We start from the raw sequence: 258,369 nt of genomic DNA, 5'->3' as shown, positions 1-258,369 counted from the left end.
CACTGACTGGATCTCTGAATATTCCCACACAGTCCCAGTTTCAGGAAGTGTCCCACTGACTGGATCTCTGAATATTCCCACACAGTCCCAGTTTCAGGAAGTGTCCCACTGACTGGATCTCTGAATATTCCCACACAGTCCCAGTTTCAGGAAGTGTCCCACTGACTGGATCTCTGAATATTCCCACACAGTCCCAGTTTCAGGAAGTGTCCCACTGACTGGATCTCTGAATATTCCCACACAGTCCCAGTTTCAGGAAGTGTCCCACTGACTGGATCTCTGAATATTCCCACACAGTCCCAGTTTCAGGAAGTGTCCCACTTACTGGATCTCTGAATATTCCCACACAGTCCCAGTTTCAGGAAGTGCCCCACTGACTGGATCTCTGAATATTCCCACACAGTCCCAGTTTCAGGAAGTGTCCCACTGACTGGATCTCTGAATATTCCCACACAGTCCCAGTTTCAGGAAGTGTCCCACTGACTGGATCTCTGAATATTCCCACACAGTCCCAGTTTCAGGAAGTGTCCCACTGACTGGATCTCTGAATATTCCCACACAGTCCCAGTTTCAGGAAGTGTCCCACTGACTGGATCTCTGAATATTCCACACAGTCCCAGTTTCAGGAAGTGTCCCACTGACTGGATCTCTGAATATTCCACACAGTCCCAGTTTCAGGAAGTGTCCCACTGACTGGATCTCTGAATATTCCCACACAGTCCCAGTTTCAGGAAGTGTCCCACTGACTGGATCTGTGGCTGGGAGAAAGTTTGGAAAAATATCCATTTTACCGATTTGATCATGTCAATGACACAAAGAGGATCTCACGTTGCAGTTCTCCGACCCCCTGATGAGAAAACAATTCCTGCTCTCTACCTGAGTCAAAGCACACACACACACACACACACACACACACACCACAGCTTTCCTACTGTCCCCCCCCCCACTTCCTAACTGCATTCCACCATTCCCAGTGCTTTCCCACCTTATTCCCACCTTATTCACTTTATTCCCAGTGTTTCCCCCCACACCCCCGGTTTTCCTGCATCCACACCGGTGTATCTTGACCATTTCCCTGCCACAACCATGCCGCTTCCTTACTGCCCCCCCCCCACCTTCCCACCACCTCCTCGCCACTTCTTAAAGGAGTCATCACCCTGAAATTGCACTTTTTCGAGTTAAAACCTGCGTAACTGGAAACGTCCCTGGAAGCCTTTCTGTTGAAGACGGCCGGGTTTTTACGTCTGGACTCTTTGTTCGCAGCAAAACTGTCCACAACGCTGAAGTCTCGCAAACGCATTTTTTAAATTTTCTCCCTGGGATGTCTTAACCAGCCCCTTTTCCACCTTAGATACACCTGCTGGACCTGCCTCAGTTGCTATTAGCAACAAGCTGTGTGAAGACGTGCGAGCAGCGATGCCATGTCCACTGCTCGGTTGTTTGTTACCAAAGCCAACAACAGCTAATGTTTTTAGCCTGGAGACTACTGGCCTCGACGCCGGACTTCCAGCAGTCAATCAGCGAGCACCTCATTGACATTATTTTAACCCATGTCTAGGTTGATAGAAATCTCGCGTGAATTCTCACGAGAAAAGTTTTATTATGAATAAAGTGTCAGAAAAAGCACTTTTAATTTTTTTTTTTTGTTTACTAAGTTTTTAAACAGTTATTTAAAAACCATTAGAGGACAGTAGGCACATGAAAAGACCCGGTAATGACACCTTTAAGTTTAATACATAAGAAGATGAAGGAAATGTGAAACACCAGTGAGAGAGACAGTCTATCTCACGCTTTGCATCAGGCTTCAGCACGTTGACGTGACGGAGGCGGCGCTCGAGCCACCATGGTTAGGGTTTTAACCAATCCTTTACAAAGACACAGAACCACAGCTAACAAATCAAGTTAGATGAGGTCGAAGCCGAAAAGAAGGACTTCATCCCAAAGGGAAGTCTGAGACTGTAGGCTTTTTCACCGCTTGTGTTTCACCTGACTCGTTCGCCAACATGTCACTTCTGTATACGGCCAACGAAAGCCAAATGTCTGTTTTCCTGGGATCTGATGACCCTGCAGGTACATCGAGGCGCTCCCCACCTGATTTTTCCTCTTGTCCTGAGCAGAAATCAGAAAAAAACAGCAGCATGTTATGCAGCGTTGCATTTTGTTTTAGGGAATGAAAATAAGGAAACTAACGCTTCCTTTCATCTGGTTGTTTTATTCCGTAACTTCACCATGTTGAAGATCCATCATCCTTGTAAACACCGTCTCGATCCTCAGGAGCCATAAAGAGGAAGGTGGAGCTGGATTGGGGCACTGAAGATACCGAGTATCTCCAGAAGGTGGAGTTGCACTCCGAAGGCGCCCTGAACGAGGTCCGTCCTGACATCATCGTGTACAATGCAGGGACAGACATCTTGGATGGAGACCCCCTGGGAGGACTCTCCATATCACCACAGGTACTGAAACATCTTTTCATGCTGGTTTTCCACCACATTCATCCTGATGTAATGTTTGGTTTGGTGGATGATTTCACAGAGGTCTTCATCTTTGTTCTGAAGTCATAGTTAGATACCAATACCGATACATTAGGGATGTCCACCGCCGCTTTGTAACCTCTTGTTCTGACATCACACATCCTAAAGAAATAAAGAGCAGCACGTGAGACACGGTCAAACTGTTCCTGATAATTTAGTAGCTGCTTTATTGTTGACTTTAAAGCCTTTTTATAAAGCATTAGTAGGTCTACACCAACTATAGCACGACGATGCAATCCTCATGTGAACAGACAGAACAGACAGCTCGGTGAAGATGCATTGTGGGTCATTTTGACTGCACTTCATTCTCTCTAGATATTCAGAGCAACTCAGCAGGTACAGAATGTCTTTGTCGTCGTAGCAACGCCAGCAAGCAGGCAGTTGTGTGTCGGCCTGTCGCAATAATCGCACAATAAGAAAAAATGCACGCAATAAGTTTGCTGGACGCAATAATTTTTATGTCTTTCTTTTCTCTCTCGAGTGCAACATTTGTTTTAAGACAATATTAACTAAACACAGCAATACAACAAGCTTCCATCTGCACTTAAAACTCAACCATCAACTGCAGCTGGGAAACAAAAAACCTCAATAGACAGGCTAGCTCCATCTTCCCGACAGTTCACGATCACTGAGGTGTTTAACCGACAGATTCAGGACAACCAGGACAGTGCAACATGGTGTGCACTCAGACAGCTTGGTTGGTAAAGCCATTCTGCCCTTAAAAATGGCTAAAAACGCAACATTTTGAAAAATGTTGCAAACATTTCACAGCCAGTATGAATTGCCTGGATGAACAGACGTTACAAACGGCAATTCCACAACTTTACAATGACATGAAATATAACATACTGAAGGTGTTATTCAGTTTTACCATTCCACCTCTGGTCAAGTCCAAACATGTCCCCCCAGCTTGACCATAGACTATGTAACTGTGTTAGTGTTTAGAGACCATATGTTCCAGATCACCACGTTGCCAAAACCCCAGGAGAAATCCTGAAGTGTTTTAGCAGACTGATGAGTCTAGTCTGCACATCGAGCTAAATGTTCTTTAGAAATTAAAGTATGTTGATATTTGAAAGGGAGTACTTGCATTATTATGGCTTTATTGTTATTTTGGTTCAAAATGGTCTCAAAATGACAATAATTGCTTCATGCAATATTATCATTTATCGCAATAATTTCCGAGACATTTAATTGCATGGCAAAATTTGTTACCGTGACAGGCCTAGTTGTGTGTGTAAGATTTTATGAAGTCAGTGGATAAACCTTCAGCTTTTCTCTCCTCGACCTGCCAGGGCATCATAAAAAGAGACGAGATCGTGTTCAAGGCTGCGAAGCGACGGGGTATCCCCATTCTCATGGTGACGTCGGGGGGGTACCAGAAGAAAACGGCCCGCATCATCGCTGATTCCATCCTGAACTTACAGCGGCAGGGACTGATCGGGGCGGAGCCAGCAGAGGGGGAGGGGTCGTCGCCGCTGGTTACTCACATGATGGGTGGCTCTGGATCGGCTGGATCAACGCAAACCATCGTCTGAGCAGCAGAAACATCCCAGCACTGACGCCTTACGGCTCGCTGTGTCCTTCCACGTCCAGGATGCAGCGAGGCAACAGAAATGTCTGAGAGAAAATAATATTTGAGTTCTTTACCCCCTTGAATCAGAAACGTTTCATGTCCTTCAGAGGCTTTTCCGAGCCGATCCGTCATGTCAGGAAGTGGAGTTTGCATCACGTGATTCGTTAAAGCTGACAGAGGATGGGAAAGTTCCTTCGTCTCAGTTTGGGATTCAGGTGGAAATTAAACTTGTGGCACGTTTACTGTGAGAGAGACTAATATGGTTTTAACCCACTGACTGCCTCAGTAACATTTATTTAATCAGTTGTTGATGTTTGTGTTGAAGTGAATGTTGTACAGTTTATGTGTTTAAAGAGGTGGTTTGGTTGGGTACCAGAGGGAGTACGCTCCATGTTTGCACTGATTAACTCAGCACTTTGACTGTTTAATAATGACACTAAAACCATCTGAAGTTAAACATATTTGCTGCATTTTGTTGCCAAGACGATCAGAATAAAGGAGAAAAACACGTTTCTAGTGAGAATGTCTGCAGAGTGTCGGCTAATGGTGTTTACAAGATGATTAATGAAGCAGACGGAGCAGCATCAGATCGTCCAAAGGCTGATTTAACACTCTTTTATGCCATGGTCTGGGTGAATACTCGATTCTGATTGGTTGCAGGATGTCCGTTAAAAAGTGATATAGGACACCAGTTAAAAAAAAGTTTTGTCAAATCGCCAAATAATTCTAAATCATTGCATCGGCTCAAACATCAGTTGGTAACCGTAGCAACATAAATGTTAGTGACAAAGAGACAGAACAGAAAGCAGAACAAATATCTGGAAGGACTATGTCAAACAGCGGCCCATGGTTGCTAATGAATGTATCTGATTTGCCAGTTTTTAAGTTATTTTATTTTTTTAAGGTTAATTTAGACCATCGGTTGAACAATAAAAAGGAAAAAGGAGAATTGGCTCCAGCGGCTATGCCAGTTTCACAGCAATCTTCAAGAATTAAAAAGGTCTGTGCTGTTCACATTTGGATTTTTCCACAGCCAAATTTTTTTAAAACTGTTATAAAAAACTAGCCATCAGACGTCCTCCATAATTTCCTCTCCTATTGTGAAGAAAAATGCATTTTCAGAAAATCACCATATTTACACTGGAATCCGTTAAAAGGAGGGGGGCGGCACTTCCGTTCAACACTCTGATCTTTCAGGCTCGGTCACCTGACGGTGCGCCGTGCGCACACACACTGACTCACATTCATACACACTGAGCTCCCTGGACCACACAGTCACACACATCCCGCAATGCTTTCGTTTTTCACCATCATCGATGATTTGTTGCAAAAGTTTCTGTGGCCAAACAAGGTGCAGGTGCAGGTAACGGCAGTTACCTTGGCAACGCCACAACAAGAGACAATAAATAGTCCACTGCGCTGCTTCTTGTTAAAAACATTATTTTAACAGTAAAACAACATTAGTTATTGATCTTATATTATTTCCTTTGAGTGACCATGGTATAAGCGGTATATGGCCAAATGCTGGAGATTTGTGTACTTCAGTGGTTATTTTATGCTGTTATTCACCTTCATGGGAAAATAAATCTATTTATTTGGACCAAATGAAGCTAAAGGCACTTTTTCTGACACCTAATTACGGTAAAAAATGACATCCTATCAGTGTTTAAGCCAAGCTGATGGAAGTAAAGGAGCTGCTGGGATGTGATGGTGTTCAGGTGACCCAGAACAGAGAACCCCAATACTGGTCCTTAGGACCGGTGTCCTGCAGGTTTTCCAAATCAGTGTGTATTTAGCAACATGTGCAGAGCTTGTCTGAGTCAGGTGTGTTCCAGCAGGAACATGTGGAAAACCTGCAGGACACTGGTCCTCGAGGACCAGTATTGGGGATCCCTGACCCAGAAAACAGATGCTACTGCAAGCAGCTGCTGCTGACACCCTGCAGACGTTTTCTTTAACCCATGTGATCGTCATGTATACTGTATAAAACATGGGCGGAGCTACTGTGACATCACCCACAGGTTCCTGAAGAGCTGAAGTGAAGTTCATTGGGTGGTTCCCACAGTCGCCATCTTGGCAGCCGGTCCCAGAAAATACATATATGGGCAAAGAGGTGGAGCTGAGAGGGGGGGTGAGCGTTGGGGTGTAATTCCAGACTGCTAGTAGCCAAGAGCTAACAGAGCTAGCCAGCTAACGGAAGTAGGCGGGCTAAAGCTAAGTCACGCTGTTAACAGGCTAAAAACAGAAGTTGTGCTAGACTTTGCCTTCCTGACGCTGGATATCTGGTACCTGTCAGTCATAACGCACCAAGTTATGAAGGATTAAAGAACATCTAAATAGATACTTTTTTTTTTTTTTTTAAATCCTCGCACCTTCCAACACACAAGTTGTCATGAAGGTAAACCTAACCTATTTAACCGAAACAGTTTTTGTTTTTAACCAGGCTGTAAATGTTTATTTCTGCTGTAAACATGTTTATTTCTGCTTTGAAGTTGGTCTTTTTAACATGGGAGTCTATGAGGAGTTACTCTTTGGAGCCCCTAGTGGATGAAGGGGGAACTGCAGCTTGTGGCTCTTCCACAAAAGCTTCACTTTTAACTGCGGAAAGTTGCTGCTTGGATGCAGCTGAAGGATGTAATCTGGTTTTAGCTGTGGCGTAGAACATACCGTAGTGCAGACTGGTTAATAACATCCTGATCTCAGGTTTGAGCTCTTCTTTCTGTGCTGCTTGTTTGTCAGAAACAACTTCTCTGTTCTGTGGGTGGTCTTCCATCGCTTCAACTACTTCTATGCATTGCCGATTACATTAAAAATAATCATAACAACCAAGAGCAGACTCTTTTTTTTCTTTTACATTCATTAAAACAGCTGAACATCTCTTCGAGCAGAGCATCGATTCCATACCGTCTTCATACGAAAAGGTGTTACCGATGTCTATTGTTCATCTGTGTAGAGACATCTAAAATGTCCTGTTGACAAGGCTGAATCCATGCTAGCTTGGCCCACATGTGAAGCGAGAATGAGCATGTATCTGTGACGTTAAACCGTTGCATTTGCAACAAACCAGTGTTCTGTTACGTGCATTCACATGGAAGCCCACTCGCACCACCTGCAAACCAAAAACACCGACAAAATGTCTTTTTTGTCCATCTAACAAACAGTTAAAATGAATCATATCAGTTTTGAAAGAATCATGTAGACTTTAGCATGGAGGTCTGTTATCATCTGCTGCTGGTTTCTTTGCATCCTGGTGTGACTGCTTGTTTAATTTATCAGTTTTCAGGTCTAAGTGATGATTAGAAACCAGTTCTACCAGTAAGCTATCGGTTAGTTTGTTTACAGGCCAGAAAAGATGTTTCTTTAGACACCTGCCAGTCAGCCGTGCTGCTTAGAGGCCTGGAAAGTTCAGATCTCCTGCCATGCTGTTCAAACGCCCCTCTGACAGCAGCACTAGAACAGCTGTACCAGTTATACGCCAGCGTCAGCCATAAAGAGAAGACTTCTGGATATAAACATGGCACAGAGAGGCAGCAACGTGATCGGCTTTGGTGAAGCCAAGCCGAACAAAGAGATGGTTGACTTAATGAGCTCATTTACCGCTCAGTGAATTGATGAGTGCATATTTAACACCGTGCTGGTTACAGGTTATTACTGTAAGCAGGAGGTCTGAGATGTAATCAGTCAGCAGCTGGAAGTGTGAAGGTCACAACTTTGATTTCTAAGCTTATTCCCTGAAATGTGTCAGACAGTGTTTCCATCAGACTGTTTGGACAAAGAGAACTGTCAGGAAGTCTCATTAAGCCCAATTCCCGGCTGTCTGATGGATCCTTGGACGCCGTCTTCTCACCTCAGGCGAGCTGCTGAAGGGGCATCAGGACTGAAGTCAAGGCTCCTCATCCTCCGGCCCTGAACTGGATGAGCTGGACAAACGGCGATGGAAAATAATCCCCTTCTCACTCAGAAATGTCCGGATTAATTAAAGGTTGAGAGATTTTCTGAAATTCAATATTTCTGTCTAAATTTGTTTCTAAAGTTTTTTTTTTTCTGTTGAATCAGGAAGAAATAAGAAGTTAAATCCTCCTGTTTAGGAAATGTCTTACAGTTTAACTAAAACATCAACGTTTATCTGAGTTTTTATTAAGATATTAAAGTCAATGTCTTTCTTGTTTTTACATCTAGAAGACTGGACCTTCTAGAGGCTGGTTTTCGGCCATGGGCTTCATGTTGGCCAGGTTTCAGCCTGCTTTGACCTGACGGGGACTAAATGGACTGAAGGTCCTCATGCGTCTGATGCTGGTGGACATTCAGGACATCAACGCAGACGTGTTCAGCCTTGTTCACGATGCGATTCAGCCTTGTTCACGATGCGATTCAGCCTTGTTTACGATGCGATTCAGCCTTGATCACGATGCGATTCAGCCTTGTTCACGATGCGATTCAGCCTTGTTCACGATGCGATTCAGCCTTGTTCACGATGCGATTCAGCCTTGTTCACGATGCGATTCAGCCTTGTTCACGATGCGATTCAGCCTTGTTCACGATGCGATTCAGCCTTGTTCACGATGCGATTCAGCCTTGTTCACGATGCGATTCAGCCTTGTTCACGATGCGATTCAGCCTTGATCACGATGCGATTCAGCCTTGTTCACGATGCGATTCAGCCTTGTTCACGATGCGATTCAGCCTTGTTCACGATGCGATTCAGCCTTGTTCACGATGCGATTCAGCCTTGATCACGATGCGATTCAGCCTTGAACACGATGCGATTCAGCCTTGTTCACGATGCGATTCAGCCTTGATCACGATGCGATTCAGCCTTGTTCACGATGCGATTCAGCCTTGTTCACGATGCGATTCAGCCTTGTTCACGATGCGATTCAGCCTTGTTCACGATGCGATTCAGCCTTGTTCACGATGCGATTCAGCCTTGTTTATGATGCGATTCAGCCTTGTTCACGATGCGATTCAGCCTTGTTCACGATGCAATTCAGCCTTGATCACGATGCGATTCAGCCTTGTTCACGATGCAATTCAGCCTTGTTCACGATGCAATTCAGCCTTGATCACGATGCAATTCAGCCTTGATCACGATGCGATTCAGCCTTGTTCACGATGCAATTCAGCCTTGTTCACGATGCGATTCAGACCTGTTAACGATGCGATTCAGCCTTGTTTGCGATGCGATTCAGCCCTGTTCACAGTGCGATTCAGCCCTGTTCACAGTGCGATCCAGCCATGTTTACGATGCGATTCAGCCTTGTTTATGATGCGATTCAGCCCTGTTCACAGTGCGATCCAGCCATGTTTACGATGCGATCCAGCCCTGTTTACGATGCGATTCAGCCTTGTTTACGATGCGATTCAGCCTTGTTTACGATGCATCCAGTCCGGTTTACGATGCAATTCCTGCCCTGTCTACGATGCAATTCAGCCCTGTTCACGATGCGATGCATTCCTGTTTACGATGCGATTCAGCCCTGTTTACGATGCTATTCAGCCTTGTTTACGATGCGATCCAGTCCGGTTTACCATGCAATTCCTGCCCTGTCTACGATGCAATACAGCTCTATTTACAATGCAATTCAGCCCTGTTCACGATGCGATTCAGCAATGTTTACGATGCGATTCAGCAATCTTTATTATGCAATTCAGCAATGTTTACGATGCGATTCAGCAATGTTTACGTTGTGATTCAGCCCTGTTTACGTTGTGATTCAGCCCTGTTTATGATGCGATTCAGCCTGTTTACGATGCAATTCAGCCCTGTTTACGTTGTGATTCAGCCCTGTTTATGATGCGATTCAGCCTGTTTACGATGCGATTCAGCCCTATTTACGATGCGATTCAGCAATGTTTTCAATGCGAACCAGTCCTATTTACGATGCGATTCAGCCCTGTTTACAATGCGATTCAGCCTGTTTACGATGCGATCCAGCATTACAGTTCAAGCTTTCTTTAGCATTACGGTTTAGCATTATAGTTTAAGTGTTTCCGCATGAAAACATGCACACTGTTGTTTTGTAAGAACAGCTACTTTTCTAGGTTACTATGCGATTCAGCCCTGTTCACGATACGATTGTTCACAACGCAATTCAGCCTAGTTTATTATACAATTCAGTGTTTTTCACAATTAGATGCACTGCTGCTTACAATGCAATTTAGCACAGTTCTTGATTCAGCGCTGTTTACAATTCAATACAGTCCTGTTCATAATACAGTTAAGCGCTGCTCACGATATGATAGTTTTCAGCCCTGTTTACGATGCAATTTAGCCCTGTTGTCTATAATGAGATGCAGGTGCAGACATGCAGAGCAACAGTTCCCACAAAACCTGTAAGATTACATGCAGTTCATGGGGTGAATAAAATAAAAAAAAATTTTTTTTTAATGAAATAGAAAGAGGAGCATGATGAGATGAGTTTCAGCATCCATCCAGGTCCCGATGGAAATATTATAAGATGATTTCAGATAAGACACATATTTATGTATTTTAATCACCTTGTTCTGTTTTTGTTCTTTGTCTCCTCATCAACATTCACCTGTCTGATCATTAGTGAAAAGGGTTGTTAATTCATTTCCTCTGATATAGTTTTTAAGGCCACAGGAGATCAATCATTCAGAATTTATCAAAGGGAACGATTAGATTAAATGTTTAGAGCATGAAAATGTGACTCGCTAAAACACAAAACTGTTTCTAAAAAAATGTAGAAACTATAAATTAAATTAAAATAATAGTTCTTTATTCTTGGTATGAATTATATTTAAAGAATCCAGTTCAGCTGTTTCTGATTGAAAAAGCTGTGATCAGTTCATTTCAAACAGGAAGTTAAAACAAAGTTAATCAGACGGATCAATAAAAAGTATTGATTAAATTTATCTGTTTAAATGCTGAATGAGAATAAAACCTGAACAAAATGGACATTTTTACTCTTATTGAGTTCATGATCAGATTTGATCCAAACACCAGAGTCCAGACCTGGTCTTGAAGGCAGGAACCAAACAGACTGGAGGAGGACCAGGTCTCAGTTGGGTCCAGTAAGAGTCTACACCTCACCCCAACTGCAGGAACCAAACAGACTGGAGGGGGACCAGGTCTCATTTGGGTCCAGTAAGAGTCTAGACCTCATCCCAACTGCAGGAACCAGACAGACTGGAGGGGGACCAGGTCTCATTTGGGTCCAGTAAGAGTCTACACCTCATCCCAACTGCAGGAACCAGACAGACTGGAGGGGGACCAGGTCTCAGTTGGGTCCAGTAAGAGTCTACACCTCATCCCAACTGCAGGAACCAAACAGACTGGAGGGGGACCAGGTCTCATTTGGGTCCAGTAAGAGTCTAGACCTCATCCCAACTGCAGGAACCAGACAGACTGGAGGGGGACCAGGTCTCAGTTGGGTCCAGTAAGAGTCTACACCTCATCCCAACTGCAGGAACCAAACAGACTGGAGGGGGACCAGGTCTCAGTTGGGTCCAGTAAGAGTCTACACCTCATCCCAACTGCAGGAACCAGACAGACTGGAGGGGGACCAGGTCTCAGTTGGGTCCAGTAAGAGTCTACACCTCATCCCAACTGCAGGAACCAAACAGACTGGAGGGGGACCAGGTCTCATTTGGGTCCAGTAAGAGTCTAGACCTCATCCCAACTGCAGGAACCAGACAGACTGGAGGGGGACCAGGTCTCAGTTGGGTCCAGTAAGAGTCTACACCTCATCCCAACTGCAGGAACCAGACAGACTGGAGGGGGACCAGGTCTCAGTTGGGTCCAGTAAGAGTCTACACCTCATCCCAACTGCAGGAACCAGACAGACTGGAGGGGGACCAGGTCTCAGTTGGGTCCAGTAAGAGTCTACACCTCATCCCAACTGCAGGAACCAGACAGACTGGAGGTGGACCAGGTCTCAGTTGGGTCCAGTAAGAGTCTAGACCTCATCCAAACTGCAGGAACCAGACAGACTGGAGGGGGACCAGGTCTCAGTTGGGTCCAGTAAGAGTCTAGACCTCATCCCAACTGCAGGAACCAGACAGACTGGAGGGGGACCAGGTCTCAGTTGGGTCCAGTAAGAGTCTACACCTCATCCCAACTGCAGGAACCAAACAGACTGGAGGGGGACCAGGTCTCAGTTGGGTCCAGTAAGAGTCTACACCTCATCCCAACTGCAGGAACCAGACAGACTGGAGGGGGACCAGGTCTCAGTTGGGTCCAGTAAGAGTCTACACCTCATCCCAACTGCAGGAACCAAACAGACTGGAGGGGGACCAGGTCTCAGTTGGGTCCAGTAAGAGTCTACACCTCATCCCAACTGCAGGAACCAGACAGACTGGAGGGGGACCAGGTCTCAGTTGGGTCCAGTAAGAGTCTACACCTCATCCCAACTGCAGGAACCAGACAGACTGGAGGGGGACCAGGTCTCAGTTGGGTCCAGTAAGAGTCTACACCTCATCCCAACTGCAGGAACCAGACAGACTGGAGGGGGACCAGGTCTCAGTTGGGTCCAGTAAGAGTCTAGACCTCATCCCAACTGCAGGAACCAAACAGACTGGAGGGGGACCAGGTCTCAGTTGGGTCCAGTAAGAGTCTAGACCTCATCCCAACTGCAGGAACCAAACAGACTGGAGGGGGACCAGGTCTCAGTTGGGTCCAGTAAGAGTCTAGACCTCATCCCAACTGCAGGAACCAAACAGACTGGAGGGGGACCAGGTTTCCTTGCGGTCTAGTGAGAGTCCAGGCTTCGTTCTTACTGCAGGAAGCCGACAGGCTGGATAATCATTGACCTCACTGTTGCTAAACGTGGTTTTACAGCCTTTACAGCATGTTGTACTTACTATACTACTATACTTCAAATACTACAAGTTAATGTTAAGCATCAACAGTGTTTTTATATGACGTATAAACTCATTATGTGTAAAACTTATTAAAGGAAATACAATGTCTTTTTCATAAAACTGATAAGCTGTTTTAAGCATGAACTCTACTGATTGGTAAAAATCTGTTTGGTGAGTGAAGTTCACATCTGGAGCTCATTTTCCATCTGATGGCAGTAAAAGTGAGAAGTTGTACCAAACACATCCTCACGTCTCTGTTATTATTGGCTCCAACTCTGAGTAATCTGCATGTTTTACATTTGCAAGAGACAGAAGAATGTTGCTGGACTGCCTATAATTCAACTCATTTCCAGATTTATGCCGTCCAACCCGTTCACATTCCTGAGATTTTATTTTCATTTGAGAGCTACGGAGCGGTGCTTGAGGTGGGGTGAGGAGGTGGGGTGAGGAGACGGAGGCTGGAGGGGCTTCAGGACCACTCAGAGCTCCAGATAGAGATCCCATCCTTCTCCAGCATCCACAGAGACTGGCCCAGAGCCTGACAGCAGGCTGGGCAGCCACCAGCCGAGCTGCTCAGACTGTCAGGACAGCTCCGTAGACGCTGCAGGTAAATCTGCATCACAAGCTGCATCTGAAACACAAATCTGCTCACATGTGGACCACACATGGAAAACATATAAACCACATGTGAACGCTCATGTTCACATGTAAAACACACACTGTGTGGATCACACATGAACATGTTCAAAAGCCATATATCTGCACATATGGTTCACATGTGCATGGATATGTGCATGTTGAACATGCATGGTTCACATGTGGTTCATATGTGCATGTACATGTGGTTCACATGTACCTGACATGTATGTGTAAATGTGGAACACAAGCAGCTTACGTGTGACTAATGAGCACAAACATGGAACACGTGGTTCACATGTAGCTGACATGTGAGTGTAAAAATGGAACATACATGGTTCACATGTGCATGCATGCATGTGGAACATGTGATTCACATGTGGCTGACGTGTGCATGTACCTATAGAACACATGGTTCACATGTGCTTGAAATCCGCAATTATGTGTGTGGAACAAACATACATGTGCATGCATGTAGACCACAAGTAATTGACATGTGGCTGACATGTTTATACATGTGGAACACGTGGTTCTCATGTGCCTGACATGCACATGTATGTGTGTGGAAGAAACGTACATGTGCATGCATGTGTAGCTGACATGTGGAACACATGTGGTTCATACCTGGTTCACATGTGCATGTGCATACATGTGGAACACACATGATTGACGTGTGGCTGACATGTACATGTGGAACACGCGTGATTCTTTCCATGAGGGAAGATCATTCTGAGATTTGTCGACGAATATTTTTGCTTTTCTTCGTTTTTCCAGAATCTGTTTTAACAAACCGCCTTTGGCCCGGGAGCCTTCTGGAACGTCTCCGGCTCGTCGGACTGACTCGGTAGGAGAAGGAACGAATGATTTAACAAACCGTCCGTGTGGGATGAATAAACATGTATTCCTGACATGTTGATAGGACGGCGGCTCCTCGTCTTCTTGGTGGGATCATGTGACCTGGTGGGGTGGAGGAGGAATCTGGCCGGCTTCCATCCGAAGGTCATCAGGTGGATGAAAATGAGGGTTTCAGCAGGACTTGTTAGTCGTCTGCAGAGCCGGAGCGCAGCTTTCCCACAGGAACGCTTCTTTAACGGGTCATGAAATCCCTCTCTGGGTCCCATCAACACACCGCTGCTGGTCGTTCTGCACCTGGATGGACACATGAAACCACAACGTTGGCAGTAAAGGAAGAAAACACATGAAACCACAACGTTGGCAGTAAAGGAAGAAAATCTGCATCGTTCTCAGCTCTGTGTGGTACGGCAGCGTGGAGGGAAAATAATTCACCTGATGGCGTTGCAACGGGACAGCTAACTGTTAAACCATAAAACATGTCAGCTGATGCAGACACATCTGGAACGCTGCAGTTTTTTTTTTACTCTGGTGTGTTTCCAGTAGAACTAAAATAAAATCACTTCCCTATGAATCCCATGTAGAATGATGGTGGAGGTCGTCTGAACAGGTGATGTGTTCCTGACTCAGCTGCCACCTGTCCTGATGGTGAAACCATCAAAGCAGCTCCAACCGTCCTGCTGATCTTTACAAAAATCCATGATATCGACTGAGATTTGGAGACAGTCGGGACTTTTACAGAGGTTATCAAAGTCACTGCTGATGCCTGAATACTTTAAAAGGAGGGGATCAAATGGAAACGTGTTCCTTTGTTCTGGAAATCAATGCTTGGTTATGCAACACATCCTCTGCAGCCGTGGAACGGATCTGCTCTGGTGCAGCAACTTCTGCTGCAGATGCCACGTGTGTCCTGATGGTTTCTGGAAGGACGAATGCACCTCGAAGAAGAGCAGCCAGTCTGCAGGAAGATCCCGACGAGCTGCTGAGACAGATGGCATGTTCAGAATATGTCTGAAAGAAGAATTATTTTATCATTTTATCATATTCTGAAAGAAGAATGCTGCACAAGCTGATGAAGATGATGGAGGATTCTTCACACCCTCTCCACAACACAGTGATGAAACAACAAAGTGTGTTCAGTGAGAGGCTTCTTCAGGTCCGATGCAAGACTGAAAGATACAGAAGATCATTCCTGCCAGCAGCCATCAGCCTCCAGAACAACACCTCCTCAAATTAATTATTATTATATACTACAATATTGAATTTCCCTTTGGGGATTAATAAAGTATTTTTCATTTAATTTAATTTCATATTCAGAGAAACCCTGCAGACTTCCACAGCTTCAGCTTCCAGGGGCCCCAGCACTTCTTCACTCTCTGGGCTGTTCCCACTCTCTGGTAGGAAAACCAAGAGTGTTGATGAGTGTAATCATGGTTGTTCCAAAAGAAAAACAAAGAAATACTTTTTTACATACATAATTTCTGAGTTTTTACTGGGATTTTCACACACAACCATCTCCAGTGCTTCCAGAGAAGGTCAGAAGAAGAGAAAAGATCCAGCGTCTGGACCAGAACCAGCAGAAGACCACAGCGGGTTCCCTCCTGTCAGTAAGAACAGGAAACTGAGGCTACAATTCACACAGACTCACCAGAACTGGACAATAGAAGATGGAGAAACGTTGCTGGTCTGATGAGTCTCCAGTTCAGCTCCACATTCACATGGTAGAATCAGAATCTGCTGGAAACATGACAACATGGATCTATTCCTCATCTTGTCCCACTTTGTACCAACATGACATGGTTAAACCAGTCCTGCTGCTGACCATGTCCATCCCTTTCTGAGCACAGTGTAGCATCTTCTGATGGAAACTTCCAGCAGGATGATGCACCATGTCACAAAGCTCACATCATCTCCACCATGACGATGAGTTCACTGTCCTCCAACGGCCTCCACAGTCACCTGATCTACATCCAGCAGAGCAGCTTTGGGTGATTCTCATCATGATGTGCAGCAGCTGTGAGATGCTTCATTTCAACATGGAGAAAAATCTCTGAGGAACGTTTCCAAAACTGTGTTGAATTTCTCGCATCAGGAATTAGAAATAAGAACGATGATGAAGAGAGCAGCTAAAGAGGTTTTCTCCACCCCTCCTTCCTACCAGGCTTCTTACTGTCTGTAAAGCTGGGTACACCGTGATAATCAGGCTCTTGTTGTTCGGATTCTCCCTCTTCCAGCTCAAAGTCTGCAAATGCCTGATAAGATCATCCAGTAAAACCATCCTGTGGTCTGAGGTTGGGGCAGAAGGAGACCTGATGTTTGGCATCGATAGTGAGGAATTAACAGTTTTTCCTCATAATCCTGTTCTGTCTGATCATTTTTAATTTACTTTACTTGACGACACGGTGGCAGGGAAGACATTCCGTTGTAGTAAATGTTTGTCAGATTGTGTTCTTAACAAATTTAACAAATGAAAGAAATAGATTTCCGTTTAACGTAAATGAGTCTTCCTCACACACCAGGGTAAGTCATGGAGTTCCTCAGGGTTCTGTACTTGTACTTTTCACATTATATTTTATATATTTTATATATTTATATATTTTCACATGCTTCCCTTAGGTAATATCATCAGGCAGGATGGTAGAAACTTTCATTGCTATGCAGATGACACTCAGATTTACCTCCATGAAGCCGGATTAAACCAATCGGATTACAACGATGTCTTACAGACATCAGGTCATGGATGAGTCAGGACAACATCGTCCCGCTATGTAATTCATCTGGAAGCATTAATCTGGTCTCCGGTACCTCTGTGGGAAACCTTGGAGTTCTTCATGACCAGGATTTGTCCTACAGCTCGTATTTAACACAGGTTTCTAGAAGCTTCTTCCAGCTACGTAATACTGCAAAAATTTTATTGTAAAATTGAATTTCCCTTTGGGGATTAATAAAGTATTTTTCATTTTTTCATTTCATTTTATTGCAAACACGAGGGACATGCTGTCTCAGAAAGATGCAGAAAAACTAGTCCATGTCTTTGTTACTTCCAGACTGGATTACTGCCGTTCCTTATTGATGTCCCACACCAAATCTTCCTGAAAGTCTCCATCTGATCCAAAATACTGCAGCCAGGGTTCTGATGAGAACCAGCGGGAGAGATCATATTTCACCAGTTTTAGCCTCTCTCCATCAGCTCCCTGATAAATCTTCTCCTCACATATAATGCTCTCCAGGAGGCATCTGCTGAGGACATCAAGGTTTTAACTGGATTTAGCTGCTTGGTAACAGTTTATTTAGGGATGGATGGAGATAAGCTGCATCAGTCTGACCCTGAAATGTAGGTTTTTATTCTAATATTCACCTCATTTAAATACTTATAATAATGTTAACATGCCCTGCGATGGACTGGCGAGCTGTCCAGGGTGTACCCTGCCGTTTGCCCAAAGACGGCTGGGATAGGCTCCAGCTTCCCCACGACCCTTCATTGGACTAAGCGGTTAGGATGATGAATGAATGAATGAATGTATGAATGAATGTTAACGTGTCCACTACAGAGGACAAGCAGGTGCTTCACAGATCCAGAAAATAAGAGGAAGAACTTCCTTCCAGTAGTCGCTTTGGTTAAACTAACAAAGCTGCAGGACCAGACAGATGATGCTACATCTGCTCACAGATCAGAGCTTTTCATCCCGACCAGGTGACGCTGGACCTGGATGGAGTTTATAGGAATAAACGGGATTATTTTGTTATCAGATTTCACTTTAAATTCTCTCCTGGAGAAAGAATAAAAGCAAAACTGCAGAGTAAACTCCCATCCTGGTGGATCAGTCTGCAGAGCACCGATGGTGACCTGCAACAGGCTGCTTGCTGATTGGTTAACCGGCTGGAGACTTTTCATGTGGAGTTTGCATGTTCTCCCTGTACATGCATCAAATCCTGCCACCTTCCAAAACGTTGCATGTAAAATGGTGACGATGAGCACGAGAGACCCCAGATGGGATGAAGCAGGAAGTTATCTAACAAGAACCCGAGACAGTTTGCTCTGTTGGATGGACGGGACTGACTGTAGCAGTCCGTCTCCAGCAGAGGTCGACATGTTGACCCAGCTAGAGAAATGTTTGAGAGGCTCTTGGCTGCAGCCTGGGGGCTGCAGGTGGGGCTGGATATTGGACGGGTTTGGTGTCCAACTCCGCCCCCTCAACATTTTGATTGGATTAACCCTAACTATAACCCTAATCCTAACCCCATGCCCATTTGACACCCAACAACACCCACTGGACGTCCAACCCCGCCCAATATCCAGCCGGGGGTTATCCAAATGTTTGGCTCAGATTTGGTCCAAATGTGCATTTTTCTCCGGCCTGGATTTGGCCTTGACTAGATGTGAGTGTAGCTACCAAACCTCGATGATATCCCCGCACACCAGTTCCCAGGGCCATAACTGAGCCTTATGTCCCAGAAGTGGCCCAGATTCGGCCCAGTCTGCTATCTGTGTAAAAGCAGCCTGTAATCAATACCTGCTGATCGATGCAGCTCATGCACATGTCAAGGTTTCTTTCAGGAAATTAAAAAGACTGTTTAACAGATGAAAAAGCTGAAATAAAGTTAAATAAAAGCACAGACACATGGACGCATGTTGTAGAACTGTGCAGTCAGAGGTATAAATATAAAAAATGGTTTAATTTGCATTTTTATAAAATCTGTCTGTAAGTCAGATGGACAGAAAAAACACAGTTTGACTAAGAATGACTCACTTTCCACCGCGCATCATTATCTCTGAGAACATCATGAACAACCCTGAGCCACATGCTAGCCGTGAGGAAGAAATCTGGTTTCTGGAGAATGTGCGTAAACATCATGTGTTCAGAGAATGATCAGCTTCATCGATGGTACAACAACGTTCCCACTGAAGCTCAGAATCATCAAGCTTCTCCTTCCTGTCTGGAGTTTCTGCTCCTGAACGGCACATAAAACTCTGCAAACCATCCGAACTATTAATAAAAAGTTATCACGACATGATGCTCCACTCCATCTCTAAAACCAAACTCAGAAAGGTTCGCTCGATCGATCCCCTTCCCGGAGGGGGCCTCCCAGCAGGTCTGGAACCCAGAGGAGATCCACATCCCATACTCTCCAGGCTTCAGCATGTCGATGCAAGACGGAACCAGTAAGGGAGAAAACAATCACCATGGCAACAACATGCAGGTTGGAAAAGCTGCATCTGAACAAGACTTCTGGACCAACGTCCTCCAGACAGACCAGGACATGTTTGGGACTTAAACGCATCGTAGCAGCTGTCAGCAGAGATCTGAACACCTGCAGGGACTGAGTGGACCTCCAGGTCTCACAGAGTCCAGACCTGGTCCTGACTGCAGGAACCAGACCGGCTGGAGGGGGACCAGGTCTCACAGAGTCCAGACCTGGTCCTGACTGCAGGAACCAGACCGGCTGGAGGAGGACCAGGTCTCACAGAGTCCAGACCTGGTCCTGACTGCAGGAACCAGACCGGCTGGAGGAGGACCAGGTCTCACAGAGTCCAGACCTGGTCCTGACTGCAGGAACCAGACCGGCTGGAGGAGGACCAGGTCTCACAGAGTCCAGACCTGGCCCTGACTGCAGGAACCAGACCGGCTGGAGGGGGACCAGGTCTCACAGAGTCCAGACCTGGCCCTGACTGCAGGAACCAGACCGGCTGGAGGGGGACCAGGTCTCACAGAGTCCAGACCTGGTCCTGACTGCAGGAACCAGACCGGCTGGAGGAGGACCAGGTCTCACAGAGTCCAGACCTGGTCCTGACTGCAGGAACCAGACCGGCTGGAGGAGGACCAGGTCTCACAGAGTCCAGACCTGGTCCTGACTGCAGGAACCAGACCGGCTGGAGGAGGACCAGGTCTCACAGAGTCCAGACCTGGTCCTGACTGCAGGAACCAGACCGGCTGGAGGGGGACCAGGTCTCACAGAGTCCAGACCTGGTCCTGACTGCAGGAACCAGACCGGCTGGAGGGGGACCAGGTCTCACAGAGTCCAGACCTGGTCCTGACTGCAGGAACCAGACCGGCTGGAGGGGGACCAGGTCTCACAGAGTCCAGACCTGGTCCTGACTGCAGGAACCAGACCGGCTGGAGGGGGACCAGGTCTCACAGAGTCCAGACCTGGTCCTGACTGCAGGAACCAGACCGGCTGGAGGGGGACCAGGTCTCACAGAGTCCAGACCTGGTCCTGACTGCAGGAACCAGACCGGCTGGAGGAGGACCAGGTCTCACAGAGTCCAGACCTGGCCCTGACTGCAGGAACCAGACCGGCTGGAGGAGGACCAGGTCTCACAGAGTCCAGACCTGGCCCTGACTGCAGGAACCAGACCGGCTGGAGGAGGACCAGGTCTCACAGAGTCCAGACCTGGTCCTGACTGCAGGAACCAGACCGGCTGGAGGAGGACCAGGTCTCACAGAGTCCAGACCTGGTCCTGACTGCAGGAACCAGACCGGCTGGAGGAGGACCAGGTCTCACAGAGTCCAGACCTGGTCCTGACTGCAGGAACCAGACCGGCTGGAGGAGGACCAGGTCTCACAGAGTCCAGACCTGGTCCTGACTGCAGGAACCAGACCGGCTGGAGGAGGACCAGGTCTCACAGAGTCCAGACCTGGTCCTGACTGCAGGAACCAGACCGGCTGGAGGAGGACCAGGTCTCACAGAGTCCAGACCTGGTCCTGACTGCAGGAACCAGACCGGCTGGAGGAGGACCAGGTCTCACAGAGTCCAGACCTGGTCCTGACTGCAGGAACCAGACCGGCTGGAGGAGGACCAGGTCTCACAGAGTCCAGACCTGGCCCTGACTGCAGGAACCAGACCGGCTGGAGGAGGACCAGGTCTCACAGAGTCCAGACCTGGTCCTGACTGCAGGAACCAGACCGGCTGGAGGAGGACCAGGTCTCACAGAGTCCAGACCTGGTCCTGACTGCAGGAACCAGACCGGCTGGAGGAGGACCAGGTCTCACAGAGTCCAGACCTGGTCCTGACTGCAGGAACCAGACCGGCTGGAGGAGGACCAGGTCTCGGCTGGTGGATCAGGACATGAAAAGTTCTTTCCAGTGAAATAATTGACTTTACGTTTCATATTTTTGTTCCTTTGACGTCGTGTGACGTCTCTTCACGACCCGGTTCGGCTGATTTTTTTCATCCCTTCCCAACATTTAAATCTTTCACTGAAAACTAGAACTTTATTTTCTACATGACTGTATTTTATGAGCATTAAATGTCTGAAAACACGACTAGTTTCTGTCCTGTTTGGTGTGTTTCCAGCTCGATGCCCTCCTGCTGAGACAACACACGTCAACACCTCCAGCAGATCTTCTCAGTTTTATTGGCTCTGATCCGACGGCCTCCGCTTCACATTGCGTCATCTAATCGTCTTATCAGCTTGTTCACATGTCCTGCTGTAAACACCCCATCCAACATGCTCTGAATTAGCATTTCAAGCTAACACTCCTGTCATACCGTGGAATTAGCATTAGCTAACATGCTACCATGCTGTGACTGATCTGTTTGAACAGCTTTGCAAATTTCACACATCACTACCTAGAACTGCAACGTGGGCCAGCTGGAGGACCTGACGGGTCCTGCTGGGGGTCCCTGTTAGTCATGAAACTGCATCGTGTCGTCCCGCACCAGGACTTCAGGTAAATATATCATCTGGGTCTCGCTACAACCTCGCCTACATCTTCAGCTGCTGGATCGTGGCCCGCAGACGGAGGCTACAACATGACCTGCTGTCCGTTAGAGGAGAAATCCTTTTTATCATCCCAAACAGCCGGATGGGGAACAGACGTCCAGCGTGACCACCGACAGATGCTCATTTATAGTAAAAACCAAACACAGAGCTGCATTTTTACCTCGAAAACTCTGTTTCTCAAACAGGACTTCACGTCTCCTCAGAGACCGTCCAGGTAGGACTTCAAATAACAGAAATAGTGTTAATATAAATCTGTATGAATAAGATTTCAGTTGAATAAGATCATGTGAGCACATCGGGAAGGAAACAAATGCTTGTTTTGCCTCCATGTTTTCATGGGAAAGTTCTGCAGAGGATGACGTGTCATGACTAAAACTTATAAGCTTTAATTTCTACTTGCTGCTTTCAGACATGAAGGAAATAAAAAGGTGTGAACATCAGATTCAGTTTGGAATAAAACTGTTTAGCTTCCATCATTGGCGAAAGCAGACGAGTCGGTCAGGATGCAGGGCGGAATCCTCTCAGGAACATCTGGGAAAAGTGTTACCTCGTCGGACATCTGCAGGGTAAAACCTTCAGATGGAACGGCTGCATCTGAAGACACGGGGAGCCAATCTGGAGCAGCATGTGATGGCGAAGCCTCCTCAGCGTGGAGCAACATCCCCTGGAAGCCGAAGCTCCCTGCAGAGCGCCTGCTGCTCGTCCATGAAGCTTTCATTAAATCAGAAGCTGATTAACTGACTGGGTGCAAACAGCTGCATTCATCACAACAACCTCCGCAGATCAACAAAGATCTGGTTTTACGTATGAATAAAGCTTTAAACCAGACAGGACAAAAAAATCATGTTTTTTATTCGGGTTTATTGCTGTGATCATTGGAAAAAATAGCAGTAAAAAAAACAAAATAATGTTTCTTTTTGGGATGTTTTCATAGCTTTTAATTGTTTAAACTACAAAAACCTCCCTAAAAAAATTTTAAATGTTTTAAATGTTCTTTTTGGGATGATTTTTATTGTTTAAATAAGTGAATTTTATCATTTTATTCTTTAATAAAATGTTTTAAAAGAAGAAACAAGTTCTTATCGGAAGATGAATGAAATAGAAATGATGTGAAATAATAACTCTGACTTTCAGCCGTGTCCTGAGACAGACGGGGACATCCGGTCAGAGCGGACCATGTTCCACACCATGTTCCTCCAGCTGGAGCTGTTGGTGCTGATCCTGAACCTGCTGGTGGACACCAGCGGTGATGGATAACTTCAAGCTGAAGGAGGAGTCCTTCCAGGGCTTCTTGTCTTGGGGGACTGTGGAGGCAGCTGATTGGCATCGGCGGGCTAAACGGAACGCGGCTTCAGTGGTTGCTGAGGGAAAAACTCAGGCGTGGTAGGAGTTTGGAGAGACCAGAAAACGACTTCCAGATGGAGATGTTGGTCACGTATCTGGAAGCTAAGGGAGGGAGAAGCAGTGCTCCATCTACACTGTGTACAGTGGAAATGAGTTGCTGTTCAGCTCAACTCAGGATGTCGTGGGTCAGTGAAAGGAATACTTTAAAGGAGATCCAGTATGGCGGGTCTGGAGAGAAGGAAGGCTGGAGCAGGTGATCTACAGGAGGATCGATGTGGTGACTACAGTGATGTGGACTCTCGGTCTGTCCTGGTGAAGAAGGAGCGGGGCTGAAAGGAGAAGATCTGGATTTACCGTCCATCTATGTTCCTGCCTTCATCTTTCATCACCAGCTGTAGAAACTCAAAGAACCAGATCCTGGTCCACAGGGTGCCCGGACTCTCCATTAGAGATAGAAGCTCCATCATCCAGGAGGAGATCAGAGTAGAACTGCTGCTCCTCCATGTCCAGAGGAGCCTGATGTGGTGGATCTGACATCTGGTCAGGATGCCTCCTGGATCCCTCTCTGGTGAAGTTTTCCAGATATGTCCCTTTGAGTGGAGACCCTGGGGAAGATCCAGGACAAGCTGGATAGACTATGTCTCTCAGCTGGTCTGGGAACACCTCAGGATGGATGGATGGATGGATGGATGGATGGATGGATGGAAGAAAGGATGGATGGATGGATGGATGGACGGATGGATGGATGGATGGATGGAAGAAAGGATGGATGGATGGATGGATGGACGGATGGATGGATGAATGGATGGATGGAAGAAAGGATGGATGGATGGATGGATGGATGGATGGACGGATGGATGGATGGATGGATGGAAGAAAGGATGGATGGATGGATGGATGGATGGATGGATACATGGATGGATGGATGGAAGAAAGGATGGATGGATGGATGGAAGAAAGGATGGATGGATGGATGGATGGATGGATGGATGGATGGATGGATGTATGTATGTATGTTTGGATGGATGGATGGATGGATACATGGATGGATGTTTGGATGCATGGATGGATGGATGGATGGATGGATGGATGGATGGATGAAGAAAGGATGTATGTATGTATGTATGGATGGATGGATGGATGGATGGATGGATGGATGGATGGAAGAAAGGATGGATGGATGCATGGATGGATACATGGATGGATGGATGGATACATGGATGGATGGATGGATGGATGGATGGAAGAAAGGATGGATGGATGCATGGATGGATGGAAGAAAGGATGGATGGATGGATGGATGGATGGATGGATGGAAGAAAGGATGGATGGAAGAAAGGATGGATGGATGGATGGAAGGATGGATGGAAGAAAGGATGGATGGATGGATGGATGGATGGAAGAAAGGATGGATGGATGCATGGATGGATGGATGGATGGATGTTTGGATGGATGCATGGATGGATGGATGGATGGATGGATGGATGGATGGATGGAAGAAAGGATGGATGGATGCATGGATGGATACATGGATGGATGGATGGATGGATGGATACATGGATGCATGGATGGATGGATGGATGGATGGATGGATGGATGGATCAGCCACATGTTGGATGTAAACACACTGATGAGTTGCTCACAGATAGAAATGTGAACAAAAATACATCCAAATTTATTGAATTTCCCTTTGGGATTATTATAGTATTTTTCATTCATTTCATTTCATGCAACATTATAAATAGAAAATCTGGAGAGTTGTTGTTTAAAATGACTTTTTTAATCATAATTTTTGCCTAATTTGTTTTTTTCTATGACAATTTACCAGAAATCCCAGATTTACTTAAATAAATGAGGATATAAATCCTGATCTGTATGTAAAATAACATAAAGCTATATTTTCTTGCTGTTTGTCTTTAGTTAACTTCATGGTTTAATCCCAGTCGCTGCAGCAGGAAAGCAAGAAGAAAAGTCTGAAGCTTCCTGTTTGCTGCCACTGGCAGCAGTCGGATGTCATGTCCATCAGCGCCTCGCTGGTTGTTCGCTCTGTTTGGTTCAAACACACCAGGCTGCCAAGCAGGACGTCTCTACTAATGCCAGCTGACACTCTGGAAAACACAGAGCATGCATTATCACATTCATTTGTCCAATTTAGAAGGTTTCATTCATCTTAAAATGCTCCAATTAGGTCTCTGCTTTAATTCTTCTAAGTGGAAAATTTCATCCATTTTGTGCAAAACAACATCCTGAAGGTTGAAAGCTACTCGATGCATCAGGCCACATCTCTGGTTCACGAGCTGAAGCGAACAAGCAGAAACCAGCATGGACAGGATCTGTGTAGGATCCACCTTACTTTGACCCTCACAAGGCAGTCCAACAAGCAAACATGCTGAGTTTACTTTAAACATTAAAACGCCACGTCATTTTATGGTATTTGTTTTGTCTAAATTATTCTGTAAAAGCCAAATCTTTAATGTTTCCATGGAGACGTGATGTTTGCACACTGGAATATTTACCTATTTTTTATTCCATTCCAGTCTTTGTCTTTTGGTTATTTTATCATAAACTTCTGCATTTAGTTTAACTCTTCCAGTCGTCAGAGCAGTTGGAAAACTTGGTCCAGTTCTTGTGTGTGTGAAAAATAAAAAATAGTCAGACTGCAGACACATCTGGGCTGAATCCGGACGATTTCTGGCACTTCTGGCTCCATTACGGTGGTGGCAAGTATGTTGTAGGCCACGTGTGGCATGTCAGGATCAGAATCCTGTGGTATCTAAACTAATTTTCTCTGCTAACACTTCATGTGGGGTTTTATAGAAGACAGTTATTCCTCATTGTTCCCAGATGAACCATATAAAACTATGTTTTGAAAATGTTTCAACATTTTGTTGCAAATATTTTCAAGTGGACTAAAAGAATGTATCCCAGACTTGGCTCTGAAGCAGAGTATGAGCCACTATTAGCCATGATTCCTACAGGAAGGTCAGACCCCCCCCCCCCCCCCCACACATATCTGACGGATTCCCCCTGAGATCACACCGGGATTCCAGAAATCTCACCCATTCGCCGGCAAATCCCCCGTCGAGTTTTATAGCCTGGCTGAGTTTAAACTCAGCTTTATTCCCAACACCATGGTAACCCCTCTCTGATCTTGTTGTTCCACCCCCCTCTCCCCCATCATCTGAACCACTTCAGAGAAAGCTGTAGTTAACGCCACAACTCAGTCTGTAAAATAAACTGGTCCAACTGGTGCAGGAGACTCTGTTCACCCTAAAACTCCAGGACATCTTTGATTGGTCGTATTTAATCTGAAACATTCTGAAGAGTCTGAAGCTTTTAATCCCAGTCCATGCAGACGCGATGTTTCCATGCAGACGTGATGTTTCTATGCAGACGTGATGTTTCCATGCAGACGTGATGTTTCCATGCAGACGTGATGTTTCCATGCAGACGCGATGTTTCCATTGAGACGTAATGTTTCAATGCTAACGTGATGTTTCCATGCAGACATGATGTTTCCATGGAGACATGATGTTTCCATGCAGACGTGATGTTTCCATTGAGACGTAATGTTTCAATGCTAACGTGATGTTTCCATGCAGACATGATGTTTCCATGGAGACATGATGTTTCCATGCAGACGCGATGTTTCCATTGAGACGTAATGTTTCAATGCTAACGTGATGTTTCCATGCAGACATGATGTTTCTATGGAGACATGATGTTTCCATGCAGACGTGATGTTTCCATTGAGACGTAATGTTTCAATGCTAACGTGATGTTTCCATGCAGACATGATGTTTCCATGGAGAAGTGATGTTTCCATGGAGAAGTGACGTTTCCATGCAGACATGATGTTTCCATGGAGACATGTTTCCATCCAGACGTGATGTTTCCATCCAGACATGATGTTTCCATGCAGACGGGATGCTTCCATGGAGACGTGATGTTTCAGCCTCAACTGTCAGATTCTGAGGCTAAAATGATGTAAAATGAATGTATGAATAGATAAAACAGCATAAAGAGCAACCAGAAGTTTGTAGAAATAACACACAGATCAGTCTTTTCTCATCTGCACATCATCCTCTCACGTCTGAAACACACACACACACACACACACACACACACACACACACACACACACACACACACACACACACACACACACACACTCTTTCCATGTTTACACACTTCTTCCTGCTACTATCTACCTGCTATCCTCACTGCAGCACCTCCACCTCAGCTGCATCCCAAACGTCTTCTTGGCTTTATTCCAGCCACAGAGGATCATTATTTTCCTGCTTTTCTCATCACTTGTTGATCTTTGGCTGCTCCTGATTGGACGTTACCGTCAGTTTAAGCTCTCTGATTGGTGGAAAGTCTGACAGGAAGTGTCTTCATCATCATGTCCAGGTGAAAATAGAGGTCTCTTAGCAACATGGTAGTGATGATGATGAAGATGTGATAAATAATGGTGGATTTACCATCTAGAGTCTCTGAATAAACACTACATCTGGATTGTAGACCTCCTGGACGGATAGAAACGCTGGAAAACCTCCGTAGATCAGCTGGAGGGTCACATGACCATCACAGAGTTACATACTGCTATTCCTGAGACAGTGATGATGAGAAGTGAAAGACCTGAAAATAAAACAAGGTCTCTCCTCTGTTTCAGGTTCAAACTCCATGAATCTACTGGTTTTTGTCTGGTCTCTTCCTCCAGCTGGTGTTATGTGTGATCTCTTGCAGCTCCTCTTTAGGACCTTTTAGAAGGTGCTGATGTCCAACATGGTGTCCATCCAAACTTCCTGCATGCCACATCTCACTGGAACGCTCACAGTTTCTGCTCCTTCTGAGCCTAAAAAGTCTCAAGCTGCCATATTTTCTGATGCAGAGGTCATAAAAGGTTTTAAGTCGCTCAGTCTTCTGTTTGCTGTTTCAGGGTTTTATCTTCTTCTCTGGAGGCCAACAACACCACTGTGAAGCAGTTTGGAGGAGACGGAGAGGAACAGGAGCAGGAAACGTGACTTCACGCCACATATATGAGCTGAAATGTGGTGAAATAATAAACCAGCTCAGCTCTCCTTCACGGTCTTTCACATGTTGTAAACTGATGTTAGTAGACATAAACAAACGCCATCTTTGTTTGGTCCAACTCCACATAAATGCTCCAAAACATTCAGATCCTAATCGATCGTTTGATGAAGTTATTTCATTGACAGGTAGAAAGCACTTAACCCTTTGTTGGGGTCAGCTGTTCCTCCTCCTGTCAGCTGTTCCTCCTCCTGTCAGCTGTTCCTCCTCCTATCAGCTGTTCCTCCTCCTGTCAGCTGTTCCTCCTCCTCCTGTTCCTCCTCCTGTCAGCTGTTCCTCCTCCTCCTGTTCCTCCTCCTGTCAGCTGTTCCTCCTCCTCCTGTTCCTCCTCCTGTCAGCTGTTCCTCCTCCTATCAGCTGTTCCTCCTCCTGTCAGCTGTTCCTCCTCCTGTCAGCTGTTCCTCCTCCTCCTGTTCCTCCTCCTATCAGCTGTTCCTCCTCCTGTCAGCTGTTCCTCCTCCTCCTGTTCCTCCTCCTGTCAGCTGTTCCTCCTCCTATCAGCTGTTCCTCCTCCTGTCAGCTGTTCCTCCTCCTGTCAGCTGTTCCTCCTCCTCCTGTTCCTCCTCCTGTCAGCTGTTCCTCCTCCTATCAGCTGTTCCTCCTCCTGTCAGCTGTTCCTCCTCCTGTCAGCTGTTCCTCCTCCTCCTGTTCCTCCTCCTGTCAGCTGTTCCTCCTCCTCCTGTTCCTCCTCCTGTCAGCTGTTCCTCCTCCTATCAGCTGTTCCTCCTCCTGTCAGCTGTTCCTCCTCCTGTCAGCTGTTCCTCCTCCTGTCAGCTGTTCCTCCTCCTCCTGTTCCTCCTCCTGTCAGCTGTTCCTCCTCCTGTCAGCTGTTCCTCCTCCTATCAGCTGTTCCTCCTCCTGTCAGCTGTTCCTCCTCCTCCTGTTCCTCCTCCTGTCAGCTGTTCCTCCTCCTCCTGTTCCTCCTCCTGTCAGCTGTTCCTCCTCCTATCAGCTGTTCCTCCTCCTGTCAGCTGTTCCTCCTCCTATCAGCTGTTCCTCCTCCTGTCAGCTGTTCCTCCTCCTGTCAGCTGTTCCTCCTCCTCCTGTTCCTCCTCCTGTCAGCTGTTCCTCCTCCTGTCAGCTGTTCCTCCTCCTCCTGTTCCTCCTCCTGTCAGCTGTTCCTCCTCCTGTCAGCTGTTCCTCCTCCTCCTGTTCCTCCTCCTGTCAGCTGTTCCTCCTCCTCCTGTTCCTCCTCCTGTCAGCTGTTCCTCCTCCTGTCAGCTGTTCCTCCTCCTCCTGTTCCTCCTCCTGTCAGCTGTTCCTCCTCCTCCTGTTCCTCCTCCTATCAGCTGTTCCTCCTCCTGTCAGCTGTTCCTCCTCCTCCTGTTCCTCCTCCTGTCAGCTGTTCCTCCTCCTCCTGTTCCTCCTCCTGTCAGCGGTTCCTCCTCCTATCAGCTGTTCCTCCTCCTGTCAGCTGTTCCTCCTCCTATCAGCTGTTCCTCCTCCTCCTGTTCCTCCTCCTGTCAGCTGTTCCTCCTCCTATCAGCTGTTCCTCCTCCTGTCAGCTGTTCCTCCTCCTGTCAGCTGTTCCTCCTCCTGTCAGCTGTTCCTCCTCCTGTCAGCTGTTCCTCCTCCTCCTGTTCCTCCTCCTGTCAGCTGTTCCTCCTCCTGTCAGCTGTTCCTCCTCCTCCTGTTCCTCCTCCTGTCAGCTGTTCCTCCTCCTCCTGTTCCTCCTCCTGTCAGCTGTTCCTCCTCCTCCTGTTCCTCCTCCTGTCAGCTGTTCCTCCTCCTGTCAGCTGTTCCTCCTCCTCCTGTTCCTCCTCCTCCTCCTGTTCCTCCTCCTGTCAGCTGTTCCTCCTCCTGTCAGCTGTTCCTCCTCCTCCTGTTCCTCCTCCTGTCAGCTGTTCCTCCTCCTATCAGCTGTTCCTCCTCCTGTCAGCTGTTCCTCCTCCTCCTGTTCCTCTTCCTGTCAGCTGTTCCCCCTCCTATCAGCTGTTCCTCCTCCTCCTGTTCCTCCTCCTGTCAGCTGTTCCTCCTCCTGTCAGCTGTTCCTCCTCCTATCAGCTGTTCCTCCTCCTGTCAGCTGTTCCTCCTCCTATCAGCTGTTCCTCCTCCTATCAGCTGCACCTCCTGGCGCTTTGCTCACATTGGTTCACATGTAAAATCTGGACCCGGCTCCTGACGACTGGGCGTCGACCTTCCAGTGGGATCTGACTGGAACACGGTGTTTAGTCAGTGGGAGGAGCCCAGTACCAGGCAGCCAATCAGCTGCACCGATAAAGAGCACTATGTGTTTCCGTTCGCTCCTCCCGTGGGTCGGTCCGGGCCTCCTTCAGAGTTACGTCTCAGGAAACGAATCCCACCCAGTAGACAGAGAGAACATAGAAAACATCTGGAATCTAAAGTCACTGGAAATGTGACTGGATTTCTCACCATTTGCTCCCAGTTTGGTTTGAACCTTTTTGTTCCCGTGAAGCACTTTGAGTTGTCTGGTATATGAAGACTGTAAACACCAAGAAACCTTCTCTGCTTACATGAAACATAGAACATATGTAGTCAGTGAGATGAATGATTAATTAGACCCGAGCACCGAAGGCGCTGAGAAGACCTGTGGAAATGTAAACGTTTGAGCAAAAAGGCCTCTTAGCGTCATGGTGAAAAGTCGACAGGAAGGCGGCCAGTTTAGGCCAATTTTTAGGTCATTTTGGCCATTTTATGTGCCACAAAAACTCATCCAAGTGCTTTTATCCAAGTGACATCAAAATTGCTCAGGACACTTGAGAGGCATGTGTGATTAAAAGTTGTGTTAATCGTTTATATAACTCAGAGCATGTAGGAGGGGCGGGGCCTAAAGTTTGATGCTTCGCCATCACAACAAGTTGATTTATAGCTGTGCTCATATGTCTTCATCCACTTTCATTAAAGAAAAGGCTGAATTTACAACAGTCACTCAAATAACTGGAGACTTAAAAAGGAACAATAAATAAAAATTTGCAGAAATAGAATTTAGTAATATAAGACATTGTTTTTTTTCATTTAATTGAGTCTGAAAAAAAAAAAACAAAAACAAAAAACAAATGTGTCCTGAACAAATTAGAGCACTTTTCTGTTGAACAGTGGGACAAAATACCTGTCAACAGGTGCAGAAGTCTGACTGAGAGGAACAGAAAACACCTGACTGGAGCAGAAACATTAAAGGATTGTTCAACTAAATATTACTGATGGAATATTTAATAAATGATCTTATTTGTTTGCTTTTTAAAAAAATATTTCTATTGAACCAGAAATAGAAAATAGTGTGATGATTTTCATAACATTTTTATTTATTATTACTTTAGTCAATTTCAGCTTATTTTACAGGAAGCTGTTTTTTCCTTCTTTAATAAAAGGGTGTGAATAAATATGAGCCCAACTGTAAACAAACCCGGTCGACACCAAACTCCCAAACTCCCGTCTCCATATGACATCACCACCATGGCCCCGCCCCCTGGTGACAGGCAGTCTCTTGTTGTAAAGCCCAAATGACGTGATGGGGAGTTTGGCTGCAGGTGAGAGAAACATGAGAGGAGGTCGCCAGGGGAGGCGGAGCCAATAAGCCGAGTGGCGCCGTAGGTACGAGGGCCTTCACAGCTGCTTGCAGCTTTCTGGTTTGTCTTAAATCTGGTGGCCCAGTTCCAGTCGGCCTCTCCCAGTTACTGAAGTTTCTTCCTTCCATGAGCTACATGACTGGAGGCTGACCAGTCATGGTTACCAGTTCACAGACCATCCTCCCAGTAGACGGGGAAGGCCAGAGATGTGGAATTTTCCCACTATGTCACATGATGTCACGATGCAGGGAGTTACTGGTGTGTTCATGTCTGTTACAGTGATGATTAAACCTCCGTGTGTGTGTGTGTGTGTGTGGAGAGGGGATCTTCTCACACCCCTGGGCTGTGTCTCAGCTCTATGGGGGCTCCTGTTGGGGGCTTCAACAGGCTGGGTCTTCCTCTGGTTGGAGTCCTACTTTGCTGAGTTCTGGGTGGATTTATTATTGTATCAAATCAAATCAAAGATACTTTATTTATCCCCGAGGGGAAATACAAGTTTTTTTTTTTATTTGTTTTTTTTGGGATGAGAATCAGCACCTCCAAATCTGAGACCATGGTCCTCAGCCGGAATAGGGTGGATTGCCCTCTCCGGGTCGGGAGTCAGGTCCTGCCTCAAGTGGAGGAGTTTAAATATCTCGGGGTCTTGTTCACGAGTGAGGGAAGGATGGAGCGTGAGATCGACAGACGGTTCGGTGAGGCGTCTGCAGTAATGTGGACTCTGCGCCGGTCTGTTGCGGTGAAGAAGGAGCTGAGCCAAAAGGCGAAGCTCTCCATTTACCAGTCGATCTACGTTCCTACCCTCACCTATGGTCATGAGCTGTGGGTCGTGACCGAAAGAACCAGATCTCGTATACAGGCGGCTGAAAGGAGTTTCCTCCGCAGGGTGGCCGGGCTCTCCCTTAGAGATAGGGTGAGGAGCTCGGTCATCCGGGAGGAGATCAGAGTAGAGCCGCTGCTCCTCCGCATCGAGAGGAACCAGTTGAGGTGGCTCGGGCATCTGGTCAGGATGCCTCCTGGACGCCTCCCTGGTGAGGTGTTCCAGGCACGTCCCTCTGGGAGGAGACCCCGGGGAAGACCCAGGACACGCTGGAGGGATTATATCTCTCGGCTGGCCTGGGAACGCCTCGGGATCCCCCCCGCAGAGTTGGCAAATGTGGCTGGGGAGAGGGAAGTCTGGGCTTCCCTGCTTAGGCTGCTGCCCCCACGACCCGACCCCGGATAAGCGGCAGAAGATGATGATGATGATGATTAAGTTTTTTTTTCATCCACAGTGGATTTGTGATCTGGGATTAGTCTTCCAGGTCCTGGGGGTCTACTGGTCTCCCTCTGATCTTCACAGGGACCCGGTCTTATTTACAGGGTCACTGATCCTGATTGCAGGATAATGATGACTGTTCATATAAACCTTACAAATAAATACAACCTACAAATGTGTTTCATTTATAAAATCAGTTTTCATTTATTCATTTATAAACATTCATTTACCAGTATGTAAACAAATGATCCAATTTCCACCTGAGTTGAGATTTTCCTTCCATGCAACTGTTTTTTTTTCTCCCTGTAAAACATTCCCAGAAGTTCACGTTGGGACTCTTTTGTCTCAGATTAATGACTGGACTTTGTCTAACGACGGCTAATCCTGCATCGTCTTCATCTTATCTCTTTGCTGAGATCTCTGTCCAGTAAACATCCAGTGAACTCTCTTTCTTGTCTTTTCTTCCTCCAGTGTTCGCTCTGGTTTTTTAACTGAACCAACTATGATGCACATCTAAATTAGCCGGTGTTGATAGCCAGTTGCTAGCTTGCGAATGGACAGAAATTTTCATAATGCTACTTTAAATAAAACTAAATAAGATTTTTCTAAACGAAATCTGAATCTTAAACCAGCAGGGGAAATTTGTTCATGCTTTCAGTGGGAAACAATCAGCTCTCTAACAGCAAAATAGGTTTCCATGACGATAAGAATAACAACTGGGTAATCAGATCATTCTAATAGTCGTATCTGATTCAGTAATCACTAAAACACAGTTTTACATTTTTACTCTCATTAGATTTTCTTCAGTGATGTAAGAGTCAAACTTCTTGTTGTTCTCCAATCATCCAGCCTTGTTTAGGTAAACACGTCGAGGGCTGCAGCTTCGCTAACAGTTAGCTGTTCTAATGAAAACAGGCTACATGCTGCTGTCCTGCGATCTACTTTATTACTGACATGGATCTATGCGTTCAGTATAAATCTGAAGTTAAAGGGCCTGAAGGCATCGGAGAATTAGAGAGAAATCCGGCTGTGTTGACCTGATTTCTCATTACGAGTTAAATGCTGTTAACTGATTAAATAAATCATATTATGATGTTTATGTGGTTATTTGTATAAATACAAGTCAACTTGTCAAAAAAAAAGTAAAGAAACAGTAGTGTTTCATTAATCAGCCATGTGGTCTGGTTAACCTGCACCGCATTATTTTAACCCCATAAAGCCAAATGTATTTGATACGGTTTCAGAGGTGTTGTGCTTGAAGAAGCTTTATTTAAAACCTTCTTGTAGACAATATGACACTGGTCTCCAGGAAGCAGAAGACTGCACTGCAACCATTTTGACCTTTTACATGGTAATAAATGGTGAGAATGCCAGAAAACAATAGTAATTTTCTTTTCAGATTCTTTTAAAGGACCAAATAAAAACTTCAGAATAAAAAAATGGACTTTTCTGCACAGTTTTTCTTCGGTTGGGCTTTAAAGGAATAAGGGCCTTATCGTTTAAAAGCCTATTTTATCTTGACTTGCAGATGTTCCTTTTCATGTAAGTTAGTTGTTGCTTAATGGCTCATTTTCATGTTACCCTTTAAGTTGGTTCAAATTAATTATTATAAGTAATTAATATTATTTTATTTGGTTCATTATGGTTATTATTATTATTATTATTTATTTATTTACATTAATTCTAATTATTATAAGTTATAATCTCGCCGGGGGTGAGTGTATCAGAAGTCTAAAACTGATGCATTTACATCTGCCAGTCAAAAGATTTCATTTTAAACTATTTTAAATGTCATGATACCAAGGTGTAAATAAAAAACATGCAATTTGTTTTCCTCTAAGTGGTTTAACTTATCAGATGTAACTGGGAGCTGTGGGGCTGCTGATACTGGGTCTGGGGTCTGTCTCCTCTTCATCTGTGTCTGAAATATCTTCCTTTCTCTTCATTATCATATCTTTCCCTACAGTCAGACTTGACTAACAACATATTTCTACACATTTTATGCTATAGCTACTTTAAAACCAGCCTTCTCTCTAAATGAGACCATGCAGCGCTACGTTAGTCAGGTCTACATGACGTAGATGCTGAGATACTCTGAGCATCTTTGTAGTGAAGATTAAAGTTCACTGTAAAAATCTCAATGAACTCAGTTAATATTTAGTCTTTAAATACAGTCATTGAAAACTAAATATGACATAGTTTCCACACATTAGTCTGAAAATAATCTAGTGCTACCATAAAACTGGATTAGCTTCATAACTTCATCTTATCTTCAGGTTGAAAGCCTTAATTAAGATTAGTACCCTCTAAAACAGGATTGGTTGGAAAAAAAAAACAACCAATCTAGTTGGTTAAACAAATATTGGTTAGATTGACCAATATATTGTTCAGAAACTGACCAACTTATTGGTTTTGGAACAGTCAATTTAAATGGTTATCTAAAATAACCAATGAAAATGGTAACTGACAGCAGTTCATTAGCCTGACTATAAGGCTATGGCCTAAGTGTAACATGTAGTAGAAAAAGTTCTTATGTACAATATACAAATCTTCATAATATTTTTGTCTTTGGCTCTGGAAGAATCTTTGTCCCAAGTAACTTTGGAGTCCAACTATAGTTGTACGTGGACAAAATCTCTTCTCGCAATGTATGACTTATAGAGATATTTTTTAAAAAGGTGAATAACTAGGAATAAATCTGTAGTGATACTGGTGATACTGGTGATACTGGTGATCCGTGTAAGTCTGAGAAAACGTTTCTCCTCTTCAGACTGACCAACCACCGGAGCAGTGTTGAGAAACTCCTTAGTATGAAAGGTAGCTCTTGGCTGTCCAAAAAGTGACGAGAAGTCACTTATATGTCACAATTTGAATGATTGGCCTGGTAAATAAACGGCGCTGCAACAGAAAGTAAAAATGTTGTGGGAGAGTAAAACGTGAAGAAAATGTTGAGAACATATAATAAAGTCTAGTTTACTTTGCAATTTAAAGTCTACGACACGCAGCAGTGATTTTAACTTTTTGAATGCTGTTGTCCACATTTTTCATTAATAAACATTCATATCTGACAATAAGCCAGGGTGGGATCCGACAGCGTCAGCATTACGCATTTCATTTCCAGTCTGGTCAGAGGTGAACATTTCACTGGAAGAATTTCCTTCAGTATTTGATTGATCCCCCCCCCTCACCCAACTACATGCTGGCCCCCTCAGGTATAAAAGTTCGCTCCGCCCCTGCAGACTGTAACGTGTTGGTCTAACTTTGCTGCACGTGCCAGAGCATTTATTAATAATGTTTCATAGTGGAGTAAACTTTCTCCTCCATCCTTCCTAACTCCGCGTTGGCTCGTGCCAGCAGCCCCTCATTACACACCCTGATGGGATCTCCACACCGCCAGGGAAAACTTTCCGGACCTCCTCCCCCTCCATCTCCCCCCCCCCCCCCCCCGCTCCCAGCAGCGCGTCGGGCGGTGAGGAGGTTCAGTCTCCCTGCGCGCGGAGGACCGACGGCTCTCCACATCCAGACTCACCGGTGCGCACGCGACGAGGTAACGTTTCCAAAGCGACTACATGTCGTCTGTTTGTGAGATCCTGCAGCGTAGACCTGCTTTTCCTTCTCCTGGATGTTAGTCAGTGTGAGCAGTCAGGTAGCAGCTCCAGCAGCAGCATCTCATGTTTCTGACTCTGGAAAACTGGAGTTTCTGACCGTCATGAGAAGCTGGAGGAGTTTTTCTGCTGCAGATCTGCCTTCCAGCAGCAGGAACTGGTTCCAGATCAGCTGGGCTGGTTGGGAAGGAAAGGAGGACACCCCTCCCACACTTCTCCCTCTCTGCTGCTGGAAACACCAGCTTGAATAGTTCCAGTCTTTCATTCTTGCATGTTATGGTTTGAACTTCTGGGAAATATGAAAACTTTTGTTAGAGTGGCTTTTGCTTGTTTTGACCACGAAGAGGAAGAGGAAGACAACATTTCTGTGAAGAATGACTGCTAACTTTGACCATCAACGCTTGGATTCAGCCATTTTTTAATCATCAACATTGGAGCAAAGTGGAAAGATTTTGCTGTTTTTTGCAGAATAATTTTAAGGCAGTTTAATATTTTTACAGATGTACCTGGATTTAGTTTAAGTAAGTGTCCTCTGACTGCGGATGGTGACGGTTGAGCTGAAATAAGTTGTTTACAGATGCAGTAGATCGGGGGTGTCAGAATCCAGTCCTCGAGGGCCGGAATCCGGCAGGTTTTTGTTGTTTCCCTCCACCAACACAGCTGATTCAAATCAATGGATCCAGCAGCTTCTTGTCAACCTGTTTGAGTGTCGGTCAGGTGTGTGTTGGAGCACAGAGACAACAAAAACCTGCAGGATACCGGCCCTCCAGGACTGCAGTTTGACACCCCTGCAGTAGATCCAACCAGCCAATCACATGGCAGGCGTGGTGACGACGTGCTGAAGGTCAAACTGAGCATCAGGATGAGGAAGAGGAGATTTAAGGTTGCTGGTCTGAGGATTTACTGGGATTTTCACACACAAGCATCTCCAGTGTTTCCAGAGAAGGTCTGAAGAAGAGCAGCAGTAGTCTGGACCAGAACCAGCAGGAGACCACACCGGGTTCCTCCTGTCAGCTAACTAGCTGTATTTACGTGGCCCGGGAACAAAGGGAGGTCAGGTGACCAATTCATTTCCAGTAAAGATGGCATGCTATGGCACTAACAACAGCGAAACAGAGTTATATCGTGAATTAGAAAATAAAATGAGGGAGAAGGGCCTCGACAAGCCACGACAACCCTTCTGGAGCAAGTAGAAAAGCCTGGAATAACGCTGCGCGCTACACACTGCTCAGTGGAAACACCTGCAGATTGTCACAACTTTACCATTTGTGTTTTGCTTTTGTGGAAAACTGTGAAGTAAAGGCAGCTAGTGGGAGGAAAAGTAGGCGTTTGGACTTTTGGGGCTCTGTAGCCAACCTGATTTCCTACTTTTTAATATATAGTTTGTGTGTGAAACACTAAAACTCTGGTCATGAGATACTTTTGTTGTTGAAATTGTTGGGTTCAGATTTAGAGAGAATGTTAAAGCGGGGAGGATTTAGGGAGCAGGAGCAGCCAAAGATCAAGAAGTGATGAGAAAAGCAGGAAAATAATGATCCTCTATGGCTGGAATAAAGCCAAGAAGACGGTTGAGATGCAGCTGAGGTGGAGGTGCTGCAGTGAGGATAGCAGGTAGATAGTAGCAGGAAGAAGTGTGGAAACATGGAAACAGTGTGTTGTGTGTGTGAAACTTCTTCTGGTTGGTGTTTTTGCGGCTACATGTTTTCATACATTCATTTTCCATCATTTAAACCAGATAATCTGACGGCTGAGGCTGAAAACATCACGGAGAACCAACAGGGATTTGGAGTTTTAAGGGTTAAACTATTTTCAGTCTGTTCAGCAGTCCGACTTCAGAGCTAACACGGATCGCTAGCTCAACATTTGTGTGGATAATCACCCTGGTGGTTCCACGACGAAGCAGGACCGATTCCGGCATGTATCTGGATCTTCAGGACGGTCAGGACGAAGTTTAGACCGTAGAGTTTTAAGCTGGAAGAACTGGAACGCTGTAAAAGTTGGACTGTAACGAGTTCAGCTGCAGAGCCAGATGGTGGTCTGCTTTCATTTAGAGAGCTAATCAATCTGTGTGTCTTTCTGTCTCTGCTGTTCCCCACAGAGTCCAGCTGCCTCTCATCAGCAGAGCGCTCTGGGATCCTTGAATAACCAGCGCCTCCATACTGGACCTGCCCGCTCTGACGGTCGGTGTCATGGCTCGACCAGAAGCATCGCTGCTGCTTCTCTTCTACCTGAGCGTCTCCTCGGGCCAGCGGGACTGCACGGGGGTGGACTGTCCACAGCTAGACAACTGCATGGAGGAGGTTTTGGACAACGGAGCCTGCTGTGCTTCATGCGTACAGAAAGGATGCACATGTGAGGGTTACCAGTACTACGACTGCGTCAATGCTGGGTTCCAGAACGGCAAAGTGCCCGAGGGAGACTCTTACTTTGTGGATTATGGTAGCACTGAGTGCTCCTGTCCTTTGGGGGGAGGTCGGATCAGCTGCCAGTTCATCAGCTGTCCCGATTTACCAGCAAACTGCATCGACGTCCTGGAGCCTACAGACGGGTGCGCGCAGTGCCAGCGCGTAGGATGTCTTCACGAGGGACAGAAGTACGAGGCTGGACACTCCTTTCACGCGGACCCTTGCTGGCTCTGCCACTGTCCCGACGAAGGGGGGGATGTCATGTGCTCCCGGGTTGCGTGTGATTCCCAGGAAGCCTATGAAGCAACAGAGGATAAGATACCTGGCAGGCGTGATAGTTACCCCCACGGGTTTGATCCGAACCAGTTCTCCACGGCGTCTCGTGATCCTCTGAACGGACGTCTTCCACTCTTCAAATCACCTCCTTCAGATAAGGAGTCAGAAGACTATGATTATACTCCTGTAGACTTTTCAGACTTGTTTCCTCCATTTCTGGTGCCTCCTACGGTGAGCTCCACCTCCTCCAAGAAGGTTCCACCTGCATCCCAAGACTCCAGCAGACCCGACGGAGGTCCTGCCTTTCCCAGTGTAGACGTGCCAGTCAAGATGGAGCTGAGAGAGCAATACGGGGTTCATGACCATCCAAAACAAAGAGAGGAAGCAACACAAAGTCCTTTGAGTGTAGGTCCTACCAGTCCACATGCCTCTTGGCAGATCTCGCAGGGAGTTTCTTTTGGTGATTCGAGTCCACATCCAGACTCTTTTAACGTGCAGAGGAGTCCTGGAAGTGTCATGTTTCCATTAAACGTAAGTGGAAAATACCTGGATGTGGAATCAGAGAGTGGAATCCATCATCAGAGGGATGGTGGGACAAAGACCTCTGATGGTGTGACACTGGGAGCTTCAACCGATCACATAAACCTAACCCATCGGATGAGAGGACCAGAGGCATTGTCCAATCAGGAAAGAGGATCTGGAAGGGTAGAATTCCCACTTTACATGCTGAGAAATGCCGAGAGTCCGCTTCCTTCTCAGTCCAGGAGAAACTATCCGGAAGAATTACATGAACTGGACAACAGGGAAATGTTGGAGGAAGAGGAGGGGGTAGACCAGGAGGAAGACATAACAACCTTTCAGAGTGTCACTGAGGCCAATGGAAACAATGTTCCCATTGGGATCAACCCAACCCCACAGAGCAGCAACCCAACCAGCAGCTCTGAAACGATCCCGCCTGATCTCAGCACGGCATCACCGAGCAGCCTGGCCAACTGGGAGGCTCCTGAAAATTATGTTATCCCCAACACCACCACCGAGTTGCCATTATGGGTCAAACTGGACCAGAGTCTGTCTTCAGGAAGGCTGCCTCATGGTGGAGGCAGAGAGGAGGTGGAGAAAGACCAGGAGGGCAGCCATCGACAAGTTTCACCCTTCACACCAGAGAGAGGTGAGTCAGTATGGTCCGACAGCCCAAACCTTCATCTATAGAGCAGAAACGCTACAGACATTTACCAGAGCTAGCTAAAGATATCTCTCTTGGTGCACAGATGCTTTACAAGGCAGAAACATGAGGTCAAGGATTAAAGCATCGGCCTGTTGATATCTGGTTATAGACCCGTTGCTATGGTGGTCTCCAGGGCAAGGCCAGCATCCAGGAAATAGTCTTTGTTTTAATTATATGCTTTTAAGATGTCATCTTTAATTCGTTAAACAGTGTTTTTTATTCTGATACTAAATTATCAAAGTTATAACCAGGTGATGTGAACAATTCCTCAGATAACAGGAAGTTCTGGTGGTATCTGGTGCTCCGTCGTCAGTTTGTGTCAGTCAGGTGTTAACATGGACCAGTAACTCTAGATAAGCAGTTCAACGACAACATGGAGAAAGGAACAACATAGTTACCATAGTAACCACAGCTTCACATGTCCTTCCTCTTCCTCATCATCTACAGCTAAAATTCCCTCAGTCTGGTTAATCATTACCCAGGTCACAGTTAGATGTGTAGTAGCAGTACTTTTGGAACGTGGGTTTTATCTGTTGCTCATCTTTCCTGATGATAGTTGGATGAAATTAACCAGGAGCAGTTTGATTAAACATTCATCTTTTTACAAAATACCTGTTCAGAAAATGTCTGTTGAGACACTGCCTGCACAGGAGCGTCCTGTAGAATAACTTCATGTAGAATAACTTCCTGTAGAATAACTTCATGTAGAATAACTTCATCTAGAAAAACTTCATGTCGAATAACTTCATGTAGAAAAACTTCATGTAGAATAACTTCATGTAGAATAACATCCAGTAGAATAACTTCATGTAGAATAACTTCATCTAGAAAAACTTCATGTCGAATAACTTCATGTAGAAAAACTTCATGTAGAATAACTTCATGTAGAATAACATCCAGTAGAATAACTTCATGTAGAATAACTTCATGTTGAAAGACTTAATGTAGAATAACTTCATGTAGAATAACTTCCAGTAGAATAACTTCCAGTAGAATAACTTCATGTAGAAAAACTTCATGTAGAATAACTTCATGTAGAATAACATCCAGTAGAATAACTTCATGTAGAATAACTTCATCTAGAAAAACTTCATGTCGAATAACTTCATGTAGAAAAACTTCATGTAGAATAACTTCATGTAGAATAACTTCATGTAGAATAACTTCATGTTGAAAGACTTAATGTAGAATAACTTCATGTAGAATAACTTCATGTAGAATAACTTCCAGTAGAATAACTTCCAGTAGAATAACTTCATGTAGGAAAACTTACAGTGGAATTGCTTCCTGTAGAATAGCTTCCTGTAGAAAAACCTCATGTAGAAAAACTTCATGTAGAATAACTTCATGTAGAATAACTTCATGTAGAAAAACTTCATGTAGAATAACTTCATGTTGGGGAACTTCCAGTAGAATAACTTCATGTAGAATAACGTCATGTTGGGGAACTTCCAGTAGAATAACTTCCAGTAGAATAACTTCCAGTAGAATAACTTCCAGTAGAATAACTTCATGTAGGAAAACTTACAGTGGAATTGCTTCCTGTAGAATAGCTTCCTGTAGAAAAACTTCATGTAGAAAAACTTCATGTAGAATAACTTCATGTAGAAAAACTTCATGTAGAATAACTTCATGTAGAAAAACTTCATGTAGAATAACTTCATGTTGGGGAACTTCCAGTAGAATAACTTCCAGTAGAATAACTTCCAGTAGAATAACTTCATGTAGGAAAACTTACAGTGGAATTGCTTCCTGTAGAATAGCTTCCTGTAGAAAAACCTCATGTAGAAAAACTTCATGTAGAAAAACTTCATGTAGAATAACTTCATGTAGAAAAACTTCATGTGGAATAACTTCATGTTGGGGAACTTCCAGTAGAATAACTTCATGTAGAATAACTTCATGTAGAATAACTTCCTGTAGAATAACTTCATGTAGAATAACTTCCAGTAGAATAACTTAATGTTGGGGAACTTCCAGTGGAATAACTTCATGTAAAATAACTTTTAGCAGAATAACTTAATGTAGAATAGCTTCATGTAGAAAAATGTCATGTAGAATAACTTCCAGTAGAATAACTTCATGTAGAATAACTTCATGTAGAAAAACTTACAGTAAAATAACTTCCAGTAAAATAACTTCCAGTAGAATAACTTCCAGTAGAATAACTTCATGTAGAATAACTTCATGTAGAATAACTTCATATAGAAAAACTTCATGTAGAAAAACTTTATGTAGAATAACTTTATGTAGGGGAACTTTCAGTAGAATAACTTCCAGTAGAATAACTTCATGTAGAAAAACTTCAAGTAGAAAAACTTACAGTACAATAACTTCATGTAGAATAACTTCATGTAGGAAAACTTACAGTGGAATTGCTTCCTGTAGAATAGCTTCCTGTAGAAAAACCTCATGTAGAAAAACTTAATGTAGAAAAACTTCATGTAGAATAACTTCCTGTAGAATAACTTCATGTAGAATAACTTCCAGTAGAATAACTTAATGTTGGGGAACTTCCAGTGGAATAACTTCATGTAAAATAACTTTTAGCAGAATAACTTAATGTAGAATAGCTTCATGTAGAAAAATGTCATGTAGAATAACTTCCAGTAGAATAACTTCATGTAGAATAACTTCATGTAGAAAAACTTCCAGTAAAATAACTTCCAGTAAAATAACTTCCAGTAGAATAACTTCCAGTAGAATAACTTCATGTAGAATAACTTCATATAGAAAAACTTCATGTAGAAAAACTTTATGTAGAATAACTTTATGTAGGGGAACTTTCAGTAGAATAACTTCCAGTAGAATAACTTCATGTAGAAAAACTTCATGTAGAAAAACGTACAGTGGAAATGCTTCCTGTAGAATAGCTTCCTGTAGAATAGCTTCCTGTAGAATAACTTCATGTAGAATAACTTCATGTAGAAAAACTTCATGTAGAATAACTTCATGTTGGGGAACTTCCAGTATAATAAATTCATGTAGAATAACTTTTAGCAGAATAACTTAATGTAGAATAACTTCATGTAGAATAACTTCATGTAGAATAACTTAATGTAGAAAAACTATGTAGAAAAACTATGTAGAAAAACTTCATGTAGAAAAACTTCATGTAGAAAAACTTCATGTAGAATAACTTCATGTAGAATAACTTCATGTATAAAAACTTCACGTAGAATAACTTCATGTAGAAAAATGTCATGTAGAATAACTTCCAGTAGAATAACTTCATGTAGAAAAACTTCCAGTAAAATAACTTCCAGTAGAATAACTTCCAGTAGAATAACTTCATGTAGAATAACTTAATGTAGAAAAACTCCATGTAGAATAACTTCATATAGAAAAACTTCATGTAGAAAAACGTACAGTAGAAATGCTTCCTGTAGAATAGCTTCCTGTAGAATAACTTCATGTAGAATAACTTCATATAGAATAACTTCATGTGGAATAACTTCATGTAGAAAAACTTCATGTAGAATAACTTCATGTAGAATAACTTCATGTAGAAAAACTTACAGTAGAAAAACTTACAGTACAATAACTTCATGTAGAATAACTTCATGTAGAAAAACGTACAGTGGAAATGCTTCCTGTAGAATAGCTTCCTGTAGAATAACTTCATGTAGAATAACTTCATGTTGGGGAACTTCCAGTAGAATAAATTCATGTAGAATAACTTTTAGCAGAATAACTTAATGTAGAATAACTTCATGTAGAATAACTTCATGTAGAAAAACTATGTAGAAAAACTTCATGTAGAAAAACCTCATGTAGAATAACTTCATGTAGAATAACTTCATGTAGAAAAACTTCATGTAGAATAACTTCATGTAGAATAACTTCATGTAGAATAACCTCATGTTGGGGAAGTTCATGTAGAATAACTTCATGTAGAATAACTTCATGTTGAAAAACTTAATGTAGAATAACTTCATGTAGAATAACGTCCAGTAGAATAACTTCATGTAGAATAACTTCATGTAGAATAACTTCATGTAGAATAACTTCATGTAGAAAAACTTCCAGTAGAATAACCTCCAGTAGAATAACTTCATGTAGAATAACTTCATGTAGAATAACTTCATGTAGAATAACTTCATGTAGAAAAACTCCATGTAGAATAACTTCATGTAGAAAAACTTCATGTAGAATAACTTTATGTAGAATAACTTCATGTAGAATAACTTAATGTAGAAAAACTATGTAGAAAAACTATGTAGAAAAACTTCATGTAGAAAAACTTCATGTAGAAAAACTTCATGTAGAATAACTTCATGTAGAATAACTTCATGTATAAAAACTTCCAGTAAAATAACTTCCAGTAGAATAACTTCCAGTAGAATAACTTCATGTAGAATAACTTAATGTAGAAAAACTCCATGTAGAATAACTTCATATAGAAAAACTTCATGTAGAAAAACGTACAGTAGAAATGCTTCCTGTAGAATAGCTTCCTGTAGAATAACTTCATGTAGAATAACTTCATATAGAAAAACTTCATGTAGAATAACTTCATGTGGAATAACTTCATGTAGAAAAACTTCCAGTAGAATAACTTCATGTAGAATAACTTCATGTAGAAAAACTTACAGTAGAAAAACTTACAGTACAATAACTTCATGTAGAATAACTTCATGTAGAAAAACGTACAGTGGAAATGCTTCCTGTAGAATAGCTTCCTGTAGAATAACTTCATGTAGAATAACTTCATGTTGGGGAACTTCCAGTAGAATAAATTCATGTAGAATAACTTTTAGCAGAATAACTTAATGTAGAATAACTTCATGTAGAATAACTTCATGTAGAATAACTTCATGTAGAAAAACTATGTAGAAAAACTTCATGTAGAAAAACCTCATGTAGAATAACTTCATGTAGAATAACTTCATGTAGAAAAACTTCATGTAGAATAACTTCATGTAGAATAACTTCATGTAGAATAACCTCATGTTGGGGAAGTTCATGTAGAATAACTTCATGTAGAATAACTTCATGTTGAAAAACTTAATGTAGAATAACTTCATGTAGAATAACGTCCAGTAGAATAACTTCATGTAGAATAACTTCATGTAGAATAACTTCATGTAGAAAAACTTCCAGTAGAATAACCTCCAGTAGAATAACTTCATGTAGAATAACTTCATGTAGAATAACTTCATGTAGAATAACTTCATGTAGAAAAACTCCATGTAGAATAACTTCATGTAGAAAAACTTCATGTAGAATAACTTTATGTAGAATAACTTTATGTAGAATAACTTTATGTTGGGGAACTTTCAGTAGAATAACTTCCAGTGGAATAACTTCATGTAGAATAACTTCAAGTAGAAAAACTTCATGTAGAAAAACTTCATGTAGAAAAACTTCATGTAGAATAACTTCATGTAGAATAACCTCATGTTGGGGAAGTTCATGTAGAATAACTTCATGTAGAATAACTTCATGTTGAAAAACTTAATGTAGAATAACTTCATGTAGAATAACGTCCAGTAGAATAACTTCCAGTAGAATAGCTTCCTGTAGAATAGCTTCCTGTAGAATAACTTCATGTAGAATAACTTCATGTAGAAAAACTTCATGTAGAATAACTTCATGTTGGGGAACTTCCAGTATAATAAATTCATGTAGAATAACTTTTAGCAGAATAACTTAATGTAGAATAACTTCATGTAGAATAACTTCATGTAGAATAACTTAATGTAGAAAAACTATGTAGAAAAACTATGTAGAAAAACTTCATGTAGAAAAACTTCATGTAGAAAAACTTCATGTAGAAAAACTTCATGTAGAATAACTTCATGTAGAATAACTTCATGTATAAAAACTTCACGTAGAATAACTTCATGTAGAAAAATGTCATGTAGAATAACTTCCAGTAGAATAACTTCATGTAGAAAAACTTCCAGTAAAATAACTTCCAGTAGAATAACTTCCAGTAGAATAACTTCATGTAGAATAACTTAATGTAGAAAAACTCCATGTAGAATAACTTCATATAGAAAAACTTCATGTAGAAAAACGTACAGTAGAAATGCTTCCTGTAGAATAGCTTCCTGTAGAATAACTTCATGTAGAATAACTTCATATAGAAAAACTTCATGTAGAATAACTTCATGTGGAATAACTTCATGTAGAAAAACTTCCAGTAGAATAACTTCATGTAGAATAACTTCATGTAGAAAAACTTACAGTAGAAAAACTTACAGTACAATAACTTCATGTAGAATAACTTCATGTAGAAAAACGTACAGTGGAAATGCTTCCTGTAGAATAGCTTCCTGTAGAATAACTTCATGTAGAATAACTTCATGTTGGGGAACTTCCAGTAGAATAAATTCATGTAGAATAACTTTTAGCAGAATAACTTAATGTAGAATAACTTCATGTAGAATAACTTCATGTAGAAAAACTATGTAGAAAAACTTCATGTAGAAAAACCTCATGTAGAATAACTTCATGTAGAATAACTTCATGTAGAAAAACTTCATGTAGAATAACTTCATGTAGAATAACTTCATGTAGAATAACCTCATGTTGGGGAAGTTCATGTAGAATAACTTCATGTAGAATAACTTCATGTTGAAAAACTTAATGTAGAATAACTTCATGTAGAATAACGTCCAGTAGAATAACTTCATGTAGAATAACTTCATGTAGAATAACTTCATGTAGAATAACTTCATGTAGAATAACTTCATGTAGAAAAACTTCCAGTAGAATAACTTCATGTAGAATAACTTCATGTTGGGGAACTTCCAGTATAATAAATTCATGTAGAATAACTTTTAGCAGAATAACTTAATGTAGAATAACTTCATGTAGAATAACTTCATGTAGAATAACTTAATGTAGAAAAACTATGTAGAAAAACTATGTAGAAAAACTTCATGTAGAAAAACTTCATGTAGAAAAACTTCATGTAGAAAAACTTCATGTAGAATAACTTCATGTAGAATAACTTCATGTATAAAAACTTCACGTAGAATAACTTCATGTAGAAAAATGTCATGTAGAATAACTTCCAGTAGAATAACTTCATGTAGAAAAACTTCCAGTAAAATAACTTCCAGTAGAATAACTTCCAGTAGAATAACTTCATGTAGAATAACTTAATGTAGAAAAACTCCATGTAGAATAACTTCATATAGAAAAACTTCATGTAGAAAAACGTACAGTAGAAATGCTTCCTGTAGAATAGCTTCCTGTAGAATAACTTCATGTAGAATAACTTCATATAGAAAAACTTCATGTAGAATAACTTCATGTGGAATAACTTCATGTAGAAAAACTTCCAGTAGAATAACTTCATGTAGAATAACTTCATGTAGAAAAACTTACAGTAGAAAAACTTACAGTACAATAACTTCATGTAGAATAACTTCATGTAGAAAAACGTACAGTGGAAATGCTTCCTGTAGAATAGCTTCCTGTAGAATAACTTCATGTAGAATAACTTCATGTTGGGGAACTTCCAGTAGAATAAATTCATGTAGAATAACTTTTAGCAGAATAACTTAATGTAGAATAACTTCATGTAGAATAACTTCATGTAGAAAAACTATGTAGAAAAACTTCATGTAGAATAACTTCATGTAGAATAACCTCATGTTGGGGAAGTTCATGTAGAATAACTTCATGTAGAATAACTTCATGTTGAAAAACTTAATGTAGAATAACTTCATGTAGAATAACGTCCAGTAGAATAACTTCATGTAGAATAACTTCATGTAGAATAACTTCATGTAGAATAACTTCATGTAGAAAAACTTCCAGTAGAATAACCTCCAGTAGAATAACTTCATGTAGAATAACTTCATGTAGAATAACTTCATGTAGAATAACTTCATGTAGAAAAACTCCATGTAGAATAACTTCATGTAGAAAAACTTCATGTAGAATAACTTTATGTAGAATAACTTCATGTAGAATAACTTAATGTAGAAAAACTATGTAGAAAAACTATGTAGAAAAACTTCATGTAGAAAAACTTCATGTAGAAAAACTTCATGTAGAAAAACTTCATGTAGAATAACTTCATGTAGAATAACTTCCAGTATAAAAACTTCCAGTAAAATAACTTCCAGTAGAATAACTTCCAGTAGAATAACTTCATGTAGAATAACTTAATGTAGAAAAACTCCATGTAGAATAACTTCATATAGAAAAACTTCATGTAGAAAAACGTACAGTAGAAATGCTTCCTGTAGAATAGCTTCCTGTAGAATAACTTCATGTAGAATAACTTCATATAGAAAAACTTCATGTAGAATAACTTCATGTGGAATAACTTCATGTAGAAAAACTTCCAGTAGAATAACTTCATGTAGAATAACTTCATGTAGAAAAACTTACAGTAGAAAAACTTACAGTACAATAACTTCATGTAGAATAACTTCATGTAGAAAAACGTACAGTGGAAATGCTTCCTGTAGAATAGCTTCCTGTAGAATAACTTCATGTAGAATAACTTCATGTTGGGGAACTTCCAGTAGAATAAATTCATGTAGAATAACTTTTAGCAGAATAACTTAATGTAGAATAACTTCATGTAGAATAACTTCATGTAGAATAACTTCATGTAGAAAAACTATGTAGAAAAACTTCATGTAGAAAAACCTCATGTAGAATAACTTCATGTAGAATAACTTCATGTAGAAAAACTTCATGTAGAATAACTTCATGTAGAATAACTTCATGTAGAATAACCTCATGTTGGGGAAGTTCATGTAGAATAACTTCATGTAGAATAACCATGTTGAAAAACTTAATGTAGAATAACTTCATGTAGAATAACGTCCAGTAGAATAACTTCATGTAGAATAACTTCATGTAGAATAACTTCATGTAGAATAACTTCATGTAGAAAAACTTCCAGTAGAATAACCTCCAGTAGAATAACTTCATGTAGAATAACTTCATGTAGAATAACTTCATGTAGAATAACTTCATGTAGAAAAACTCCATGTAGAAAAACTTCATGTAGAATAACTTTATGTAGAATAACTTTATGTAGAATAACTTTATGTTGGGGAACTTTCAGTAGAATAACTTCCAGTGGAATAACTTCATGTAGAATAACTTCAAGTAGAAAAACTTCATGTAGAAAAACTTCATGTAGAAAAACTTCATGTAGAATAACTTCATGTAGAATAACCTCATGTTGGGGAAGTTCATGTAGAATAACTTCATGTAGAATAACTTCATGTTGAAAAACTTAATGTAGAATAACTTCATGTAGAATAACGTCCAGTAGAATAACTTCCAGTAGAATAACTTCCAGTAGAATAACTTCCAGTAGAATAACTTCCAGTAGAATAACTTCATGTAGAATAACTTCCAGTAGAATAACTTTATGTAGAATAACTTCATGTGGAATAACTTCATGTAGAAAAACTTCCAGTAGAATAACTTCCAGTGGAAATGCTTCCTGTAGAATAACTTCATGTAGAATAACTTCATGTAGAATAACTTCATGTAGAAAAACTTCATGTAGAATAACTTCATGTAGAATAACTTCATGTAGAATAACCTCATGTTGGGGAAGTTCATGTAGAATAACTTCATGTAGAATAACTTCATGTTGAAAAACTTAATGTAGAATAACCTCCAGTAGAATAACTTCATGTAGAATAACTTCATGTAGAAAAACTTCCAGTAGAATAACCTCCAGTAGAATAACTTCATGTAGAATAACTTCATGTAGAATAACTTCATGTAGAAAAACTCCATGTAGAATAACTTCATGTAGAAAAACTTCATGTAGAATAACTTTATGTAGAATAACTTTATGTAGAATAACTTTATGTTGGGGAACTTTCAGTAGAATAACTTCCAGTGGAATAACTTCATGTAGAATAACTTCAAGTAGAAAAACTTCATGTAGAAAAACTTCATGTAGAAAAACTTCATGTAGAATAACTTCATGTAGAATAACCTCATGTTGGGGAAGTTCATGTAGAATAACTTCATGTTGAAAAACTTAATGTAGAATAACTTCATGTAGAATAACGTCCAGTAGAATAACTTCCAGTAGAATAACTTCCAGTAGAATAACTTCCAGTAGAATAACTTCCAGTAGAATAACTTCATGTAGAATAACTTCCAGTAGAATAACTTTATGTAGAATAACTTCATGTGGAATAACTTCATGTAGAAAAACTTCCAGTAGAATAACTTCCAGTGGAAATGCTTCCTGTAGAATAACTTCATGTAGAATAACTTCATGTAGAATAACTTCATGTAGAAAAACTCCATGTAGAAAAACTCCATGTAGAATAACTTCATATAGAAAAACTTCATGTAGAAAAACTTTATGTAGAATAACTTTATGTAGAATAACTTCATGTTGGGGAACTTTCAGTAGAATAACTTCCAGTAGAATAACTTCCAGTAGAATAACTTCCAGTAGAATAACTTCATGTAGAATAACTTCATGTAGAATAACTTCATGTAGAATAACTTCATGTAGAAAAACTTACAGTAGAAAAACTTACAGTACAATAACTTCATGTAGAATAACTTCATGTAGAAAAACGTACAGTGGAAATGCTTCCTGTAGAATAGCTTCCTGTAGAATAACTTCATGTAGAAAAACTTCATGTAGAATAACTTCATGTTGGGGAACTTCCAGTAGAATAAATTCATGTAGAATAACTTTTAGCAGAATAACTTAATGTAGAATAACTTCATGTAGAATAACTTCATGTAGAATAACTTCATGTAGAAAAACTATGTAGAAAAACTTCATGTAGAATAAGTTCATGTAGAATAACTTCCAGTAGAATAACTTCCAGTAGAATAACTTCCAGTAGAATAACTTCATGTAGAAAAACTTCCAGTAGAATAACTTCATGTAGAATAACTTCATGTAGAAAAACTTCATGTAGAAAAACTTCATGTAGAAAAACTTTATGTAGAATAACTTTATGTAGAATAACTTCATGTTGGGGAACTTTCAGTAGAATAACTTCCAGTAGAATAACTTCCAGTAGAATAACTTCCAGTACAATAACTTCATGTAGAATAACTTCATGTAGAAAAACTTCATGTAGAATAACTTCATGTTGGGGATCTTCCAGTATAATAAATTCATGTAGAATAACTTTTAGCAGAATAACTTAATGTAGAATAACTTAATGTAGAAAAACTATGTAGAAAAACTTCATGTAGAAAAACTTCATGTAGAATAACTTCATGTAGAAAAACTTCATGTAGAATAACTTCATGTAGAAAAATGTCATGTAGAATAACTTCCAGTAGAATAACTTCATGTAGAATAACTTCATGTAGAAAAACTTACAGTAGAAAAACTTACAGTACAATAACTTCATGTAGAATAACTTCATGTAGAAAAACGTACAGTGGAAATGCTTCCTGTAGAATAGCTTCCTGTAGAATAACTTCATGTAGAATAACTTCATGTTGGGGAACTTCCAGTAGAATAAATTCATGTAGAATAACTTTTAGCAGAATAACTTAATGTAGAATAACTTCATGTAGAATAACTTAATGTAGAAAAACTATGTAGAAAAACTTCATGTAGAAAAACCTCATGTAGAATAACTTCATGTAGAATAACTTCATGTAGAAAAACTTCATGTAGAATAACTTCATGTAGAATAACTTCATGTAGAATAACCTCATGTTGGGGAAGTTCATGTAGAATAACTTCATGTAGAATAACTTCATGTTGAAAAACTTCATGTAGAATAACTTCATGTAGAATAACGTCCAGTAGAATAACTTCATGTAGAATAACTTCATGTAGAATAACTTCATGTAGAATAACTTCATGTAGAAAAACTTCCAGTAGAATAACCTCCAGTAGAATAACTTCATGTAGAATAACTTCATGTAGAAAAACTCCATGTAGAATAACTTCATGTAGAAAAACTTCATGTAGAATAACTTTATGTAGAATAACTTTATGTAGAATAACTTCATGTTGGGGAACTTTCAGTAGAATAACTTCCAGTGGAATAACTTCCAGTAGAATAACTTCATGTAGAAAAACTTCATGTAGAAAAACTTCATGTAGAATAACTTCATGTAGAATAACTTCATGTAGAATAACCTCATGTTGGGGAAGTTCATGTAGAATAACTTCATGTAGAATAACTTCATGTTGAAAAACTTAATGTAGAATAACTTCATGTAGAATGACGTCCAGTAGAATAACTTCCAGTAGAATAACTTCATGTGGAATAACTTCATGTAGAATAACGTCCAGTAGAATAACTTCCAGTAGAATAACTTCATGTAGAATGACTTCATGTAGAATAACTTCATGTAGAAAAACTTACAGTACAATAACTTCATGTAGAATAACTTCATGTAGAAAAACTTACAGTGGAAATGCTTCCTGTAGAATAGCTTCCTGTAGAATAACTTCATATAGAAAAACTTCATGTAGAAAAACTTTATGTAGAATAACTTTATGTAGAATAACTTTATGTTGGGGAACTTTCAGTAGAATAACTTCCAGTGGAATAACTTCATGTAGAATAACTTCAAGTAGAAAAACTTCATGTAAAAAAACTTCATGTAGAAAAACTTCATGTAGAATAACTTCATGTAGAATAACTTCATGTAGAATAACCTCATGTTGGGGAAGTTCATGTAGAATAACTTCATGTAGAATAACTTCATGTTGAAAAACTTAATGTAGAATAACTTCATGTAGAATAACGTCCAGTAGAATAACTTCCAGTAGAATAACTTCCAGTAGAATAACTTCCAGTAGAATAACTTCATGTAGAATAACTTCCAGTAGAATAACTTTATGTAGAATAACTTCATGTGGAATAACTTCATGTAGAAAAACTTCCAGTAGAATAACTTCCAGTGGAAATGCTTCCTGTAGAATAACTTCATGTAGAATAACTTCATGTAGAATAACTTCATGTAGAAAAACTCCATGTAGAAAAACTCCATGTAGAATAACTTCATGTAGAAAAACTTCATGTAGAAAAACTTTATGTAGAATAACTTTATGTAGAATAACTTCATGTTGGGGAACTTTCAGTAGAAAAACTTACAGTAGAAGAACTTACAGTACAATAACTTCATGTAGAATAACTTCATGTAGAAAAACGTACAGTGGAAATGCTTCCTGTAGAATAGCTTCATGTAGAATAACTTCATGTTGGGGAACTTCCAGTAGAATAAATTCATGTAGAATAACTTTTAGCAGAATAACTTAATGTAGAATAACTTAATGTAGAATAACTTCATGTAGAATAACTTCATGTAGAAAAACTATGTAGAAAAACTTCATGTAGAATAAGTTCATGTAGAAAAATGTCATGTAGAATAACTTCCAGTAGAATAACTTCATGTAGAATAACTTCATGTAGAATAACTTCATGTAGAATAACTTCATGTAGAAAAACTTCATGTAGAAAAACTTAATGTAGAATAACTTCATGTAGAATAACTTAATGTAGAAAAACTATGTAGAAAAACTTCATGTAGAACAACTTCATGTAGAACAACTTCATGTAGAATAACTTCATGTAGAATAACTTCATGTATAAAAACTTCATGTAGAATAACTTCATGTAGAAAAATGTCATGTAGAATAACTTCCAGTAGAATAACTTCATGTAGAATAACTTCATGTAGAATAACTTCATGTAGAAAAACTTCATGTAGAAAAACTTTATGTAGAATAACTTCATGTAGAATAACTTCATGTTTAAAAACTTAATGTAGAATAACTTCCAGTAGAATAACTTCCAGTAGAATAACTTCCAGTAGAATAACTTCATGTAGAAAAACTTACAGTAGAAAAACTTACAGTACAATAACTTCATGTAGAATAACTTCATGTAGAAAAACTTACAGTGGAAATGCTTCCTGTAGAATAGCTTCCTGTAGAATAACTTCATGTAGAATAACTTCATGTTGGGGAACTTCCAGTAGAATAAATTCATGTAGAATAACTTAATGTAGAATAACTTCATGTAGAATAACTTCATGTAGAATAACTTAATGTAGAAAAACTATGTAGAAAAACTTCATGTAGAAAAACCTCATGTAGAATAACTTCATGTAGAATAACTTCATGTATAAAAACTTCATGTAGAATAACTTCATGTAGAAAAATGTCATGTAGAATAACTTCCAGTAGAATAACTTCATGTAGAATAACTTCATGTAGAATACCTTCATGTAGAATAACTTCCAGTAGAATAACTTCCAGTAGAATAACTTCATGTAGAATAACTTCATGTAGAAAAACTCCATGTAGAATAACTTCATATAGAAAAACTTCATGTAGAAAAACTTCATGTAGAATAACTTTATGTAGAATAACTTTATGTAGAATAACTTCATGTTGGGGAACTTTCAGTAGAATATCTTCCAGTAGAATAACTTCATGTAGAATAACTTCATGTAGAATAACTTCATGTAGAATAACCTCATGTTGGGGAAGTTAATGTAGAATAACTTCATGTAGAATAACTTCATGTTGAAAAACTTAATGTAGAATAACTTCATGTAGAATAACGTCCAGTAGAATAACTTCCAGTAGAATAACTTCATGTGGAATAACTTCATGTAGAAAAACGTCCAGTAGAATAACTTCCAGTAGAATAACTTCCAGTAGAATAACTTCATGTAGAATAACTTCATGTAGAAAAACTTACAGTGGAAATGCTTCCTGTAGAATAGCTTCCTGTAGAATAACTTCATGTTGGGGAACTTCCAGTAGAATAACTTCCAGTAGAATAACTTCATGTAGAATAACTTCATGTAGAATAACTTCCAGTAGAATAACTTCCAGTAGAATAACTTCATGTAGAATAACTTCATGTAGAAAAACTCCATGTAGAATAACTTCATATAGAAAAACTTCATGTAGAAAAACTTCATGTAGAATAACTTTATGTAGAATAACTTTATGTAGAATAACTTCATGTTGGGGAACTTTCAGTAGAATAACTTCATGTGGAATAACTTCATGTAGAAAAACGTCCAGTAGAATAACTTCCAGTAGAATAACTTCCAGTAGAATAACTTCCAGTAGAATAACTTCATGTAGAATAACTTCATGTAGAAAAACTTACAGTACAATAACTTCATGTAGAATAACTTCATGTAGAAAAACTTACAGTGGAAATGCTTCCTGTAGAATAGCTTCCTGTAGAAAAACTTCATGTAGAATAACTTCATGTAGAATAACTTCATGTATAAAAACTTCATGTAGAATAACTTCATGTAGAAAAATGTCATGTAGAATAACTTCATGTAGAATAACTTCATGTAGAATAACTTCATGTAGAAAAACTTCATGTAGAAAAACTTTATGTAGAATAACTTCATGTAGAATAACTTCATGTTTAAAAACTTAATGTAGAATAACTTCCAGTAGAATAACTTCCAGTAGAATAACGTCCAGTAGAATAACTTCATGTAGAAAAACTTACAGTAGAAAAACTTACAGTACAATAACTTCATGTAGAATAACTTCATGTAGAAAAACTTACAGTGGAAATGCTTCCTGTAGAATAGCTTCCTGTAGAATAACTTCATGTAGAAAAACTTCATGTAGAATAACTTCATGTTGGGGAACTTCCAGTAGAATAAATTCATGTAGAATAACTTAATGTAGAATAACTTAATGTAGAATAACTTCATGTAGAATAACTTCATGTAGAATAACTTCATGTAGAAAAACTTCATGTTGAAAAACTTCATGTAGAAAAACTTCATGTAGAATAACTTCATGTAGAATAACTTCATGTAGAATAACCTCATGTTGGGGAAGTTCATGTAGAATAACTTCATGTTGAAAAACTTAATGTAGAATAACTTCATGTAGAATAACGTCCAGTAGAATAACTTCCAGTAGAATAACTTCCAGTAGAATAACTTCCAGTAGAATAACTTCATGTAGAATAACTTCCAGTAGAATAACTTTATGTAGAATAACTTCATGTGGAATAACTTCATGTAGAAAAACTTCCAGTAGAATAACTTCCAGTGGAAATGCTTCCTGTAGAATAACTTCATGTAGAATAACTTCATGTAGAATAACTTCATGTAGAAAAACTCCATGTAGAAAAACTCCATGTAGAATAACTTCATGTAGAAAAACGTCATGTAGAAAAACTTTATGTAGAATAACTTTATGTAGAATAACTTCATGTTGGGGAACTTTCAGTAGAATAACTTCCAGTAGAATAACTTCCAGTAGAATAACTTCATGTAGAATAACTTCATGTAGAATAACTTCATGTAGAAAAACTTACAGTAGAAAAACTTACAGTACAATAACTTCATGTAGAATAACTTCATGTAGAAAAACGTACAGTGGAAATGCTTCCTGTAGAATAGCTTCCTGTAGAATAACTTCATGTAGAAAAACTTCATGTAGAATAACTTCATGTTGGGGAACTTCCAGTAGAATAAATTCATGTAGAATAACTTTTAGCAGAATAACTTAATGTAGAATAACTTCATGTAGAATAACTTCATGTAGAATAACTTCATGTAGAAAAACTATGTAGAAAAACTTCATGTAGAATAACTTCATGTAGAATAACTTCCAGTAAAATAACTTCCAGTAGAATAACTTCCAGTAGAATAACTTCATGTAGAATAACTTCATGTAGAATAACTTCATGTAGAAAAACTTCATGTAGAAAAACTTTATGTAGAATAACTTCATGTAGAATAACTTCATGTTTAAAAACTTAATGTAGAATAACTTCCAGTAGAATAACTTCCAGTAGAATAACTTCCAGTAGAATAACTTCATGTAGAAAAACTTCATGTAGAAAAACTTACAGTAGAAAAACTTACAGTACAATAACTTCATGTAGAAAAACTTACAGTGGAAATGCTTCCTGTAGAATAGCTTCCTGTAGAATAACTTCATGTAGAAAAACTTCATGTAGAATAACTTCATGTTGGGGAACTTCCAGTAGAATAAATTCATGTAGAATAACTTAATGTAGAATAACTTAATGTAGAATAACTTCATGTAGAATAACTTCATGTAGAATAACTTCATGTAGAAAAACTTCATGTAGAAAAACTTCATGTAGAATAACTTCATGTAGAATAACTTCATGTAGAATAACCTCATGTTGGGGAAGTTCATGTAGAATAACTTCATGTAGAATAACTTCATGTTGAAAAACTTAATGTAGAATAACTTCATGTAGAATAACGTCCAGTAGAATAACTTCCAGTAGAATAACTTCATGTGGAATAACTTCATGTAGAAAAACGTCCAGTAGAATAACTTCCAGTAGAATAACTTCCAGTAGAATAACTTCATGTAGAATAACTTCATGTAGAAAAACTTACAGTGGAAATGCTTCCTGTAGAATAGCTTCCTGTAGAATAACTTCATGTTGGGGAACTTCCAGTAGAATAACTTCCAGTAGAATAACTTCATGTAGAATAACTTCATGTAGAATAACTTCCAGTAGAATAACTTCCAGTAGAATAACTTCATGTAGAATAACTTCATGTAGAAAAACTCCATGTAGAATAACTTCATATAGAAAAACTTCATGTAGAAAAACTTCATGTAGAATAACTTTATGTAGAATAACTTTATGTAGAATAACTTCATGTTGGGGAACTTTCAGTAGAATAACTTCATGTGGAATAACTTCATGTAGAAAAACGTCCAGTAGAATAACTTCCAGTAGAATAACTTCCAGTAGAATAACTTCCAGTAGAATAACTTCATGTAGAATAACTTCATGTAGAAAAACTTACAGTACAATAACTTCATGTAGAATAACTTCATGTAGAAAAACTTACAGTGGAAATGCTTCCTGTAGAATAGCTTCCTGTAGAAAAACTTCATGTAGAATAACTTCATGTAGAATAACTTCATGTATAAAAACTTCATGTAGAATAACTTCATGTAGAAAAATGTCATGTAGAATAACTTCATGTAGAATAACTTCATGTAGAATAACTTCATGTAGAAAAACTTCATGTAGAAAAACTTTATGTAGAATAACTTCATGTAGAATAACTTCATGTTTAAAAACTTAATGTAGAATAACTTCCAGTAGAATAACTTCCAGTAGAATAACGTCCAGTAGAATAACTTCATGTAGAAAAACTTACAGTAGAAAAACTTACAGTACAATAACTTCATGTAGAATAACTTCATGTAGAAAAACTTACAGTGGAAATGCTTCCTGTAGAATAGCTTCCTGTAGAATAACTTCATGTAGAAAAACTTCATGTAGAATAACTTCATGTTGGGGAACTTCCAGTAGAATAAATTCATGTAGAATAACTTAATGTAGAATAACTTAATGTAGAATAACTTCATGTAGAATAACTTCATGTAGAATAACTTCATGTAGAAAAACTTCATGTTGAAAAACTTCATGTAGAAAAACTTCATGTAGAATAACTTCATGTAGAATAACTTCATGTAGAATAACCTCATGTTGGGGAAGTTCATGTAGAATAACTTCATGTTGAAAAACTTAATGTAGAATAACTTCATGTAGAATAACGTCCAGTAGAATAACTTCCAGTAGAATAACTTCCAGTAGAATAACTTCCAGTAGAATAACTTCATGTAGAATAACTTCCAGTAGAATAACTTTATGTAGAATAACTTCATGTGGAATAACTTCATGTAGAAAAACTTCCAGTAGAATAACTTCCAGTGGAAATGCTTCCTGTAGAATAACTTCATGTAGAATAACTTCATGTAGAATAACTTCATGTAGAAAAACTCCATGTAGAAAAACTCCATGTAGAATAACTTCATGTAGAAAAACGTCATGTAGAAAAACTTTATGTAGAATAACTTTATGTAGAATAACTTCATGTTGGGGAACTTTCAGTAGAATAACTTCCAGTAGAATAACTTCCAGTAGAATAACTTCATGTAGAATAACTTCATGTAGAATAACTTCATGTAGAAAAACTTACAGTAGAAAAACTTACAGTACAATAACTTCATGTAGAATAACTTCATGTAGAAAAACGTACAGTGGAAATGCTTCCTGTAGAATAGCTTCCTGTAGAATAACTTCATGTAGAAAAACTTCATGTAGAATAACTTCATGTTGGGGAACTTCCAGTAGAATAAATTCATGTAGAATAACTTTTAGCAGAATAACTTAATGTAGAATAACTTCATGTAGAATAACTTCATGTAGAATAACTTCATGTAGAAAAACTATGTAGAAAAACTTCATGTAGAATAACTTCATGTAGAATAACTTCCAGTAAAATAACTTCCAGTAGAATAACTTCCAGTAGAATAACTTCATGTAGAATAACTTCATGTAGAATAACTTCATGTAGAAAAACTTCATGTAGAAAAACTTTATGTAGAATAACTTCATGTAGAATAACTTCATGTTTAAAAACTTAATGTAGAATAACTTCCAGTAGAATAACTTCCAGTAGAATAACTTCCAGTAGAATAACTTCATGTAGAAAAACTTCATGTAGAAAAACTTACAGTAGAAAAACTTACAGTACAATAACTTCATGTAGAAAAACTTACAGTGGAAATGCTTCCTGTAGAATAGCTTCCTGTAGAATAACTTCATGTAGAAAAACTTCATGTAGAATAACTTCATGTTGGGGAACTTCCAGTAGAATAAATTCATGTAGAATAACTTAATGTAGAATAACTTAATGTAGAATAACTTCATGTAGAATAACTTCATGTAGAATAACTTCATGTAGAAAAACTTCATGTAGAAAAACTTCATGTAGAATAACTTCATGTAGAATAACTTCATGTAGAATAACCTCATGTTGGGGAAGTTCATGTAGAATAACTTCATGTAGAATAACTTCATGTTGAAAAACTTAATGTAGAATAACTTCATGTAGAATAACGTCCAGTAGAATAACTTCCAGTAGAATAACTTCCAGTAGAATAACTTCCAGTAGAATAACTTTATGTAGAATAACTTCATGTGGAATAACTTCATGTAGAAAAACTTCCAGTAGAATAACTTCCAGTGGAAATGCTTCCTGTAGAATAACTTCATGTAGAATAACTTCATGTAGAATAACTTCATGTAGAAAAACTCCATGTAGAAAAACTCCATGTAGAATAACTTCATGTAGAAAAACTTTATGTAGAATAACTTTATGTAGAATAACTTCATGTTGGGGAACTTTCAGTAGAATAACTTCCAGTAGAATAACTTCCAGTAGAATAACTTCATGTAGAATAACTTCATGTAGAATAACTTCATGTAGAATAACTTCATGTAGAAAAACTTACAGTAGAAAAACTTACAGTACAATAACTTCATGTAGAATAACTTCATGTAGAAAAACGTACAGTGGAAATGCTTCCTGTAGAATAGCTTCCTGTAGAATAACTTCATGTAGAAAAACTTCATGTAGAATAACTTCATGTTGGGGAACTTCCAGTAGAATAAATTCATGTAGAATAACTTTTAGCAGAATAACTTAATGTAGAATAACTTCATGTAGAATAACTTCATGTAGAATAACTTCCAGTAAAATAACTTCCAGTAGAATAACTTCCAGTAGAATAACTTCATGTAGAATAACTTCATGTAGAAAAACTTCCAGTAGAATAACTTCATGTAGAATAACTTCATGTAGAAAAACTTCATGTAGAATAACTTCATGTAGAAAAACTTCATGTAGAAAAACTTTATGTAGAATAACTTTATGTAGAATAACTTCATGTTGGGGAACTTTCAGTAGAATAACTTCCAGTAGAATAACTTCCAGTAGAATAACTTCATGTAGAATAACTTCATATAGAAAAACTTACAGTAGAAAAACTTACAGTACAATAACTTCATGTAGAATAACTTCATGTAGAAAAACTTAATGTAGAATAACTTCATGTTGGGGATCTTCCAGTATAATAAATTCATGTAGAATAACTTTTAGCAGAATAACTTAATGTAGAATAACTTAATGTAGAATAACTTAATGTAGAAAAACTATGTAGAAAAACTTCATGTAGAAAAACTTCATGTAGAATAACTTCATGTAGAATAACTTCATGTAGAATAACTTCATGTAGAATAACTTCATGTAGAAAAATGTCATGTAGAATAACTTCCAGTAGAATAACTTCATGTAGAATAACTTCATGTAGAATAACTTCATGTAGAAAAACTTTATGTAGAATAACTTCATGTAGAATAACTTCATGTTTAAAAACTTAATGTAGAAAAACTTCATGTATAAAAACTTCATGTAGAATAACTTCATGTAGAAAAATGTCATGTAGAATAACTTCATGTAGAATAACTTCATGTAGAATAACTTCATGTAGAATAACTTCATGTAGAAAAACTTCATGTAGAAAAACTTTATGTAGAATAACTTCATGTAGAATAACTTCATGTTTAAAAACTTAATGTAGAATAACTTCCAGTAGAATAACTTCCAGTAGAATAACTTCATGTAGAAAAACTTACAGTAGAAAAACTTACAGTACAATAACTTCATGTAGAATAACTTCATGTAGAAAAACTTACAGTGGAAATGCTTCCTGTAGAATAGCTTCCTGTAGAATAACTTCATGTAGAAAAACTTCATGTAGAATAACTTCATGTTGGGGAACTTCCAGTAGAATAACTTAATGTAGAATAACTTAATGTAGAATAACTTCATGTAGAATAACTTAATGTAGAATAACTTAATGTAGAAAAACTTCATGTAGAAAAACCTCATGTAGAATAACTTCATGTAGAATAACTTCATGTATAAAAACTTCATGTAGAATAACTTCATGTAGAAAAATGTCATGTAGAATAACTTCCAGTAGAATAACTTCATGTAGAATACCTTCATGTAGAATAACTTCCAGTAGAATAACTTCCAGTAGAATAACTTCATGTAGAATAACTTCATGTAGAAAAACTCCATGTAGAATAACTTCATATAGAAAAACTTCATGTAGAATAACTTTATGTAGAATAACTTTATGTAGAATAACTTCATGTTGGGGAACTTTCAGTAGAATAACTTCCAGTAGAATAACTTCATGTAGAATAACTTCATGTAGAATAACTTCATGTAGAATAACCTCATGTTGGGGAAGTTCATGTAGAATAACTTCATGTAGAATAACTTCATGTTGAAAAACTTAATGTAGAATAACTTCATGTAGAATAACGTCCAGTAGAATAACTTCCAGTAGAATAACTTCATGTGGAATAACTTCATGTAGAAAAACGTCCAGTAGAATAACTTCCAGTAGAATAACTTCCAGTAGAATAACTTCCAGTAGAATAACTTCATGTAGAATAACTTCATGTAGAATAACTTCATGTAGAAAAACTTACAGTGGAAATGCTTCCTGTAGAATAGCTTCCTGTAGAAAAACTTCATGTAGAATAACTTCATGTAGAATAACTTCATGTAGAATAACTTCATGTAGAATAACTTCATGTAGAAAAACTTACAGTACAATAACTTCATGTAGAATAACTTCATGTAGAAAAACTTACAGTGGAAATGCTTCCTGTAGAATAGCTTCCTGTAGAAAAACTTCATGTAGAATAACTTCATGTAGAATAACTTCATGTATAAAAACTTCATGTAGAATAACTTCATGTAGAAAAATGTCATGTAGAATAACTTCCAGTAGAATAACTTCATGTAGAATAACTTCATGTAGAATAACTTCATGTAGAAAAACTTCATGTAGAAAAACTTTATGTAGAATAACTTCATGTAGAATAACTTCATGTTTAAAAACTTAATGTAGAATAACTTCCAGTAGAATAACTTCCAGTAGAATAACTTCCAGTAGAATAACTTCATGTAGAAAAACTTACAGTAGAAAAACTTACAGTAGAATAACTTCATGTAGAAAAACTTACAGTGGAAATGCTTCCTGTAGAATAGCTTCCTGTAGAATAACTTCATGTAGAAAAACTTCATGTAGAATAACTTCATGTTGGGGAACTTCCAGTAGAATAAATTCATGTAGAATAACTTAATGTAGAATAACTTAATGTAGAATAACTTCATGTAGAATAACTTCATGTAGAATAACTTAATGTAGAAAAACTATGTAGAAAAACTTCATGTAGAAAAACCTCATGTAGAATAACTTCATGTAGAATAACTTCATGTATAAAAACTTCATGTAGAATAACTTCATGTAGAAAAATGTCATGTAGAATAACTTCCAGTAGAATAACTTCATGTAGAATAACTTCATGTAGAATACCTTCATGTAGAATAACTTCCAGTAGAATAACTTCATGTAGAAAAACTTCATGTAGAATAACTTCATGTAGAAAAACTCCATGTAGAATAACTTCATATAGAAAAACTTCATGTAGAAAAACTTCATGTAGAATAACTTTATGTAGAATAACTTTATGTAGAATAACTTCATGTTGGGGAACTTCCAGTAGAATAACTTCATGTAGAATAACTTCATGTAGAATAACTTCATGTAGAAAAACTTACAGTGGAAATGCTTCCTGTAGAATAGCTTCCTGTAGAAAAACTTCATGTAGAATAACTTCATGTAGAATAACTTCATGTAGAATAACTTCATGTAGAATAACTTCATGTAGAAAAACTTACAGTACAATAACTTCATGTAGAATAACTTCATGTAGAAAAACTTACAGTGGAAATGCTTCCTGTAGAATAGCTTCATGTAGAAAAATGTCATGTAGAATAACTTCCAGTAGAATAACTTCATGTAGAATAACTTCATGTAGAATAACTTCATGTAGAAAAACTTCATGTAGAAAAACTTTATGTAGAATAACTTCATGTAGAATAACTTCATGTTTAAAAACTTAATGTAGAATAACTTCCAGTAGAATAACTTCCAGTAGAATAACTTCATGTAGAAAAACTTACAGTAGAAAAACTTACAGTAGAATAACTTCATGTAGAAAAACTTACAGTGGAAATGCTTCCTGTAGAATAGCTTCCTGTAGAATAACTTCATGTAGAAAAACTTCATGTAGAATAACTTCATGTTGGGGAACTTCCAGTAGAATAAATTCATGTAGAATAACTTAATGTAGAATAACTTAATGTAGAATAACTTCATGTAGAATAACTTCATGTAGAATAACTTAATGTAGAAAAACTATGTAGAAAAACTTCATGTAGAAAAACCTCATGTAGAATAACTTCATGTAGAATAACTTCATGTATAAAAACTTCATGTAGAATAACTTCATGTAGAAAAATGTCATGTAGAATAACTTCCAGTAGAATAACTTCATGTAGAATAACTTCATGTAGAATACCTTCATGTAGAATAACTTCCAGTAGAATAACTTCATGTAGAAAAACTTCATGTAGAATAACTTCATGTAGAAAAACTCCATGTAGAATAACTTCATATAGAAAAACTTCATGTAGAAAAACTTCATGTAGAATAACTTTATGTAGAATAACTTTATGTAGAATAACTTCATGTTGGGGAACTTTCAGTAGAATAACTTCCAGTAGAATAACTTCATGTAGAATAACTTCATGTAGAATAACTTCATGTAGAATAACTTCATGTAGAATAACCTCATGTTGGGGAAGTTCATGTAGAATAACTTCATGTAGAATAACTTCATGTTGAAAAACTTAATGTAGAATAACTTCATGTAGAATAACGTCCAGTAGAATAACTTCCAGTAGAATAACTTCATGTGGAATAACTTCATGTAGAAAAACGTCCAGTAGAATAACTTCCAGTAGAATAACTTCCAGTAGAATAACTTCCAGTAGAATAACTTCATGTAGAATAACTTCATGTAGAATAACTTCATGTAGAATAACTTCATGTAGAATAACTTCATGTTGGGGAACTTCCAGTAGAATAAATTCATGTAGAATAACTTAATGTAGAATAACTTAATGTAGAATAACTTCATGTAGAATAACTTCATGTAGAATAACTTCATGTAGAATAACTTAATGTAGAAAAACTTCATGTAGAAAAACCTCATGTAGAATAACTTCATGTAGAATAACTTCATGTATAAAAACTTCATGTAGAATAACTTCATGTAGAAAAATGTCATGTAGAATAACTTCCAGTAGAATAACTTCATGTAGAATACCTTCATGTAGAATAACTTCCAGTAGAATAACTTCCAGTAGAATAACTTCATGTAGAATAACTTCATGTAGAAAAACTCCATGTAGAATAACTTCATATAGAAAAACTTCATGTAGAAAAACTTCATGTAGAATAACTTTATGTAGAATAACTTTATGTAGAATAACTTCATGTTGGGGAACTTTCAGTAGAATAACTTCCAGTAGAATAACTTCATGTAGAATAACTTCATGTAGAATAACTTCATGTAGAATAACCTCATGTTGGGGAAGTTCATGTAGAATAACTTCATGTAGAATAACTTCATGTTGAAAAACTTAATGTAGAATAACTTCATGTAGAATAACGTCCAGTAGAATAACTTCCAGTAGAATAACTTCATGTGGAATAACTTCATGTAGAAAAACGTCCAGTAGAATAACTTCCAGTAGAATAACTTCCAGTAGAATAACTTCCAGTAGAATAACTTCATGTAGAATAACTTCATGTAGAAAAACTTACAGTGGAAATGCTTCCTGTAGAATAGCTTCCTGTAGAAAAACTTCATGTAGAATAACTTCATGTAGAATAACTTCATGTAGAATAACTTCATGTAGAATAACTTCATGTAGAAAAACTTACAGTACAATAACTTCATGTAGAATAACTTCATGTAGAAAAACTTACAGTGGAAATGCTTCCTGTAGAATAGCTTCCTGTAGAAAAACTTCATGTAGAATAACTTCATGTAGAATAACTTCATGTATAAAAACTTCATGTAGAATAACTTCATGTAGAAAAATGTCATGTAGAATAACTTCCAGTAGAATAACTTCATGTAGAATAACTTCATGTAGAATAACTTCATGTAGAAAAACTTCATGTAGAAAAACTTTATGTAGAATAACTTCATGTAGAATAACTTCATGTTTAAAAACTTAATGTAGAATAACTTCCAGTAGAATAACTTCCAGTAGAATAACTTCCAGTAGAATAACTTCATGTAGAAAAACTTACAGTAGAAAAACTTACAGTAGAATAACTTCATGTAGAAAAACTTACAGTGGAAATGCTTCCTGTAGAATAGCTTCCTGTAGAATAACTTCATGTAGAAAAACTTCATGTAGAATAACTTCATGTTGGGGAACTTCCAGTAGAATAAATTCATGTAGAATAACTTAATGTAGAATAACTTAATGTAGAATAACTTCATGTAGAATAACTTCATGTAGAATAACTTAATGTAGAAAAACTATGTAGAAAAACTTCATGTAGAAAAACCTCATGTAGAATAACTTCATGTAGAATAACTTCATGTATAAAAACTTCATGTAGAATAACTTCATGTAGAAAAATGTCATGTAGAATAACTTCCAGTAGAATAACTTCATGTAGAATAACTTCATGTAGAATACCTTCATGTAGAATAACTTCCAGTAGAATAACTTCATGTAGAAAAACTTCATGTAGAATAACTTCATGTAGAAAAACTCCATGTAGAATAACTTCATATAGAAAAACTTCATGTAGAAAAACTTCATGTAGAATAACTTTATGTAGAATAACTTTATGTAGAATAACTTCATGTTGGGGAACTTTCAGTAGAATAACTTCCAGTAGAATAACTTCATGTAGAATAACTTCATGTAGAATAACTTCATGTAGAATAACCTCATGTTGGGGAAGTTCATGTAGAATAACTTCATGTAGAATAACTTCATGTTGAAAAACTTAATGTAGAATAACTTCATGTAGAATAACGTCCAGTAGAATAACTTCCAGTAGAATAACTTCATGTGGAATAACTTCATGTAGAAAAACGTCCAGTAGAATAACTTCCAGTAGAATAACTTCCAGTAGAATAACTTCCAGTAGAATAACTTCATGTAGAATAACTTCATGTAGAATAACTTCATGTAGAATAACTTCATGTAGAAAAACTTACAGTACAATAACTTCATGTAGAATAACTTCATGTAGAAAAACTTACAGTGGAAATGCTTCCTGTAGAATAGCTTCCTGTAGAAAAACTTCATGTAGAATAACTTCATGTAGAATAACTTCATGTATAAAAACTTCATGTAGAATAACTTCATGTAGAAAAATGTCATGTAGAATAACTTCATGTAGAAAAACTTCATGTAGAAAAACTTTATGTAGAATAACTTCATGTTTAAAAACTTAATGTAGAATAACTTCCAGTAGAATAACTTCCAGTAGAATAACTTCCAGTAGAATAACTTCATGTAGAAAAACTTACAGTAGAAAAACTTACAGTACAATAACTTCATGTAGAATAACTTCATGTAGAAAAACTTACAGTGGAAATGCTTCCTGTAGAATAGCTTCCTGTAGAATAACTTCATGTAGAAAAACTTCATGTAGAATAACTTCATGTTGGGGAACTTCCAGTAGAATAAATTCATGTAGAATAACTTAATGTAGAATAACTTAATGTAGAATAACTTCATGTAGAATAACTTCATGTTGGGGAACTTCCAGTAGAATAAATTCATGTAGAATAACTTAATGTAGAATAACTTAATGTAGAATAACTTCATGTAGAATAACTTCATGTAGAATAACCTCATGTAGAATAACTTCATGTAGAATAACTTCATGTAGAATAACTTCATGTAGAATACCTTCATGTAGAATAACTTCCAGTAGAATAACTTCCAGTAGAATAACTTCATGTAGAAAAACTCCATGTAGAATAACTTCATATAGAAAAACTTCATGTAGAAAAACTTTATGTAGAATAACTTTATGTAGAATAACTTCATGTTGGGGAACTTTCAGTAGAATAACTTCCAGTAGAATAACTTCATGTAGAATAACTTCATGTAGAATAACTTCATGTAGAATAACCTCATGTTGGGGAAGTTCATGTAGAATAACTTCATGTAGAATAACTTCATGTTGAAAAACTTAATGTAGAATAACTTCATGTAGAATAACGTCCAGTAGAATAACTTCCAGTAGAATAACTTCATGTGGAATAACTTCATGTAGAAAAACGTCCAGTAGAATAACTTCCAGTAGAATAACTTCCAGTAGAATAACTTCCAGTAGAATAACTTCATGTAGAATAACTTCATGTAGAATAACTTCATGTAGAAAAACTTACAGTACAATAACTTCATGTAGAATAACTTCATGTGGAAAAACTTACAGTGGAAATGCTTCCTGTAGAATAGCTTCCTGTAGAATAACTTCATATAGAAAAACTTCATGTAGAAAAACTTTATGTAGAATAACTTTATGTAGAATAACTTCATGTTGGGGAACTTTCAGTAGAATAACTTCCAGTGGAATAACTTCATGTAGAATAACTTCATGTAGAAAAACTTCATGTAGAAAAACTTCATGTAGAATAACTTCATGTAGAATAACTTCATGTAGAATAACCTCATGTTGGGGAAGTTCATGTAGAATAACTTCATGTTGAAAAACTTAATGTAGAATAACTTCATGTAGAATAACTTCATGTAGAAAAACTTTATGTAGAATAACTTCATGTAGAATAACTTCATGTAGAATAACTTCATGTAGAATAACCTCATGTTGGGGAAGTTCATGTAGAATAACTTCATGTTGAAAAACTTAATGTAGAATAACTTCATGTAGAATAACGTCCAGTAGAATAACTTCATGTAGAATAACTTCCAGTAGAATAACTTTATGTAGAATAACTTCATGTGGAATAACTTCCAGTAGAATAACTTCCAGTAGAATAACTTCATGTAGAATAACTTCCAGTAGAATAACTTTATGTAGAATAACTTCATGTGGAATAACTTCCAGTAGAATAACTTCCAGTAGAATAACTTCATGTAGAATAACTTCATGTAGAAAAACTTACATTAGAAAAACTTACAGTACAATAACTTCATGTAGAATAACTTCATGTAGAAAAACTTACAGTGGAAATGCTTCCTGTAGAATAGCTTCCTGTAGAATAACTTCATATAGAAAAACTTCATGTAGAAAAACTTTATGTAGAATAACTTTATGTAGAATAACTTCATGTTGGGGAACTTTCAGTAGAATAACTTCCAGTGGAATAACTTCATGTAGAATAACTTCAAGTAGAATAACTTCATGTAGAAAAACTTCATGTAGAAAAACTTCATGTAGAAAAACTTCATGTAGAAAAACTTCATGTAGAATAACTTCATGTAGAATAACTTCATGTAGAATAACCTCATGTTGGGGAAGTTCATGTAGAATAACTTCATGTTGAAAAACTTAATGTAGAATAACTTCATGTAGAATAACGTCCAGTAGAATAACTTCCAGTAGAATAACTTCCAGTAGAATAACTTCATGTAGAATAACTTCCAGTAGAATAACTTCCAGTAGAATAACTTCATGTGGAATAACTTCCAGTAGAATAACTTCCAGTAGAATAACTTCATGTAGAATAACTTCCAGTAGAATAACTTTATGTAGAATAACTTCATGTGGAATAACTTCCAGTGGAAATGCTTCCTGTAGAATAGCTTCCTGTAGAAAAACTTCATGTAGAATAACTTCATGTAGAATAACTTCATGTATAAAAACTTCATGTAGAATAACTTCATGTAGAAAAATGTCATGTAGAATAACTTCATGTAGAAAAACTTCATGTAGAAAAACTTTATGTAGAATAACTTCATGTAGAATAACTTCATGTTTAAAAACTTAATGTAGAATAACTTCCAGTAGAATAACTTCCAGTAGAATAACTTCCAGTAGAATAACTTCATGTAGAAAAACTTACAGTAGAAAAACTTACAGTACAATAACTTCATGTAGAATAACTTCATGTAGAAAAACTTACAGTGGAAATGCTTCCTGTAGAATAGCTTCCTGTAGAATAACTTCATGTAGAAAAACTTCATGTAGAATAACTTCATGTTGGGGAACTTCCAGTAGAATAAATTCATGTAGAATAACTTAATGTAGAATAACTTAATGTAGAATAACTTCATGTAGAATAACTTCATGTTGGGGAACTTCCAGTAGAATAAATTCATGTAGAATAACTTAATGTAGAATAACTTAATGTAGAATAACTTCATGTAGAATAACTTCATGTAGAATAACCTCATGTAGAATAACTTCATGTAGAATAACTTCATGTAGAATAACTTCATGTAGAATACCTTCATGTAGAATAACTTCCAGTAGAATAACTTCCAGTAGAATAACTTCATGTAGAAAAACTCCATGTAGAATAACTTCATATAGAAAAACTTCATGTAGAAAAACTTTATGTAGAATAACTTTATGTAGAATAACTTCATGTTGGGGAACTTTCAGTAGAATAACTTCCAGTAGAATAACTTCATGTAGAATAACTTCATGTAGAATAACTTCATGTAGAATAACCTCATGTTGGGGAAGTTCATGTAGAATAACTTCATGTAGAATAACTTCATGTTGAAAAACTTAATGTAGAATAACTTCATGTAGAATAACGTCCAGTAGAATAACTTCCAGTAGAATAACTTCATGTGGAATAACTTCATGTAGAAAAACGTCCAGTAGAATAACTTCCAGTAGAATAACTTCCAGTAGAATAACTTCCAGTAGAATAACTTCATGTAGAATAACTTCATGTAGAATAACTTCATGTAGAAAAACTTACAGTACAATAACTTCATGTAGAATAACTTCATGTGGAAAAACTTACAGTGGAAATGCTTCCTGTAGAATAGCTTCCTGTAGAATAACTTCCTGTAGAATAACTTCATGTAGAAAAACTTTATGTAGAATAACTTTATGTAGAATAACTTTATGTAGAATAACTTCATGTTGGGGAACTTTCAGTAGAATAACTTCCAGTGGAATAACTTCATGTAGAATAACTTCATGTAGAAAAACTTCATGTAGAAAAACTTCATGTAGAATAACTTCATGTAGAATAACTTCATGTAGAATAACCTCATGTTGGGGAAGTTCATGTAGAATAACTTCATGTTGAAAAACTTAATGTAGAATAACTTCATGTAGAATAACTTCATGTAGAAAAACTTTATGTAGAATAACTTCATGTAGAATAACTTCATGTAGAATAACTTCATGTAGAATAACCTCATGTTGGGGAAGTTCATGTAGAATAACTTCATGTTGAAAAACTTAATGTAGAATAACTTCATGTAGAATAACGTCCAGTAGAATAACTTCATGTAGAATAACTTCCAGTAGAATAACTTTATGTAGAATAACTTCATGTGGAATAACTTCCAGTAGAATAACTTCCAGTAGAATAACTTCATGTAGAATAACTTCCAGTAGAATAACTTTATGTAGAATAACTTCATGTGGAATAACTTCCAGTAGAATAACTTCCAGTAGAATAACTTCATGTAGAATAACTTCATGTAGAAAAACTTACATTAGAAAAACTTACAGTACAATAACTTCATGTAGAATAACTTCATGTAGAAAAACTTACAGTGGAAATGCTTCCTGTAGAATAGCTTCCTGTAGAATAACTTCATATAGAAAAACTTCATGTAGAAAAACTTTATGTAGAATAACTTTATGTAGAATAACTTCATGTTGGGGAACTTTCAGTAGAATAACTTCCAGTGGAATAACTTCATGTAGAATAACTTCATGTAGAATAACTTCATGTAGAAAAACTTCATGTAGAAAAACTTCATGTAGAAAAACTTCATGTAGAAAAACTTCATGTAGAATAACTTCATGTAGAATAACTTCATGTAGAATAACCTCATGTTGGGGAAGTTCATGTAGAATAACTTCATGTTGAAAAACTTAATGTAGAATAACTTCATGTAGAATAACGTCCAGTAGAATAACTTCCAGTAGAATAACTTCCAGTAGAATAACTTCATGTAGAATAACTTCCAGTAGAATAACTTTATGTAGAATAACTTTATGTAGAATAACTTCCAGTAGAATAACTTCCAGTAGAATAACTTCATGTAGAATAACTTCCAGTAGAATAACTTTATGTAGAATAACTTCATGTGGAATAACTTCCAGTAGAATAACTTCCAGTAGAATAACTTCATGTAGAATAACTTCATGTAGAAAAACTTACAGTAGAAAAACTTACAGTACAATAACTTCATGTAGAATAACTTCATGTAGAAAAACTTACAGTGGAAATGCTTCCTGTAGAATAGCTTCCTGTAGAATAACTTCATGTAGAAAAACTTACAGTGGAAATGCTTCCTGTAGAATAGCTTCCTGTAGAATAACTTCATGTTGGGGAACTTCCAGTAGAATAAATTCATGTAGAATAACTTTTAGCAGAATAACTTAATGTAGAATAACTTCATGTAGAATAACTTCATGTAGAATAACTTAATGTAGAAAAACTATGTAGAAAAACTTCATGTAGAAAAACTTCATGTAGAATAACTTCATGTTGGGGAACTTCCAGTAGAATAAATTCATGTAGAATAACTTTTAGCAGAATAACTTAATGTAGAATAACTTCATGTAGAATAACTTCATGTAGAATAACTTAATGTAGAAAAACTATGTAGAAAAACTTCATGTAGAAAAACTTCATGTAGAAAAACTTCATGTAGAATAACTTCATGTAGAATAACTTCATGTATAAAAACTTCATGTAGAATAACTTCATGTAGAAAAATGTCATGTAGATAAATGTCAGTAGAATAACTTTATGTAGAATAACTTCCAGTAGAATAACTTCATGTCGAAAAACTTAATGTAGGAAAACCTCCAGTAGAATAACTTCCAGTAGAATAACTTCATGTAGAAAAACTTCATGTAGGAAAACTTACAGTACAATAACTTCATGTAGAATAACTTCATGTAGAAAAACTTACAGTGGAAATGCTTCCTGTAGAATAACTTCATGTTGGGGAACTTCCAGTAGAATAAATTCATGTAGAATAACTTTTAGCAGAATAACTTAATGTAGAATAACTTCATGCAGAATAACTTCATGTAGAATAACTTAATGTAGAAAAACTATGTAGAAAAACTTCATGTAGAAAAACTTCATGTAGAAAAACTTCATGTAGAAAAACTTCATGTAGAATAACTTCATGTATAAAAACTTCATGTAGAATAACTTCATGTAGAAAAATGTCATGTAGATAAATGTCAGTAGAATAACTTTATGTAGAATAACTTCCAGTAGAATAACTTCATGTCGAAAAACTTAATGTAGGAAAACTTCCAGTAGAATAACTTCCAGTAGAATAACTTCATGTAGAAAAACTTCATGTAGGAAAACTTCCAGTAGAATAACTTCCAGTAGAATAACTTCATGTAGAAAAACTTTATGTAGAATAACTTTATGTAGAATAACTTCATGTTGGGGAACTTCCAGTAGAATAACTTCATGTCGGGGAACTTTCAGTAGAACAACTTCATGTTGGGGAACTTTCAGTAGAATAACTTCCAGTAGAATAACTTCCAGTAGAAAAACTTCCCATAGGGAATCTTTCTGTAGCTGATCTCGGCTCGTCTTTTATTCATTATGAAGTGTGATTATTGGTTGAGATTATTGGGCTCACTTTGTTGCATTCCCGTTGAATCTATCTACCTGACACCAGTTGGATCACCGTCTGCATACATGTTTGGGATTTTTAGGACTACTAGAAGAAAACCATGTTTTTTGTACTAGTATTCTGCTTTAAAGACATTTACCAGCCATGTGTCTCCTGTCTTACCTGACCTGTTAGATCTCTCCAGCTAGCAAAGGACGATCTGACGATGACTCTCGTTTTGTTTTTCTTTTCTTGCATTTCTTTGCTTAATCAGCAATGTTGCGTGTTCAAAACCGCCTTGAAGCAAAACGTCACGTCGTGTCCTGCTTCAGAAAGTTGTATCGTACAGTTTTTCGTTCACCAGTGACAGCTTTCGAAATGCGATTACTGAATTTTGGTGCGCAATCAAAACGGGTCAGAAACGCATATTTTACAAGTCGATAAAATTACGAAGTTAGTCTTTAATGCGGGCCAAATATTGAATTACTGGGTTACTGGGCTGATTACTGGGTTACTGGGCCGGTTACTGGGTGACTGGGCTAGTTACTGGGTTACTGGGCTGGTTACTGGGTTACTGGGCTGGTTACTGGGCCGGTTACTGGGTTACTGGGTTATTGGGCTGGTTACTGGGTTACTGGGTGACTGGGCTGGTTACTTGGTTACTGGGCTGGTTACTGGGTTACTGCGCTGGTTACTGGGTGCTGCAGCAGAGACCAGCTTGGTTAACATTTCAGGAACGTTTATGTTTTCTCAGATGTGTAACTATGACAGACATCTAGTGATCAAGTTAAATATTAACCAGTTACTAGCAAATAAAGTTCAGCTGAGCTTTAACTATGCAGCCACAGTTTCTACCGGCAGGTCGTTATGTAGAAATTACAGCAGCTATTAAATATTTCAGCTTTAAATCATGTCTGGAATGTCTCGTATTTTATGCATCAGATCTGCGGTCAGTTTGTTTCCTTTCTTTCTGGACTAAATTTTAATGCTGAGACTTGAGATGGAACCACTTCGTTGATCTGCCAGATAACTTTTTCTTTTTTTTTTCTTATCTAATTTGAACGACACATACCTTAGTAGCACCTCATAAATCACAATTCCAGCGAGAGAAATATTTTTGTAATTCAGGCTAACATTATGGCTCCACTTTGACTCCTTCATTAATCATTCAGATCAATATCTCCAGTCCTTTGCTGTATTTGCAGATGATTGCTTCTTTCTCTACTGCTGACTGAATACAGACAGGCTATATGTGATCGGAGACAGTTGCAGGTCAGCAGCTATCAGGACAGGAATATAAATAGCGAGCTCAGAGATAGTCTCGACTGGGAGTATTCTCCCAGCAGTCTCATACCAGTTGCCACCATTCCTCACCCAGTTCTCCTGCAGGAGATGGATGGGCAGACTGGAGAGCCTGGGTTGGATCATAAATTCTTTGTAGCTTCCAGCTTGTAAGACCTTTTTACATTTCAGAAGATTTCATCTGAAAGATTCCTAAACTAGTTTTTAATCATCTGGATGCTTGTGATGACCGTTAACCAGTAAAACTCCAAACATGGTAACTATTTATTAGGGGTGGGAAAATCAAATCGAAAAATCGAAAATCGGGATTTTTTGTTTCACAATTTTAAAATGGAATTTTTTGCTAAAAAATAGATTTTTTTTCAATTAAATAAAATTAATCCATTATAAAAATTTTTGTCATTTTTATTGGTTTTATTGATCTTTAACTTGTCTTCTTGGGCGTTATAACAACAGAATGATGGTCTAGCTACTGGGTTATTTTTTTTCCCCAATTGAAATCGAGAAAAATTACGAGCAAAAAAGTTTTATACATTTCTTTTGTTTTTAATCTAAGACAATCAGCAATATTGAAGAACTGTGAGAATCACAATTTAGATCAAATCGGCACCCATAAAATCAGAATTGAATCTAATCTGGACCAAAGGATATTGTCACAGCCCTACTATTTATGAATGACCCTAAAAGATTATGAAGCTAAAATGATATAAAATGTATGAATAAATAAAGCAGCATAAAAACCAAGCAGAAGAAGAAAACAGAGGTTTGTAGAAATAACACATAGATCAGCAGCGACCAAGTCTTCTCTTATCTGCACATCATTCTCTCACGTCTGAAACACACACACAACACACACTGTTTCCATGTTTCCACACGTCTTCCTGCTACTATCTACCTGCTATCCTCACTGCAGCACCTCCACCTCAGCTGCATCCTCTCCGCTTTATTCCAGCCTTTGCTTTTCTTCTTTTCTGCTCGCTTGTTGACCTTTGGCTGCTCCTGATTGGACATCGCTGTCAGCTTCTCAGCGCGTCTCACATGGGATTGTTGCTCAAGCTGTTGCTGACTTACCTCTACTGGGTCCAAAAGGTGTGTGCTGAGCGAGGCAGCAGCAGATCCAGGTGTTGGTGCCCTGAAGGGCTTACATATGACTGTAGACAGATACGAGCGTTTAGCAGCGACCCCAACAGATCGGCACCTAAAACCCAATGCCAGAATCAGCATGTGTCTTTCATTTAAGCTCTGACACATAAAATGACTTCATCCGTGAAAAGTTATTTACTGACGCTATCATTAAAAATGCCAAACCTTCATCTGTTGGCTCTGTGAAAAAAATGGGGACAGGATGGAAAATACTGAAAAACACACACAAAACACAGTTGTTCCAACATTCACAGTGATTTTCCTGTTTTAACGTACGGCATTTATAACAGCTGGGTGATACAGAAGTAAAATGGCCAAATTATGGTTTTTATGTTGACCAACATCTATATTGGGTTTATCTGTATGGGGTACATCATGGACAAGTCGCCAGTCCATCACAGGACCAACACAGAGAGACAAAAATCCATTTACGCTTACACTCCTGGACAATTTAGTTATCAATCAACCCAACATGCATGTCTGTGCACGGTGCGAGGAGGACAAAGTACCCAGACTCTCTCTGGGACCTATTGGACCTCTAATCAAGGCTCAAACCAGCAACCTTCTTGCTGTGAGGCCACAGTGCCAACCACCAGCGCATATAGCTGAGGCAGTTTTCATACATCGCCTCCAACGCTAACAGCGGTAACAGACGAAGAAGAGTTTGGTGCTGGGACAAGTTTTCATGTGTCAACAAACAGGTGATCGATTTCCATCACCGTAGCAACAACATGCAGGCGGACTGGTCCTCCAAAAGCCACAGTCCTGCAAGTGTTGGGAGTTTCCCTGCTGCAGGTCTGCTAACTACCCTTTGGTTTGAGTCAGCTGGGTTGCAGCAGGGAAACTACTAACACGTGCACGACTGCAGCTCTTGAGGACTGGAGCTGGCCAGCCCTGAATTAAACTAAAATTTAATGAAAGTATCTTGATGAGTTAACATATACATGACAGATTTCATGCTTAGACACGTGGAGACAAATGTTTTTATCCTGGATTTAAATATTTCTATATTTGCTGAAAGATTCGCCTCCACAGGGAACTAAATGCTGCTTCAAGTTTAGTTATGAGCCGTTATTAAGTGTCTATGGACAATTATTAATACTGAATATAATTATTCACGTACAACATTAACGACAATGCCAGTGAAATATTCCAGAATAATTAACTTAATGTCAGTCAGGAGGGTCTTTCTCAGTACATGTCAGTCTTGGACAGGTATGACATGGACAGAGAAGGCGGTAAAGGTTATGAATCTGAGCCTTGACCTTTGCAGCCAACGGTTATTACAATACACAACTACTTCTCCATTAAAAACACACGACAGAACTTCTGCCATTTTCATATTATGCCATTGATCATAGTATCCGGAATGATTCATCTACCTGGATCAGTCTTTGATAGATTTTACAACCTGTTGGAAGCTTGTCCTGTATTTTTGTCCGAAGTGCTCCGACTATTTTTGTCGGAGTTACTAAACATCCACATTAATCTATCCATTTTTCAGCAACATGGTCCAAACAAACACACGAGAAAACCACACTACACACAGCTGAGGTTTAGTACTGGCTTGGCTTGCCTTTAGTCCTGATCCACCACTGCAGGAAGACAAAATAACCCTGCAAACAGGTTTGACTGGTATCCTCCAAGCCAGAAAAAGTTTTAAAATATGTTGCAGACCTGAAATGCAAAAATGCAAGTTGATATTTTTACCATCATAACCTGAACCATCCCAACTTGCTCTGCTTTGGTGATGCAGCTTCCTGCTTAATGTCACAATGAATTTAGTCTCCCCATGCGCTGTTTAAGTAGAACATGTGGATGATAACAACAGGCTGGAACTGGATGATAACAGGCTCATCCCTCGTCTATTTGGAGGCTGACCTCAAACGGTTAATCTTTTGATAAGATAATGTAATTTCACACCATGTGCCATGTTAAATTTATTCGACGTGGACGAGCCTCCAATCATGACTGGATCTATGAGTTTTCTCAGGGATCAGGCGTTGCTGCTTCCTCTGTAGCACAAGCGGGAGAATCCGCTGTGGAAAGTTATCAGTCAGAATGAGAGGCAGCTCTTCTCCTGATAAAATGTGTTTTCTCTGGATGGAAACGCTCCGGACTGCAGACCAGTGGCAGCGTGGAAGAGATAGAGCAGAGGCCAGATAACGCCTCTCTTCAGGCTGCTGACAAAGATGTTTATCAGCACGTCGCCCCAGAAGAGCAGCATTTCACACATGGTATTCCTTTACCAGCTGCAGAGAAACCGTCTCACACGAAGAAAACCTCCTCACCGATGCAAACATTTAACATTTCTGTTTTCCAAAAATCAATCTGGAAAATGATCAGTTAACCAATTAACCTATCAAACATGAAACAAAGCTGCTGTTGCAGTTTTTGAAGATTGTTTCAGAGACATGAGGGGGGGTTAATTTTATCTAGATCTGGAACATCTCAGCCATCCCTGAGCTTAACAATGCTCGCTGTTTTGGGCAGATGATTAAAACGACAAATCAATACACAAAGTTTCTGACTCTGTGGGAGAACAGACCAACTTTAAAGCTGGGGTGGGTCATGTTGGTCAGACACATGTTACTCTCATGGTTCTTCGTCCTGATAGTAGTCTATACATTCTGTAATCATCAACAATAAGAAATATAGTTAGACCCCTCAGTTTACTGTAAATCTGTAAAAACTCTGACCAATCCAAACGTTCAGACCCAAATGAAGTTATTCATTTCTTATATTTCTTAAGCTTCTTCATGGCTGAGAAAATGCAGGAAGGATTTCCCGACCCGGCTCGGTTTATTTGCCTCCTCCTGCTAAACAGCCGAGAAAGAGAAAATCTTTGGTGGAAAAAGCTTCAAACTAGAAAAGCGCAAATCACCGCCTTTAAAATGTTCCTGGATTCAAACGGTGATCCGGATCACCACCAAAAGTAAATCCGTTCTTTCTTTTTACATTTCCAACAAGTCCTGAAAGTTTAATTAAAATCCGTCCAAAACTTTTTGAGTTATATTGAACACAAACAGATAAATGCTGGTAAAAACATAACCTCCTGGTGGAGGTAAGAAAAAAGCCTTGGATCATGCAAGGAGCAGAACCAGAGGGGGAGGAGCCAAGACAGGGGGAGGAGCCAAGACAGGGCACCACTTTCACATCCTGCTTGCGCCCCAACATTACCTACCCCAGCTGTAAAAGACAGCTGGGGTAGGTAATGTCGGAGCATCAGACTGAACTCATATTTCTGTAAGGGCTCCATTGTGTTTAAAAACGTGCTTTCTATTGACATGCAGATCACATGTGACTATAACATCTACCGACATCTAACATCTGTCTAAGGACGGGCCATGGCCCAAAACGTCACTTTTTTGTGTTTATAAAGCTATTGGGAGCTTCCTCTAGTGTGCAGAGCTACATTTTTCTTTTTGTTTCCTCGTTCATCCCAAAAGTTTTCACACAAGGGTGAAAAACATGTTCTCTGTGTCTCCTTGCTTTGTTTCCATGTCTCCTTCTTGTGACAATAACTGCAGCCATGTGTACAATTACACACACAGACTGTTTACACCTCCTGTTGAAATGTTTGAAACATAGACGCAGATTCTATCAGCAACGCTCTCAGGTTTAATAGATCACATTGCGGCTGCTAAATTATAATATTTACATTTTCTCCTCCCAACAAAATAGCGTGTGAAGGTCACATATTGCATATTCATTGCAGCAGACATACTAAGTGGAAACATGCTATTCTGCACCTTTAACAGACACAGCCCTCAGTGCGCGCTGTTAGTTAATCACTGTAGATTTATTTGCATGTGCAATAACCTTTAACATTCTGAAATTTTGTCTTTTCCCTTTAAATAGCACGTTAATCTCAGCAACTGTAGGATTTTCTTCTCAAATTACTATTTTTCTCTGTTTGTCTCTGATAATCTGGACATTTACAACTGAAATAACACTTTTTTTTTTTTTTACATCTTTTGAAAAATAAATTGTGAATCTTTTAGGAAAGATCCAAAAAAATTCTGCAAAAAAAAAAAAAAAGTTTAAATCCCACAGAAAAAAATCGTGATTTTCTTCTGTGAGCAGCTATCCAGATTCAAGGTCCAACCTTGATGGACCCGCTGAGAGAAAAATGCAATCTAAACATCATTTGCACAGTGACTGGTCCTGGAACATGCCTCACATCGTCCTGACGGCTTCTGGCTGCCTGAACACCAACTTCCCACTCTTCCCCACGAACAGATTCTGTTTGCAGACCTGCATCAAGGTGATCTGCTCAGGTTCTGTAACTGAGACCAAAGTTTCCTTCTGTTCACGCGGAACCACCCTGCCTCCTCTCAGACATCCAGCAGCAGACACCGACTCCTTCACCGAATCTAATGTGGATCTGAAATGCTGGTCCGTATCCAAGCAACCGGCGGAGTATGTAGCCGTGTTTTTACATCCAGGCTGCTGAGAGAGAAGATTTAGCATAAAACCAGCACCAACTGGGTGATGTGATGAGTGAATTACTGGAGTGCTTTACCACATGTCCCTGCAGTCTGTTTCCATCCAGGCTGCCATTTTCTGGAATTGAAACACTCCTAGCTGTTCCATGCTAAAGCATTTTATTCCTGCATGAAGGAATTCATGCAGGCTGAATGTAAAATATATCGTGTGTTTACATGGGAGTTTTAGTTCCTCTTTAATTCCAAATAAAAGTTCATTTTAAACTTTAAACTGATAAAAAAAAAAACGACCATTTAAACACCTAATTCCTAATGCTAATTTATATTCAGAATTAAACTTAATTCCGATGTGACTGGTTTATTCGCATTTTAATTCCAAACTATTTAATTCCTCTGTCATGTAAACCTTCATTCCGCTCTAAGTTAATCCGGTCGTTCTGAGCATGCTGGTTACCTCGTCCTGTCCTGATGACGCGTTGTTTTACCTCCCGTGTTCGGTGGTCTATCTTTCTTCTCCTTCTCAGTTGCTGCAGAAAGTGAAGTAGTATGCTGGTGTTGAGCTGCTACTTCACATTTATTATAAAAATAGCGGTGAAACTGGTTCTTATTATGTAGTTTTTACAAGTTACGACTTAAAAGACGAGAAGCAGGGAGCCAACTTTGTTTATTTCCGGTACACGTCACGTGCACCCTCTGTCCAATCAGAACCCTTCCCAACCCGCCGCTCTAAAGAGGAATTAGGTGAAGGTGTTTAGGTGTTTCATGTAAACGTTCATTCGGAATTATTATTTTCATCTAAACTCGTAGGAGAATACGTCAGTCCCGAATTATTAATTCTGAATTAAAAAACACCGTACTCATAGACTGCTCCATCTCACATGATAACAATCAATACATACGTTTATCCAGAGATGAGATGAGCAAAGTCAACTTTAAGTTCACCTGCATCGTTGATGGATCCGGTGCTCATACGGCTTCAGTTTTCAGCTTTACATCATTCATTCATTCATTTATTCCTTCATTCCTTATCCTTACAGCTTATGCAAACGACGGGTCATGGGGAAGCTGGAGCCTATCCCAGCAGTCTTTGGGTGAAAGGCAGGGTACACCCTGGACACCTCGCCAGTCCATCACAGGGCCACACACAGAGACAAACAACCACTCACGCTCACCTTTAGATCAGTAGTTCACAACTTTATTCAGCTTTGTACCCCTGTAGAATCATTTCCCAGTAAAGTACCCCCTAAACGCCTCAACCAGGTTGCCAATTTAAACTTTAAACTGGGGGTTACATGCAGCGTGATCTGGTCTGAAATGGGTCAGACCAGTAAAATAACAGCATAATAACATTCATATAAAACCTTCAAACGATGTCTTTTATTTGGTAAAAAGTAAAGAGTTATAATTTAAAAAAAAAAAAAAAATCAACCCTGCAGTTACATAACCATGATGTTTTGAACCATCATTTTTTAAATAAAACATTAAATTACTGGAGAAAAATGAGTTTTTACACAATACATCTTTTATTTTTTATTACATATTTTATATCTTTGTTCAAATATATATATTTAGGAATAAATGTAGAAAATATGTTATAAATAAGGATTAAACAATGAGGACCGGAGTATAGCTCTCCACTGAGCGTCTTGGTGTTCCTACGCTGTGCATTATAACCGTGTAATGCACGGATCCGAGTTTGATCCGTGGTCCCACACCGTAAACATTTTATACCAAATTTGTTTTTCTTTTTTACAACACTTGCTAAATATGCTAAAGTATAGAAACTATTTCATGTTGGCCTTGATGCACTTTTTATTCCAAACAAACCGCTGTGAAGCTGCAGCGCGTTTCTCTCGTTCACCTGTTAAAATCAGCTGATCTGAGTCAGTTGCTATGGTGACGCCCTGTAAAGGAGAGGCGCTCACCGCTCCTTCTCTTCCGATTCATCAAGTGTTTTATTTCGGCCAAAAATATTTAAATTCACCTTAAAATCCATGAGTTGATTAACTGATTGCAGTGGTAGCGGAGGGATTTTACAGTGATTTAACTCGCTGAATGATGCTAGACATGTTCAATTGTATGCTTTTATTTTTATTTCACATTTTTATCTACATGAACCTTTTTCAGCTTATATTGTTTACGTTATGTACATATATAATATAGTTTTATATGTCCTCCTCAATGCTTTCCACACCTCGCAGGTTTGTAGACGGGAGGAGGATTGATGGTCCAGGTGTGTGTGTGTGTGTGTGTGTGTGTGTGTGTGTGTGTGTGTGTGTGTCCATCTGAAACCAAGTGTAAAAGTGCCAGATGGAGCTGATGGTGGTCCATGTGTTGTCCAAACTTCCTTTCAATTAAAAAGTCTTAGAAAGGATTTTCATACACAGATAAAATAATTTTAGGGACAAATGTTTTTTTCGTTTTTTCAGTCTGGTTTTAAGTCTCTTCAGAGCACAGAGTTGGCTCTGCTGAGGGTTTTTAATTATCTTTTACTCGCTACTGATTCTGGTGACCATGTGATCCTGGTTTTAATGGATCTCTCATCAGCCTTCGACACAGTAAATCACAACATCCTGATGACACGTCGAGGGCATTGGGTTGGCATTTGTGGTACTGCCCTGGAGTGGTTCAGGTCCTACCTGTCTGAGAGGACTTTGTTAAACTGGGCCATTTTCAGTCATCCTCTGCTCCTCTGTCATGTGGGGTCCCACAGGGCTTCATACTGGGGCTGCTGGTTTTTTTCATTGTACCTCCTTCCCCTTGGGTCGGTCATTAGGAAGCACATTGTGTTTTTCCATCTCTATGCTGATGACAGTCAGGTTTATGTTCCCCTCAATCGTATGGACTCTTATTTTCTACAAAAACCTTTAGAGTGTCTTCATGAGGTCAAATCCTGGAGGGCCTTGAATTTCCATCATTTTAATGAGCAGAAGACAGAAGTTTTGGTTTTCTAGTGCTAATGGATCCTCTCCTGCTGATTTGGGCCCTCTTGCACAATATTGTAGACCTGTTGTCACAAATCTGGGTGTAAAACTGGAAGTAATTTTAATCTAGACAGGCAGATCAGTGCAGTGGTTAAATCTAGCTTTTTCCAGCTGAGACAACTGGCAAACACTAAACATATCCTTTCTAGGCAGGACTTTGAAACAGTAATTCACGCTTTTATAACAACACGGCTTGATTACTGCAACGCTCTTTACTTTGGCGTCACACAAAAATATTTGTCCCTTCTGCAGATGGTACAACATGCGGCAGCACGTCTGTTAATGGGAACATGTAAGACAGAACACATTTATCCTGTTTTCGCCACGCTGCACTGGCTGCCTGATCATTTTAAGATTCATTTAAAAATCCTTTTATTTGTTTTTAAGTCTTTAAATGACCTTTCCGGCCTTACCTGTGTGAGCTGCTACACCTGTACTCCCTCTCCTGGGCCCTCCGGTCAGCAGATCAGCTGTTCCTGGAGGTCCCGACAAAACGGAGGAAGCTCAGAGGGAACCAGCTCTGTGGAGCTCTGCAGGTCAGACAGGCTTCATCATGGTCCAGTTTTAAATCCCTTCTCAAGACCCACCTATTTTCACTGGCATTTTACCCAGAATGAGTTGGCTTTTAAGTTTTTTTTAAAATAGTTTTTACTGGTTTTATATTTTTATGATTTTATATGTTATTGTTTTCTGTTTTATTGTTTTATGTTTTAATATGTTAAATATATCATGTTTAGCACTTTGTTTAGCAGTAGCTGTCAGGAAAGTGCTTTATAAATAAAGCTGGCTTGGCTTGGCTTGGCTTGGCTTGGCATTCCATAAAACGATCCTTAAACTTGCTGCATGCTCCACGAGGACCTGGTTGAGCGCTCAGCGGTATACATTTTCCTACTTTCTCACCAATCAGCTGTTTAGTAAAACTGTCGTTCAGCTTTTCATCAGCAAACGCAAAGAAGAAACAGCAACATCTGTCAGCATAAAGCTTTTCCGCATTAACCGCGCCCACCTCGGTGTTCGACCAATCACACGACACATCTTAGAGCCTCACCAGAGGAAAGTTCTGCTCGGTTGATGCAACAAGCTGCAGGATGTCCTCGACCGTGTCCACATGGACAAATGTGACATCGCTCTCTTGGCCTCAAGGAAAAGCTGTAAGACCTCCTGGATCTGTCTGCCATCGTCCTGCTGTACATCCACCAGGATATCTTCTTCTATCACAGATTTACGTTTCAACCTCAGCAAAAGCAAACTTTTCCTTTAAAACCACCGCAGCTGCCGGTGAGTTACGGCTTCACACTTTATTCAGGAAAAAATATGTTAATATGAGAAAGAAAAAGATTTTCTGGCAGCGTCGACGACAGAAAAGTTTTTATATAAATGACACATTTCCTCCAGAACCTCGTCCCACCTCCAAGAGAACCTCATCACACCTCCTGTTACCCAGCAGAACCTCGCCCCGCCTCCTCTGCTCTGAGTTAGCACCCATCGCCCCACCTCCTCCGCTCCCAGTTAGCACCCATCGCCCCGCCTCCTCCGCTCCCAGTTAGCTCCCATCGCCCCGCCTCCTCTGCTCCCAGTTAGCTCCCATCGCCCCGCCTCCTCTGCTTCCAGTTAGCACCCATCGCCCCGCCTCCTCCGCTCCCAGTTAGCACCCATCGCCCCGCCTCCTCCGCTCCCAGTTAGCACCCATCGCCCCGCCTCCTCCGCTCCCAGTTAGCACCCATCGCCCCGCCTCCTCCGCTCCCAGTTAGCTCCCATCGCCCCGCCTCCTCTGCTCCCAGTTAGCTCCCATCGCCCCGCCTCCTCTGCTTCCAGTTAGCACCCATCGCCCCGCCTCCTCCGCTCCCAGTTAGCACCCATCGCCCCGCCTCCTCCGCTCCCAGTTAGCTCCCATCACCCCGCCGGCTCCGCTCCCAGTTAGCACCCATCGCCCCGCCTCCTCCGCTCCCAGTTAGCGCCCATCACCCCGCCGCCTCTGCTCCCAGTTAGCACCCATCGCCCCGCTGCCTCTGCTCCCAGTTAGCACCCATCGCCCCGCTGCCTCTGCTCCCAGTTAGCACCCATCGCCCCGCTGCCTCTGCTCCCAGTTAGCACCCATCGCCCCGCCTCCTCCGCTCCCAGTTAGCACCCATCGCCCCGCCTCCTCTGCTCCCAGTTAGCACCCATCGCCCCGCCGCCTCTGCTCCCAGTTAGCACCCATCGCCCCGCCTCCTCTGCTCCCAGTTAGCACCCATCGCCCCGCCGCCTCTGCTCCCAGTTAGCACCCATCGCCCCGCCTCCTCTGCTCCCAGTTAGCACCCATCGCCCCGCCTCCTCTGCTCCCAGTTAGCACCCATCGCCCCGCCTCCTCTGCTCCCAGTTAGCACCCATCGCCCCGCCTCCTCTGCTCCCAGTTAGCACCCATCGACCCGCCTCCTCTGCTCCCAGTTAGCACCCATCGCCCCGCTGCCTCTGCTCCCAGTTAGCACCCATCGCCCCGCCTCCTCTGCTCCCAGTTAGCACCCATCGCCCCGCCTCCTCTGCTCCCAGTTAGCACCCATCGCCCGCTGATGGCACATTTTAGATACTTACAAAGGATTTTTCTTTGCGTTCCAGAAACAAATGGAGCTGTTCAGGAACTTGTTTGCCGTTTGTCCTTGCTTCGGTGTGCAATTAAACCGTTGCTGGTTTTATCTTTCTCCACCACCAGCGCTGATTACAAGCACTGGAATTATAATTATTTACTCTGACTTCCTCAGAATGGCAAATTAATTAGTGTTGGAGGCAGCGGAGGAGGAGAGGTGGCAGACAGCTGCTTATTCAGAGGCAAATTAAACAGTTTTATGCGACTGAAAGGTTTTTTCCTCCATTCATCAGCGTGAAAACAATCTTGTTTTTGTTGTTACATGTGCTGTGTCACAGACTGTATTGAAAAGCAAAACAAAACCTTGTGTGCAGACAGAATAATACGTTTTTTCCTGACAAGTGTTCTGGTTTCTGGTAATTGTTCAGGTTTGTTTGTTGTGATTTTCTCTTTTTATCTGGAAATCCTAGCTGGGATTTAAAGTTTCAGTCTCCTGTATGAACTTTTTCATGTTTACAGAGTGAGTATTCCCTGTTCTCTGCTAAATAATAAGGTTATTAGTGTTTAATTACCTCCTGTTCATGGTCTGCAGATGATTCCTTAAAAGAGGCAGTCATTAAGAGATGCAGAACTTTACTCCTTCTGTGTTGCTCCAGTGTAAAACAACCCTTCTTCTATTTAACATATTTTCCTGCTTTCATAAATTTCATGAACAAACATCTGATGATGAGCTGCTGATCTACTCTTCTGACTTCATGTGATGGATGGTGGACCGTCAGATTCTGTACACATATCTACACGTTTCCATGTTTCCATGTTTCCATGTTTCCATGCATCATGTGTGTGGACAGAATAAATCATGTGACATACTCATATTTATCTTGCGTTCCAGAAACAGTAGAAGAAGAAACAGTGATTTCTGATTTTCTCACTGAAAGGTGTCCCACATCCACAACGTTGGATACGACGCAGGAGACGCACTCCTCACGCATAATTTGGTCTGTTTTCAAGGAGCTTTGCCTTCCGTCACTTGACGCAGAAAACGGAGCAATACCGCCGGAAACCACGGGGGGCAGTGTAGAGTTGTATAACCAATCAGCAAAATAAACAAACCAGAGAAGAAGAGGAGGAACAGGAAGAAGACAACACAGAAACTGCTGTATAAATATCACCTGAAAATGATGACGATGGACCTTTACAGGAAAAAAAAACACGGATTTTATCTGTAAACACATGTTAAAAACATATAAACCCATGTGATTGACATGTGATTGACATGTCCACATGTAAGGGCACACCCAGAAACCACAGGAGACCCCGTGAACCGGGACACCGGCCCACCTCAGGAATGACGCTTTAACGTTTCGCGGCTGAAACTCCTGCTGCCGTTTCAGAAATAATTTCATTGCCTCTCTGAGTTTCCTGCAACATTCTTCTGTTTTTATTGTCACAGTTTTATTATTGGCCTTTTCTAGGCTGCTGTGAACTGTCATCACACAGACTCCAGATGGTGGACTCCTCCTCACAGACTGACCTTCACCAGACCCGGCTGTTGAGGTCACGCAGTCAGGAGGAAACCTGTAGATGAAAACAGTGAGGCATAAATCACCTGACTCTCTGCTGACAGTACCGACTCGACCCGGGCAGGGTGGGAGAACATCACAGCAGAGTAAAACAACACAGTTCCTCTTATTTACAACTTCCATGTAGGACCGATGACCAGTTTCCAGATTCACGAGCCTCAAGTGTCCCATCCAATCCCCTGACTTAGTATAATGTTCGCATAATACCTGAGAGTCCTTTCAATGCCCAGGACCCAGATGGGACGTAACCCAACCCCGTCTTGCTGTGTTCTGGGAACAACATTTCTAGTAAAGCCAGTGATCTGGTGGAATCTCAGCATCCTGTTTGACCCCAGTCATCCTCACAATCCTGTTTTACTGGGAGTTGAGCAGACCAACTCCAGAAACCATTTCAGCTGGTACAAGGCCTCCAAAATGTGCTTGACATGTCTGTCCAGATATCTGGATGTCATTCATTCACCATCCTGCTTGGTCCAATGAAGGGACACGGGGAAGCTGAAACCTATCCCAGCAATCTTTGGGCGAAAGGCAGGGTACACCCTGGGCAGCTCACCAGTCCATCGCAGGGCCACACAGAAACAAACAACCACTCATGCTCACTCCGATGGGCAATGTAGAGTAACCAATTAACCTAACATGCATGTCGTTGGACGGTTGGAAGAAGCCGGAGAACCCACAGAGAACCCATACATACACAGGGAGAACATGCAAACTCCACAGAAAGGCCTCTGTCCAAACCTCGCCCCAGCCAAGGATCGAACCAGCAACCTACTTGCTGTGAGACCACAGTGCTGACCACTATGCATTTTATCAAATGAATAAAAATGGTAATACGCATAAAAACTTAATTTCATACTATTCTAGGAATATCTGTTCCTACTTTTAAGGTGGAAGTCTTCAGCCTCTGCAATGCCACACATGTAGAAGCTGAACCCAGTTAATCCCAGTCAACAATCTAATGTTACTTTCCCAGTACGAGCCATCGGTAAGCCATAAAGGTGCCACTGCCGTAGTGCATGATGCAACGGACAGCGAGCACATGCTCGTACCGAACAGGCAGAAAGACAGCAAAAGGAAAAGTGCTGCCTTTCTTTGCAGTGCTTCTGCCATCTTTTCCCCTCTCGGCTCTGAGACGAGTGAAACTCCTGCCCAGCTGTCTCAAACAGAAAAGCACTCAGATTATTTTATGGATGTGGAGGATATAGATTCTCATTTCCTCTTTGCTTATTTTCATACAACTCTCCGTGATGGGTTTCTTTTATCTTAAGTGAATCTGTGAAAGCTTCCAAGTATCAGGACACTGCATCCTTTTTGTTCACAGCTGATTGCTTGGACGGCCTCATCATCATGAGGAAAATGCTTTTAAGTGCATGATAACGCTGAGATGGGCCATCACTGTTATCATCTATGAATACATAGAGATGAATGGGCTGAGTGCTTTTCAGTGGCATCACATGATTTTTGTCTGAAGTTACATTAAAGGCACTGTTATGCTTCTATAGTGAAGACAGACATGGAGCCTCCTGTCTGTCTTTGCCTCCTTTATCTGCAGGATTTGGTCAGTTTTCAAAGAGCTTGGTGAAATGTAGCTGGATGTATCAAACAGAGCAGTTCCACCAGAAACCCAGTGGGGGCAGTGTTCAGCAGTACAGCTGATGAGTGAGCAGTGAAAGAAGAAGAAGAAGGCAGGATGTTCTGGCAGAACCAAGCGGCAACCTCTGGCGGTGAAAAGTGAAGCCTATGCAGAAGTGCATAAAACTGCAGTTCCCCCTTCATCCACTAGGGGCTGCAAAACAGAACAAATCCCCATAGACTCCCATGTTAAAAAGACCAACTTCACAGCAGAAGTAAACATCTTTACAGCTGAAATAAACATGTTTACAGCAGAAATAAACACGTTTACAGCAGAAAGAAACATGTTTACAGCAGAAAGAAACACGTTTACAGCAGAAAGAAACATGTTTACAGCAGAAAGAAACATGTTTACAGCCTGGTACAAAAATCCATTTTTGGTTTAATAGGTCATGTTTACGGGCTGCACGGTGGCGCAGTGGTTAGCACCTTCTTCACAGCAAGAAGGTTGCTGGTTCAATCCTTGGCTGGTTTGGTCAGTGGCCTTTCTGTGTGGAGTTTGCATGTTCTCCCCGTGTATGTGTGGGTTCTCTCCGGGTACTCCGGCTTCCTCCCACCATCCAAAAGACATGCATGATAGGTTAATTGGTCACTCTAAATTGCCCCTAGGAGTGAGTGTGAGCGTGAGTGTGGTTGTTTGTCTCTCTGTGTGGCCCTGCGATGAACTGGCGAGCTGTCCAGGGACTGTCGCCCAAAGCCAGCTGGGATAGGCTCCAGCTTCCCCGCGACCCTGAATTGGAATAAGCGGTTCGGAAAATGAATCAATGAATGAATAGTTTACCTTCATGACAAATGTGGGGGGAGTGAATCTTTTTCTAACTCCTCTGTTTAGAAGTAATTTAATCTTGAAATTTGGCTAAATTTGGGTCTTGTCCTTTTGATTGACAGGTACCTAGTATTCCCCTTCAAGAAGGCAGAATGTTGAACAATCGTGGTTTTTAGCCGCTTAACAGCGTGACTTAGCTTTAGCCCGCTTATCTTAAGTTAGCTGGTTAGCTCCTGTTAGCTCAAGGTTAGCTCAGATAGCTCTTAGCTACAGGCAGGTTGCTAGATGTCGATCATCCACCGTCACCCTCCCAGCGCCCCTCTCAGCTCCACCTCTTTGCCTTTTGTTGTATTTTCCGTGAGGGACGACACGTGACACTGCAAAGATGGCGATGGTAGGAACCGCCCAATGAGCTTCAATTCAGCTTTTCAGAAAGTGGCGTCACGGAGGCTACGTCCATCTTTTATATATGGTCTATGGTCGGACCCCTTCTGTTTCCTGAGCTGTCTGTTTACACGTGTCTTTTCTGGAAAAGAAAATCATTATGATCTCTTCCATCATCTCCGTGTTTGTCTGAAACTGACGTCTGAACCAGGAGGTGAACTCTGAACTTTAAAGTTTCCCCTTGCTGGATGTGTTAGCTAACAAAAATGCTAACAAAGAGATTCAGCATTGCCTCCATAGGAGAGCAGTGATGTTTGAAAGGGACGGAACTATTTGTTGACATAAAGAGAGCATGAATTAGCCTTCAGGGATGCCTTTCATTACATCATAAATAGTTTTTGTGAGGATGACCTTCATGTGTGACTGTTTTAACCTATTCATGAGATGTATGAGTCATGTATAATCTGGGACTAAAGAATAGTTGTGAGAGTACTACGGATCTTTCAGAATCAACATGTGTCTAATTGTGTCTGAGGAAATTCACCTGGAACCACTGTTGTTTTGGCAGTCATCTTAGTTATTTTTTTAGTTTTAGTCACATTTTATTAATTTCTATTCGTGATATTTTAACTAGTTTTGTTTTAAGAAATGAAAAAGATATAATTAGTATCTCGTAAGATAATTAGATGGAATCCACAAGATGAATTGAACAATTTCTACAAATTAAATTAGGTCATAAGTTGAATTCAAGGTTGAACTCTGCATGTTCCACACATAACATTACCACACTAACACAAGCTACTGTTGACTTTAGCACAACAACGCTAGCATCAGGGAAACAGAATAGTTGCAGGACTGCAGCCCTCGAGGACCGGAGTTGCCCACCGCTGTCTTACAAAGAACAGACATGGACACGCTGAAGTAAGAGGATATCTGGGACTTACATGGAAGTTGAGCTGGCATGCTGGGTTTTCTGGATAAAGAGGTAAACCAGTTGAACACCAGTAGATTTACTGGCAGGAAAATGAAGGCAGCTGCTATGAAGAGGACAGAATCAGAGTGAGGACAGTCCTTTCAAGCCCTCCATTCATTATTTTCTCATCTGCTTTCCAGATGGCAACCTTTTGGGAAGGGAAGAGAAGCTGAAGACAAATGATTTCTCTGTGATCATCTCAATTCTACGTTCTCATTCAGGAAATTCCTTTAGAATAACAACCGTAAAATGTGTGACTGATGGCAGACTGCTGGTAACCATCAAACCTTTCATTTTCCAAGCAGCAGGAACACACTGATTCTGCCTTTTCTACGGAAACAAATACTATAAACTACAGGAAAATATTCAGACAGAATCTTTTTGTTTTGTTGTCAAATCGTTTTTTTTTTTTTTTTTTTTTTTTGTCTTGTCCAGCATTTAGGCAGCAGAATGATGGTCTGGATGTTCTGCTGAGCAAATTTTCTCTGCCAAGGGAAGCTTTATAGATATAATGATCCCCTTGACTTTCTGAATTTTTATTTTATTTCTATATTTATTTTGTATTGTTGTTTGAATTGTAGAGTTTGTACTGCTGGACCAGAGAGGACAGACGGAAGACAGAAAGAGAAAGGAGAAAAAACACCTCATAAGAAAAGTGAAAGAGATAAAGGGAGAGAAAAAAAAACTAAAAAATAACCCAAAAACAAAAAGAAAAAAAACAACCTACAGATGTATACACACATACATACTCACATAAACACACATAAATACACACACATACATATACACATATACACACATTTGTATACACATATGTATACACACATATATACATAAATATATATACATATACACATATATACATATACACACACACACCTCTATGCGCACACACACACACATACATACGTACAAACTGGGGGGGGGGGGACAAGAAAGAGGAGGGGCGGCAGAAGGAGAGACAGACCAAGGGCACCCCCCCCCCCCCCGACACCCCCAGGAGACGCCCCCACCCAGAGACACGTTGCATTCCCTCCTCCTTTACACACCAATACATTCACACCCCCTCACCATCAGCCTGGTATACACACACATCTACACACAGACACACCTACAGACCCACACATACATCTATACACATACACACCCATTCTAACAGATACACGGCCAAAAGTTTAGTCCACCAACCCTACATCCCACTCACCCCCCTGCCCACCACAAAACACCCCTTCTCATTCTACCTACCCTAGAACAAACAACCACAACTCCCCACTTCTCTCACTGAAGTCCTCCCCCCTTCATAATCATGACCCTTCACCCCCCTATACACCTACATACACATGCACCCCCCCACTCCCCCCTACACACGGGCCACTACCCCCCATACACATACAGCTCAATACTCCTCTAAATACACACCCCTATCTCCCATGCATTTAACACCAGATTATCCACACACAAGCCCTTACCCCCTCCCACACACACACACACACACCACCCACTCCCTCATCCACGCCCCAAAACCTCCACCCCCACACCTACATGCCCTAACACACTCCCCCTTACACACAACCCTACCCCCCACAAACTCATGCTCCACTACACTCCCCATAAACCCCCCACATATAAACCACCACACACCTCCTACACCCCACACAATCATGTACTATCACAGTCCCCTAAACCTCCACCCCAACACCCCTCACACACTCCCGCATACACACACCCCTCACCCCCTATACCTTCATGTACCACTACAATCCTCTATACACACCCCGCATATACACCACCCTCATACGTACCCCCCCTACACCCCACACACTCATGTACTTTCACACTCCCCTAAACCCCCACCCCCACACCCCCACACATACATGCCTCAACACACTCCCACATACACACACCCCTACCCCCCATACATTCATGTACCACTACACTCCTCCATACACACCCCATATATACACAGGCACCCCCCATCCTCAACTATCTTGGGCTCGGGTCCCTCTGCCGGGCACCAGGGCACGGACCCGCCCCCACTGCAGCGGCAGGTCCAGGTCAGCCCAACCCCCCCACGGCAGGGCCGACCCCCCCATCCCCAAGAAGCAGGGGACAGCCCCGGGCACCGGAGCCCAGGACCCGCACGCAGCCCACCCAGCAGCGGCACGGCCACCCGTCACGGAGCCAATACCCGCCGATCCAGCCCCCGCCAGCGACCTCGCCCCACCGCCGCAAGGCAACTCCAACCATTGATCAACCCACACTCTCAAAAATAGAGGTACAAGATAAGGACATTTCTGTACCTATAGGTACATTTTAAAGAAATGTTCTCTCAAAAGTACAATTCTGGTCTTTAAGAGACCAGAAGCACCTTCAGAGTACGAAAAAGGGTTCAAAGTGACATAAAGTACAAATTTGTACCATTTCGACCATAAGGGTACCTGCAGCATTGAAAAATGTAATGTTAATGGCTGTAATGTTACAAACTAGAGCAGAGTTGAGTGATGACAGTAGTACTACTTAACAGTCATGTACTACACCAGACAATGAAGGTCAGATGCTGCAAACTAAGTGTATATCTGGTCAGTATTTTGAGTTTTTGAAGATTATTTCTCGGTTAAAGATAATATTGCTAAGTTGCATGGACCAGGCCTAATGCTGTGGAAAACATAAAAAACATAACTTGATAAGATGAGGTTGAACTTGATAAGGTACAAAAATAGACCAGAACTGAAGGGTACAGAAATGTTTCTCAAAAGAGTACACCCCCAGCGACAAGCATTTGTACCTTTTTAGGTACAAGCTGGTACCTCTATTTTTGAGTGTGCAAGGCCTCCCACCAGGTCTGGAAACCTAGCACCCCCAGTAATGAAGCAGCCAAGATCCCCGTCCAGGGGTCCACCCCAGACCCATAGCCACCTGAGCCACCCAGCCAGTCCCCAGCACCGAGCGGGATGAGGTCACACTCTCCCCCCTACACTAAGTGATGGAGTTGATCACAGGAGACCAGAAAGAGTGAAATTCAACTGACTGATCCTTTGAGGAGGCAGACATCATTTCCATGCTGATGTAATCTAATAACAGATTTCTAAACTGCTGGATATACAGATTCTGTTTGCTTTTCCAGTTCACAAGGATAGTTTTCTTTGCAATGCACAGGCTACTGAGGATTGGTTTTGCTAAATTAAACCCTATGTTATTTTCACCTAAGTGACTCAATAGGCACAGTTTGGGGTTTGCAGGGATATTACATTTAAACCAGTCTGACAGATCTTTACATACCTGGAGCCAGAATCTCTGGACAGGTGGACAAGACCATAAGGCATGGTAGTAGCTGTCAATTGTGTTGTCAGTACAGTGTGGACAGATATGTGAGTGTAACAGACCCATCTTGAACATCCTGTGTCCCGTATAATGAGTTCTGTGTAGAATTTTGAATTGTATTAATTGCATGTTTGAATTCTTAGTCATTTTGAATGTGTTTGAGCAGATTTGTGACCATTCATTTTGATTGAAGTTGCTGGATAAGTCTGCTTCCCATTTAGAAGTTGGGAGAGAGATGGAATCTTCTAACTTCAATAGTAATCAGTATATTTTGGATAGTAGCTTCGGGGCCTTAAGATTTAAGAATTCTGCAACCCTGATAGGTAACTGTAAGTTTAGTTGATCAGTGGTGTATTTCTTACTTATAATAGATTTAAGTTGGTGGTATTCTAAGAATTTGTTGTCAAATCTTTCTGAGAGGATGTAAATGTGATTTAAAGAAGACAAATCTGAAGTCGCTACAAAACTGAAGAAACTGAACTCTGGAACCACACATGACTTTCCACAGCAGAAACACACAACCCCATCTTCATCTCTATCAATTCATCTAATCATAAATCCATCCATGCATCCATCCATCTTATCATCCATTTATCCATCCATCCATTTTATCATCCATCCATCCATCTATCCATCTAATCATTAATCCATCCATCTATCTATCCATCTATCTATCCATCTATCTATCTATCTATCTATCTATCTATCTATCTATCTATCTATCTATCTATCTATCTATCTATCTATCTATCTATCTATCTATCTATCTATCTATCTATCTATCTATCTATCTATCTATCTATCTATCTATCTATCTATCTATCTATCTATCTATCTATCTATCTATCTAACTGGTCTTCAGGTGGTCTCTGTAGGTAAACATCAGCTGGAACCACTCTCATAACCGATCTTCATCTTTTATATAAACCATGACTCAGACTGAGTGCAGCTGTAAATTCTGCTGGAAGGTTTCCCATTGGAATTGATCAGCTTTTAATCACATACGATGATGAGAAGCAGGCCAAGGCCTCAACTGTTTGGGACAACTTTACAGGAGTTACTCAAATGAGTGTAGACAATGACTGAATGGTATTAAATTACCCAAGGCCGGTTTATCCTCGCGTGGCATCTGTTTATTATATGTGAGCATAGGGTAAAAATATGTCACAGTTTTGTTTCCAAATCTGCAGGTGGTAGTAGGGCCGGCATCGACTGGTTCCCCACAAGGTGGCATTTTTCTGATGGTTCACTCCAGTTCCAGCAAGTATTTCCTGTTTTGGAACAATGGAAGCCCATGGCATGCATTCAGCTATAAGACCCAAACATCTGGAAACACATCATCACACTCTGACCAATCACAAGAACTGCTTCCACATAGCTACGTTTGTGTACCTGGGATGTGTATCGGTCTGATGAGGTATGCGTCAAGCTCGTACAGACGTATGCTGAGCCTACGACGGTTATGGGGTAATAGACCTGAGGTCACGCGAGTATCTTCCCTTATCAGAGATTACACAGAGCCGACAGCATGGTTCCACCCATCGATATTAATGTTCTTCTGATAGTCTTTTCTCTCCGCTAGGAAGAGCCTAAGACCTTCTTTAGTTTTGACCATCTTCATCTATTCTCCACCAGAACACTTAAATTTACACATTTTACATGCCTCGTGATTGCACAGGTAAACTCGTGTCATTATGGAGGTGACGTTTTAGAACGAAGGCTTTAAAAACAGGCACAGGACTTAAAGGGTTCCTGATCTGAATCACTGTATTCCTTCTGTAGCAGAGGGTGTGATATCGCTTATAAATATCATGTAGGCTGATGGATGGAAATCAGTGCACACAACCACAGTTCAAAGTTACAGTAAAGAAGCCTGTTTCCAGTCTGCAGTGTTATATTTACAGTTTGACTGATGTCTTGTAATGTTTCAGAGGGGAGCATCAGGTCTCCTCATCGTGGTTTATTTGTCTGGGAAGCACACTGGTGAATTACTCTGTGGAAAACAGTAACACTAGGATCCTCATACTGTTGAGCCACTCTGGCCGGCTCCCAGGTGCCTCATCAATCCATTCATGCAACCTGCACAAATAAACACATGGAGAAAGAAAGATAAAGTGCACCATGTTTAGTCTGTAAAAGTTCATGAGAACAGAAGGAACAATAAAAACATGGAGTGTGATTTTCCAGCTTCCTCAGTGGGTTACGCTGCTTAACGCTTACTGCCTGCAGACCAACATTTCCCCAAAGCCTTGAAACAGTGGTGCACTTTGCACAAGGATTTGATGTCATCAACAATCAAATTTAGTTCAACTTCTGTCTTTGCATCTTTTGCCTTCAACATGTTTAATTCATACCTCAGTTACTGATCTCAGGTTGTAAAAATCACGTCCTACACATTAAAGGTACCAGATTGTCCAGTCTGGCTTCCACAGGGAACCATCATGGGCCCTTTGCTCTTCCTCATGTATATCTTCTACCTCCCACATGTACTTAATCATTGTCTGTTACTGTATATGCTGACGATGCTGTCATCTCTGTGTGTGGTTCAAATGCTGACATTTATAATAAAAAGCTTAATGAGATGTTCAGTATTTACATGTTTGGCTACAAGATAATTATTTAATAATCAATGTTTAAAAAATGAATTAATGTACTTGTGTTATGAGGCGTGCTCCAGTGCTCCAGGAAGCAGGATCAACATGCCCTCTGTTACCAGAATTAACTCATCCTGACTTTATGTCAGTTTACATGGGAGATTTACTTCCTCTTTAATCCGAATAAAAGTTAATTCCGCTTTAAACTGATGAAAAACGACCATGTAAACACTTAATTCCTAATGCTAATTTCTATTCGGAATTAAACTTAATTCCGATGTAAGTGTCTGGTTTATTCGCATTTTAATTCCGAACTATTTAATTCCTCTGTCATGTAAAGCTTCATTCCGCTCTAAGTTAATTCCGGTCGTTCTGAGCATGCTCGTTACCTTGTCCTGTCCCGATGACGTGCGTTGTTTTGCCTCCCGTGTTCGGTGGTCTATCTTTCTTCTCCTCAGTTGCTGCAGAAAGTGAAGTAGTATGCTGGTGTTGAGCTGCTACTTCACATTAATAGTAAATATAGCTGCGAGACTGGTTCTTATTATGTAGTTTTTACAAGTTACGACTGAAAAGACGAGAAGCAGGGAGCCAACTTTGTTTATTTCCGGTATACGTCATACGTCACGTGCACCCTCTGTCCAATCAGAACCCTTCCCAACTCTAAAGAGGAATTAGGTGAGGACGTGTTTTATGTTAAACCTTCATTCAGAATTATTATTTTCATGTAAACTTGTTGGAGAATACGTTAATACGTTAATTATTCTGTAATAATGCTGGGAATTATGTTGAGATGAGGCTGGAAATTATGTTTGGAATTATTTGGAATGACACTGGGAATGGTGATTGAATGGTGAAGGAATTATTCTGTAATGATGCTGAGAATAATGTTGGGAATGATGCTGTGATTGATGTTGGAATGATGCTGTGATTGATGTTAGGAATGATGCTAGTAATTATGTTGGGAATGATGCTGAGAATAATGTTGGGAATGATGTTTGGAATGGTGGGATTATGCTGGGAATTATGTTGAGATGAGGCTGGAAATTATGTTGGAATGATTTGGAATGACACTGGGAATGGTGATGGAATGGTGAAGGAATTATTCTGTAATGATGCTGAGAATAATGTTGGGAATGATGTTGGAATGATGTTGGGAATGATGCAGGGAATGATGTTGAGAATAATGTTGGGAATTATGTTGGTGTGATGTTTGGGATTATGTTGGAATGACATTGGGAATGGTGATGGAATAGTGATTGAATTAGTCTGTAATGATGATGGGAATGATGTGGGAATAATGCTGGGAATGGCAATGGAATTATTCTATTATCACACTGGGAATTTGGAACCATGATGGGTCATAACTACAACTTTTGGATCTTGAGATGAAGTGAAGACCTTTGGACGGTAAATCTCTCAGGAATTCAACACTTTTCATTTCATTCATGTGGTTGATCAATAACTCACTCGACACAAAAGCTTTTTAACCCTTTTTATGAGACATCAATGAATCTCTAATGTCTAACAGCGTAACAAAAAGATCTCTGTTCAGACTTTGAGCTAAAACCACGTCAACGCCGACTTCCTGCTGACACTACGTACACGTCATCACTTCCTTTAAGAAAGCTGAACTAGAAACCATCATGTAGGAAATAAAAAGAGTTTTTTTTCATCAAATTCTTCTAATTTCTGAGGAATTTATGAAGTTTCTTCTAAAGCTCATAAACTTCCAGTAATCCAGGTTAGTCAGCTTTGTGTAAAACCAACCAGTCATATTTTACAGTTCATTCTGAAATAAAACTCTATTTGAAATATTACACAGTCTCACAAACGTAGATTAGACTCAGTCAGTCAGAAACGTCTGGTGTCTTGTTTACATCATGTGTAAACAAAGACAAATAAGTCAGACGCTGCAGATGAAGGACAAGCTGTTAGTCCAGTTCACTATGTCCAAGCTTATGAGTTTGTTGGGATTTTTGGGAGATTAGATAAACTATACTTTTTTGAAAACTGTAAAGACTAACCAATCAGAAAATGCATGATGCCAATTTTTTAGATGCCATTATGGTATCCATCTTGGATTTTCAAAAACAGCGACAAATAGCAACTTTTAATTGGTAAATTTGCCATTTAGTCCAAGGAAACTGGCTGTTTTGAATGGCCTACACCACTTTGTAATGTTCTTATTCACTGCAGACATGTAATTAAAACAGATTTACCATGGTGGGAAATGGTCATTGAATGCTTCTTTTGTGTGTCAGAGCTCTGTTTCTGTTTCGTCACCCAGATAAGAGCTTTCATCCTGACAATACAAACATTTTTGTGTCCCTAGGTGTGTTTCCTTTTTTAATTTTGATGATCTAGCAGAATCTGACATGAAGTAAACATATGGACAAGCTGTTCCTACACCACTGCAATGTAGTACTCCAGCGTGATTTATATTTTTTTACATCAGTATTTGCAGGTAAGATAAGAGGGACATCAAAAATAATAATATTGTAGGTATAGTGGGCCTATTGGTGGTTTCATGTTAATGCTGTTTTCACTTCATTATTATAGACCTGAATCAGAGTAACATGAGCAAGAAGCCTTATATTTATCAATAAAATAAAAGACATGCAGGATGTGACTGAGTTGTGCACAAGAAGAAAAGCATCCAATCAGCAAGTGATTTAATCTATTTAATGCTGCATTCACACTCATCAGTAGAACAGTGCCCCAGATGTTTGGGAGGAAATGAGACCCTTTTAACTTTAAAGCATCTTCTCTGAACTTTCTGAAGACAGTGTTTATAAATTATGCACAGGGCGCTGAAGACTTGGCTTTAAATGATTATTTTCTGAGCTTTAAAGGGTCGGAGATGACGCTGAGTGCAGCCAAGGGAAAATATAAAGAAAAGCTCTCAAAGCAAAGCTCAAAGTAAAGTCATTTTTCTGCTACAGCATGCAGGGCGGGATTAGCATAGTTGCACTGTGAGACCATTACTGTGGATATTACATTAAAGAAACCGCGTGAATGAACTGATGTAGCTGCTTTTAATTCCAAGTTTCTGTTTTCACACAGAAAAGCATCATCAGCTGTACTGTGTTAAATGCTTTCACATCTAAACTTATTAAAGTCGTTCTAAGTCCTGTATTTCCTTCCTCGTTCTCCATTCTTGTTAACATAAATAAGGTTGATGGCCTGAAAGTTGAAACAATTTCACAGCATCATCAATATGACAACATGGAAATGATTTACTATGTGGAAGCAAACAAAAGGTTTACTGGACTGAGAAACAGAAGCTCAATGAGTAGCTCTTCCTCAAAGGGCATGGACTGAAGCTCGAAGTGTTTGCTGGGAAGTTGATGCTAGTATGTCGTGAGACGGCTTTGGGGCGGATAGGGAGGTTTGATGGGCTCCTGGTTCCCTGCAGCAAAAACCAGCAGCAGCTTTTATACCAGGGATTCTCGGCAGACTGAGGTCCATCACAGCAGCAGGTTTCCTGTTAGAGAGACATTCGGCTCTCAGTGGGACAGGGTGGACATGATGATCCCTCCTTATTCCAAACATTTTCCTGTTTTTAGACCATTCATGATAAGTTCACCATCCAACTGCTCTCTTCAACAAAATGACACAGTCTCCACAGTCACCAGTTCTACATTCAGCAGAGCAGCTTTGGAATGAGGTGGAGATTCTCATGGTGTTGAGGTGGAACGGAAGATTCTCATCATGATGAGGTGGAACGGGAGATTCTCATGGTGATGTAGTGGAACGGGAGATTCTCATCAAGATGAGGTGGAATGGGAGATTCTCATGGTGATGTAGTGGAACGGGAGATTCTCATCATGATGAGGTGGAACGGGAGATTCTCATGGTGATGTAGTGGAACGGGAGATTCTCATCAAGATGAGGTGGAACGGGAGATTCTCATGGTGATGTAGTGGAACGGGAGATTCTCATCATGATGAGGTGGAACGGGAGATTCTCATCATGATGAAGTGGAACGGGAGATTCTCATGGTGATGAGGTGGAACGGGAGATTCTCATCATGATGAGGTGGAACGGGAGATTCTCATGGTGATGAGGTGGAACGGGAGATTCTCATCATGATGAGGTGGAACGGGAGATTCTCATCATGATGAGGTGGAACGGGAGATTCTCATGGTGATGAGGTGGAACGGGAGATTCTCATCATGATGAGGTGGAACGGGAGATTATCATGGTGATGAGGTGGAACGGGAGATTCTCATCATGATGAGGTGGAACGGGAGATTCTCATCATGATGAGGTGGAACGGGAGATTCTCATCATGATGAGGTGGAACGGGAGATTCTCATGGTGATGAGGTGGAACGGGAGATTCTCATGGTGATGAGGTGGAACGGGAGATTCTCATCATGATGAGGTGGAACGGGAGATTCTCATCATGATGTGGTGGAACGGGAGATTCTCATGGTGATGTAGTGGAATGGGAGATTCTCATTGTGATGAGGTGGAACGGGAGATTCTCATCATGATGAGGTGGAACGGGAGATTCTCATGGTGATGTAGTGGAACGGGAGATTCTCATCAAGATGAGGTGGAATGGGAGATTCTCATGGTGATGTAGTGGAACGGGAGATTCTCATCATGATGAGGTGGAACGGGAGATTCTCATGGTGATGTAGTGGAACGGGAGATTCTCATCAAGATGAGGTGGAACGGGAGATTCTCATGGTGATGTAGTGGAACGGGAGATTCTCATCATGATGAGGTGGAACGGGAGATTCTCATCATGATGAAGTGGAACGGGAGATTCTCATGGTGATGAGGTGGAACGGGAGATTCTCATCATGATGAGGTGGAACGGGAGATTCTCATGGTGATGAGGTGGAACGGGAGATTCTCATCATGATGAGGTGGAACGGGAGATTATCATGGTGATGAGGTGGAACGGGAGATTCTCATCATGATGAGGTGGAACGGGAGATTCTCATCATGATGAGGTGGAACGGGAGATTCTCATCATGATGAGGTGGAACGGGAGATTCTCATGGTGATGAGGTGGAACGGGAGATTCTCATGGTGATGAGGTGGAACGGGAGATTCTCATCATGATGAGGTGGAACGGGAGATTCTCATCATGATGTGGTGGAACGGGAGATTCTCATCATGATGAGGTGGAACGGGAGATTCTCATGGTGATGAGGTGGAACGGGAGATTCTCATCATGATGAAGTGGAACGGGAGATTCTCATGGTGATGAGGTGGAACGGGAGATTCTCATCATGATGAGGTGGAACGGGAGATTCTCATCATGATGTGGTGGAACGGGAGATTCTCATCATGATGAGGTGGAACGGGAGATTCTCATGGTGATGAGGTGGAACGGGAGATTCTCATCATGATGAAGTGGAACGGGAGATTCTCATGGTGATGTAGTGGAATGGGAGATTCTCATTGTGATGAGGTGGAACGGGAGATTCTCATCATGATGAGGTGGAACGGGAGATTCTCATCATGATGAGGTGGAACGGGAGATTCTCATCATGATGTGGTGGAACGGGAGATTCTCATCATGATGTGGTGGAACGGGAGATTCTCATCATGATGAGGTGGAACGGGAGATTCTCATCATGATGAGGTGGAACAGCAGATTCTCATCATGATGAAGTGGAACGGGAGATTCTCATCATGAGGTGGAACGGGATATTCTCATGGTGATGAGGTGGAACGGGAGATTCTCATCATGATGAGGTGGAATGGGAGATTCTCATCATGATGTGGTGGAACAGGAGATTCTCATCATGATGAGGTGGAACGGGAGATTCTCATCATGATGTGGTGAAACGGGAGATTCTCATCATGGTGAGGTGGAACGGGAGATTCTCATCATGATGAAGTGGAACGGGAGATTCTCATGGTGATGTAGTGGAACGGGAGATTCTCATGGTGATGAGGTGGAACGGGAGATTCTCATCATGATGAGGTGGAACGGGAGATTCTCATCATGATGAGGTGGAACGGGAGATTCTCATCATGATGAGGTGGAACGGGAGATTCTCATCATGATGAGGTGGAACGGGAGATTCTCATCATGATGTGGTGGAACGGGAGATTCTCATCATGATGTGGTGGAACGGGAGATTCTCATCATGATGAGGTGGAACGGGAGATTCTCATCATGATGAGGTGGAACGGGAGATTCTCATCATGATGAGGTGGAACGGGAGATTCTCATCATGATGAGGTGGAACGGGAGATTCTCATCATGATGAGGTGGAACGGGAGATTCTCATCATGATGTGGTGGAACGGGAGATTCTCATCATGATGAGGTGGAACGGGAGATTCTCATCATGATGAGGTGGAACGGGAGATTCTCATCATGATGAAGTGGAACGGGAGATTCTCATCATGATGAGGTGGAACAGGAGATTCTCATGGTGATGAGGTGGAACGGGAGATTGTCATCATGATGTGGTGGAACGGGAGATTCTCATCATGATGAAGTGGAACGGGAGATTCTCATGGTGATGTAGTGGAACGGGAGATTCTCATGGTGATGAGGTGGAACGGGAGATTCTCATGGTGATGTAGTGGAATGGGAGATTCTCATGGTGATGAGGTGGAACGGGAGATTCTCATGGTGATGAGGTGGAACGGGAGATTCTCATCATGATGAGGTGGAACGGGAGATTCTCATCATGATGTGGTGGAACGGGAGATTCTCATCATGATGAAGTGTAACGGGAGATTCTCATCATGATGAAGTGTAACGGGAGATTCTCATCATGATGAGGTGGAACAGGAGATTCTCATCATGATGTGGTGGAACAGGAGATTCTCATCATGATGTGGTGGAACAGGAGATTCTCATCATGATGAGGTGGAACGGGAGATTCTCATCATGATGTGGTGGAACGGGAGATTCTCATCATGATGAGGTGGAACGGGAGATTCTCATCATGATGAAGTGGAACGGGAGATTCTCATGGTGATGAGGTGGAACGGGAGATTCTCATGGTGATGAGGTGGAACGGGAGATTCTCATGGTGATGAGGTGGAACGGGAGATTCTCATCATGATGAGGTGGAACAGGAGATTCTCATCATGATGAGGTGGAACGGGAGATTCTCATCATGATGTGGTGGAACGGGAGATTCTCATCATGATGAGGTGGAACGGGAGATTCTCATCATGATGAAGTGGAACGGGAGATTCTCATGGTGATGAGGTGGAACGGGAGATTCTCATGGTGATGAGGTGGAACGGGAGATTCTCATCATGAGGTTGAACGGGATATTCTCATGGTGACGAGGTGGAACGGGAGATTCTCATCATGATGAGGTGGAATGGGAGATTCTCATCATGATGTGGTGGAACAGGAGATTCTCATCATGATGAGGTGGAACGGGAGATTCTCATCATGATGTGGTGAAACGGGAGATTCTCATCATGATGAGGTGGAACGGGAGATTCTCATCATGATGAAGTGGAACGGGAGATTCTCATGGTGATGTAGTGGAACGGGAGATTCTCATGGTGATGAGGTGGAACGGGAGATTCTCATCATGATGAGGTGGAACGGGAGATTCTCATCATGATGAGGTAGAACGGGAGATTCTCATCATAATGAGGTGGAACGGGAGATTCTCATCATGATGAGGTGGAACGGGAGATTCTCATCATGATGAGGTGGAACGGGAGATTCTCATCATGATGTGGTGGAACGGGAGATTCTCATCATGATGTGGTGGAACGGGAGATTCTCATCATGATGAGGTGGAACGGGAGATTCTCATCATGATGAGGTGGAACGGGAGATTCTCATCATGATGAGGTGGAACGGGAGATTCTCATCATGATGAGGTGGAACGGGAGATTCTCATCATGATGTGGTGGAACGGGAGATTCTCATCATGATGAGGTGGAACGGGAGATTCTCATCATGATGAGGTGGAACGGGAGATTCTCATCATGATGAAGTGGAACGGGAGATTCTCATCATGATGAGGTGGAACAGGAGATTCTCATGGTGATGAGGTGGAACGGGAGATTGTCATCATGATGTGGTGGAACGGGAGATTCTCATGGTGATGTAGTGGAACGGGAGATTCTCATGGTGATGTGGTGGAACGGGAGATTGTCATCATGATGTGGTGGAACGGGAGATTCTCATCATGATGAAGTGGAACGGGAGATTCTCATGGTGATGTAGTGGAACGGGAGATTCTCATGGTGATGAGGTGGAACGGGAGATTCTCATGGTGATGTAGTGGAATGGGAGATACTCATGGTGATGAGGTGGAACGGGAGATTCTCATCATGATGAGGTGGAACGGGAGATTCTCATCATGATGAGGTAGAACGGGAGATTCTCATCATGATGAGGTGGAACGGGAGATTCTCATCATGATGAGGTGGAACGGGAGATTCTCATCATGATGAGGTGGAACGGGAGATTCTCATCATGATGAGGTGGAACGGGAGATTCTCATCATGATGTGGTGGAACGGGAGATTCTCATCATGATGAGGTGGAACGGGAGATTCTCATCATGATGAGGTGGAACGGGAGATTCTCATCATGATGAAGTGGAACGGGAGATTCTCATCATGATGAGGTGGAACGGGAGATTCTCATCATGATGAGGTGGAACGGGAGATTCTCATCATGATGAGGTGGAACGGGAGATTCTCATGGTGATGAGGTGGAACGGGAGATTCTCATGGTGATGAGGTGGAACGGGAGATTCTCATCATGATGAAGTGGATCGGGAGATTCTCATGGTGATGAGGTGTAACGGGAGATTCTCATCATGATGAGGTGGAACGGGAGATTCTCATCATGATGAGGTGGAACGGGAGATTCTCATCGTGATGAGGTGGAACGGGAGATTCTCATGGTGATGAGGTGGAACGGGAGATTCTCATCATGATGAGGTGGAACGGGAGATTCTCATGGTGATGAGGTGGAACGGGAGATTCTCATCATGATGAGGTGGAACGTGAGATTCTCATCATGATGAGGTGGAACGGGAGATTCTCATCATGATGTGGTGGAGCGGGAGATTCTCATCATGATGAGGTGGAACGGGAGATTCTCATCATGATGAGGTAGAACGGGAGATTCTCATCATGATGTGGTGGAACGGGAGATTCTCATCATGATGTGGTGGAACGGGAGATTCTCATCATGATGAGGTGGAACGGGAGATTCTCATCATGAGATCCATGAAGGTGGACCTGATGAAGAGGACGGGGAGCAGATTTATTCAGTTCTGGTTACCTAATGGGCTCCTGGACTCGTTTTATTAATTATAAGTGATGTTGATGGTTTTCTTCGGAATAAATTCTGCAGGAATTATTTCTCTAAACTTCCTCAGTGTCTAAACATCTAAATGATGATGATAATGCAGATACGCCTCCAGCTCCAACCTCCAGGACTTCACAAGCAGCTCTCCGAGTCAGGAGATGAAAAACTACCTCTGCTCATCGCAGATAAAACCTCCGTTCCTGTCTCTAAGCTTTGTGTCTGAAACATCCTTTTCCAGTCAGAGACACTTTCTCAAACATGGATTCTTGGTTTAATTTGATGAGGGAGCCTGGACAGGTTCCTGAGGGAACCTCTGTACAGTCAGACTTCACTCCTCACTGAGGCACTAAGTTATCAGCCCTCACTGGAGGGTTTGCATTTTCAATTTGTACGAGATCAGTGTTGAAAATAAACTCACCAGACCGTCTCACATGTGTTGAAGTTTCTTCAGGAAGATGATGAATTCAGATTTAACCCCAACACAACAAGCAGGCCAGTGAAAGGCAGCAGTAAACACACCCATCCAAGGTTAAAAGGACATGAGGGCAGAACATTTCCTTCCAGAAGAAACTGGCTGGTTTTGCTCAGACCTGGGTAGAAAAGAGACCACTGTTTCCTGCAGTTCTCTGCTTTGGAGAAATGTTGCCTCTGTCTGCTCAGCAGATTTACTGCTGTAAATCCATCCGCAGTGTGTGTTGACGTGTGCATACCTGCATGTCTTTGGCTGCAGATCCAGGTGTGTCAGCTAGAGACCTGCTGCAGGACTGCTGTGCTGCCGGCCAGAAATGGGCCAGTGAAAACCTCCACTGCAAGCACATGCCCGAGCTGAGAGACAAACGCTCCGTCTGCAGGTGAGTCGCGTATTCAGCTGGAGTCAAAACTTCATGTGTGATGGTCTGATATCTGATATTTATCAACTCATTTGATAATTGATCCTGATATTTTGCCCGACACACCTGATGGCAAATGTAATGTAGTTTTGTCTGTTGTGGAATTAAAATTCATTCTGCAGACTGTTTGTCATGTTGACCAATGTTTAAAATCAGCTGAATGATGACGTGATATTGACTTCTCTTGCAAAATAAGTTAAATATTTCAGCATGCATCATGTAAAACATGTCAGTCTGAATGATGACAGATGTTAAGCATGGTTAGCATCCCTTAACGGCATTGGTGAAAGTTACTAATGACCTTCTTATGGCCTCAGACAAAGGACTTGTGTCCGTACTTATCCTGCTTGATCTTAGTGCTGCATTTGATACAGTCGATCATAACATTCTGTTACAGAGACTAGAACAGGGGGTTGGAATTACAGGTACAGCGTTAAGCTGGTTTAAATCATATTTATCTGATAGACTTCAGTTCGTTCATGTAAATGACAAGTCCTCCTCCCAAACTACAGTAAGGCATGGAGTTCCTCAAGGTTCTGTACTTGGACCAATACTCTTCACGCTATATATGCTCCCTTTAGGCAAAATTATTAGACAACATGGAATAAACTTTCATTGTTATGCAGATGATACTCAGATATACTTATCCTTTAAACCAGATGAAACAAATCAGCCCAATAGGCTACAAAATTGTCTCATAGACATAAAGACTTGGATGTCTAGAAATTTTCTCCTCTTAAACTCAGATAAGACTGAAGTAATTCTCGTTGGATCTGAAAAACTCAGAGCTAAATTTTCCGGTTTTGTAATGAACCTGGATGGCATTACTTTAGCTTCCAGTGCTACAGTGAGAAACCTTGGAGTAATATTTGACCCTGACCTGTCCTTTGGTCCACATATTAAGCAGGTTACTAAAACAGCCTTCTTTCATTTACGTAATATAGCCAAAATTAGGGACATTCTGTCTCAGAGTGATGCAGAAAAACTGGTTCACGCTTTTGTTACTTCGAGACTAGATTACTGTAACTCTCTATTACTGGGCTGTCCTAAATATGCCCTGAAAAGCCTTCAGCTGATCCAGAATTCTGCAGCCAGAGTCCTGACCAGAACCAGCATGAGAGATCATATTTCTCCAGTTTTAGCCTCTCTTCATTGGCTGCCTGTTGAATCTAGAATAGAATTTAAAATCCTTCTCCTTACATATAAAGCCCTCCATAACCAGGCACCACTATATATCAAAGACCTCATTGTTCCTTATATACCAAGCAGAGTACTTCGTTCACAGACTGCAGGCTTACTTGTGGTTCCTAGAGTCTCAAAGAGCCGAGCAGGAGGCAGAGCCTTTGGTTATCAGGCCCCTCTCTTATGGAATAAGCTCCCAGTTAGTGTTAGGGAAGCAGACACCCTCCCCACCTTTAAGACTAGGCTGAAGACTTATCTTTTTGATAAGTCCTATAGCTAGGGATGGTTAGCATCCCTTAGTTATGCTGCTATAGGTTTAGACTGCTGAGGGACATTTCCTGATACACTGAGCTTCTTTCTTTTTCTCTTTATCTCTCTCTTTTACCCCCCCCCCCCCCCCCCCCCCCCCCCCCCCCCAATAACAGTGTTGCATCATTAACATGTATGTCTCCTGTCTCAGCAGGTCTCCCTGGCTGGGAGTAGCAGTTCCTGTTGTCTGTTGTCTTTCTGTCCTCTTCCCCCCACACAGCAGAGGCAGATGGCTGCCTGTCCTGAGCCAGGTTCTGCCGGAGGTTTCCTTCCTGTTAAAAGGGAGTTTTTTCCTTCCCACTGTCGCCAGTGTGCTTGCTCAGGATGGGAGATTGAGTTGGACTCAACTCAATCTGTTGGTTTCCTTATATAGGCTGTTATGAATTGGCTTTCATTATGTTTTCCCCTCTGTCTGTAAAGCGTCTTGAGATGGCATTGCCGTGATTTGACGCTATATAAATAAAGTTGAATTGAATTGAATATTTTCTAGGTAAACAAGTCAGATATTTGCATCCCATCCTTCTTAGAACAGATGTGGATGATGTTCTCTGACTGTTATCAGTTATTTATATCAGTGGAACGATCGATGTGTCATATTGAAAGTAATATCGCTAATTAAAGTGTATTTTACCAACATGTCAAACACACATGGTTGAAATATTCACCTTCTTTTCTGAATGGGTGAAACCTAAAACACTGTTTACACTTTCTCATGATTTCTGTGTGATTTACAGAGAAAGTAGGGAAAAAAATTCAGCTGCTGACTCGTAAAATCCAGATAGTTAACTGAAGATGGCTACTCCGACGAAAAAACAAAACCCAAATAAAATAAACAGAAAACAGTTTTTAATGCAGGGTAGGCACAGATGGCTCTATGGGTGGACACCGCCCCCCCAACGCCCACCCATGCCGCCGGGGATGACCTTTCTGAAAGCGAAAGCAGTCGGCGTGCAGTACAGTAGCTGCGATCACTTCAGCTAGTGTAGTGTAGTGTAGCAAAGTTAGCTTGAGTCAGAGGTCAAGTTTACTCCACGATGCAGGACAAAACCTGAGAGCTGATTGGTTGACATCTCGAAGCTAACCAATTGTGTTTTAGCTTACGGTTAGGAACGCCCACCTCATTAGCATAAACAGAGGGAATAACATGCAGAGTGGGGAAAATATATGTGTGCATTTAGAAAAGGGGAAATGTGGAGAGGTAAAAATAAATATTTGAATAAATAAAGGTGGAAATAAAAATTAATAGTTGTGTAAATTAATAATGAACAGAAGAAAAATAAATAAATGTGAAAATAAAAAAAACCAAGTGCTTGTTGGTGAAAAACAGACAAATAAATGGATAAACTAATCAAAAATGTAAACATTTATATTTATATATCAAAGTATTTATTTTCTCACATTATCATTTATTTATTTACTTATTTCTTTACTTATTTATTTATTCTTTGTTATGACAGGTTTGTCCCTCCATATGCTAAACCCTCTCAGAAGTTTGACTAAACTGTTTAAATCCCGGTTTTCCCGCTTTGTGCTGACATGTTTGTGTTTCAGGGTGGCGTGGAAGCAGTGCTGCCTGAGCGCCGTGAAGGAGAACCGCTGTGAATCAGGCGTGGTTTCGGCCCGAGCCGGACACGCGTGTGAAGCTGATGAGGTTCACCCGTGCACAGATGACTCCCACCAGGTACAAGCCATGAAAAACTGATGAGAGAAACAAAAGGAGGGACATGAGATCAGACGTGATGACAAACACGTTTTCAGATCAAGTTCTTTATAAATAAATCATGAAGCAGTGAAAGTTCCCCCTCAGAGGAACGTAAGATTGGTTACGTTCTGGTTGCAGATGAAAGTGGAGAAGATGAGGTTTTTTTTTCTGCCTGTAGCGCTGGAACATCCCCGTTCTGATCCGGGGCAGATTTCTGATCCAGCAGCGAGGTTTGTTTATGTTTACTGGCAAACAGGTTGACATGAGCTGTGAGTGCTTCCACATGGAAACGGCTCAGACGACGTCCCCCGCTCCTGTAAGAGGAAACTTTCTGGTCTGGCCCCCCAGCCATATGTCCCTGCGTAGAGCCAAGTCATCGTGCCAAGTCCTTCACTTCGCGCGTTTCAGAAGAAAAAGGTTTTCTTTGTAAGACATGTGGTTCAACTTACAGCAGGAGGAAGCGGCCAAGTCTGCCCTCATGTCTGAAAGTGGGAGCCGTGCAGGGAGGTGGTGTCAGAGACGCGAGGAGCGCCTCGTCAGGGAGCGTCTCTAACACCACCCTCCCCGGCTGTGTGGACCTGCAGGTGTGCTGCAGCTGCTGCGCCCTCGGCTTATGGATGCGAAGCGAAGGACAGGACTGCCAGGCCTCCCAGCACCTGAACTACCCATGCAGCCACATCTTCCTGACCTGCTGCGAGGAGGAGGACGATCCAGATCAGCTTCCACTGAGGAGGAAGGAGAAACCCCGACCCACTGCTCCGCCTAGAAGAGGTATCTGCTGCACCTGGGGCTCCTCACCTCCCTGCATGTTATTAACCCTGTTGGTTCAGTTTGAGGCTCCATTCACACTGCAGCCAAAACTTACTCAATCTGACTTTTCTGCTCACATGTCAGCCATCTTTTATCTTATTATTTCAGTCTGAACAGCACAGATCCGAGCCAGGCTACTCTCATATGCTAATAGATCAGATCCACATCAGTATAAACATCAGAAGTCTGAGACAGGTTCCGTTCTCTGCGTCCACAAACATACAGAGGATGAAGATCAGCTGTCTTCCTTCTTTCCATCATCAGTTGGTCATTATTGTGTCACCTCCGACTGAATGAAATTAGTACACAAACACAGGTCGCATTCATGTTTACAAGTAGACGCATCTTCCTCCGTGCATGCGTGCCTCCTCAGGGCTGTGTACAGTTGTCACTGATCTACGTGATGAATGAATGAAAGTGAATAACCAAGCCAAAGAAAAAAATTACTGCAGGAAATCGGATGAGCATTCAGATCTGCAGTTGGATCGTAGTGTTAAGTCTTTACTGATAAAACCTTTTCAAATACAAGGTTAATTTATGTATCATGTATGTGAACCTGTGCAAACAATAAGAGCAACATGCTCTTCTGCACATGGAATAAAATGTGACTCGTCGGATTATTAGAATTATAAACATAAAAGTCATCATTGGAATTTTACTGCAGCAAAACAAAAAGAAAAAACAAAGCCGCTTATCCGGGGTCCGGTCGCGGGGGCAGCAGCCTAAGCAGGGAAACCCAGACTTCCCTCTCCCCAGCCACATTTGCCAACTCTGCAGGGGGATCCCAAGGCGTTCCCAGGCCAGCCGAGAGATATAATCCCTCCAGCGTGTCCTGGGTCTTCTCTGGGGTCTCCTCCCAGAGGGACGTGCCTGGAACACCTCACCAGGGCGAGGTGAGCTTCTGACTCAGCTCCTTCTTCACCACGACAGACCGGCGCAGAGTCCGCATTACTGCAGACGCCGCACCGATCCATCTGTCGATCTCACGCTCCAGCCTTCCCTCACTCGTGAACAAGACCCCGAGATATATAAACTCCTCCACTTGAGGCAGGACCTGACTCCCAGAGAGGGCAATCCACTCTATTCCTGCTATTTCAATTTTTAAATAAATTTATTTTTATTTTTATTTAATAAACACCTTAAAATTTATTCCAGACACACCAGATTTTTTTTTATTGCATATGGAGTTTGGTGCAGTCTTGAATGCTTGGTTTCTAGAAGGTGCTTGATGTAAATAGGTAGCTAATTTGTAGCTAACAGTTAGCTAATTTGTAGCTAACAGTTAGCTAAGTGGTAGCTAAGTGGTAGCTAACAGTTAGCTAAGTGGTAGCTAACAGTTAGCTAAGTGGTAGCTAACAGTTAGCTAAGTGGTAGCTAACAGTTAGCTAAGTGGTAGCTAAGTGGTAGCTAACAGTTAGCTAAGCGGTAGCAAAGTGGTAGCTAACAGGTAACTTAGTAGTAGCAAACAGGTAGCTAAGTAGTAGCTAACAAGTAGCTAAGTGGTAGCTAACAGTTAGCTAAGCGGTAGCTAAGTGGTAGCGAACAGATAGCTAAGTGGTAGCTAACAGTTAGCTAAGCGGTAGCTAAGAGGTAACTAGGTGGTAGCTAACAAGTAAATAAGTAGGAGCAAACAGGTAGCTAAGCGGTAACTAACAGGTAGTTAAGCAGTAAGCACCAAACTTAATGAATCTACATTTTTCCAATAGGGGGTTTTAAATATTTCTCCATAACTGTTGCTACAGACTAGCAGCTGGTTGAGTAGTTTGTTTCAGTTATGGGCATTGGCAAATCTACCTCCTAAGAAGGTAGTTCTGTGACCATGAAAAGTTTGTCGGTGAAGACAGAACCCTGCATCATACATGCATCTGTGTTGAAGTGTGCCATTTGCTCTGGTTTTAAATTTTATCCAAATTTTTTTTAAGAAAGTGGTAAAATTAAGTTTTTACGGTAGTCCAGGTAGTAAACTTACAACAAGGATGGTCTGCGGTCCTACGGTCATGACTGTGTATTAGATTTTTGGAAGCTAAAATCACCATCCCCAGATGAAGTTTGCGTGTTTGTCATTGAATAACTTGGTTCATTCATTTATTCATTTTCCTAACTGCTTAATCTAATTCAGGGTTGCGGGAAAGCTGGAGCCTATCCCAGTAGTCTTTTGGGCGAACGGCAGGGTACACCCTGGATAGCTCTCCAGTCCATCGCAGGGCCACACCGAATAACTTGGTGTGATATAAAATGTTGGATGAATTAACAGGCAAAGTGTTCAGACACGAAGCTATGAGCCAGAAACGGAGGTTTTATCTGGGATGAGCGGAGGTAGTTTTCATCTCTTAACTCAGAGCTGCTTTTAAAATCCTGGATGGAGCTGGAATTTGATCTGGATCATCACTGAAGAAGATTCTAAAAATAATTCCTTTTTCAGTTTCCTGGATGATTTATTCAGTGGAAAACCATCAGCATCAGTTATCTGTCATGAAACGAGTCCGGGAGCCAATCAAGTGTCCAGAACTGAATAAATCTACTTCCCATCCTCTTCATCAAGACCACCTTCTGATAACAAGTCGGACATCCTTCTTACTTATTAGTGTCTTTGATTGAACATAGTGGAAACATTCCTCAGAGATATTCTATATATCACATGAAGCGTCACACAGTTGCTGAGAATCTCCCGTTCCACCACATCCCAAAGCTGCTCTGCTGGATGTAGATCAGGTGACTGTGGAGGCCATTGGAGGACAGTGAACTCATCGTCATGGTGGAGATGATGTGAGCTTTGTGACAGGGTGCATCATCCTGCTGGAAGTTTCCATCAGAAGATGCTACACTGTGCTCAGAAAGGGATGGACATGGTCAGCAGCAGGACTGGTTTAACCATGTCATGTTGGTACAAAATGGGACAGGAAAAGGAATAGATCCATGTTGTCATGATGTTTCCAGCAGATTCTGATCCTACCATGTGAATGTGGAGCTGAACTGGAGACTCATCAGACCAGCAACGTTTCTCCATCTTCTATTGTCCAGTTCTGGTGAGTCTGTGTGAATTGTAGCCTCAGTTTCCTGTTCTTACTGACAGGAGGGAACCCGCTGTGGTCTTCTGCTGGTTCTGGTCCAGACAGCTGCTGCTCTTCTTCAGACCTTCTCTGGAAACACTGGAGATGGTTGTGTGTGAAAATCCCAGTAAACACTCAGACCAGCAACCTTAAATCTCCTTTCTTCTTCATCCTGATGCTCAGTTTGAAGAGCGCCTCATCGGTGAGCGTCTCTAACACCACCTTCCCTGGCTGTGTGCTGCAGCTGCTCGGCTTGTGGATCCAAAGCGAAGCGACCGGACTGCCAGGTCTCCCAACAGCTGAACTACCTGTGTAGCCAAGTCGTCTTCACCATGTCAAGATGTCTACTTTCTGTCATGTGATTGGCTGGTTGGATGCCGGTGTAAAGAGGAAGTTGAAGAGGTGGAGGTGTTTGAGTAAAAAACAACAGAAGGTTTTCAAACAGAACTGAAACTTTGGTAAAATGATTGAGATTATTTTCCTTCTGTTTCCTCCTGAAAGCTTTCGGTCCCACAGAAGCTGGACAGATCTCTGCAGAGATGAGGAACAGACTGAGCTGGAGGCATCAATATTTGGCCCACACTGAGGCTCATATTGCAGGTGGAGAATGGGCTGATGTTCCTAAAGACAGATGCTCTGTCCTGATTGGCCTGGAGTCACATTACCATTTAGAGTAATGTGAAATGATGTATGTGAGCGAAGACGAAGCAGAAACAGATGGCTGCTCAGGCTGTTGTCGCTCCACTGTTGCCAGCAAACGTTTCCTGGTCTCTGAGCCATCACACCCCTCACACTGATGACGTCTGCATCAGTGGCTTTTCACACAGCTTGGATTCAACCAAAAACATCCAATTGACCAGTTTTTTCTCATTTGAAAAAACGACATTCAAAATTTATTCATTCAAAATTTGAATGAATAAAAATAGTTTAATTTTCCTCAGAAGGAAGTTATAATGTTGGGACATGAGCTGAAATATCTGATATTTATTTTTAAATGAGAAAAAAAAAAGAGAGAGAGAAAATAAAAATTTATTTAATTTTATTAACCTAATTATCAGAAAACACAAACTTCGATGTAACATTTCAGAACTTAGATGGTTAGAGATTCCTGCAGAAGGGATGTTGTGGAAATGACGGATCTGAGTCACAACTGCATCGGTGGTCCTTCCCAAGAGAGTGGTTCGCCTCGCTGGGGGGACTACACTGGTGGTCCCTGACAAGGACCCCGGCTTGGACCACAGTGTAACAAGTAGTCTGTCCCATTAGAGGCAGCTGCATCCATCCATCATTCAACTCTTCATCCATCCATCCATCCATCCATCATTCAACTCTTCATCCATCCATCCATCCATCCATCATTCAACTCTTCATCCATCCATCCATCCATCCATCATTCAACTCTTCATCCATCCATCCATCCATCCATCATTCAACTCTTCATCCATCCATCCATCCATCCATCATTCAACTCTTCATCCATCCATCCATCCATCCATCATTCAACTCTTCATCCATCCATCCATCCATCCATCATTCAACTCTTCATCCATCCATCCATCCATCCATCATTCAACTCTTCATCCATCCATCCATCCATCCATCATTCAACTCTTCATCCATCCATCCATCCATCTATCATTCAACTCTTCATCCATCCATCCATCCATCATTCAACTCTTCATCCATCCATCCATCCATCATTCAACTCTTCATCCATCCATCCATCCATCATTCAACTCTTCATCCATCCATCCATCCATCATTCAACTCTTCATCCATCCATCCATCCATCCATCCATCCATCATTCAACTCTTCATCCATCCATCCATCCATCCATCCATCATTCAACTCTTCATCCATCCATCCATCATTCAACTCTTCATCCATCCATCCATCATTCAACTCTTCATCCATCCATCCATCCATCCATCATTCAACTCTTCATCCATCCATCCATCCATCCATCCATCATTCAACTCTTCATCCATCCATCCATCCATCCATCATTCAACTCTTCATCCATCCATCCATCCATCCATCATTCAACTCTTCATCCATCCATCCATCCATCATTCAACTCTTCATCCATCCATCCATCCATCATTCAACTCTTCATCCATCCATCCATCCATCCATCATTCAACTCTTCATCCATCCATCCATCCATCATTCAACTCTTCATCCATCCATCCATCCATCCATTATTCAACTCTTCATCCATCCATCCATCCATCCATTATTCAACTCTTCATCCATCCATCCATCCATCCATCATTCAACTCTTCATCCATCCATCCATCCATCCATCATTCAACTCTTCATCCATCCATCCATCCATCCATCCATCCATCCATCCTTCAACTCTTCATCCATCCATCCATCCATCCATCATTCACCTCTTCATCCATCCATCCATCCATCCATCATCCATCCATTTTCTTAACCACTTATTCCGTTTGAGAAGCTGGAGCCTATCTCAGCAATCATCAAGTAAGAGGCAGGTAGACCTGGACAGGTGACCAGTCCATCGCAGGACAGCGCAAAGAGACAAACAACCACTCACACCCAGTCAATATTGACTAACTAATTAACATAACATGCATGTTTTTGTATGGTGGGAGGAAGTCAGAGTACCCGGAGAGAAGCCACACATACCAGGGTGAACATGCAAACTCCACAGGGACAGGCCACCATCTAGTTATTGTAATGTTTGTCTGGTGGTCGGACTAAATATGCAAACAGAACATTCAGTTCATCATAGAGAAGCATAAGATTAACCACAAAACAACTCATTTATTTAATATTTTCATACATTTGTTCAGTTTGACCTGAATTCTTCCAGAGCAGACTCAGAGCCTGTCAGAAGGGTGTTATTAGTCAGGCTAGAGGTGAGGTCAGCCTTCCTGCTGCTTCAGCCTGTTATTTCATTCACAACATCAGAGAAATTCTGCTAAATCCTCTTTAACAGGCTGCACTGCAACCACAGACTGCAGCTCATTTCCTCCGACTTTAAACAGGAAATTTCACTGATGTCATTCTGAAGTGGGAGTTAATTAGGCTGCTGAAAGCTGGCACAGGTTTAGCAGCTGCACAAACTCCAAGTCTCTTACACACAAGCGTGTTTTATGGAAGAATATTCAGATGAGATGCCCTCGAATTATTTCCATGGGAATATTTTCACTCTTATGACTTACAGCCTTTTAATAATGATTAAAAAAAGACCTAATTACGCTGCGCCACTGAATTAAAACCAGGTAAGTGCCTGGACAAAGTGTATTTTGTCCAGCTAAAGCAGAATGCAGAAGGTTTCTTACCTGACGTTTAACTTCTGTTTATCTGAGAAAAAGAAGTTTGCTTTGCTAAATAAAGAGAAGATATCTGTTCTCTTGGTGGACAGTGCTGATTACAAACACACATTAAAAACTTCAGGCTCGGTCTGGCCCCCCAGATTCAGGCTCACGGGAAGCTGAAGTACATCCCGGCAATTAAACAACATTCAGTACATCTAAACTCAGTAAATTTATGTTCATTTATAAAACACAAATTTACATCATTTCAAGACCCACAAAACAGAGACATTCAATGCAATTAATTAAATTTAGGGAGATTTAATCCAAATCAGCTCAATTTATTTTAGCTGCAGGTGAGGGTGTGTAACGTGAGCGTGCACGGCCTGCAGGTGAGGGTGGAGCGTGCAATGTGAGCGTGCACGGCCTGCAGGTGAGGGTGGAGCGTGCAACGTGAGCGTGCACGGCCTGCAGGTGAGGGTGGAGCGTGCAACGTGAGCGTGCACGGCCTGCAGGTGAGGGTGGAGCCTGGAAGGTGGTTTTCTGACATGAGTGTGTTGCTTCTGGGATATTTCAGGTCTCTCTCATTATTTTAAGTCTCAGACAGAGAGCTGCAGAGGGAGGGGCTCTCCATCCGAGCTCCAGGCGAAGCTGTCAACGCCGTGGAGGAGCAGCAGGATGTGGACGAGTGCGAGCTTGACCGTGGCAAGCTGTGCCAGCACACATGCAGCAACATCTGGGGTTCGTACCGCTGTGGCTGCCACCGCGGCTACATCCTGCAGGACGATGGACACTCCTGTGCACCAGGTACCAGCTCATCTCAGATTAAACAACGTTTTTCATGACATGATACATGCTAATCTTTGCCTTCACCATCAGTCTCATGCTTCTGAGCTGATCTCAGAAGAGCCTTTAACACCCGACAGAAATGTTGGAGATTCTCTTTTCATTCATCTGGACGGTGCAGCTTCATGAGCGTCAACAGAGACCAATAAACAGCGTTTCTAACAATCCCGATGGCCACTGCCAGAGAGCGAGGGGGCTGCCGCTGTGTCATGTGACACAGATGCAGCTCCGGTCCCGGCTCAAACCAAGTTGCTGATGTTGCTGAACACATTTCAACTCTGCTGCTAATCAGCAGGAACTGGATCCATCTGCTGCTGGTCCCAGTAGAGGCTGCTAATTCCAGTCAGACCCTGAGAAGAGGTGGAGTTTAGGTCTGCGCCCAGCGGTGAAGTATTGCCTGGTCGCGCCGCAGGCTGATGAAGGACGCCGTTATCAGAAGAAGGAACGGCGGCCTCAGTCTTCCATTGGTCGGTGAACACAGCATGCACAGCGGAAAAGGTCCTGTTGTCATCTCCAACTCGTTCTTTCACCTTCCTCCATTCCCAGTAGGTGACTGGAACATTCAGTGACGCTTGTTTCCTAGACAAAGCCGCTGCTCTACTCGCTCACTGCCTCTCGTCTTCCTTCATCAAACAGAGAATCCTTCATGTGGGAACTAATAACTCAGTTCTTCAGCAGTCAGAACAGAGTCAACATCTTTAAGTTTTCCGACACTACAACAAGGATATTTTTACCTCTGGGCCTTGCTCACCGTGAGTCTCAGTGCTGCTCGCCTCAGCAGGTTAACCAGTCTAAACACCTGGTCTCAGTCAGCGTGTTGAGTCCACTGCATGGACTTTACTGACGATTGTCCTTTTTGGATTGGTTTTAGCAGCGATGGTATCCATCCCAACAAAACTGGCAGCTAAATGTTGCAGAATGTTGTGTAGACCTGCGTATAAGTTTCCATCCTGCACTCAGACACCTCCTCCTGTCACCGACCAGATGATTGGAAACTCACCACACAACCAATGTCATTCCTGCTGTCATGTCTGCCGGACATCCGTCAACATCAGAGGCTGCGTTGCAACCATTTCCCCTGTTGTCCAGTATCAGTAATTCCTGACTCGTCTCTGGTTCAGGTCCTCTGAGACTGCTGTCAGGAAACCCGATCTCGACCCTGATGACATGGTCCATTTCCATCCCATCTCTAATCTGCCTCTAATCAGCATGTTGTCTTCTCCCAGCTCCAAACCCATGTCCTCTCCTGCAACCTTTCAGTTTCTGTCTGGATCCTATACAGAATATACAAACTGCCCTCCGTATGACATCTGGACATCTGTCCTTCTTCTTTCCCTCTTTCTGCTGCAGCATTCGACACAATTAACCCTTCCATCTTTCCCTTCCACCTGGAGTCCTCTCCAGCTTTAGCCTGGATCCTGGAGGCATGGATGCTTTAAATCAGGGGTGTCCAGCTCCAGTCTTTAAGGGCCACACTCCTGCAGGTTTGAATGTATCCCTGCTCCAACACACCTGACTTATATTTATCATTCATAGTGCAGAATTTATCAGTCTTTGGATCCATTTAATGGAAGCCACGTGTGTGGAACAGGAATACGTGGAAAACCTGCAGGACTTTGGACATTTCTGGTTTCAATCTTTCATCATCCATCCATCCATCTTTTGCAACTTATCTGGGGTTGGGTCGCAGCCTAAGCAGGGATACCCAGACTTCCCTCTCCCCAGCCACATTTGCCAACTCTGCGGGGGGGATCCCGAGGCGTTCCCAGGTCAGCCAAGAGATATAATCCCTCCAGCGTGTCCTGGGTCTTCCCCGGGGTCTCCTACCAGAGGGACGTGCCTGGAACACCTCACCAGGGAGGCCCAGGAGGCATCCTGACCAGATGCCCGAGCCACCTCAACTGGTTCCTCTTGATGCGGAGGAGCAGCGGCTCTACTCTGATCTCCTCCCGGATGACCGAGCTCCTCACCCTATCTCTAAGGGAGAGCCCGGCCACCCTGCGGAGGAAACTCATTTCAGCCGCCTGTATACGAGGTCTGGTTCTTTCGGTCACGACCCACAGCTCATGACCATAGGTGAGGGTAGGAACGTAGATCGACTGGTAAATGGAGAGCTTCGCCTTCTGGCTCAGCTCCTTCTTCACCACGACAGACCGGCGCAGAGTCCGCATTACTGCAGACGCCGCACCGATCCATCTGTCCAGCTTTTTCTCTGGAACTCACTCTGCGAACACACCTGCAATCGCTACCTGACAAAAACTCGCCAAACATTTATTTTCAGAGACATGTTTAACCCCTGAACCAGTGGGGCCCACCCTGGGGCGCAGCCAACATGATGACACAGTCTTGTGTAAATATGTGGGTTTCATGTCCCAGAAGAGGTTTCAGCACCTTTGGATAATAAAACAAATACAGTTAATATATTTTATTATTTTATCAGAAACATTTTTATGATTAAATATTATAATTATTATTATTATTATTATTATTATTATTATTATTATTATTCATTGCGCCTGTCCGTGATGCGCATATGTACAGAAATATGAAAAATCTAACAGATTATACAAGATTTTATATGAAAAAATACATAAAAACGGCCCGATGGCTAAAGGGTTAATCATTTTAATCATCTTAAATAATTCTATGTACGGAGGTGTCCTGAGAATTACTAACATTGTGATGTTACTTGGGTTTTACTGTTGTTTAAAACTGTTTTATTGTGTTTTACCTGTTGTCCTGATAGTATTTTCTTTTAAACCAAAGATGTTTATTAATATCTTTGGTATGAATACTTTTAACTTGATTTTAATTTTGTTCAGCACTTTGTCAACAGAGGTTGTGTTAAATGTGCTACATAATATTTGAATAGAATTGAATTGAATGTTTGTCAGGCATATTTCCTGTTTGCCTGCTTTGAAGCGTCTTTAAGTGTCCTGAAAAAGCTCTATAAATAAAACATATTATTTCTGATTAAACTAGAAGCCTTCAGACAACACAGACTTCCACTAAGACATCCTAATTCATCGTTGCCAGTAATTGTTCATCTTATTTTTTATTTAAAAACTGGAAAAATTGTCTCCATCTCCTCTTAGGAAAGAATTCCTGCATCCAGATGGTGATCTGGATCCGTCCCAAAATGGAATCAGTTGGGTTTTTTTTCTTCTTTTTTTGGGTCAATCTCTGTGATTTCCTGAAATCTGGATCCAAATGCATCCAGAACTTTCTGACTTACGATGACATGATCCCAGATGGAAAGTCCTGATGATGAGGATTCTGCAGATGTTGCTGTTTACTGTGATTACTGAGAATAATGGTGAAAGTAAATGTTGTAACGGTCCCTTTTCTGAGCCAGGAAGCAGGTTCAGCATGTTTTCTTCTGTTTTTATCAGCTATTTATTTGTCTTACAGGAACTTTTCAGTCTAAAGAAAAAGCTAAACGCTAAAAGAATTTTCTCTCAGTCTGCGCAGTGACGTTTTATTCATATCTCATCTAGAGTTGTTTTATTTTATGGTCCTCTTTTGTGAGGAAACCTCCCTGACAGGAAATGAGACGTCTACAGAGCTGACTTTACCTCCACCAGCAGAGGCAGGAACGTTACCATCGTCATCACCGCCTCAGTGGAAGATAATTAGCTGATCTGTAAAAAGTTTAATGACAAACATCCATCACTGCTCACATTAATGCTGCTTCACCTCAGTAACTTCCTGTTTGATCGTCAGATAGCCTTCATCATCCTTTCTGTCCGTCATTATCGTGCAGTAAGCCCAGAGGAGGACAACCGGGTCAGAGCCGTCAACGGTCCTGCTGTGGGTCCAGTACAAACCAGTACCACCACCACCACAGCCAGTGGAACCACCAGCAGCCCTGTCCACCTGGATCCCTGCACAGGTAATGCAGACAGCACCAACACGGAGACAAACCAGCAGAAGCAGAGGATGGAGTGACTCCTCTCTGAGCCGGCCTACAGGGATTCCTTCATGTAATAAACATGACAGAAAACACATCCAGCTGTTCTGCGCCACTCGCTGATTTTCATGTTGCATATCTGGAAGTCAGCTTTTTGTAGTTGGGTGGATTTATGTCGCCAGTGTCCTCATGTGATCCCAGCTTAACAAGATGGTTGTCTGGATGTTGGCCCAACTGGTGCAGCTGGTGCTGGATGGTAACCATTTGTCTGAAACTGGAATCAGACTGTCAGCCATTTATCTTTTGTGCTGCTTATTCCAATGAAAGCATGACTGCGTAGCAGCCTCTCGCCCAGTGATTGGTGGGATAGGCTCCAGCCTCCTGCGACCCTCAATCGGACCAAGCAGTTCGAAAAATGAATGAATGAATAAATTACCATGGCAATCTTTTTTATGGGATCAGCGTAAAGTAAATGTAAATGTTCACGTCAGAAATAAAACTCCGTACAGCAATTTGATAAGTTTAGTTTTTTTAAACCGAGGTTGATTTTTAAAATTTTTGCATCCGACAGAATGGACCAATCAGAAAAGGCGTGTGGACTGATAGATCACCGGTTGTGAGCTGTGCAGGCGTCACTTTCGCTGCTATTTCATTCACACTTTGCATCATCATGGAACATCTTTATCATTTCTTCTCTGCTTCTTAAAGCAAGCAGCTAACTGCTGAAGCAGATCCTCAGACTGTCCTACGGGTTAGTCCTAAAGTCTGTCCTGAAGCGGCCGTGGTCCAGCTTCAGATCCTGGATTAAATGATGAAACTCCCCAAGTTCTCTTCTCTTTTCTAGAACAGGATGAACCTAAGGCCTCTTTTTGTCTTTTATTTTGCAGCATCAGCACACTGTTGTTGTGTGAGTGGTGGGGGCCGGGGCCCCTGTAGAGCCCTATGTATAGCAACGCCCCTGTTTCTAAATGTGATGTGAGCGGTGGGGGCCGGGGCACCTGTAGAGCCCTAAGTCTAGCAACACCCCTGTTATCTGACGCGTGTAGTGGGGGCCGGGGCCCCTGTAGAGCCCTAAGTCTAGCAACACCCCTGTTATCTGACGTGTGTAGTGGGGGCCGGGGCCCCTGTAGAGCCCTAAGTCTAGCAACGCTCCTGTTATCTGACGTGTGTAGTGGGGGCCGGGGCCCCTGTAGAGCCCTAAGTCTAGCAACGCCCCTGCTGGTGAAAGACTGGGCGAAACTTCTTGTCTTTCTGCGACAGAATTATCGACCTGTTAAATGGAAAGAATAGATTTTTTGGAGATAATCAGGTTTCTGTCAGTAAACACAGAGGAAGCAAAGCAGGACCCAAGTCGATGATGATGATGATGATGCTGATGAGAGTTTCTGCTGTGTTCTCGCAGTGTGAGGTGTGGAGGTGATACGATGCTCATCTCTTCCAGGAAACGGCGCCTGCAGTCAGCAGTGTCGTCCAGCGGCGGGCCGAGCTCATTGTTCCTGTTTCCCAGGGTTCTTGCTGCTGGCAGATGGACGTACTTGTGAAGGTAGGCGCCACCTCCTCCCCTCACATTCCCATAAGCTTTTCATTAAAATCATGTCTTTCCATAATAAGCAGTCATGGATCAGGTTAGCATGAATGCAACAAGCTGCTACAGACTGACGCGATGGCAGATCCACACACTTGTTAAATCCAGTGACAAGCAGGAACAAGCTGGCGTTGTGATCCTAAACAATGGCCTGACCGACCGGCTTCCTGCTGCCTGGTGGTGCAGATGCAGCCCTGCTTTCCCAGAACACGACTCGAACACAACCAATTATTCTGTGGCAGCATCAGCTGCAATAATAAACCTCAGCGTTCACCCGACTCCCTCCCAACACTCTGTGGCATCTTTTAAAACGCTCTTTTAGTGACTAAAAATAATAAAAATCATGTAAAGATATTGTTTTCACATCATAAGCACACATGGTCAGCTCAACTTCTAAATACTACAGATTAAAAACTAAGTGGAGTAATCTGGATTTGTTTGTAAATTTCTCTTAAAATGTGATCAGAGCTTCATTAAACTTAAATATTGTTGCTCTGGTCTTGTCAGTCAAAGTCAACTTTATTTCTACAGCACATGTAAAAACATGTAAACTTAGAAAACAACCAGTTAAATCAACGCCGTAAACTGAAGAATAACAAGTTCAAACAACGAGATCCTGAAACACTGAACTTTACGTCAACCTGAAGCTGAAAACAGGACTGGGGTGGTTCCACCTTGTGTCCTAGCTGCAGTGTCCTCGCAGAGGAACCAATAATCACCATGAAGGAGGAGGAGCAGCAGATGGAGAGAAATAAACACCACCCTGACAGAAACCACACTAAAGATAAACTTGTGAATAAATGAGAATTCTCCACCTCTGGTGTGTTGCATCACTTCTAGACGTAAAGCAGCAGCGTTTGGCTCCAACGTGAGAGGATGATTGACAACACAATCATTCAGATTGGATGATTGATCAGGTGAACGCAGGTGAAGCGCTGACGTCATTTAGTAGCATGTTATGTAGCGTCTCCACTATCTGCAGACATCTGCAGCTGTACAACAGGTTTCCTCCTGGGCATGGAGGCTCCTCCACCTGCCTCCATCTGCCCCCACCTGCCTCCACCTGCCTCCACCTGCCTCCACCTGCCTCCATCTGCCTCCACCTGCCTCCATCTGCCTCCACCTGCCTCCATATGCCTCCATCTGCCTCCACCTGCCTCCACCTGCCTCCACCTGCCTCCATCTGCCTCCACCTGCCTCCATATGCCTCCATCTGCCTCCACCTGCCTCCACCTGCCTCCATCTGCCTCCACCTGCCTCCATATGCCTCCATCTGCCTCCACCTGCTTCCATCTGCCCCCACCTGCCTCCACCTGCCTCCACCTGCCTCCACCTGCCTCCACCTGCCTCCATCTGCTTCCACCTGCCTCCATCTGCCTCCACCTGCTTCCACCTGCCTCCACCTGCCTCCACCTGCCTCCACCTGCCTCCACCTGCCTCCATCTGCTTCCACCTGCCTCCATCTGCCTCCACCTGCTTCCACCTGCCTCCATCTGCCTCCACCTGCCTCCACCTGCCTCCATCTGCTTCCACCTGCCTCCATCTGCCTCCATCTGCTTCCACCTGCCTCCATATGCCTCCATCTGCCTCCACCTGCTTCCATCTGCCCCCACCTGCCTCCACCTGCCTCCACCTGCCTCCACCTGCCTCCACCTGCTTCCACCTGCCTCCACCTGCCTCCATCTGCCTCCACCTGCTTCCATCTGCCCCCACCTGCCTCCACCTGCCTCCACCTGCCTCCATCTGCCTCCACCTGCCTCCATATGCCTCCATCTGCCTCCACCTGCTTCCATCTGCCCCCACCTGCCTCCACCTGCCTCCACCTGCCTCCATCTGCTTCCACCTGCCTCCACCTGCCTCCATCTGCCTCCATCTGCCTCCACCTGCCTCCACCTGCCTCCATCTGCCCCCACCTGCCTCCACCTGCCTCCACCTGCCTCCACCTGCCTCCATCTGCCTCCATCTGCCCCCACCTGCCTCCACCTGCCTCCACCTGCCTCCATCTGCCTCCACCTGCCTCCACCTGCCTCCATCTGCCCCCACCTGCCTCCACCTGCCTCCATCTGCTTCCACCTGCCTCCACCTGCCTCCACCTGCCTCCATCTGCCTCCATCTGCTTCCACCTGCCTCCACCTGCCTCCACCTGCCTCCATCTGCCTCCACCTGCCTCCACCTGCCTCCATCTGCCTCCACCTGCCTCCACCTGCCTCCACCTGCCTCCATCTGCTTCCACCTGCCTCCACCTGCCTCCACCTGCCTCCATCTGCTTCCACCTGCCTCCACCTGCCTCCACCTGCCTCCATCTGCCTCCACCTGCCTCCACCTGCCTCCATCTGCCTCCACCTGCCTCCACCTGCCTCCACCTGCTTCCACCTGCCTCCACCTGCCTCCACCTGCCTCCATCTGCTTCCACCTGCCTCCACCTGCCTCCACCTGCCTCCACCTGCCTCCATCTGCCTCCACCTGCCTCCACCTGCCTCCATCTGCCTCCACCTGCCTCCACCTGCCTCCACCTGCCTCCATCTGCCTCCACCTGCCTCCATCTGCCTCCACCTGCCTCCACCTGCCTCCACCTGCCTCCATCTGCCTCCATCTGCCTCCACCTGCTTCCATCTGCCTCCACCTGCCTCCACCTGCCTCCATCTGCCTCCATCTGCCTCCACCTGCTTCCATCTGCCTCCATCTGCCTCCATCTGCCTCCATATGCTTCCATCTGCCTCCATCTGCTTCCACCTGCCTCCACCTGCCTCCATCTGCCTCCATCTGCCTCCACCTGCCCCCACCTGCCTCCATCTGCCTCCACCTGCCTCCACCTGCCCCCACCTGCTTCCATCTGCTTCCACCTGCCTCCATCTGCCTCCACCTGCCTCCACCTGCCTCCATCTGCCTCCATCTGCCTCCACCTGCCTCCATCTGCCTCCACCTGCCTCCATCTGCCTCCACCTGCCTCCATCTGCCTCCATCTGCCTCCACCTGCCTCCATCTGCTTCCACCTGCCTCCATCTGCCTCCACCTGCCTCCACCTGCCTCCATCTGCTTCCACCTGCCTCCACCTGCCTCCACCTGCCTCCATCTGCTTCCACCTGCCTCCACCTGCCTCCATCTGCCTCCACCTGCCTCCATCTGCCTCCATCTGCCTCCATCTGCCTCCATCTGCCTCCATCTGCTTCCACCTGCCTCCATCTGCTTCCACCTGCCTCCACCTGCCTCCATCTGCCTCCACCTGCCTCCATCTGCCTCCATCTGCCTCCATCTGCTTCCACCTGCCTCCATCTGCCTCCACCTGCCTCCACCTGCCTCCATCTGCTTCCACCTGCCTCCACATGCCTCCACCTGCCTCCATCTGCCTCCACCTGCCTCCACCTGCCTCCATCTGCCTCCATCTGCCTCCACCTGCCTCCACCTGCCTGCCGGTATCCTGCAGGTGTTGGTTGTTTCCCTGCTTCAACACAGCTGATTCAAAACAGATGGATCCAGCAACTTCTTGTCAACTTATTTATCACTTCCAGTCAGGTGTGTTGGAGCAGAGAGACAACTAAAACCGGCAGGATACCGGCCCTGGAGGACTGGAGTCTGTCACCTCTGCCTTAAATAAAGCTGTTTCCCCCCCAACCTGCTGCCTGCAAATCATAACACCCAGTTCACCCAGTTCATATTTTACACCCAGTTCACATTTTACTGGGTTAGAGTCACAGATGGAGCCCTCCCTTCTCTAACCAAGAGCTCTACAACCGTAAATGTGATGATTCAGTTTCTAAACTAAAGGGTGAAAGCTTGCCTGCAGCTCAGCGTCCAGCCCAGCCTGCAACACACGGCGGACTCTGCGGGCCGGATGGGGGTCTTCTCAGACCGCCTGCTGGGAACGAGCGCTGCTCTGGAGCTGGAGCAGCGCTGACATGTGGCTCCAGCCTGGGATGTGTGCTGGAAGGGGGTTTATCTGGTGGGATCACACCTCAAACGGACAACATAAGAGTCGGTGGTTTGGTGAACAGAGGGAACACTTTCTCTCTAAGTGTTCCCACATGTGAAGCTGTGGGTGGGCAGCGAGAGAGGACTGAAGCAAATCAAACAGCAGGACTTGCTGGTGTGGACGTATCACACACACACACACACACACACACACACACACCCACACACACGCCGTGGGAGCAGTTAAAGCAGGAACACCTGCAGCGCCGTGTGCTCCGGTCAGTCCCACAGCAGGCCTCTGGGATGTTTGATTTGTTGCTTTGCAGTGTAAATAAAGTTGCTGCTTTCTGTCTGTGTTGCTTCACATGAAAGAGGATCATGTGTTCCTGATGCACGCGTCTTCCTCCATGACTCAGCAAACCGCTGTGAGGAGGCGGGATTGGACATGCTCACTCTGCGATCTCTGGTCACATTTCTGACATATTCTTCTGGAGAGACGCGGCGGTGCTCTGCCAACTCATGTGGAATAAATCAGCGCTGATCTACCGCAAACACTTCAGCATTCTGGATCCGCCCTCTCAGCTGGATCCCGGTCCGACAACAGGCCGGCTCTGCAGCTTATCTTCACCTGGTAAACATGTTTCATCCCATCAGGCTCACTCGCTCGGAGAACTCTTCATCACGTTGCAGGTACTTCCACAGGAAGCTGGGACTCTGAGAGAAATGAAATCTAAAGGTTGTTTTTCCCTCCCAGAGGAAGATAAACGTGTCTGATGATGAAACTGAGACGTTTTATCATCTGAAGAAAAATATGAGCGGATTATGAATCTGATGCAGAAACACGTCGGTGAAAAGTCGGAACAGGAGCCAGAAAATGCTGGAAAAAACCACTGGAGGAGCTCTTGACCATTAGGTTAACTGGTCAGGAACGTAACTGGGAATAAAAGGAGCATTTCAGAGAGGCAGAGTCTCTCAGATGGAAAGATGGACAGAGCTTCCACCAGTCTGAGACAAACTGCAATAAATAAACTGGAAAGAGTTTAGATCCCACCATCTTCAGGGGAATCAGAGAATCAGAAGGAGTCTCTGTATGCATGTGATCTTCGGCATTAAAAGCAGTCATGAATCTCTACTGGAAACCAGTGCATGGACTCAGGAAGATTCCTGAAACCACACAGTTCATCCTGAAACCCACACATGCAGGTTAAAGCTCCATCATATGTGAAGAGGATCCAGAAACACGCCGTCTTCTCGGGACCAAATTTCATTTAAAATGTTCTGAGTGGAAACCTGAAGGAAGATGTGGAATTGTTTGTGGACAACATGGACGGCGTGTCCTGTGTCCAGTTTGGTCTTCATGCAGACACCCAACTGGTCCGGTTTGGTCTTCATGCAGACACCCAACTGGTCCGGTTTGGTCTTCATGCAGACACCCAACTGGTCCGGTTTGGTCTTCATGCAGACACCCAACTGGTCCAGTTTGGTCTTCATGCAGACACCCAACTGGTCCGGTTTGGTCTTCATGCAGACACCCAACTGGTCCGGTTTGGTCTTCATGCAGACACCCAACTGGTCCAGTTTGGTCTTCATGCAGACACTCAACTGGTCCGGTTTGGTCTTCATGCAGACACCCAACTGGTCCGGTTTGGTCTTCATGCAGACACCCAACTGGTCCGGTTTGGTCTTCATGCAGACACTCAACTGGTCCAGTTTGGTCTTCATGCAGACACTCAACTGGTCCAGTTTGGTCTTCATGCAGACACTCAACTGGTCCAGTTTGGTCTTCACGCAGACACTCAACTGGTCCGGTTTGGTCTTCACGCAGACACTCAACTGGTCCGGTTTGGTCTTCATGCAGACACCCAACTGGTCCAGTTTGGTCTTCATGCAGACACTCAACTGGTCCGGTTTGGTCTTCATGCAGACACCCAACTGGTCCAGTTTGGTCTTCACGCAGACACCCAACTGGTCCAGTTTGGTCTTCAAGCAGACACCCAACTGGTCCGGTTTGGTCTTCACGCAGACACCCAACTGGTCCGGTTTGGTCTTCATGCAGACACCCAACTGGTCCGGTTTGGTCTTCAAGCAGACACCCAACTGGTCCGGTTTGGTCTTCACGCAGACACCCAACTGGTCCGGTTTGGTCTTCACGCAGACACCCAACTGGTCCGGTTTGGTCTTCACGCAGACACCCAACTGGTCCGGTTTGGTCTTCACGCAGACACTCAACTGGTCCGGTTTGGTCTTCATGCAGACACCCAACTGGTCCGGTTTGGTCTTCACGCAGACACTCAACTGGTCCGGTTTGGTCTTCATGCAGACACCCAACTGGTCCAGTTTGGTCTTCACGCAGACACCCAACTGGTCCAGTTTGGTCTTCACGCAGACACCCAACTGGTCCGGTTTGGTCTTCATGCAGACACTCAACTGGTCCAGTTTGGTCTTCATGCAGACACCCAACTGGTCCAGTTTGGTCTTCATGCAGACACCCAACTGGTCCAGTTTGGTCTTCACGCAGACACCCAACTGGTCCAGTTTGGTCTTCACGCAGACACTCAACTGGTCCGGTTTGGTCCACTTCCTGCTTCGCCTGGACCAACAGAACTTTCCTTCACCCTGTGGTTCAGACCAGAGAGGCAGAGAAGGTCCAAAACCTCCTGCATCCTGATGGACATTTATGTGGAAATGATCTAAACTTCAGGCGTGTTTATGAACATGGAGGAATATTTTTATATGAAAGTTTCTTTTAGAACTCAGCATTTAATGTGGAGCAGTGTTGGCTCTTTTCCTGCAGGGTTAAAGGCAGTGGTGTAGTCCAGGGTCTACGCGGGTATACAGATTTCTTTTTCAGTCAGCATTGGGTATACCCACTTCTAACCCCTCCTAGCGATGCTGCTTTTACAAAGACAACCGTCCTGACATGTGTACTTATGTCAACCAGCAGCTTAGCTAAGATTAGCTATGCTACACTGGTGCGTTTAGATAGCAGCTGCGTTACCTTCAGTCTGAACATAGACATAATAAAGATATATGTATATATGTCTGTGAGCCTGTCTCTCACTGGTCTATGTACCAGTACTGGTTTCATCAATTCATAACTGAAACTGAAGAGCAGAAATGATGTGACAAAGAGCAGAAATACTTACGAATCTTTGGGGTAAACTGAACAGAGTGGTCTTACATGTCACTGTTTATGAAACAGTGTTGTTCTGGGCTACTTTTCATCTGTTTTTTTTTTAAATTTGTTTTTAAAGAATGGTGGGAAATTGAGAAGATGACACAGAAACCGCCAAATAAAAAGAACAAAAAAAAAGAAAAAACAAGTTGAAAAAAAAACAAAACAAAGAACCAAGCAAAAGCAAACAAAAGGTGAGGGACCACTACAGCACTGGTTAGCGGTAACTTTAACACATCCGACTCTTACGGCTCATTAGCAGACGTGAAGCAGTGGAATTAATCTGAATCAGCTGAGTTACACTGGAGGGAAGGGAAAAGGGCCAAGGGTCCCTGCTGACCAGGACTGAGAAACACTGACATTGTTGGTAGCATTTCATGGATTGGTGGAGAATAGAGCTGATTTCAGGGTTAAACGGTGAAAATGGCTGAATTACATCTGATTATTATTATTATTATTATTATTATTATTATTATTATTATTGTGTGTTGGAGCAGGTGGTGGTTTAATGGGACTTAATGGAACTTTTCTCTTCTAAAACATGACAGTTAAACCAAAAGGTCAAATTCCTGTAATTCTCTGGATGTTTTGCAGTTTCGTAGAGGCACCATGAGGCAGCAGTGGGCCTCGTGGGAACCTACAGTCAGAACCACCAGACATCTCGGTCTTTTCCTGTCTGAATGACGCAGTGGAATGTCAGCCCCCATGCTGGTGAAAGGCAACGCCGCTTTCTGCCCCACTGACCATAAACACTGGAAATAGTTCTGTCCCTCTGTGGACCTGATGGAGACCAGAGCCCAGGGGACTGGGCGGGATCCCTGCTCGCTGCGATTTGACCCTGGACACTACGCAGATAACAGATGTGTCTCAGAACAAAGAGGACGAGCTTGTCACCACTTCGGTGCTTGTGCAGCTTAGACTTCAGCGAGTAGATGTGTGTGTTTCCCTGCTGCTGGTTTGATGCTTGTAGAGGGAAAAACTCTGGAAGAGTGTTAGTACTGGAAAACCTCTGGTTTTCCTCTTCCTGCTGCCTCTGGGCAGCTGATGTGATCTGGTTTCGTGCTACAAAATGATCCCTGTCCAGGACTTTCAGGGCACTCAGCTAATCTGGTCAGATACAGACGATCCACAGCGTCTATGCACCAACCCACCAGCTTCCCTGCTGGAGGTGCTGTGGGACTTTTAAACACAGGCAGTAAAGGTTTGCAACTGCGCGGTTTCACACTGAACATATCACTTTACGTTTGTAAAGCTTGATGTTGTAAAGCAGATTTGGGATTTGCAAAGCAGATTTCATGGGCTGCCATCAGCACACAATCTGTGGGTCAGGAAGTCGGATGAAAACTAATCTCCATTAAATCCACTTAAAATCAAGTTGCTGAAGAGAAAGAGGCGCTTACAGTTTGCAGCTTTCTAGTCTGATAAACCAGCATGCCCAGTGTTTCCATCTGCAGAGATATAAATCTTAACTTCCAGTCTGGTAACATGAGATTAGATTAGCCACCAGCTAGCAGTGTTAGCCATAGCTTCAGTATGGACCTGAGAATTATCCTGGATCCATCCATCCATCCATCCTTCCATCCATCCATCCTTTATTCACCTCTTCATCTATCCATCCATCCACCTATCCATCCATCCATTTATAATTTATCCTTCCATCCATCTATTTATCATTTATCCTTCCATCCATCCATCCATCCATCTATTTATAATTTATCCTTCCATCCATCCATCCATTCTTCCATACATCCATCTATTTATCATTTATCCTTCCATCCATCCATCCATCTATTTATAATTTATCCTTCCATCCATCCATCCATTCTTCCATACATCCATCTATTTATCATTTATCCTTCCATCCATTCTTCCATCCATCCATCCATCCATCATCCATCCATCTATTTATCATTTATCCTTCCATCCATCCATTCTTCCATCCATCCATCCATCCATCCATCTATTTATAATTTATCCTTCCATCCATCCATCCATTCTTCCATACATCCATCCATCCTTCCATCCATCCATTCAATTCAATTCAGCTTTATTTGTATAGCACCACTTCGCAACAATGTTGTCACAGGACACTTTACATACACGAATCAACACACACATCATTTCGAGCCAATTCATACATATCCTATAATAGAAACCAACTGATTGCATCGAGTCAGGACTTGGATCCAATCCTCCATCCTGAGCTGCACGAGGCGACAGTGGGAAGGAAAAAAACTCCCCTTTAACAGGAAGAAAACCTCCGGCAGAACCCGGCTCAGGGAGGGCAGCCATCTGCCTTGACTGGTTGGGGTGGAGACGACAGGAAAGACAGATCAACATGTACAACTGCACTTATTCAGGAAGACCTGCGGAAAAAAGGAGAAATAAGTTAGAGACGGCAATTGACATATATTTATACATTAATATATTAGAGAAATGGAGCGAGGTACTTCTCAGTGCATCAGGTAACATCCCCATTGCTACATAAGTAATGATTGGCTAGACTACCCATAACTATAAGAGCAATGAGCAGAACCTGGACAGTTGGGTCCCGTACATGCAGACTCCAACTCAGGAGATGCTCATATCCTCACTATAAGAATCATGGAAAAGGAAGGTTTTCAGCTCCATCTTAAAGGTGTGGAGGGAGTCTGCCTCCGAACCCACAACTATAAGAGGAACTAAGGAACTATAAGATCTTTTATGTACAATGGAGCTTGGTCATGAAGAGCTTTATATGTGAGGAGAAGAATTTTAAACTTTATCCTGGATTTAACAGGGAGCCAGTGTAGAGAGGCTAAAACTGGTGAAATACGATTTCTCCTGCTAGTCCTCATCAGAACCCTCGCTGCAGCATTTTGGATCAGATGGAGGCTTTTCAGGGCATATTTGGGACAACCCATAAATAAGGAACTGCAGTAATCCAGTCTGGAAGTAATAAAGGCATGGACTAATTTTTCTGCATCTTTCTGAGACAAGATGCCCCTAATTTTTGCAATATTACGCAGGTGGAAGAAGGCAGTTTGAGAAACCTGTTAAATGTGAGCTAAAAGACAAATCCTGGTCAATAATAACTCCAAAATTTCTCACAGTGGTACTGGAGGCCAGATTAATTACATAAGTGGATAATTATGTTCTAAGTTTTTCAGGCCCGAAGATAACAACCTCTCTTGTCTGAGTTTAAAAGGAGAAAATTCAGTCGTCCAGGTCTTGGTGTCTGTATGACATCTTTGTAATCTAAGAAACTGATTGGTTTCATCTGGCTTCATGGAGAGGTGGATCCATCAATCCATCCATCCATCCATCCATCCATCCATGCTGGCTGTTGATGGAGGTGTTTATGTAGATCACCAAATGCAATAATCAGCTTTATGTTGATACTTTTCATTCAGTGTTGCTCATTTTTTTGCACAGAGCTCAACAGTCAATCAGGTCGCATTCACACTGCTGGGTCCAGTTTAAAACAAGCCTGGTCTACTTTCATGGATAGAACAATATTTTTAGACCAGTCTGAATTCTCATTCACCCTCTGGTTCGGACCAAAGACATGAACTCCAGTCATAATGAAAACCAGGTGTGTCCTGGTTTGGACCAGAGATGTGAACTCTGGTTATGCGTCCTCCACAACTACATGTCCCCATTACAGAGGGCACAACAGAGGGATGTGGTGAAGGCGGCCAGATGTGTTTCTGTGGAGAAAGAGAAACTGAACTCCTGGTGGAGTGAAAACTGCTGCGTCATGACTGCATGTTCGCCTTTATTCGCCATCTGCAGCAGCGCCATGACTGCCAGAACCTTCTCTGCTGAAGCAGGATGTTTCACTGAGTTATAATAATTTGACTATAAGAATAATTTGTATGTTTGACTGCATGTTGCTGAGAACATCTGCTTGTTGCTTCGGCTGTAAAAAGTAGTTCCACAGTAAAACTTTACAAGTCGCAGGTTTGCATTTCGTGCAGCCGAGTGGATTGTCTGTGAACATGGAGCCTAAATTAAAAACACGAGTTAGACTTGTGGCTGCTTTGAGTCTGGATAACAAGAAGATGGATGTGTGGACGGACGCCGTGTGAACAGTGTGAGACTTTACATCCCAGCACAAAAAGCAGCAGCTATCTGTGTAAACCTGGGCAGATGGAAGTGCTGAATCATCAGTTTCTGGACAAAAGATCTGAAATTGAAAAAAAACATGAAAGTTTGGAGCCTAAAGTCACAATCGATGACATGAAAGACAATGAAATGCTCCAGAGGACATTTGGCTGCAACAATCAATAACTTTTCTTGCCAAAACTTCAGAGAGAAGTTTCTGAGTCAGTGGTTTGTAGGAAAATGTGAACTTCCTCCGTTAGCTTGTGTCATTTTTACTGATGTCACAGATCTGCTTCGTCACTGTGAACCATCACTGAGACCGCCAGACAGCGGGATTACAGGTCCAGACCTGCCCATCAAACTGCTGCATGCAGTGATCTGGTACCCATGATCCAACACGTCCCCATCGCCTGACACACATTATGTTTGTCTCTACCAGATGTAGACGAGTGTGTGACCAACACCCATCGCTGTCGGCCCGGCGAGCGCTGCGTGAACACCGTGGGCTCGTTTGTATGCCAGCGGCAGGTGGCTTGTCCTGCAGGATACCGGCTGAACGGCGGCGTTTGCCAGGGTGAGTTCATCGCTCTTCATCTCTTCCATTAGGACCATTTTCCCAACATTCCTCCAGAAGCCTTGACGGTACCTCTGGCGATGTGTTTGGGGCGAAGCCCCCCCCATCGCCGTCTGAGCTGGTTCTGTGGACCAGTACTGCCACTGGTGAAGAAGTTATTCCTTAAGGAGACTAGTTTATGTGTTCAGGCCTTAACTCAGCTGAGTTATCACATCGTAAAGCCTGGCGGGGGAGGGGTTGGCGGACTCCAAAGTGCAAGTTAGGAACAAATTTCAGAAGATTGTGAATAGATGTTGGTCAGTGAGGTTTGGTTGGTTTGCAGTTTTTTAATTAAACGTTAAAGTGAAGACTAACGGTGTGCCATCTTAGGAACCTCGCAATTCCTGCGAGTTGATTATTTAAGGATTTTCATGCATCTTTCTTCCATATTGAGGGTTTTTCTCACACCTTGGCTACATTTATACAACTTTATACTCCATTTTGTGTCCATTCATTCAAGTAACCAAACAAATTTATCTCCACTGTCTTTTATTTAAGTGCAACTATAAATAAATCCATCACATATTAAACATATTTTCAAGTTGTCTTTAAATGTTTCTATGAAATCTTCAGGAAAATGTGTTAGCAATAGTAAACAACAACATCGTGTAACCTGGACTGGAACGGAGCTGCTGTCACATGTTACGATCTGATTTAGTTTTGTCTTTAAACAGCTTCTGAATGCAGCAGGTCTTCTCTGTTCTGATCTCCATAAAACCTAAATGTTTCCCAACACTAGCCTGTAAATCTGATGAGTAAATCTTACCCTGATTAACGGTAGCTGCAACGCTAGCTGCTAGCTACTAGCTACTAGCTTCCATCTTCCTGCTATCTCTGTTGTTTTCTGTTGTTTTCTGATTTCTGCCCGGACAACGGTCCGTCTCCCTGAATTAGAGGTTGGTGATTACGGTTCTCAAGGCCGCGGTCCTGCAAGTGTTCAGACTTTCTGTGCTGCGACACAACCGCCACACATCAGACTTGATTAGCAGACTTGTGCATTGCTTGTAATCCACCTCTGCTAATCGGTGGTGTTCCTGCTTGTTTTACACCCTGGGCTTTGCCCATGACAAAACATTTCCAAATCGCCCTGAACATCACTGCATTAAAATAAATGTCTAATTCTTTCTCAGAAGCAGCAACAGCGATGTGTGTGTGTGTGTGTGTGTGTGTGTGTGTGTGTGTGTGTGTGTGTGTGTGTGTGTGTGTGTAAAGTGAGCCTCGTCCCCATAACTTCACATGGAAATGAAACATTTTCCTTTGCTCCCGCACGATGGTGCGCTCTTACAAAGTTATATATAAATATACATTTCCCCTCTTGTGCACGGCACGCCCATCCGCAGATTGCGCCCTGGGCGCTCGCCCACATTGCCTAAAGCACAAATCCCCTCCGCTGCTAATTGCCCACTGTGGAGTCAGTGTTGCTGCAGGGAAATCTGCAGCACTGGAGTTGCACATCCCTGAGCTAAAGTGTCCAGGCGTCACACGTGGCATTTATCTTCCTGACACTCTGTACAGCTTCAAATCATCTTTCTGAACATTTCCAACTTGTCACTGAGTCACCGTGTTAAACAACGCGATGCATCGAATAAGCAGACAGATGCTCGTCGAAGCAACACAGATTATTTTGACTGTACTTTCTTTCTGATATTCTTTCTGGTGGTATCAATAAGAACTGTGGAGTTTTATCTCCAGGCCTGGTGTTTGCTCAGACGCTGTCATCCAGAGACACAGCAAAGCGCTTCGACTGGTGCCATCAGCACTTGGCACCAGGAAGACGAATCAGCGCAGCTTGTTAATGAGGGTAAAATTTAATCGATCATCTAAAAGAGGAAAGGCTAATTAGCTCCATGAAAGCAAGGAGAGGATCTTTGCTGTGGGGTTGGAAACATGTTCTGATGATGATGTTTGGTGGAGAAACAAACACGTAATTCAGTCCTGTTGCTCAGAGGGACCAGTATAGCATGACGTCATGAGAAACGGGTCTCCTGGCTCCAAAGATCCCCTGAATTTAAACCATTCATCACAGATGAGAGCCAATAACTGTCATTCAGGAAGTTTCTGCAGAGCTGGGGGATGAAGTGATGCTTTCTTTGCTTTTCCTCCAGTGAAATGCTGGAACGGTGAGCTTCCTGTGCTGGCGCCACAGTGCCACCTGCTGGTGGGTTCACCGATGTCCAGCTGGTTTTACACCCTGCTGTCCTTCCTCCGCAGACATGGACGAGTGTGCAGAGGGAAGAGACGACTGCGGGGAGGGATTCGTGTGTGAGAACACAGCTGGATCTTTCCTCTGTAAGCCCAGAAACAAGTGCATGAGTGGCTTCATGCAGGACTCTCATGGCAACTGCATTGGTAGGAGTCTCATCATGTGATCATTACATAGAGCGTTAGTAAGTACTTTTTAACTTTGTATAAATATGATCCACTACTTCGGGAGTCCTGTGCTCTACTGGATCATGCCTACGGACAGAAAAGTCCCAGACCGGTCTTAATTTAAGTTTTACTGACCAGTTGTTACCATTTTTCTTAAATATGAACATAATATGTGCATGTCCAGTGTTGGAGCTGGAAAGATTTATGGTGTCACCTCGGACCTTCAAAATGTTCCTTTCCAACAGGGAGCAAAGTAAATGTTGCTCTGATCACATTTAAACTCATGAACCTCAATCTCTTCATCATGAGGTCTTTTTTCTGCCTCCTGCCTGAAAAGCATCCCATAATATAAAGTTTCTCTATGACAACAAGGGCTGTGTGTATTACACTGGTGTCCACAAAAAGCTAATGTGACGTTACGACACATGTCAAAATCAACATGAAGGCAGCATGTAAATGTTGTAAACCACAATGCTGTCGACGGAAACCGGAAGACTGCAGCCGAAGAAGTCATGTCACACATTAAGGGCATTAAATGAGGATTCAGGTCCCAGCTTAAGAGCCCAAATACATAAATAAAACAACAACAAAAGAGAAAATGGATAAAGATATACAAGAACTTGCCTGTTGTCCTAGGAATGAAGTTAAACTGGTCCCAGTAGCCTGTCTCTTTAACTTCAGAAAAGTCTAATTTTCAACATGTAAATATGACTAAATAAATGTGCAGCTGATTGTTTTCTGTCACAACGTAATGTGGTGAAGAAACCAGCTGTTGTGTTGACGTGACTGTGAGAGAGCAGACACCAGTCAGACACCAGTCCTCCCAACACGTCATACTGGTCATACAGCTGTGCTCCTCTGTCCGCCTGCAGATGTAAATGAGTGCAGGAGCCTGAAGCAGCCGTGCAGCTCCGGTTCCACCTGCGTCAACACCGTTGGTTCCTTCACATGCCAGCAGAAGATGGTGACGTGCAGTCATGGCTACCATGTCGGCCCCGATGGGGCCAAGTGTGTTGGTGAGTCTCATACTTTAAACACGCAGCAGCAACACGGGAAGACATGATAGAGCAGGAGTAGGCAACTCCGGTCCTCGAGTGCCACAGTCCTGCAAATGTTAGGAGTTTCTTTGCTGCAACACGCCTGGAACACATCAGACATAATCAGCAGAGCTTGACAGCAAACTCTGCACAAGTCTGCTGATTAGCCATTGATTTGAATCAGGTGTGTTGCAGCAGGGAAACTCCTAACAGATGCAGGACTGTGGCACTCGAGGACCGGAGTTGCCTACTCCTGGTGTAGAGACTCATATCTGGATGCTGAATGGCCTTTAGTTGTTCTTTAGTCTATGGATCAACACAGGATCTTCATCTTTATTCACTTCAGGAAGTTTTTTTACCAATTGATAAAATTTTGGTAATATTTCAGACTCCTGCTGTTTTACACCTTATGATCATGTTTTGTTTTAGAATTTGAATTGAAACAGATGCAACTTTGTGACTTTTTTCAAATCCATTCATCAAGAAAACTTTATATTGAACACATTAACGTGAAAATTAAGTATAAAAATTGACTAAGCAACAATAAGAACTCTCCTAAAAGGAGTTAATGGATATTTCCAGGACAAAAACAGAATCAGGAACTCTGAATGTAACCAGAATCCCTGCTGAATGTTATAAAGCTGATAACAAAGACATCGATTCAGCTTCACGCCCTCAGAACAAACTCACAGAACCAGGAAGGAAAACCTCCACTAGGACCAGAACCATGGTAGAAAATCTCCATCAGGCCCAGAACCAAGGAGGAAAACCTCTATCAGGACCAGGATTGGTGGGGCGTGTTGGTTGGGTAGCAAGCTAGCTAATTAGCTTTGTTTTTCAGTAAACCCGACCTTCAGGTTTCAGAGAGAAAGCTGCTGCTTTCTGTCTGAGCAGAAGGTTGATGTGTTAGCTTACAAATGCAGATGCTAGCAGGGTTTAGCATAACGCTACATTTCTGTGGAGGAGATTGTCATTGAAAATGGAGATGTCCAATCTGTTTCCTCCGTGGTTTTACCTGCCATTAACTAGTTTTAGTCTGTTTTTCCAACAGCTGAGCCAGATAGATGAGATAAAATCAGTTTGTTTGGGTTTTCTGTAAGGCTGTGATCAATACTGGACTCAAACACTCAAACATTGCAGACCATGTTGGTGGTGAGGGGTCCACTTAGCACATCATGTTTGGCCTGAACGTGTCCTTCACCAACGGCATTGACTAAATGTGAGCGAGTTGCCATTACTCTGTCACATGACCACCACATCTGGCACACAGGAGTGCCAAGATTCCTGGATTAGGACCACTTCAAACCCACTAAATACCTTCTGTAATCCACATCCAGGCCAACAGCTGGCCACATCTGGCCCACCAGAGACTCACCAGGGCCGTAACGGAGCCAGAAGTGGGCCAGATTTGGCCCAGACATGCTGCTGTCTGGATCACTGATGGGGAAAAGTGTGCACATGGGTTGTAGATGCATGACACAAAGAACAAATGTGTCAAACATGCAAACAGCCCCTAAGTGTCCAGTTTGATCCTTCACCCCACCCACATTTAAAACATGGTTAAATCAGGTGCTTATTGGTTGGCGTGCGCCCAGTCAGCTGACCCAGTCTGATCAGTTTTCTGTCTCTGATTGTCCAGACATAGATGAGTGTCAGATGGGAGCACATCGCTGTGGAGGGGGCCAGATCTGTCACAACCTTCCTGGCAGCTACCGCTGTGACTGCCAGACTGGTTACCAGTACGATGCCCTCCGTAAAACCTGCACTGGTACGTATCGCTGGGTCGGTTCTGCTTACCAGAGATTCAGACATTCCTTTCCATGTGGCATCATAGTTTACCAGAGAAAACAGAAAGTTCATGCTGCATCAGCCTCTCACACGTATCCAGACACACCCAGGTTATAGAACTGGTCCGACTCCAGTTTACCTTCCCACAGGGTACTCCTGTCCCCTCTAGTGGTCAGACAAGAACGAAACAGTCAAAGAACTGAAACCGTTTCAGATCATCAGGTAATCAGGATGAAGTTTAAATGTCGGTTCTGGACGGCTGCCATTGCTGCAAACGAGACGGGAGCAGCTTCCGTCTCAGGTCTGACGTAAATATTTAGGTCTGAAATCTGCCGAGCTCATCGTAACCTTCAGTCACTGATTTAGACGTCTTTAAATGCAGAACATCTCAGAGAGACGTCTATTAATCTTCCAGATGTGGAACTGCAATGATCAACATGATGAAGCTGGAGAACAATTTTTACCCTCTGTTACGCCCAGTCCAGAGGTTCCTGAATGAAAATACCATCCTTCAGTTATGTAAGACACGGGAAGGTTCCAACGAAAAGTTGCTTTTATTTTTACTACAAAAAAAAAAAAACAGATCTAACAGAAGACGTCTGATCTGGGAAACAAATCAGAGTTAATAATGGGGGAAAACAATCTCAAAGTGAGCAAACGGCAAATTAACAAACAAAACAGGTCCTCTGCTCTGGGTTTGAGCTTACCGATGCTAAATAAATGTGAAAACAAAAAAACAGGTTCTTACCTCCTTGTCTAATAAAAACAAGAGAAAACTCAAACCAAATAGAGCTTCTCACAGCTTTTAACAAACGTCCCCAAAACAGTTCACAAACTTCACAGACACTCTTTCGCTCTGCCAGCCTGACGCGACGGGACGGAAAGGATGGTACGCCCGCCTCGTCCCTCTGAACCCTCCAACCAGACGCGCTGTTCGCCGTCCTTTTAAAAAGTAGCGAGCCAATCCCATCCCGACCCGTCTCCTCAGGTGGTCCAGTGCTGGTGTCAGGCGGCACACACCTGAAAAAACACAAATAACACCACAAGAAAACATACACACGATACGACCGCAGTTGTGACACTCTCCTTAACGTACTCCCTCCTGGTGACCCGCACTGCCAGAAGTTTCCACTCACACATAAACTATTAGGAAATCATCACTGATTGAAAGACTTCTCCTGATTTTATTCATAAATCTCCTAAACAACTTTTGTTCTGCTCAAAAATACCAAAAATTAAATAATTTTCATCATTTTAACCCTTTTCATCCCAGTGGGATTCGGGATGAAACCTTTTCCCGAATTACTGATTAATCCACTGTAAAAACCACAGAAACTGAATTATTTTCCATAAAATAGATATGAGATGGACGAGTTTCTGGTGGGGATTACATTTCAGTTCCTGCATATGTCAAAGATTAGCAACTAAATCTATTAATACCATATTTATTTTAAATGCGTCCCATGTACTGTCACTGAAAACCAGTTTTTAATTTTATAGTTCAATAAATCATTTTTTCATGTCAGCATTTAATTTGGAAGGAAAAAGTCACAACTGACATTTTTCCAGGACTCCACAAGATGAAGTCGCTGTAGGCAAAAGTTCTGGTGTGTTTTTAGTGATTTTATGGTGGTATAGTCGTGTCACTACCCGGTCCAGTAGTTGGACATATGAAAGTGTCTAATCCATCTAATATCTATTACGTAGAAAATAATTGAATTTTATTATTTTTTGTGCATTATTTTTCTTTCTGTAATGGGTCCGGCAGTAATTCAGTTACTAAACTGGCATTTAAATGGTTAAAATCCTGAAAATTGTTGAAGTTTTGGAGTTTTGAGCAGGACAAGAGTTGTTGAAGTGTGAGTGGAGCTTCTGGCCATCAGGGTCACCAGAGGGTAGGAAATTCATCCACAGTTCAAAGACATGAAAAAGACAATGGACAGTTCTGACTAACACTAAAACTCATGCTCAACGTTTAAAAAAAGCCAAAACTATCACCATCTGACCTCCATCTGACCTCTATCTGACCTCCATCTGACCCCTATCTGACCCCTATCTGACCTCCATCTGACCCCTATCTGACCTCCATCTGACCTCCATCTGACCCCTATCTGACCTCCATCTGACCCCTATCTGACCTCCATCTGACCCCTATCTGACCTCCATCCGACCCCTATCTGACCTCCATCTGACCCCTATCTGACCTCCATCTGACCCCTATCTGACCTCCATCTGACCTCCATCTGACCTCCATCTGACCCCTATCTGACCTCCATCTGACCTCCATCTGACCCCTATCTGACCTCCATCTGACCCCTATCTGACCTCCATCTGACCTCCATCTGACCCCCACCTGACCTCCATCCGACCCCTATCTGACCTCCATCTGACCCCTATCTGACCTCCATCTGACCTCCATCTGACCCCTATCTGACCTCCATCTGACCCCTATCTGACCTCCATCCGACCCCTATCTGACCTCCATCCGACCCCTATCTGACCTCCATCCGACCCCTATCTGACCCCTATCTGACCTCCATCTGACCCCTATCTGACCTCCATCTGACCTCCATCTGACCCCTATCTGACCTCCATCTGACCCCTATCTGACCTCCATCTGACCTCCATCTGACCCCTATCTGACCTACATCTGACCTCCATCTGACCCGTATCTGACATCCATCCGACCCCCATCTGACCTCCACCTGACCTCCATCTGACCTCCGTCTGACCTCTATCTGACCCCTATCTGACCTCCGGAATGATAAAAACTAACAATCAACTTGATCCACTAGACGGTTGATTCAATTTGCTCTTGGAATTTGCTCAATAAAACTTAAATGATCATATTTGATCATTTTCCCAGCATTCTGTGTCCTGCAGCTTCCTACCTGTAGGATGTAGATGGTTGTGTGTGTGAGGGGTCTGGCGTGGGGTCCTGGGTTGGTAACCCGTCCTCCTCCTGTGCCGACAGATGTTAACGAATGCTGGCGCTACTCTGGCAGGCTGTGTGCCCAGACCTGTGAGAACACCCCCGGCTCCTACCACTGCTCCTGCACCGCCGGCTTCTCCCTCGCAGCCGATGGCAACCACTGTGAGGGTAAGTTCCATTTCCACATCCCCGGGAACGTTCAGAGGATATTAGCTCCTCCGAGCAGAGCTTCAGGTGGAAGGAAGGATGTCTTTCTACAGGTTTTACTGGGAATTTCATGTCATTCTGCGGGTTTTACTGGGAATTTCATGTCATTCTGCGGGTTTTACTGAGAATTTCATGTCATTCTGCAGGTTTGTTGAATCACATCTTGATGAATAAAGTATCTTCGATTTGATTTGATACCCAAAATCAATAAATGACCAAAAAAATTACTTTGTATCACCAACTTATTACTATGGAAGTTGGTGATACTTTATTCATCCCCGAGGGGCAATTTAAAGTTCAAGCCAGCTCATCCAAAGTTTGACATACAGACATGACACATTACTGACAAAAGAAGAATACAGAATCAAGCTAAAGCTTCGGCCACGCAGCCAGTTTTACTGGCGCCGCCTTATAACAGATGAGAACAGAGATACATTAGGATAATAGGAGGGGGGCCAAGGAAAAAAAGGTGATGTAACTCCGGGCCGCGCCACTAGATGATGCAGTCCGAAGAGACAGAGAAAAAGACCTCATACACTTAAGCACAAACTCAAACAAGACAAACAAAGTCCAGGGAGGCGGTAAGTCATGTGGGAGGGGACGGGGGTGGATGAGGAGGGAGACAGAGCGTCTATGAACATCTCCTCTTCCGTTCTCGGGGGGGTAGCACCGGCCCAAGGCCGCTGGGAAGCCGAATCCAGATATGATTGTTGTTTGGGTTCCAGGCGAGGAAAGCAATGAATGATCTAGTAAGCAGCCTTGCAGCGTCATTCAGAACAACCTTAAGACGGCCCAGTGATTTTTTGTTGAGGTGGAATTGCAGTCGTCGAGCCAGGTGGAGATGAAGGCATGAACGATCATCTCCACATCAGATGGTGAAACAATCGGTGTTAGCTTGGCAATGTTCCTCTGATGATAAAAACAGGAACAGACTATAGACTTAGGAAAGTTCAGGGTCCATGATTACACCGAGGTTCTTCACTCGGTGTAATTGGCAGATATGCGTAGAACTTGTCTCATTCTGAGTCAGGTGTGTTCCAGCAGGGACACATGGAAAATCTGCAGAATACCGGCCCTCAAGGACCAGGATGAGGATCCCCATGGTAAATCTAAAGTGATCCATGATAACACCATTATTTATCACATCTTCATCACCATCACTACCATGTTGCTGAGAGACCTCTGATTTCACCTGGACATGATGATGAAGACGCTTCCTGTCAGACTTTCCACCAATCAGAGAGCTTAAACTGACGGTAACGTCCAATCAGGAGCAGGCAGATAGTATCAGGAAGAAGTGTGGAAACATGTTGATACTATGTGTGTTGTGTGTGTGTTTCAGACGTGAAAGAATGATGTGCAGATGTAAAAAGGCGGGTCACTGCTGGTCACTGCTGATCTGTGTCTTATTTCTACAAACTTTTGTTTTCTTCTTCTGGTTCTTCTAACCCTGGTAACATCACGTCTGCATGGAAACATCATGTCCCCATGGAAACGTCACGTCTCCTTGGAAACACCACGTCTACATGGAAACATCACGTCTGCATAGAAACATCATGTCACCATGGATACATCATGTCTACATGGAAACATCATGTCTGCATAGAAACATCATGTCCCCATGGAAACATCACGTCTCCTTGGAAACATCACGTCTACATGGAAACATCACGTCTGCATAGAAACATCATGTCTGCATAGAAACATCATGTCTGCATAGAAACATCATGTCACCATGGAAACATCATGTCTACATGGAAACATCATGTCTGCATGAAAACATGTCTACATGGAAACATCACGTCTGCATAGAAACATCATGTCACCATGGAAACATCATGTCACCATGGAAACATCATGTCTACATGGAAACATCACGTCTACATGGAAACATCATGTGTACAGGGAAACATCACGTCTGCATAGAAACATCCTGTCTCCATGTAAACATCATATCTACATGGAAACATCAGGTCTACATGGAAACATCACGTCTGCATAGAACATCATTTCACCATGGAAACATCATGTCTCCATGTAAACATCACATCTACATGGAAACATCAAGTCTGCATAGAAATATCATGTCTGCATGGAAGCATCACGTCTGCATGGAAACATCACGTCTACATGGAAACATCAAGTCTGCATAGAAATATCATGTATGCATGGAAACGTCACGTCTCCTTGGAAACATCATGTCTACATGGAAACATCATGTCTACATGGAAACATCACGTCTGCATGGAAACATCATGTCTACCACCTTGTGCTGTATCATCATGTCGTCCTCTGTCTGTCTCTTTCTTCTCCCCTTGTTTTCTCACATTGTGATTTTCTTTCATAAATCGGTGACTTTTCAGGTGTTTCGGTGTGACGTGTTGCTGTAGTGTGACTCCAGGTTGGAAAGTAAACCCGTAAGGTGGTTCCTCAGTGTTGGGATGCTGCAGGACTGAACATGGTGAATGTGGCATCAAAACCTGCCAGAACCTGAGATTTAAAGAAACAACATGTGTTTTTGCTGCTTGCTGGAAGATGCATGCGAATATTTCAGTCGGTCCAGTCTGTCGTGTTTGTCCACAGCAGAAACTGCAGACTAGGTCCAGTTTAATCTAAAAGATCATTTCTTTTTTGTTTTCTTTGCACAGACGTAAATGAATGTGAGAAAAATCCCTGCAGCCAGGAGTGTGCCAACATCTACGGCTCATACCAGTGCTACTGTCGCCAAGGTTATTTTCTGAAGGAGGATGGACACACCTGTGAAGGTACGCTCCTCCAGCAGTGATTTTTAGTTGTAGGTAACCTACTGGGGATGAAGGGGTTAATGTGCGGTTTTACTCGTGTAACATCATGTCTGTAATGAAATAACGTGTTTTCCACAGGAAGTCCAGAATTTATGCTATAAGCTTATTTAAACCATTTCCATGACAACCAAACACATGTAAGACAATAAACATAAGAACAGATTAAGAAAGTCCAAAACACACATAAACTACATTATGGATCCCCATGTCCACCACACAGCATGCACACCAAGTGGCAGTAAAAAGTGAAGCCTATGTAAAAGTGCATAAAACTGCAGTTCCCTCTTCATCCACTGGAGGCTGCAAAACAGAGCAAATCTCCATAGACTCCCATGTTAAAAAGACCAACTTCACAGCAGAAATAAACATGTTTACAGCCTGGTTCAAAAATCCATTTTAGGTTTAATAGGTCAGGTTTACCTTCATGACAACTCTGGGGGGAGTGAATTTTTTTACTAACTTAGCTATTTAAGAGCAATTTACTCTCAAAGTTCAGCATATTTAGGGGCGTGTCCTTTTGACTGACAGGTACCCAATCTCCCACTTCAAGTAAGAAGAATGTAGAACAACCGCAGTTTTTAGCCAGTTAACAACATGACTTAGCTTTAGCCCGCTTACTTCTGTTAGCTGGTTGGCTCCTGTTATCTCCATGTTAGCTCAGTTAGCTCTTAGCTACAGGCAGTTCAAAGTTTGCACAATGTCAATCATCCACCATGACGCTCACGGCCCCCCTCTCAGCTCCACCTTGTTTTGTTCTTTTAATGAGGAGGCATCATTTCCAGCACACGAGCTTACGCTCCAAACTTTATTGTCGCTTCATTCATAAAAAACCCGGCCCCACTTCTTCGTGGTTTCCATCTTAAATAGACTCAGCAGCAGGTCGCCCCATAGCACTCTCTGCTGCCAGTCTTTAACAGTACATACACATACACAAAAACAACCCTTCACAATTCACAGTTCACAGCTCACAATTGCAATCTATCAGGTTTCTTAACATTTTGACTAGACCTCCTTAAAACAGGCAGTGCTGGGATCGATTTTGATTGTTCGTGCTCAATTGATGTCAGTTCATCTGGTTTCAAGTCAGATGCTACGTTTGAAGGCAATCCAGCATCTTTACTTTGTCCATCATCAGAAGTAACCTCTTGAAAGTGTTCTGGGGTCTTAAGAAGGTGTCGGCGGTTTCTCCTGAGAACATTTCCATCCTCAGTTCGCACCTCATATGATCTCGGTCCAACTTCCTGGAGAACAGTTGCCCTTCTGTTCCACGAATCTTGATCTTGTATTCGGACAACATCGTCCTTCACAAGCAGTGAAAGCATTCTAGTCGCTTTGTCATAATAATGCTTTTGTTTCCAATTCAAACTGTCCAGTTTTGATTGTATTTCAGCATTCTGTCGGACCTCAGTGTAGCAAGGTAAGGTTGTGCGCAACCTGCGACTCATTAACAGCTCTGCAGGAGAGAGACCACATTCAAGAGGAGCCGTCCTGTAGCTCAAAAGAGCAAGATACGAATCCAATTTGCTATCAGCTGCCTTCCTCAAAAGCTGCTTAATGATATGCACACCTTTTCTGCTTTCCCATTGGACTGCACATACTGAGGACTGGACGTCACATGCTGAAACCCATACTGAACAGAGAACTGCTGCCATTCTCTGCAACTGTAACAAGGACCATTATCACTTACTACAACTTCTGGTATCCCATGTCTCGCAAAAATGGACTTGGCATGCATAATGAAACTACTTGCAGTTGTACTTGAGAGCAAGGCTATCTCAGGGTAGTTGGAATAGTAATCAATAACCAACAAATAATCCTTGCCATTATGATGAAATAAATCTGTTCCTATCTTCTTCCAGGGTACAGTAGGAAGATCCTGAATCAGCATAGGCTCCCTTACTTGCCTGCTCTGATATTTTTTATATGTTTCACATTTCGCAATCAACTCTTCTATGTCTTTATTAATGCCTGGCCAATATACAGCTTCTCTGGCTCTTGCACTTTTCAACTCCCAAATGTCCTTCATGTATCCTCTGCAGAATGTCCATTCTCATGCTATGAGGAATCACAATTGTCTGGCCTCTCAGCAACAGTCCATTCACTACACTGAGCTCTTACCTGATGTGATAAAACTTTGGACATGACCCACTTGGCCAGCCAGTCTGAATATGAGCCATCACTAACTGAAGTTCTGTATCTTTTACAGTTTCCTCACTTATTTGCTTTGACTTGGACTCAGATACTGGTAGACACTCAACAATCATGTTCACATGTTTCTCCACCTCTTTTTCAGTAGAGCTCTCGCGACTCAATTCCGGTGCACGTGACAGAGCATCTGCTAACACTAAATATTTGCCAGATGTGTACACCAAGTCAAAATCATACCTCTGCAATTTCATGATGAGGTGCTGAATCCTTGGAGACATCTCACTTAAACTCTGTTTAATAATGGACACCAGCAGACAGTGATCTGTCTCAACTGTAAAGGTATGCAGGCCATACACATAACAGTGAAACGTTTCCAGACCATATGTCAACCCCATACATTCCTTCTCAATCTGTGCATATTTCATTTCAGTCTTAGTCATAGACCTAAAAGCATACGCTACAGGCTTCCAGTTTCCACCATCTGCTTGCAATAAGACAGCACCAAGCCCCTCTTTTGATGCATCGGTTGACACCTTTAGTCTCTTGGCTGGATCATAATAGATTAACACTGGCACGGTTGTTAGAGTGGCTTTTAAGATGTTCCAGTCACGCTCATGTCTGCTTGTCCACCTAAACTCTGTAGAGTCGCACAGCAACTCTCTTAAAGCTGATGTTCTTACCGACAGATTGGGTATGAACTTCCCCACAAAGTTGATCATTCCCATGATTCTGAGTACACCTTTCTTATCAGCGGGACAAGGCATGCTCTAATCTTGTGTTCATCTAACTCAACACCTCCAGCAGACAGCTTATCTCCAAGAAATCCTATTTCTTGCACACCAAACTGGCATTTAGTCAGATTTAATTTCAGCCCGTTTTCACGTATCCGTTTAAGAACTTTGGTCAGTCTTTCATTATGTTCTTGTAGGGTGGAACCCCATACTACCACATCATCCACATAACAGCGAACCCCCTCAAGTCCTTCCAACATGTTATCCATTGCACGATGAAAGATTTCAGAAGCTGAGATTATTCCAAAAGGCATCCTCAAAAACCTGTACCTGCCAAAAGGAGTATTAAAGGTACAGTATTTGGAACTCCTTTTATCCAGCCTGATCTGCCACCAACCCTGAGCAGCGTCTAGCTTAGAAAAGTATTTAGCTTCAGCCATCTCACTAGCAATCTCTTCACATTTTGGAATCTGGTAATGCTCACGCTTGATATTCTTATTTAAGTCTCCAGGATCCATACATATTCTTAGTTCTTTATTCTCATTCTTTTTGTCCACACACACCATAAAATTTACCCACTCTGTTGGTTCCTCCACTTTTGTGATACCTGTAACCGACACATCCTGTCCAGTTCTTTCTTAAGGCGATCCCGGAGTGGTGCCGGAACTCTCCGTGGTGCATGAATCACTGGTGTTGCATCCTCTTTCAGCTGGATCTTATATACATATGGTAAACATCCCAATTCTTTGAACCCATCCTCATATTGCTTGACAATGGAGTGAACTGTTTCAGTGCCTGGTGACAAGCTGATGTGGTAGACTCTTTTTTACCAAGTTCAGTCTCTTTGAAGTAGCCCCACTAAGCAGTGATTCCTGGCCTTCAGGTACAATAGTGAACAATACATTATAAATTTTGTTCTTCACCATTACTTTGAGTCTGCACTGGCCTCTGCTTTCAATGTACTTCCCATTATAGTCTTTTAAAACCACTCTCTTGTCAACTATTTTGGGCTTATCCTTCATCATACAAATGGCTGCCCAACTGATTAAATTAGCCTGAGCTCCTGTATCAATCCTCAGTGCAACTAATGCTCCGTTTACTGGGAGGGATAACAATCCAGGAGTCCTCACTGTCTGTATGTACATCATTTCTTTTTGTATTGGGCTCTACACCATCACATGACACCATTCCCACAAAGAAAGTCTCACTTAAATCAGGTTATTCAACCAGCCGTACGGCTTTGGATTTACACCTTGACAGACACTGTTTCTATTTTTCCCATTGCATTTTGCACACCTTTTGCCATAAGCAGGACACTGTCTGGGCTCATGTTTACCACCACAACGTTTGCAGGAGTACATCACATTATCAGAACTTTTGTTGTAAACCACAGTTCTTTTCGGTTTGGCCTTGACAACAGCAGCTTTAGCACTTTCATGAGCTGCTGCCACATTTGACTCATTGAATGTCTTAGCATGCTGCTGAGCTAACTCGGTAGCATGGCACACTCTCTCGGCCTCCTCCAAAGTCAGCTGTGCCTCCCTCAGCAGCCTCTTCCTTGTTTGCTTGTCATGAATGGCGTACACAATCTGGTCACGTATCATAGAGTCTTTCAATTGTCCAAACTCACACGATTGCGCCTTTAACTTCAAGTCTGTGACAAAGTTATCAAAAGTCTCTTCCAGGTGCTGCACACGTGACCGAATTTCTGTGATTCCTTGGATGGAGCAATGGTGCCATCTAACAGACACCCTCAAACAGATTGAGATATGCATTTCAGGCTGATTAAATACACAGTGATTAACATTATATGCTGTTGTTATTAACAACTCTGACTCAAAGTAAGAACTTGTTGTGTGGAAATGATTTCTTGACCCACCAGGTCCGTGGAAAGTGAAAATCATCGATGCAGGGTATTGAAATGTCTTGAAATGTCTTGATGAAATGTCTTGTACCTGGTAACAAACCTTTTCCCCTTTTGACAGCAGCAAAACTGTTTTAAGGTTCATGTTTATAAGGATCATTCATACTTCTTCTCATCTATAAATGGATTTTATAGACATGTTTTGAGGTTGGAAAAATGTTAAGTTTAATTCCCCAAGAACTTAGTATTTTGACCAAACCTTCAGACCCCATGTCCTGTCCCCTGCGCTCCGATTGGATAATCTAAAGTCCGCCCCAGAGCGCTGGCAAATTTAACTCCAGGTCTTCCCAGAACTCGCTCGTTTTGTTTTTCCTCCTCTTGTTTTCTCCACTTTTACCCCCTTTTTTCTTTTGTCTCTTCCTCTTTTACCTTTTTTCTTTTGTTTCCTCTCATGTTTCTCTGTCGTTTTCTTTTGTTTCTCTCTTATTTTTTTCCTTTTGTTTTCGTTTGATGTTTGCTTTAGTTGTGTTTTTGTCCGTCTGGCATCGTGTTCATTTTTATTAAGTAAGCTCACTCGCTCAACTGCTTAACACCAGAAAACTCATCCAATTCTGGCTGAACAATTTTTGCTTCTGACACGCCATCGAAGCTGCTCTCCCGGCCCACAAAGACTGTGACCAGTAACACACGGACGACTCGAACGTTACTGCTCCAGTTGATCCCAGGACTCTGCCGGCACCTGCGACCTGTGGATTCTAATCGGAGTTGGGTCCAGCTTCAGACGTCGAACCAGGTGGTTCCAGGCGAGCTCCTGATTTCTGCGGAGGTCCCCTTTGGACAAGTATCAGGACGACCACTGAATCCTTGCCCACTGGACCCAAGGTTCGGGTTCTCGACCACCAAGGCGCTGAAGTAAGGCCGACCCATTATTCCACTGTCTCCAATCCAGCTGGTGTCTTAGTAAGCAGAAGCTGCCCTTTTTAAATCCACTCCCCCGGTACCTGCCGGATAGTCTACCCTGACATATTTAGTTAACTTCATTAGACTTGCCATCTTTCCAACCTTCCTAGTTGTGTAAGTTATGTAAGCTGCTTACATAACTTTACCTTTAATAATCTTATTTTACATTTATGCTGTTGACTCGGCTCGAGCTTCCATACTCGCTCTAACTCTCTCTCTCTCATCTTGGCTGATTCAGTATTTGATGCTTGCTGACGCTATTTCTGGTTTACATTATTAATTTCATTTGTGCCTGATTATTTTAACCGGTGTGGTTTTTAATATAGTGTGTTATATTTTAAGAAGTCGTGGTAGCATGATCGATCTTTAAGGAAGCAATTTGTTCCCTCTGACGAGAACTTACAGTAAGCGTATTTTGAGACTGATGGTTATCTGTTATTAGACAAATATTATTTTCATATTACGGTATTCCCTGCCTGACCGTATAACAAATTTAGGGCTGGGTGGTGCCCCGAGATCGTCCGCTTGTCTAAGGACACAGCGAATTCATAATTAAAACACCCACTGTCGCTCCAACATTGGATCACAGTTTAACGTTAATGATAATACGCTACAACTGCAAGCACACATCTTCTACACACCTGTTATCCTCATCTTGTTATGACCGAATTGCGACAAAACAAGGCCAAATTTATACATGTATGTGAAACATGTTTATAAAAGATGTCATACCTTTGCTGTATTTCCTCCAAAACTTAGATTCACCAAGATAAAAACAGACTTATTAAAGAAAAAAAAAGAAAGAAAGAAAAGAAAAAATGTTTGCAGAGCAGTTTCCCATTCAAAATCACTGTTTCCTGCTATTGTGTACAGTCCTGGAAAATGTGATAAGACCACTATCGTTTTCCAAACAAATGTACCTTTAGCTGTAACAGACATTAAACTAAACATGACTTTTTGGAAAACGAGGGTGGTCTCATTATTTCTTCCATGACACATATAAAACTAAAATAATAAATCTTCAAACATTGAAAACAAAGGCAAAAACAAGAAACAGGCAAACAAAAACATAAATAAACAGAAAAGGAATAAAAGGAATAAAAAAGGAACATTTACATTTTGACCAGAGTGAAGAGTCGCCCCCTGCTGGCCATCAGGTGGAATGTAGGTTTAAATTGTGACCACATTGGCTTTATTTTTCAGACCTGGATGCTGTTTCCTCATGTTGGTACATATAATACATACATGACTGCTTTTCTGTGTTTACATGCTGAAAGATTTCCTGTGCTCCTTTAGTAACTGTGTGTGTTTCACAGATATTGACGAATGTTCCCAGAACATCATGAATCTCTGCACGTTCCAGTGCATCAACGTTGCAGGCAGCTACCAGTGCACCTGTCCTCCTCATGGATACACCCTGTCGGCCAATGGGCGCACATGCACAGGTGAGCTTTCACTGGACTCCCATGAAGTTCCAGATGTTGATCCTTTAAAAAGAGATTGATCTTCAGCTCATCAGATGCTGGAGATGGTGGAGGGAGCAGCAGATGTCACCGCAGCTTCCTTGGCCTTGTTGGTGGGGGCTGTTTCCATCCACCAGGTGTCTCTCCAGTAAACTGTGTTAAAAACACGCTGAATTTTCTGACCATTGAACGACGATGTCACTGCTGTAAACAGAACGCTGGCTCCTCCAACATGGCGGGTCAATCCCAATCCCAGTGCATGTGTCTCTTTCAAACTTCCAGGCGTTCTGCCTCCATTTTCCTGTGATGCTGTTTTCTTGCAGATTTCCAGTTTTATGGCTTCCTGTTGGTCTTCGTAGCGCTCGCTTCGTTTCTGTCTGCAGCTGCTCAGACGCTGTTTTCCTCTGCTGTGCTGATGTCTTCCTGCATCTAATGCTTCTCTCAGTTCTGTTTATTTACCACATGGCTTCCTTCTGGTGTTTATTGTATGGTGCCGCTACAGGCCAAGAGCATAGTGCTACATGGTGTCACCTGTGATAATCTGCCTGGTTACGCATTGGTGTGTTTTTATTGATTTTTGCTCATTTTTATTAAAGGTCTTTTATTTCTAATCACTTTGAGTGCCTGAAACTGGATTATTGTTCTAATCACTTTGGATTTGATTTGGATAAAAGCAGATTTTAAATCTTACAACAAATATCTGCATTCATATCCTCTGTGTCTAGCGAGAAGATGAGGAAGATGAAGATCTGATGATTGTCAACTAAAACAGGAGAAAATGATCAGAAGTTATTGTTTGGGGTAAAGTTTTGAGATGAAAAACACAAATATGAAAAATTTTATCATGAATAGTGAGAAGTTTGGAGAGAGACAACAATATACCAGTTATAAACCAATATCAATAAAAACCTGAGAAATATGATTTGCTGAAAGACTTGATAGGTATATTGAGAAACATAATCTTTTAACTGATAGCCAACATGACTGTAGAGCAGAAATCCACTTCAGTGGCAGAGATGGAGCTTATTGAAGACATATTTACAGTATTGATAACAATAAATGTAGTTTACAAAGATATAAACGAGGGAGATATGGTTTACACATTGATAAAAGGTTTCCTGGATGATAGATATCAATATTTGTCATCAAATCATGTAAAATAAGGTCAGCTGAAGGTAACTTATGGGGTTCCTCAAGGGTCTGTGTTGGGCCCCAGATTATTCCTGTTATATATCAAAAGTATTTACATGTTTATAAACTATCAAAAAGTCTGATTGTCTTTGTTTGCTGATGACACTATTTTATATTTATATGCGATAAAAACTGGTATAAATGAGTTAAATATACTGAAACACTAGTTTGGCATAAAAACATTGTTGAACTATAATAAGTTATGGAACCAGATAAATGGAAGACTTGTCTACGATCAGGATTTATGGAACTGATATTAAAAGGGTTTATGAAAATACATTTCTTGGAATGATACTTGATGATCAGCTTTGTTGGAAGCCTCATATAAATAATGTCAGAAATCATCTTTTTACTTTATAGAACAAAGGCTGCCCTGAACAGGACGTCATTGAAAACACTTTATTGTTCTCTGTTGCTTCCATATGACTTATTGTGCAGGGTATTGGTGAACACACGTAAACCCAACTCTCTTCCTGTTTTTTATTTACAAAAACAAGCTGTAATCCATCAAACTTCATAGAAACAACTGATATTTGCTTTATTCATTTAAATATCCTAAAATTTTATGCTGTAATTGAATCTATAATGGCACAAAAATATTTCCTTGCATTATTGTTCTGGATCCAGGATTTACTTTTCCAAGATGAAAGGAAAGGGAGACCAAAGCACTCCCAAGATGCAAAATATTAAAAGTCTTTATTAAATGTGGCTAATAAATGGTTAAATGCATGAAAACGTTGCAGGCTAGGTGGAACCTATAAACTAGTTAATACCAGGAGGTGACATCATGGACACATGAATAAGCAGGTGACTCAAATGAGTGGTAAAAAGAAAAAACACAATAAAATCTCCAACATCCAAACGCCATCTTGTCCAACAATGATAAAAACTCTTAGTTCTGAAATCTGCTGGAACGTTACTGTTTCGAGCCTTTCCTTCCAAACAACATGGCTGATCTTTACAGTGGTATTCGTCTGTGTATTCATGAAATCATGATCTGCTGAATGAGGATGAAAACCGTTTACCACCCTGGAAGCAGTCATTGCAGGGTAAAATCCTCCATCTCTGTTCATCTGCAGATGAAAGATTGTGTTCATCTCTTCTCTTTCCAGATGTGGACGAGTGCTCGGCCGGCACACACAACTGCTCCTCCGGACAGACCTGCTACAATCTGCAGGGAGGGTTCAGGTGTCTCTCCTTCGACTGTCCTCACAACTACAGGAAAGTGTCCGACACGTAAGTCCCTGTTTGTCCCCGACGTCCTGCCTCAGCAGAGACACGAAAATCTGGTTTAAACACTTAGTGTGTTTGACCTGGGAACAAGTCTGTGTGTGGCCAGAGGTACCAAGTCGATAGGTACCGGCCAAATATGCAATGTGTACTGACACAATATGCAATATGTACCGACCCAATATGCACTGACTTGACAAGCACTGACTCAATATGAAACGACTTGGTCAGTACCAACCTGACTCACAACCAGTCCATTAGGGACTGGAATTACACTGTCCAGTAGGAGCCAATCCTAACCCTAACCCGGTCTGTTCGGTCCACATATGAAGAATGTAGATTTGGAACATCTTCATTGGGTTTTTTTCTGAAGTTAGTGGGAGTGGTTCCCTGAACAGGAAGCTCAGTGCATGCTCAGGATGGGGGATTGGATCGAAGTCATGACTTAATGCAATCAGTTGGTTTCTATTATAGGATATGTATGAATTGGCTCGAAATGATGGGTATGTTGATTCGTGTATGTAAGGTGGCCTGTGACAACATCATGGTGAAGTGGCGCTATACAAATAAAGCTGAACATGAAGTTGGTTTCCTTTCAAAGTAAAAGTTTGTTTGTTTGTGTGGCGTCCTGGTAAACAGTTCATCTTATTGTAACATAAAACTTTTAGTCATTTTCCAGTTTGGAAAAGTGAAACCTAACAAGGACATGGCTGCCTTTAGCTCATTACCTTCTCTCTTCCTATCTCTTACTGCCTCTTCCTGTCTATCTCCTCCTGACTCTGCCTGTCTCCATTTATTTCCAGACGCTGTGAAAGGATGAGTTGTCCCGCCAACTCCTTAGACTGTCAGAACTCTCCGGTCCAGATCACATACTACCAGCTCCGGTACCAGACCAACATCATCATTCCAGCCCAGATCTTCCGAATCGGGCCGTCCCCCGCCTACGCTGGCGACCACTTTGTCATCAGCATCACCAAGGGCAACGAAGAGGGTTACTTCAGCACCCGGAAGCTGAACAGCTTCACCGGCGCCGTCTACCTGCAGAGGAAAGTCCTGCAGCCCAAAGACTTCCTGATCGAGGTGGAGATGAAGCTGCTGAGGCAGGGAACGCTCACCTCCTTCCTGGCCAGGATCTACGTCTTCATCACATCCAACACTGTGTAGCGCTACACACGCCCAGCATCAACCTGCACGTTTTCTCTTCACCTTCATGGATCTGCTGAAAGGTCCAGTTTGTCTGCAGGTCTTTGTTCTTCAGCTCTGGCTCGTTTCCCGGAGGCTCCGTAAGTCCAGATGAAGCAGATTCAGATCCAGAACTAAAACTGGAACCGTCTTTCCTCCTTAAATCATCTCATTCCTGAAGCAACACGGAGCAGAAACTCTGAATGTTTTGTTTACTTCCAGTTAGATCCAAATAAACAACTAGATGCATGTTTTCATCAAGTTAGAAAATCATAATACAGTTAAAGTCATCATAAATTATTGTTATTTATCTCATTTTGTTCCTTATTTTCCACTCTTGTTATTGTTTATTTGTTATTACCTCTATCAGGAGCTGATGTTTTACCTGTTTATCTGTTTGTCTGTTTGTGTTCAAGATAACTCAAAGTGTTAGAGACGAATGTTTTCAGGAGTTGTTGGAAAGAAAAAACTGATTTAGTTTTGATGGTGATCCGGACATTGTGAGGTAGGACCATTGGCCCTTGGCGGAGGTTTGCGCTCTCTGAGTGCTAAAACCTAACCTAACACTAAAAAAGCACACCTCACAATGCTAAAGAATCTTTTAATAAGTTCCTGGATCCAAACAGTGATCCAGATCACCTCTGAATTTGAATCAGTTCTTCTTTTTTCACATTTCCAACTGCTTCTGAGAATTTCATGAGAATTCGTCCATAACGTTTTGAGTTATTGAAAGGATTCTTTAACATTGTGAGATCGGGCCATTGAGCCTTGGCGGGGGGTTGGGCTCTCAGACTGCTTTTATTGTTCGGGAGTCTGTTTGTTCTCCAACGTTTTCTGGAACAAATGAAGTTGAAATGTGTTTAAAATGAAGTGAATAAACTTGGCAGTTTGTTTTTCGGGGGTGGTTGAAAGTTGGTTGTGTTTTCCTGGTTTAACTGGTAAATAACTGGTTTCCTGAGTGGTTTGTTGGCCTCTGCAGGTTCTCTACCTGATGTTTCTTTATTACCTTACAGAAATATCCACCTACGTTTTTTAATTTTTGTTGGGTTTTTGTGTAATAAAACGCGATGGGGAGCTGCAATGAATTACACGTCATGAGGAAACATTGACGAGTGACATAGAGAAGCTCCAGCTCCAACTTTATTCATTGTTTTGCTTTGCTGCAGGTCACATTGAGTTATCTTCCAGATCTCATGGTGATGATGATGATGATGCAGTCTCATGCTAACCAGACAACTTTCTGTTGGCTGTAATTGCACAAGACTGTAACGTCCCACCTTCCACCCATCCCCTTTTATTTAGCCGTGTGCTGCGTTTGGGTCCATTTTTCTGGACCGAAATGACCATCACATGATTCATACTGGTTCCAGCCGGCACGTGCACAACTAATGCACTACTTCAGTCAATAAGAAACTTAAAAACAAAATATAATAATAAATAACTGCGAAAAGAATAATGTAAATAAATACTAATTCATTAAAAAGAATTTAAAAAAGCAACAAATGGGTGTTTAGTGAGGAAAAAAACGTTGACGTGAGTTTTTATCTCGTCTCATGGGGAACATTATTCCGTGCTACACCCTGCTGCATTCCCACCCAGTAGGTTGGCGCTTCACCACCCAGCTCTATTAATACACCCCAGCATGGCCTGTCAACTGGAAACCAGTGAGGAGGAGTTTTCTCACAGGTCACTGAAAAAATAAACCATCACAGTTTGAGATAATTGTTTTATTTTTGGGTTAAAAGTTCTGCTGATACATGAACCAACATGTCTGAGCTGGTAAAATAAACTGTATCACCATGGCAACCAACAGCAGAAACCTCACCTGATCTGGAGCGAAGTCACTGGTTCCTGACTGATGCTCTCCAGAAAGATCTTCATTACGCTGGTAAATCTAGTGTAAATGCTTTTATTTTTTTTAAAAAGTTAATTTTTCTGTCAGTAATTCATCATAATCAACATGTTAAAGTCCCACCATTATTTATTTTACAACTAGAACCCCCCCCTCCCCCCCCCCCCCCCCCATGATCAACTCTGCCCCTCCAAGTATAAAAGTCTAGCTCCGTCACTGCATCAGTCTGGTTTGTGTGACTGGATGATACCAGTTTGTTGCGGTTGACACGTCCTGGTCTGTTCTGGGCGGCTTCTTTCCTCTCATGGAGGACCAAACACATCCGGCTATTGAGGTGGCATCCCACACATGCAGGGGTGTGATCTCAGATTATCTGTCTCAGTCTGAAATGAGGTTATCAAGAAAACTAAACATAAGTTGGTCCAGTCCCACCTTGTGACTGGAGCATGAGAATAACCAATGTTCCGCTGACGCCTAAACGCTGCTCACAAGAAACATGTTGGTCCCTCACATCACACAGAAGCAGCTCCAGCCTGTGTAGAACCAGACCGTATGGTACGAGAACTCTGCAAACGATGCCCTGATCTAAGAAATAAAACTATTTGTTTCCACAGCAAACCCCAGAAAGAGGTTCTGACCATGTGAAGTGGAGAATGTGCAGTTCTCCATGTGCTGGTCGACATTCCTGAGACCAGCTGCAGAGGGCAGCAGAATCCAACCATCACATTAACCTTCTCACTATCCTAACTTGCACAACACACTTGCGCAACCTGTCCCAGCGTCAGCATGCATTCCTTCACCTTCCACTCCAAACACACAGCCATGCTTCTCTCAGGGTCTTCCTCGCCGTGGAACCACTGCGATCTGTGGGTGGTTATCATGACTCAGCCTTTCCAGTGGTTGTGTGTGATGTAAATCTTCCAAAGCAGAGAATCCGTGAGAGGCCGGTAACATCTCCTCAGGGGAACCGGCGAAATGAAGCCTCTGATTGGCTGAATCAGAGCATGTAAAACTAACAAAACTCTGAGGAATCAAAGCACAAGAAGCTCATTTAGTTTGTTACGTAGTCGGAACATTTCTCATCACTCATCCTCCACCGTTTGATGTGTTGTGGAATATTTGATGCAGTGTGGCAGGCTGCGTCTCACTTTGATTTATTCTTCTTTGTCATGACTCTTATCAGATGGAAAATGTTATTTCAGGTGATGCTACGTTTTTCTTGGATCCTGGACAAAAAACAAATTAATTGCAACTGTCTACTCCACCAATCCTCTTAATTATAGACAACCTGAAACAGGGTAAATGACTGAACAATGCAGTGAGCGAAATCTACAAGCCAGTTTTGAGAAATTCTGATATTTAAAGAAAATCTCCAGTGAAGTAATGCTCTAATATTATTATGCATATGAAATTACAGAAAAACCTTAAACCTGATGAATACTGTGTGTGAAAGATGTGACTCTAAAGAGCAGCAGTTTGCTTATGTAACTTGAAAAGGGCTAAGTAGAATCATGTTTCATGTTATCTTTCACCGATGGATTGTGACTGAAGATCTCTAGTGCTGGAGTATCCTGGCTGGTGATGCTGGGCAGTGAACTGGTTCACACTGAAATCCACTGTTTTCATTGTCTTTACCATGAATTTGTCTTTTTTAAAGTGTCTGTTTCCTGGTGAGGTGTTCCAGACACGTCCTTCTGAGAGGAGACCCTGCAGGAACCCAGAACATGCTGGCGGTAATACATCTCTCAGCTGGGTTAGAACCCCTCGGATAAGCTGGAAGACGTGAAACAAAGTCTGAGTATCCCTGCTTAGGCTGCTACTCCAATGGCCAGACCCCAGATAAGAAGCATGAAGTTGGATGGATGGATGGATGGATGGATGGAGGATGGATGGATGGATGCATGGATGGATGGATGGATGGATGGGTGGATGCATGGATGGATGGATGAATGGATGGATGCATGCATGGATGTAATGGATGGATGGATGAATGCATGGATGGATGGATGCATGGCTGGTAATGGATGGATGGATGGATGGATGCATGGGTGGTAATGGATGGATGGATGGATGGATGCATGGGTGGTAATGGATGGATAGATGGATGCATGGGTGGTAATGGATGGATGGATGGATGCATGGGTGGATGGATGCATGGGTGGTAATGGATGGATGGATGGATGGGTGGATGGATGCATGGGTGGTAATGGATGGATGGATGGATGGATGGGTGGATGGATGCATGGGTGGTAATGGATGGATGGATGGATGGGTGGATGGATGCATGGGTGGTAATGGATGATGGATGGATGGATGGATGCATGGGTGGTAATGGATGGATGGATGGATGGATGGATGGATGCATGGGTGGTAATGGATGGATGGATGGATGGATGCATGGGTGGTAATGGATGGATGGATGGATGGATGGATGGATGCATGGGTGGTAATGGATGGATGGATAGATGGATGGATGCATGGGTGGTAATGGATGGATGGATGGATGGATGGATGCATGGGTGGTAATGGATGGATGGGTGGATGGATGCATGGGTGGTAATGGATGGATGGATGGATGGATGGGTGGATGGATGCATGGGTGGTAATGGATGGATGGATGGATGGATGCATGGGTGGTAATGGATGGATGGATGGATGGATGGATGGATGGGTGGTAATGGATGGATGGATGGATGCATGGGTGGTAATGGATGGATGGATGGATGGATGCATGGGTGGTAATGGATGGATGGATGGATGGATGCATGGGTGGATGGATGCATGGGTGGTAATGGATGGATGGATGGATGGGTGGATGGATGCATGGGTGGTAATGGATGGATGGATGGGTGGATGGATGCATGGGTGGTAATGGATGGATGGATGGATGGATGGATGCATGGGTGGTAATGGATGGATGGATGGATGCATGGGTGGTAATGGATGGATGGATGGATGCATGGGTGGTAATGGATGGATGGATGGATGGGTGGATGGATGCATGGGTGGATGGATGCATGGGTGGTAATGGATGGATGGATGGATGGGTGGATGGATGCATGGGTGGTAATGGATGGATGGATGGATGGATGGATGGGTGGATGGATGCATGGGTGGTAATGGATGGATGGATGGATGCATGGGTGGATGGATGCATGGGTGGTAATGGATGGATGGATGGATGGATGGATGGGTGGATGGATGCATGGGTGGTAATGGATGGATGGATGGATGCATGGGTGGATGTGTAATTTAACACCAATCATTTTGTACTTATCCTACTTTTGACGTGTGATATTTTTCCTTTTTGTTCCAGCTTCACCTATAAACGATTCCAGTCTCTGTGCAACATGGCGGCTTTTCTCAGCACCCTGGGAGACGCCGTGTTTCCAATGAAAGAAACTGTTCTCCACATCGGCTGCTCACTGGACCAGAAATGGTTTCCAGGACGTTAATTGAGACAGTGCTAAAGCAACAGCCGTGTGTCTCATCGCACACTGGAAAGAGTTGGACGTGTAAAACCCTCTAAAACAACTGATCAGATGTCATGTGACCTGGAGGAGCCAGCCTCATGCATGTGGATATATTTAGCCAGAGGAAGAGTACCTTATACACCACTCCACGTTAACAAACTCCTCTCTGCAGATATGAAAAGCCTTTTCTGGGATTTTTGTAGCAGAAGCAGAGATCTGGGTTGATGAAAGTATGAAATACTGTACATGCATGGTGGTGATGTAATGTGACAGCAAACCTGCTCCGTGTCTGTTGAGGTCATTGCATTGCATCAAACGAAATGTCTGCCTCAAAGGGAAAATGATCATCTTTCATCTGAGGTAATGAAGGTCTGAGGGCCGTGTTTGAAGTTGTCCAGCAGTGTGTTTGTTGAGGCTGGGTGGGTTTGTCTCCGAGTCAGCTCGGGTGTCGGAGGTCAGCCGGCCTGACAGCCGAGGCCTTTGTACTCAACAAGTGATGCTCGCACAGGTACGCTGAGCCGCTTTGATCCTCGGGTCAGCTGAATCGCCCAAAGGTCGCTGCAGAGCCGTGATTATTGGGCTCAAAGCGGCAGAGCACTTCCATCTACAAACTGCAGGGCTGCAAGCCTCCCTTCACCTCAGCAGACGCTACGTAAACTGTTGGGCAGCCATCTTAATCCCAAACACTTGACAGAGTCTGGATCTGAACCCACATGGCCTCCTGCTAACAGCACATTCTCACATACGTTACCGCTCTCGAGGACTGGAACTGGGATTCAGTCCCATTATAACCCTGCAACTTTCAGACATTCAACCATTTCCTGTGACATCAGAACAACATAGTAATTATTCAGGATGATATTGATCATATTTTTGCTCTGGTCAGTGGGTTCAGGTGTGTCCAGGTCTTCTGTTTTCTGTTTTATTTTAGTTTATTGTTTGTGTAATTGACGTCGTCCACCACAGTGAACTCCAGCACTGGAGAGATGCTGCTAGAACCAGCTGCTTTAGATGCTTCATCACATTTAATCCGTGAGGAGAATCTCCCGTTCCATCACGTCCCAAAGCTGCTCTGCTAGTTCTGGTGACTGTGGAGGCCGTTGGAGGAGCGCTGTGACGACATCCTTTTGTCCCAGTTTTTTGGGTGCCAATTTGATTTAAATCGCGATTCTCTTCTTTGATATTGAGGTTTTTGTAGACTAAAAACAAAAAAGATGTACAAAACTTTTTTTTGCTCGTCATTTTTCTTAATTTGAATGTGGAAGAAACAACACAGTAGCCAGACCATCATTCTGCTGCTTTAATCCCCAAGAAGACAAGTAAAAAGATCAATAAAAACAACAAAAATGACCAAAAAAATTGTAATGGATTATTTGTATTTATTTGAAACAAAAAATTTAACAAAAAAAATCTATTTCAAAATTGTGAAGCAAAAAATCCTGATATTCTATTTTTTTTTAAATTCAATTTCCCACCCCTACATTGGAGGACAGTGAACTCATCGTCATGGTGGAGATGATGTGAGCTTTGTGACAGGGTGCATCATCCTGCTGGAAGTTTCCATCAGAAGATGCTCCACTGTGCTCAGAAAGGGATGGACATGGTCAGCAGCAGGACTCAGGTAGGCTGTAAATGGACTTGTACCTATACAGACCACTCAAGGCGCTTTACACTACTTGTCATGTTCACCCATTCACACACACACGCTCATACTCCGATAGGCACATCAGAGGGCAGCTTGGGGTTTAGTGTCTTGCCGAAGGACACTTCGGCATTTAGTCAGGGGAAGTCTGGAATCGATCTCCCAACTTTCCAGTTGAAGGACGACTGCTCTTCCTCCTTAAACCATGTCATGTTGGTACCAAGGGGTCCAACATAGGCCAAAAGAAAACATCATCTACAGCAGTCCACCAGCAGCAGCCTGAAGCGTTGATCCTGACGGCAGGATGGATCCATGTTGTCATGACGTTTCCAGCAGATTCTGATCCTACCATGTGAATGTGGAGCTGAACTGGAGACTCATCAGACCAGCAACGTTTCTCCATCTTCTATTGTCCAGTTCTGGTGAGTCTGTGTGAATTGTAGCCTCAGTTTCCTGTTCTTACTGACAGGAGGGAACCCGCTGTGGTCTTCTGCTGGTTCTGGTCCAGACAGCTGCTGCTCTTCTTCAGACCTTCTCTGGAACCCCTTGAGATGCTTGTGTGTGAAAATCCCAGTAAATACTCAGACCAGCAACCTTAAATCTCTTTTCCTCCTCATCCTGATGCTCAGTTTGAAAAAGCCATCTTCACCATGGCTGCATGACTAGATGCTATCATGTGATTGGCTGGTTGGCTTTTTGTGTAAACAGGAACTTGAATGTGATGGATCTAATAACGTAGATCGTTATCATTTAATATGATTCCGTTTTTCCTCCAAATAACTCATATTTTCTCAATAAAAGAAGCGCAAACAAAGAGGAAAGTGTAAAATCCATTAAAATTCAGACTTTTTCTGATGCTGTTTTACTTCCCGCTGCCTGTCTGATCAGATCCCAGTAGCTGCAATGGAGGATCAGAGGAGGGTTGACATCCGACCAGCCAACAAAGCAGCTTCCCTCCCATCAGTTGTCTTTCCACACACGACTTCATGTTTCCTGTTAATTCTGCCTCTGTGTTTCCTCTGAAGTGGCAGATATTTTACCCAGGTCTCTGTTTGTTAAACAAAGAGGAGCCAAAGGATCCGTTTCATCCCTTCAACATGTACACATCAGAGGTGACAAAGACTTCAGGGTTCAGCTCTGTAAACACGTCATCTCAGAAAGAGGAGAAAAAGTCATTGTAAAACCTTGAAGCTGTAGCCTGGAACAAAATGAGAGGAAAAGGTAATTATCATTAAAAACTCTCCATTTCTCCTTACTGTTGGTCCACATGCAAGCAGCTGCCACCATTTTTACTACAGTGTCTCTGAATGGACAAACAAGCTTTAAAAATGCAGTAGCAGCACCGTTTGGGACAAGTGACACCTTAAACCCTAAAACTCCACCAGATCTCCTGAAGGTCTGTCTCTTCTGCCATCATCAGAGTCTTAGGAACTGTAGTGTAACTCTGTGATGGTCATGTGACCCTCCAGCTGGTCTACGGAGGTTTTCCAGCATTTCTATCCGTCCAGGAGGTTTACAATCCAGATGTAGTGTTTATTCAGAGACTCTAGATGGTAAATCCACCATTATTTATCACATCTTCATCACCAGGTTCTTTACTTCATGATATTAGCAGATATGCGTAGAACTTGTCTCATTCTGAATCAGGTGTGTTCCAGCAGGGACACATGGAAAATCTGCAGAATACCGGCCCTCAAGGACCAGGATTGAGGATCTCCATGGTAAATCAATAGTGATCCATGATAACACCATTATTTATCACATCTTCATCACCATCACTACCATGTTGCTAAGAGACCTCTATTTTCACCTGGACATGATGATGAAGACACTTCCTGTCAGACTTTCCATGAATCAGAGAGCTTAAACTGACGGTAACGTCCAATCAGGAGCAGCCAAAGATCAACAAGAGATGAGAAAAGCAGGAAAATAATGATCCTCTATGGCTGGAATAAAGCCAAGAAGATGTTTGGGATGCAGCTGAGGTGGAGGTGCTGCAGTGAGGACAGCAGGTAGATAGTAGCAGGACGACATGTGGAAACATGGAAACAGTGTGTGTTATGTGTGTGTTTCAGACTTGAATGATGTGCAGATGAGAAAAGACTGATCTGTGTGTTATTTCTACAAAATTCTGGTTGCTCTTTATGCTGCTTTATCTCTTCATACATTTATTTTACATCATTTTAGCCTCAGAATCTGACAGGTGAGGCTGAAACATCATGTCTACATGCTGACTGGGATTAAAGCTTCAGTGTCTGCAGGATGGTTCAGATTAGAAAAGCAAAGAAAAGTAGAAAAAAAAGGCTGAAAGTTTTATGGGTTAAAAGCACCACAGAAGAAGAGAGTATACATGTAGTTGCATGTTGTGCAGTCATGCACCTGACACCACTGGGTCCACTCAAACATTTATTCATCTTCATGTCAGGAAGAAGTTTGGTCTCTAATGGCCACAGAAGATTCACAACACTGCTATACCAGTTTTTACCACTAGATGGCATTAATCCTGCACACCGGACCTTTAATTGGAATTCCTACAAGCTTAAAACTTCATTTCTGCCATTCATTCACTGTCTGACCTGCTTTGTCTGATAAAGCTGGAGTCTATCCCAGCAATCATTTGGTGAAAGGCAGGGCTACACCCTGGACAAGTCACCAGTCCATCACACTGCTAAACCTTCATTCGTCCTGTTAAGTTCTCCAAACAAACACAGCTCCGGCGGTCAGATCTGGACTTTTTATCTGAGCTGTTTCAACAGATCCCTGAATCAGATTTCTGGAAAGTGCTACGTCCAGGATCCCCCCCCCCCCCCCCCCAGTCTGCGATGAGCTCACAGCTGAGGACCTGGTCTGGGTATGGTGGACTCAGGGGAGGACATGTTGACCACCTAGCTTGAACCTTCCTGCAGTATTTACAGTGTAAAGCTGAGGCTGGCAGAGGAGCGTGCGTGTTCTTATTTATCTTGGCTCTGAGCTTATCGGTAAAGACTGGTGCTGTTATGAGGAACATTTTTGTAGGTAGCCTCTCCTGCGTTAGTGCGACTAAAACTTTAACAGGGAATCAAACAGAAACCATTAAATCAGGTCATCTCGTCAGGTCTGCTCTGCTACAATAAACAAGAGTCATAAACACCATCAGAAATCCAGCTTCTGATTTTATATAAAACTGGAAAATGTTTGTATAAACTGTTAGATATTTCAGCTTTAAATTAGTAGACAGAAACTAAGTTATTAATAATAATCTTGTGTTTAATGAAGGAGAATAAATATAAATAAATAAATGTGATGGTTTGCAATAATGCTCTTCACTTCTATTGACATCAAATTAATTTAAATCACAATTGAATGAATGAAATCATATTTTTATATTAATTTGGGATCTTAGAAATAGTTGGATTATTAAAATACTTTTTCTTATTTGGTTGATAAGTAAATTGATTACAAAAGTTTAAACCAGAATACAAAGAATACAAAAAATAAATAACTTCCTGCTGCGTTCAGAGACATCGGTTCATCCCATGTCCACTCTGAATTCCTGCTCCATTCAGGGACATCTACACCAGCTTCCTGCCGCGTTCATCGCTCATCATCAGAAGAAACGTCTCAAGTTCAAACAGTCTAATTTATCCTTTTCCACTGACAATAATCTTCATCTATGTGCACTGACATCTTGAAATGTCGTGGTGAAACGTCGTAGTGAAATGAAAAGTCGCGGTGAAACGTCCCGGTGTGAAACGTCACGGTGTGAAACGTCACGGTGTGAAACGTCGCGGTGAAACGTCGCGGTGTGAAACGTCGCGGTGTGAAACGTCGCGGTGAAACGTCGCGGTGTGAAGCGTCGCAGTGAAACGTCGCGGTGTGAAACGTCGCGGTGTGAAACGTCGCGGTGTGAAACGTCGCGGTGAAACGTCGTGGTGTGAAACGTCGCGGTGAAACGTCGCGGTGTGAAACGTCGCGGTGAAACGTCGCGGTGTGAAACGTCGCGGTGTGAAACGTCGCGGTGAAACGTCGCAGTGAAACGTCGCGGTGTGAAACGTCGCGGTGTGAAACGTCGCGGTGAAACGTCGTGGTGTGAAACGTCGCGGTGAAACGTCGCGGTGTGAAACGTCGCGGTGTGAAACGTCGCGGTGAAACGTCGCGGTGTGAAATGTCGCGGTGTGAAATGTCGCGGTGAAACGTCGTAGTGAAATGAAAAGTCGCGGTGAAACATCCCGGTGTGAAACGTCACGGTGTGAAACGTCACGGTGTGAAACGTCACGGTGTGAAACGTCGCGGTGAAACGTCGCGGTGTGAAGCGTCGCAGTGAAACATCGCAGTGAAACGTCGCGGTGTGAAATGTCGCGGTGTGAAACGTCCCGGTGTGAAACGTCACGGTGTGAAACGTCACGGTGTGAAACGTCGCGGTGAAACGTCGCGGTGTGAAGCGTCGCAGTGAAACATCGCAGTGAAATGTCGCGGTGTGAAATGTCGCGGTGTGAAACGTCGCGGTGTGAAACGTCGCGTTGAAACGTCGTAGTGAAATGAAAAGTCGCGGTGAAACGTCCCGGTGTGAAACGTCACGGTGTGAAACGTCACGGTGTGAAACGTCGCGGTGAAACGTCGCGGTGTGAAGCGTCGCAGTGAAACATCGCAGTGAAACGTCGCGGTGTGAAACGTCGCGGTGAAACGTCGTGGTGTGAAACGTCGCGGTGAAACGTCGCGGTGTGAAACGTCGTGGTGAAACGTCGCGGTGTGAAATGTCGCGGTGTGAAACGTCGCGGTGAAACGTCGCGGTGTGAAACGTCGCGGTGAAACGTCGCGGTGTGAAACGTCGCGGTGAAACGTCACGGTGAAACGTCGCGGTGAAACGTCGCGGTGAAACGTCACGGTGTGAAATGTCACGGTGTGAAATGTCACGGTGTGAAATGTCACGGTGAAACGTGGTGTGAAATGTCGCGGTGAAACGTCGCGGTGAAACGTCGCGGTGTGAAACGTCGCGGTGTGAACCGTCGCGGTGTGAAACGTCGCGGTGAAAGGTCACGGTGTGAAACGTCACGGTGTGAAACGTCGCGGTGTGAAATGTCACGGTGAAACGTCGCGTTGAAACGTCGCGTTGAAACGTCATGGTGAAACGTCATGGTGAAACGTCACGGTGAAACGTTGCGGTGTGAAATGTCACGGTGAAACGTCGCGGTGCGAAATGTCGCGGTGAAACGTTGCGGTGAAACGTCACGGTGTGAAACGTCATGGTGAAACGTCACGGTGAAACGTTGCGGTGTGAAATGTCACGGTGAAACGTCGCGGTGCGAAATGTCGCGGTGAAACGTTGCGGTGAAACGTCACGGTGTGAAATGTCACGGTGAAACGTCGCGGTGTGAAATGTCGCGGTGAAACGTCGCGGTGAAACGTCGCGGTGAAACGTCGCGGTGAAACGTCGCGGTGAAACGTCGTGTTTCACCACGCTGGAAGAGAAAATCTCTGCATCCACTGACTGAACAGCGGAAGGAAAGGTCAGATATAAAAATGCATTTTATGGAAACATTACCAGAGATGAAGAAACTGAATATTTCAGATGATTGAACAGGTTTGGCAGCGATCCGGGTGCTGATGCCTTTTGTTAAAACTCTTAGATGTGATGCCAGGAATGTAAGAAGGCATCCAAGCAGCTGCAAAATAACTTGTGCTTACTTGTAAATGTCTTCTTTATAAAAAGCACGGTGAGTCACGCGCTTGTGTAACAGACACAAGTATTTCTGTCCTATCAAAGCAAATTAATTTGAGGATTTAGCAAAGCAAAAGCAGAAAGTTTTCCTGAGCTGGACCTCTTTAACCTGAACTTTCATCACCTGCCGATGGCGGGTCTGGTTACAAGCAGGGATAATGGCTGCGATGACGGACGCCAGCGCTGCCGCTCTGTGTGGCATCCCGGCTGCCAGAAAGCCGCCTTACCTTTGGCCTCAATCAAAGATACTTGTTGGGCTGTGAGAGATGAGCTCAATTTCAAGGTGATTTATTTTACCTGATGCTGAGACAGGCCTCAGACAGACTCCACCTGTGAATCATCTCTGTGGGGCTTCTCCCCATGTGCGTTCACGCATGGCGATGGCGAGCGGCGTTACTCAAGACCAGGATGCATTGTTGATCTCATAACAAACATTTCTGAGGGATTTGTCATGTCTCAGGTCATAAACTCCAGGCAGAAGCTGCAGGAGTATGTTCACTTTGATTTTAAAGACACATTAAGTAACTTTCTCACCATAAAACGCTGCGTTATGGACACAGTGACATCTATCCTGTGTATTTCTATACTCAGCAGCATCCCGAGGTTAAAAAAACCACGTGATCCAACTTTTACAACCAGGATGCAACATCATGGTGGAGATGATGTGAGCTTTGTGACATGGTGCATCATCCTGCTGGAAGTTTCCATCAGAAGATGCTACACTGTGCTCAGAAAGGGATGGACATGGTCAGCAGCAATACTCAGGCAGGCTGTGCTGGTAGGTACTAAGGGGCCCAAGTGGGACAAGAAGAAGAATAGATCCATGTTTTCATGATGTTTCCTGCAGATTCTGATCCTACCATGTGAATGTGAAGCTGATGTGACGTTTCACTTCACGGTAAAATATGGTAAGATTGTCTTCTGCTGGCTGGAGAGAGCTAACAGTCAGCTAGGATACAAGATGGATGCTGAATTAGCCATCGAAGTGGCGTGACGGGAAAATGGCAAAAGTTCTGTAGTGTGTCTTTTAGTATAACTGGTTCAGAGGGAATTGCAGTAAAATAAGTCAAATTTGATTAAAAACCGCTGAATTTAAAGAGGATAAAAGTAGTTATATGTGGGATAGTAAAATAAACTAAAGTGGAGATGTACATTAAATCTGTTTACAATAAAGAGTCCACCAGTGTTTCCATCACAGAAAAAAGACACTATGAACCACAAATCCCTGTTCTCTCTAGTACACTCCATCATTACCTTACTGCAGAGGTGTGGAGAAGCAAAAACATTCACCGGAGCCACAGTTTAGATAATCCAAAAAGTCGATCACTGGAACACACAAATCCACTTTTTCCAAGTCCAAAACAATGAAATTCCAAAATGCAGAATCCACATGAACTCAGTCATACTGTGATAATGTGAATGTGTCAAACGTACGTATTATACCTGCAATGAGTAAGGTAAGTCCTCAGCACGCTGCTCAATGGCAAGGACAAAGACCAGGTCATTAAGGCTGCATTCCCATCAGGGTAGTCCGCTAGGCTTGGTCCGATTGGGACTTCAGCTCAAATGTATGGTGTGAATCCATGCGGACCAGATCGAATCCACGCTGCAATTTGGTCAAATGCGCCAAACCTTTACAACAATATATCCCTATTCTTACCAGAGATGGTGCTGCACTAGTATCTAGAAGAAGTGAGGACAAGACCCGTATGAAGAAGAAAACTGTTTCCTCCACCTGCGAGTTAAACATAGAGACAAACTATGGCTGTTTTGGGTTTTTATTGTGTCTTATGCAAGTATACTGCAGAAATACACTGCAACAATGGACGCAGTATGAGCACCAAACAAGACAGAGGACCCTAACGCCATCGCTATGTACCTATTTACCCACAATGCAGTGCTGTGCCAAATGCAGGAAGTGACTTTGTTTTGTAGTCCATTTCCTGTATTTGGTCCGCTTGAAACGGACCAAGACCTGTGTTTCATGGCAGAGTCTGCTTCTTTGATCCAAATCATAATTCATTTGGCGCATTCACATTTCCCCAAATGAAGCAGACTTTCCAAGCAAATGGACTTGGACCTGAAACAGCTACGCTCTGCCAGTGATCAGGTACCCTGCTGGGATAATAAGCTGGCCTAAAGAGGATGTTCAGACCACAGATGTTAAAACACGGAAGCTGTCATGCCATCAAGGATCAAGTGAGTACTAGCAAGGGGAGCGCGACCACAGCCTGAAGCGTCGGGGAAGAACCCAAGGCCGCCAGGGTCCAGCAGGCCCACCAAACACACAGCCCAGGCAGCCAAACTAGAGAGCGCTGCCGTTCCCCGAGCCCAGAGCAAAGGAAGCATGGAGGGTTCCACCCCAAGTCCAGTGTCCAGCGACGCTAAGAACAAAGAGGGAGGCCAAGGACTGGTGGGCATCAGGGCCATAATCCAAGATGAAACTTTCAAGCTTCAGCTTTAAATCAGGAAGAGGGTTGAAGGAGGAAGCAGTTAGTGAATATCTCAGAGACCTGGAGAACAAAATGTAGGCACCATCATGGGAGGAAAAGCCTCTGCATAGGATAGACCACTGACAGATAGCCAAAGTGGCCAATACAAACAAGACTGAGGGACAGCACAGAGGTACTAATCATGGCAGCACAAGAGCAAGCCTTGAATACCAGAGCCATCGTGTCTCACATCTACCAGACCAGACAGGACTCCAGGTGCAGACTGTATAAAGAAAGCCCTGAAACAACCCAGCACCTCACAGCAGGGTGCAAGATACTGGCCAGCAAAGAATACATGGAACGCCATAACCAAGTAGTCGTATAGTGTACAGGAACATCTGTGCAGAATATGGACTGGACACCCCATCCATCTGGTCTTCAGGAACTTTACCAGGATCATTGGATGATCTCCATCTCACTTACAGTGTTGTGGTCCCTAGAAGGTTCCATAGTCACATACCTGCCCACTATCCCACCTGCAGCAGAAGGAGGACTTGATTAGAAAGTTCTCCATCGACTCTGTAGAGTCCTGAGCAGGTCAGGCCTCTGTAGTACCTCGGAGTACATTGGAAGTGAAATCCAGACCTCCAGTGGTAAGTCCTGTATGTTGGGTTATTAAGCTGCTGCATATGCATATCTTACTCCACTTTTCAGTAACATCACTTCAGGAATGTTACTTACTCCCCAGTGTGTTGACTTCTGCAAATGGCTTTGGGCCAATAAATTACCAAAAGCTACGTACTGACCACACTTAAAGAGTTGGGGCGTGCATTAAATGGAACAGATTCTGGAGTACTGAGTTTATTTGGAGTATTTGTTTTCCCTCCTCAATGTGGAAATTTTCACCAGGTCTCAGCCTGTGCTGCTAGTGATTTACTCCTCACCCGCTCCCAGCGACAGACGCTGGAGGCTAAATGTAGCCTGACCCAGCAGTCGACCACACCACAAAGGCCAAACGCTCTCCTCCTGCTTTTCAGGCTGGAAGCTGCTCCCATCCACAGCTAATGAACATCCTTTCATGGGATGACAAATTGAGGAGACATGAAGTATTCTCCCACAGCGTGGTGCAGAGTGCTGCCTTTGGATGTGGGGAATGTGAATCTTCTCTGTTGTGCAGCAGTCAGGCAGACAAAGAGCTGGGACCAGGGCCGTCAGCGACCGTGGGACACTCTAAGCATCTGGTGACAGATCCGTCGGGATGCATGACCACTTTACACTGGGCTGCCTGTGTGTGGGAGTCCTGGTCGGATATATGGAGTGTTTTTACTGCTCAGGAATTCCAGCGCAGTCCTGTCCTCGCTAGTAAAACCTGCTTGTGTGCTCAACTCCAAGCAGACATGTGTTTAATTGTCTGTGGTGGAAGCCTGCAAAGCTGAAGCTGCTTTCTCTCCACACCTGTCACATAACATCACTGACTGCTTTTCCCAGTCCAAATCCACGATGTGAGAAAAACTCACATTGCTTTTGAAACATGGGAAAATACCATGCAGATGTCAAAGACACACAAATGTCATAGGGTAATATGAAAAACTTTTTATTGAAAAAACTGGATCCATTGTGTCGTCGAACCTCGGACCAAGGATGAGCGGACCAACCAGTCTTCGTGTGTTTTGTGAACTTGGAGAAGGCGTTCGACTGTGTCCCCCAGCGACTCCTGTGGGGGCTACTCTGGTAGTATTGAGTACTGGACCCCCTTGTTAGAGCTGTCCGGTCCCTGCAGGCCTGGTGTCAGAGTTTGGTCCAGTGAGGGTTGGACTCCGCCAAGGCTGCTCTTTGTCACCAGTTCTGTTTACAACTTATGTGGACAGAATTTCCAGGATCAGCTGAGATGTTGAGGGGGTCTGGTTTGGTGCTTTCATGATCTGGTCTCTGATTTTTGCAGATATTGTGGTTCTGTTGGCTTCATAAGTCATGATCTCCAGCTCTCACTGGAGAGATTCACACGTGAAGCAGTTGGGATGAGAATCGGAACCTCCAAATCAGAAACCATGGTCCTAACCTGGGAATGGGTGGAGTGTCCTCTCCAGGTCTGGAAAGAGGACCTGCCCCAAACGGAGGAGTTCAAGTATCTTGGAATCTTGTTCAGGAAAGAGGGAAGGATGGAGTGTGAGATGTACAGGAAAATCGATGCAGTTTCTGCAGTGATGTCTACTTTTGGTCTGTCCTGATGAAAAAGGAACTGGGCTGAAAGGAGAAGATCTGGTTTTACCATCCATCTAATTTCCTGCCCTCAGCTATGATCACCAGCTGTAGAGACCCAAAGAACCAGATCCTGATCCTCAGGCTGCCCAGACTCTCCGTTAGAGATAGAAGCTCCCTCATCCAGGAGGAGATCAGAGTAGAACGGCTGCTACTCCATGTCCAGAGGAGCCTGATGAGGTGGATCTGACATCTGGTCAGGATGCCTCCTGGACATCTCCCTGCAGAGCTGTTCTGGGCACGTCCTACCATAAAAAAGAGCCTGGGGAAGATCCAGAACCCACTGGAGGGACTACATCTCTCAGCTAGACATCTAAATCAAAGGTTACTGTTAACATTGAAGCTCAGCTGAACTGCTGTTGTTGTAACGTTGAGAAACATTGCCTCGAAGAGCCGTTTTTCCATAAAAAACCAGCCTGGCGAGCCTGACGGTGTTCACTTATCTGTCCTCTTCATGCCACCTTGTCTCAGAAACCATAAAGAGTGCAGTCATTGTGTGTGGTAGGACTGTATATCTCTGTCACAGCTGTAATTCTATGCTGCAGTGTCTCAGCCAGTTCTGAGCAAGTGAAACCAGCGCAGCATACAGTTCTGTGGAACAATGGATCTATGTGAAGCACTGCCAAGGCTGTTGGATCCAACTGCAAGTGTGTGAAGTTTCTGTTTGGCTTTTAGTGTTTTTTGCCACTAATTTCACCTCCATTTACATTTTAAAGGTCTTGCAGGTTTTCTTGGATGTTGGCTTCTCTTACGCTTATTTGTTTTCCAGCCAATTTGCGTATTTTTAAAGCTTCAAAACAAAGAACTGGTTAAAACTGGATCTTTTGGCTCTTTGTCACAAAGACACCACGCTTGTTCCCATTTCTTTAGTGTCACTTGTGAAAAGTAGCAAAGATCAAACAGATAGAAAACCGGATTTTAGCAGGGTCAAGGTGATTCCCTGTTAGCAAGCTCAACTTGACATGTGGAGGACCAAGAAGAATCAGGATTAAAACCCAAAGAAAACCAGATGCATCTCTAAGGTCCTGAAATGGGACCTCAGAGATGCATCTGGGCATTCAGCTGATACTTCTCTCCAGAACCTGGACCTCAACAGGCTCGATGGAGTGGGATCATCTTGACAAGAAGTGGAAGAAAAGGCAAAACATCCCAAGAAGAATTTTGGAATGTTTCTCAAGAATCCTGGAGAACTATTTCTGGGAAGTCCTTCAAGAATCCTGGAAAACTGTTTCTGAAGATATCAGGAAGTTGACTAATTAAGCTGCTCAGACCAAAGATTCACATCAAAGCTTGTTATGATCTACAAACTCCCATTTCTCCTGTTAAAATCTTTCCATCAGTACTTGCAGTCAATCCTGGAGGCAGATAAGCACCAATGACATACTTATGATGTCATCAGGGGACATTTTTCCGCTGTAAGACCTTTTAAAGTCAGACAATTTTATGCAACTACCGAGTGACCATCATCCTAATGAGTATGCGTGTGAAACAGGTGAAGATGTAACTTTATGTTTGCAAACCTAATCAATAAGTTTGGCAGTGAACGCTGCATGGAATTCCTTTTGGTTTTGTAGATGAGTCTGGATGCTTCACCGGTGATAAAACAGACACTTGCTAAATCTTTACTCCAATAAAAAAGCAGAAAGAGCTTGATTTTATGGCTTTTGGCTCGACTGCCAAGCTGTGAGTGGTCTGCAGAGAACTCCTCCTCAACTCGTAACGAAGCAGCTCCAGAGTTCACTTTGCAAATGTGTGCGACCCTCAGATTCAGATTATCCCGGAGAGCGATCTTCAGGCATGTGCAGACCTTTCTGTAAACTGTACATTTTACGTGAGAGCTTTCCATCCATCAGTCTGTTGGAGGAAGGTGGTGTGATCCTGTCGTTTTCATGCTGCTTTCATTCCCTTAGCTGTGTTTCTGAACACACAGGCTGCCAACCACAAAATCTGGACGTGAACTAAAGTCTACTTCCAAATCTGCGCAATATGCAATCATCCATCTGGATGATCAGGCATATAAAATCACATAAATTCCTCGAGCAGTTTTACTGTTGTACAATTGACCTAATATCCATGATTTGTCAGGCAGGACAGAAAACACAACTGGGAATCTACACGCAGCTGAAACAAGTTTGATTTTCAGTTTGATTTCCTTCAGCGTTATGGTGACAAATTAGAACAAAGTCACCTCAAGACAAAGACAAGGTCCATTAAATCCAATTCATCCTAGTCTGATTATAATCCCATTAAATACATGTTAGTCAGATTTATAATCTGTTCATAACAACCATTGCTGAGGAAACAACAGGATTGGATCAGGTCTTCTTTTTCTTTTAATCTTCTGCAGTAGTGCCAGGAGACAGTGGAGAAGAACCTCCACCAGAAGAAGAAGACCTCCACCCTGACCCGAATGAATGGTCATCTTCCTGGACCAGTTGGGCTGGAGAGGACAGGAACAAATGAACGACAACATCAGATGTTTTTACATGGGGAGTAAAGAGAGCAGAGAGGAGCCCAGTGCATCATGGGACGTCTCCCAATGCATCATGGGACGTCTCCACGTGCATCATGGGACATCTCCCAGCAACCTTGGCCAGTAGCAGCAGGACTACATGGATGGATCTGGATCACCAAGCCAGACCTGACTAGAAGATTCATCAAGAAGGAAAGATTATTAGAAGGTAGAGAGGAGGTCTGGTTTTTGAAACCAGACTGGGATTTGGTTCCGCCTCCTGAAACCAGACTGGGATCCGGTTCCGCCTCCTGAAACCAGACTGGGATCCGGTTCCGCCTCCTGAAACCAGACTGGGATCCGGTTCCGCCTCCTGAAACCAGACTGGGATCCGGTTCCGCCTCCTTAAACCAGACTGGGATCTGGTGTGTTTTTATTATTACCCTTAAAAAAAAAAGAAACACACGCCATCTACAGGCGAGATTCTGCTACTGCGCTTCTTGCCAGTGGTATCATTTCACAGCAGGGGTGCTTTTTTCTACACAACACCGTCTCCCATTTTCTTCAACATTTTCTGTTTTGCAGTTTTAGATGCAGAAGGAAAATTCAAACAGAAACAGCTGCAAAGTCCCAAATATTGTATTTATTAATATGTTTTTAGTCAACATGGGTTCCTACATTTTTCTACATATTGATTTAAGTGGGTTCTAACCTGCAACCTGCTCTTTAAAGGTTCAGAAACAGCCTGTTCTCAATGGCTGAAATGAAGGACCAAGGCTGAATTTGGGCATAAACACCTTGACAACAATGTTGTTGGAGCTCTGACACCCAGATGAGATTGTTTAAAGAAATGTTTAACATGGGATGCTTAACAAAAGGAGAAAAGATGTAACCTGACAGAACTGATCTACATGTAATCTCAAGGTGGTGCAGAGTTCACCTGCAGGTAAGGCTCACCTGACAGACTGACCTGGAACTGTCTGACTGTTAGGAAACAAGAACTAGCAAGAGGAAGAAGAGGCGGGCGGGGGGGCTGATGGATGATGCACATAAAGGGAGCATTGTTCCAAATCAACCACCTCAGATTCATAAAGTAAAAACGGGAGCTTAGTGATGAAGCGGTGCCTTGCAGAGCCAACTCACCGGGACTGTGAGAGGATCTCACATGCAGGGAGATCCTGTTTCTGAAACATGCAGAAACTCCAGCATTTAAATGATCCATCACAGATAATGTTCATACTTCAACCACACATACCTGAGGCTTCACATTTCTCAAGCGTTGACCCCTCAAGACCCTGGACATACCTGGAAAGCCCGCTCTTGGCACTGGAAGGACAGCCACGGAAGAAAGAAGCTATGCACTAATTTATCTTCTGACATCAGGCCAAACCAGACTTCCTGCTATCTATAATCTGCCCAACTGAAACTATCATGTCTTTGCAAAGACCCCTGAGACTGTTGACATGAGGAGATCAGGCTGATCTGCTCCACTGCTGCTTATCCATCTTCCAGAAGATTGAGATCTCACTTCAAAAGGAATCTCAGCGCCTCCTATCATTACTGCTGACTTACAAACCCATAATTAAGTCCAAATTATGTCTATTAATAACTTGGAAGGGAGAGGTTGGGAACTTAATGACTTAATGTGGAGGTAGGATCAGTGAGGGACATGGCTGAAGACATGATAATTTAAGGAGAGAGTCTGTATGCGCTCATTGTGATCATGAAGAGCACCGACCAGGTGTTGAACCCCCTGAATGCACAGGCTAAGCATGCATGTGAACGCTCCGTCACCTTCCCTCTTATTACCCATAAATCCTTTCTTCAGGTTACCCCGAGCGACAGATAAGACTGATAAGTTTCCTTTTACATCCTCAGAATTACACAAGAGAAAACCCGCTAGATGTTACATCTGCATGTGTTTTTAGAGCTTTAGTCAACAGAAAACAGGGATGTAAATGTTGCTGTTGAACATTTGGTTAAAAAAAAACAAGACAGAGGAGAAATGCTCCACAAAACACCAAGCTTAAGCGACTCCAGCTTCTTTAAACCTCTTTAAGTTGTGCCACATTTTCTGTCTGTCCAGCTGGATGGTAAAAGATCCTTCAGTTTGGATTAGTCATCTTCTGTTTCGGGACTTTGAGCTGCTTAATAACATTTAAATTTCAGAAAGAGCTTTCATAGCATGTTTGTTTACAACACACCTATACACCCTTTCACACGGCCAGGAGGGAAAATATGAAGAGATGAAGACGAATTTATCTGGCTATTATTTATGCACAGGCACTCTGAACTCAAACCTCCATCCTGGCTGCAGAGCGGACACTGATGTGTTCAGATGACTTGAGGCTCATTTCTGCCGCCTTTAGTGAGAGGCTTTTTCAGGTCCGCTGTAAGACTGAAAGATGCAGACGATCATTCCTGCCAACTGCCAGCAGCCAGCGGCCTCCAAAACAAGATCTCCTCTAGTTACTTATCTGCTAAAATACTGAATGTCCTTTTGGGGACTAATAAAGTATTTTTCATTTAATTTTATTTAATTTATGCACGTAAACAGGTATATATCTTCCAAACATCAGTGCCCTCATAATTCCACTCATGAGCATGGTTGTTATCCAACACGACCACCAGAGGGCAGTGTAGAGTTCTGATGTCAGTTCCATATGATAACAAACATGAAGGAGGTCATGATGATGTTAATTCTCAGAACATCAAGGCAGTGCAGGAGACAGAAGAGCTTGTCTGGGAGGTCTTCTTCTTCTTCTTCGTTTTTCATATTGCAGGTTGCACAACAAGATGTCCTGCTCAACACTGCCCCCATACTGCTCTGCTTTGAGTCCTGGAAACAGGCAAAGTTCTGCATGTAATGATGCCGAACATGGATAACATACTCCATATCCTTCCGTGTCTGGACCTTTAGCAAAGCTCTATAGCCAAGCAGGATACTGGAACACCTCTCCCAGGCTTTAAGGTATTGTGTAGTGATTCCTGTTCCCTGGTGGGCGTGGTCAGCATCTGATAACTGGAGCACATCTGATCTGCATTCCAGCAATTAGCGACAGCAGATTTAAGACCGGCTCAGCCTGCTGTCCAGCGCTAGAGTGTTGGTTGCTCTGTGGTAAACAGCTCTCAGCCTCTGCTTATTCTACTCTGTGCACAACTTCAGTCAGTAACCTGTCTTGTGTCTTCCTCCTGTCAGAGATTCAGCCTGCCAGTCTGCCTGCCCGCTCACTCTCCTGCTTGCCTGCCTTCCTCCCGCTGTATGCCAGTCCGCCAGTCTTCCGATTCCCTGTTTGAGAATTCACCAAGATCTGAAGATAGCAAATAAACCTTTCTCTGGAACTCTGACTGTGTCCACTCTTTGGATCCAACTAGCCCCCTCTTACAACATATTGTCTGGACCCTTATCCTGCCCTCTCCACTGGGCTTCATACTGATTCTGAATGTCCTCTCTGGTTCTAGACTTCTTTTTATTGGATTTTAATTGGACTACACTCGTATGACCAGTTAGATCCCTGTTCACCAGTCTGATATACTGTGGTGTGTTCATGGATCTTCTCAGATGTGTAATTTTGACTCCGTAGTTAATCGCTAGAAATTAGATCATTTCTTAATTTCTCCCCAGACTGAAATAAAAAAAAAGATGATCCATGTTAGATGGAGGCTGTAGCCATGAAGAAGCTCACTGCTAGCTTGTAGCTGTTTTCGCTTCCCACATGTGAATGTATTTGCAATCTATGCTAGCAGACCGGCTCATAAAATGAGGCTTCTTGGAGCAGGTGGGACCTTAACCCCTTAAAATCCTGCAATTACAAAGTGTTTTTATGGATAAAAACTACCCAAGGCTTGTCCTGATGCTGTCCGTAGCAAGGTCCCGTATGGCTCTGCCTGGTCGCCTCTGGTGCGTAGAGCTACACGAGGTTCATCCTGATGCTGGTCCTGATGCTCTGCTCTCCAAAGCAAGCTCTTATCAGGCTCTGTCTGGTCGTCTCTGTTGCATGAAGATACCCAGGGCTTCAGGATAGTGACATTTCTTTTATCACCTCCCTTTCAGGAAACAGGAGGAGGGCTGCAGGGTCTCATCCTTTGACTGATGGGGACAGCCCCGTAATTTTCCTGCTGTCTTAGTAATCAGAGTTTCTGAAGACATAATTATCCTCTTGGCTGTCAGACAAAGGGTGAACTTTGGCAGCTGTGTGTGTTTGTAGATTAGATGACTGAAATCATTTGATTATGTGATCCTTCCTTTGTGGATATGCTCACCTGCAAGCTACCTTCTCTCAGCACATGCAATAATAAAGACGTCAATTTAGCTCCAAAGCACAGCTATATGCAGGTGATGAAGGAATAGATAAAACACTCATCAAAAATACCCTGTAATCTTATAATTTATGTCATGAAGGCCACCAGGTGCAGATGTGAACTGTGACCTTGATGTCTCATAGCAGCACATCTGCACCATCATCTCCACTTAGAAATAAGTGCAAGATTTCAAAGCACATGGAGCAGTGGTCACCAACTCCGCCCTCAAGCTATACCATCCTGCAGACTCGTGTTTCCCGGGTACAACACACCTGATTCAGATGAAAACTTTCTCCAACAACTTGTGTTTAACTTCTGCACCACCTGTTATGTTGCGCTGACTTGAGTCAGGCGCACTGCAGGAGGAAAGCTCTAAAACCTGCGGGATGGTAGATCTCCAAGGCCGGAGTCAGGGGTGGGTCTTTAACACGGTAATTACAATTAATTAATTACACAAAAAGTTAAAAAAATTAATGCATTTAATTGCAGAACATGGAACATTTTTCAGTACATTCAGTACACCGATTACACTGATGAGCACGTCAGACCTCTGCTGATAACTTGGTGACATTGGAGACTGGGTGAATAGAGAGAACGTATAATTCATCCTGCTGCTGTGTAGCCCCGCCTCCTCCAGAAGAATACTCTGGAAGCTCGGTCGTCACGCAGCATCCAGCTCCAAGCTGCAGTCAGAGAAGCAGGTGATCATCTCTGCTGCACCACCAGACTGTAGTTCCACTGAATCATCTCGTCCTGGTTTACCGTCAGATATCATGTAAGGAGTCGTACATTACACGGTTTTAATGCACAACGTGGAGTCTAGAACAAAACGCAGAGAAGTGCATTAAAACCTTGTAAAGCACATATCCAAGCAGTTTAATCTACCATGGGCCCATAAAGGAAACTTTTTATGATAACTGTATTTTATGTTGGCCTCGATCTACTTTTTACGCTAAAAAACTGTTGCCAAGCAACAGTGTTTCTGTCATTCACTGTCACAGTGAATCATCTCTCATTACGCCCGATGACACAACCTTCTGCATTTTTCCGGGCTTGGCACCGTTCCTCAGAGAACCGTCCTCTTCAGGGCTGCAGCAGCAGTGGGACTCAAACAGCCGACCACAGACTACGTTATGATGCCTATCAATGAAGAGTCTGGTTGAAAACAAGTAAAAGTTACAATAACATGTTGTGCTGTAACATTTTCTTTTTGAAAATGAAAAAATGAAATGTATTTTACCAGACATTCATAGAGTTTGAGTTTGCAATATTAATATCTGTGTCTATTATTTGACTTAGTTATCCACTAAAAATCAATTAAATTAAAAACAAAAAGGTAAATTTTTGGTCAAATGTTTTCTAGAATTAAAATGTAAATGAGATTAATTAAATAAAAAGATGTAATAAAAGCCAGAGGTAATCCAAGATGCATGTTTGAGCAGATTAACTCTGGATGTGGATCAACTCATGTTTTTACTACCTACCTACTGCATGAACCCAAAACTACGGTGGCTGGGAGGTGCAAAACTAATTGAAATTTTAAAAAACACATTTCAAAATTTAAAAAAAAAAGTTTAAATAAGTACTGAAGCTGACTATGATTTGAGGCTGAAAAAGTGGAAAAATGTGAATATATATTAAAAAAAAAAATTCAATTTCAAAAACCAAGTTTAAATTTTAAAGAAATAAAATTTTAATTTAAAAAATGCCTTTTTAGGATACAATATACATTTTAGAAAAAACAGATAATTTTAAGAAAACAAATTCCTATTTGAGGAAACAAATTGAAATAAATGTGAATATTTAAAACTCACCAATTTCATGTTCAACCACCTGTGACACAACATGAAGCCGGACATTACAAGAGCTGCTAGTTGGGACAAAGACAAATGCTCAAATATCTGAAAGTATCTGTGCATATTTTCATTAATAAATTGATCATATTTCTGTACCTTTCTGTCATTTTTTTGTTGTAATAAAAAAAATTGTAAAACAATTTTAGAGTATTTGACTCTTTTTGTATTAGCATTGTGAGCATTTGTCATGGAATCGCTGGTGTTTGGCTGTTTTCACCATTGACCCCGGTTCTCCATCACCCGGACAGCTCTTTCTAAATGCGCTCATTCTAAGTTAAATAAAGCAATAATCTGACATTTTTAACACTGTATAGAAAAAAATCTGTTGAAGCTTCTTTATACAACAGATACTTGTGTTGGAGGTACGCTGTATGCTAACCTGTCATAGTTAGCATGCATCAAAACATTTTAATGGAAATGCTTCAGAAGTGAAGCGGATTTTGGTGTTTAGTGTGTATTAATCATTACATGAAAAAGTTTCTAATTCATTTTGAACCACTGCAGTTTCAACACTTCCTGTTAGAGATGCAATAATAATACTAACAGAACCTGTGATGAAGTAATACGGCTTGCATGGAAGCAAAGGGTTTGTGTGTACCTTGTTTCATGTCTGGATAACTATTTAACTGAGTCACTGATGGGAGATATGTTTGGGATACTGAATAATAATCATTTTACTGTTTTAGGTATTTTAGTTTGCTCTTTCTTTTTAATGTAGGAAGTCTGGACTATGCGGCAACCTGTGACGGTTAAAAGTAAAGCCAATGGAGAAATGCCAAAAACTGCAGTTCCCCCCTCGTCCACTAGGGGCTCCAAAACAGAACGAATCCCTAGAGACTCCCATGTTAAAAAGACCAACTTCACAGCAAAAATAAACATGTTTACAGCTTAAATAAACATGTTTAATTCAGGTTTACTTTCAGGACAACTGTGAGGGAGTGAAATCTTTTTATAACTCCTCCATTTAGAAGTAATTTCCTCTCTAAATTTAGCATAATTAGAGGCGTGACCTCTTGATTGACAGGTACCCGATATCAACAAAGCAGAGAGTAGCAATGATACGTTTTAGCCCCTTAACAGCATGATTTAGCTTTAGCCTGCCTTGCTGTGTTTGCTGGTTAGCTCTTGTTGGTTAGCTCCACCTCTTTACCCATTTTTGTGTGTGACGCTCCCAAAATGGCGACAGTGGAAACAATCTATAAAATTCAAATAAGCTCTTCAGAAACACACAAGGGACATCACGGAGGCTCTGCCCATCTTTTATATATTTATTCTATGGTTTGGACACCGGGTTCCCTCCTGTCAGTAAGAACAGGAAACTGAGGCCACAATCCACACAGGCTCACCAGAACTGGACAATAGAAGATGGAGAAACGTTGCTGGTCTGATGAGTCTCCAGTTCAGCTCCACATTCACATGGTAGGATCAGAATCTGCTGGAAACATCATGACAACATGGATCCATCCTGCCGTCAGGATCAACGCTTGAGGCTGCTGCTGGTGGAATGCTTGGGGTGGGGGTATTTTCTTGTCCCTCTTTGGGTCCCTTAGTACCAGCATGGTTTAACCACCTAGCCGAGTATTACTGCTGACCATGTCCATCCCTTTATGAGCACAGTGTAGCATCTTCTTACTCCAACAGCCTCCAAAGTCACCAGATCTTAATCCAATAGATCTATGTTTCCCAAGTTATTTTCCTTGTGGCCCTTTTACGCAACTACCAAAAAGACATGGACCACTCCACAACTGATGACACGAGTCATCTTAAAAGATTTGATGTTTTATGTTCTTTATTTAATCCCTGGAAGATGCATTTAAGTAAATGAAGATGTGAAGTCGCTCCAACACATGCTGTTTAGAGTGAGCCTCCAGATTGCGCCCCGGTTCCTGAAGTCCTTAGCAAACCCAATAACTAAAGCAGTTGCTGATGCAGACATAGGCTGCTGATGTTGTCAGAGATGACAGTCTGACATGTTCTTCTTCAGTAAATGCAGTTAGAAATCATTGTAGTGTGGGAAATGGTGACCAGCCACATTGTTTTCCTTTTCTGAAAATTTCAACAAAGAAAAAAAAGTAAAATGTTGATAAATTACAAACATATGGCGATGTGAACTTGTGTCCCGCAGTAAGTCGATGGAAGCATGTTTGCTTGTTTTTAGAGGAAGCATCCTGTGTCCTCCGCTGGATTAAGCCAATGTCAACAAAGGACTGAGTTTTAAACAAACTGCTTTAGGGACAGACCACTGGTCGTATATGGGATCAACAAACAGAGCTACAGCAAGAACAACAGTTCAGGACAAGATGACAAATTTCATAGTAAAACATGTCTCATCAACAAACAGACAAGAAATCCGTGATTCTCTCAACCAAACAGCCCTTTTCTGGTGGGAAACCGGGGGTCTCTTGGTTCAGACCACAGAAAGAAACCCTGGCCAGACTGAAAACCGGGGGTCTCCTGGTTCCGACCACAGAAACAAACCCTGGCCAAACTGAAAACCGGGGTCTCCTGGTTCGGACCCTGGCCAGACTGAAAATCGTTGGTCTCCTGGTTCCGACCACAGAAACAAACCCTGGCCAGACTGAAAACCGGGGTCTCCTGGTTCGGACCCTGGCCAGACTGAAAACCGGGGTTCTCCTGGTTCCGACCACAGAAACAAACCCTGGCCAGACTGAAAACCGGGGTCTCCTGGTTCGGACCCTGGCCAGACTGAAAACCGGGGTACTCCTGGTTCCGAAAACCGAAACAAACCCTGGCCAGACTGAAAACCGGGGTTCTCATGGTTGCGACCAAAGAAAAAAACCCTGACCAGACTGAAAACCAGGGTCTCCTGGTTCGGACCACAGAAACAAACCCTGACCAGTGTGAAAACCGGGGGTCTCCTGGTTCCGAAAACAGAAACAAACCCTGGCCAGACTGAAAACCGGGAGTCTCCTGGTTCGGACCCTGGCCAGAGTGAAAACCGTTGGTCTCCTGGTTCCGACCACAGAAACAAACCCTGGCCAGACTGAAAACCGGGGTCTCCTGGTTCGGACCACAGAAACAGACCCTGGCCAGACTGAAAACCGGGGTTCTCCTGGTTCTGACCACAGAAACAAACCCTGACCAGACTGAAAACCGGGGGTGTCCTGGTTCGGACCCTGTCCAGCCTTAAGACCGGGGTCTCTTGGTTCGGACGACAGAAACAAACGCTGGTCAGACTGAAAACCGGGGTCTCCTGGTTCGGACCCTGGCCAGCCTTAAGACCGGGGTCTCTTGGTTCGGACGACAGAAACAAACGCTGGTCAGACTGAAAACCGGGGGTCTCCTGGTTCCAACCCATAGAAACAAACCCTGGCCTGACTGAAAACCTGGGTGTCCTGGTTCGGACCCTTGCCAGACTGAAAAGCAGGGTCTCCTGGTTCGGACCCTGGCCAGACTGAAAACCGGTGGTCTCCTGGTTCCGACCACAGAAACAAACCCTGGCCAGGGTCTCTTCGTTCCGACCCTGGCCAGACTGAAAACCGGGGTTATCCTGGTTCCGACCACAAAAACAAACCCTGGCCAGACTGAAAACCAGGATCTCCTGGTTCGCACCCTGGCCAGACTGAAAACCGGGGTCTCCTGGTTCGGACCCTGGCCAGAATGAAAACCGAGGTCTCCTGGTTCCGACCACAGAAACAAACCCTGGCCTGACTGAAAACCGGGGTCTCCTGGTTCGGACCCTGGCCAGACTGAAAACCGGTGCTCTACTGGTTCAGACCACAGAAACAAACCCTGGCCAGACTGAAATCCGGTGGTCTCCTGGTTCCGACCACAGAAACAAACCCTGGCCAGACTGAAAACCGGGGTCTCCTGGTTCTGACCCTGGCCAGACTGAAAACCGGGGTCTCCTTGTTCCAACCACAGAAACAAACCCTGGCCAGACTGAAAACCGGGGTCTCCTGGTTTAGACCCTGGCCAGACTGAAAACCGGGGTCTCCTGGTTCGGACCCTGGCCAGACTGCAAACCGAGGGTCTCTTGGTTCCGACCACAGAAACAAACCCTGGCCAGACTGAAAACCGGGGTCTCTTGGTTCCGACCACAGAAACAAACTCTGGCCAGACTGAAAACCGGGGTCTCCTGGTTCCGACCACAGAAACAAACCCTGGCCAGACTGAAAACTGGGGTCTCCTTGTTCGGACCCTGGCCAGACTGAAAACCGGGGGTCTCCTGGTTCCGACCACAGAAACAAAACCTGGCCAGACTGAAAACCGGGGGTCTCTTGGTTCCGACCACAGAAACAAACCCTGGCCAGACTGAAAACCGGGGTCTCTTGGTTCCGACCACAGAAACAAACCCTGGCCAGACTGAAAACCGGGGTCTCTTGGTTCTGACCACAGAAACAAACCCTGGCCAGACTGAAAACCAGGGTCTCCTGGTTCCGACCCTGGCCAGACTGAAAACCGGGGTCTCCTGGTTCGGACCCTGGCCAGACTGAAAACCAGGGTCTCCTGGTTCCGACCACAGAAACAAACCCTGGCCAGACTGAAAGCCGGGGTCTCCTGGTTCCGACCACAGAAACAAACCCTGGCCAGACTGAAAACCGGGGGTCTCCTGGTTCCGACCCTGGCCAGACTGAAAACCGGGGTTCTCCTTGTTCCGACCAAAGAAACAAACCCTGACCAGCCTTAAAACCGGGGTCTATTGGTTCAGACCCTGGCCAGACTTAAAGCCGGGGTCTCCTGGTTCCGACCACAGAAACAAACCCTGTCCAGACTGAAAACCGGGTTCTCCTGGTTCGGACCCTTGCCTGACTGAAAACCGGGGTCTCCTTGTTCCAACCACAGAAACAAACCCTGGCCAGACTGAAAACCGGGGTCTCCTGGTTCGGACCCTGGCCAGACTGAAAACCGGGGTCTCCTGGTTCGGACCCTGGCCAGACTGCAAACCGAGGGTCTCTTGGTTCCGACCACAGAAACAAACCCTGGCCAGACTGAAAACCGGGGTCTCTTGGTTCCGACCACAGAAACAAACCCTGGCCAGACTGAAAACCGGGGTCTCTTGGTTCTGACCACAGAAACAAACCCTGGCCAGACTGACAACCGGGGTCTTCTGGTTCCGACCACAGAAACAAACCCTGGCCAGACTGAAAACTGGGGTCTCCTTGTTCGGACCCTGGCCAGACTGAAAACCGGGGGTCTCCTGGTTCCGACCACAGAAACAAACCCTGGCCAGACTGAAAACCGGGGGTCTCTTGGTTCCGACCACAGAAACAAACCCTGGCCAGACTGAAAACCGGGGTTCTCCTGGTTCCGACCACAATAACAAACCCTGGCCAGACTAAAAACCGGGGTCTCCTGGTTCGGACCCTGGCCAGACTGAAAACCGGGGTCTCCTGGTTCCGACCCTGGCATGACTGAAAACCGGGGTCTCCTGGTTCGGACCCTGGCCAGACTGAAAACCGGGGTCTCCTGGTTCCGAAAACAGAAACAAGCCCTGGTCAGAGTGAAAACCGGGGTCTCCTTGTTCCGACCACAGAAACAAACCCTGACCAGAGTGAAAACATGGGGTCTCCTGGTTCCGACCCTGGCCAGACTGAAAACCGGGGGTCTCATGGTTCCGACCACAGAAAGAAACCCTGGCCAGACTGAAAACCGGGGTCTCCTGGTTCCGACCCTGGCCAGACTGAAAACCAGGGTCTCCTGATTCGGACCCTGGCCAGACTGAAAACCAGGGTCTCCTGGTTCCGACCACAGAAACAAACCCTGGCCTGACTGAAAACCGGGTCTCCTGGTTCGGACCCTGGCCAGACTGAAAACCGGGGTTCTCCTGGTTCCGACCACAGAAACAAACCCTGGCCAGACTGAAAACCGGGATCTCCTGGTTCGGACCCTGGCCAGACTGAAAACCGGGGTACTCCTGGTTCCGACCACAGAAACAAACCCTGGCCAGACTGAAAACCGGGGTCTCCTGGTTCGGACCCTGGCCAGACTGAAAACCGGGGTCTCCTTGTTCCAACCACAGAAACAAACCCTGGCCAGACTGAAAACCGGGGTCTCCTGGTTCAGACCCTGGCCAGACTGAAAACCGGGGTCTCCTGGTTCGGACCCTGGCCAGACTGCAAACCGAGGGTCTCTTGGTTCCGACCACAGAAACAAACCCTGGCCAGACTGAAAACCGGGGTCTCTTGGTTCCGACCACAGAAACAAACCCTGGCCAGACTGAAAACCGGGGTCTCCTGGTTCCGACCACAGAAACAAACCCTGGCCAGACTGAAAACTGGGGTCTCCTTGTTCGGACCCTGGCCAGACATAAAACCGGGGGTCTCCTGGTTCCGACCACAGAAACAAACCCTGGCCAGACTGAAAACCGGGGTCTCTTGGTTCCGACCACAGAAACAAACCCTGGCCAGACTGAAAACCGGGGTCTCCTGGTTCCGACCACAGAAACAAACCCTGGCCAGACTGAAAACTGAGGTCTCCTTGTTCGGACCCTGGCCAGACTGAAAACCGGGGGTCTCCTGGTTCCGACCACAGAAACAAACCCTGGCCAGACTGAAAACCGGGGGTCTCTTGGTTCCGACCACAGAAACAAACCCTGGCCAGACTGAAAACCGGGGTTCTCCTGGTTCCGACCACAGAAACAAACCCTGGCCAGACTGAAAACCGGGGTCTCCTGGTTCGGACCCTGGCCAGACTGAAAACCGGGGTTCTCCTGGTTCCGACCCTGGCATGACTGAAAACCGGGGTCTCCTGGTTCGGACCCTCGCCAGACTGAAAACCGGGGTCTCCTGGTTCCGAAAACAGAAACAAACCCTGGCCAGAGTGAAAACCGGGGTCTCCTGGTTCCGACCACAGAAACAAACCCTGACCAGAGTGAAAACATGGGGTCTCCTGGTTCCGACCCTGGCCAGACTGAAAACCGGGGTCTCCTGTTTCCGACCCTGGCCAGACTGAAAACCAGGGTCTGCTGGTTCGGACCACAGAAACAAACCCTGGCCAGACTGAAAACCAGGGTCTGCTGGTTCGGACCACAGAAACAAACCCTGGCCAGACTGAAAACCGGGGGTCTCCTGGTTAGTACCCTGGCCAGCCTTAAAACCTGGGTCTCTTGGTTCCGACCACAGAAACAGACCCTGGCCAGACTTAAGACCGGGGTCTCCTGGTTCCGACCACAGAAACAAACCCTGGCCTGACTGAAAACCTGGGTTCTCCTGGTTCGGGCCCTGGCCAGACTGAAAACCGGGGTCTCCTAGTTCGGACCCTGGCCAGACTGAAAACCGGGGTCAGCTGGTTCGGACCCTGGCCAGACTGAAAACCAGGGTACTCCTGGTTCCGACCACAGAAACAAACCCTGGCCAGAGTGAAAACCAGGGTCTCCTGCTTCGGACCACAGAAACAAACCCTGGCCAGACTGAAAACCAGGGTCTCCTAGTTCGGACCCTGGCCAGACTGAAAACCGGGGTCTCCTGGTTCGGACCCTGGCCAGACTGAAAACCAGGGTCTGCTGGTTCGGACCACAGAAACAAACCCTGGCCAGACTGAAAACCAGGGTCTGCTGGTTCGGACCACAGAAACAAACCCTGGCCAGACTGAAAACCGGGGGTCTCCTGGTTAGTACCCTGGCCAGCCTTAAAACCTGGGTCTCTTGGTTCCGACCACAGAAACAGACCCTGGCCAGACTGAAGACCGGGGTCTCCTGGTTCCGACCACAGAAACAAACCCTGGCCTGACTGAAAACCTGGGTTCTCCTAGTTCGGGCCCTGGCCAGACTGAAAACCGGGGTCTCCTAGTTCGGACCCTGGCCTGACTGAAAACCTGGGTTCTCCTAGTTCGGGCCCTGGCCAGACTGAAAACCGGGGTCTCCTAGTTCGGACCCTGGCCAGACTGAAAATCGGGGTACTACTGGTTCCGACCACAGAAACAAACCCTGGCCAGAGTGAAAACCAGGGTCTCCTGCTTCGGACCACAGAAACAAACCCTGGCCAGACTGAAAACCAGGGTCTCCTGGTTCGGACCCTGGCCAGAGTGAAAACCAGGGGTCTCGTTCGCCTGGTTCGGATTAAATAATTGAACTCTTTTCCAGATTAAACCACCCAGTGGTGAATGGAACGTTTTTAAGTCCTGACCAATCAATGAGCCGTAATTTCTTCCTCAATTACTCAGACATTTCAGGAGTATCAACCCCCTAGTGAACAGGTATTGTAACTTTATGACGTTCAGCTGGTTTAGTCCGCTTCATCTACATTCAGGGTGAAAACAAAGCAAAAGAAAGAAGGGAAGTGTTTTGAACGTTTCCGCCCAATTGATCGGAGGTTTCTGCTCTATTTTGATGGGAATGAACCCTAAAATCACAAGGCAGTGGTTGCAGACGGTGGTTGTCACAGAATTGATCGGCACATCCTACATAAGAAGTAATTAGTTTAAGTTTTGAATGTATGTTGTCCATGCAGGCGTTTTTAGTTTGAATCTGTTTGTGTAGATATGCAGAGCCTAGAACAACCTGCCAAAGCTGGGAAACTGTTTTCATGAATGAGCTGGCATGTACAGATCCACTGTAAAGTGGGATGATTTGGATTTGTTTTCACTGGATCACAGTGAATTAGTCTGAACTGATTATTTCTTTGTATTGCCCTGAGACAACTTTGTGGTAAATTAAACGGATAGAGCTAAATTCAATTGAATTTAAAAACTATGGTGATGCCACAGCTTAAAGTCAAGATCCATTCACACAGAGTCGGGGGGGGCACCCTGGCATTGGGAGGAGATTGTGCTGAATGATTAACCTTGTCTGTGAGCTGGTCTCCATGGCTGGCTAGCTGCCACTGGGAATCCTGGAGGTGTGAAAGGGATCGGAAAAGCCTTCAGCTGGCTTCCAAAGCTGAGCTTAGTGAGGCTCCTTTTCTTCCTCTATGTGGCTGCCCGAAGAGGCAGGATCTCCATGAAGAAGGCCATCCATTTGAGCTAATCTTTTTTCTGCCAGTTGTAGGGTGGGAGCAGCAAAGTGGGGGGGGTCACCGCTTAGTTTTTTTCTACATTTAAATGCAAACAAGGCCGGAAGGTGCTTGTGTGTCACATGGGAGAGCCTGAGAGCGTCTCTGAATGGAAGCTCTGTAGTCAGGGAGAAAAATGTGACAGGCAGCTCTATCATTGCTCACCTCTTCTTTAAGACATGCTCCCGTCTTTGGGGGCCTAACCCTACACACAAGACTGTTTAGCATCTCCACAGCCATGAGGCTGCTCGGTTAGCCACATAATGAGCCCTCATTGTCAGAGTTAAACACTGCGTTGGGGCTAAGAGGATTACCGCGCGGTCCGGAGGTTGACAGGCACATACATCCATCCATACGGAACCTGCAACCATAAATCACAAGACTGTCCCGCCGGTTTTACAAAAACACTACTCCGTCCTGTAAACCAGTTACACTTAAAGATTAAGTCAGATGTTGGGTTACAAAACTGGACATTAGTCTGTTAGCTCGTTTGTCCACTAATCTGCCACAAAGATGATCCCAGAAACAGAAGAGGTCAAAACTCTCATATCCTGAAATTAAAAGTTAGGATTTTTAGTTTCAACTTTAATAAAGTTCACAAAGATAAACATGTTTTTTTTCCATGATAAGGTTCTATTTTAATTATACAATTTTTTTATTCAAGCACAATAAAGGATTCTTTTAGATAAACCATAAGCTGCTTTTTTATTCAATATTCAAAAAACAAATTTGACTAATTTTAAATGACTATTATTATCATTATTATCATTATTATTATTATGATAAGTAGTAGTACTAGTAGTAGTAGTAGTAGCACTAGTAGTACTAGTATTACCATTACCAGGCATCTATAAGGGAAAAAAATAAGGATGTCCAAAATACCAAGTTAAAGCAAAGAGATTAATGTTGGATCAACTGGGAGATCTACATCAGGGCTGTCCAAAGACGACCCTCCAGTCCTGCAGGTTTTCCTTGTTCCCCTTCTTCAACACACCTGACTCGTGTGAAATGAATCCAACAGCCTATGAAGTTCTGCATAGGGACTCGTTAATTTGAGTCAGATGTGCTGGAACAGGGACACATGGAAAACCTACAGGATTGTGACCCTCGAGGACTGGAGCTGGACAACATTGGTCTAGATTTGAACTAGAAATGAGGGGTTGTCTGTTTCTCTGTCTTTGATCAGCAATGGACTGGCAACCTGGCCAGTTGACCTTAGGTGTACCTGTCTGGAACACCTACGCAGGTCCCACTGCCAATCCAGGAGTATGCAGGTGCTACCATATGCTGGCACCAGTCTGACCACATATAGACCCCAGTCCTACTTTATGTAAACCCCAGTTCCACCGTATGTAGAAACCAGTCCCAAGGTATGCAGGCACCACTCTTACCGTATGTAGACCCCAGTCCACCGTACGTAGACCCGTCTTACCATATGTAGACCCCAGTCTTACCGTATGTAGACCCCAGTCCACCGTATGTAGACCCCAGTCTTACCGTATGTAGACCCCAGTCCACCATATGTAGACCCCAGTCTTACCGTATGTAGACCCCAGTCTTACCGTATGTAGACCCCAGTCCACCGTATGTAGACCCCAGTCTTACCGTATGTAGACCCCAGTCCACCGTATGTAGACCCCAGTCTTACCATATGTAGACCCCAGTCCACCGTATGTAGACCCCAGTCCACCGTATGTAGACCCCAGTCTTACCGTATGTAGACACCAGTCTTACCGTATGTAGACACCAGTCCACCGTATGTAGACCCCAGTCTTACCGTATGTAGACCCCAGTCCACCGAATGTAGACCCCAGTCTTACCATATGTAGACCCCAGTCCACCGTATGTAGACCCCAGTCCACCGTATGTAGACCCCAGTCTTACCGTATGTAGACCCCAGTCTTACCGTATGTAGACACCAGTCCACCGTATGTAGACCCCAGTCTTACCATATGTAGACCCCAGTCCACCGTATGTAGACCCCAGTCCACCGTATGTAGACCCCAGTCTTACCGTATGTAGACACCAGTCTTACCGTATGTAGACACCAGTCCACCGTATGTAGACCCCAGTCTTACCGTATGTAGACCCCAGTCCACCGAATGTAGACCCCAGTCTTACCGTATGTAGACCCCAGTCCACCGAATGTAGACCCCAGTCTTACCATATGTAGACCCCAGTCCACCGTATGTAGACCCCAGTCTTACCGTATGTAGACCCCAGTCTTACCGTATGTAGACACCAGTCCACCGTATGTAGACCCCAGTCTTACCGTATGTAGACACCAGTCTTACCGTATGTAGACCCCAGTCTTACCGTATGTAGACCCCAGTCCACCGAATGTAGACCCCAGCCTTACCGTATGTAGACCCCAGTCCACCGAATGTAGACCCCAGTCTTACCGTATGTAGACCCCAGTCCACCGAATGTAGACCCCAGCCTTACCGTATGTAGACCCCAGTCCACCGAATGTAGACCCCAGCCTTACTGTATGTAGACCCCAGTCCACCGTATGTAGACCCGTCTTATCGTATGTAGACCCCAGTCCACCGTATGTAGACCCCAGTCTTACCGTATGTAGACCCCAGTCCACCGTATGTAGACCCCAGTCTTACCGTATGTAGACCCCAGTCCACCGTATGTAGACCCCAGTCTTACCGTATGTAGACCCCAGTCCACCGTATGTAGACCCCAGTCTTACCGTATGTAGACCCCAGTCCACCGAATGTAGACCCCAGTCTTACCATATGTAGACCCCAGTCCACCGTATGTAGACCCCAGTCCACCGTATGTAGACCCCAGTCTACCGTATGTAGACACCAGTCCACCGTATGTAGACCCCAGTCCACCGTATGTAGACCCCAGTCTTACCGTATGTAGACACCAGTCCACCGAATGTAGACCCCAGCCTTACCGTATGTAGACCCCAGTCCACCGAATGTAGACCCCAGCCTTACTGTATGTAGACCCCAGTCCACCGTATGTAGACCCGTCTTATCGTATGTAGACCCCAGTCCACCGTATGTAGACCCCAGTCTTACCGTATGTAGACCCCAGTCCACCGTATGTAGACCCCAGTCTTACCGTATGTAGACCCCAGTCCACCGTATGTAGACCCCAGTCTTACCGTATGTAGACCCCAGTCCACCGTATGTAGACCCCAGTCTTACCGTATGTAGACCCCAGTCCACCGAATGTAGACCCCAGTCTTACCATATGTAGACCCCAGTCCACCGTATGTAGACCCCAGTCCACCGTATGTAGACCCCAGTCTTACCGTATGTAGACACCAGTCCACCGTATGTAGACCCCAGTCTTACCGTATGTAGACACCAGTCCACCGTATGTAGACCCCAGTCTTACCGTATGTAGACCCCAGTCTTACCGTATGTAGACACCAGTCCACCGTATGTAGACCCCAGTCCACCATATGTAGACACCAGTCCACCGTATGTAGACCCCAGTCTTACCGTATGTAGACCCCAGTCTTACCGTATGTAGACCCCAGTCTTACCGTATGTAGACCCCAGTCCACTGAATGTAGACCCCAGCCTTACCGTATGTAGACCCCAGTCCACCGAATGTAGACCCCAGTCTTACTGTATGTAGACCCCAGTCCACCGTATGTAGACCCCAGTCTTATCGTATGTAGACACCAGTCCACCGTATGTAGACCCCAGTCCACCGAATGTAGACCCCAGTCTGTTGTGATCCTGTTCCTTGGTGGGCGTGCCTGGCATCCTAAACACCTGATCCTCATTCTGGCAATCAGCTGCAGCACTATTTAGGATCCGCCCGGCCTGCTGTTCATCGCCAGATTGTTGATCGTTCCGCGGTACAACTCTCGGCCTGAAAGATTCTTTCCTGTGTGTAGTCCTGATCAATAACCCGTGTGTTTTTTCCCGTCAGAGATCCTGCCTGTTTGCCCGATTGTTGTCCGGCCTGCCTGCCTGCCTGCCTGCCTGCCCGCCTCTCTATCCGCTAGGTTTTCCTCCCCGCTTGTCTGCCTGCCGACTAAGCCTGGTTTCCGCATCCACCTGGGAAAGAATCAAGAATCTGAAAGAAGCAAATAAATTATTATCGAAACTCCAAGCCGAGTCCGCATGTGAATTCTCCGAACCTGACGTCAACCTAACAGAACAATCTGGCCACAAATGGATTCAGCGGACGCAAACCCGGAAATCGCCTCGGACCCACTGCAACAAACCCTCTCAGGTCAGAATGCTCGCCTCGCTCAACATGAGCGGATGATGTTGACTCTGGAACAGAATTATCACACCATTCTCTCTCAGCTGGCTCAACTAACCGTGCATATCGCTATTTTAACCCCTCCTGCTCCTCTCCAGCATCCGGTTCCCGACGCACCCGCACCTCAGCACGGTCCCGCAGTCACAGTAAGAGAGACACACATCCCAGATCCTAAGCCCTACGCAGGGAATTTGGGAGAATGTAGAGGATTCCTCCTTCAATGCTCCCTTGTCTTTGACCAGAAACCACTCACCTATGCTAATGATAGATCCAGGGTTTCTTATGTTATTGGGCTTCTGGAAGGTAAGGCACTGGCATGGGCGGAGGCAGCATATGAACAGCAGGGTTTCAGATACTCCTCGTATTCCTCGTTTGTCGAGGAGATGAGGAAGGTTTTTGACCACCCAGTTAGGGGAGGTGAAGCAGTCAAACGGCTACTTAATCTCCGTCAGGGAGATCGGAGTGTTGCTGACTTTTCCATTGATTTTAGGATAGCAGCTGCGGATACAGGCTGGAACAACGAAGCACTCCGGGACATCTTCGCTAACGGGTTAAGTAGTCGGATGAAAGACGAGCTGGCCACCCGAGACACACCTGGCTCTCTGGATGAGTTGATTTATCTCGCCATACGACTCGACAACCGGCTACGGGAAGGGGACAGAGAACGGCGGTCTAGCCAATATCCTGAGGTTCCCTCTGCAGCAACTACTTTCCCTCTGCCTCCCACAAACAGATCTACGGAGGAACCCATGCAGCTGGGCATGGCTCACCTTTCCTCAGAGGAACGGCAGAGGAGAAGAGAATCTGGTGATTGCTATTACTGTGGGAGATCAGGACACAGGATATCTCTCTGCCCTAACCGGGTAAAAGACCAGGGTCGTCAGTAGCAGCGGGAGTACTGGCGACCACATCCCCCAAGGAGGTCCCGCACACAAGGACACTTATCCCGGTAACCCTGTTCACAGACCAGACCCCCCATTCTGTTGAGGCTTTAATTGATTCCGGAGCTGAGGCCAATTTCGTGGATAGGACCTTGGCCACCACCCTGGGAATAGGTGCAGAGACTCTTTCTTCTCCCATGTCTGTACAAGCTCTAGATGGGAGCCACGTCTACTCCATAACCCAACAGTCCATCCCCGTTAGATTGATAGTCTCTGGCAACCACCAAGAATACATCCCCTTCTTCATAATTGACTCACCTAAATCTCCGCTAGTGTTGGGTCACCCCTGGCTGTCACAACATAACCCGCACCTGGATTGGCAGACCGGGAGAATAATTAATTGGAGCACTTTCTGTCATGCCACTTGTCTTCAGTCGGCTGTTCCCTCCACTTCATCCGTTTCTGGTCTACTCCCCGTTACCCCGGATCTATCCGCAGTCCCTACGGCTTATCACGACCTAACGGAGGTTTTCAGCAAGGATAAAGCCCTAGCGCTGCCACCCCATCGGCCTTATGATTGCTCCATTGAATTACTCCCAGGTGCTCCGTTACCAACCTGCCAACTTTACAATATTTCTCGACCTGAGATGGAGGCCTTGGAGGGATACATCTCAGATTCCCTGGCAGCTGGATTGATCAGGACCTCATCATCACCCGTCGGAGCAGGATTCTTCTTTGTCTCTAAGAAGGATGGCTCCCTTAGGCCCTGCATTGATTACCGGGGCTTAAATGCAATCACCGTGAAGAACAAGTACCCTCTACCACTACTGGAGTCAGTTTTCAATTCCCTTCATGGTTCCACGATCTACACTAAGCTCGACCTCCGTAATGCTTACCACTTGGTCAGAATGAGAGAAGGAGATGAATGGAAGACCGCATTTCGAACTCCTCTGGGCCATTTTGAATACCTGGTAATGCCGTTCGGTCTTTGCAATGCTCCTGCTGTGTTTCAGGCCCTGGTAAACGATGTATTACGTGACTTCCTTAACCGCTTCGTCTTCGTCTATCTAGACGACATCCTCATCTTCTCCCGGACCCAGTCGGAGCACGTGCAACATGTCCGACTTGTCTTACAGAGACTTTTGGAAAACCGCTTGTTCGTCAAGGCTGAGAAGTGCGAGTTCCATGCTAATACAGTAACCTTCCTTGGATACATTTTTGAGACCGGGCAGGTCCGTGCAGACCCGGAGAAGATCAAGGCGGTTGTAAATTGGCCCACTCCCACCTCTGTAAAGGACCTGCAACGCTTCCTGGGATTTGCCAATTTCTACCGTCGCTTCATCCGTAACTATAGTCAGATTGCAGCCCCTCTTACTCGCCTTACCTCACCTTCGGGTCCCTTTACCTGGTCTGGACCTGCAGATCAGGCCTTCCTTAGACTGAAGGAACTTTTCACCACAGCACCAGTTCTCCTCCACCCTGATCTCAGTAGTCAATTTGTGGTTGAGGTCGATGCCTCGGACAAGGGGGTTGGAGCCGTGCTGTCTCAACGATCTACCAGGACTCAGAAACTCCATCCCTGCGCTTATTTTTCTCGACGTCTCACCCCGGCCGAACAGAATTACCACGTCGGTGATCGTGAGCTACTAGCCATTAAATTGGCGCTCGAACAGTGGCGTCACTGGCTGGAAGGTTCTAGGCTGCCATTCCTCATTTGGACAGATCATAAAAACTTGGAGTATCTGCAGTCCGCGAAACAGTTGAATCCCCGTCAAGCCCGTTGGTCCCTTTTCTTTAACCGTTTCAATTTCACTCTGTCGTACCGACCCGGTTCCAAGAACCAGAAGCCAGACTCCCTTTCCCGCCAGTTCACATCAGGTTCCACTCCCTCCACGGACACAATCCTGCCTGCCACCTGCATTGCTGCTGCAGTTACCTGGGACGTGGAGGATAAGGTCCTCGCGGCCCAGCGACGGCAACCTGACCCAGGCACAGGTCCGCCTAACCGTTTGTTTGTTCCAGATACCGCCCGTTCCTTGGTCCTCCAGTGGGGTCATTCTTCTCGCCTGGCCTGCCACCCTGGATCCACGCGCTCCCTATCCCTCATCAAGCGTAGGTTTTGGTGGCCCACGATGGATAAGGATACTCGGGAGTTTGTAGCTGCCTGCACTACCTGTGCCCGGAGTAAGGCCTCACATAGACCACCGGCGGGTCTCCTACGACCCTTACCTGTTCCCAGCCGGCCCTGGTCCCACATTGCCCTGGACTTCGTCACCGGCTTGCCCGTCTCCAGAGGTAAAGACACTATCCTAACCATTGTTGACCGTTTTTCCAAGGCCGTGCATTTTGTTGCTCTCCCCAAGCTCCCCTCGGCCAAGGAAACGGCTGATCTAATGGTTCACCACGTGTTTCGGCTCCACGGGCTACCCGCGGACATCGTGTCTGACAGAGGGCCCCAATTCACGTCTCAGGTATGGCGGGCTTTCTGTCAGTCTATTGGTGCCACTCTGAGTCTGTCGTCTGGTTTTCACCCTCAAACCAATGGTCAAGCTGAAAGGACCAACCAGGACTTGGAGACTGCCCTCCGGTGTGTGTCAGAGGCTAACCCGTCCTCTTGGAGCGAACATCTGGACTGGGTGGAGTATGCTCACAATTCTCTCACCTCCTCAGCCTCTGGATTGTCCCCTTTTGAGTGCTCCCTAGGGTACCAGCCACCACTGTTCCCCGCCCAGGAGGGTGAGGTTTCGGTGCCGTCCGTCCAGCTTCACATCCGCCGCTGCCGACGGGTCTGGCAGAAGGCTCGGGCTGCGCTTCTCCGAACTGGGGAACGGAATCAGCGCCAGGCGGATCGTCACCGGACCCCTGCGCCCGATTATTCCCCCGGTCAGAAGGTTTGGCTTTCATCCAGGAACATTCCCTTACGAACCGATGCCCGGAAACTAGCCCCTCTTTACTTGGGCCCCTTTGAAGTTCAACGGGTCATCAACCCTACGGTGGTCCAACTCAAACTCCCCAGTTCCATGCGGGTTCATCCCTCATTCCACGTCTCCCAACTTAAGCCTGTTTCGTCCTGTCCTCTGGTCCCTCCTTCCAGGCCCCCTCCTCCCGCCCGGCTTGTGGCTGGTCGCCCGGCTTACACGGTCCGCCGTCTCCTTGATGTGCGCCGTCGTGGTCGGGGTTTTCAATACCTGGTGGACTGGGAGGGGTATGGTCCTGAGGAGCGTGCCTGGGTCCCCCGCTCTTTCATTTTGGATGCCTCCCTGCTTCGTGACTTTCGCCGGGCTCATCCTGACCGTTTTCGGTCGCCTGGTGGCTCCCGTTGAGGGGGGGGTACTGTTGTGATCCTGTTCCTTGGTGGGCGTGCCTGGCATCCTAAACACCTGATCCTCATTCTGGCAATCAGCTGCAGCACTATTTAGGATCCGCCCGGCCTGCTGTTCATCGCCAGATTGTTGAACGTTCCGCGGTACAACTCTCGGCCTGAAAGATTCTTTCCTGTGTGTAGTCCTGATCAATAACCCGTGTGTTTTTTCCCGTCAGAGATCCTGCCTGTTTGCCCGATTGTTGTCCTGCCTGCCTGCCTGCCTGCCTGCCTGCCCGCCTCTCTATCCGCTAGGTTTTCCTCCCCGCTTGTCTGCCTGCCGACTAAGCCTGGTTTCCGCATCCACCTGGGAAAGAATCAAGAATCTGAAAGAAGCAAATAAATTATTATCGAAACTCCAAGCCGAGTCCGCATGTGAATTCTCCGAACCTGACGTCAACCTAACACAGTCTTACCATATGTAGACCCCAGTCCACCGTATGTAGACCCCAGTCCACCGTATGTAGACCCCAGTCTTACCGTATGTAGACACCAGTCCACCGTATGTAGACCCCAGTCTTACCGTATGTAGACACCAGTCCACCGTATGTAGACCCCAGTCTTACCGTATGTAGACCCCAGTCCACCGTATGTAGACCCCAGTCTTACCGTATGTAGACACCAGTCCACCGAATGTAGACCCCAGTCTTACCGTATGTAGACACCAGTCCACCGTATGTAGACACCAGTCCACCGTATGTAGACCCCAGTCTTACCGTATGTAGACCCCAGTCCACCGAATGTAGACCCCAGTCCACCGTATGTAGACCCCAGCCCACCGTATGTAGACCCCAGTCTTACCGTATGTAGACACCAGTCCACCGTATGTAGACCCCAGTCCACCGTATGTAGACCCCAGTCTTATCGTATGTAGACACCAGTCCACCGTATGTAGACCCCAGTCTTACCGTATGTAGACCCCAGTCCACCGAATGTAGACCCCAGTCCACCGTATGTAGACCCCAGTCCACCGTATGTAGACCCCAGTCTTACCGTATGTAGACCCCAGTCCACCGAATGTAGACCCCAGCCTTACTGTATGTAGACCCCAGTCCACCGTATGTAGACCCCAGTCTTATCGTATGTAGACACCAGTCCACCGTATGTAGACCCCAGCCTTACCGTATGTAGACCCCAGTCCACCGAATGTAGACCCCAGCCTTACTGTATGTAGACCCCAGTCCACCGTATGTAGACCCCAGTCCACCGTATGTAGACCCCAGTCTTACCGTATGTAGACCCCAGTCTTACCGTATGTAGACCCCAGTTCACCGTATGTAGACCCCAGTCTTACCGTATGTAGACCCCAGCCTTACCGTATGTAGACCCCAGCCTTACCGTATGTAGACCCCAGCCTTACCGTATGTAGACCCCAGTTCACCGAATGTAGACCCCAGTCTTACCGTATGTAGACCCCAGTCTTACCGTATGTAGACCCCAGTCCACCGAATGTAGACCCCAGCCTTACTGTATGTAGACCCCAGTCCACCGTATGTAGACCCCAGTCTTACCGTATGTAGACCCCAGTCTTACCGTATGTAGACCCCAGTCTTACCGTATGTAGACCCCAGTTCACCGTATGTAGACCCCAGTCTTACCGTATGTAGACCCCAGTTCACCGTATGTAGACCCCAGTCTTACCGTATGTAGACCCCAGTCCACCGAATGTAGACCCCAGCCTTACTGTATGTAGACCCCAGTCCACCGTATGTAGACCCCAGTCCACCGTATGTAGACCCCAGTCTTACCGTATGTAGACCCCAGTCTTACCGTATGTAGACCCCAGTTCACCGTATGTAGACCCCAGCCTTACCGTATGTAGACCCCAGTCTTACCGTATGTAGACCCCAGTTCACCGTATGTAGACCCCAGTCCACCGAATGTAGACCCCAGCCTTACTGTATGTAGACCCCAGTCCACCGTATGTAGACCCCAGTCTTACCGTATGTAGACCCCAGTCTTACCGTATGTAGACCCCAGTCCACCGTATGTAGACCCCAGTCTTACCGTATGTAGACCCCAGTCTTACCGTATGTAGACCCCAGTCTTACCGTATGTAGACCCCAGTTCACTGTATGTAGACCCCAGTCTTACCGTATGTAGACCCCAGCCTTACCGTATGTAGACCCCAGTCTTACCGTATGTAGACCCCAGTTCACCGTATGTAGACCCCAGCCTTACCGTATGTAGACCCCAGTCCTAAGGTACACAGGATTTGAGGTTTTCTGCTGATCTTACGAAGTTAATAAATGACTCCTACAGTGACCTAATAAGACAAACTAACTATGACTCATATTTTCTGTTGATTTCAGACAGCTGACTCTTTTTTTCCAGTTCAGCGTTACCTTTCCGTCCGGCTGATTTTCAGCTGATGAGCTCCTTTTGAGCCTCGTCTGCATCAATTATTGAATCTTCATCCTCAGTCTGACATCATTAGCTTTGGCCAGCTGTGTTTTTCTGGACGGAGGAGGACACCAACAGGAACCTCCGACCTTGTGTTGAACCACGCTCTCAGCCAATCAGGCTGCAACAGAGAGCCTCTCCTGCAGTTTGCTCCAACTGGAATGCAATCGCGGCCTAAATGGTGGAAATCTCACCAGATCAGCGAGTTAGATATGATCAGGAGGCACTTCTGGAAAAACGGTGATGATTTGGGGACTCAGTCTACCAGAGGTTGCCTGAAAACAAAAAAAACTTTCACCTGCTACATGCAAAGGCCACAGTTTGTCTTTAGAGCCATGAATAAAAGTTATTCCAGTGGAAAGCTGCCGGGCTCCACACAAGAGCTTCTCCTGCACTGGACAGTCCAAAAGCCTCAAAATAAATATCAACTTTCCCTTCTTGAGGAGGCCTCAAGCTGTCTAAACAAAGATGGGAGGGGGGTACAACAAGCAACATGAGGCAGTCATGGGAAAGCAGAATGCACATCTCCAGGAAGAGAAGGAAGAAATAGCATCACTAGTCTTATTCTGGGAAGAAGGAACTAAGATATCATCCTTGTTTATATTTTGGATTTGCCAGGTGCAGACTCAAGACTACAGCTGTAGAAAACTTTAAATTGTGACATCGAACATGACGCTCTGCGCTACAGTCACAGTAACAGAACGGCCAGAACCTGAAAGGCAAAACCTTGTGGAAAATTATTAATGCCCTCGTTTTGGAGTTCTGGACTCCAAACATCAGATATGTCAGGAGACATCCACCTACAAGATAATACAAGGTGTGGATCGTGAAAAGTGAAGCATCTCCAGGTCCTATGTTCTGAAAGGTTGATGCCATCCACCTGACAAACCCTATTTTTCTTCCTCCTGTCTGAAATGACATATGAATGTGTGAAATAGTCCTCAGTATGAGTAAAGTAATCATATGAATGAACTTTCAGTTCATTTTTGTTTCAGTCACAAATAATTTTAATTATACATCAGGCAGTCAACAACCAAAAGACCAAAACCAGGAAGTAGCAGAAAGCTAGTAGACTTATAACATATACATTTCCAGCAAATGGGTTACCGTACATGCTTCAACTGATACAAAGCAAACATATAATTACAGAATTTATGCTGCATGTTATTATTACTGCTATGCTACATGTTATATTGCTGCTATGCTACATGTTATATTACTGCTATGCTACATGCTATCATTGCTGCTATGCTACATGTTATGTTGCTGCTATGCTACATGTTATATTACTGTTGTGCTACATGTTAACACTGCTGCTATGCTACATGTTATATTACTGTTATGCTACATGTTATTATTACTGCTATGCTACATGTTGGCATTGATTATATGCTACATGATACAAATGCTGCTATATTACACATTAGCATTGCTGATATATTACACATTAGCATTGCTGTTATGATACATGTTAGCAACGCTGATATGCCACACATTAGCATTGCTACTATCCTACGTGTTATATTACTGCTATATTATACATTAGCATTGCTGTTATATTACATATTAGCAATGCTGCTATGCTACACATTATCATTGCTGCTATGCTACATGTTATCATTACTGCTATGCTACATGTTGGCATTGCTTCTATATTCCACTTTAGCAATGCTGCTATGCTACACATTAGCATTGCTGCTATGCTACATGTTATATTGCAGCTTCCTGCTGAACTCTGTACAGAGAGGTCTCGTTAAATAGAGAGAAGACTCATCTGCTCTCAGGTTTTCATGCAAGGCCCATACGTCTTATTATCATTAACGTCTGAGGTTTGCCATATAATTCTCTCATCGTCCCTCAGCCAGACTTTGCCTGCATGTTAATCAGCTCCAGAAACAAGTTACAATCACTTTGTGGCCTTATTTTCTCTGGCCGACGGTGTGGAGACAGCTGACACGTTGTCTGCTGCAGGAGCTGGAAAATGTTCCTTCATGACATTTTTCACAGAAATATGAAGAGTTTTTTTTTCCTCCTGCAGGATCTTTGTCTTTTTACCTGTTGAAACTTGCAAAGCAGCTCAGTGGAGAGCTAACTGATCCCATGCAGGGTGAACGCTGCCAGCACAGCTGACTACGCCTCACAGCCATCATTACTACACTCACCTCTGCCTGTAGGCCTGTGCCATCACGGTGACCTCACCTTGAACCTCAGACAATGTGAAGAAAAGATTCCTCTCCGGTTCACATCTGGGCAGGAAAACATGGCTGTGATTAACAGCTGAGGCTGCTGAAGCATGCTTCTGGTGCAAACTCCAAAGTTGTGCACGTTTACAATATGTGCATGTCTTATCTCAGTAATTCCTCATAAAGCTCATAAAGATATGTGCATGATGAATGCTGGTGGAATAGTTTCCAAGCGAAGCAATGCATAGATGAAAACAGACAGGTGATTGAACGTAAAGATTACGTGGCAAGGTCCTGCAGGTAATGTACGCACACCCAGAATACTGAGGTTTCACGCCTGCTCCTGGTTCTCAGATCAGAGAAGGTTTTACATGCTGTCTGTGGTCTGACACGCTTTATTCCGCCGTGGGCCACTGATCCTTCACCAGAACACGGCAACAATCAGTCTGAACATGAGAAAAAAAACACCTGAAACGTCTGTGATCCAGTCGGAGCAAGAAGATCACTGCACTGGAAAACGCACTGGACAAGAGAGAAATACCTTAAAACAAGCTGTTAAACATTAATGCCCTTCCTTTATCAAGAAAAAAAACTCTCAAAGCATCCTGTTTCAGTCTTTTCTTTCTCTCTTTGAGAGGAAAGATTGTAAAAGAAGACCACTCTTCTTCATCTGAGGATTTCTGTTCATCTTTTTCCTAAAGCTCCTGAATTTATATTGATCTGCTCTTGTTTTAAGATCTTCTCTCTCAAAGAGAAGAAACAACATTGAACTGCGGCTTTAAACGGTTCTTTTTACTTGTTTTTACAAAATAAAAAACTTGAAATGAGCGTTTCACAACTTGCTTTCAGATATTTCTCGCTTATCTAAAGTCTGGACATCTTTTCTTATTTCCAGAAATCTGTGTGTGCTGGTGCTGGGAGGTCTTAGAAAGGCTTTTTACAGCTATAACTAGATCCGATCTATATGTGACGTCAAACAGAGTTTCAGTGAGCTTATGTAATATTCATACAATAACTCATTTCAGTCACAACATAAGAAATAAAAGACATACTGAAAATCACACATCTTCTGTTCTTGCTGAGTTTATCACGAAAACAAGATCTGTCTGACTTTTTAGCTGAAAATCAGATGAGAATGTAAGTTAAAAATGTCTGCAGTTTAACACAAAGATCTAAATCTGAGGACTTAAGGAATTATTTTAATAGCTACAATTACCATAGTTTAGTGGGCCTAAAAAACCTGGAACAAAGCAGGCATCTAATGTTTCTGTTCCTTAACTAATCTCTCCAAAACGTGGGAGAAGACACAAACATGTAGCGGATCCACGCACAGAGAATCCAACCAAACGCCAACCTCGGTGGTTAAAAGTGAAGCTTATGCAGAAGTGCATAAAACTGCAGTTCCCCCTTCATCCACTAGGGGCTGCAAAACAGTAAATCCCCATAGAGTCCCATGTTAAAAAGACCAACTTCACAGCAGAAATAAACACGTTTACAGCAGAAATAAACATGTTTACAGCAGGAATAAACACGTTTACAGCAGAAATAAACACGTTTACAGCAGAAATAAACATGTTTACAGCAGGAATAAACACGTTTACAGCAGAAATAAACACGTTTACAGCAGGAATAAACACGTTTACAGCAGAAATAAACACGTTTACAGCAGGAATAAACACGTTTACAGCAGAAATAAACATGTTTAAAGCAGGAATAAACATGTTTACAGCAGGAATAAACGTGTTTACAGCAGAAATAAACGTGTTTACAGCAGGAATAAACATGTTTACAGCAGAAAAAAACACGTTTACAGCAGAAATAAACATGTTTACAGCAGAAATAAACATGTTTACAGCTGAAATAAACACGTTTACAGCAGAAATAAACACGTTTACAGCAGAAATAAACATGTTTACAGCAGGAATAAACACGTTTACAGCAGAAATAAACACGTTTACAGCAGGAATAAACACGTTTACAGCAGAAATAAACATGTTTAAAGCAGGAATAAACATGTTTACAGCAGGAATAAACGTGTTTACAGCAGAAATAAACATGTTTACAGCAGAAATAAACATGTTTACAGCAGAAAAAAACACGTTTACAGCAGAAATAAACTTGTTTACAGCAGAAATAAACATGTTTACAGCAGGAATAAACATGTTTACAGGAGAAATAAACATGTTTACAGCAGGAATAAACACATTTACAGCAGAAATAAACATGTTTACAGCAGGAATAAACGTGTTTACAGCAGAAATAAACATGTTTACAGCAGGAATAAACATGTTTACAGCAGAAATAAACATGTTTACAGCAGAAATAAACATGTTTACAGCTGAAATAAACATGTTTACAGCAGAAATAAACATGTTTACAGCAGAAATAAACATGTTTACAGCTGAAATAAACACGTTTACAGCAGGAATAAACACGTTTACAGCAGAAATAAACACGTTTACAGCAGGAATAAACATGTTTACAGCAGAAATAAACACGTTTACAGCAGGAATAAACATGTTTACAGCAGAAAAAAACACGTTTACAGCAGAAATAAACATGTTTACAGCAGAAATAAACATGTTTACAGCTGAAATAAACACGTTTACAGCAGAAATAAACATGTTTACAGCAGGAATAAACTTGTTTACAGCAAAAATAAACATGTTTACAGCAGGAATAAACATGATTACAGGAGAAATAAACATGTTTACAGCAGGAATAAACACATTTACAGCAGAAATAAACATGTTTAAAGCAGGAATAAACATGATTACAGGAGAAATAAACATGTTTACAGCAGGAATAAACACATTTACAGCAGAAATAAACATGTTTACAGCAGGAATAAACACATTTACAGCAGAAATAAACATGTTTACAGCAGGAATAAACATGTTTACAGCAGAAATAAACATGTTTACAGCAGAAATAAACATGTTTACAGCAGAAATAAACACATTTACAGCAGAAATAAACATGTTTACAGCTGAAATAAACACGTTTACAGCAGGAATAAACATGTTTACAGCAGAAATAAACACGTTTACAGCAGGAATAAACATGTTTACAGCAGAAATAAACACGTTTACAGCAGGAATAAACATGTTTACAGCAGAAAAAAACATGTTTACAGCTGAAATAAACACGTTTACAGCAGAAATAAACATGTTTACAGCAGGAATAAACTTGTTTACAGCAAAAATAAACATGTTTACAGCTGAAATAAACACGTTTACAGCAGAAATAAACATGTTTACAGCAGGAATAAACTTGTTTACAGCAAAAATAAACATGTTTACAGCAGGAATAAACATGATTACAGGAGAAATAAACATGTTTACTGCAGGAATAAACACATTTACAGCAGAAATAAACATGTTTACAGCAGGAATAAACACGTTTACAGCTGAAATAAACATGTTTACAGTCTGGTACAAAAATCAATTTTCGGTTTACTAGATCAGGTTTACCTTTATGACAACTGTGGGTGAGTGAGGTTTTTTTTTTTTTAACTCCTCCATTTAAAAATAATTTCATGTAGAAATTCAGCATATTTAAGGGGCGTATCTTCTTGATTGACAGGTACTCAATCTCCTGCTTCAAGAAGGAGGAATGTAGAACAGCCCCAGTTTTTAGCTGCTTAACAGCGTGACTTGAATTAGCTTTAGCCCACTAACCTCTGTTAGCTGGTTAGCTCTGGGTTAGCTTTGTTAGCTCTTAGCTACAGGCAGGTTGGAGTTTGATAGACATCAATCATCCACCCCCACGCTCACAGCCCCTTCTAAGCTCCACCTCTTTGCTAATATTTTAACTTTCCCAGAGTGATGACACAAGATGTCGACGGTAGGAACCATCCAATGAACTTCACGTCAGCACTTCAAAGACCTACGGGATACGTCACGGAGGCTCCGCCTCCATCTTTCAGTCTACAGGTCTTTATATGCATCTGTATGACTGAAGTTCCTGGATTTGATCATAGACAGTGAGTTTTGTAGCTTCTTAAGGCTTAGTTACTATGACAACATTGAGGAAGTCAAACGCAACAGTTGTGTGGAGGTTTTCTGGACGCAAAAATTACATGTGTTTGATTACCAACACAGCCCAATACAAGCTGTGATGTCTTAGGTTTGATAAGGACATCATGCATGTGTTTCAACGTTCAGCGCCCCCTACAGGCCTGACATGCACACTGCACCCTCTCCTAGTTGTGCTTTGTGTGGCATGCAAAGGGAACAAAATGGGGGTTTTGCATGTAAACAGTAGCTCGCAGCTCTGTGACGTTTGCTTGCAGCCCACTTGGCGAGCATCCGACCAATCAGAAGGCAGTTTCACTACAGAACAGAGGTCTTACATAAATGCAGACTATAAGAGTTAAACTAAACCAGGTGAGGGTCACCTCAGGGTTTAATCTCACAAAGTTCCGACCCAGTTTAACTCAGGCGTACATGGACATAGAAACTGCAAGAAATACAATGATACTACTATGATAGTACTGTATCTGTATTTAACGAGTTGTTTTAGTTCTTTTTTTATCTCACCCCTTTCTTAGCTTCCCCGATGCGTTTAGTGAGGGTTAGGATGGCGCTTCCAGACACATAATCTCATGTACATGTGTGTGTGTGTGTGTGTGTGTGTGTGTGTGTGTGTGTGTGTGTGTGTGTGTGATCATGTATATGAATGTGTTGCACATTGTGTTGATTTGTGATCTGTTTTATAAATTGATTTAATTACTTGATTGTGATTCCAGTCCAAATTTTTTTCAAGTAAAATATTTATTTAAATTTTTTCTTAACTTTGGTAATGCTAAACTAACCAACTGACTGGTAACCAGGTTCTACATAAACAAAGTGATATTTACATTAAAATAATGAAAATAAATTTATCATTTTATATTTAACTAAACTAATATATTTATATTTTGCATTTAATATACATAATAAAGGGATTCTTTTTAATCAAATAATCAAATGGCTCTAATTCATTAATGATTTGTTTATAAGGATATATGATGGCGTAAACTTTGTGAAAGTAGAAATGCTTCCATGTTGCATCAGGCGGAGAACATCTCCTTCCTTCATCTACAGCGGCGTCTGAACAGCGCTAGCATGACGTTAGTCTGTCATCAGCCAGTTCATTACTCCAATGTATTTTAGCTTGACTGTCACAACAGTTTCCAGCTTCCTGCGACTGCTGCAGGACGATCCGCCGCATTCCTCACCCCACATCAACTGTGAATGCTGCCAGGTGATGAAACCAGTACAAACGAGGAAATTCTACACATGTGCCTCTGAAAACACGCCTGGTCTGTCCACAAACAGGCTTTTTCTATAATCAGAGCAGTAATGGGTTGTTATTCAACCTCACATGTAAAGAGGACTCAGTATCGACCTTTGTTTCAGTCAAACTACAGCAGGAAGATGTTTGTGTTCATATTAACAAGACACACGCTTACCTCTGGAACACATTACGTATTGCTGCATTCTTCACACCTTTTTACAGTCACAGCAGCCCAGAGTGTGTGTCTGATATAAAGCCAACTCATAAATTAGTCCCCCTCCTCCAGCGCTGTTTGCTCCAACAGCAACGTGACACTTTTCCATCTACAAACTACAAGTTAACACAAGCAGCAGAAGGATCCGCAGTGCTTCTCTGACACGGAGTGTAATTTCAGATACATGCCACACATGTGCTAGAAAAGCCTGCAGGAGAAAAAAAGTGTAATTAAGTGAACGTATATGTTATTTCCTTTGGCTTCTCGGGGATTAGACTGCCTGTCAATCACAGGAGGAAACAAAAGGGACTCAGGACCTCCAGCATGGCTCAGAGCAAAACCACAGAACGATAGATAGATAGATAGATAGATAGATAGATAGATAGATAGATAGATAGATAGATAGATAGATAGATAGATAGATAGATAGATAGATAGATAGATAGATAGATAGATAGATAGATAGATAGATAGATAGATAGATCAAGTCCCTTCCTTCTCCACCCACCATCCCTCATCCATCCCTAGTCCAGACCTGGTCCAGAATCTGAACCAGGTCTGGATGAGGGATGGACCAGGTCTTAAATACAATCTGCTGATCTATAAGACCTTTAAATGTGCATGTGTGATTTACAGGTGTTTCATGAACCGGCTCCATTTCCCTCGTCTGACTTTGTTGCTCTAAGAACTTGGAGTGGACTCTGCACCAGGACTTTCCCCAGGGAGGACTGGGAAATGCCAAAAGAACTGTCTTTGGTCAAAACCCTCTTTCTGGCAAAGGTGGTAAAGGCTGGATAAAAAAACAACCAAAAACACGTTTAAAATTCCCAATGTCATATTTTTAAGTTTTATTCTTCTTACAGTACAAACACGTTATTGTTTTATTGTATTGTGTATGCCAGTTAGCCTGCTAGCTATAATCCAGCATGACCATCAGATAAACATCAGCATGATCTGATGTTTATCATCATACTCTGTTTCTATCAAACAGAATAATAAATTAAACCACATGACATGGAAAGACACGGTATAGGCATTTGGACGTCCGTCCTTCAGGTTTCAGATGCAGTCCTGCTGCACTCATCCATAATCTGATGAATGAATGGAGTAAATATGAATATTAAAATTGACAAAATGAGTTTAAGAACTTAATTCATTTTATAAACTTCTAATTCCAGTTCAGGTTCATGGGGAGCTGGAGTCTATCCCAGTAATGGCCAGGCTAGAAGTAGGGTACACCTCCACAGGTACACCTGGACGGGTTGCAGTGGTGGACAGTAATGGCCCTTTTCCATTAGTATCTGCTGTCTCAACGTAACTCGTCTCAACTCAGTTTGTAGGGTTTTCCACTAGACTTTTGTACCCATTTACTGGTACTATTTTTGTAACTCCTCAGCCCAGGTTCTAAGCGAGTTGAGTCATGTTGTGTGTGATGTCGCCAGACTACATGCCGCTATTGGTCAGGGGCACAGCCAATCAGAGGTCAGGATCAGAGAGTGATATCACTGGAAGAGCGACTCCAACTTGCAAGTTGTTTACATTAAGTGATAAGCAATGGCGCAACAACAGTCTGTTCCGTGGTTCAACACTGAGGTGGAAACATTTCTTTGCTTGGTTGCTGAGGAAAGGATACAGAGGGAACCAGATGGAGCGACACAAATTAAAAATAATCCATCAAGAGCTTTCTGACTCAATGGCTATGGGTAACAACAGAGTTTCCGGCAGCGTCGAGAGAAGCTGAAAAAGCTCGAAAGTGACTTTCGGCAGGTCAAGGACCACAATGGTCAGAGTGGATCAAACAGATGAGACTGGAAGTGGTTCCAACAAATGGATACGATTTCTGGTCAGTGACCGGCGAGTTGCAGACCAAGTAGGAGGTTGCCTCTAGGTCCTGCGTTGTTATAGAGCTTGTCGTGCACAACACTGACGTCACAGCGATTCCACACAAACCCCGCCCATTTTAGACCTGGTACTGCATTGTAATGGCAAAGAAACAGGACCAAGCTAAGATGAGTTGAGGCGAGTTAAGTTGAGACAAGCTGATACTAATGGAAAAGAGGCATAAGAGAGTGCTGTAATTAAATACCATATTTAGTATCAATGCTTGAGTATTTGTTCTTTTGGAAACTTGTAACTTTCGCTCCTCTACGTGTCAAAGAATCTTGTCGTTATTTGTTTCTTTTAGGCTCCGCATAGCTTCAGCAGTTGCTGGTTTTCTTTTCTAAACTGCAATTGGTCAACACGTTGTGCATCTCATAGGAGGAAACCAATCACAGGCACTTCTCACACCTGGGTGGAGCTCTCCGGTGGGGAAACAGCCACATCTCAGCTCAGTGTTTCAGGTTTCAGAAAATGATTTAAATGTCCTCTGTGTTCACCATGTTTAAGAACTTCCCATCCAAGGCGAGGAAGCTTGCTGTAGGCAAACGTTTTAGTTTCTTTGTTTTCTCATTAACATCAGGTGAGGAAAATCTTCAATCAGCACCACCACTTTGCCAACAGGACCTCTGAACAGAGGAGAAAAAAGCAAACATAAATGGCAGGAACATAATCCAAACATTGCCCCCCACCCTCAATAGAACCGCCTTCTTCCACCTGCGTAATATGGCAAAATTAGGGGCATCTTGTCTCAGAAAGATGCAGAAAAATGAGTCCATGCCTTTATTATTTCCAGACTGGATTACTGCAATTCCTTATTTATGGGTTTTCCCATTATGCCCTGAAAAGTCTCCAGCTGATCCAAAATGCTGCAGCGAGGGTTCTGATGAGGACTAGCAGGAAAGATCATATTTCACCAGTTTTAGCCTCTCTACACTGGCTCCCTGTTAAATCCAGGATAAAGTTTAAAATTCTTCTCCTCACATATAAAGCTCTCCATGACCAAGCTCCATTGTACATAAAAGATCTTATAGTTCCATATTTTCCAAATAGAGCACTTGGCTCTCAGACTGCAGGTTTACTGGTGGTTCCCAGAGTCTCAAAGAGTCCTATGAGAGGAAGGGCCTTTAGCTATCAGGCTCCTCTCTTATGGAACCAGCTCCCACCGTGGGTTCAGGAGGCTGACTCCCTCCACACCTTTAAGATCGAGCTGAAAACCTTCCTTTTTCATGATTCTTATAGTTAGGATATGAGCATCTCCTGAGTTGGAGTCTGCATGTACGGGACCCAACTGTCCAGGTTATGCTCATTGTTCTTATAGTTATGGGTAGTCTAGCCAACCTTTACTTTTGTAGCAATGGGGATGTTACCTGATGCACTGAAAAGTACCTCGCTCTATTTCTAATGTATAAATACATGCCAATATTGCTGTCTGTAACTTATTTCTCCTTTTTTCTGAAGGTCTTCCTGAATAAGTGCAGTTGTACATGTTGATCTGTCTTTCCTGTCCTCTCCACCCCAACCAGTCGAGGCAGATGGCTGCCCTCCCTGAGCCGGGTTCTGCCGGAGGTTTTCTTCCTGTTAAAGGGGAGTTTTTTCCTTCCCACTGTCGCCTCGTGCAGCTCAGGATGGAGGATTGGATCCAAGTCATGACTCGATGCAATCAGTTGGTTTCTATTATAGGATATGTATGAATTGGCTCGAAATGATGTGCATGTAAAGTGCCCTGTGACAACATTGTTGTGAAGTGGCGCTGTACAATTAAAGTTGAATTGAATTGAATTGAAATGGGAGCCCCCTGGAGACCCAGGATGGGCTGGTGAAAGTCCTGAAAAAGACCAGGGTCCATAATAAAGGAGCTTGGCACCCAGGACCACTCCTCAGGCCCATAACTCTCACAATCCACCAAGTACTGCAGACCCCTGCCACACCAGCGAGCACCGAGAAGACAGCGCACCACAAAGGGAGGGCCATGAGGAGGGGGCTTGGCAGAAGGGCACAAAGCAGACTCAACAGGCTTAACTTGGGAGACATGAATTGTAGGGTTAATGTGCATAGCACGAGTTTCAGCTTGAAAGTTGTAGGATTGACAGACATAGCAACCTCAAATAGACCAATAAATCGGGGGGGTGGGGGTTCCTGGATTCGGTCATGAGCAGTATGTTAGAAGATGAGAGCCATACTCGCTGACCAGGACAACACAGCTGTTCCTGTGATCAATGCTGGTCAGCAGAGTGGCAAGTCTTCACAACTGTCTTCAGAGGACCAGCATGGATCTCCTGCCAGACCTTGCGGCACCTGCTCAGATGAGACTGCACTCAAGGGACTGCTAAATCACGTTTCTGAAAAGGAAACGATGGAGGTTTGTTGCCTAGGGAACATTCAAAGGAAGACATCTCAGTAGCAGTACACACCAATGAATTGTGAGCATACTCAATCCAGATAATATCTTCATGTCAAGTTGCTTAGTTAGATCCTACACATCGTAAGGCAGTTTCAAACTCCTGATTTAGGCATTCAGTCTGTCCATTATTTTGAGGATGGAAGCAAGAGGAAAATCTTACTGTGGCCCCTAGGGCCTACAAAAAGTACGCCATACCCGAGAGGTGAAATGGGGGCCCTGGTCACAGACAATGTTCGAAGGGATTCCATGTAACCAGAAAACCTGGTTCACAAGCAGCTGAGCAGTCTCCTGAGGAGAAGGGAGCTTGGAAAGTGCTATAAAGTGAGCAGCCTTAGAAAAATGTTCCACTATTGTCAGGACAACCGAGTTACCTTTTGAAGGAGGTAAACCCGTCACAAAGTCTAACGCGATGTGTGACCAAGGTTGATGGGGTACGGGTAGAGGTCACAGTCTCCCAGCTGGAGGTTGGTGGGAGAATTTAGTGCTGTTGCATTCAACGCATGCCAGCACAAAAGAGCGGGTTTCTGCAAACACCAAAAGGTCCTCTGAAGGAAAGAGAGAGTTCGGTTAATACTAGGATGACAAGCGAGATGGAATGAATATCCCCACTGTGGCACCCGAGTTCTCATGGCCGTCGGAACAAAAATACAGTCAAACGATCCTGTACCAGGGTCAGGCTCTAACACCTGAGCCTTCCGTTCCTCATCCTCAATATCCCATGTAAGGGTCACTACGATACGGGAAGGGGGCACAATGGTATCCGTCTCAGTAGTATCTGTAACTGAAAACTGGTGGGACAAGGCATCTGGCTTAACATTGCGGGCCCCAAGTCTGTAGGCAATTGTGAAATTAAAACGACTAAAAAATAACGACTATCAGGCCTGACAACAATTCAGTCTCTTAGCACTTTGTATGATAGATTCTTGTGGTTAGTCCACACAATAAATGGATAGTTACCAGCCAATGGCGCCATTCTTCAAAGGCAAGCTTGCTCACATCATAGTTGCCTTCTGCCTGTGATACCATCAGGAGAAAAAAGCACACAGATGAAACCCAGATGAAGCTTCTGGCCATGTTCAGAATGTTGAGACAGCACAACACCAACGTCTGAAGCATCCACCTCTACAATGAGCTGACGTGAGGCATCCGGCTGAGTGAGGATGGGAGCAGAAACAAAACGAGTCGAGTTCATTGAAAGCCCTCCTTGCCTCATCAGTCCACAAGAAAGTTTTTATTGTGGAAGTCAGTTTATTCAGTAAACTAGTGATGCTGCTGTAGTCCTTGACGAACTTCCTGTAGAAGTTTGCAAACTCCAAAAGCCTCTGAGGTTGTTTCCGGTTTGTGGGTCTCGGCCACTCCGCCACTGCCTTCACCTTATCCAGGTCTGCCTTGAGACTGCCTCCTAGAACGACAAAACCCAGAAAACTAATTGTTTCTGCGTGAAACTGATATTTCTCAGCCTTGACAAAAAGACAGTTCTCCAATAGTCTTTGCAAAACTAGTCTCAGGTGTCTTTGATGTTCTTGAAGATCTCGGGAGAATATCAGAATGTCATCCAGATATACAGAAACAAACAGATTCAGAAAATCTCTCAACACATCATTTCTAAGAGCCTGAAAAACTCCAAAAGCTTTAGTCAACCTAAAAGACATTACTCTGTACTCAAAGTGACCCAGCGGAGTATTCCATTTGTCACCCTCACGTATCCTTACCAGGTGTTAGGCATTTCTAAGCTCCAGTTTAGTAAATACCCGTGCCCCGTTAAGCACTTCAAATGCTAAGCCAAGGAAGGGGGTACTTACTTTTCACTGTAACGTTATTTAGGCCCCTGTAATCAATGCAGGGTTTTAGTGAGCCATCTTTCTTACCCATAAAGAAAACAACTGTGCTAAGCAGAGAGGATGAATGTTGAATGATTCAAGCTAGTGAATCCTTAATATAAGTTTCCATAGCTGCATGCTCTGTGTGAAAAAGACTGTACAGTTTACTTGAAGGCGGTGGAGCTCCAGGAAGCAGCTCGATGTCACAGTCGTGTGGTCTGAGGTGGTAAAACCAAAGCTCTCTCTATTGAAAACCTCAGCCAAATCATGATAGGCCTCTGGTGATAAGTCCTCAGATAAGTGATAAGACCTCAGTGATAAGTCTGGAAGCTCGAACGGATTACCCGGTTTGGTGGTTGAGGGGGGAACGGCTGACTGTATACATAATGTACAACATGAATAACTCCAACTATCCACTCTTTCAGACTGCCAGTCAATTTGTGGATTGTAAGCTCTCAACCAAGGACAACCCAGGACCACAGGAGATGAAGGAGAAGGAATGAGAAAGAAAGGTAGTCGCTTACCGTGGTTCCCAGACAACACAATGTCAACAGGAACAGTGGAGTGAGTCACATGAATTAAGATTCTTCCATCAAGAGCTTTAATGATACGAGGACTGGATAGTTCAACAACGGGAATCTTAGACTTGGTCACAAAATCAAAATCAATTAAGTTAGCCTCAGCACCAGAATCCAGGAAAACATTTGTATGAATTGACAACTGTTGCTACCTGAGTGCTGGCTCACCAGTACCCCCTGTTTCACTGATGTGTAAAACAGTGGAGAACAGTGGTTTCCATTTTCTTTTTAAGGCATGTGTTGTTCACATGTAACCAAGATGTTAACAGGATGAAGAGCCTTTGAAAGCAGAGATGTAGTTTGTTTGCAGGAATAGACTGAAGAGCAAACTTGCAACTCCCTCCATGATGAATGTGTGAATGTTTTTGGGGGTGTGAACATTTTGCATAAGAACTGTAGAAGACACTTTGTCCTGACTGTGTTTGTATTTTTATGCTGGAGGTTTTACAGGTGGGAAAGACTCTTTGTAGCAAAGTGCTTCAACATGTCGGTACATCAGTTACAAGGTTTGTAAAAGCACTAATAAAAGAGAGCGAGGTATTAATATTAGAAAATGTACTTTGTACCCTAGTCTTTTAAATGCATGTACTTTTGAATATTTTTTTTTCAAGTACTTAAGTACTTTAATTTGAGTAAGATTTTGAGAGAGCAGCTTTTACTTGTAGTTGAGTGTGATTTGACCACAAGTATCAATACTTTAACTGAAGTACTGGAGTTGAGTACATTGTCCAGGTTGCCAGTCCATCACAGAACCAACACAGAGACAAACAACAAAATTTAGTGACTTCTTAATCAAACATCATGTCTTTATGCCGAGAACACGCTAACTCCACGCAGAATGAGACGGCTCGAAGTTTTCATTTCTGAAAGTGAGAATGAAAGGTGGGTGATGCTGTGTGTGTTTGTGTGTGTGTTCCTCCTGAGGAGATAAATCCCATCCAGCAGGTCAGGAAGAAAGATGACAAATTAAAGATGGTTGACTAGCCTCGGATCATGAATCTGAGTCAAGTCTGAAGTGACTGGAAAGATATGACAGGTATCTAAGTCCCAGACTGGAATCCAGGTCCTGGAGAAATCTGTGCTGGTGGACAGTCCAACATCTGAAGTTGTAAAAGTTGGATTTTGGTCGTCAGGACTTCAGTAAGTCTGGAACCCCTGAACATCCAGCTGTGCGGTGTCAGTGAGGCCGAAGGATGAAGCCAGACGGTAGAGATTCGGCTCAGGGCTACAGATTTATCATTATCTGGCATGTTCCAACCTTGGCCCATTTTAAGCAACAAATAACACAGCAATCTTTTCTCAGCTGTCATTCAATCAGTTCTGAGCCAGCTACTGATTTATTGTAGTTGTAGAGCTTTAAGTGCCTGACGTGTGATTTATGCATCCTTCAATTAAACTCTTTATAGCAGCCTTGGCTTCGAAAGAGAATATGCACCTTGTTTCTCCATTCCTTGACTGTGTCGTCATTGTTTCTGATTTAAGTTGCTGTTTAGACGCTGATAGGGCCTCACTTTCAAGGTACTGCTGTAATGATAGTTATTAAGAAGCCCTATGTTTGAAATAATCAGTTTTCTGACAATGACGCCCCTGCACAAGCCAGGCATCACAGTTTCCAGTGGCGTTTGCCTTGAAGCACCTGCCTGTAACGCTGGATGATCCTTATCTACGATACCAAATATAATAAATCAAACTAAATTCTTTACAAATTAATTAAGCTCTGCAGAAGTTCTGGATAACAGCCTACCTGCCATCTACAGAAACAGCCGCAGCAGCACCAGCTAGCGTAGACTAGCAGCATCACCTCTGGGCAGGTGTGCACAGGTGCATGGACGTACCCGTCTTTTCTCCCAGTAGCTGCTGGGAAAGACTCCAGCCATGGCTGCAACGCTGCACTGGGATAAGCAGGTATGAAGGCGAATGGATGGATGGAATATAAGGCATGTATTTTTATTTACAGAGAACTTTTGATACCAAAAGGCAGCTCATGCTGTGCAGCATGGGCAACATAATCTTACATACTGAAAGCAGAAGACTTCACACACATAAGCATGAAATACATGTTTGAAGGAGCAGGCCAGGACCTCCAAACACCCAGCACGAGCTCCATGGCCATGTAATATATATAATATGAAAGTGTTATGATGATACAACATCAGTAGGATGATTTCTGTTTAGATAAGAAAACATTCAATGAGACATTTACAATATGTTAAGAAATGATGAAGAACTCATAGAAAATAAAGAACTATAGTGTTGAATCTCTCAGTCCAGGATATCATGGACATCCTTATCATGGACGGGATTGTTGACCTGATGAAGAGGATGACCCGGTAACAGAAGGTGATCCTGATGAAGAGGATGACCCGGTACTAGAAGGTGATCCTGATGAAGAGGATGACCCGGTACTAGAAGGTGATCCTGATGAAGAGGATGACCCGGTACTAGAAGGTGATCCTGATGAAGAGGATGACCCGGTAACAGAAGGTGATCCTGATGAAGAGGATGACCCGGTACTAGAAGGTGATCCTGATGAAGAGGATGACCCGGTACTAGAAGATGATCCTGATGAAGAGGATGACCCGGTAACAGAAGGTGATCCTGATGAAGAGGATGACCCGGTAACAGAAGGTGATCCTGATGAAGAGGATGACCCGGTACTAGAAGATGATCCTGATGAAGAGGATGACCCGGTACTAGAAGATGATCCTGATGAAGAGGATGACCCGGTAACAGAAGGTGATCCTGATGAAGAGGATGACCCGGTACTAGAAGATGATCCTGATGAAGAGGATGACCCGGTAACAGAAGGTGATCCTGATGAAGAGGATGACCCGGTACTAGAAGGTGATCCTGATGAAGAGGATGACCCGGTAACAGAAGGTGATCCTGATGAAGAGGATGACACGGTACTAGAAGATGATCCTGATGAAGAGGATGACCCGGTACTAGAAGGTGATCCTGATGAAGAGGATGACCCGGTACTAGAAGGTGATCCTGATGAAGAGGATGACACGGTACTAGAAGATGATCCTGATGAAGAGGATGACCCGGTAACAGAAGGTGATCCTGATGAAGAGGATGACCCGGTACTAGAAGATGATCCTGATGAAGAGGATGACCCGGTAACAGAAGGTGATCCTGATGAAGAGGATGACCCGGTACTAGAAGGTGATCCTGATGAAGAGGATGACCCGGTAACAGAAGGTGATCCTGATGAAGAGGATGACACGGTACTAGAAGATGATCCTGATGAAGAGGATGACCCGGTAACAGAAGGTGATCCTGATGAAGAGGATGACCCGGTACTAGAAGATGATCCTGATGAAGAGGATGACCCGGTACTAGAAGATGATCCTGATGAAGAGGATGACCCGGTAACAGAAGGTGATCCTGATGAAGAGGATGACCCGGTACTAGAAGGTGATCCTGATGAAGAGGATGACCCGGTAACAGAAGATGATCCTGATGAAGAGGATGACCCGGTACTAGAAGATGATCCTGATGAAGAGGATGACCCGGTACTAGAAGATGATCCTGATGAAGAGGATGACCCGGTAACAGAAGATGATCCTGATGAAGAGAATGACCCGGTACTAGAAGGTGATCCTGATGAAGAGGATGACCCGGTAACAGAAGGTGATCCTGATGAAGAGGATGACCCGGTACTAGAAGATGATCCTGATGAAGAGGATGACCCGGTACTAGAAGATGATCCTGATGAAGAGGATGACCCGGTAACAGAAGGTGATCCTGATGAAGAGGATGACCCGGTACTAGAAGATGATCCTGATGAAGAGGATGACCCGGTACTAGAAGGTGATCCTGATGAAGAGGATGACCCGGCAACAGAAGATGATCCTGATGAAGAGGATGACCCGGTACTAGAAGATGATCCTGATGAAGAGAATGACCCGGTAACAGAAGGTGATCCTGATGAAGAGGATGACCCGGTAACAGAAGGTGATCCTGATGAAGAGGATGACCCGGTACTAGAAGATGATCCTGATGAAGAGGATGACCCGGTACTAGAAGATGATCCTGATGAAGAGGATGACCCGGTACTAGAAGATGATCCTGATGAAGAGGATGACCCGGTAACAGAAGGTGATCCTGATGAAGAGGATGACCCGGTACTAGAAGATGATCCTGATGAAGAGGATGACCCGGTACTAGAAGATGATCCTGATGAAGAGGATGACCCGGTAACAGAAGGTGATCCTGATGAAGAGGATGACACGGTACTAGAAGATGATCCTGATGAAGAGGATGACCCGGTACTAGAAGATGATCCTGATGAAGAGGATGACCCGGTACTAGAAGATGATCCTGATGAAGAGGATGACCCGGTAACAGAAGATGATCCTGATGAAGAGGATGACGCGGTACTAGAAGGTGATCCTGATGAACAGGATGACCCGGTAACAGGAGGACTTGATGTTATGGCATGGGGTGGTAAATCTGGTGATCTACTGGTTGTTTTTTCTGAATCAAATGTACAGTTTCCGTTGTTGTAGTTCTGAAATGATTTTATAAACATGGATATGGGAAAGAAAAAGAGAAGTGGTCATGTGGAGCTGTTTAGTTGTAATTTCTCCATCTGGTATTTGTTGAACATCTATTTCATGTTTAGGGAATTAGTTGGCTGCCGCACCATGTGAAGCCGGTGACTGAGATGTGGGAGAAACTCTGATGATCCAGCTAAGCTCTCTGTTTGACCAAAGCTCGTCAGGCAGCAGCCTTTTCAAAGTGTCACGCTATTGAAACAAAGTTTATACAAGAAATGCTGATTATTCTGGGAGTTAAGGCCTATTCTGTCGCTCAGATAGAAATCCTTCTTGACATCTTACCCTTGCAATTGTAAAGTCTCCTTCCCGTCTTCTTCCCTTTGACCATTTCCACAAAATAAATAGCATCCAAATATTATCTGGCTTTTGCAGGGTAGCCATTTCGTTAATGGGCTGTCTGGCCTTTCAATGAGGCAAGGAGCATTTTTGAGGCTCAGAATGTGGTTGTTGTAGCAACCTTGTTGAGGAGTGAATGAAGCAGATGTCAGAGTAATCCATCAGCTCCAGACTCCCACTGCTTGCTGAGGAACAAAACTTCTGCGACATCCTGGACACTGCAACATGGCTCTCCGTCACACCCATTTCACTCCCATCTGTCCACATTATCACAAAAAGCTTGAAATATGTGTATCAAGCACAAAGCAGCTCGCTCACATTCGTTCTGAGACATTTATTAACCAAGAAGAAAGAATGAAAAGACAATGTGGTTTTACATGGTACAAGAAAACAAATACCTCTGATTTAAGAGAGCTACAGCAGCTGGTACAGCATCGATTAAATTACACAAAAATTCCCCAACGTGCACTGACTCAGTGTTGAACTCTACAAGAAACCAAAAAAAACCAAATGATTTATGCAATCATGGGCATTTAATTCACCTCCCTGTGATTAAGTCATTTCATGGTTCTTCTACGTGCCATGAACTCCTTCATCCCTGTTAAGGATTGTTTTAAATAAAACTCTTACAACTAACCAGAAGACCAGGTCATGGTCTCCAGTTTGGAAGGGTTGCCATTTTGTTGTCAGATGCACATGTCCAAAACACTTATTCCTCTCATTATTTTGAGGCTGAGCCTGTGATTAGAAATCAAGAAACAACCATTGAGTACTATCAAGGAAAATGGGTTTTGAGAACAGTCTAAAAGACAGGGGTTACAATATTTTTATATGCATGTAACTACCGTTACATTGCTGTCATTTTCTTTCATCCCCCTGCCTCTGTCTCATAAAACACACAATATGCCTTAAAATATGTCCATATGAAGGGAATCCTAGTTCATTTTAGTGAGATGCTAAACCATTATAGAGCTGAAGTACATTTTTACCTCGGGCACTGTTACTGAGGTAAACCAGTGTGTGATAGCAAAATAATTCAGTTCCAACTGTAGACGGTCCTTAGATTAGACAGAATCAGTGGTTTTCTCAGTCAAGTAATTATTTCTCTACAGTGAAAATAGTGTGTTTTACTGCTGCAAACTTTGTTTGAATCATGAGAATAGAGCAGTTCTGGCATGATGTAACATTTGAAAATCTGGAGGCTTAACTTTTATTCTGCTCTCGGAAAGAAGGCTGACACTATCTTTTCTTTATTTACCGAAATCTTGTGATGCTCCTCTCAACTTGGTTTCTTCATTCCAACAATGTGGTTCAAGCTAGCTAAGTAGCTAGTTTGGACAACAAACTACAAGCAACCTATGAAGCTAGTTTGAACTGAAAACAGCAAGTTAACAAAGTACAGTTTGAACAGCAAACTAAAAGTTAACAACACAGCAAGATTGAATCACAAACTACAAGCGAGCTACGAAGCTAGTTTGAGCTAAAAACAACAAGGTAGCACAGTAGCTAATTTGTACTGCAAACTACAATTTAGCAAAATAGTTAGATTGAACAGCAAACTACATTCTTGCAAAACAGTTAGTTTGAACCACAAATTACAAGCTAGCAAGAAGCAAATTTGAACCACAAACTAAAAGCTAGCTAATTAGCTGACTTGAACCAAAAGCTACAAGCTAAATTGTTTCTCAAGTACAGGAGGTGTTGTCACAACATTAAAAGCACTTGTTTCTGTGAGAATAGTATCAGCTCCTGCAGGATCACATTCCAGTACAGACTATTTTCTCCAAAATGATGCTTTGTTTTAGAAAAAAATAAGGTTTTGGAGAAGCAGTGCTAAGTCCTAGAAGCTCTTTAGAACAGACTGTAGGGGGATGTTAAACCTCTGGCTCTATGTAAGGTTTTCCAAAAATATGTCTATATTTCTAAGCAATGGAGAGAGGTACCATTAAAAACATAGTTTCAGTGAGTCATTTTCTGTCCGTTAATTATGTTAATACAAAGCATGAAATTCTTAGAGAAAATTAAATGTACACAGACATAAAAAATAAATTAAAAGAAATATTTATATAAAAATAATCTCTTACAAAATATATTCTATTGGTCAACATTGAGGGGAATTTATGTCTGGAGGCTTGCATTTACTCCTGGTGGCTCTCTTGAAACGTTAATATGGCTGTTTGGTCATAAACTCCACAACTTTTCTGACAGCTAGCAGCAAACTGGAAGGGAAGTGGGACAAAAACGGGTAGAAAACAATACCATTACACCAAGTTCATAATCAGTAGTTCTTCTGATAAACTTAATGCTGCCAGGGCATCAAATACAGTCTATCATTCAGTCCGGTTTATTTCATTTTTCAGCTCCAGTGTTTAAGTTGTTCTGCCAAAACAGAAAAAAAAAAAGTTTTAAAATTTACCAAGAATCCTTTCGCTTTTAAGTGCACTTTTTTTTTTAGTAAAACGTCTTTAAAGTAACCAGGTTTAGTCAACAGTGAAGTTTCAGTATGATCAGTAGTTGTTTTGTTTTTTTTTATCAATAATAAATTATAAATCTATAGATAAGCAACAAGGAGGTTAGAGGTGAGTTATATTTTACCTGTAGGCAGGTACAAATAAAAGAGAATAAAGTCTGCAGCATGAAAGGACAATCAAATAATGGAAATAATCTATATGAGCCTATGGTTTGAGTTCAGTGTCCACAGGCATCATCATAATCAATAAAGTGATTGGTGTAATGGCGAGACAGCAAGGCAGCCTCCCCTACAGCTGCAGAAAAGTCATTCTGTAATATATTAATCACATGGTGTTCAGTCTAACTTTGCGTCCAAATAATCCTTAATAAATATCTCTATTTACAGGTGTACACCTCTGTCCTCTCACTGCAGGTGTTGCACTTGACGTAGCAGCACCACAGGAACTTGCAGTTGCACTGCCAAACACGAGAGTACTGGTGCGTATTGTATCCCCGACCGCAGCACATCAGGTCACAGCTGTTAGGCTGCTGAGCCGTCCGGTTGCAGAGGCGTCCCTGCGTCCCCATGCTGCCGGTCAGGGGGTCTGCCTCGCAGTAGTTCGGTGACCGTTCGATGTACACCAGCTCTGTGTCTTTCGGCTTGTGGTAGGAGTGGGGCTTCTTGGTCTTCAGGAAGGTGGGACGCTTGTTTCGGCTAGCGCGCACCGGCTCCACATGAACCGCATGGTGGTATTTGTCTTTGAGGATGTATCCCAACTGCCGGAATTTAGGAAGAGTTGTCCAGCACGTCTTGGTGGTGCATGATCCAGAAACGCCATGACACTTGCACTCCAGATGCATCCCTTTTTCCAGAACCTGCAACACGGAGGACAACAGGGCTCATTTCATGGACCTTTGATTGTTTTTTTAACAAATACTTTGTTCTGATAAAGAAAAGTAAAAAACAGACAATTGCCAAGTGGAAACTAATCTACAAGCACAAAAAATTATGACAAACATTTCAACACTTTTGTCAATCGATTAAAAAAAAAAGAGATAGAAATATTGTAAATGTGGCACAAGTAGGAGTTCATTCCTGCTTTACTGAGGAAGACCGACATCTGATCTGCCTTTGAAAAAAATGGTACAACTAGTTCTGGTTTATGCTCACAAAGCTAACATAAGAAAATCTCAAAAACTGAGAAACAATGGAGTAGATGTTTCATATTCAATGTAAAACGAAAGACCTTTTGTAAACTGCGAGAAGCAACTATCACTGCTAAAACAACAGATAAGAAGCGATATGAAGCTCTGTTTGTAACAAGCTAATGCAAGTGTCAATACAACAAGGATAAATAATAAATAATAAACAATTAATCATATACTTTATTTTAGCCCATAAAGATCCATCCATCCATCCATCTATTGTCTTATTTGCTTGTTCCAATTAATGGTCGCTGGAAGCCGATAATTGCAATAATTGGGCGAGAGGCCGGTACACCCTGCACAGGTCGCCCGTCAGGGGCCATAAAGACCCAACACATGAAGAAAATGTTAAGATAAGTCAAATTTTTTTAATTCGAGGTCGTCATTTGTCCCTTCAAAAAATGTCAGATAAAAAGATACCTTTAAATATCCTCAAAAATCTTTTCTCGATATTTAGCTTTTACTACAATGTGATTTGTCAAAGCTTTTATAGTTTAATCTTCTGCTTTCTGGTGTCCATTAAGCGACAGAAAACAAGACTCAGGTTGTGTTTAAAGGATTCTGAGCAAAGTCTGGACCATAAAGTAATGCCAAATGTCTCAGAAACTGTGTGTATCATACATATCATGCTAGGTTGGCGCTGATTACCCGTTCATACTGCAAATGTTTTTTTTTTTTAACCCAATCCTTCTTAAATGTAGCCCTCTATGGTGACCCCCATGGCCAAAAATGTCAAACTCACTACTGCTATAAAATCATCACAAATCAGTGTTGATATTATTTTACTTTTCATAACTTAAAACAACTTCAGACCTGTTAAAATTACCAAAATTTCAATCATTTTAGTTCCTTGGCTTCATAATATAACAAAAATACCAGACTTTCCTGCATCTGCATATGACGGGGAAACAGCAAAATCTGCTGGAATCCAGTAAATATGTCAAAAATCACCACTTTTCTTCCAAATGAAAAGTGTAAAAGAATGAGTAGCTTCAAAACGGAATGATGTGAGAGTAAAATATGTAGTTTAATGCAAGTCTATGGGACATTTTTGGTCACAAATGTTCTCAAAGGGAAGAAAGTGCAACAAAGCATAAAAGACATTTAAAAAAAACAAAGAATTTAAAAAAAATATGACTAAAAGAATGTCTGATTAACACAGAAAAGTTAAAGAGCTGCACCAGCTAAGCTGCTAACCTGCTCTGCAGAAGCACAAATGTCTAACGCTAACATCAGACCCTCCTCATACTCAGGTAAAAGTGGAAAAGATGGAGGATGCTGGAGACAGGTTCTACTGGTTGATGGGTTTGCATGACGGACTGACGATGACAGAAAGAGGAAGAGGTGGAGATGACCTCACGATCCAGTCAAACACCTGATTCTGATACGTTCTGAGGAGGAAACAGATTCAGGGTGAAGATCCAGAGTCCTTGAAGGTAAAAATGTTATCTATTCTGCAATGAATATTTCTCACAACATCGGAATCAACAACGATCAACCAATAGACACAGTTAATCTTCCCTTCATCATTTGGCACGTTGTCATGCAGTAAAATTTAAAAAAGCCAAATAAAGGTGGTATATTTCTTTATAAGTTACCATGTAACCTCTAGTCAACATTTCCAGCACCAGTCATTAAAAAACTTCTTAAACCACCCGTTTTCTTCAATTTCATGTTAATTTTAAAGCCTGGCACGACTAAAGGCGCGTGTGTTTGGAAACAAGGTTGGTCTAGTCCTTTTTTCCACCACTGTAAATCTACTGTAGATTTAGTCAATCATGATATTGATTTGACTAAAGTTTCCTTCATCAGATGATTAACCGCTGAATACATGAGAATGAAACCTGGCACAAACATAAAACCCAGTTTAGACTTTATTCTGGTGGGTGTGTGAAACAGACATTTCTCCACAATCCTGCGTGTTTGTTGGTGTTTTCAGAATGAGCATGAAGGAGGTGCGCACGTCTGACATATAGCAGGAATACTTCAACAGGTTGGGACAAACGTTTTCTGGCATTCCGGATGAATGTGAGCATTCCTGAGCTCTCCGAGCTGCTTCAGTATGTCCCCCCCACCCCCGATGGCTAGCAGCGATGCATGTGCCACTCTTTTACAAGACAGGTTGTGCTTCAAAACGCCACCGTCTGCAGGTCCTGAAAACTCACCACAAAACACTGATTTTATAAAGTAGTTTTAAAGATTGAAGGAAGCAGGAACTCTTTCCGGATCGGGATGCTTGTAGGTGGGATTGTAGGCTGTCAGGTGTTTCACACCTATAAACTAAACATAAGCAGGAAGGAAGTCTTTATTTTTTTACTGGATGCCTCAGACCCAGCAGCTGTTACTACGAGCGGCTGTGGTCTGAAACAGAAAAAAAACCCCAACATGGAGCAAATGTTATGGCACTTGACTGGGCCCAGGCCACATTCGCTGATGAATGCATCACATTACTGGTATATATAGCTGCGAGTGTCAACCTGTGATAAATTATTATATAAATATGTTTGTGTAGGAAATAATTGCAAGTAATTATAGCCCAGCCATGAGTCTGGCACGGCAGATCGGCTTGGTGTCATTCCTCCATCAGCATGACCAGGACAGAAATATCTGCTTCCAACAAACCTTTGAAAGCTTCACTTTTAGTTTGACGAACTCTAAAAACAATCTGCAGCAGCATATGTCTAAATACCGCTAGTTTTTTAGATCCACCGTGATGCAAACAAGCATGATTCTGAATTTTTCACTCTTAGTTACGGAAGGAAGGCGGAACTGGAAACTGTGGAAGCTCATTGTCCAGTCCGTTGGTGGTGTGCATGCAACAGACTGAGCTGAAATCTGACTGACACTGGCAGAATTAAAAGCTAGCGTGTCCCTGAAAGTCTGCTTCGTTTGGGAGAAGTGGGTACAAACTAACTGATGCAGATCATTGTGGCATTGTGGGTAAAAACATGCCGATAGGCAAGAAAAATGTCTGGTGGTCAGACGTGGAAGAACTGTGAAGACCTGAAGGATCTGATGCAGCTCCGTGTTTCACTCAGATGGAAACACAAGTTGTTCTGCATCAACCAACGGATGAACCAGTTTTCTTCTTCGTTGGTTGTCTAGATTAATATGAGAAAGTACGTTAGATGTTTCCATTTACGATGTAGTCGTAGTCCCACACAGGTTAAATCCATGCATGGCTGTCTTATCACATGATGGCCATCGAAACCATTACACCCCCACAGACACCCCCACAGACGCTCCCAGTTTGGCTTCAGGAATAAAAACCTTCACTTATCAGACCCCTTTCAGTGGAACCAGCTCGTCCTGATGGAGGTTTTCTGTCCCTACCCTGGTCCTGATGGAGGTTTTCTGTCCCTACCCTGGTCCTGATGGAGGTTTTCCTTTCTGCTGCTGGTCCTGATGGAGGTTTTCCTTCCTGGTCCTGGTTCTGATGGAGGTTTTCCTTCCTGGTCCTGGTTCTGATGGAGGTTTTCCTTCCTGGTCCTGGTTCTGATGGAGGTTTTCCTTCCTGGTCCTGGTTCTGATGGAGGTTTTCCTTCCTGGTCCTGGTTCTGATGGAGGTTTTCCTTCCTGGTCCTGGTTCTGATGGAGGTTTTCCTTCCTGGTCATGGTCCTGATGGAGGTTTTCCTTCCTGGTCCTGGTTCTGATGGAGGTTTTCCTTCCTGGTCCTGGCCCTGATGGAGGTTTTCCTTCCGCGTGCTGGTCCTGATGGAGGTTTTCCTTCCTGGTCCTGGTTCTGATGGAGGTTTTCCTTCCTGGTCCTGGTTCTGATGGAGGTTTTCCTTCCTGGTCCTGGTCCTGATGGAGGTTTTCCTTCCTGGTCCTGGTTCTGATGGAGGTTTTCCTTCCTGGTCCTGGCCCTGATGGAGGTTTTCCTTCCGCGTGCTGGTCCTGATGGAGGTTTTCCTTCCTGGTCCTGGTTCTGATGGAGGTTTTCCTTCCTGGTCCTGGTTCTGATGGAGGTTTTCCTTCCGCGTGCTGGTTCTATTTTGATGGACTGGTTTGAACGAACCACTAACATGAATCGGGCCGATGTGGATGTGTTTTAGTTGGATCACAGTGAATCGGCTCTGATGATTCAGACTGTTGTCTGTGAAATGATCTCATATAAATAAAGCTGAATTGAATATAATCCTTTGTATTCCCAGGCTCATTGGAGCCTTGTGAGCTTTTGAACACTTTGCTAATATTAAATGAGAGTTCATCAGTTTTTTCTGGCTTTTCTCCCGTTTCATCTTGTTTCCACGTCGTCTTCAGACCCACTGACCAATCAGCTGCCGTTTAATCTGCTTCCTGCAGAAAAACCTGCATCACACTCTGAAACAGAGGTCACATACCTACACAGGAATGGAAAACAGCGAGGGCAAAACTATGATCAGGTCAGAATTAGTTTACCAGTTGCCGCGGTGACTAAAGGAAAGAGTTTGGTTAGCTACCAGATGGGGACATTTCTCCACTGGGATCTTCCCTACTGGCTGCTGTGAAACTCACGGTGAAGGCTAGGAACCTTGTGTGAGCATTTCATCCTGCAGGAACCCTCACTGGCACTTCACAAACCTCGCCGTGCTTTTTAATTATTCCACTCTGATGTGGCCTCAGACTTTCTGGAGTCTCAGCGAATAATTGTCAAAAGCCTTGGATGCAGTGTGGTCATGCCCCAGAGACCTGACAAGCAGTTCATTCACTGCGCTGACTGAAGCACAATCCCATGGAAGCCACTGCTGTTTGTCTAACTGAGCCAACCTAAGCCCTCTGCGGCACCTTCCACACTCCTGTTTACTCTTCTCAACAAACCAGAAGTTTGCTGCTTAAAACACACAGGCTGACATCATCTCCAATTAAACATGAAAGCTTTGCTACAATAATTACAGAGGTAGGAGTTTAGTAAGTGCATATTAGGAGATTCACACGTTGCACCATGTTGCAACTGAAGCCAGACCTCAAACGAAGCTTCAGTCTCACTTCCTGGAAGCTGTTCAGATGGATTCTGTCCTCTGACAGAAATCCTCACATGATGATCTGACACAGACAGACATAAGATGGCCTCTTCAGAAACTGGTTTCTAACGCTTCGCCACATTAAACCCAATTATCTACATCGAACCATTAAACCTCCAGGTTTTCCTCTGTGGATGGATGGATGGACGGATGGATGGACGGATAGATGGATGGAGGGATGGATGGATGGATGGACGCTTGGATGGATGGATGGATGGATAGATAGATAGATGGATGGAGGGATGAATGGATGGACGCTTGGATAGATGGATGGATGGATTGACAGACGCATGGATGGATGGATGGATGGACGGACAGATGGATGGATGGATGGATAGATGGATGGATGGACGGACGGATGGACGGACGGACAGACGGATGGATGGATGGATGGACGGACAGACGCATGGATGGATGGATGGATGGATGGATGGACAGACGGACGAACGGATGGATGGATGGATGGACGGATGGATGGACGGACAGACGGATGGATGGATGGACGGACAGACGCATGGATGGATGGATGGATGGATGGATGGACGGATGGATGGACGGACAGACGGATGGATGGATGGATGGACGGACAGACGCATGGATGGATGGATGGACGGACAGACGCATGGATGGATGGATGGACGGACAGACGCATGGATGGATGGATGGACGGACAGACGCATGGATGGATGGATGGACGGACAGACGCATGGATGGATGGATGGACGGACAGACGCATGGATGGATGGATGGATGGATGGATAGATGGATGGAGGGATGGATGGATGGACGCTTGGATGGATGGATGGATGGATGGATGGATGGATGGACGGACAGACGCATGGACGGATGGATGGATGGATGGATGGATGGACGGACAGACGGATGGACGGATGGATGGACGGACAGACGGATGGATGGATGGATGGACGGACAGACGCATGGATGGATGGATGGACGGACAGACGCATGGATGGATGGATGGATGGATGGACGAACAGACGGACGGATGGACAGACGGATGGATGGGTGGATGGATGGACAGACGGATGGACGGACGGATAGACTGATGAACGGATAAATGGATGAATGGATGGATGGATGGATGGACGGACAGATGGATGGATGGATGGATGGATGGACAGACGGATGGACGGATGGATGGACTGATGGACGGATAAATGGATGAATGGATGGATGGACAGATGCATGGATGGATGGATGGATGGATGGACGGACAGACGGATGGATGGATGGATGGATGGATGGATGGATGGATGGACGGACAGACGGATGGATGGATGGATGGATGGATGGACAGACGGACGGACGGATAGACTGATGGACGGATAAATGGAAGAATGGATGGATGGATGGATGGATGGATGGACAGACGGATGGATGGATGGATGGATGGACAGACGGATGGACTGATGGACGGATAAATGGATGGATGGACAGACGCATGGATGGATGGACGGACAGACGGATGGATGGACGGACAGACGGATGGATGGATGGATGGATGGATGGATGGATGGACAGACGGACGGACGGATAGACTGATGGACGGATAAATGGAAGAATGGATGGATGGATGGATGGATTGATGGATGGACAGACGGATGGATAGATGGACGGACGGATAGACTGATGGACGGATAAACGGATGAATGGATGGATGGACGGATGGATGGACGGACAGACGGATGGATGGATGGATGGACAGACGCATGGATGGATGGATGGACGGACAGACGCATGGATGGATGGATAGATGGATGGAGGGATGGATGCATGGGTGGATGGATGGATGGATGGACGGACAGACGGATGGATGGATGGATGGATGGATGGATGGACGGACAGACGGATGGATGGATGGATGGATGGACAGACGGACGGACGGATAGACTGATGGACGGATAAATGGAAGAATGGATGGATGGATGGATGGATTGATGGATGGACAGACGGATGGATAGATGGACGGACGGATAGACTGATGGACGGATAAACGGATGAATGGATTGATGGATGGACAGACAGATGGATGGATGGACAGACGGATGGATGGATGGACAGAAGGATGGATGGATACATATGACATTAAAGGTAAATCACATGGTTTCAGTCTCCAACACCTGGTGCAAGATGATGTAAACAGGAAAACACTGATTTCTGCCTGGAATCTCCAGTAGATGTCGCTACCTTGCATTCCCGAGGCGGGACATTTTTTTTTTAAGTCTTCCATCCTTTAAACATGCAAATATTCTGCGTGCATTTCCCTTTTTCCATCCCGCCTCTGGAAATGTGCTGCAGTTTATCATCTTTCTTGGGTTCTGTGGGGGAGTCATTATTTTCTGATGGAAACTATTCCACATGTTCTTCTTGTAGAATGTCAGACAGATGAGCTTTATTTTACAAACCAGTTTCTAGCCAGGACTGTAAATAAACTAAATAAAGCCTCATCCTGCGATGGACTGGCGAGCTGTCCAGGGTGTACCCTACCTGTCGCCCGAAGCCAGCTGGGATAGGCTCCAGCTTCCCCGCAACCCTGAATTGGATTAAGCGGTTCAGAAAATGAATGAATAAATGAATGAAGCCTCATCAGGTCGTATTTCCTTCCCAGTAGAAGAGAAACAACATATCAGATGTTGAAGCTGAGACATTTCACCATCTGATGGAAAATGTGAGCAGAGTTTGAATCTGATGCAGAAACACTTCTGTGAAAAGTTGGAACAGGCGCAATAAAAGGATGGAAAAGTAAAAACTGGAGGAGCTTTTAACAGCGAATGAGGTTGCCTGGCAACAGGTCAGTAACAGGAGTCTCCGATGGAAAGATGGACAGATCCTAACTGACTCTGAAGATCCCACCATCTGCAATGTATAATATCAGCCCTAGATCTAGAGAATCAGAAGGAATCTCTGTATGTCCGGGACAAGGCTGGATGATGATGACCAGACATGAATCTCTGCTTGAAATCTTTTCATGGCTCCATCATATGTGAAGAGGATCCAGAAACACGCTGTCTTCTCTGGACCAAAGCTCATTTAAAATGTTCTGAGTGGAAACCTGGATAAAGATGTGGAATTGTTTCTGGAAAGCCTGGACGGCCTGTCCTGCAGACTAAAGAGGTTTGACTTTGCAGATTTCACCATGCTGAACCACATCCTGCATCATCCCAGCAGCATGGTGGAACAGGAGAACTGGTCTGCAGCAGTCCACACCTTTCACCAGTACAAACATCTGGAGCATCATGGAGGCAAAAGTCCTGTAGAGCAGCTGGAATCCTGCATCAGACCAGAACAGAACAATTTTCTTCACCGCTTAGTCCAGTTCAGTCTGTCCCAGCAGTCACTGGGCGAGAGGCGGGTCCACCTGGACACGTCACCAAGGACACACAACCTTTCACACTCACACCTAGGTTACCTAACATGGCGAGAGGAAGCTGGAGAACCCAGAGAAAACCCATGCATACACACAGAAAGGCCACTGTTCGAACCCTCTTCTTGCTGAGGCCACAGTTCTAACCACTACGCCACCGTGGAGCCCAACGGAACAACATTCCTCCCTGTCTTGTCTCCTAACTCCCAGATGTTTACAGGTACGCCGAGGCGGAGGTCATGTATCTCTCCATCCGTCCGTCTGTCAGGAACAAACTGAAAAATGAGGACGGATTTTCAGCAAATCTCAGGAACAAGTGGCGAGACTTTGTGGCTGATCCAGATCACCGCCAGGTGGGCTGCTCGATTATGACAGAAATTATAGTCACCATTATTTTGACTGAAATTGAGATCTCTATTATTTACCACAATTATCCAGTATTTTTAAACAACGCTGTGCGTCGTGGTGTTCTGGACTCCATGTCGTACATTATAACCATCTAATGTACGGTTTCGAGTTGTTTAATCCGATTATGCCATGGTCCCACACAGGAAATATTTTATAACAAATTTGTATTTCTTTTTACAACACATGCTAAATATGCTGAAGTATAGGAGCTATTTTACGTTGGCCTGGATGTACGTTTTATGCCAAACAACCGCTGTCGGGCTGCAGCGCGTTTCTCTCATTCACCTGTTAAAAGACGGCTGATCTGAACCAGCTGGTTAACGTGTTGCTATGGTAACGCCCCGCAACGGAGGGATATTACAGAGTTTAACTCGACGAACTATGTATAGGAAAATAATGCATCCAGTTGTCACTGACAATGGTATAAACTATGTTTAGGTGAACTTCCACAACCTACTGCAGTTATTCTACATTGACCTGCAGCCGGAGCCGACTGAGACTGGCCGCCTGGGAGTGCTTTAGGACGGGAGAGGCTCCCGCTGCTCCTTCCTTACAGTAACTGCAGAACAATATGTGCCTTCAAGTCAGTCGCCAAAACACCAGAAAAGTCTCCAATAACTCCAGTAAAAGCTGCTAGATTTGTCGCTTTTAACAAAAAAAGTCTCCAGATTTAGCGAGAAAGTCTCCAAGTTGGCAACAGTGTCTGAATGAAAGCAAAGCGGCTGTGGGAGGAGTTTACAGCACAGCGCTGCAACGCCAGAGACGCTCGATTAGCAGCTGAAGACAGCAGGAGAGGAAACTGCAGAGAGAAAAATAATCACACCCTTTTATTTTTTTTTTTTTATGATCGTTGAAAACCCAGATCGCAATTAAGATTAAAATCCGATTAATCGCCCAGCCCTACCGTCAGGATCCAGGATTTTTCTTTTTAAATGACGCTTGCCTTTGAGCAGAGAGGTCTTATTTTGCCGTTAGAGTTTGTGACTCAGATAAAACCCAAATCGTTGGAAAAATAAATGACAACGGTTTGGTTTTTCTAGTATTTTCCATCAAACACTAAAACGTCTTGAGTTTCAGCATCCGACACGTTGTTCGTCGTCCACTGGGAGTAAAATACGACCTGATGAGACTCTGGTGTTTCTGCAGGTTCTGCTTCTTGCAGTGCCTCTGGCCTCTGGCTGCCATGTCCCTGTAACAGTTTGGGTCCCAGAACCGAGTTCCTGTCAGACTCGCACGTACCTTGCGTCCCACTTCATTGTTGTGCAGATTCATGAGCGTCCTGGCATTCTGCTTGATCTCTCGTGCATCTACGAACACCTTGGAGAAGCCCAGGCCATACTGGATGTCTGCAGAGCAGCCCCCCCACTTCCAGCCCTCCTCCTGGTTGTAGAAGCCCTGCTTGTCCTTGTCGCAGCCGCAGCCGCTCAGGCTTCCCTGGGTGCAGGCCGCAGTGACGGCGTGGGCCACCCCGGCAGCGATGATGGCGTAGGTGAATGCTGCCTCTTTGCTGCCTGAAAGGAAATAAAGAAACAGTTTTAATCAGACAAGAGGATCCCGTCTTTCAGGCGCTGTCGAGCCTCCTCACATACCTGGCATAGTTGGTTCAAACCAATCATAAGATTCATGACACAGCCAAGTTTACGTCATTAATCAAGCTCTCGTTACGCAGATAACCTCCAGCAGGAGCTCTGAACCACGCAGTGGAAGAAAACGCTTGAATAAAGCTTCTCAGTTGGGACTGGACGTGGTTCTGCGCTGTGATTGGGCCGTGTAATCTTTGTATGAGGCAGCGAGGTGAGAGACAAAAGACGGAGAGCTTTGGCTTTTCCCCCAGCAGCTGTCAGGCCGGGATCCGCCCTGCGGAGGTGAAGCTGAGAGGCATGCACGCCTCCCGACGTGGACACATTTCCACCACATAAATCTCAGCCCAACAGGAGATAACTGCCGATGGAGCCTGCAGGACGGAGCCATGAAACGTCTCAAGGCGGCCATGTTCACGTCCAGCTTCAGCGTTCAGCGTTGCATCAACACCACTGCTCGGCTGGAAACGGGCGAACATCAGCTGGTTTGCTGCGACTTAAAGCGTTTTGAAACACGTTTAACTGTGAAAAATCCAGATCGATCCTGTTCTCAGCTGTAAAAACTGCTTTCAGACGTCGTCACCTGATGTTTCCCTCCAAACGTTTCCACAACATCGGGTGAACATTGTTTCTATCAACAATTTCCACTCGAGTCTGTGAATTCATCCAGCTGGAGGGAGATGTGGCTCCATGAGGTCTGCCTTCAGATGATCTGCAGGAAACATTACCGTCCGTCCAGCGCCGTCACTGCAGCAGGATGACGTCACCTTCACGCCATCCAGCTGTTTCTGGCGTCCAGGTGTTTTTACACCTGCTGCTTGTGGCTTCATGATGATGGACAAGTTCTGGTTCCGTGATGACAGAAATGTTCTGGTTCTATGACGACAGAAATGTTCTGGTTCCATAAAAACTTAAATGTTCTGGCGCAATGTCAACGGAGATCTTCTGGTTCTATGACGACTGGGGTCTTCTGGTTCCATCATGACAGAAATGTTCTAGTTCCATGACAACGGAAATGTTCTAGTTTCATGATGATGGACAAGTTCTGGTTCCATGACGACAAAGATGTTCTGGTTCCATGTCAATAGAGATGTTGTGGTTCTACCACGACAGAAATGTTCTGGTTCCATGTCAATAGAGATGTTCTGGTTCCATGATGGAGATATGCTGGTTCCATGACCACGAAGATGGTCTGGTTCCATGATGGAGATGTTCTGGTTCTATGACGACTGAGATGTTCTGTTTCCATGATGACAAAGATTTTCTGGTTCCATGATAGAAATGTTCTGGTTCCATGACAACTGAGATGTTTTGGTGCCATGACGACAAAGATGTTCTAGTTCTATGATGGAGCTGTTCTGGTTCCATGATGGAAATGTTCTGGTTCCATGACAACTGAGATGTTTTGGTGCCATGACGACAAAGATGTTCTGGTTCTATGATGGAGCTGTTCTGGTTCCATGATGGAAATGTTCTGGTTCCATGACAACTGAGATGTTTTGGTGCCATGACGACAAAGATGTTCTAGTTCTATGATGGAGCTGTTCTGGTTCCATGATGGAAATGTTCTGGTTCCATGACAACTGAGATGTTTTGGTGCCATGACGACAAAGATGTTCTGGTTCTATGATGGAGATGTTCTGGTTCCATGATGGAAATGTTCTGGTTCCATGATGACTGAGATGTTCTTGTTCCATTATGAAAATGTTCTGCTTGGGCTGCAGGTCATGGACACACTGACAGAATTTTACCTCCTATACTATCTTCTTCTCTGGTTCTGGACTGTTTCCAGGACCAATGGTACGATTCAACCAATGATGATGATGTTATAAAATGCGACTACTTTAATCCTCATTTTTCATGTGATCGTGTTTCTCCTGAAGCGTCTCCTTGTCTGAAAAACGGTGCATTAAAGGAGGATGTGAACGTCGACGTCAGCAGAAATGTGGTCTCTCTGAGGGAGCGCGGACCAGCCTGGCCGGTCAACTGGGAAGATGTTATCAGCGTTCCAGTCCAGTGGAAAAAAACAACGGGTTTGCGGGTCAGCTGGACCCAAGCAGCTCTCTGTCTGGATCTCTGCCACAATGTTCCTTTAATTCTGACTGAAACTCTGATTTCTGCCATGAAAACAAAACCAGGCTCCTTTCAGATGAAGGAAATGAAGCAACACCCTGCAATCAGTCGAAACGCAGCCAATGGTAGCATAGAGACACTGCAGGGGCGGGGCAACACAACAAGGGGCGGGGCGACAGGGCCAGGCGCGGAGCAACAGGAGCAGAACAAACAAAAACAAGTTTCATGTAGTTTATAATTATCCTGTGAAATATGTCAAATGTTATTCTAACGCATAATTAACCAGAGAATGCATCATTTAAACTCCTCAGCTGATCCGATCTGCCTAAATCAGGAAGAACTTTCTATCCGAGCCACTGTGTGGTTTAAACCTGTTCATGATCTAATTACGTCTCGTCCTGATGGTTTACTGTGGTAGATGTTTCTGATCAGGTTCAGAAACTCAATAAAGACCCAAAATACGGTTGAAATTCGGAATGAAACCGGAACATCATCATAGAACTAGAACGTCATCATATATCCAGAACAGCATCATGGAACCAGAACTTTTTCATGAAACCGGAACATCATCATGGAACCTGAACATCATCATGAAACCAGAACATTGTCATGGAACCAAAATATCCTCATGAAACCAGAATATCATTATGAATCCAGAGTATAATCATAGAACCAGAACACCATCATGAAACTAGATCATCATGGAACCAGAACATCATCACAGAACGTTCATGGAACCAGAAAAAAATCTCAGACATGGAGAACCAGAACAACATCATTGAACCAGAACATCATCATGAAGCCAGAACAAAATTATGGAACCAGAACATCATGAAACCATCATCGTGGAATCATCATCACGGAACCAAATCATCATGGAACCAGGACATCATCATGGAACCATATCATCATGAAACCAGAACGTCTTTATGTAACCAGAACATAATCATGGAACCAGAACGTCATCATGAAACCAGAACAACATAATGGAACCAGAATTTTATCATAAAACCAGAACAACATCTTGGAACCAGAACATCATCATGGAACCAGAAGGTAATCATGAAACCGGAACATCGTCATTAATCCAGAACATAATCAAGGAACCAGAACATCACCATGAAACCGGAACATCATCATGGAACCTGAACATCATCATGAAACCGGAACATTGGCATGAATCCAGAACATCATCATGGAACCAGAACATAATCATAGAACTAAAACCCCATCATGGAACCAGAACGTCATCATGGAACCAGAACATCATCATGGAACCAGAACATAATCATAGAACTAAAACCCCATCATGGAACCAGAACATCATTATGGAACTAGAACAACATCATGGAACCACAACATCATCATGAAACCAGAGAAACATCATAGAACCAGAATTCCATCATAACACCAGAACAACAACATGGAACCCGAACATTATCATAGTACCAGAGGATAATCATGAAGCCAGAACATTGTCATGAATCCAGAACATCATTATGGAACCACAACGTAATCATAGAACTAGAACATCATCATGGAACCACATTGTCATCAAGGAACCAGAACAACATCATGGAACCAGAACAAAATCATGGAACCAGAATATCATGAAACTATTATCATGGAACCAGGTCATCATGAAATCAGAACATCATCATGGAACCATATCATCACGAAACCATCATCATGAAACCAGAACGCTCTCATGTAACCAGAACATAATCATGGAACCAGAAGGTAATCATGAAACCAGAACATCGTCATGGAACCAAAACATCATCATGAATCCAGAACAACATCATGGAACCAGAACATCTTGGAACCAGAACAAAATCATGGAACCAGAACGCCATCGTGGAACCAAAACAAAATCATGGAACCAGAACGCCATCATGGAACCAGAACATCATGAAAGCATCATTATGGAACCAGATCATCATGAAACCAGAACATCATCATGAAACCAAAATGCCATCGTGGAACCAGAAGGTCATCATGAATCCAGAACATCATCATGGACCCAGAACCCCATAATGGAACCAGAACATCATCATGGAACCAGAACGCCATCATGGAACCAGAAGGTCATCATGAATCCAGAACAACATCATGGAACCAGAACCCCATAATGGAACCAGATCATCATGGAACCAGAACGCCATCATGGAACCAGAAGGTCATCATGAATCCAGAACAACATCATGGAACCAGAACCCCATAATGGAACTAGATCATCATGAAACCAGAATATCATCATGGAATGAGAACGTTATCAGAACTAGATCATTGTGGAATCATCATCATGGAACCATCATCATGAAACCAGAACGTCTTCATGTAACCAGAACATTCTCATGAATCCAGAACATCATCATGGAACCAGATCATCATCATGGAACCAGAACGTTATCGTGAATCCAGAATAATATCATGGAACCAGAATTTGTTCATGAAAACAGAACTAAATCATGAAACCCGAACATCGTCATAGAACCAAAGCATCATCATGGAACCAGAACATGACCATTGTCAGGAACCGGTCTGATCTGGACCCATCCTGGTTAGGTTCTGTGGTTTAAGCGTGTTCCAGATGCTGCAGCAGCTTGTTGCCTCTACTGGCTGAACTGGGAGGAACAAACTGCATGACTTGCTGCTGAATGTGAAACTTGTCTCAACCTGAAGCTTCTGGGAGGTGATGCACGTGGATCTGAGCTCTGAGCGGACGCGTCGCGCGCGCTGCCGCGGAGGGAGAACTCGGGTTAACTGTGAAACAGAGGAGCAGGAATCCAGAAGCTGCTGTGAGCCGCGTGAGCGCGAGCATCACCTCCAGCTTCGAGCACCTGCGGGATGGTTTCCACCCAGTCTTCGTCCCAACCACCAGTACGCAGCACTGGTTGTTTCCCAGATCGAGACGTGAGGACGTGTTTCTGTCCCACAGTGGTCGCCCCCCTCCCCGCGTGTTCTGCAGCCACGTACCCACTTTCAGCTCCTTCCCGAACACGGTCCTCTCCCCCAGGGCCGAGCAGTTCCAGCGTCCGTGTCGGAACTGGAACTGGCATTCGCTGATCCCCATCTGGACCCCCTCCCCGACCACTATGATGGCGTCGGGTCTGCTCTGGCAGATGGTCCGCTGCCGGGGGGCCAAGCCGGGGATCTTATTGCAGATGATGCTCGCGCCCAGCGCGACCACCGACGACAGACCCCTGCGGGGAAGGAGAGGGTTAGAGGTGCGGCTGCTGCAGGTGTCTCCCCCCCCCCCCCCCCCCCCCCCCCCCCCCCAAACTCACCCTATCTGCAGGTAGAGGACCAGGACGCAGAGGAGGACCTGGTGGACCCAGCGGCGGCTCTTCCTGCTCATGCTGTGCGGGTTAACCCTGCAGGGGCTCCAGGCTGCGGACAGGACCGCGGAGCGGCTCCAGGCGCCTCCGGCTCTCATCTGGCGGGGGGGGCGTGGGAGCCCGCGGGGGGGGCATTGGGGCTGATGGCTCCAGGTAACACGGCTCGGCTCGGCTCAGACTGCGTCTCTGCGTGCGTCTTCCCCTCCTCGCGCGCGGTGGTACCTTTTTCTAGCGGGGGCGTGTTCAGCGGAGGCTCAGCCTCCTGCGCGCGCGCGCCCAGCCCGCAGGTGCACGCGGGAGGACGCAACTTTCAGCTTTTATCTTCAGTCTCAGGATGAAGAAGGTGATGAAGATGAAATGTTTCTGAGTGGCTGAATGTCGGACAGGATGAAACTCAACTCGTGTTTTTATTCCTGCGCAGAAAGTCTGAAACAAAAACAGGTTTTTAATCATTTTATTCAGATAAAAAATAAGAAATAAAATGTTTATTTTCCATCATCCAAACTAAAGCGTCTCAAAGTTTCTCAGTTATGAAGAATAAACTGTTATTTAGAAATAAATAAAACCATCATCTTACGCCTCCTCCAGCTCCAGACCTCCGACTGGGAGGAAACCACTGCTTCCAGTCTGCATGTTGAACTTCTGATCAGTATTGACCCTCCTTCTCCCACAGCTCTGGTGTCTGGACATGTTGTGGACGACCAGGTGAGCTGCAAACATCTCAAACCTGCAGGATGACAGCCTGAGCTGATTGTGCAGAAGCTGCAGCGCCACCTGCTGGGAGTTCTGGTCAGAGGAGGTATGAACCAGACTTCAGCGGTGATCCTGTCTGAAATGTTGACTCAGATTTAGTTTGGTTTTAACTTTCTTCTGGTTTTTACTGCTTTTTATTTCCTTCATGTCTGAAAAGCTGCAGGTAAGTAGCAATTCACCTTCATGTCTCACTTTAACTGTTTCATTTACTGTAACTTTCCAAGACTTGACATTTACAGATTTATTCCCTCCAAACAGAAAAAGAACATTTCTGTCTTCAACCATCAAACTGCTGCTTTACTTTCAGCTTCTATTCATTTCAAATCTCCTTTCAGCCCATCCTGACCCACACGCTGCATTTTCACCTTCCCGTTGAAGATCATTCCTTCCTCTTCTTCCTGTAAACGAAGCATTTATTTCATCACACCATTTGTTGCTCCGAGATTTTTACAGTTTCTATTTAAGAGCTGGTTGTGTGATCCATAGATCCTGCATGTCTGTGTAGTAGACAGGATGTAGTCCACAGTAACCATCTACGCTGAAGTTAACCTGTTACATCAAGTACTTTCTGCCTCCTTTTCCCCGAGTCTACATCCAGGTCTACATTCAGGTCTACGGTCTACATCCAGGTCTACATCCAGGTCTATGGTCTACATCCAGGTCTACATTCAGGTCTACATCCAGGTCTACATCCAGGTCTACATTCAGGTCTACGGTCTACATCCAGGTCTACATCCAGGTCTACATTCAGGTCTACGGTCTACATCCAGGTCTACATCCAGGTCTATGGTCTACATCCAGGTCTACATTCAGGTCTACATCCAGGTCTACATCCAGGTCTACATTCAGGTCTACGGTCTACATCCAGGTCTACATTCAGGTCTACGGTCTACATCCAGGTCTACATCCAGGTCTATGGTCTACATCCAGGTCTACATTCAGGTCTACATCCAGGTCTACATCCAGGTCTACATTCAGGTCTACGGTCTACATCCAGGTCTACATCCAGGTCTATGGTCTACATCCAGGTCTACATTCAGGTCTACATCCAGGTCTACATCCAGGTCTACATTCAGGTCTACGGTCTACATCCAGGTCTACATCCAGGTCTACATCCAGGTCTACATTCAGGTCTACATTCAGGTCTACGGTCTACATCCAGGTCTATGGTCTACATCCAGGTCTACATCCAGGTCTACATTCAGGTCTACATCCAGGTCTACATCCAGGTCTATGGTCTACATCCAGGTCTATGGTCTACATTCAGGTCTACATCCAGGTCTACATCCAGGTCTAAGGCCTACATCCAGGTCTACGGTCTACATCCAGGTCTACATCCAGGTCTACATTCAGGTCTACATCCAGGTCTAAGGTCTACAACCAGGTCTACATTCAGGTCTACATCCAGGTCTACATCCAGGTCTACATTCAGGTCTACATTCAGGTCTAAGGTCTACATCCAGGTCTACATCCAGGTCTGCATCCAGGTCTACATCCAGGTCTACATCCTGGTCTACATTCAGGTCTACGGTCTACATCCAGGTCTATGGTCTACATCCAGGTCTACGGTCTACATCCAGGTATATGGTCTACATCCAGGTCTACATTCAGGTCTACGGTCTACATTCAGGTCTACGGTCTACATCCAGGTCTATGGTCTACATTCAGGTCTACATCCAGGTCTACATTCAGGTCTACATTCAGGTCTACATCCAGGTCTATGGTCTACATCCAGGTCTACATTCAGGTCTACATCCAGGTCTACATTCAGGTCTACATCCAGGTCTACATCCAGGTCTACATTCAGGTCTACATCCAGGTCTACATTCAGGTCTACATCCAGGTCTACATTCAGGTCTACGGTCTACATCCAGGTCTACATCCAGGTCTACATTCAGGTCTACGGTCTACATCCAGGTCTATGGTCTACATTCAGGTCTACATCCAGGTCTACATCCAGGTCTATGGTCTACATCCAGGTCTATGGTCTACATCCAGGTCTACATTCAGGTCTACATTCAGGTCTACATCCATGTCTACATCCAGGTCTACATCCAGGTCTACATCCAGGTCTAAGGTCTACATCCAGGTCTACGGTCTACATTCAGGTCTACATCCAGGTCTACATCCAGGTCTACATTCAGGTCTACATCCAGGTCTACATTCAGGTCTACATTCAGGTCTACATCCAGGTCTACATTCAGGTCTACATTCAGGTCTAAGGTCTACATTCAGGTCTACATCCAGGTCTACATCCAGGTCTACATTCAGGTCTACATTCAGGTCTACATCCAGGTCTACATCCAGGTCTACATTCAGGTCTACGGTCTACATCCAGGTCTATGGTCTACATCCAGGTCTACGGCCTACATCCAGGTCTATGGTCTACATCCAGGTCTACATTCAGGTCTACATTCAGGTCTACATCCAGGTCTACATTCAGGTCTACATTCAGGTCTAAGGTCTACATCCAGGTCTACATTCAGGTCTACATCCAGGTCTACATCCAGGTCTACATTCAGGTCTACATCCAGGTCTACATCCAGGTCTACATTCAGGTCTACGGTCTACATCCAGGTCTATGGTCTACATCCAGGTCTACGGCCTACATCCAGGTCTATGGTCTACATCCAGGTCTACATTCAGGTCTACGGTCTACATCCAGGTCTATGGTCTACATTCAGGTCTACATCCAGGTCTACATCCACGTCTACATTCAGGTCTACATCCAGGTCTACATCCAGGTCTACGGTCTACATCCAGGTCTATGGTCTACATCCAGGTCTACATTCAGGTCTACATTCAGGTCTACATCCAGGTCTACATTCAGGTCTACATCCAGGTCTACATCCAGGTGTAAGGTCTACATCCAGGTCTACGGTCTACATCCAGGTCTACATACAGGTCTACATTCAGGTCTACATCCAGGTCTACATTCAGGTCTACATCCAGGTCTACATTCAGGTCTACATCCAGGTCTAAGGTCTACATCCAGGTCTACATTCAGGTCTTCATTCAGGTCTACATTCAGGTCTACATTCAGGTCTACATCCAGGTCTAAGGTCTACATCCAGGTCTACGGTCTACATTCAGGTCTACATTCAGGTCTACATCCAGGTCTACATCCAGGTCTAAGGTCTACATTCAGGTCTACATCCAGGTCTACATCCAGGTCTATGGTCTACATCCAGGTCTACATTCAGGTCTATATCCAGGTCTACGTCCAGGTCTACATCCAGGTCTACGTCCAGGTCTACATTCAGGACTACGTCCAGGTCTACATTCAGGTCTACAGTAGTGGGGTCTACAAGGGGGGTTTACATCCAGGTCTACAGTAGGGGGGTCTACATCCAGGTCTACAGTAGGGGGGTCTACATTCAGGACTACATGTAGGTCTACGTCCAGGTCTACGTCCAGGTCTACATCCAGATATACATCCAGGTCTACAGTAGGGGGTCTACATTCAGGTCTACATGTAGGTCTACATCCAGGTCTACATTCAGGTCTACATCCAGGTCTACATCCAGGTCTACATTCAGGACTACATCCAGGTCTACGTCCAGGTCTACGTCCAGGTCTACGTCCAGGTCTACATTCAGGTCTACATCCAGGTCTACAGTAGGGGGGTCTACATCCAGGTCTACATTCAGGTCTACAGTAGGGGGGTCTACATTCAGGTCTACATGTAGGTCTACGTCCAGGTCTACATCCAGGTCTACATTCAGGTCTACATCCAGGTCTACAGTAGGGGGTCTACATTCAGGTCTACATGTAGGTCTACATCCAGGTCTACATCCAGGTCTACATTCAGGTCTACATCCAGGTCTACATTCAGGTCTACATCCAGGTCTACATCCAGGTCTACATCCAGGACTACGTCCAGGTCTACATCCAGGTCTACATCCAGGTCTACATCCAGGTCTACATTCAGGTCTACATCCAGGTCTACATCCAGGTCTACAGTTGGGAGTTCTACATCCAGGTCTACAGTAGGGGGGTCTACATCCAGGTCTACAGTAGGGGGGTCTACATCCAGGTCTACATTCAGGTCTACAGTAGGGGGGTCTACATCCAGGTCTACGTCCAGGTCTACAGTAGGGGGGGTCTACATCCAGGTCTACAGTAGGGGGGTCTACGTCCAGGTCTACAGTCGGGGGGTCTACATCCAGGTCTACAGTCGGGGGGTCTACATCCAGGTCTACGTCCAGGTCTACAGTAGGGGGGGTCTACATCCAATAATATTAATATTAATAATATTTTAATATTAATATTTTAATATTAACATTAGATCTTTATAATCCAGCATCTGCAGGACTATCAGAACCAGGTGATCTGGAGGTGGAGGTCTAGAGGTGCAGGTCTGCAGGTGCAGGTCTAGAGAGGGAGGGCTAGAGGTGGAGGTCTAGAGATGCAAGTCTAAAGGTGGAGGTCTGGAGGTGCAGGTCTAGAGAGGGAGGTCTAGAGGTGCAGGTCTGGAGGTGCTGGTCTAGAGGTGGAGGTCTAGAGGTGCAGGTCTAGAGGGAGGTCTACAGGTGCAGGTCTAGAGAGGGAGGTCTAGAGGTGCAGGTCTAGAGGTGGAGATCTGGAGGTGGAGGTCTAGAGTTGCAGGTCTAAAGGTGCAGGTCTCGAGGTGGAGGTCTAGAGGTGCAGGTCTAGAGGTGGAGGTCTAGAGGTGGAGGTCTAGAGATGCAAGTCTAAAGGTGGAGGTCTGGAGGTGCAGGTCTAGAGAGGGAGGTCTAGAGGTGCAGGTCTGGAGGTGCTCGTCTAGAGGTGGAGGTCTAGAGGTGCAGGTCTAGAGGTGCAGGTCTAGAGGGAGGTCTACAGGTGCAGGTCTAGAGAGGGAGGTCTAGAGGTGCAGGTCTAGAGGTGCAGGTCTAGAGGTGGAGATCTGGAGGTGGAGGTCTAGAGGTGGAGATCTGGAGGTGGAGGTCTAGAGTTGCAGGTCTAAAGGTGCAGGTCTCGAGGTGGAGGTCTAGAGGTGGAGGTCTAGAGGTGGAGGTCTAGAGGTGGAGGTCTAAAGGTGCAGGTCTAGAGGTGGAGGTCTAGAGGTGCAGGTCTAGAGGTGGAGGTCTAAAGGTGCAGGTCTTGAGGTGGAGGTCTAGAGGTGCAGGTCTAGAGGTGGAAGTCTAAAGGTGCAGGTCTAGAGGTGGAGGTCTAGAGGTGCAGGTCTAGAGGTGGAGGTCTAGAGGTGCAGGTCTAGAGGTGCAGGTCTAGAGGTGGAAGTCTAGAGGTGGAGGTCTAGAGGTGCACATCTAAAGGTGGAGGTCTAGAGGTGCAGGTCTAGAGGTGGAGGTCTAGAGGTACAGGTCTAGAGGTGGAAGTCTAGAGGTGGAGGTCTAGAGGTGCACATCTAAAGGTTGAGGTCTAGAGGTGCAGGTCTAGAGGTGGAGGTCTAGAGGTACAGGTCTAGAGGTGAAGGTCTAGAGGTGCAGGTCTAGAGGTAGAAGTCTAGAGGTACAGGTCTAGAGGTGCACATCTAAAGGTTGAGGTCTAGAGGTGCAGGTCTAGAGGTGGAGGTCTAGAGGTGAAGGTCTAGAGGTGCAGGTCTAGAGGTGGAAGTCTAGAGGTACAGGTCTAGAGGTGGAGGTCTAGAGGTGCAGGTTTAGAGGTACAGGTCTAGAGGTGCAGGTCTAGAGGTGGAGGTCTAGAGGTGAAGGTCTGGAGGTGCTGGTCTGGAGGTACAGGTCTAGAGGTGGAGGTCTAGAGGTGAAGGTCTGGAGGTGCTGGTCTGGAGGTACAGGTCTAGAGGTGGAGGTCTAGAGGTACAGGTCTAGAAGTGGAGGTCTAGAGGTGGAGGTCTAGAGGTGGAAGTCTAGAGGTGCAGGTCTAGAGGTGGAGGTCTAGAGGTGCAGGTCTAGAGGTGGAAGTCTAGAGGTGCAGGTCTAGAGGTGGAGGTCTAGAGGTGGAAGTCTAGAGGTGCAGGTCTAGAGGTGGAAGTCTAGAGGTGCAGGTCTAGAGGTGGAAGTCTAGAGGTGCAGGTCTAGAGGTGGAAGTCTAGAGGTGCAGGTCTAGAGGTGGAAGTCTAGAGGTGCAGGTCTAGAGGTGTTGCTGGACGTGGCTGGCTGTTAAAGAGCAGCAGCGCCACCTGGTGGCAGAGAGCAGGAAGTGAAACGTGGAGGCGTCTCGCGGTGAAAAGCCGCCAACATGTTTACGTACATCCAGGTTTTTACAGAGCAAATAAACCCAAACTGCTTATTTTACAACTAAAGCATGAATCATAAACACATAACTGTTAATCCACCAACACCTCCTGAAACTGAACCAGGAGAGTAAACGTCGCTCTGCCTCCCATCGGATGGTTTTTATGATTAATGACATTCAGTAGAACCACCTGCCGTTACTATGGTAACACCCATCTCAACAATCACCAACGGTACGAAGGGAAACAGACAACTTTATTTATACCAACATTTCATAACAAATAACTTTACCAGGAATAATCACAGTAATTTCTCCACAAGCCTTGTTGTAAAACCTTCATTTAGGATTTGGGCAAAATTCAGACGGAGCTTCAGTCTAAATAATAAAAGTCAGTTTCTGCCAGTTTGTTCCTTCCACCACTGATGACTGAGGACATTAAAAGACACGTTAGGACTGTTTGCATCGTTTCAACAAGAGAAAACAACTTTCCAGATCCATGATTTCTTCAGACATCTTCAGCTTCGCTTGTTTGTGTCTGCTTCATTCAGTTATTTCCCCTCACGACCACCTGGCTCACTCCTGGAAACTATTCTGAATGCTCAAAGGACTGATAAAAATCTATTCCGCTGTTAATTCTGATAACTCTGAACCACTGACTCGTATTTAAGGGAAATGGAAGGAGGAACTTGGAACTAATTTCTGAAGACGTTTGGAAAACTGTTATAAATATCTTCTTATCTTCAGTCTGTTTAAGACGCGGGGTGATCCCGTTTAAAGTCGTTCAAAGATTCACTGGTCTGAAGCGAAGCTGGCAACATTTAGACCAGATCTGGATCCTCTTAACTGTGATCGTTGTGAAACTGAACCTGCATCCATCTCATATGTTCTGGTCCTGTTTAAAACTGGCCCAATGTCGGCGGTGTTTCTACATTTCTATCTGACGCATTTGGGATTAATACAGTGTAAAATCCACTTCTAGCCCACACTGACCCACACATACCTACATGCTGCATTTTTACATCCCTGATGCTTTTGGGGTTAATATGGTAGCCGAGACAAAGACTGCATATTCGACATTGCACCACAAATGTTCAGCAGTGAAGAATATAAAGTAGTAATTGCCTTTGCTACTTGTTGCTCGCAGGCTTGTACTGCTTGAGAGGAAGGAAAACCTTCCTGCAGCTTTTAAATGATGTTTGTTGATCTTTTCCATCGTTTAACACTGGAGGAAATAAGGTTCTCTCTAAGAGGCTGCGTTAAGAAGTTCTTCAGTATCTGGTAGGGTTGGGACGATATTTCCATTTAAGTTTTTTGGATGCCGATTCGATTTAAATTGCGATTTTCGTAATTCTTCAATATGCCTGATTTTTTTTATATTAAAAACAAAAAAATTGTACAAAACTGTTTTTGCTCGCCGCTTTTCTTGATTTTAATAAAGGGAAAAACAACCCAGTATCCAGACCATCGTTCTGCTGCTTTAATGCCCAAGAACACAAGTAAAAAGATCAGTAAAAATTATAAAAATGACAAAAATTTTATAATGGATTATTTTTATTTTTTGGGGGGAAAAAAATTCAATCTTTTTTAACAAAAAGTTGATTTTAAAAGTGTGAAGCAAAAAACATCCCAATTTTTGATTTTTCGATTCGATTTTCCTGCCCTAATATCTGGCAACGTATTCTGGATCAGATTAAAAAGGTGGATCCTTCATCTTATATGAGTAACTTTAAATTGTTATTGTTTCTGTCATTTTTTACGGTGCAACAGGGTTGGCTTTGTTCCAGGGAGTTATATATTTAACAAAATATGACAATATAGTATTTTCAATATTATGTCAAACTAATTTTTCAACAAAAGAAAGGAATAAACAGTCGCAAGTAAAACCAAATGGTGACAAATTAAAGTCTGAAAATAAAAAGCAGATAAAGCTTTTATCCAATCACATCCATGCAGCCTGGAAACGGCGTTGGAGTGAAACTGCTGGGAAGTGGTTTCATCTGGTTTTACTGGACGGCAGCCGTGGTGATGAAGAGGAGTTCTGCTTCCTCTGCTTCGGGGAGTCCTGCTTGGAGACGATGAAACTTCCAGCTTTCTGCTTGGTTGGTGTGTCTAAACGCCGCGGGGCAAGCCGCCGGGACCCGTTGGGAACCGGTGTGACCCGGCAGAACCCGCTGGGACCTGGCAGGACTCGCTGGGACCCGGCGGAACCCGCTGGGACCCGGCAGGACTCGCTGGGACCCGGCGGAACCCGCTGGGACCCGGCAGAACCCGCTGGGACCCGGCAGAACCCGCTGGGACCCGGCAGAACCCGCTGGGACCCGGCAGGACTCGCTGGGACCCGGACGGTCAGCAGACATAAGGAGACGAGCCTCCACTCGACAGGGAAGGCAGTAGACTGTATAGTCATCTCCTACACGGGGCAAATATCACGACCCCTAAACTATACAATCTACTACCTCACCCTGTGGGAGCGGCCGGTTCAGCCCGCCGGGGAAACTGGATCCAGTACGACGGCCAGCAGGAGGACAGGAAGCCGAGCAGCACGTTGGGAAAGACAGTAGGCTGAATAGTTATCTCCCAGTGCGGGTGTGACCCTAAAACTATACAACCTACTACCTCATCCCACCGTGCAGGAAGTCCGCTGGACCCGGATCAGCTGATCTGACGGCGACCTGCAGAGGCAGAGAAGAAGAGTCTGAGTCAACGTAGTCTCTAGCAGGTGGACGTCGCCCCCCAGTGGTCAACACCAGGGGCTGCAGCTTGGACAGGAATAAACCAGTTTCAGAACGCTTGATGCCAAGTTGGGTTCAGACAAGCTGCTGGTTTGTTACCATGGTTACTGGTTTCAGTGTTGGCCATGCCATGACGTTTGGTGGGAGGAGTTGCAATCTGCAAAAATACAGAAGCTGCAACTTTCCACTTCCTGCTTTTCCCGTGTTAACCACGCCCACTTCAAATGTCCAACCAATCACATGGGACTTCTCAGGGCGCAACAAGAAGAAAGTTCTGCAGCCCGACGTGTCGAGAACCGTCTTAAACCACATCTGCAAGAACAAAACGATGTCATTGTCTTCGTGGAGCCTCGACAAGTAGAGTTCCGGCTTCTGGTGGAGTCTGGAACAAGCTTAACGTTCCCAACGACCAACAAGCCGTCATTACTCCGGATATTCCGACACAAACCTCATGAACTGCGAGGAGTTCGACTGACAGGCTGTTAGCCATGCGGATCAAGCAGATACTTTGTCATAAATACACAGAAAACAAAAACTCTAACTTCTGTTTAACTCCATGAAATGAAGAGATTATGAGTGAGAATCAACCAAGAAACCAAACTGTGATGATGCAAGTTAAACTCCCATTCAGGTGACGTGACGTTGTTGTTCGGTCACAGTCGGCGACAAACTTCTTCCTGGTCGATTCTCACACATTAAAATGAATAAAGTATTGTCCCAAAAGGGTTTCTGTCGTCTCCATGCTCACACACCAGACCGAAATGAATGAAGAGGTTGGCACTAAGCTGTTGGAGCCGTTTGATTTGAATCAGGTGTGTTTGAGCAGGGAAACAACACAAACATGCTGGATGCCAGTCCAAGAGGACTGGAGTTTGACACCGCTGGTTTAAACCATCTCTAAGTGTCTCTTATTTAACTAATACCTTTCATTTCTGTACTTTATTTGTTTGAATTTTTGAATTAGTAATTTGTTAATAAAAATAGAAAACCTATAATAGACCCTTCCTGCAAGCTACGCGAATCTGGATCATTTTGTGAAGGTAAATCCTGATTTCTAACAGAAATGTTTCTGAATTAAAATGTAGTTCAGGAGGAAAAAACTGCTTCCAGCTGCCAAATAGTTTTATTAAAACATCTTTAAAACTCCTTCATCCCACAAAACCCCAGGATCCTTTAAACATTGACATACAACAAACAAGAAGCCTCTATTTTTCTCCTGGAAATCGTAAACTTCTATTTTTCTCCTGGAAATCGTAACAAACCCGTATTTTTCTCCTGGAAATCGTAACAAACCTCTATTTTTTCCCCTGGAAATCGTAACAAATCTCTTTTTTAACTAAAAACTTCTATCTGAACGTTTTCACTGCGACCCCTCCTCCAACAGAAGCTAACATGCTAATGCTAATGATCCGCTAACATGACTTTGCATTTAAAAAGCAATAAATCTTGTTGGTTTGCTTTTCTCGCTGAGGAATCGGATTCTACGCAGATTAAACATCAACACAGACATGTGAGATGATCTACTGGTTGCACCAGGTTAGGCTGGTTAACTCAGTTAGCAGCTGGTAACTAGTCGGCTAACGCTGCTAGGCTATCTTAGCATTAGCATAAGAGAGGCTGCACGGAGGTCGGAACAAAGTGGCTTTTTCTTCTTCTACAGAAATCACATTGGATATCGATGTTAAATGAAGTATAAAAATGAAGTGTGTTGATTTAAATGTAAATATCTAAATGTTAAAAAAGGGAAAGACGCCGTGAATTCACCTGACTGCCATGTTGGAGCCCACCCTCCCAAGGGTTCTTCTTCGTGGAATCGTTGCTTCTTCTTCTTCTCCTTCGGACTGTAAGGCAGCTGCAGTGCCTCCACTGTTCTGGAGGGAGTCGCGCTGTTCCTCTGTCACAGATTTGGATGAATGTATGTTTATTTCTTGTCACATTGATCGAACCTCATATTATACAGGAGGAATGTGTTGTTTGTGTTCAGAGAGATTGACAAAAGGTTTAATAATCCTAAAAGGTATATTATTAAGCTTATTCTCATTATGGCAAAATTTCATATTCATAACAGTAAATTTGCTGGCTGAAAACCCTTGATTATTTATTTATTTATTTATTTATTATTCCAATGTGAACTTAGTCAATATATTTGGTCCATCAAACATTCTTTGAACAAAAAAGCTACTAAAACTTCAACTGCTTGGAACACTTAAGCTATCTTTTTCCCCATTATTGTATCATTATCTGTGTTATTTAGTTTTGTATTCTTGTCTATCCTCTATCAGGATCACTTTGTAAACACCAACTTGTAAGACAATGGATTGAGTAACGTTTGTGCTTGTTTGGTTAAATAAAGGCTGGTAAAAAAAAAAAAAAAAAACTGTTCCTAAGTCCCCTGGGGAAAAAAAAAAAACTTTAGGTTTGTTTTTCAACAATGTTGCTATTAAATATTTTTTATTTCTGATTCTGAGTTTGTTTTCATTCTAGTTGCGTATTTAGAAAAGCTTCTCTCCTTTAATGAAGCTTTCCTAATTCTCTCTTAGCAATGAGCAATGACCCTCGGCTGTAGCTATATTTAATTTCAGTGCCATTTTACGATCAGTATTTAAATTAGATTCTTTGTTCACACGGCACAGTAATAACAGATCATAAAACAATTATATATTTTCATAAGTGAAAGTAAAGCAATGGTTAGACATATCGTTGCATCAAACCAGTTTCCATTTTTACTTCTTCTATTCTTTATTTTTTCCTCTCATCTAGAAAATCAGTGGATGGCAAGAAATTATTCAGGGCACCCTTTTCTGTCAGATTATGAGGCTAAACTTGAAAAAAAAAAAGCTATGGAAGCATTTGGCAGCATGCTCATATTTTCTTTTAAACATTGTTTTTTTTTTCTTCATAATAACAGGATAAATTGTCTAATTATTCCCAACACCTCAACTGGTGCGATCAAAGTTTAAATCTTTCACTGATAGATTATAAGCTATGAATCATAATTTCATAAAATATTGAAATTGTAATTGTGGTTTCAAGCATTTTTCTTCCCAGTGTCTGCTACCTGGTTAACAAGATGGATGAGATTTAAGCTATGAGACAATAACAACTGACAAAGACAAGGCAAAAACTCGGGCGTGGGAGGAGTTCGGCGAGGCCATGGAGAAAGACTTCCGGACGGCTTCGAGGCGATTCTGGTCCACCATCCGGCGGCTCAGGAGGGGGAAGCAGTGCTCCGTCAACACTGTGTACAGTGGAGGTGGGGAGCTGCTGACCTCAACTCGGGACGCTTTGGGTCGGTGGAAGGAATACTTCGAAGACTTCCTCAATCCTACCAACGCGTCTTCCAATGAGGAAGCAGAGCTGGGGGACTCAGGGGTGGACTCTCCTATCTCTGGGGCTGAAGTTGCTGAAGTGGTCAAAAAGCTCCTTGGTGGCAAGGCCCCGGGGGTGGATGAGATCTGCCCGGAGTTCCTTAAGGCTCTGGATGCTGTGGGGCTGTCCTGGCTGACACGCCTCTGCAGCATCGCGTGGACATCGGGGGCAGTACCGCTGGATTGGCAGACTGGGGTGGTGGTCCCCCTTTTTAAGAAGGGGGACCGGAGGGTGTGTTCCAATTACTGGGGAATCACACTCCTCAGCCTCCCTGGTAAGGTCTATTCAGGGGTCCTGGAGAGGAGGGTCCGCCGGATAGTTGAATCTCAGATTGAGGAGGAGCAGTGTGGTTTTCGTCCTGGTCGCGGAACAGTGGACCAGCTCTATACCCTCTCTGGGGTCCTGGAGGGGGCATGGGAGTTTGCCCAACCAGTCTACATGTGCTTTGTGGACCTGCAGAAGGCATTCGACCGTGTCCCCCGGGGGCTCCTGTGGGGGGTACTCCGGGAGTATGGGGTACCGGACCCCCTTGTGCGAGCTGTCCGGTCCCTGTGTGACAGGTGTCAGTGCTTGGTCCACATTGCCGGTAGTAAGTCGGATTTGTTTCCAGTGAGGGTTGGACTCCGCCAAGGCTGCTCTTTATCGCTGATTCTGTTCATAACTTATATGGACAGAATTTCTAGGTGCAGCCAAGGTATTGAGGGGATCCGGCTTGGTGGCCTCAGGATTGGGTCCCTGCTTTTTGCAGATGACGTGGTCCTGTTGGTTTCATCTGGTCGTGATCTCCAGCTCTCACTTGAACGATTCGCAGCCGAGTGTGAAGCGGCTGGGATGAGAATCAGCACCTCCAAATCTGAGACCATGGTCCTCAGCCGGAATAGGGTGGATTGCCCTCTCTGGGTCGGGAGTGAGGTCCTGCCTCAAGTGGAGGAGTTTAAATATCTCGGGGTCTTGTTCACAAGTGAGGGAAGGATGGAGCATGAGATCGACAGACGGATCGGTGCGGCGTCTACACCAACTTCAAGACTTGAGGAGAATGAGGAGATTATATCAAGGAAGGACAGAAAACTAGATAAGGTTTGCTCTACACTATCATTCCTGGACCTTACAAAGCCCGCTCCCCTCACCTCAGACACTCAGACCACCCTTTCTCTATTCCTGACGCCAGCTTTCAAGCCCCGCATGTGCAGGTGTCAGCAACAGAACAAGCCCACACAGTGCTGGACTGAGGAGGCCACACTACTCTTGCAGGACTGTTTTGAAGACACCAAATGGTGGTTCTTTGAGGACCATGACATTGAGCTCCACACATCCTCTGTGCTGTCAAACATCAGTTTTTGCATGAACAATGCAACAACATGCCCTGCGATGAACTGGCGAGCTGTCCAGGGTGTACCCTGCCTTTCACCCACAGACTGCTGGGATAGGCTCCAGCTTTCCCGCGACCTTTCATCGGATTGAGTGGTTAGGAAAATTAATGAATGCATACAACAGCAAGAAAAAAAGTGAAAATATTTCCCAACTAAAAACTCTGGTTGAACAACAACATCAGACTTCAGGATTCAGCGCTGAGGTGGGGAGGCAGGCTGGATTGTACCTCAGCAGACGAATCAAATCTGCTCAAACAAAGTACAGAAAGCAGATAAATGGACGATTTTAAGGAAAACAACACTCGCTCCATGTGCAGAGGCATCCAGAACTTTACGAACAACAAACAGTTCAACAACATCTTCCTGCCTACTGGGCCCGGCAAAAACCACACAATTGTCGAAGGCCCCCAGACGCAATATTATTATGAGTTGAATGGAACCTCAAACGGTGTAGAGCGCAGTGAAATTCTGAGATGCAGGAATGAGCAACAAAGCGCTTAGCAGAATCCCCCTTAAGGGGGTCCATCACAACAGTACTTGCCAATAGTATGTGGCTGCAGACCCAGGGACCGCACTTTCACACCAGCAGTTCTGGGTCCTTTATGGCTCTGCAACAGGGACACCTACTGGATGGATACAAAACTGCATCTGCAGACTTCCAATAACCCCCAGCTGCAGCCTGGCGAATCGGGCTGATTATTGGTCGGGGTTGGACGTCCAATGGGCGTGGGGTTAAGGTTAGGGTTAGGGTTGGGGTTAATCCAATCAAAAAACCCCACCTCCTTCTCCAGGCTGCAGCCAAGACCCTCTTGAGTCTTCTCTCAACCCCATGTTGTCATAGAATAACATAAGCTTGCTTAGAATA

The 258,369-nt window shown here is 43.3% G+C and overlaps 3 protein-coding genes across 6 annotated transcripts in view; 2 read left to right on the top strand and 1 right to left on the bottom strand.

The window, feature by feature from the left end:
* The window catches only part of hdac11 (histone deacetylase 11), a 35,210-nt gene extending 28,285 nt beyond the window's left edge, over positions 1 to 6,925 (top strand). For both annotated transcript variants that reach the window (XM_079242583.1, XM_079242584.1), the window contains 2 exons: positions 2,275 to 2,453; positions 3,827 to 6,925. In XM_079242583.1, coding sequence (XP_079098709.1) covers positions 2,275 to 2,453; positions 3,827 to 4,069 — 422 coding nt within the window. In that variant the 3' untranslated portion in view covers positions 4,070 to 6,925. The remainder of the gene's footprint in view (positions 1 to 2,274; positions 2,454 to 3,826) is intronic.
* Positions 6,926 to 36,860: 29,935 nt separating this feature from the next.
* fbln2 (fibulin 2) lies at positions 36,861 to 159,443 on the top strand. Of its 3 annotated transcripts, none has more exons than XM_079242900.1 (17): positions 36,861 to 36,911; positions 39,068 to 40,818; positions 108,092 to 108,212; positions 111,294 to 111,423; positions 112,029 to 112,215; positions 119,190 to 119,399; positions 123,202 to 123,330; positions 124,790 to 124,891; positions 136,543 to 136,677; positions 138,928 to 139,065; positions 139,959 to 140,102; positions 141,763 to 141,891; positions 144,886 to 145,011; positions 147,699 to 147,815; positions 154,874 to 155,002; positions 157,324 to 157,447; positions 158,245 to 159,443. In XM_079242900.1, the coding sequence occupies exons 2-17, from the start codon at positions 39,159 to 39,161 to the stop codon at positions 158,603 to 158,605; spliced, it is 3,942 nt and encodes a 1,313-aa protein (XP_079099026.1). In that variant the 5' UTR covers positions 36,861 to 36,911; positions 39,068 to 39,158; the 3' UTR covers positions 158,606 to 159,443. The 3 variants fall into 3 exon arrangements, with proteins under 3 accessions (XP_079099026.1, XP_079099028.1, XP_079099027.1); XM_079242901.1 differs by lacking the exon at positions 36,861 to 36,911 and adding an exon at positions 37,359 to 37,490; XM_079242902.1 differs by lacking the exon at positions 138,928 to 139,065.
* A 67,095-nt stretch (positions 159,444 to 226,538) lies between these two features.
* wnt7aa (wingless-type MMTV integration site family, member 7Aa) lies at positions 226,539 to 243,838 on the bottom strand (the record flags this gene model as incomplete). Its single annotated transcript, XM_079241602.1, has 5 exons — positions 243,717 to 243,838; positions 243,089 to 243,565; positions 242,774 to 243,004; positions 237,385 to 237,652; positions 226,539 to 227,018 (listed from the first exon to the last, which is right to left on the bottom strand). Exons 2-5 carry the CDS (start codon positions 243,235 to 243,237, stop codon positions 226,539 to 226,541), a joined length of 1,128 nt encoding a protein of 375 aa, XP_079097728.1. The 5' UTR covers positions 243,238 to 243,565; positions 243,717 to 243,838.
* Positions 243,839 to 258,369: the final 14,531 nt, after the last annotated feature.

The sequence above is a fragment of the Telmatherina bonti genome (genome assembly GCF_933228915.1).
Source record: "Telmatherina bonti genome assembly, chromosome: 6".
NCBI classification, from domain to species: Eukaryota; Metazoa; Chordata; class Actinopteri; order Atheriniformes; family Telmatherinidae; genus Telmatherina; species Telmatherina bonti.
This window is presented reverse-complemented; position numbering and strand designations above follow the sequence as displayed.

What these genes read in the sequence shown, in the direction of transcription:
- fbln2 (XM_079242900.1), top strand. Translation starts at nt 39,159, where the DNA reads ATGGCTCGACCAGAAGCATCGCTGCTGCTTCTCTTCTACCTGAGCGTC. An exon ending in TGGACACTCCTGTGCACCAG is followed by an intron (nt 119,400 to 123,201) that starts GTACCAGCTCAT and finishes ATTATCGTGCAG; the next exon opens with TAAGCCCAGAGGAGGACAAC. An exon ending in AGATGGACGTACTTGTGAAG is followed by an intron (nt 124,892 to 136,542) that starts GTAGGCGCCACC and finishes TGTCTCTACCAG; the next exon opens with ATGTAGACGAGTGTGTGACC.